Source organism: Cygnus atratus, chromosome 15, assembly GCF_013377495.2.
Source record: "Cygnus atratus isolate AKBS03 ecotype Queensland, Australia chromosome 15, CAtr_DNAZoo_HiC_assembly, whole genome shotgun sequence".
Classification (NCBI taxonomy): Eukaryota; Metazoa; Chordata; class Aves; order Anseriformes; family Anatidae; genus Cygnus; species Cygnus atratus.
Window position 1 is genome coordinate 6611815 of NC_066376.1, and position 288358 is coordinate 6900172.

Below are 288358 nucleotides of genomic sequence, written 5' to 3' on the forward strand. Positions count from 1 at the left end.
GAATTTGACACACATGGTACTGACATCTCGTAAAATGTCATGAACGCTTGACCTGAGATTTTCGAGACACAGCTGGTTTTTCAGGGTGGGATTTATGTGGTGGTGGGAGGTTGGGGAGGTGATGGTTAATGTATCTTAAGAGCTTGGTGAACCATTTATAATGCTCAGGTTAAAAAAAAAAAAAAAGCAGTCACTTATTTAGATGAGTTGGGGAAGCATATTACAGCATTTCTTACGGTCTGAGCTGTGCCCTGTGAAGTCTTCCCTGAGTCTTTATAGGGCAATTAGTGCACATGTATTTTTAAAACAAGTTGTGGGTTTTTGTTTGTTTGTTTGTTTTTGTTTGAAATAATCTATTAGTACTTAACAGAACTTCAAATGCAACAGTTTTAAATGGCATATAAAGTTCCAGGCTGAGATTTTTTTCCCCCTTTTAACAGACTAGATGCCAAATTCCAATTCCAGCTATTGGTAACTCCTTATCCAAATCACTTTAACAGCTTTGAACGTCTCAGCTGTAACATGGCAGATTAATACGACCACAAATTAACTGTGAGGAACATGGAATAAAAAGAGGACAGCAAACAAAACACATCTGTCTTTATATGCTTCTTACCCTGCCAGATCTCCCCCAAATCCATGACTTAGCTTTCTAAATGGGTGCAAGTTTTGTTTGCTTTTGAAAGCATCTCCAGGAGCATTTCTCCCCACTGAGGTTTGTGGGTTTTGCTCAGTCCTCATCTTGAGTGATGCGGATGGACACTCAGGGATTCTGCTGAGGGTAAATGGGACTTGGTAAGTTTTTGCAGCAATGCTGGAAGGAATGCAACTTCCTGCAGTGCTCCAGAGCAGGGCCTGAGACAGGAGAACTAGATGGGCTCAGTAGTGCCATATGGGATGATTCTGATCCATCCTTCCCCTTACACCTCTCCATCTTTGATGAGTTGTATGTGCCAGTTCTTCAGAAGACCACATCGTATTCTTTCCATGTGAACTGGGACAAGTTACACAGATGTGTGTATTCCAGCATGGTACCAGTTCCATTTTCAGTCCATCCAGGGTTACAAGATTCTTCTTTGTTCTTCATAAGCAGCAGCTCATGGCACTGTGAAATGCTGCATTTCTCAGTCAGATGGCAGATTGCAAATGTTTCCGTTCAGAGCACCTCTGCCTTCTTGTAAAAAGCAGCCTATACATGACCATTTCTATACATCTCTATTTTTAACATCTGAAAAAAAAAAAAAGCAATCCCCTCTATTTTTAGATACAGTTCAGTTCTGTAGGCTGGCTGGTTCTAATAAAAAATTCCTCACTCTCTAAAGAAAACTCTGCATTGAAATCACAAATCCAGGGGAACGTCCTGTACTATTAGCAGACCTACTAAGATGAAAACCTCAGCATGTTAGCAAGCCCTCCAAACAAAAACATTAATACAGGCTCAAGAGAAAAAACAGCCAAGGAAGAGGCAATCAGCCCAGAAAGTTTTCTACAATGCTCTCACCCTGCTATAAAACAAAACAAAACAAAACAAAAAGACCAAACAACAAAACCGTATCCACCAGTTCAGAAAGGAGGTCAGGACCTCGGATGTCTTTCGGATCTCTTTTTATCTGGCCCGCTCCACTTGGCTTAGTTGCCAGCCATGTTTCCAACAGCTGTTTCTCTTTTTGGTAAGTTTGGTGAGAGACGATGCCATACCGCTCTCTGCTGCTGGCTTCACAATCCCTGTGGACTACAGACTCTGAAATAAAAGTCCCGTACTGTATCCTTTGGGGAGTGGGTGGTAGGTTTTCCTACTTGAAGGGTGCTGCTTTTAGGAGGACATGGTTGTTGCTGCACCAGGTCATTGCAGTCCCAGACATGCATTCCTATGGTCATCCTAGTGTTTTTTCTGTCTCCAGGAGGTAAGTGTCACCTTGTTCACACTTGCTTCTTGCAGAACAAGGGTTTTCCCCATGCACATTCACTGTGGGCATAAGTGGGAACTGCAGGCCAAACATAGCTCTCTCATTATAGCTGTTCCTAAACCAGCTGAAAAAAACTCCTTCAGCCAGATGTTATTTAAGGGACAACCTGTGGAAAAGCAAATGTGCAGTGTATGTGTGCTAACCCCTTGAAGGACTCAGTGAAGCGACTTTGGGAAAGGTTTTCCTGGGCCTCAGTGCTCTAGTTCTGCACCCTGGAATATTCAGGGTTCCTCAGCGTACTGGGTTGGAGTTCACATGCACAAATTATGGAAGGATTGACAGTCCTTTCCTCCAAATTTTTCAGAAACAGCTCTTCAGGTCTCTGCCCTACTGACTCCTAGTCTGACCTGGTCTGGCATGTCACTGAGGTTTGGGTCTTCAGTGCTATCAAGAGTAAATTGGATAATGCAGCTTAGAAAACTAGAGGTCTTTGAAACGCCATACTTTCTGAGCCTAACTTCCAAACCTGCAAATCTGAGATTCTGTTAATAACTTAGCATGCATTGCAGGGAAAAACATCTTAAAGAGTTTGTGAGCAACACTGAAACTGGAAGTGGAGGCACTGAGAATACGGAGATGAAGAGATACTTTCTTGATGCATATACTAATCCCCGGGGTATAGAGCAAAGTACATTGTGTTTCCCTGTATGAAAACTGCACCTCAGGGACATGAACAGGAATGGAGTGTGACTGACAAGTGATTGCCCTGCAAAACTTGTGCAGCAGAAAGAAAGTGAAAGATCTGCTCTTCCTTTGTGTGAACGTTGCCATGTATATTCATCTTTCAAGTGTAAATCAAGAGCCAAGGAAGTACACCAGGAACAGTCAGGGGGAAACCTGCTTCAGCAACCCTGCACACCTGGTCATGCAACTGAAGAAGCGTGGAATGAGGGGGAGAGAGAAAAAGAAGATCAAACTGAGTTATGGCATGTTATGGTGTCTGCATATTACAGTGATTGACAATACAGAATTACCTAAGATAGACACCTGACCTGTCACAGTATCACCTGGATACACTCTAACTTCTAAGTCATTTTCAGACAATTAAAGTTTTCAGAAGATAAAAAGCTCTGTGAAGAGCACCTTACAACGAAGGTGGTGTGTCTAGCATAACTATATCCATTTTCTTCCTGCATCTTTGGACAATCAGCCTAATCAATGTTTCACTCATGCTTCTTTCCCTACTGGGAATAAAAAACAGAAACATTTTATTCCTTTCAAATGAAAGAAAAGAGTGATTTTTTTTCAGCCTTTACAGCAGGAAGCATTGTAGCTAGAAGTAGAAAAAAAAAGTGATCTTTTTTCTTTGTGTGGGTGAGAGTCAAGGACACATATCAAAATGTATCCCCTGTCCAAAGTGGCATTCTGCCCATTCCTATTTACACATTGCCATTGACTCAATGGAGCCCTTTGTTTCCAAAATGCATAGATTATTCCAATTGTGTGTGGAGCTTGGGTTTGTGTGTTACTGTCCACTGGGGGCTAAGAAAACACCAAAGATGTTATCCAATACCATAACTAACAGAATGGCATGAAGAAGAATTCAAAACCTGTGAGCAAAAGCAGTTTTTTCACTCTGACCCTTGGACTTCTCTGACTTGTGTTTCAAGCGTCTACATTTTTATCTGAAGAAGGAAACTGCTTCTGTTACCCACCAACTTGCTCACTTTCAAGGTGTCACACACAGGGTTCACAAGCACTGGGTTACAGGGTGGTCTACACTATAATTTATAACAGTAAGAAGTCAGAGCTAAATAGTACAAAATACTGTTTTTAATAGCTGTTTCATCATGGATCTAAATCATAAAATATTGTGCTGAGATAAAGCTCTCCACTAATATAACCTTTAATTTTACTTTGAAGTGATCAGGATGTGTCCTGGAACTGGTGGGTTTGTATACTTACTTTTTGGAATTAAGAGTATAATTTTTCATTCTTGCACTGGCCATCATTCAGACTCACCTTTGCAGCCTTTCACCATCATCATGAAGCAGAAAGCAGACTGGGCACATGTGAGAAAGAAGCTGCACAAAGTAATAAGCTGTTAAGTAATATCCTGGGGCTGCAGGGCTGATGCTGAACACATGGTTTGGGACTTGGCACTTCTGATTGAAATGAAGGTGGATAGAGGAGATAACCCCCTGTTTGTTTAGTTAAAGACAGAATCAGTGGCCAAGGTAAGTCTGATGATTGTATTTGCTGAAGATGAACACGAAGAGAGGAAAACATTAACCTAATAGTATGCTGGAAGATGTTATGAAATTCCTAGAGTTTTATCCAAATCGTTCTAAATTGTATGTCAAAATGGAAGGTATGGGTTTGCAACTGAAAAGCTTTCTGCATGCTGTAATGATGCAGCTTTACAAAAGTCTGTGTATGATGAAGCCCTGCTTTCCTTGTTTCTCATAGACTGCACAGTCATAATTAAATGCACTAAAGTGAAAGTTTTCAGGATTGGAATGGAGCTAGCTAAGGGTGTGATGTTTGCTTAGAGAAGGACAGAACTATTAAGAAAAATAATCATTCCCCAGTGTATACCTTTATCTGACGTGCAAACCGATGCCCTCAGTGGGCAAAATAGCAACCCACGGCTTCAAGAACAGCTCGATCAGGCAATATGTTGTCTGAAATGCCTTGTTATTTGCTGTTTCCAAACTCGCCTGCCAATGGCTGTCTCCAGTGGGACTCGCCAGCCTGCTGCTCCATGAGAATGTGCAACTCCCTTCTGGTTTGTGACCACTATTTAGTAACTGCTATGGCAAGAGCAGGCACAGGTCCAGATTTGGATTGTACAAACCAGAAGGGTGGGAGGCTGTGGAGGGAGGCACATGCTTTCTCTGCTGTCATACCTTCCAACAATGCTGCACGATTGGGATCTGGTCTGGCTCACCGCCAGTGCTCTGACAGACTGAAATGATAAAGGATGCTTGATAAGAATTTGGAAATGCATCTACCTGAAGGTAAGGGTTAGTGGAGGTGTTAACACTGATGCTGTATCTGACACCCGCAGTACAGAGTCCTAGTTCTTGGCACCTGTGTTTTCCCATCAAGTAACACTCATTTGTTATCATATATACACACCATAGATTTACATAGCTTGTAGGGGTGAATCATGCATAATTGTGGCTTCTTACATGACAGTTCATATATTAACAAGTAACTTATTTGTGCTCTGTGCTGAATGAGTGTAGCAGGAGCGTGTGGACCTCTGGTGTCAGAACTATATTCATCATTATCAGGAGGTAAAACAGTTTGGTGGTTAAAAACAACATAAGAAAATAATTGCTGGTTTGATTTGCCTATACCCTGGGAAACATTGCTTTGATTTATGTTTATATCTCTAGATACCTAGTGAAAATATGATAGTAACCAGGATTCAACCATTCTTATGCAGAACGTAAGGAATTATATTAAGAGGCAGACTCATAACACTTTTCCCCATGCCCTGCAGTGCCTTTTTGGATGGCAGCATGAGATATGGGCACCAAGAGAAAGTATACTCCATAAATTAGAGGCTATGACTTAGCATAGGCATGAGAAAGTTTAACAGGCAGTAGTGTTACACCACATGCGACACTGTCCTTAAATGTGGCAAAGCTCATGGACTTCACCTGGGTGCAACAGTGTCTGACACCTCGTGGGCCAGCACCAACTCATTATGGGTTATCCTACCCCATAATATCCTGGGGTTGTGGAAAGTTATGTTCACAGCAAGTGCTACACCAGTCCCACCAGGTAGCATGGGACTCATTTCACAGGTACTTCTAATCATCAGGTCTCCCAGGGGGCCATAACCTGTAGGATTCCTGTAAGAGGGCTACAAACCAACAAAGCTTTTCTCTCCTGTGAGCCAAGCAGAGCAGAGCAGGCTGCCAGCCCTGCTCCCCCGCCAGGTCTGACACCTTGCTCTCAGGCTCCCAGCGTATGGGGTCTGGATGTGAGTGCAGAGGGAGGGGTGGCACCACCACAGCCATCTCCCGCTCTGATGAGGTGTGCAGAAAAGACGCAGTGTCAGAGCGTGCAGGCTGTTTGGCCAAAGTTTAGGGAGCAAAAATAATAATAAAAATCCTCGTGGAGAGACCTGAAAACAAGCAATGGGAGACACCTCTGCACGTTACTGTTTGCTGGGTAGGGCAATTCTGGCCACAGCACATAGCATCCTGGGGAGTGGGACCCTTGGGGTGTTGAGAGTAGGTTTGTTAATGGATCTCCTAGGGGTTGATGGATTTAATGGGTGAAGTAAGTCTGCTTGTATTTATTTTATTTTTTTGGCAGCTGCTGCAAGTGGAATTTTATGCATTTTTCTGGCTGTTACTGCTTGTCTGGGCTATTTAGATGTTGAGGTACACTTGTTTCCTTCTTGGAGGACCTTTTTCTTTCAGAGCAGCCGAGACACCTTCTGCAATGGCACATTGTAGTATACTTCCATTTGCAAAATGTTCTTTCTACTGCTTTCTACTGCTTTCTGCTGCTGGGTTGACTTGTATTATACAGATCAGGTTTAAGAGCTGACAGCTCAGTCTTTAGCAGAACCTGTTTGTTCTCACTCAGGTCACTGAAAACTTTGGTAGACAAAAAACATTCTTCAATTTTAGGCCTTCAACAAATCTCAGTGTTTGAGAGCTTAACTGACAATTAGCACAATTTTTTTCCTCTTCTGCAGAAGTCTCTGCTCCTGACTACAGCTTTTTGTACTACAAAAGACAAGCTGCCTTCCTCTTGTTGATCCCTTAACTTTTTTTTTTTTATAAAAACCATGCATTCCCTTTGACTTCCATATTAAAATCCAAGGAAGAAAATGGTCTACGCAAAGCAAACAAGGATGTCAGAAGCTAGAACCTTTGCTAATATAAATCAGTGCAACTCTACACGTATAAAGCTTTGCTCTAGGCACAGATCGGGCTGAAAGAAATATTTCATTTTCGTTATAATCTCTGCCTATAATTCAATTCCTCTCACTTTGTAATACTTTCACTTCTGTCTGTGGCGCACCCTCCAGCTTGTTCCTTTCTTTCTCATTATTGGTTACCCAGAATAAAGACGGGGCTGGATTCTGAAGGTCTGCCAGCCTCTAACAGTTGAGGGTCAGCCTGTTGTCCAGGTGAGGCTGGATCAGAGCTACATACAAACCGTCTATTTTTCCTCTGTCTCCTGACTACAGGGTCTCTGCTGAAGGAAAACAGCTCTCAACAAAATTTCCTTTTCTGCTACCTCATCATCTGGCAAATTCTTATCTAGGATGAAGCATAGTTATCCATAAATCTCTTTTTCCTATCAAGACTTTGCCCCGACGCCCTTTCTAAGATTGTGAGATGGTTTATATACACATGAATGTGTAGATAATTTTTCTACTACACTTGGTAAATATCAGAATATAGTGCATATTTATCTCCAGACTATGTAGTAATATCAGCTAGCAGTTCCATTCTATTACTGGGAGTATTACAACCAACATAACATTTCTTCATCTTCAGTAAAAGTATAGACGGAAGCCACATCTATAGGGAATTATATGAGAAAGTAATGTCCTTCTCTGATATCATGAATGCAGTAACACCCAAAATAAAAGCTCTACTGCAAATTTGCATTTTCTCAGTCAGAACACTTAAGAAGCTACTGTGAGATTATACCCTTGCAAAATAATGATCTGGAATGTCTTCCCTCTGCTGTTATGCCCCACTGAGTGCTACTGGTTTTTATAGTTAATCATAAACTCTTGCCCTAAGTTAATTGATGTCCTCATTATGTCATACTTAACTGCAGCTGAAAAGAGTCTTTAGCCATTAACTTTTTTTTTTTTTTTTCCTAGCAGTTAGCCTTACCGCATTGAGCTGTGGAAAGTGTGAAGAAAGGATCTCAAAAACGAATTCACTGTCAGTGTGACCACTATATCACCACTTAAATTTGCAAGTACCAGAAGAAAAAGTTCCCATCACCCTACATATTTCTCACTGTGCAAATTTCATGAATTTTCTGTAATAATCAGCAAACAATTAACTGCCTACTGGTGACAATCAGGAATTACAGTTCAGTGTTTCGTACCCTTCTGGAAATGCTAAAGAACTAAGGTTTTCATGTAAAACTGGGGAATCTCAGAGATATCAGTGCTCTGGTGATAAAGCTTCAGATCCTCACTCTACAGCTCTTTTGAAGGACCAAGTTTGTTGAAAGTTGAGGATGAGAATGTATTTCTCATTGCTTGAGCTGCAAGGGTTGAAGAAAAAGTGATATTATGAGGTAGGGGATGAGAGAAATGGGACAACTAGGGTTGTGGCTATGGAAGGAAGTTAATAGTTCTTCTTTTCAAACATGTTTTTGAGTCTTGGTTCATTTATTTATTTATTTTAACTGCTTTCTGCAGCAGGAGTTGAAGCATTGCTGTAAGGTTTAGTTAATGAGATGCTCCCATCTCTCCAGTTATCAAACATGTCCCCTCAGCTCTCAGTGCTTGCTGGCCTCTTTGCTGGGACAGCTACTGAGGACCCCCTGCTCCAGAGCCACACTGACTGACCCTCTTGCTGAGTGCCTACTTTTGCTCTTTCCTGTTTTATTCACCTCTTAATCCTAGTTAAAAGCTATTCAAAGGTTTGATCTTTGTAAGCATTTTACCTAAGGCATGATTCCATCTCAAGCCTTAATCCCAATAATCTTGGAAACCAACCTGTCTGACTGACCTTCTAAAAACATCCCGTGTAACAGGATGACATGGACACTGCTGATCAATATCGTTGCTAACAACTGATGCTTACTCAGGGCAGTCAGCAGACATCTTGGCCCAAGGCTTCCTGGCAGAAATTCCACGTGGTTATTCTGGAGGTAGTTAAAATTGCACTTTGAGTTGTTGCATCAGGGTGCAGTCTATCACTAATATTATCTTTCAAAATTCCCAGCCTTACACATCATGATGTGTCATGTCTGGTGAAAAGCAATACATGATTTGACTGATGTGCTGTAGCTGGGGTGAACTTATTAGTCATGATAAGCCTATTAGTCATGTTACATCTGCCTTAGTATAGAGAGGTTCCAATGCAAGTACAAGAACTAACTCCTATGTGTAAAGTACAGTTGAGTAAAAATCTTCCTTTGGCAGCAGACATCTTCAGTTTCAAAGCACCTTATGGCTGATATAGGATATTCCAATGAATGTCCTATTTATTAAGATATTCCCAATAAACTCCGCAAAATAAAATAAAATAAAACAAAATAAAATCAAGCTATAAGTCTTTTGGCAAAGACAGTAGGAAATAATTTAAATCCAGCGACTTGTGAAATTGTCGTCATCATGGCTTGAAATACCCCTCTACCAGATGAACAGTCAGCCACCAGGCCAAGAAGAAATTAGGCTGAATTTCATGGATCAATCATTTTGCCACAAAGACTATGTGAAACAGATAAAGTTGAAATACAGCCCTCACTGGAAGACTTCTGAAAACACATTTCTGTAAATGTGGGTCCAGTATCAATTAAATATATTTTTTTTCAAACTTATCCAAGACCCCTCCCAATGCAGATATTATCAGGTAGCCAGAGGGATGAATATTACAAATCTGCTTGTACATACTGAGCGCAGGCTAAGATGTTTCGATGGCTAATCACCACCTCTGTTAAAAAAAATAATAAATAATAATCTTATTTTTTTCATTGGATTTGTCTGGCTTGGATTTTCAACTGGCAATTTTTAACTGGTTGGAAACTGAATCCTTATCACGTACCAGTGGACCATGCTTTTCAGGCAGTGAAGGGAAGCAAGTAAAGAGGGAGGAAGAATTTTTTTTTTTTCAAAAATTCCCAGTCTTATCACTAAACAGCAAAGATTTATGTAACTGTTTGGTGCAGGGGGGTGCTCAAGATCAGCCTCTCACAAGAGCTGACACAGCAGCGAGAGGTACCTGGTTTGTCTGAACAGCATCTGGCTGGAAGACTGTGGTTAAGTTGTGCATTATTCATCCTTTAAAACTGTCCCAAAAAGAAAATAGGTGCCACAGTTTCTCATGGCCAACACTCACTCTGTGACAGAACCTCAGCTTCTGTCTGTCTGATGTTTAGCAAGCCATTAATATTAGTCCTACAGTCAAACAATGCATGGTTTAGTGTCATGTTCTGCTGTCTGATGAAGGTAGGTGTGGAGATGGCTTTGGTATCCAGAAACCCCTGCAAAGAGGTGTCTGAGCAAGACAGAACTTCACCTGACTCTGTTGACTGCTTTCAAAATCTTTGCAGATGTCCCTGCTCAAGCACCTAGGAAATCTTAAAAATAAACTAGCATAAAATCATCTACCAGCAAAAGAAAGCTTTTATTCCTTTTAAGATTTATTCTTTCCAGGCTTAGATCTATGTCTAAGTCATTTAGGGACTGAAGTAAAGCCCATCCCAGTGATTAGAAGGATTCTATTATCTCCTCTGGCTTTAGGACAGTGTCCTCAAAGTTTGATCTTGCTGCTGTTTAAGTGGAAAAACTCTTGTTGATTTGAGAGATGCTGGATTAAGGCTGTCTTTGTCCCAGGGAGGGCAGCATCTTATGACGCAACATGACCTTTTCCTTTCAAAACTTGATCTTTAGCTCTGCCGGCTTGGCAATTCCAAGTCAGTGAGACAAGCTCATCCTCTCCCTCTTTTATGAAGCCATCTGGGAGGATGTTGCTCTTATAAGCACTACCTCTGCAACAGCTCCATCATTTTGAGCTGAAAATTCTCGTGCCAAATATAAATGTGGGGAAACATCCCCCTCCAGCTTGTGATAAGTGGTTGAACCTGGCACAGCCGAAGTGAGGGAGAATCTGCCAGAAAAGCTCTGCAGTGTCTAAAGAGAAGAGAACTTGGATCCTTCTGATCTTGGAACAAGGTCCTCCTGCAGAGATGGGATGTGTTTTTCTCCCTGAATTGCTTGCTTATCTATTCCAGATCAGTGCCTGGATGCTGGTTGCTCCTCCTGTGTAAGATGCTCTTCATATAAGTGAACTGCACCCTGTAGAGGCCCACGGTTTTTTCCATAACTCTACAGCCAATGACCCATTATAGCTACTTGCTTTTTTTAATGAAGAGAAGTCATTCCATCTTTTGATCTAGCCATAAATGGGTCAGTGCCTTATTTTCCTAAAGCTGTCCCTACAGACTTTTTCCAGCTGGCATAACAATTACGCTGATGGAGATACATGTAGTTTAACAGCTTTATTTGTGGAGTGTTGATGACGCACTAGTCGAACTATTAGCAGGTATTTTTGCATTTCATTTTGTTCCTTATAGTAAAATTTCCCACCTGGACTTCTGAGGCAAGATGTGTTAAGTCTGGCAGATTACTCAGACTCTGTGCACTATTTCAGATAACAGCTCCTCTGTCTGACTTCACAGATCAGAAACTATCTGTTTTTCTGTGTCACTTTTAAGTCTGAAAACTTGGACTCATTTCTGAGCCCTGCCAGTGAGATCACTAACCCTCAAATGAAGAAGATTTGCTGGGTGGCAATCAGGGTAACTTTTCTTATGCTTTCTGGAGCTCCTGTCCTTGATTTGGGTCCCCATGCTGCCACCACAAATGAAATAACTCATGCTCTTAATCAAACACATTTTCCTGGTAGGTTTCTAAGATGACTGGCCTGCAGACCAACTTATCATGAGTATTTCAGTGCTTCTTGTAACAACATATACATAACTGCATAACTGGGGATGAATCAAGCTTTCCCTCCTCAAGGAATCAGAAGATGTTCAAGTATTCTTTTTTTTTATTTTATTTTTTGATTTTTATTTGAGTAGTTCTCTAACCTTTTGTAATGCTAGATCCTGAGACTCTAATAGACTTTTTGTCTGAGACCCACGATGAGAATTTGTTGGAGATTGATGGACCTCTTCACAAAAGATAGGGTTATGATTTGATATGTATTCCAGGCAGGTTTTAAATTCATGAAGATTTCAAACTGGCATCAGTGTTTGTTTTGAATATGTAATGAACATTGAATCCATGTATTTTCCCCATTAGTGAAGTAAATAATCAGTTGGGATGTTCAGATGCTTCACACCCATGTGGGACCCACTAAGAGTCCTGAAATTGCCACATGACATTCAGAAAACATTGATACAGATGAAAAATAATCATAAATAATAGGGTTGGCTTTCTTATATTTTTTGAAAAATGTTTCAGAAACAAAGTAAATTATCCCTCTCCTTCCTTCCTTTGAAAAACAAAGCCAAAATTCACCAATTTAGTAAATTTCACATTTGACAGGATTATTGCATGAATGACAAACTGATGAGTTTTGTCCCTCTTTACTTGTTCCAGCCTCACATTTGCTTGCTAATTCATGCAAAGTTTTTCTAAGTGCTCCATCCTGGAAGATGCTCTTTCATCTGTGAAAAGCAGTTTCTCAACCAACCTATCTCCACTCTCCAACTCAGTGATCTGGCAAAAGAGTGAAAAGTTAGTGCTGCTCAGGCCAAAGGCTCTGGAAGAATAAAAGCATGGTGTGAATGCTGTCATGAATGCTGGCATCTTGATGACACTCCAATCTCTTTCTTCCTCTGTCACCTCTTTTTATTTCATATAATTGTCCAAGAAAACAAGGTAGAAGAGGGCTGTGCAACTAAGTGGTTTTAAATAAGGAGCTAATAACAAATTATTTGCAAGGGAGCACTGGTTTGCAATGCTTCCCATTGCAGCCTTTTCTGTACCGAAGGCACTGCATCCTCTCAGTGGGTTTGACCCTACCTGTACTGCCCATCAGCACATTCCTGTGTTGACTTGTGGAGAACCACTTGAAAATGGCTGTAGATAGTCAGTGCCCTTCAGGAATGTGCTAAACAAGTGCTCTCCCCTGCTCCTGCAGCTGCCTGTCTGGAGAACCTGGTTTCCAGCCAGGGCAGCAGGGAGCTGTGGCTCTCTTGACCTCATTTAGATCCTGCTTAAATGCCCAAATCTGCAGATGTGAACCAAGCAAAATACTGATGGGCACTTGCCATAACAGTAGGGAATGACAATGAGCATCAGGCCATCACTGGGTTGTGCACCAATGTCTAATGGCTCACCCCTGCTGTGGGCAATTAGAAACCTTGGTATCTCTTTTTTTACAGATACCATATCACTTTCTTATCTTTTCTTTTCTTAAAAGAAAACGTCTGAGATGCAGTCCTGATACCTGCGTACCTAAGAAAGGTGGATAAGTAATTATATACTTTGTGTGCTGGTCAACTCCTTCCTTCACACATTTTTTTCTAGCAGCCACCCTCTTCCATCTTGAGTTGTCAATTGTTCTCACAGCCCCCCTGAGCTTTACCCATCACCCCTGGCAAAGGACACCTTCCCACCAACAATAAAGGCTCATGTGCTCAAGCACTGGAGATGTACACCTCACTTTAGACCAGCCAGCATATGGAAACAGAAGACAGAAAGCAACCTTGTGCTGTGCAGATTGTTGTCATGCCTTCAGTAACACCTTGTGGAATAGATGGACTTACACAAAAATAGAGAATTATCATGGACTTTTATGTGCATAAAATCTTTAGCTAAGGGCATTTTTCCAAGAGGCTTTTCTGTAGGGGTCACTCCTAACCCAACCTTTCAAGCTTTTTTTCTTGGATCTAAGAGTTTCCTTAAAATGCCACCCCCCCGCCCCAGTCATGTTTTATTGGAGATAAGTTCTATTTTATTATTATACAGCATTTAATATTTTTTTTTCAATACTCAGGCACTTCAGCTGGGAACAGGCTGCCAATCCAGAGCTCCTATTATCCAGTTAATGAGTAATACTTGTTTGAGAATGAAACCCGGACTGAAGTGCTCTTGACAAAAACCTGGGTTAAGAAGGAGTTTTTCAGTAGCTTGTTAAGCAAAGGCATTTAGCATGCAGAGCCTCAACAAAGTTTTTTCACAATTTCTGTCTCCCTCAGATCAAATCCCCTATCATTTAGATACATTGCTTGCCTTTTTCTAAGACCCTGAAGTGGTCTTTCACTCATCGGGTCTAATATTTTCCACTTTTTTTAGAGAAGAGAAGGGACTGCATGGAAACATTTTGGTAAGATTTTGCCATATTAAAAATCAATGTTACATTTCCATCTTTCCCTTAACACTTTTAGTGAAATGTCCTGTTTTGGCAACAAGAAATTCCAGATTCCAGGCTGTTAATGGCAATATTTATTTAGTCATCAATGTCAGCACTTGTTTTTCTAACCTGGTCTTGATCATTAACATCCTATAGCTAATGAGGTTGTTCCTAATAGATTGTGGTATCAGACAAAGGAGCATAAAAGCTTGATCAATACCTTTCAGTGATAATTTCACTCCTAACTTGTGATTTGAACATGAACCTTCAAAATATTTTAATGGCCAAGACAAACGATGTCTGTGCACAGTTATGTTTTTACAGTATTTTAATTCCAGTGAATCAGTACCGTAAATATTGATACACTGTTTTGCCTTCAGTATTTTTGGACTGCTGTCAAATTAATTAAATAGTAAATAGCAGAGTGCATATCCCAGCACACTGTCCTATTAAATGTTAAGCAAGAATAGAACGGTTGATAAAAAGGTCTTTATGCTACTGCAAATAAAGGAAGGACAAGGTGTTATACCAGCCTTTGTTGGCATTTCCCATGTGGTTTTCTGAAGTGAACATTTACTTTGTGTTCTTTAACAGATGAGAAAGCTTCACAGCTGTGAATGTGTGTGCAACATACTTTTATAATTATCTTTCCATCCTTGGTGTTTATTTTCTCCTTTTTCACCGTGATTCCTCCAATTTGCAGGTTTTGCCTTTTTTTTTTCCCTTCTTCTTCTTGCAGAACTGAAAGAGACACCCGTAGGTTGCTAACTTCCATCTGTGATGGTGTCTGCAGAGTTTGTCGCTGCTATTTATCTGCCTGCACATGGATCACTTTGCATTTCTCTGGGACAGTCTTCAACCACACATAGAGGGAGCTGTCCTATTATCCTTCTTATTGTCCTTATCCTACTACATCCTATTATGTCAACATGCAGAGAACATCAAACAGAAATGATTTCTCTAGATACCAGCTATCTCTCTCATGGTCCCCTTCTCCTGGCCAAGCCACAGGTATGAGCTTGCTTCAGGGGCTGAGTTAGGAAATGTGTGCTTCCTCTCAGGCAGCAGCCCTGTGGTTGGGAGTAGGCAAACACCACAGAGCTCCGACAGCCAGAGGAAGCTGCTGCTGCCACAACCATTCAGGTGATGAAGACAACAAAACATGTCTGCAGTGTCTTGCTTACTCAGCATTGGTGCTGGCTGGCCAGCAAACCCTGGAGGTTGTTACAGTAGAAGTTTGTGCTTTCTGACCTATTTATTGACTACATTCCTGACCCTACAGGCTTCTGCTTTAACAAAGCAGGCGTGTGACAAAGGAAGCAATGGAAATCGTATTATATGGTTTGGTTTGCAAAGCTGATGACCTGGGTGCCTCCATTTCTCTTTGGCGTTTATCTGTGTATGTCTTCTGTGCTTATCTCTTGTATTGATTGCCTTGAGAGGTTACAAAACTCCAGCTCTGACTTTGCCTCCATGAATTCACAAAAGCTGAAGATGTAAGCCCTTTGGTGCCAGGTTTCTGCAAATTTACTTTTTTTTTCTGTGTGGATAGCTTGAAGATTCAGCATGATTCGGCTTTTAGTACGACTTGCAAGCAAAACTGGAGCCATATTGATTGAAGAATGAATTGGCTTTTATTGACAGATACTTAAGCTCACATTCATCACATCACAACGTTCCCAAGTAAATTTTGTTCACAAAAACAGATTGAAAACTTGACCCAGACAGACTTCAGAAGAAAGTTTGTTGTCACCAGGAACTGAAAACAAATCTCATGAAATATGAAACAGACTTTTAAATAGATGGGAGTCTGTCGGGAGTCTGTATCAGTAGAGGTTTGGATAACTGCAGCCCCAGTGTCTTGAATTATCTGTTTTCTGTGGAGGATGGGATACCGGGAAGGCAATCTGCTTTGCAGAAAGTTTATGATAGCTTTGATATAGGTAAGTAACAGGACATATATCCGAGTGGATCCAGGTTTCATGTATTATTTCTCATTAGTAGATACATTTCACTTGTAAGCATTAGGTATGATCCCCTACAAAAGCCTTGCAGGTCTTAACGCCCCAGAACTCCTCCTGGTTCTAAAGAGAAGCGTCCAATCCAAAGCTGCATTCCCTTTGCACACAGGAGCTTCTTCACTATTGTTCAGAGTAGGTAAGGCAAATACTTTTGCAGAGCCTGTTTGAACATGCATGTTTTTTCAGAAGGGAACATAAAGCAGTTTGACATGGTCTTGTTATTTTCTTTTGGAACTTTGAATCTATCGGTACACATTTTTATTTACTTTTTTAACTCCCTTTCTTTTTCCACATGAACTAATTTGGGAGAGAGCAAGCAAAGTCCTTCAGGAGAAGGAGGCACAATGTGCACTGGAGTGACCTTGGGGGCTTTGCCTCTGTCATTGCCCTCTCCAACTCTTGATAAACAAGTGAAATGGATTTACAAGCTTGCAGAAATCATTTCATTTTCTCTCATTTTATCAGCACAGATGGAAAACAGGGCTGTATCTAATCTCAGTCCAGAATCAGCTGGAGTTGGACTCGTAGTGTATAAAGACAGCAAAAGCAGCAGACTTATAAATTTACCGAGATGTAACGTGTGCTGTGTGGGTTAGTAGGACAGAGTTTTTCAGTAGTTTATGCTTAAGAAAGATAGAGATCCACAGACATTTATTTTGACATTCCATTTCTTTAAAATACTCCCTAGTCCTGCACCAGATGCTACATTTGCTGACATTTCTAGTTTAATGTTTGCTGTGAAATCATTCCTGGAAATGCAGTCTAACAGGGCCAAAACCCAGGGTCCTTCCTCAGACAAGGTACGAGGGTGCTAGTGCGTAAACATCTCACTGCCCAGCCTAATCAATAGGATTTTCCTATATGGTCCTGCAGTTTATTGCACAGATGTCTTTTTTCTTTCTCTCCTTCCCTATATTTTTTTTCCTTGTCCTGAGTTCTTTCTTCAGCATTTGAAAATGAAAAATGTTCAGTGAGACGGACATAGTGCTTTGCAGGCAGCCAACTGCACTTCTAAACCGTTGCACAGGTATGCATTCAACCACATTTGGCAGTACTCGCTGCAAAAAAGAGCTATTAAGACTGGTTGAGGACTGGGACTGAATTGCCCTCTTACCTTAGACTGTGGTTCCTGTGATTTGGTGTTAAGTGGAGGGGGATGTCAAGCATACTCGTTAAGAGTAAATTGATAAGTTATACATTTTGTCTTTGAACAGGGTAACAAGCTCCTGCAGAGCATTCCAATGAAAATATTAAGGGGACACTTAGTGTAACATGGAGCTTCTACATATGTTCATTCATTCACAGAAGCTCAATTAGTACAATACCTCTGCGAAGTAGCTAATGTCTCCCCACAGCAAGGGCTTGTCTGACACATTGCTGTACAGATGAATGATTGAAACCACATACAGTAAAGAGAAACACATGCAAAAGTAGTGAGAAAGGTCATTATTTCCAGGGAAAAAGAAAGCCTTCCTGGGTTAGCTAGTAAACTGTTGAAGCACTAACAAAACTGTGTTATGTCTGCACAAGTCAATTTTGCATGCATTGCATTACAACAGATAATCACCCCAATGTGTTTTACTGCAAGGTTCTTAAAGTGGGGGCTCTGGAAGAGTATACCTGCCTTTTCTTTCTAGAAATGTGGATTAAAATCCAGGGTTAGCACGCGGTGGAGGCTAACAGTATGATTTATCCACTTGTTGCCTGAAAACGCAAACCAAAATAAAATCAAAACTATCTGTGCAGCTGATGGTCCTTGCATGGTCCCAAGTTCTGGTAAAATATGAGAATAAGGGTTGAGCAGCAATATTAACATCTAGGAAAAAATGGTGGTGTAGCAAGAGGTGGGGGGAAATCTTCAGTTTCTCTGTCTGCTGAAGCTTCAAGCATTTGTTAGATCCAATGAGCGTTACAACAGCATTCATGTTTCACATGGTTGGTTGTGAGACGAAGTTGATGTGGGAGATCTGGGGTCCTTTCCTAGCTCTACAGAAATCTTGGATGACTTTTAAACAAAACGGCTGAGATGGAAAAAAAGGCTCTCCTGAGTCTGGCATCCTCAGTCTCTTGTAAGCCATTAGGCTGCAGGAGCTCTAGAGCTCTTGCAATGCAAATAATACCGGTACATTACATTGCAGACAAAGCTTTCTGATGCTGAGGTTAAAATAACTTCCTTTCAGAAGCTTTAAAATTTCACCTCATTTTAAAAGAAAAAAAAACATGAATATGGTTTTCAGGGTTTTTGGTAAAAGCTGCAGTGTTTTTCTGCTCGTTAACTTGGTTGCATTTAGAAGAATAGATACTTCTTAAGGAAGAAAACTTAACAAGTGCCAGGAGGTTTCAAGCTAGAAAAATGCAAGTGCGTATGGGCCCTTTTTTGCTACATGATGTGTGTGATGAGTGACAGTTTGTCCTTCCTGTGATATCTGACATCCTGTTTGCTTGGCATATAAATTCATTTCTGTATATAAATATATACAGTACACATTTTTCCCTCCAAAGACCCCCAATTGCCATAATATATCTCCAAGACTATAGTGGATGTTAATGTTTCTGTAAGCGTTCTCCTTACACTGCTCTGAGTCAGATTTCTGTTGCCTGCTCTAGTTCTTTCCTGGCTTTCAAGGAGCAGGTAGGAGCCAAATATCCAGCAGATTTCTCCATCTGATATTCAGTTATGGGGAGAGGAAATACTGAAAATGGGATCTGGTGCAGTCAGTGGTATGATGTTAAATGAATGTCAGTTATTTCTGGAGGCATTAGAAAGTTATACACAGGTCTGATTTTACCAAAATTCACAATATTATAAAAAAGTACTATTTTATTTCAGCAGAACTAGAGATTCTCCAGGCTAATGACTTTCAAATGACAATGACCTTGGGGCTGTTGGCTGGGTAAGGGCACATTCAGGCAGTCAGTGTGAAGGCTTTGCGTTACTACATGCCATCGCTTCTGTCACTGGTGGTGCATTGGTTCCTCAAGTTGATCCACCCCAGTGGGGCTGCTGTGCCCCAGATCCAGTAAGAAATCAGCCCAAGATCCAGGGAACCAGGGCCGGCACATCTGGTGTTTTCCCTCTCTGCCTACCTTCCCTTCCAAGCAATGGTTTGCAAAGGGAAACTGCCTTGGTTGTAATTTTTAACATCTAGGTAAAGAAAAATGCTCTGTAGCGAATGGTGAAGTCTAGTGAGTTTTGCTCCATTTATTCTAATTTCTCTTCTTACTGCTGGATCCTGCATCAAACTGCCTTCATCAGGCAGATATTAAATACAAATCTGGAGCAATCCAGGTCCTCGAGGAGCCTGGTGCGAACTTTGCTTCCCGTCTAGCAGCTTCTCACCCTTAATTCAAAATGTGGGGAATATTCATTTTCATGCTTCCCCTTTCAAAAACCACAATTTTTTTCACTACCTGTCAGCAAAATCACATAGCACTCATTTCTGATCTAAATTTCAGAAGTCTTGCCTTAAGACTCAAGGATTACATCAGCAATTAGAGCTTTAGAGGCCTTTTGTCTTAAGTGATTATTACTGCAGAGTTTATTCTAAAACTTTATCTAGCCTTACCCAGCCCATATGCATCTGGACTGCATTCCAGGAATGCCATTCCTTCTCCATTGTTTCTCTTGTGTTTTTATGTAACTATTCAAATCCAGAGATGCACTCACTTTTACATTGTAGACATGGTTTTAACCGGCACAGCAAACATTTTCCTACACTTATCTTCAGAAAAAAAATATATGTAAGAGATAATCTAATCTTAAATTTAAAGTTTAACACAAATACAGGGATAGATGACAACTTGTGAAACTATTTCTCTCTAAGACGTGCTAACATGGGTGATAGGACAGAGTACACATTATTTCTCAAATAGGGAAAAATGAATATTTAAGACCTACTTAGAAAGTTCTACATTGCTGTTGACAGCAGCATTGTGTCTGAGGGTGATCAAATAGAGCCCATTGAATAATTCATGGAGTGCATTTTGCAAAACTGTTTGTTTAAATTATTTATCCATTTCTATGTGGTAAAACTCAGCGGGATGAACCCTCCCTAAAATACTGCAAATGTTTTACTGTATTTCCAAAACAGAACCACTTTCCTATAACAATAATATTAGCTTGATGGTATTTAACTTGCCTTTGTGCAATACCTGATACTGAAATGAAACACAGTCCTTCACCACCATTTATCATGCACGTCCCCACAGCAGACATTTGGCCCAATGCAGGGATGTAAATGGTTTGTGGAAAGGACTGGGTTAGCACATCCAGTCCTGGGAGGGTATAAGCAAGTGAGTGAACTTCAGACAGCATTTGCATTATACGAGCAGTGCTTTCCACGGAGTAGTGATTGATGAGGGGAATGGGCAGAGATTTAGGAGCCAAGACACCTGTTTTACACCTTCAGATTTGCCCAGGATTTAGGCTATTCACCTAGACATATGCTCTGCAAACACTGAGTAATGTGGAGCACCCTGAATGCTCTCAGATGCTTTATTTCTAGAAGATGTAAAAAACATGGATTGGCAGGAACTCATCAGGTGTGTAACAAAGAGGTTTTAGAGCTCTTGTTGCCCTTCTCTAATTTTCTGGCAATGCCTGGTGCATATTCAGAGAACTGAGCCCTTAGATGAAAAAAATAGCTTGCATATGTTCTGCATGTAGATTACAGTAGCAAAACAGGGGCGAACAGCATTAAAACATGTCTCGAGGTCCACAGTCAGGAAGTGCAAAGTGCACCTAAAGTATCCGTACCCTGCCGCACTCTATATTGTTATGACTTGAACTAAAAGTTTAATAAAATACATATAAGGATGTGCTTGGCTTGTCAAAATAATGCTCTGTTTATTTCCACCAGACACGTTCCATCTCAGTCTGGTAGAAATTTTGCATTTGCCATCACTGAGAAAAAATAACTCCCAGAAAACTGAGTCAAACTGATTGCAAAGTGGATATTAACAGGGACATACTGCTTATTTAAATCCTTTGAAAATACCACTGGATGTTCTTGCAAGTGAAAGAAAGGGTTATAAATATTTGCTACAGAAGGAAGCCAAAATAAAAATTAAATGCTTGAAATGCAGCAAGCTCTTTAATTACATAATGAGCATCATCTTTGCAGTGGATAATTCTGATGTGTGAAGTGTTTTTTTTTCCCTACATACTCCTTTTTTTCTTTTCTTCTTTTTTCAGTTTCAGAATAACCCTATAATTGTTTGATATTCTCTTTCCTCCTGTCTTGTGTTATACTTTCCTCTATGGCTACCTGAATACTTGTCTCATTAAATGAAGAAAGCTCTGTAAACTGCAGAGTCTGCATGAGTAAGAGCTTTCCAGAAGCATTTAGACCAATATAGATGGTGAGAAAATTACATATAATGATTAGTCAGGGTGCTGCCATCTATAAACAGTCTAGCTTAGCTTTTTCCTTTGAGTTGATATTTTAATATTTATCTTCCTGACAGTTAAATTAGCATGAGCTCCACTCAGAAAGAGTTGCAAGCCTATCCTTCCCATAGGGCAAGATGAACATCAGATTCTGCAGTCAAAAATACTCATGTTTTATTCAATTTCTATGCAGCTCTATAGCTTACAAAAGAAAAGCAGAAAAGGTTAAATCTTCAGAACTCAAATACTTGTGGTCAGATGTAGCAGCTTGTAAACCTCTAAGTTTGCTGCCTGTCTGACTAGCTTTCCTGCTGGTTTTGCCTAGAAATGTCTCCCAAGTTAACTTCCTTTGAATAATTGTCTAAGTGCTCTAATACTCAATATTGGCTCAAACACTGGTGGCATATATCCCCCAACAGGCTATGGGAGATATTCTTCTGAGTAACACTTGCCATTTATTCTCTGCCCTGGGAAAAGACCAGACTTTCTGCATCTCCTTCAGCAGAGGATGGAGGCAGTGTTGTTTGCATCCTGCAGCCTTGGCTGCAGTCATGCCTGGTGACCAGACCTCCTTGCACCATTTCCTATCAAAAAAAGGGAAGTGCATTACACTTGCAGATGCTTTCACCCCTCTGCTGAAATCTGCTGTTCCTGGAGCTCACACAGGGCAATCTGGAAGTGCCTCATACCCAGGTATACCCTCTGCAAATGCACGGGCCTGTTTTCCTCCAAGGGTTTAAATAGATAATAATTTGGTTCTTTCCTCTATGCTAAAATTCCCAGGCTATATCCACACCGTGGAGTAGCTCTGTATTCCCATTGTCCTCCCACTCACATCAGAACTATTGTGGAATAATTTATAGGTACTACATTGCTATGAAAATCTTTGCCTTTAGGAAAGCAATAGCATAACTTTTTCTTAAAATTCCTTAAAGATCGATTAATTTCTGACTTGCCCTTCAAAACTATTTGAACTGGATCTATAGTATTTTGCTACAGGATATTTTCCCATGCTCATTTGCTTCTTGTCTTACACAGAGGTACAGAGAACAGGCTGGAAGGGACCTCAAGAGGTCATCTGGTTCATCCCTTTGCCCCAGGGGAAGATTACTTGTCCTCTGTGCTCTTCCAGCCATTTAAAAACCTCCAATAAATGGGAATTTCACAGCTTCCCTAGGCAATCTCTTCCAGTGCCAGCTATCCTTATCACTGGAAAGGATGTCCCTTGCTGCTTTTTGTCAGTATTTCTCCTTGTCCCGTCCACAAGGGACAGGAACAAGAATTTGTGTCTTCCCTTCCTCGAGTTCTCTCACATACTTGAAGACTTCCTTTCTTCTTCCCTAGACTAAACAATCCTAGAACTTCAGTGGTCCTTGTTTGCAAGACCTTTGGCCATCCCTGCTGTCCTCTGGACTGTCTCCAATGGTTCACATCTTTCTTGAATTGTAGTGCTAAAATAGGACAGTCTCCCAGCTTAGGCCTTCCCAGCGCTATGAGGAGGGCAATGATTTTTGTGTGTGCGTGTCAGAGACAAGACTCCTGGGTATTACATCTCACGAGTGCATTTGTTGTAACAACATGGACATTCCTGACCCATTTTTAGCTTGTGATCTACTATGAATCCCAGGTCCTTCAGTGCAGAACTGGTATGTAAACTGTCGGTCAAATCGTGTATCTGTGTAATCAACTATTTCTACCTAATTTCAGAAAATTCTATTTTCCTTATTGACTTTTATTCTTTCTTCACGATTTCCTCAATCTGCAAATTCCTTACGAATTTCCAGCACATCACAGACCTTCCTAGCTTGATGCCATCTCCAAATTTAATAAGCATATTATCTAGTAAATTGTACAAGTTATTATTTGAAGTACCAGACAGTACAAGATCTGTAACAGGCTTTTAGAATATCCTAGCCCTGACACTTTTCTTCTAAGAGTAATCTGTACATAGGTCTTCATGAGAACAGTTTTTTCACACTTTGCATTCCCATCTTGCATAAGTTTACTTTCAATCTGTTTCCCAAACTGGCTGATAAGAATACCACGAGACAGAGTCAAAAATTTCACTAAAGTCAAGGTATTTCTCCAGACAGTCTGGAAGATTTAAATCTCTCATTGCTAATATTTCCGTGGAAGACACGATCATTTTTGGCTCCAGAATCTGTCTTCTGAGCTCAGACCAAAAGCCTTGTCCCCAGGGTGATGACTCTGCCAAGCTGCATAAAAATGCACTTAGCTGTAACTCTGCTACAATATTAACATTTTAAATCCACACATTTAATAGAAATATCATTAATCTCTCCTTCCTGAAGATAAATCATTTGCCTCGTTAGGGATATTACTGAAATACTGAAGTAATACCTCCCTTCCTTCTGTCTTCAACATCATCACATGTAAGGGGTCGATTTGCAGCTTTCCAGGAGCACTGGGAACTCTCCCCGGAGTGAGGTCCTACATGAAGGTCCACGGGGACATGGGCATGTGAGTTTAGAGGAAAGCTGTGCTGATCCATAGCAACTGAAAAATATAAAGGTGAAAGCTGTCTCACAGCCAGCCTCCTAGCTGGAGAGATTAATTGCACTCGGTGTGACTTGTTTGATTACTTGGTCCCATGAGTAATAATGGGTTTCCTGAAGACTAAAGAGAGTAATACAGAAAAGTCAGAAAGAAATATGGGGACGTATTAAAAGGTAACTATGAAAGGGAGAAAAATACATCCGAAACCACAAGGCATGTAATTAACTTAGCATGGGACTAGATTTGTTTGCTTAATTATTCCTGCAGCTTCATACAGCTCTGAAGGAAGTTCATAAGTGGCTTAAAAAAAAACAGAACTCATTTTAACAAAAGGTCATTAAAATTCTGAATGAAAACTGTGGCCTTCTTAAGGTCAATGACTCCTGTTGGTTCATTCATACTGGGATCTCTCCATACGCCAAGTGTGGAGTTCTTGACACTTTGGGAAGTATTCACGTGGCTTAGTTTAGGACTTTTACCTTAGGTATCCTGAATGACTCTTTGGAGGCTGCATTGACACTACAAGGAGCTTGGCCTTGAGTTAGACCTAAATTTAGAAGGTGTCAATGCTCTCCTCTGTGTGCACAATCTTAAAAGAAAAATATTCTGCAACAGACCTATGTCTCTGTGAGATTATGCATTCCTCAGGGAGGTGACACTGTAAACAGGAAATCAGGGAGGCAACTCATATTTCCATAGACATGCTAAATGTCAAATGCCTTGTAAAAGGTGTTATACATAACCTTGTCACTTCTGGGGAAAATAAAATTAATGCAAAAGAAGCATAGTTTGACAAGCTAGAGCATTTATATACAGGCTGTGCATTTTGTACAGTGCTGCCAACTGTGTTTTCCATGTGGGAATCTTCGACTCCCTCTGCAGTCTTATCTCCTTCTTGTAGAGGAAGGTCTTACACATGGGCAATGTTGTGAGCACTTGGAAATACTACTGGTCAGGGGGTGAAACCAGCTTGCCCAGCAAATGCAGTGCTAAATATTAGGTCACATCTGGAAATTAGACAGAATTAGTGAGGCTGTTTAGGATGCAACCTGTCAGGGTGGGCAGGAAGGGACATAATCTTAAGAGCTATATTCAGAGGACAGAAGACTGTAAGGAGAGAAATGAGGCTGAAGAAGGGAGTTGGGTGGAAGGGAAAGCCCTGTGCAGGCGGAGAGACCTCAAGCACCCTTGAGGACTCTGACCAAGGAATGCTAAGGAGGGATAAGGAAACTTTGGGCTTGCAGGTGCACTGGGGAGTTTGGATGCTTTGTTAGATCTGCATATTTCTTTTAGTATCTGGCTCGCAGCATAATTGTGTTACAAAGTCCAGGTGTTATGTGCTTGAGCTACTACCTGCATCTGGAGAGGAAAGCTGTGAGCCAGGGAGCCTGCAACACCCCAGACCCGTGGAAGGACCATACCTGGCACGTGGGGGTGTGTGGAAAGGAAGGGACTGTCACTGGGCTTGGGCTGGCACCTCTCCTCTAAGGCTCAACTTCTGCCAAGAGGAACAGAGCTTCTTACAGATATAATGCTAAAGAGACCAAACGGAGACATCTCTAGTCACTGGGTTGCTGGTCTCAATGTAGAAACCACCAGATATTGCTTCAACTTGCCAAGAGAAAGTGAGACTGAGCCCTGAACTAATGCATAGGTTTAGAGCTATAAGCGGTGGATCCCATCCCCACTAATCTCTGTGCAAACACAGAGTGCTAAATATTTCATAAAACACTTCTTAGTCATAATAAAAAAAAAAAAAAGTAAAAGTCATCTTCCCTCCTAAAGCACTCGGTTACTCAGAGGGGACTGGGCATGCTTGCACGCACATACCCAGGAGAGGTGAAGGTCCAAAGGACACAACTTTGGTGCCGCCCAAGTGAATGTCAGCAGTACAGAAACCTGCTGCCAAGGGCTGTTCACCCAGAATAACAGCTTGGCAGCGGCTGACTCTTTTGTCAACACCTCTCCTTGATGAGGCTGAAGTTACTCAGATCTACCTTGCCCCATTTTTCATATCAATAGCAACCTCCTTCTCCTGCCTCCACTCAGGGTGAAGGTATCCAGGATCTCTTGCTGGAAAGCCTGGCCTGGGGCACTGGTAGGTGACCAAAGTGGCATCCCTCTGATGGCAGGGGGATGGCTTAGTTTTTCTCTCTTGGAGGAAAATTCAGAGTCTCATTTCAAGCTGAAGTTGTAGTGAATTTTGCCCCCTGACTAGGAGTGCAGGATCAAGCGCTCAAGAGATGGGGAGTTCATATGATGTAGTTTAAGGACAAGAAAAAAAAAGAAAAAGAAAGAAAGAAAGAAAGAAAGAAAGAAAGAAAGAAAGAAAGAAAGAAAGAAAGAAAAAGAAAGAAAAAGAAAGGAAAAAGAAAGAAAGAAAGAAAGAAAGAAAGAAAGAAAGAAAGAAAGAAAGAAAGAAAGAAAGAAAGAATGACAGGCCTAATTCATGCCCTTCCAAAATTATTATTATTTTTCAGCTGGGGAAGGAGGAGACAGGATGTGGTGGAAAAACATTTACAGGAGTTTGGCATGTAAAAACCTGAATGATGGATTAACAGCTTATGCCAGATTTTACCTGCCTTTAAGCAGGTAACATTTCTTGAAGCTCAACAAGCTCCTGCTTGCCTAGAGCTATACTTTTCTTCTCCAGACAAGCGAAGCCAAAGAACCCTGTGCAGCTTTCGTTTGCTCCAACTTTCTCTCAAATGTTTTCTTCTGCAAGTTTAATTTCATCTGGAGAAGTGGTGGCACTTGAGTAAATTAAGATCACTTTTTCCTATGACTTTGGTTGTGGGTTTTTTCTTTTTTGGGAGAGTGGGGGGTTCTGAGGCTGGCAGAGTCGCATGCACAATCACAAGGCTAAGGGCAGGAGCTGGAATGCAGAGGATAAAGCAGAATGTAAATCCATTCAGTGCAGTAATTTAAGGTGTGGGAGGTCTCCTCTTATGCATAGAAAGGTCCTGTCAGTAAACGGAGCAGGAATCTTTAGCCTGCAAAACAGAGCTGCCTTTTGAATCTCTGGTTTCCCCTCTGCTTTGTGCTCCTGCAAAAGAAACATAAAGCAGCTCTTTTTCCCCTCCCTTGCTTTGCAAAACATCTACAGAACAGACTAGGATTGCAAATGGCTACTGTATGTGTTGGTAACATAGCCTTTCCCGCTGCATTTGAGGTAAATGGTTCCTTTTCTGCATTTTTTTTTTTGGCATGTCCCATGGTATCTCTCATAGGAATGGAAGTTTATCCTCCATGTCTTGCCTAATTTTCCCCTACATGATTTTAGTTTTCCCACGGTAAGATTAAGCTATTCTATATACCATCAGTCCCATAATAGTCAGTGAACTTTAAGTGAACTCTAACATCTAGACTCAAGTCATTACATTATCCTAATAAGTTCATTGGATAGCTGAGTATTTTAATATTAATCTCCCTACTAAATGCCTATATACACTGCACAGACTTTCGTACAAATGGCTTTCTCCTTGGAGCGCAAGAAGACTGAAAAGGCCAAGTCACTCTGAACGTGGCACACCATGATTTAGTAATATACTCCAGGAAAAAAGTGGAATTTGTCATCTGAACCAAAAATCAAAACATGAGTAACTCCAGCCTTTGCAGTCCTGGAAAACTGGATCTGGACAAGCAAGGAGCATGGTCTGAGCTCTGATGGGGTGAGGGAGTGCAGGCAATGGGAGGGAATTCCCTGGTCCAGCAGGGTTCACACCTCAGTTGGAAGAACCTCTCCTTTCCCTCCCATTTTGCCAATGATGTCTTTGACATCCTTTCCTTTTCATTCTATAAACAGATATTGGTGTCCTATGATTCCTCAAAATGCAAGCAAGGTCCGTTAATGGGCTGACTTATGTCAGAAGTGAATAGTTTATCTCAGTATTTTCCTTTGGTAAATATTTTGTCACCCCCATCACCATCCCTTGTTCCTGCTCTTCCCTCCCTCCAGTCCGGATGCAGTAATGGAGCAATGGGTAGAAATATCTAGGACCTGACACTTGTTCTCCTGCATCCCCTTCATGAACTCATTGCTGAAAAGATGGTTAGAGACTTGATCTTTTGTATCAACCTGTCCCAGGGAAAATATTTGCACAAGAGGCAAATAAGACGCTCTGGAGAGGCTCTGGAGAGGCAGCAGTGCTGCTCAACTCAGGCTGCCCTCTCAGCATTGGGAGCTCCAGCAGAGAGTGCTTCTCCTCCAAGCTGGGCAGACACATGCCAACTCCTAGCTAGGAATGAGCAGGTTTCAAATTAAGGTACTTTGTTCTGCCTCTGGAAACTGAAAGTATTGACTCGGGTATTTTTTATCCGGCTACGTAAAGAACACAGTCTCCACAAATGTGAAAGGTTACATTTCAGCCAGCCAGGGAGTGGTATTACTTTATAAATATTTTGGAAAAGCCCAAAGCTTAGATAAAGGTCCAGAAAGCTATTTGGGCCAGATCCAAGACCTATTTAAGCCAATGGGATTTTTTGTATTGGTTTCAATGGGCTTTGGATCTGGCCTTCTACAGGCTGCTACTACAAAACAGCTTGTGAATGAAAGCTGGATGAAGAATTTCCTGCCCTGTTTTGGTGAAGCTGCAAAGGAGGAGGGGGAACACTGCCTTTAAAGAGATAACTATATTAAAACCCATTTGGCTTCAGATGAAAGGTGGTGCATGGCTGTCATTTTAAGTATGTGCAGGACTTAGGAATTGCACTCAAACATTGGCAGGACCTGAACTCACACAAAATAACAAAAACATCTCTACCACTAAAACGCAATTTTAAAAGATACCGTGCAAGGAGGTAAGAAATGTTAGGCAGTACAATTCTAGGAAATGTGGGAATTCTTCCTGGAAGTAGAATACATCCATGAACAATTTAGCTAAAGAAGACAATTTATGCTCATTCTTGGCTGGAAAAAAAGAAGTTTAGCTCCTTCAGTTATCACAGAATATGTGCTGATGTTTTGTGATGAGGAGCAACAATAACTAGTACTTGGTTTATGTGTATTTATTGCTCCATGATTCCTTGTGTGAGGTTTTTGATTTGGTCCAATAGTTACTGGTTTTATGTAGAGTTGTTCAGGACAGAGTAGAAGTTCTCCAACACCTACCTGAAAGAAGGTTTAATTTCCCTAGTGCCCAGTCCTCTATCTCCCCTTCCATTTCATCAACCCACATATAGCCATCCCCTAAAAAGTCTTGCCAAGTTTGGATCTCATTACGGTTTGGCCTGGGCTTAGTGGAAGTTTGAATCTTTTGAGTGAACACTGGTAGAGTTTGAAAAGCCCCTATATATTGGTAGATTCACACCAAAAAATCCACTTGCAACATGGGCTGCACCTCATCATGCACAGAGCTTAGGCCATTTTATTCTAATGGAAAGCTTTATATTTTGGCAGTTTAGTTCAACCTCTGCTTTGATCACTGGCTCGAGCCGATCAGAACTGCAGAAACCTGGTTTAAACCCACAGGGAGTCATTGGATTGGATTATTTCTCTGGAGAAGAGGCTTTCTGCACAGTGGTGTAAATAAATGTGAGCAGAAGTAGGTGCAAGTTTACAAATATAACACATCCTTATAGCTCCAGATTGTGAACATCACAGCTGTGCAACCACAGCTTTTATTTGGTGGACTGGATCAAGATTTAAGGATGCCTATGCATTTTAGTTAATCTTGGAAAGTCTGAATTACATCATCTTGAACGTCTCCTTGGATTTGGCTCTTTCACCATTGTTCTTGTTCTTTCTCTGGACAGCTGTGCTCAGACACGTGTCCTGGGAGCCCCCTAGCATGTGTCACCATAACCCCCTACACCTAGCAGGTGAGGGTTGTATTGCACAAGGATGCATTGTTGCTCATTTCCTGTAGCGGGGTCCAGGAGCAAGGGGAGGAAGTGACTAACAAGGCTGGTGCACTCCAGCTAGAAATTTAAGAACATAATAAGCTAAGAATTGCCATTTTGGGGTAGTTCCAGCTAGTACTGTCAGTGTAGAGCCATATGATGGTGGGCAGAGGTGGATGCTCAAGAGGGAGAAGAAGCAGAACGGCTTTGTGGAGATACGTCCCTGGGTATATTCTCCCATGCGCAGCAGCAATTGTGATTTCCTGAGCTGGAGGGTTCTGAGGATCTCACCAAGGTCTCTGTGAGTGCTGGGTTAGCAAACCCTGTGAGGAAATCTGGATCAGAGCATTGTTCTGTGGAGGCTGGAACAGGAAAGCCAACAACTTTCCTGGAATTAAAATATAAATGAAAACATTGCTTATAAAAAAATACTTCCTAGATAAGTCATTTGTAAAGCGTAGAGAAGTTTATGACATATAAGGCAATTTGCACCGGGGCAGCTGTGACAAATACAATTAGCTAATAAGCATTGTTTCTCCAAATTGCTACTTTAGTAAGCAAGCGTTACCAGTTAGAAAGGACATGGTGCTTGGCTAAGAACAAACCGGATCATCCCCAGGAGAGTCATTTAGGGTAGGAAGTGGGAGTTCTCCCGTGTTCAGTGTCATATGATTCGAGTGAAACCTGCACACCACCGCCAACTGAAGCTGATCTGCTCCTGCTCTGATGCCTGGGGAAGACACAATGCTTGGAGGACGTGGCAAGGCAGGTTATCAGCCTCCAAAGGGAATAAATCCAGGGATACCAAGGAGACAATAACCAGCACTCAGAATGCGAGAGTTGCTTTTAATCCAGATTTAACTAAGATTTCCTCATGCCTGGGAATATTCTTGCTTTTAACAAGTGTGTCATTCCCATCCTGTGTATCCCCCAACTTCTGTAGCTCCGACTGCATACCTAAGCTGAGAAGTGGTATTAAAGTGTTCCCTGCAATAATTCACTGGCGAGGTTTCTGTGCGGTAGGCATCAAAAGGAAACATTCAAAGGCACCAACAGGAAGATAGCTGATCTCTAGGCCATTTTATTGCTTGTAAAACTTTATTGGAGGTAGAAAGAGCAAGGATAGATAATGTTTTCACTGTGAAATCATACAACATTATCTTAGTGTCAAAACAAAAATGGGTTCACTTCTCCAAAGATTAACACTTGGTACCAGCTGGAGCAGTGTCTCACACCTCAAGGGGATATTATTATTTTTATTTTCAGTTAAAGAATTCCATTTTAAATAGTGTCTTCTGGAATTTACAGACCACCTATGTCTGGAATGCTTGCACAGAAGTTATAAATAAAATTATTTGCTAAAAATGTTTCCTAGCACAAACAGACTGGGTTTACCAGTGTAAACATACTATATGTACTCACACATATTTCACATTGGTTACTGTGGTTCATTTAACTTTGGCTTGCAAGATAACACAACGTGAGTACATTATGTATTTCTAACTTTTCGCAGTGTAGAGTGACACTTGAAGTCTGGGACATTAATTAAATAAGTTTTAATCCTCCTCTGACTTATCTATCTACATACTCATCTAAGCACCTTATCTTCATTAACAAATTTCAGCCAACCAAGAGTACCCTGAGATGGGGAAATTATTTTACATATGGGGGAAGCCAAAACTGGGCAGAAAAGACAGGGTTCATGTTGCTCAGCTGGGAGCTGATTTCAAGTTCCCATCATCCCACTCCTGTGTGACTAACAGAACATATCACATCTGTTGTGGCTCTAGTAGAATTGATCACATTGTAGTTTCTTATTGCTGCTGACATCGAAGATAAGGCAAAGATGTTTTACCAGAGGAGTCCACTCTGGACTAGTTACAACTCACTTAATTTTTCAAGGTATAGAGCTGAAAATGGAGAGCTACGGAAAACTAAGGTGGTGTATACAGATTTATTTTTATTTTTTATTTTTTTCACAACGGAATGCCACACAATTTCCTTAATTTACTGAAACTGTTTATGTTGCATACCAAATTAATTCTCATGGTTTTTTGAGGAACCATTCGTTCTTTTTAAATAGTAAAAATTTACAATTATTAGTTGAGTTTCCTCTTGAAACTTTTTAAGGAGAAATTGTTGGAGAGGTAAAAGTGCATGTGCAAAGTCATGTCTTACATGTGTCCATGAATTTCTGTCTTTATCCTACCTTGCTGAAGCCTGTAGTTCCAGTCTTGCAGGGGCTTTAAGAATTAGCACTGGTAACATTCTCAAGCTTTGCACAGAGTCTGCAGTTCAAAAGCTGTGTAACACTCATTACACCATTTCCATCCCATAACCCCAGGTCTTTAACTCAGCCACTACACTGTGAGCCTGCCAAATGGACTCAGTGAGATGCCCACACTGAGGTGTATTACTTGCCTAAATAGAAATCTTCTTAGCCAGTGTTTTGTGTCTTCTTCCCCCTCACTAACCAATGATCTTTAAAAAAAATATGCCTAATCTTATTTGTTCTGCATATACAATAAGACAGTTGAAGATTTCTTTATTTCTGGTTAGAGCAGTGGATACTGAAGGCAATACAGCTTTGCTAATTTTCACTAGCAGAGGATCTGGCTTGATGTAACCATGTTATACATGCCAATAAAACTGAGAGGTAACCAACTGTTTTATTCCAACCACTATGCATTTTATTCCTTGAGGAATTTTGCAATATGTGATTTATAAAAATTACTTGCGTATATAATTAACGCAACGATGACTATTTTCTGAACTGTAACTTTTCCTCTAATTTTGGTTTCCTACACAAATGTAGCCAAGTCTTAGCAAAGAACATATCATCAGAAGAAAGTTATTGCAACAAAGCCAGAATAGATATCTATAAAATAATGCCAATATTATTTGTTAGGAAGAGAAATGTGTAGTAATTTCCTCTTAAATTAAAAAAAAAAAAAAAGTATTTTAAGAAACTGGAGGGTTCAAAAATATTTTCTAACATTTTTATAGAGGACTTTTAGGGTTATACTGAAAACGCTATCAGTTTAAGAAATCTGAGTCAGTTCCATATATGAATAAAATTAATTCGGCATACACAGCATGCCTTACTGAAAAGGAAAATGATCCTTAATACATTACATGTTAGTTTTCATTTGGAAGGAGACAAAAGAAATTGATGGCAAAGCATATATATTGTTGTAATGCACACACACGGCTCCACTGTACTTACTCTAAGGGGCAACCGTTTCTCTGATTTATGCAGCGAGTTCACTGGTCTGGTCTCTGCAGGGACAAGAAAACAAACAAAACGTGCTGTGTCTCAGAAATAGCACACGTCTCCTAGACCATGGTAGAAAAGCGACTGCTCACTCCACACAGCAAAAAGTGGGCGTGAGGTGCACGAGCGCTGTCTGGTGGGACAGCCCCATCCACAGGGCTGGATCCAGCCTAGGATAGCTGTGATCCACTGGTGGAAGAAGACCAGCAATGGAGCAGACCAGAAGGGCCATCTTGCCTACCATCATGTCCTGTGAGCACATACATGGCAAGAGCAGAGCATGACATAACCCTTCTTCCGTTCTCCTTCAGGTTTTGGCCACATTGTGGCTTCAGGACCTCTGAGCTGCTAGGTAGCATGCGAACCCTTATGTTTAATAGCCACCAGAGGACAAATCCTCTGTTAACTTACTGAATTCTTTACAGGCTCTACAGCCTTCACAGCTTTGTGTGGCGCTAGGGACTTATTTCTGTAGTTGATTACTAGTGCAGAGCAACTACATATATACCAATTCTTTTTCACTGATCCAAGCCCAAGTACAACAGGGAAACAAAACTCCTGAGCAGTAATCTGACTCTTCATGATTTAAACAGGACACACGTGGCTCTCAAACAAAACACTGCAAAGGCTTGCCTAGACCACACTTTCAAGACACCTCCAGCTGTGAACATCCAATGACTTATGTCTGAAGAGATTAAAATGTGTGTGCCCATAAGTGGTAAGCCCTGATGTTGCTTTGGATAGGCTCTTGGGCAAGGTGTTCAAATTGCTGAGCTCTGTCTTCGAAAGTGAGGAGGTATATCTGAAGCTGGATGTGAAAAGCAGCTCCATGAAGCCAAAGCAGGAGTCAATGCACCAGCTAGGATTAAGTTGTTGCTTGAAAGATTGCAACCCTGATGGGATCTATGCCAATTTCTGATAACCAGGCTCCACTTCATACTGGCTTTCACTGACGTGGGTCTGGCAAGCAGAATAGCTCCTTTTCTTCTTGTTAAATTTGAAAAAATAAAATAATAATAATAAAAAAGAACAATTTTGAATTATAAGCAAAGATAAAGATAGGCACAGGGGAAAGATATAATGAAAAAGTTTATTTTCCACAATATTATAAGCCTTTGGGCATCAAAGAGCTTCCTTTTCCCTCCTGAGTCATTACAATCCATTAAATCAAGACCTCGGGATCTAAAAGCTGTAAGCAATTAGACGTTGACCAAAACAAACCATTTTGCTGCTGTGTCTATTGTGTCAGCAACATTCACATTCATGCAGAAGACCCAACAGAAAAGGAGATATGGTCAATAAGTCAAGAACTGAAATACTTTCTTCTTCTGTAATTGCTCCTTTATGTTAGGAATTTGCGTTTTAATAGCTCCCTAATTATTTATTTACTCAGTATGGTCCACAGTATGCAATTTAAGGTGTTTTAACTGCATGTTTAATTGACTGTACATAATAGATATTGGTGAAATGTTTATAATTAGGAAGAGTATAAAATCTCTATTATATGTAAGTAATAGTTACTGCTCTATTCCAGGGGCTGTTTTTAAGAAGGATTGTAAAAGTAATTAAAAACCAGAGCTAACCTAATCACAAGAACCTCTACATTTCTGTGTCTTTATTTGAAAAAACAAAATAAACAAACAAACAAAACAACAACAAAACAACAACAACAGGACTGTCAAGAACCAAATCATTTTCATTTCTGTTCATGTCATTGTGCCTCTTCTCCACCAGCCATTCTGATGGGCAGAGCTTGGGTCTGTCAGCCTGGACTTTTATCCTTAACTGACTGTCCTTGCTATTGTAGGCTTAAGACAGCCTTTTAATACTACCTTAAATGCACTTTCTTGTGGTTGAATTAATGATAATGGTGAGCATCTTGGCATCAGATATGTTCTACTTTAGTGCTACTTTAGTGTCTGGAAACTCCAGTTTCTGGCATCAAAAGGCTCCAGTCGCTTCCACAAGTTCTAGAAATAGCTGTGACCTGCTGTTTGCACCATTTCTATCCCTTCAGGCTAACCCAAGAACCTAGAAACAGAACGTTATTGAAGTATAAGCCTTTTTAGTGCTTGCTGCTTGGTAACTTCACTTTTCCTATTTAATTGCAGGTTTCATGTTTACAGTACGAAGAAGGACATCTTGTAAAGGCACCTTTTCATGTGCGGACCGACCATAAAAATGTAGGTAGGGGCTTCTTTTCCACCGTGGGTGCCCCTGTGGCATTCAGAAATGTCTCGCTGCTCAGTTATCAAGTGGAGCTGTTTAAGAGATAAAAAAAAATCCCCAAATACAACTGACTCCTACTGGGTTACCTCAGACCAGACACTATTTCATCGTGTGGGACCAAATGTCAAGCTAGACAAAGAAGGCAAGTATACAGTGAGTCGGGCTATTGTGGAGATGGAGAGGGAATAAAAACGATGTGGACAATAGTGACATTTCTGTCTGTCCAGTGGGTGCAACACACCCACTTGCTTACTCTGAAAACCTTGTGGGGTGCAAGTTCTAGTAGTTAGCATTGTTGTTATTAAAATCCACTACAGTGTATGTAACCCATTGGATTTCTTATTGTTAATAACTGCAATTTTCTTAGTTAATCTAGATGAAAATAGATTAATTAAAAGTTACCCTAATTAGTATGATTATTGCACCAAATAAAGAGGTAACACATTAATGTTCTCCTGAAGCACACTTCTTTTCAGCTCTCCCCTTCTACTGAAAGATTTAGCATATGACTGACTCAGTAAATTACTGATTCATTGATTTATGCTTGGGAGGATGAGAAAGTTATTTTGAATAGAATAAAATCTACAACATACTGATGTAAGAGACTCCTTGTAAGATTCCTCATACTGTAAATCAATCCATTTCTCCCAGTTCAGGGATTTGGAGCACTAGCTAAACTGGCTTTTAACATGAGGGCTCAAGAACTGTTTATTTTCCTTCCAGATAGGGTAGATTGTGCTTGTTATAAGTCAGCTGAGGTGAGGAGCTAGGGAGGGGGGATAATGAACCTACAGAATATAAAAGCTAAAAACAGCTCTTCTTTTACACAAGACCACGAACCACTTGGCAATGTAAGATCAAATGTGCAGACAGACTCCTACTCCAAACACATCTAGTCTTTTAAGAATTATTACTTTTTTTTTTTTTTCATTTCATGGTATGAACATCTTCCTACTTAGCTTTACACTGTGAATGTAGCTATCACAGTAGTCCCATTAGGCAAGTAGTATCCCTGCCAATGTCTCTGGGGAGAGCTCATCTCAACTCTTATTGTTCCACTCCTTTTGATTGCTTAGGTGACAAGAAGTAGATGGCTCTTGCATCCGGTAGACTCAGCCACTGAAGTGTAAGACCAAATTAGATCCTCCAAAGCACCTTGGAGGTATTAAACCACTAAAGTACTTAAGCTGGTGACTCATGTAAGTCCAGCTCTTCCTTTGCAATAAGGGCTCATCTACACCACAAATACAATGCCAGCAAGGGATCTAGTTACAACAGAGTTACTTGACTGGGGAAGAAACCAGTTATAACAAGTAGGGTGAATGAGATCTGTGTAGCTTGGAGTTCCTCTTATTTGAGAAATAATTATTATTTTCATTTATTCTTTCTGAAAACTTTTCAGACGAGAACTCAAGAAAGTTAAAGAGACTCATGAATGTACTTGGAAAATGCTAGTCTGATTTGTGAATGTTTCTGCTCCCGCAGACCTCTGTTTACTGAACTGCATCCAGCCCCAATGAGCTTGGAGTGGAAGTGCGCCGGTTCATTTGCCAGGTACCTATTAATGTCTCTGTCAAGTCAGTGCAAATACTACATCTTTCCCTGCTTTAGTGTATGTGACCACAAGGTGGTGTGCTCAAAGGTCAGTTGTTCTGAAGTGTGTGCATGTTTTGTATAATTTTCCTTTTAGTAAATGTAGCAATCTGTTTCATATAATGAACACTGTGTTTTCTTAAGACCTCTTTAAAAGCTTGTCCTGAGAAGATGTTTTTCTTCATTTTTTGTTTAACACCATTTCTGTTCCATTAGTAGCTTTCATAACATGGTGGTAAAACCATGCAAGAATAACAGCAACGCTACATTTATATCACATTTTATATCAGAAATCCATGTGATCTACACATTGCAAAGTAAAACATAATACTCTTGAGATCCCGTGCATTTCAAACAATAACTGAAGGGGAAATTATTCCAGCAAAGTCCCAAGGAAAGGCCTGAGTGAGGGTAAACAGGTCTTTCTGGCTGAGAGCAGAGGACAGAGCAATTGCTGCCACTGGACTTCCTGGAGGATTTGAGGTCAGCTCCTGTGGATAAACTCCGACCGCACTGCAGGAAGCAGGGTTGGGAGGTAAGTGGTGGTGAGTCTGGATTTATGCCTCGGATTCAGCAAATGTCCCCAGACTGGACTAGAAGTCTCCTGGAGATGTCACGGTGAAGATGTTAAAGGCTGGTGTGAGAATACCTTTAGTGTTTTAGGGGGCTGGGAGAGTTGTAGCCTGAAGTGAAAAGGGATTAAGTGGTTTGTACAGGTTCATGCATGAAATCCCTGCAGTTTTTGAACTTCTTGGTTCCTATCCAGTGAATTTATCTACAAAGCCATCCTCTTCTCTCAGGTAGACCAGGAGTCACTGAATGCATGGGGTGTTGGCCTGTTTGCAAAATATTTGCAAGTGCTGAGAGGTCTGGTGGAAGTGTTTTAAGTGTGCTGGAAAATTAACATCACATTACTGAAGAAAAGCCAATTCATCAACAATGTGGACTTCAGAAGGGCCAAAATTCTGTTTGTTTCATTTCCTCTGACCATTTCTGTTGGTCACAGAAGCTCATCAAAAAAACCCCACCATGTAGTCAATTAAAGTTTAATGCCCTGTGGTTCATGAAAGAATAAAAAAGTTTTCTGAAAGATGCTTTTAAAATTGTAAACAAATCCCAACCTTCCCTGAAGCTCAGTTTCCCAGTGAGGTTAAAGCAGTTGTTTAGTCCTGCATTAAGGTTTTCAAAGGCTCCTGAAAGGGCTGCCTGAGAAGGGGAAAAATGGCCCAGTGCAGATGGAGTACTTGGGACAGCTGCTGCACAAAGCTTTCTGACCCAGAGTCTTTTAGAGCAAGGACTGCAGGAGATGGGGTAAGTAACTTTGGCCCCAGTCTTTCTCAGAAAATACATGACATAGCTACACTAGCAGTTAGCAAAGAGGGATCTCTTTGAATGTCCATCACTGAAGACAGCTGTGGCATTTCTCTTGGTGGCTGGACTCCATTTTCCAAGGCAAGGGAAATACCAGTGAAATTTCAAGATCCATCAAGGTGGTGCAGCTCTTATTCATCACCTTCCTGACATCCAGACTTGAAATTCTAAACAGTTGCCTTAGATCAGTGCCAGGGAAACAATTTTTGTTCTCCTCAGCTTCACTCACAGCCCCTAGTAGAGCACAAGATTTGATGATCAAGAAGGGAGGGTTCACCAAAACTTCTTTATTTATAACTGTGGTGAAATGGCAGGGCTCTCTCCTCAGCTTATCTTTTCATGGACCACTAATGTCTGTTTCTGGTACAACGAATGGAGCCAGAACAATTACAAAGGTCCACCATAAAAACACTGAAAAGGCAGAACACAAAACTTAAACTATTGTGGCAGAAGTAACATCTCATACACTAGCAATCAGAGAAATGCCTGAATGCCTGCTAGCATTTTGACATTGAAATTCTAAGTACTTTTTTTTTTTTTTTTGTAAAGTTACTGGCATGATATTAAGAAACTCAGTGGAGATCTGTTAAATGTATAACATCCCTGCACAAAGGATACATTCTTTCACCAGATTTCTTCCTTTAACCCATACTTCCCTTGGGTACTTGTATGCTCTGTGGTTGCCAACCATGATTTTGCAAACTTGGTTGAAACATTTCAGTGGGACCAGTCACCCTCTTTCCTCTCTACCATCCTCACAAATTTTCAGTCACAGCCTTCATTGCTTTCAGTCAATTTTCCTTTTGCTTTCCAATAAATCCTGCTAACCTTATTTCATTAGAAAAGCCTAGAGGTTTCAACTCAAAAGAACAAACTTCTGAAAAAAGATAATGATTAAGATAAAAAACTAAGGTTGGCCAGCCATGGCAGATGACTACAGCATGGCATAGTGATAGAAAAAGATAAATCTTAAGCAGATGACTTAGCTGTATTTCAGTCTCATTGGAGTATGATGGAGGGTAATATTTATAAAAAATACAAGATAACTGTTATGGACAAAACTGTTCTTGTAGGGAATAACTAATGTAAACTCGGCTTACCGACTTTTACTTATCTTATAAAATACCATAACAGATGCTAGAGGTGTCACTTTGATTTGGATTTAGCAGCTCACAGCAGTTCACAGACAGTCCTGTTCAAAAATATTGCTATAGCCTATCTGAAATCTATAACACAGTGTACAGAAGGGTACAAACTTATCTAAAGCTGAGGTTTCAGGTTTGGCTGCAATGAAAGTACATGCCAGACTTGTGGTATTGCTTTAGATTTAGTTTTCACAAAGGTAAAATGGTCTTGGACCCAGGATGTGTCAATTAACATCAACTCCAGTATCTTCCAGCTAAAACCATGGCTGGTGTCAGGTCAGATTAATGTTAGCAAAGATAAATTGAGGAGGACCATTATAGCAGGTGCAGCCACAATCTTAGAAAATGGAGAAAGCCAGGTGGCATCATTTCATAACCTCTTCTGTAAGAAATGATGGCAAAAGTCTTGCCACGCTGCCATGATTTTTGGGAGACTGTTGAAGTCCTGTTTGCCCTTTAAACACATCTTCCCCTAGAGACCACCAAAGTTATCTGCCTTTAGGTCATTCCCAAATTTGGTGTCTGTGCTGCAATTAACTAATTCTCCTATGTAAAATGAACTGAACCATTTCTGCTCATACTGCCTGTTAGGATAAAGCTCCAAGACTGAGGTAATCACTGTCCCAAATACCCATGTCTGAACAAGCACCATGTCTAAGGCCATACTGCAAATAAATCACTCCTTCCAGTCCCTCCTCTCCATAGTTGTACTTTTTTACCCAGGTAGCCTGAGAGCATGCTGCTGCCCTGGAGGCTGGACCCATTCACACAGCTCTGCCTTTCTTCTCCCTACTGCTGCAAGACTTGCTTTAAGCCCACTTTGTACCAGGTGTGTTATCTAAATTAGGGATCCCCACAATTAAATTAGTAACAAACAAAACCTAACTGCATTGTAAATAAACACTTCTCCTGACGAACAGATAGGCAGCACGCTCCTGAGATGGTAAATTTCTCCTGTCTCCCCCTCTTCCCACATCCTCGTGCTTTTGCTTCAGGGTGTGGGAAGAGTGGTATAAACCTCAGAACAGGGGTCCCCATTCCTCATGTTGCCATTAGTACAGTGAAAGGTCTTCCCTACCATGGGAAAAGGCAGATACCAGGAACCTATCTGATGTGAATAACTAAAGCAGCATAATAAGTGGTGAAGAGGCTATGGTCTTCTGAGCCTTCATTTCTTTTTGCTGATTGCACAATGCAACAGAGGAGGAATTTTAAGACTTTGTATTTTAAAAATATCTGTAACTCCCATTCAAAGCAAGTGATTTGCAGAAATTGCACAAGTGGACATAGTGGCTCAAAACTTGGTTTTGTCTGGAATAGTGAAGGCAGGTTGTTAGCAATCAGCCCATCTCTTGTCCTCTTCCTCAAAGGAGGTAAAGCTGATCTAATTATCATGTCATCATTATCATGTGTTCATTATGAAGATGGGGAATGTTAGAACCATACACTTAGTTGGCTTTAACTGTGACACAAAGAGTAAAACTGGCCCTGAATAGTGCAGCCATTTAGTACCTGTCTTAGTACAAATGCTGCTGCTTTGTCTGTAGAAAAAGATAAGTTCACTGCTGAAGAAAGAAAATCAAGATCATTAACATAAAGCATAAGGAAAAGATGGAAAAGAACCTACCTTCTATAGCCCCATACTCCTACTCCATACAGTTCCTACATCAACTGATAACTGAGGTGTTTATAAAAGTTATCTGCACAAGCATTAAAAAATCCAATGAATCAGAAGAAATCACAAAGTTGAACATCACTGCTAGCAGCAGAGGTCTGAATATATCTGTAATGGATGTAGGGAGGGAACTGTGCATTTTACTCTTAGCTGCGGAGTGACTGGAAATAGCTTGCTTGGTGCTTCTGCATCAGCATGGCATGGTTCCTTAATAAGACATCTTGTAGTATGCCATTATATGTCTTCAGGTTCTTTCATGTTATATCACACCCCGGTATTTTAATACTTCCATTTGCATACCTCAGAAGACCTTGATATAAGGCTATGGAAGTCAAAGTGATCCTTTTCCTTCACTTCCATAGGGTTTAAATCAAGCCCTAGATGTCTACCTTTTGTGGCTTTTGGTTTCATAGAACATTTGATTTTCCATTACTTCCTTTTTAGCTCCAGACCCAGCTAATGCTGAAATCTCTGCCTCCCCAGTTAGTCGAGACCCACCTTCTAGGACTTTATCTTAACTAGAAGTGGTCATCTGGGTTATTCGGAAATGTTTCTGTAAATACACTCCTAACGGATGTCTGTGTAATTAGAGTCCCTTATGAATATGATAACATGTGGCTTGGGGTAAAGTACTAATTTATCTATGAAACATTCTCAAATCCAACTGGACTGTAGTTTATGTCCAATGAGTTTCTCTTTGTTTTTTACTCCATGCATTACATTTGGATAAATTCATCACAACCATGTTAATGTTTCCTTCTAATGAGATTAAAAACTCTCAAAAAATTATCTTCAAAATTCAGAGCAGTAGTACTAAGAATTAACCAGATAGCTTTGACTTCTACCCTCTACTGCAGGGCATATATAATTTGCTCATTTAATAATGATTTTAAAATGTTTAAAATCTAAACAAAACAACAAGTTCCTACTCTTGTATTCAGGTGTGATTTATCTCCTTCTCATGATGAGACAGGAGTAATAATTATATAAGCCCTTGAGCTAGTATACATGAGCATTAAAGTGAATTATGACATGATCAGACTGCTAAGAAAGCCACAGTTATTTTGCAGAGATGGGGCCAAATTCTGCTCCCCTGTAACTGATTGCAATGCTGGAGAAATCAGCAGAGTTACCTGCCTGCAAGAGTTGGTCCATGCAATCTGATGTAAATTTGAGCTTTTAGCATTGTCATACTTGTGTGCTCTCCTGCCAAGATAATAACACTGAAACAACATGATAATTGTTCAGTTTTACATTGTAAGTGCACATCTAACACTTTGTGAAATAATGAGAACAAAACAAGAGATTACTCAAATACACAGATTTAAAATATGTGTGGTTTCCGGATTCAAGGCATAAAGGAGGAAAACAAAAGATTTCTAAAGCTACAATAGTTTGACCAAAGATCAGAGAAGTCAATGGGACTCTTTCCATTTTTCTTTCAATGAGATTTAGATCAGATCCCTTTGGGGAGTCACAACGAAGTTTATTTGCATTATAAATATACAGTTGATATGTCAAATTATACTACCATCATGAGAAAAAGATTACATATGGAGTCACAGCCCAACTTAATTTCACATGAAAGAAAAAATATATTAAGTAACTATTGCCAAATTCTAAAGGGAATGACATTTGACAAGGAAAACATTCATACTTCTTAGATACAATCACTAAGTTTTGTTCTTTCAGTGGTGATAAGTCTATTGCACCCACTAATGAGGAATCTGTCCCTCTTAAAGAGTAATCCTTGCTGAACTTTTTCCATATCTTCCTCCTGATCTTATATTGTGCCTTAACTGGAGGAAAATATTATATGTTTTCACTCTGAAATAGTCAACTACTAGTGGAGATAGGGTAGGTATAATAGTTGTGACTAACTCATTTTTGAAATAGATTTGTTTGTTGTCTCCATGGATTTATGGGCAATAACTAATAAATCAAGCTAGCAATGACTGGATTGATTTATAAATGAACTTCTTGTTTTCCTGTAGTGAAAACAAAGCATAAGTGCAAATGTAATTTCATTTTTCCAGTCACAAACTAGACTGTTCGGTTTATGGCTTTCATTCTCTGAGTGTTGTATGTATATAAACCATATCCTACTTCAGGATGAACCACAAATTAAATATCTCTGTACTTAAAAAATATTGTTAATTACACAGGAAAGTGATATGGAAAAGATCCTTTGACATGATTTACAGCAAAGTCTCTTCTTTACTTTTCGAAAAATGAAGTGATCAACACACTTTCATCAGGCACTCAATATCCAGATTTTTCAACCATTGTCATTTATAAACATAGCTTGGTTTTGGTGTGTAGAATTCTCATTAGACTCAGAGCTGTTTGACATGTTTTGATAACTCAAAAACAAAGTCAAAATCTCAGCAATGTGAAAAAAAACACATTTGTTTATTTTCCTAAATGACCCTACTGGAATTCTCTCCCTAAATTAAAAATATTGTAATATCTCGTGATGTTTCACATGTCCCTAATTTTGAGAGATATCACTGATTTCAATCCTAAGTTACTAAGTTTTCCATAAATTCCGTATTTAGTTCTGTATTCATTGATGTTGGAAAGAGGACATAACAGCATGAGAGCTAAGAAGAAAATTACAGCAAAGGGATGGAGGAGTGCTGTTTAACCGTCTGTCTCCTGAAGTCTTCAGATGGTGACTAGATGCCTACAGATAAGACATTTTTTAATCAAGAAGTTAGAGAACACCCTAGCTGAAATGACATGGAGTGAGTCATATGATAGATCAGACCAGATCATCTAACAAAATCTTCAGTCTTTAAAATATACATCCCTCTGAATTCAGTTAATAATATTTTTCAAGAAAAGATCCAAAGACAGATCTTCCTAAATCAGTTATTTCAGTGGGAACGGTGGTGTTAGGGGACCTACATGACATTTTTAAAAAGACGTGAATATTAGAGTTGACCTAGGACAATATGACAGGCTGAAATTCTGGCTCCACTGAGTCCAAGTGGGAGTTTGAATTCAGTGAGGCCATGTTACCACCCAGCATGTCAATGGGAAAATTGCCAGTGAAAGGCAGGAGAAAATGATATAAAATATTTAGCCCCAGGAAGCAAAATAGAAGAGATACTGTAGTTAGAAAAGACATGCTAGTCCCTGGTTCCCGACTCTCCTGAAAAAAATAAATAATATATGTGTGTATATAAATATAATAATATATAACATATATATGGGCCAAATGAAGAGTGACATCAGATTTACTGGTCGGTCTCAGCACAAGACATATGTGAAGAAAAAGGCTGTTTTTTCTTTTAATACATGAAACCAGTAACTGAGGGAAGTGAGAAATTGCATAGATTGAACAAAATAAAGTTCATTAGCAGGTTTGCAGTCATGGAATGGCTGAGGTTGGAAGGGACCTCTGGAGGTCCTCATGCACAACCCTCTTACTCAAGCTGGGTCACCTAGCACAGCTTCCCAGGACTATGTCCAGATGGTTCCATTTCACAGAATTGTCCAAGGACATATTCCACTCTTCACCAAAAGAGTGAAAGGTTGTCAGTCCTCATCAAATTTCAACGGGGATGCTATGAGACCCTTCTTCTAGGTGTAAACTCTTCTCCAGCTCTCTCAGTACTGCTCTTTCTCACACAGCCATGGATCTTCCTGCAGGAATTGCTCGATATGTGGGTAGCTAATAAACTTACAGTCATTAGGAGAGGGCAGAGTGTAATTCTAATTACAGGAAACAGGAGGTAGAGGGGGGAAACTTTTAGAGTGTTTTATTGTAATTTAAGTAGGCTTCTGAGACATGAGAAGCCGGCAATATTGTCAGAGGTTACTAGGAGTTTTCATGCAATTGCAAATCCATATTTCTCTGTCCTAACACACAATCTAGGATAAGGGCAGCCAGAGGTAAGTGGCAGAACCAGGAGGAGGAAGAGAGCTATTAGCTGGCTCTGGTTTGTCTCTCCCTCTTATCAGATCGTAACTTCACAGTAGCAGCTTCAACAGCAAACTCCTTGTAGCCCTTCCAGATTAACTTTCAAGCCTGCCTCCCTACCGATGGGAAATTTCAGATGCATGAGAGCAGCTAACGAGGCAGAGGAGCAGTTCTTTCCGGCTGCAGTGGGCTGTGTGGGATCTCTCCATGCCACAGCTTGGTTTCCTTTGTGTACAAGCCCTACTGATTCCTGAGTGAGATAGAGTAGGTTAATTTGTCATTTGCTATTAGGAAGATCCCAAAAAAGATCAAGACTATGCTGTGAATGTTTGATGGGTACCTGTCAGTGTCTTTTCTAATTGGCCAAGATTTCCTCCGCTAGTATTTCAGACTTCTAAAAAATCAGTCCCCACTCAACTATTCCATGCTGGTAGGCATTCCAAACAATGGCACTGAAAAAACTGAAGTAATTTGGGATACAACTCAGCATAAGAGATCACAATCACTCTGCTGAGTTTATTCTGGTTTTATACTCACTTTATGAAACTGCAAAAGAAGTATGTCCACTGGTAGGATTTGAATTATTATTTTTTTTTTTTTTGCTTGTCAACCTGCTTTTCCAACATTTTAGATGATATTTCCTGTTTTAAGCCATCCGGGGTACAATAGATTATTTTTTTCCTTGCAGTTCCCAGGGCAGAGTGAAGAAAATGGGCATCAATTTAGATTGTCTCTGCCAGGAAACGTAATAATGCTGTCGTTCTTAAGAAAACTCTGCAACAGCAGGCTCAGACAGCTACAAGGTAGAGCACATGCATGGATTTGTCATCCTCCCTTGCTTTTAAACAACATTAGCTTCTTTGTCAATTGTGAAAAAACAAGGGGGAAAACCCCTTGGAGGTGTGCCACACATTTATTTGTTCCTGAGCTCTTATAGCAATGTTGGCTGCAAAACAATCTTTCTTTTTTTTTTTTTCTTTTTTTTTTTTTTCCCAAAAAGAAAGGTGAGCATCTGTGCAACTTGTTCTGAAAAGTCAACAGACATGTTTGACAAATGCATTTTCTTGACACTTGTTGACTTGTGACATCCAAGGACAGCAGGATGCATGTAACCGTGTAAATCCAATGTTCATGACAGGTCATGAGTGTTACTACCTGTCCCCTCCAGCTCCACTTCCGGTATGAAGAAGCCATCCAGTGTGGGTGTGATGTATGGGCCAGAGGTGCCCTGCTACAGTACTTGTTGTGTAGCAAACTCCAGTGACTAGGTGGGCAGAAACCTCCTTTTGCTCTTCTGCATCAATTTTAACTATTGCCTCTCTATTTAAATCAGTGACTCAGTATGACTGGTTCTTTCATGGACCCTTCACATATTTCAGGGTACCCAGAACCCATTGAGCAACTGGAACAAATCAAAACTCTCCAAACCTGTCTTCCTTCACCTGTGCTTATGTAGAAAATCATCCTTCAGCATGGCTGCACAGGCAGCTTCTTTGGCTTACATTTTCCCTGAGCCAGAACATAATAAACGTGAAGAGTCTGACCAGATCCTTCTAGGATGCAAACCTTGCAGCAGTCATAAACACAGCAGTTCAGGGCTGGCCAAAGCTGCAGAATCTTGGTCATAGTTCCCAGTTGCAAGGTTGCCATTTTCTGACACCCCAGCTAACCTGCAAGTGCCTTCACATTCAGCCTGTTGATGCTCAAAGTACTAACTTGGGCACAGTGTTGCACAGCTGCAGCAGAATATTAAACATTACAGACATGGTGGTGCTTCAGGTAAAGTTCTGTGCTGGCAAAGACCCTCAGCCCAATTCATCCACTTATGAGGGAATCACAGATTGAAGTAACCAGACTTATTTTTTTGACTGTTGTTAAATATCAGCATTTTGGAGAACTAGGGGACTGTACTACCACTTTTTTTTGGAACCATGTTGCACTCACTGGTTCTCAAATACAATTTTACCTGAATGTGGCAGGTCCTACTGACAGGGAATGTGTCTGGCATGAGTGCATCTCCTTTTTGCTATATGCAGGATACAAGGAGGTTCAGCTGTATCTGTAACTTGTGGCTGAACGAATACAAGATCTATGGAGCTAAACTTCTACCAGTTCCTACAATGCTTGTTTCCATTGTGATGGTAGGAAGAAGCAGCTTTCAAAAATATTGCTATTCAAGATTGTAGATTATTCACTATTTTTGCCTTCACCAAGAATATGCAGTTATCGTAAAAGTATTTGCTTCTAACCATGAAGAGAAATGCCTCTTCCTGGTAGATTCTGTGCTTTTCTCAGGCTGTGTACGAGAAACAAAGCTCAATGCTTAAAGATACCATTTAGGTGGCTGCATTCCCCATCCTTACAGTGCCAGAGACTTGGTCATCCCAGGGGCTAAGCAATGCTCTGACAAACTTGTGACACTGGGACATGGGCTGATGGTGCATTTGAAATGCATTCCACAGATCTTTGTAAGAGGGTCCAAACAGTCCAAATCTGAATGTAGAAGAACATGAACTGCGCCTCAGGAAACACTGAGACATACATTCAACCTGTCCAAGTGCTTCACGAGGGACCCAGTGAGCATGTGTTAAGAGGTCTGGCAATTCAGTATGAGTTCTAAAATGTACAAACATATCTGTGTCAAGCCCTAATGAGAGAGTGCCTCTGAACCACTCCAGTAAAACACCTGCAACCTGTGTGACTGTTTTACGTTGCCTTCAGATAATCACATACTACCTTATAATAGCTGCCTTGATGTTTAAGTTGAGGTCGTTGCAGCTCATGGAGTATGAAAATGAGGACAGGTAATACTGCTGCTGTAAGTCTTGATGGCAAAACACATTTCCCTTAAGAAATGAGTGTCGCAAGTGGTGGATGAAATCTAGTTGAGTGACGCACTTCCACACGCATTAGCACATACTTTGCCCAAAATAGAACCACTCTGTTTTAAAGAAAATCTCTGGAAGGGAAGGGGAAGACATACTCCTTCCTCCTTCCTTTTTGATGCATTAAGAGGACCTGAGATTTCCCCACTGTCCCACTTGATTTTCTACAAATTCAGCTCCTGTGAAAGTCACAGGAAGCACTGAATGTCTTGTTCCAGACTGTCTGTATGAAGGGAGATTTTTGTGCAGAGCCCCGCTGGATCCCAACAAGAAGAGATAACTAACAAAATAAATACTTTTAATAGCACACACAACTCAGATGAGGCACACCAGCTCTTTTGCTATTGCTTCATTTGCAGAAGTTTATTCGCCACAGAGGTCATCAGCAAGAGCACCCAGAGCTACCAGAGAAACCTGTAAAGCAGCTGGGACCAATTGCTAATGCTTAGTCATAATTCAGATGCTCTCAAACTAAAAAAGTTCAACAAGTGCTCCCTTTACCTCTTGCCTGGCCTCTCCTGGACCCCCACAACATCATGCTGCTGGCACATGCTCTGTCACCTCTCCAGGAGAAGCCGTGGTGCTCCAGAGCTCCCTCTCATCAGCCTCACAGCCAGTCCTAGCTTCCATGTAATAGATTCATATAATGATGCTAGAGAATTAACAACTAACTGACTGAGGTTTAGAGAGACCAGGAAAAGAATCGCAGAGCTAAGGAGCTTTCCATAGCTTAGATTGGAATAAAAAAAAAAAAAAAAGTTGACACATGAACAATATTTAGCTTCTAATCCTTCTCTATCCCTTGTTCAGTCCCAGTGAGAGAAAGATACCTTTGCCTCTCGTTTCTCTTTTGTAGGTTTCCTCATTAATCTTCTGTTTTTCCTCCGGTGAGTCCAGCTCTGTTCCCATTCAGCCTCAGGGAAAACCCTTCAGACTCTGGAAAATATCTTCTGAATCTTCAACAGGTATTCCTCTCTGCCCTTAGGAAACATAATTCCTAACAGTTTAATTAAGTCCTGAACAGTTTAATTCAAATATAGCTTTTATTTATAGCATTTTTTCCTGCTCTCCCTCCACATCTCCTCTGCATTTTTCTCAGTATATATTATTTTCACCAGCTGGACACTCCCCTCAAAAACAACTTTCCAACACTGTAGCTCCATCGATGTTTGCAGAGCTGTCCTGCATAGGGAGAATAAAGATCCACGTTTTATGCTTCTTTGTCGCTTAACCAGTGAAAACTGCAGTTTACATTTTCTGCAATCTTTCATGCTTTCTTTAATAAGGAGTACTTATGCTTGTCACAAAAAATGTAACCTTAAGGTTATACAGGGATAAAACTTTCTTTTGTCTTTTCTTCCAGGTGTCCATATGTCTGCAATGGGGAATCTGGCCAGCTCACAAGAACTGCTTCTCCTCCAAGGACTGCATACTGATGCAAATTCCCAGCTTATTGAAAAATAGTTTTGTTATTTTGCCATCTTGTTTGTTCTGCAATTCCACGGTATTTTTCCCTTCTCTCTTTTTATTTTGCCTCTGGCTTTTGGAAAAAAAAAAAGAGAAAAAAAGCAAGAAATTAAATCTTATGTATATCTTTATTTTGGGCCTCCCAGTGTCATAGAAAAAAACAGTGCCACTTACAAACTTTTGTAGGAATCAATAAGAACATTCAAAAATTCAGATGCTGATTGTCCAGTGAAGAGCAGTTTGTATGAAGAAGCACAAAGGAGCTTCCAAAAAAATTGAAGAGCCTTAAAGTACGTTATTCAGCTTCTCTCCAACTTGTGTCGAAAGTGCTTAACTTTATTGTTGCTTAATTCTTTTCCAAAATAAATTAAATAAAAACTGTAATAGCTAAAACTTGAGTAATGTTGCCCCAGAGTTTAATGCGGTCCAAACACTTCACTAAAAATTTAGGTTAGTTGTTTTAGATTAGTTTTCCTAAGTGATTCCTGAGAAAACTTTTCTTTTTTTTTTTTTTTCTTTTCTTACATGTTTCCCTCAGCTTATAACTTTGAGAATATTTTTCTAGATTTTCAAGGTAAATTGCAGTTACACTGAGACCTGGGAAACTAGTCTTTCAAAATAAAGGAAAATCTTGCTGTCTCTGTCTTAGTTTATGAAGTCCTTGAGTTTGCCATGACAACTTGTTATATATTTTTAATTATACTCTATCCTTTCTTATTATTTTGAAAGAAATGCTTAAAATAAAGAGAGAAGAATACCTTATATCCTTTCTTCTTTAAAAGTTATAAAAATTCTAGAATTTATTTTTTTTCCTATTAGGAAAAATATATAGTATATTATACATATACATGTATATATATAATATATATTGTGAATATGTATAATATTTTTTCCTATTAGGAAAAAAAACTGTGAAAAAATTGAGAAGACAGTGTGATATTTGATCATGAATCATCAAAATGGCACCCAGACTCCATGCTTCAACACAACAGACAGTTGCGTAGCTGTTTGCAACTTCAACTTAATTGAATGTTGCAATACGGTTTCACAATGCCACTTTCTACCTCTTAGTTTTTAAGAATCCAGTTGCTTACTATTTGAAAATCCCAATTAGGCTTCTGAGAGGAGACTTTCAGTTTTCCCCACTCCTAGCTTTTCCTAATCTTTCACCATATGACATCTCCTCCATGCCCCAGGCTAAGCTATCTGAGCAGCACATCCATGGATGTTGTTTGAGTTACTGGAGGTGCACCTCCCAGTCATAACACATTCTTATCCCTTTACGTAATGCAGCGAACTGGCAGCCTGATTCAATCATTAACAGTCTTTCATGTCTCCTCATTGCACAATGGTTAGCGTTTTAAATTTTCTCCACCAAGGTCTCTGTGTTTTTCCTGCTCTACCTTAGCAGAGCCACCATGGTTCCTGTTTGCCATCCAGAGAGCAGCACTGTTTTGGCAAATTTTCCAACCTACTTGCACGCCGTAGAGCCAGACTGTGGGAAGAGCTTGTTCTGCCTTACTCATCTGCGTAGGTTCAGAGCAGGGCTGGGAATGCTGGGAATACAAGTGTTTATGAAAGGAAGAAAAGCGAAAAAGGGTTTTACTGAGAAGTATGATGTCACCGAGATCACAGCCTGTTTCTGGAACTAAGCTGTGAAACCCATGATACATTTTGACACATAAATGTTGCCAAGTAAAACTGATAATATATAATTGTTTAATACGGTCACAGCCAACTGTTTTCCAGATAAGGAGCTGAACTCTTCTATGCAATACAGTATTTGTGGAACGTAACACCTAGCTGGTTCCATGCTTTCATTGGCTCTGGGATTACTTCCTATCATATTTAAATAAAAAGACTAGATTATTGGGTACTATAAGAACAATGGATTGCTTAATGGCCTTACGGCACTTATCTTAAGTCAATATAAAAGTTTTGAGTTTCTAAGGCTATGTCAAGGGCAGTGAAACAAGGGCCACATTCAGTCATTTGTTTATTTTTAATGCACATTTAAGTATCTTATTTGGGGGACACAGATATACTTAGATGATGCAGTAAAATACAGATTAATTTTTTAAAAATTGCCTGTCTGAGAAACAGAATATGATAGAAAATACTATTATGTTATTATGTGCAATTTGTTCTAGATAAAAATAATGATCAAAAAACCTCCTTGTCTCTTTGCCATAGTGCAAATTCCCCTGTGATGGAAGTCTGTTTCGTATAGCATCCTTCACAGGAGCTTTGTTCCTAAAAGGTTGACAGGGCTCTGTAATAAAATTACGGTGTTATTAGAAGTAAGAAATACCAAAAAAGAAGAGATACTATAGAATTATAGATATGGAAGGGAGGGGATAGGTTCAGATATGAAACAGATAGCCCAGAGATGGATGAAAACTGCTCAAAGGGGCTCAGGGCACAGAAGCAAAGAGCAAAGGCCCAGTCTCAAGGTGTGCAAGGAACAAGTGAGGGAGAAAAGGGTGAAGGCCGGGCTTGAAAAGCAAGTGGAGCATCTCTGCCACCTGCAAAAAGGCAGACATGCCACATTTTAAAGAATGTTTATGTGACCACTTCAGAGTTTCAGAGAACCAGAATTTTTAGTCTATCCTGAATCTTAGAGTGACTATGTGCTTCTCATAATGTCTCATAAAGTCCTTATTTCCATTGTTACAGAAAATCAGATGCTTTTAAGTATAAAGTCATAAAATCTTACCATTTCTTTTTTATTTATTTATTTTAAATCAATGCTTTCTTATCCTTAACTGCAGCAATCCACTTCAGACCCAGGAAGAAATTAATTTTATTTTATTTTAATCACAAATTTCAGAAGTTAAGTTGCGGATTTGGCCAGTTTACTCCATTAAAGAAAGAAAAATAGGTTGTGTGTTTCCTCCAAACACAAAATAACCTCTCTTTAGCACTGACCCTTAACTCTCTCACTGTGAGAATGCAGTGAGTGATTCTGGCCACAACCACACTGCACTTCTGACTTTTATGTTGTCTGAAGGTCCATAAACAATTCAGACCGGAGCAATTCGTGTTGGTGGCATTCCCATTTCCTTGAAAACAGCTTTTCTGCGATGACACGAGGGCAGCAGTGCAGAAGCCATGCCGTGTTATCCCTTGAATGGAGTGTGGGGCTGTCCGTGGCCAGACCCCTGTGGGAGGACAGAGGTGCCTGCACAGAGCTGCTGTGGCTACGCTGCGTTTTGCCAGCTGCTTGCTAGGCTTCCAGCACCAGCTTGCAATGCTCACCTGCCCTTAACACACAACCTCACTGCCGTGGAAAGTGATCTGATGGGGTGATCAGTGAGCTCCATCAGACTGCGTTGCATGCAGTTAAGCAAATGACATACAAGAAAGAACCACCTTGAGCCCTTTTCTTCCCAACAGCCTGTCTCTTCACCTTGCCCAGAACTGCCTGAAGGCAAGCCTGCCTTTCTCTTTTCCCTTCCTTGATACGCAGAATCACTCCACTTCACTGAACTAGCAGATAAGCTTGGACTCTGTTGTCCTCTGGTTCCCTGACTTGAGCCAAAGCTTCCTGTTATTTTTCTACTGTACACTGATTTATATTTGCTTTCTTGAGTAGCACTTTCCCATATAACAGGTCACAGGCTGAATGGGAGCGTGGAAGTGGGCTGCCAGAAGCCATTTATAAGCATTGTTCTTCCTTACCCAAGACAGAATATTAATTCCAGAGGTTTCAGTATAGCTGCCAACTCAGCATCAGCTGAGTGCTAACCTTTACCGTGCACAGAGCAGCCGTTTGCTGGAGACCAGCTAACACCAGAGTGTAGTCTTGCCTGCTGAAGCTTGGATTTCTGTGTAATTGGTTCCCATGTTATGGAGCTTAGAAGGTCCAATTACATTCCCTTGCTGTAGCAGGTGCCTTTCCCTTGGCATGGTTCTTTTTTCCCCATGTGAGCACAGGCGGTAACTGCTGTCAGGTAAAATGAATAAATAAATCAGGAAGAAAACGGTAAAAAGCAAAGCAACCCCAAACTCCAGTCGTCAGTTCCCCGTCTCCTGAGGTTCCCCATGGTCAGTGTGGGAGCAAGCACCCTGTATACAGCTCTGGGGTGGTGGGAACCACTGTTGGTAGCAGTGGGTCTCCAGCATGGAATTTGTTTGGGATGGAGAAAGTGCCTGTTCTGGCCATGGCTGACCTGCCTGGGATGGCTCTCCTCCATCCCACATCTCCTTCCTCCTGTGCCAAGAGCCAATTCCACCATTCGTGTGTCCACAGCCTGAAAAAGCAGGTGGAGGACACAGGCAGGAAGAAGAGAGAAAAAGCACTGGTGACCGGAGTAGCGGGGCTAAAACTCTTAAAAATATTAACTACCGCTGTGCAGCACTAGAAGCAGCAATTCCTTTGGCACAGCACCACAAGGCCAGGCAGGGCCATTGCCCAATTCTCACCAACAACCTGGATGGAAACCTCTTCCTCCACGTGTTGGGGCATGCTCCAGCACTTCAGTTCAAAGGCACCGCCAGCTGAGTGCAGGTTTCTTTTCCACAGGAGTGCGGTGCTCTCACTGCTTTCTTGTGGCTATGAGTGGTGAAGGGGAAAATAATTTGATAAGTCTGCAGAATGTTTTTATTGTCATGTCAACAAAATATTTTCTGCCTCCACAGACTGTGGAAGTACTTAGCATGCAGCATCCTTCCAGTTTTGGAAAACACTTGAAAACCACCGACAGAATCTCACTATTCCTTTTTTTAGCTACATAATGAAAAAGCAAACAAGAAATATGCTGATTCCCAAAATGAGCTAATTTTTTTTTTCTGAAGCAATTTAATTTTTTAGCTTTGATCTGATACCAGAACCCAGAGGACTTACTTGCTATTTCTAAATAATGAGTCTAATGTTTATGCTCTGAGCCTGAACTTTTCTGGTTTTGGAAAAAATGTGACTTTACATAAAAGTCCTTTGATTAAGAGATCTGCAGTCAGAGGAGTTTTCGATACAATAATGAAAAGGCCTTTCAGATTGCTAACTCGAACACTGCTCAGCACGATATTACTCAAGAAGGGGAGAAGCCGACAGAACAATCACACTATTAGTCTTCGCTTTGCCAAGTGTTGTGTTAGTCATATTCCTGGTAAAATCTCCCAGAAGTGGCTAAGAGAAGCCTTATATCACATGGAGCGATGCATGCCTGATAAATGCACCCTGAACTGGGTGGTCTGTTGCTCTGGCTCTCTCCTTTTATTTATTTTTAACCCTATTTCAATGCGGCTTTAGGAGGTGATTGTTACACAGAGGGAAAGTGCCTGGAGGAGAAACAGAGGCTATTTCCTCCTGCTATGGTACACGTTCCCCTGCAGCAGGGACGGTACCTATCTGCTAAGCAGGCCCTCCCAAGAAAAACCACACCACAAAACATGGCACTTCCTTGCTTGCACAATGAGGATCACATTCCTTGCCCCATCGGAGCATGCCGGCATTGGGCAAAAGGGCTGTTGAGCACCCAGTCTCTCCCTGGGTATTAGGAGCACCTAATGTCTGCACTTATCCTGGCTCCAGCTGCTGCCATGGCTGAGAAGGTCATCCCCTGCCCTGGTCCCTGCACCCCTAGACCCGAGGTGGAAAGAGTGACTTTAGCCCCTGCTAAGTAGGTTGGAGTTTTGAAGTTGAATGCCTGTGTTATTTATGCAGAACTGACACGTCTCTTTGTCCTGAGCCATGTGGCCCAGATTCCAGCCCTTGTATCTACAAAACATTACTCATGTGCGCGCTCCTCTTTCAAGTCCTTGATTCCAACGGGATTACTCACATGTGCACGCATACCGCGACTGTGCGCCTGATCGCAGTTCACGTTTCTGCAGAGTAGGGGCAAATCTAGCTGCTTTCAGCTGATTTACACCAGTATGCCGGAGATAAACATCTGAAACAGGAGTGGCTTGCTGGGAAAAGAAAGATCAACCTGATACCTATTTCTCCTCCTCCTCCTTATTCTCTCTCCACGTCTCCCATCTCCACTGCCATCAAGGCAGCCTGCGGGAAGGTCTGCTCCTTTGTATCATCATGGCACTGCAGCATACTAGGGGTTAAAATGAGAAGGCACTTTGATTTTGGAGATTTATTGCCTTCCTCCCGCTGTATTTGTAAAGCTCATCATTAGAGCCAGCCATCCCCACCCTTGCAGCTGTCTGTACATTTTTTTCTCTGGTTCTAGAGTTGTACTTTACTTAGGAAATTATAATTATTAAAACACACAAGGTCATGCTCTAGATGAACTTGGAAACTGTTCAAATATGTTTCAGGTTTGAAACTATTTAGTAGCTATGGCCAAGCAGTGATTTCATAACAAAAGAATGGTTAATTTCACACTTCAGATAACATTTCCCCCGGAAAGCGGTAAAGCATGTTGGTACAGAAATTATTAAAGGTCGAAAAGACTGGAGACGCATAATCAGTCTTTAGTGCCGATAATGAAATATTAAAGGCAGGCTTGGGGAAGGGGCAGAATGGTACTCCTTCTGTGAGTCCATGACTGTCCCTTACCTTTAAATCTCTCTTCTCTTTTAAGCTTTTTCATTTTCAGAAAGGTGCTCTGACTTGGGGACTTCTAACACGGGACATCTCAAATGCACAAATGGAATTCTGCTCTTTCTGCAGATGATGCACTTCTGGTTGTATGTCACTGGACCACATCATCAGGACACTCCTAAAATTACGATTTGCAAACTATACACTGAAATAGCAGCAAAGAAATCACCAATATCCCTCTCCCTGAGTTACCTTCCTGTGTTTTTTGGGGCTGAGGGAGGACAGCAGTGGCAGGTGCTTTGTCGCCTTCCCAGCAATTTCCATCTAAATTAATCACTGCTTTTCTGTCACAAACTGGGAAAGGGATTTTCACAAAGCAAGTTTTGAAAGATCAAACCTCCTTTGTGCAGACAGCAGCCTGAAATGCTTCTCTGTAAGCCTATGTGGGATCTGTGGCTAAAGCAGATTGATCTTGACTTTTTTTTTTCCCCCAAAAAAACCTCAGCAGCCCTTCAAAACAACAAAACACTACTAACCAACCAACAACAAAAAAAAAAAACAGTTTAAAAAAAAGAACACTAGACATTACTAATCTTTCCTCAGTAGTTTTCCCCTGTAAAGAGCTACAGCCCAGCCAGGGTCACACAGACAGACTCAGCCATGCCCTCAGCTCTCCAGTCTCACCCTGCACTGGGGGCAAACACAAAGCACATTTGACTTTTGCAGCTGGAGCTGTGAAAATCTGCTCAACAGAAAGCCAGGAGGTGACAGATTTTATGAGCACATCTCAGAGGCAAGTGCTATTGCCACCCGAATGTGCCACTGCCATGGCTGGAGGGTAGCATTGGACTCCACTCTGTGGCTTTGGAGGAAATCAGTGAAACCCCTGGGTGCTTGGGGATTGGAAAGGTGATGCTTCATCTAGGTTACAGCCCTAGCTGAGGGTCTTTTATTTTCTCAGCTTTGCATAGGTATGGACATGCACACAGACCATCTCTGAATCATTTCCCAGCTGTGGCAATACAGCTGCTCAGCAAGGATGCCATGGGGCTGAGCCTAACCTTGGAGTTTTCCTCCTTGCCGAGGTATCACATTTTATTTTTCATTTAGAAAGATCTTGCTCATGCCTTTGTAAGGAAAAAAAAAAAAGGAATGGTAGCGAGCATAGGAACGGTAGTGAGCATTCAATGCCAGTTTCATTTTTCACCATCGTTATCAAGCTTTGGATTTTAACATTGGAATGTCCTTATCTGAAATGAAATCAAATAAGCACTTTGTGGCGGGGGGTCCAACACTCCCTCCTCACCTAAGGGAGCTTGTGCAATGCGGAGCATTTGCCCCACCACTGCATGCTCACTTCACCTAAGCTGACACACATACACGTGTACCTACAAGTAGTGCCACATGCGCATATAGCTGGTAACATAGCCAAGCAAAATTAAATGCACGTGAAACCCAAAGCACATTTTTTATGACCATGGGGGGCATGGCAGGGTGTAAGCAGGTCCCCATGCTCCCGACTGACACAAAAACAAGCTCTGCAGAACAGCAAGACCCAGGAAAGAGTTTCACGTCATCCAGCCTCATGGTCCATGTGCTTCGGAAGAAACTTACCACCTCTGGCTTCTGTCAAAAGCTGGCACAGGAAGAAAAGGGCCCAAGGACCTGCTGAGGGACTAACGGATGGCTAATGCACTCAGGCGCACCATTTTGCCTCGTTTAGAGAAATCAGGCTCAGTTAGGAGCTACACTTGTGTGCCCACGATGTGGACAGCTGGAAAGCTGAAACTGGAGAACAGGCTTGGGCCTGGGCTTGTTTGCAAATATGGATGCGGACACCTAGTTTTCTCCCGACACCTTTCACACCGTGAAAGCCCACAAAAAAAGCAAGTTTATTCCTGCCTCTGCTCCTGCCCCATGAGGGATGGACAGAATGAGCCCAGGCACCATGTCATCTGCTTTCTGTGGGGTAGGGAGAGCTCAGCCGAGTCCCACACTTGGATCTGGGAGGGCTGGCAGCCCTCTGGTTCCTCTGCAGCTTCCAGGCTTTTGTTTCATCCTGAACCTAATGGGTGAATGGCAGCAGAGTTCACGAGGATTTTCAAATGAGCTCAGAGGAGCTTGTTCATGAGAATTTGAATCCTTGGCAAATAGCCCACAATAGCTGATATTTTCCAGTTTATGGGGGAGTGTGTTTTCCAGCTATGCATATTCTTTAACTCGCATAACCAACACATTATTTTAATGGTAATTCCTCTGCATCCCCTTTGGAACCATGTGCGCTCTTTGGAAGGGCACATGCCCCTGTCTGAAAGATTCATGTTTTTTTCACATGGGTCTCCACTCTCTCACTCCCATGTAGGAAGTTTGGCTGCTGGATAACCTAGCTTGGCTTCATGGGAAGTGGAACTGCCACAGGATGGCAAAATGAAAGAACGAAACCTCTAGGAGTTGGGTTAATGCACATAGAAATTAATAGCTGAAGGACCTGACATAGCAAATAAAAGAAAAATAACAAAAAGGGAGAGATGACTGAGAGGAAGCCAAAGAGAAGTCCGTATCAGGTATGTGTTGACGTTGTTCTCCTGACCAGTTGGCTATGGACCACAATGGACCTACTGCCCATATGCACCCACAGCTCTGATTTCTCTGGTTCAGTGCTGCCTAGGCTGCATGTTGTTGTTCGAGTAAATCTTGCTTCTTTTGTCTTTTATAAACATTGGGGCCATTATCTGTGATATTCCACCCTCATGTCATTGAAGAAGAATGTTCTGAAAATGAACTGCTGAAGGCTATAGGCTTAGTAAATACCAAGAGCCAAGAATTGGCTCTCATGTAAATCCGTTGCCTTGGATAGAGTTACTGCAAGGGTGATGCCCCCCCCAGCCCTATCTTAATCAGTACCATTTCACTCTAATTTCTGTAATAGTTTGGAAGGAGAGATGGGAACAGCTCTAGCAGCCTTTTTTTTTTTTTTTGGCAAAAACATAGATTCAGCAACATGAAAACGTTTTGTGAATTTGCCACATTTCTGCTGGATTGTTCCTGCTGAGGCAAACAAACACTCAAAAAAAGCATCCTTCAAAACAGAATGTTTTGATCTTTTCAGTCAGAATAGCTATCTTAAGATTTGTCACCATCCTTAATGACAACTTAAAAAAAAAAAAAATTAATGAAATTTCTCAAAGTTGAAGGGAAATTTAGCATTTTGCCCCAAACAAGTTATTCTGTTGTACTCAGAGTCAACACTAAAATTTAGTTGCTTTTTCAGCTAGTTGAAATACGTAAATCTTTGTCTTCTGCATTCATCCATTAATTTCAATATTGTTTTATGAAATTGTCAGAGACACAGACCAAGAAATAACAAGGAAACAAACAGTGATCTCATATGGCTCTACATGGAAGGCTGGAAAGTAAACTGAGTTCAGGTGCTGATTTACACGGTTACAAATTTAGAGTTCAAGTTCTGTGAAATATGATGGGAAGATAAGACCATCTGGTCCAATGAAGTTCTTCATCAATATGCTGTCTTTACACTGCTGCTTCAGCTTTCAAGATGTTCCAGATGTGGCAGGGGCCAGAATTTGCTGGTGCCATTTCAATATATCAATTTCAAACCTTCTCAGTTTGTGAGTTTGCACCTAAACTGCTATGTCACTTCTTTTCAGTGTGAGCAATATGCAGAACTGTGTAGGTACAGTGTTTAAGCAAGTCTTGGTATCATCTCACTTACATTGGCCTGAATCATGGCACTACACAGCTGTAATCACAATAGCTATAAATATGACCCTGGGGAAGTCAGCTGTCCCTCTTCCAAAATCAGGACTGGAAATTCAGCAGCAACCCCTGATTTGGGAAAGGTTACTTTTTCTTGGATTTCCTTGCGTGCCAGGGACCAACTTAAAAGCCAGGAGTTTACCCTGACTCATACACAGAGGTCGCTTTGTTAAACAATATCAGTTTCACCTTTCACTCCATTGCTTCTTCTTCCAGAAGCAATGAACTGACTACTTAAAGATGAAAAGTTATACAAGCCTGTACAAACAACACAATTCACAGTATAATTTGCAGAACTTTAGTTTAAAACCAAAGATGTCCCCTATGACTCACGCCAAGGTTCATTCAGTACCCTTCTTTCACTCCATATCCCTTGCAACTCACAAAGGTCCACCTCAGTGGCAAATAGTTTTCGAAATTTTCAGCTGGTGGATCTCAAGATTTTCTTTTTTTTTCATGTCTGCATATCTTTTGAAATCTCACATTCACAAACCGCTTTGTTGAACCTGTGAGCTTGCATTTCTTCATCACTGTTGGCAGATTCTTTTGTGATACTGCAAAACTCAAGAACAGGCATAAAACTGATGGCTTTGGAGAGAAGTGCCATGCAGTTCTGAAGGGAATGATGGCTTGCCGCCAAATAGTGAAACAAAGCTATCACTACATGCCCTTTGCACAGTACTGCCCTCTACAAAGAAAATTTCAGCCTCTTTGAGGTATAATTTAATGTTTACACTTAACTGCAAAAATATATGATGCGGACACAAATCTGATCTCATTTCCACTTCTGAGAGGCAGGACCCTCTATGCATTGAAATTAAACCATTATAAAAATAGCATCAACGAAAGGGCAATCCAGCCATCTCTGTTCTGGTAACAGCTAAAAATACTATTAATCTGTAAAATGATGGACTATTATCTGCTTTTGGATGTACACCTTGGTTTCCAGTTGGGTAATTTTTGTTCAAGTAGTGAAGGCAATACACTCCCGTGGCAGCTTATTTCATAGCTTCCTCATTTCATGTTCACTAGAAAAGTGTGCTGGAGAGAAACACCAAAGAGAAAGCATCTTTGGAGTGCATAGTCCAATGTAGATGGACATGGCTCTATCCATTTTCCTATGGTCAGTTTTAGATTGGAACAAAATGAGTCAATGTAACTCATCAGAGAGATGCTGCTTTACGTGTGGGACTAATTCAGAAACCAAGAGAGGGAGCTACTTGCTTGCTGTGAGTAAATAAAGCTCCATTCAAGTTAATGGAGTTACACTAATTCACCTCCACCAAGGATTTGCTCCTGTTCTCAGAAGTACCAGCTCACAGTGGTTAATGGGTGCCTTGGCATGGACTTAGGAAAGCCTGAATATTGTCCCAGACAGTAAGTGATGATATTAAAAATAAAAACAGGATAATATTAAATAGGCAAGCCAATATTTTAGTGTTATTCAAGACACGCAATCCGCAAGATAATTGGTTATTAAAAATATACTAGGACTGGATATTCCAGGTACTGATACAGCCTGTGTTGTGTCAGCCTGGTGATATCTAAGTAGGTAATGCACTTCATGTCTTGTCAATCCATAGACAGCCTGCGGTTACTGAGCTCCAGAATTGATCTAGGTAACTTTATCATTGTGTAAAGGAAGAACCTGATAGGCTGAACGAAGTGCTGTGAACTCCCTGTCTCAATCCATCACCTTTTCCTCAGGACCTTGCTGTCATGCTTTCTTGGAACTGGCTCCTGTTCAGAAAGAGATTAAGCAGCAAGTCTTCAAACGCAAGATAAAAAACAGAACTATGGGCCGTGCTTGGCTTCGTTCAGCAACCTCTACCTCCCTTCTTTGAGAAGCTGGACTCCGCAGCTGAACAAGGCATGAGGTAGAAGAAATCGCAGCGTCGGGGAGAATAATATGTGCTGGCATGCGTTCAGTTACAACTGTGTTAACAAGCGGATGTAATTCAGGGGAAACACAGTAATCAGGTTTATCTGTACACTGTCCCTGTGTAGGTTTCACAGCCATGTCCCCTTGTCCCCACAGGATTTGGCTGAGACACCAGCTGCTAACAATGGGAATAACTGGGCACTGTGTGCTGCTGGTGTCAGCCTGACCCTCCTTTACTCTTTTATCACTATGTTAACTAAACATATTTATTGTAAGGAAGTTCCAATAGATCTAAATGTTTCCTGCTGCCTGAAATACTTTCTGTCCAATCCAGCAGAGACGAGCAGAACTAAGAGAAATGCCCAAGGAAATCAGGGATTTCTAACACCCTGTGTGATGGCCAATCAGATAAGGTGTTCATTAAGGTCTTGCATACTGGGAAGGGACTTAATACTGAATACTGGCAGTTGCTTAACACTACTTGATGTATGAAAAGGGAATTTTTTTGGAAAGGGTCACTTGTATCTGCTGAAAGACCAGCAGTGATGTTTGTAAAGCAGCCTAACAGCACACCTAATAATATATATGACAATAAATCATTTGATGGGCATGATTTAAATGACACTCAAATAATAGTGGTGCCTGAGGACAGCTCCAGATGTGGGTAATGTGAGGCTGTGCGGCCCTTGTTATCTTTTGGTCAGGATGAAGAAATTGGGTGCACATTGCTGAGTCACTGCTGGTGAGCACTGGAAGTTCTGTAAGGTAAAATATAAAGGCACTGTTGCTCCCACAATCAGCTCGTACTATGTCTGCCTTTGAATCTACTCTGCATATGGCTTGGGCAGCAACTGATGGTTGTTTTTCTTCCTGATATATTAACATGGGCTTCTGAAGTAATGATTACAGTGCCTAAGGAGGAAATGGGGTCCTATCTGTATGGTTGACATCTTCTTTGGATGTGTTGTTCAGTTATCTAAATGATGAATAGAATATCAATCAGCTGTTAAAGCGTGATATAAAGTAACAGACCACCAAATTGCCTTACCATTTTTTTTCTAATATTTGAACGTCTTCCATTTAGAGTCTTCAGTATGTTCACCCTTGGAGGAAAAAGTGATTCTTTTAAAAGCACAAATACTAGATCAAGGGCTTGATATGTCCAAGGGATTTTTTTCTGCCCTGAGCAAGGGTGAAAACTCCAAAGCTCCAAAGCAATGGAAATCTCCAGAGATGTCCAAGCCAAATAGGTTCTTGCCTGTCCTTATTCAAAAGGCAACTACAAAATCCTGAAGGCATACCCTAGAATTTCAGCTCTTACATATTATTTCATGTGTGGTAAGTGTTAACCTGTTTAAATGAGTCAATTTCAGTAAGAGATTCCAGTGCTATCCCTCTCTAGTCCTTCCTGAGTGATTTATACTAATTGTTCAGGAACGCCAATATAAAAATACTGGCCCCTTGAGACCTCAGGCTTTGTGGCAGTGGCAAACACAGCACAAATAACTGGTTGTATATGGCTTAGCAGTGGGCATGTACTCTTATGCAATTCAAGTGGCCAGAAGCAGAGTATTTTACTCTTTCAGCTTAGGGCATCTGTCCAGGAATTACATGTTAAAGGGTTGAGAAGTGAAATCCACTGGAGTAACTGATGTGCTGTTGTTGTTGGACTCGCAGGGAAAGATTTCAGCCAAGATTCCTCCTCAGACATAGAGATCAATTTAACTGATGGCTCCTTTCTTGGAATCATATTGCATCAAACATCTGAACTGCAGACAGTTCCTACTCTGAAACAGGCCCGATCTGCGTACACAGGCACAGCTACTGTGGGGAAGGCTTTGCACTGAGCAGGACACGATCGTGGATGCTTGGACCAAGCTCTCAGCCAAGGTGAACTGCCATGGTCCTATGGAGATTGCTGCAGTTCACAGTGGCTGTTTGACTTCTTCAGGGCTACCTGAGGATATAAGGACTGGTCGTGGAGTTTGGGACAGATGTGGTGGATTCATAGGGGGAGTGAGGCTCTGTGAGTTGCCTGAGATGGTGCAGTCTGGCCTTTTGTTTTCATGTGTTTGCCCCCAAGCAAAGGCAGCAGTAGGTGTTAGCACAGCTATTTTAAAGTCTGACTTAGGCGACATTTCATTTCACCCAAGCACCTCAATTACCCCCAGATGTTGAAGGCAATAAAAGGTGCAACAGCCATAGCCTGCTTGCCAGAATGTACATGGCCACCACCAAAACAGTGGCAAAAGAGACTGGGGAGAGGCCAGGTGGTCCCTAGAGGCATGGCAGTGTGCTACTCCTGCTGTGAATGCAAATGGGTGATGGCAGGGTTAAAGTGCTTTACGGGGGGCTTTCCTGCTAAATCTGCACCTGTCTGCTCACACATATCTGCACAGTAGATTGAGTGCCTGGGACATATAAATAAACTGCTTCCTGGCAGGTCATTCGAGATGGTGTAGGATGGTATGTTTTTATATCTTTCCTTCCAGTTCTGGAGATATGAGCTGATCTAATCACTAAAGATAAGCAACATCAGGTCTGGTCAGTATAGAGATGTGAGGGATCTCCAAGAGAAACACAGGTGCTCCAGGAAATGCCACTGCTGATCCAGCACTGCAGACAACACTGCATGGAGCTTCTGGAGCATGGCTGCAGCGGCAACACATCCTTCAGGAGAGCCATAAATCCCTGGCACTTCTCAAGGGAATGGAGTGTTAACTCCTGTGTGCATGCTGTCATGCTGTAACTCCTGCATGAGAGAGGAGCTCCAGCTCCACGCTTCATCCCATGCTACAACTGATGTACCAGCGTGACTATGATGAGTGCTCTTGGAGCCCTTCGCCATGGCTGTAGCGTGTGTCTAAGGGACTCAAGGCTCTCAGGTGACACACAATGTGCACCATGACTTGGCTGCCTAAAATATCACCTGCAGCCTGTTCCTTGCCCCTTCTGCTGCCCCTGCACAAGCTGCACACTGTGGCCAGAGCAAATCAGCTACCCTGCTCCGCCCTGGGGGAGGGTGAATGTCAGCACTAAACTTGTATTTCTGCACAATGGAAGATGATAGGGGTTTATTATTACCTCTTGAAATGATGTTGCAATATTGGTCAGTCAGCCCTAGCAACTGACTCTGGATTTATTCTCCTTTCATGTTTTGGGAGAAATGGATGGCAAAGTAGTACTTTGGGGAGGAAGTCATATTTATTTTATTTTATTTATTTTTATTTTATTTTATTTTATTTTATTTTATTTTATTTTATTTTATTTTATTTTATTTTTCTGCTAGAAATTATATGGGTAGAGAAATGTCTGACCTTACTGGAACATTTAGGCAACTTTTGTGCTTTGAAGTCTCCCTCATTTGCTAAAGAAAACTCGAATGTTGCAATTTTCTCAGTTCTGAGAATATAACCTTCTGTGAATTAACATTTCACAGAAGCTGCAATTATGTGTTTTGGAGAAGGAAAAGGTGGGAGGGAAAAAAAAAAAAAAAGAAGTAAAGAAGATATTCAAAGAAATCTCGGAATCGTCTGCAGTCCTCTCTGGATGCGTGAGGATGAGAAGCGGATGCAGTTTCTAGTAAAGTAGCTGTGGCAGTTGATTTCTCCAGACAGAAAAATAGAGCTATATTATGCCACAAGGTAGACTGAACAGCAGCCCAGTTTATACTTTGAATGGCTTGGGAGCTTCCAGAAAAATCTTTTATGTCAAACCTTTACAACTATTGCCACCAAGTGGTGAAATCCTACAAAAGGCTCCTCTGGCTGCCACAAAATTATTTCTCCTTTCTGGATTGTCACACATGAACTGTATTCCAAGATATTTAAAGACCGTTATCTGGTAATCCCCTTCTAACCAGCAATATCATGGGTACTCCAGCAACAAAATGTTTTTGGGCCCAGGGGAGCTCCCCTAGCCCCTTTTCCCTGAGGATGCAGATGGGCACATCGAGCAGCTCTCCTCTGTTAACCCCCTGGCACTGCTCATGAGGACTCGTCACCAGGCTGGCGAGATGAAGCTGGTGCAATAACCTCCATCACATGCAATGCTGTGTTGTCGATGACAAGACATGGGATGAAAGGAAATGGGCTGAGGTCAACTGTATGAAGTTCAACAAGGCCAAGTGCCGGGTCCTGCACCTGGGGCGCAACAACCCCAAGCAGAGCTACAGGCTGGGAGATGAGTGGCTGGAAAGCTGCCTGGCCGAGAAGGACCTGGGAGTATTGGTTGATAGTCGGCTGAATATGAGCCAGCAGTGTGCTCAGGTGGCCAAGAAGGCCAACAGCATCCTGGCCTGTATAAGAAGCAGTGTGGCCAGCAGGTCTAGGGAGGTGATTGTCCCCCTGTACTCGGCTCTGGTGAGGCCACACCTCGAGTACTGTGTTCAGTTTTGGGCCCCTCGCTACAGGAAGGACATGGACGTGCTCGAGCGAGTCCAGAGAAGGGCGACCAAGCTGGTGAGGGGTCTGGAGAACAAGTCTTACGAGGAGCGGCTGAGGGAGCTGGGCTTGTTCAGCCTGGAAAAGAGGAGGCTCAGGGGCGACCTTATCGCTCTCTACAGTTACCTTAAAGGAAGCTGTAGTGAGGTGGGGGTTGGTCTGTTCTCCCACGTGCCTGGTGACAGGACGAGGGGGAATGGGCGAAAGTTGCGACAGGGGAGTTTTAGGTTGGATGTTAGGAAGTACTTCTTTACCGAAAGGGTTATTAAGCATTGGAACGGGCTGCCCAGGGAGGTGGTGGAGTCGCCATCCCTGGAGGTCTTTAAAAGACGTTTAGATGTACAGCTTAGTGATATGGTTTAGTGGAGTACTTAGTGTTAGGTCGGAGGTTGGACTCGATGATCTTGAGGTCTCTTCCAACCTAGAAATCTGTGTCTGTGTCTGTGTGTCTGAAATATGATAGGACTGAGACTGCAGGGTGATTTTCCTGGCATCTGTCTGCAGAGCTCTGTGCTCGGCTTTGCTTGTCCTTAAAACATGCTTAATAGAGATTTTTGGAGAGGGAAAGAGCAGACAGGTGCTTTACTACTACTACAAACCTACAGGACTGTATTTAAGCTTCCAAGTCTGTATTTTGGTTATTTCACCAGTTTGCCTAATGCTTTAGGCAATGGGTTAGGAAATCCTCCTGCAGCATGTGTCCCACTTGGACTCTCTTGCCCATTTGCACTCAGGTCTGGTTCCTCCATGACATTTTAGCAGAAAAGCAGTTATCAAGTCATACCTACCTACCCCCAATTTTTGTTCCAGTAAATCTTGGCCTCTGTTCTGCCTTTTTTTCCTTAGTCATATAAAACAGCCAGTTTTCAAGGGTCTAAACTAAGGTACCAATTTTGCTTGTCTCCCCTTTGCATGGCCAGGGGCCTGTGCTGAGATCGAGGGTAAGGGCAGGGATTGTGGCTCATATTTTCCTGTGCTGGGGGTTAGATTTGCGAATAAAAGTGTCTGACACCTCAATCCCTACAGGTGGTTTAATGCATCTACTGTTTGCCACATTCACAAAGAATTGTTTAGTGATTCCTTATGTGTGTTTTTTATTTATTTTTGTTGTTGTTGTTGTTGTTTGTTTGTTTGTTTTCAGGGGAGGGACCAAGTTCATCTAATTTTAGTGTCTACATTTAGTCACCCTACATCCCTTTTCACAAACACTTATAGAAATAAGCACTTACGGCACCTTTCAGCTGATCCAATTGAGAAAGCAGCATTAAGAGATGAATCACGCTTAGACAGCGATGAGTGTCTTGACTACATCTTGCTTGACAGTAAAGGAAACCCAAAGTGGGATATTTTATGTAAACACCATACAGCTGCATATATCTGCATCCAGCCTACTGCAATGATCCCCATCTTCAGTCAGTCCTCCCCTCTAGTCCTTTGCAAGAGATGTCACTGGAAGCTTCATCTTTGGCTTAACTCAGACCAGACCAAGCTGAAGCTGCCTGTCCTTCTCCTGAACAAAGAGGTCCTCCAGGCGTCATCCGAGGATGGCTCCTGGGCTGCCGCGTTCCCACCCACCATGGGAACAGCCTGTCCCCCTCGCTGCCAAACAGCTCCAGTGCCTGCCCTCCTGCCCTCTTAAAAATTTCAACATACAGAAGAGCCACTGATTGATAGACATGGGGGCATGAAGGACCTCATGGTTCTGAGGGCAAACTGGGGAAAAACAAAGTGAGCTGGGGGAGATGTTGGGTTGGATTGAAGTGAAAAAGGCTTTTGGAAATTTTTTAATGAAATAAAGTGGACCTCCCCCACCTCTGAAATTTTTCTTTTTGGTTAACCAGACATGTTTTTGTTTGTCTTTCATTTTCAGGCTATTTATCCTTCTCAAGGCCTGTGAAGTGATTTTCATGAAATGAAAACTGCTGTTTGCAAAACAAGAAGTCAAGGAGTTTTACTTTGGGAGGCATCAAAAACAAGAACTGCAAAGTTTTTCAAAATAAAATGTTTCATATAAGAAACATTGAAATAATCTGTTTTGAAATTCTTTAAAATTATTCCCTTATTTTTTTCCTTTTCTTTTTGACTGAAAAGATTTCAGTTTAGTTTTTGTCTTGTATTTTATTTTCTATTCATTCAAAAATTAGCAATTGACTAATTTGAAAAATGACCAGATTGGGATGTTCTAAACCCTTACATCCCTTAAATCGGCAAATATCTGTGTTATAGGTGCTAAAGAGCAAAAGGAGAGGCTATGAAGAAAATAAAACCTTTCTACTATCCCGCATTTATCTGTTGATTAATGTGTGCTATCACCCAGACACCACTGCCACTGTAACAACCATTTTTTTTTTGAGCTGGCTCATTCATCTGTTTCTCAACCACAGCAGGTGGCTCAGCCACGTCCTAGTACACAACTCTTTGGCCCCAGAGCTACTTTGCTGCCCTCGCCTTCCCCTTGTCTGATGACGCCGGTGGTGCCTTTTTTATGACTCACATCATGTTCTGACTTCTGCCAACAAGCAACCGCACTTCTGCCCGTATCAGCTCCCATTCCCAAAGTTTGGGATGGGGTTTGAATCTTTTTCCTATTATAATTATATATATATTTAATAAAGTATATCATGGAACTCTCTGAGTGTTTATATCAACCAGGAAAAACAACAACAACATTATTTTACTGAGAAAGCCTGCGACAAGTCTCGTCAGAAGATAATAGGGCTTTAACCACAGCAAGACTCACCCTTTTGAACTGCACTCATGAGCAAAAAAAGTACATGAGGCAAACACAGTCTTTGGCACATCTACATGGAAAAACTTCAGAGCACTCCACGGCTTGGCCTCCTGACTGCGAGTCTGAGCTCTTGCTCTGTCAGTCTGATTGGATTTTTTACTACAAGTTTTTTTTTTTCAGTTGTTGCATTGTTGGGAGAGTGGGGATCTCTAGCTGCCAGATCCCAAACTGTGTATGATCTTACTGAGCAGTCAATGAAAAAAAACAAATTTCCCTTTCTATACATGGTAATGAGAGAGCTGTTTCTTTCTTCAGGCTTTAGAGAGTTGTCTTTGGGTTGGGTTTTGGGTAGGTTGTAATGACAGTGGTTGAACGTCATGATGGATTCTCAGCTAGAGCTGTTAGAAAACAATTCCTTGAAATAAATGGCAATGTTATCGCAGCATCTCAGAAGCATCAACCATGCTAAAGATACTGTTCTCAGCAAGGAAAGCTGCTAGTAGTGAACTTAGCAGCTATTCCAGCTCAAACAACATTAGGAGTTTCTTTTCCCTCTTTAAGAGCTGAACTTCAAGAGTGTGATACCAGCATCTTTCCTTCCAGTGTAATTCATCCTGTTTTTTCTGTAAATATTGGTACATATTAATATTAGAGACAAAAAGTATGTTAAACTAACATGACGAGTTCAATGCCAATGAAAGCAAAAAATAAAAATAATATTAAAAAAAAAACAGCACTGAAAAGATTACTTGACTTTAAACTCACTGTTTGTGTCTGGCAGCATGCCAAAGCATATGATTACCAAGGTCATGCACTTTGATGAAGTTCCCTGGCACAGTGGGAGAGTTAAACTAATGTATCGTAGTTCTTTTTGCTGTGGGGTAATATTACAAGCATTGTTTGTTTGGTATCTCTCCTGCCTCCAGCCATTCCCACTTCAGACTAGGAAGGATTCAGCTCTCACAAGTTAAACAGGGTCAAAAATGGTGAGGTGTTGAGATGTGAACTGGGGGAGTGTTTGTGGTCAAATATTTAATGAGCAAAAAGAAAAAAATGTAAATGTGAGTCGTTCTGACAAGCTTGTAAATTAACTCAAATTTTTCAGGTGCTTCAGCCAACTGAAGATGATGGCTAATAGCAATAATTCAAAATAATAATGCATAATTCTTTAACCTTTGCTTTGCAGCATTCTCAAGATGAAGATTTGCTTTGCTTTGATTCCAACATTTTTGTTGGAACTTCTATTTAGAGATGGATCTAAGCATGTTTGTGTTTCAAGGAGAGAGGAATAATGGATATTAAATATATCATGTTTGATTTTTGCTTGAAATGTTTTGTCTGAGTGGAATTTAAGATTTTTATTTCTTTTTTCAGTTCCAGATTATATATGTTAATAAATCAGGTGGACCAAGGAAGCACCAAGTCTGGTCAGGAAACTCAATTCCCGTCTTTCAACTTTGTATGACCCATCCTGCTGCCCAGGGGTAATAGTCCTGGAGGTCTGGTGGGTGGGCTCCTTCACTTGTAATGTTGATTCACTGCTTTGGAAGTTGGTCCCTGGCACCTTGCTGCACAAAGCTAAAGGTGAGGTGCTCTTTCCTAGTAAACATTCATCCCTTGGTACTTTTTGAAAAAGAACATTTACAAAGTCCTGTGCATGGGATGTTCACGATATTTCTCTGGTACCCTGTTTGGTTGTCATCCTCAGACCTTCCTTCTCTTTGGATCTCATTGCCAATCTCATTGTATTTGATGTATAAAAATGCCCAAGCTCCTGGACTTGAGTCATCATGTGACAATTTCAACTTCTCTTTATGAGAACATCATTTTCACCCTCCTGATTTATGGGGAAAAACTTGTTCAATATGTCCTAATCAATCCTTCATTCTCACATGGTGAATGAAACAAGCCCAAAATGTGGAGGAGGTGTTGACCTGCAGGGAAAGGTTTGAGTAAAATAGCAAATATTTTAACCAGTTCTGGGTTTTGGTTCTTGACATTTTGGATGCTGTAAATCAGTCACTGCTTCCTCTGGCTGTTCTCTGCGTGTTGCCTACTACACCTAATGAGATACTGGTTGCTTGCCTGGAAACAGCTGCCTTTCATCAGCCTTTCCTGGTTTTCTACTTTGTTGAAAGGTGCTAGAACGTACCTCAGCACTGTTAATTTATATTTATTATTGTCTGTCATGGTAACTTTATTTATACTTGATTAAAGCTCTTGGTTAGGGAGGCTGAATTCATACAAGCCGCTCTTGGCTGCTCTACATTTAAGTGAGGCCAATATTTATGGAAAACAGAATATGGCAGAAAACTCAGGGTTTTGTGGTTACTACAGAATGTCCCTATTGTTTTCTTTTCTGGTGCACTTCCCTCACTGCTTGCCCTCAATGGCCAGGTTTGCTTTTGTTTCTTGACAGGACAGCTTGCCAAAACCCTTGTTTTCTGATTAATATTGTAGTTTGACAGCAGTTTGGATGGGTAGATAGCGCATCTCTTCTTGCTGCTTCTTAAAAAGCAAACAGCCCTGAAATCTCTGTGCTAGTCCTGCTGAGGTGAATGGTGCTGCAAAACAGCTGGATTTGCATACAGTTAAAATCAAAACCTCTCCGAGATAGCATCCTCAAGCCCAGAATTTCCTGGCTGGAGTGTTGCCTTTCTTTGCATTTTGCCTTGCAGGGAGGATCTGGAGATGGCGTCCCAGCTTGCAGAGGAACAGGGAAGAGATGGGCTCCTGTGAGGTGTCCCTTCATCTGAGCAGGCTGGACACAGGGGCTGTAGCTTCTCTGGCATGTGGTTTAAAGATGTGGTAGGTGTCCTGAGTTGCTCTCTCTGGAGATAGTTCCCTTTGAGGACTGTGGTAGGCTTTGATCCGTTTGTGTTGATACACGGCTGGGAGTTATGGGGCCCATGAGAGTGGTTGGGTATGTGCACATCCACCAAACACACCATGTAACAGCAGTGACCCCTTCCGCCAGCCTGCTCCCACTGCTTGTCCCCCTGTCCAGGCACCAAAACGTTTTTTTTTCTGCCCCACACACTCCACCAGGCTGACTCAAAACCCAAAGTCAACAAATGCAAACCAGCAATGTGGAGTGACCCTGAGAGCCCATAGTGGGGGCCCTGCTTTTAATCAGGGGATTAGTCTGAAGGAAGAGGAGAGATCCTTGCAACCCTCCTAATTTTAACCATAGTTAGCGCCTAATTAATGAAACATTTAACTTGTCTGGGACATGGGTTTGGGGATGGATGGAAGGGGGGAGGAGAGATACCCCAGGCCAATCAGCACTGATGTATTCTGTTTCTCTTGCACTGAGGCAGAGCATTTCTAAGTGATGTGTGTGTGATTGCTTCCAGATTTACGATTACTTCCATCCTTTTAATGCTGGATTAAAAAAAAAAATACTCCAAAGAAGCTGGTTTGGCATAATCTAATTTTCTCATGTGAAACAGTTTGCAGACCAGATGACCCCAAACAATGGGAGAGTTTGTCTCAGCCTGGCTGTTCTTGCTGCAGGCAGCCTTCCTCTCAGCTGCCCTCCTGTAAGCAAATGTGACAACTGTCCCGTATTTATACTTGTCAGCTCTGGTCAGGGACTTCAGTGCTGTTGCCCTAACCAGGTTGCGATGCTGGCAAGCAATCAGCACATCACAGCCGATGGGACTAGATGTGCCTCGTGCCAAAAAGAAGACCAAATCTGGAATGAGTCTGAATTTTTTTCCCCACTAAATACCAGATTTTGGAAATTCTCTGTTAGGCTAGCCAGGGGATAAGGGACATGACCTCGGAGTAGTTGTTAAGATACAGATGAACTCAAAAGTTTTTAAAACCTATAATTGAATCTTAAATATCTCAGTTTGGGTAGGCTCCCCTTGCTGAAAATCAGCATTTTATCCAAGGAGTTGCTGAAAGGTTTTTATGAGAACTTCTAGGCTGGTAAGGCAAGAAAGGTCTCCAGTGCTTCTGTCTAGTGTCTGGGAAAAGAAAGAGCCTGAGGTGTGGGAGGGCTCCAGCAAGCTCTGCCCACAGTGAAGACAGTCTCCACTGCCAGGATGTGACCCTGTTAGCATATGGGAATTAGCTTAGAATGGAGACTACAACATTTATAAGGCTGAGGAACTGCACACTTGCCCTGCCCCCTTCATTTAATCTGTTCGTGTATCTACTGCATGCTCCTTGGTTTTCATGCAATATCTCTGACATCTAAAAGTGGGTAAGGGATTTCGTTCCCTGCACTAAACTCAGACATGCAGAGAGGGACTGGAACTCAGTGGAGTGGTGCCTGGTCCCAACTTGGCCTTTGGTGTAATAGGTGTCATCTTCTGTGGAAGGGAAACAATAGATCAGAGAAAAAAAATCAGCAAATAGAAAGAAAAAAAAAAAGAGCCAAGTTGTTTTTAATTCCTAATGAATAATTTAGATACAGTTCAACTCTTCTGGTATAAAAAAGAAACAGGGAAATAGTGTTCCAAACTTCTGCACCTGGGTGTCCTGTCTTCTTTCCTTTCTGGGATCTGTCAGTGTGTGTATGTTTTTTTTTCTCTCATTGAATTACTTAATCTAGAAAATAATTCAGCTAGACAGAGGGATGTATGGTTTGTTCTAAAGGGAAATGTTCTAAATATTTGTATTCAAACATCCCAAGACAACAGCAGCATGTATTGCCACACTATATGCAACTGGATGTGGGTAGTTCTGTGGAAATAATTGAACCAAGTCACACTAGAGCAGGGTCAGTGACGTAGGAGATATCATTCCAGGTGTCTAGACTGAGATTGACAGGAGAACTTGTTTATGGGTAACTACCTAGTTTTGTGCACAGTTTTTTTCTTTACAAGCGGTCAGGTGTAAGTGGCATAGGGTGCAGATCCGTAGAGGAGGAATCTACCCTTTCTAGTCTTGAGCTGGCAAATCCTCATGCTTGAATCCTCATGCTTCTCATACTTGAGAAATCAAGGGAAAAAATTTCAAAGAAATTAAAATAAAAGGAAGTGAAAAAAATAAAAAGATCAGTGACATTTAAGTTGGAAAAGCTCAGTGATGCATTGCAGTGATTGAAAGTTTCAGTTGAGATCATCCTGAAGCTGAAGATGAAGCAGGAAGGAATTCATCATCCTGACCTGACTGTTACAAACGTCTGGTAATACCCTCCTTCAGCCAATCTAACTCATCCTCATGGGGTAAAGCTGAAGCTCTGGTGCCAGTGGGGCACCCCTCTGCCTATCTACAAGGGGAACCTCTGCCGCTGCGGACTTTCTTGCCCTGTTTGTGTTATCCTCACCATTCAGTGGAACAATAATCTGACCACCATAACTGGTAAGAGAGCTGGCCTCAATATCTCATTTTTGCGACAGTCGGAGTGTAGGAGGAATTCCCAAAAGTTGGTGGTTTCAGAGGTCTGTCTCCATCCAACACTATTATTCATGTCCTTGAGGTTTACCCTAGTCATGTGCCTTTTTGTGTTTGTCTTTGTAGTTTATTTTGCAATCCTTCCAATTAGCATATAAGTGAATGACATTCTGAACAATAATACGATTTTCATTTATTTCCAGAGACAATAGCTATGTGTATCAGTAGGGCTCCACTAATCTACACTGAAGATTTTTGAGTTGTTGAAGTTAGTCTAAAAGGCATGGGAACTAATGGCTGTGGATTAGCTCATTACGCACTCATTACAATTCCATCCTTGAAGGTGCAAGTATTGAACCTTTGATTAGAGCACTCTATATAAATGTGGTGAATGTAGTTGAAAAATCTGTAAATCATAACCTTATATTGCAAGAAAAAGCCCAAAATTAAAGAAATCTCCGGCGAGGGCTTTGACAAAGAGTCAGACTTATTTTAGCATAAAGACTTGTTCTTCCCAGCAAAATATGTTGTAATGTTTATCAGAAAGGCTTTCCTGCGTGTGGATCTGTGATTCATGTTTGACTACATTGCTTCAGATTACAAAGACATTTTTCCGCTTCCTTCTCAGGACAAAACGCAGAGCCGTGGGAGCTGGCTGGAGGTCAGGGTGGTCTTAATCTCCTTCTGCATCTTTCCTTCCCTGCCCTCTTCTGAGGACCTAATTTAGATAGCCACGGCAGGCTCTCCCTGGGGCTTAGCGAATGCCAGCACTGTGCAGATCTCCCACCCTGCTTGCAGAGCCACATCATGGTGTTTGATCGCAGCCCCGTCAGCCTCCCCATGTGCCTTTGAGCTGCCGTGGGAGGGCAGAAGCAGAAGATGTGGCTGGCTGAGATCAGGGATATTTGCCTTTATTTGCTGCCCTATTATGCAGGTGTCTAATCTTAGCTTTTCTCGACCTGTGCCCCAGCAGATGTTGCAGAGGATTCATGTGTGTCTGGGAATATTCCTCCCCAAATTTTATATATAGGCAAAATATGGTGGTAAGTGAAACACTACTGAAAAAATACTCATGAGCTGAGGATATGGTTCAACTCTTGCAGGCATTTTCAAGAAGACAGAAAAAAGGTACATAAGGAATGTGATTTCCCTTATTATATGCATTCATAGACAGAGGGAAAGGGGCAATAAAATCACATTTATAACTTTGGATGGCTTAGAGTCATCAAGAGTTAAATGACACATCCACACAGGACTTGTACACTGCTTGGCCTATCTCTATTGCTGAAATATTCAGCTGCCATCGCTGAGCTTTGAAGAGTCCAGTTACCATAGAATGAAGAAATTTTAGGGCATTTTTCAATTGACCAAGCCTCGTGTCATTATATGTCTTAATCTCACTAGAAGCATTCTGGATGCCTGTTCGGACTGATGCCCTTCAGGAATCTGTGAGAAAACATTCCCACTCATGGCCCTGCTAAATTAACCAGAAGCAAATGATTGTGATCTTCTACCTGACTGCTTTTAAAACACTGCTCCCACAGATTTCTTGCAGTGATTACTGCGAGATTTTACGTATGATTATCATACGTAAAATGATATCATCTGTGATTCTCTCAGAAAGAAACAAGGCAAAAAGACTGAGCCAGGGCCTCTGCAGTTTTTGGAAGTGCAGAATGCTCCCTACTTTGGCAGCCTTCAGCACCCTGCTGAAGGGCAGCACCCTGCCCACCAAAGTGACAGCTAGTGAAAAAGCTCGGTGGCTTCAATTTTTTTGGCTAATAGTGACCTGGAAATGATGCTCCTGACCTTGAGGACTCTCTTTTGCAATTTCCTTGGGTGGATAAAGCTTGAAAGGCTGGTTTTATCTGTTTATATTTTGAGGTCTGGTGACCTGATTCTCATTTGTGCCGAGTGAAGAATTCTGTGGCCTCACATTTCTTTCATGAAGAGTAGTGGAAAGAAACGTTTCTATGAGTGACCGTAATGATCTTTTCCTTGCTCTGTTGGCATCAGTTGCTGTATTCCATTCTGATCTAATTTGTGGAATTTCCTCTTCATATTTGTTGTTTTATATTATATATTTAAATATTATGTATCCATAATGTAGAAAACATGTTCTATATTTCTGAGTACATTTGCACAAAGGCTAATTCTTACGCTGTAATTTAAAAAACATGAATCAAAAGCAAAAATTAAAAGGAACAACTGCTTTAAACGTATTTAAGGTAATGGCATACTTTCAGGAAAAACAACAGAGCATTCATTTTTATACCAAGCCAAATATAAAGCCCTGGAAGAAGACATGGATGTTAATATTCTCCTGTTTAAAAATCAGTGTTATATCATAACTGAAACAGAATGAGGTATTCTATCTTTATATGGCTATGTAAATAAAACAAACTACTTATTTTTTATTATTATTTTTTTAAGTTACAAAGATCTGGACTCCTAACAGGAATTGAGTGCACTTGTGAATTTATGTAACAAACATATCACTACCAACACCAAATTACATCTCAATCAATGTTAAAAGGCATCTGACATTTCTCTTTGATTTATGGATTAACCTTTACAGTTAATACAGTCTAGCATTTATTGTTTTCATCAGTCTGCGGTTTGGTAGCAACCCCAGAGCTCATTGCAGGGAACTGACTAAATTAATAGCTTTTCCCACCATGATCAAACAACTAATGAAAAAGGTCTATTTTGTACTGCTTGTGGATGCTAATATTTAAACAAACAAAACAAACCTTTACAAAGGACAAGGAAGTCTTTGGTCCTGATTCTGGTCAGTAAAGTTATTTGTCTGGGGAAACATTAGAGGTACCAAGACCAACGTGCACCTATTGACCAGGTTTAAACTTGGCTAAAATGTAACGTATTAAAACCTAAGTGATGTGAAAGCAGTCCTGAAGTGGCAGCCAGAGGAACATATTTTATTTCTGGATCAATTTGCAGGCAAAAAATAGAAAGTTTGCATACCTCATTGTCTGTGATGTTCTGTCTTTGGCTCAAAAAAGATTGGGGGGAGGAAAAAAAAATTACAGGTAGTTTTGCCAAGTTCTGCTCCCATTAATAATGTTCAGATGCTGAAGGACTATGTATTAGAATGACTAAGCATTAAACAATTATCTGCATCACTTTGTGGAAATAATTCAAATACAAAAGAGCCTTCTTGAATAAAACACAATGCTGCCTTAAAATAACCCAGCTAGTCTACCAAATGAACCTGATTGAGGACTAATTATTTTAAGAAAAACATTATGCAACTTTAACTGATTTCAGTAATGAAAAGTCAGTTAACTCGGGACTTTTCATTTCAAGCATAATTTTACACACATTTAACCAACAGAAAATTTCCATTAACTTTTGTATTGCAAGCAAAAAGGGGTTGGAACCTGACTGAGCATAACAAAGCCTGGCTCCACATAGGCCACTGCAAAGGTATGACAGGATTGCCCAATTTCCAGGTACATTCGTTCCTCTTCCAGTTGGTTTTGATCAAAGATAGACTGATCCTAAGAGCTTTGAGAAAATTGATAAGTTTTATTATGTTTGTACAAGTCTTCTTAATGTCTCTTGTTTTGTTCTAGACACCTTATGGTAGTGGTGAAATTTCCATTCTGTCCCATTTGGAGGAAGGAAAAATTCACTAAGAGTCACTCATCACATTTTGACATATCTGCTTCCTCACTCTCTTAATTATCCATTTTTCTTAAGGGTCACAGAAGGTTCCAAGCCTTAAAAATCTGGGTTCATTACAGGCAAACTCCTGTCTGAATTGCAAACAGCTAGTATTGCAACAAGATAGAAAGTCCTATATTTCACCTTTATTATAGCTTATGGTGGTCCCAACAGATGCTACCTTACACCTTCAGCAGCGGTTGCAGGTAAGGATCTCTGTAATTACAGTGCAGTTTTATCTGCTTTATTCACACTCACAGCTAGATTTTGATGCAGCTTCGGTGGGCAGTCACACATGCAAAGCCCCAGGGACTTGTGAAGGAGAGAGGAGGGCAGAGCTCATTAGTAAAAGTACTTTTCTCACAAATCACACAGGCAAGGAAAAAAAAAAAGCCAACAATAACTTTCCCACTTCTGCTGAACTTTTCTTCTGAAAAGGTTGGCCTGTCGAGAAGCCACGATCCATGACAATCCACTTTTTCTCAGCCTCTGCGTAACAGATGGCCATGGATCATTACTTCAGGATGGCACTGAGACTAGGTTTGTAGCAAATGCTAAGTAATGAGCTTGGGTTGGCCTGGGAACTTTCTCCAAAGGCAAAATCAAAGCTCTGTTTTTGTTGAATTTGTGTTATTGAATGCTCTCCCCTACTAATAGGGTTAGGAGTATCGCAAGAAGAGTTAGGCTGGATTCTCCAGGAGGTTTAGCATCCAGGGAGCATCTGCTGTGGCAAAAGCTATTTTAAGCTCCTGAATTCCTCGGGTTTGAACAAATATCCTGGCAGCATAGAAATCCTTTACAGAGGCCAGTTTAATCACCCATTGCTATACCATCATCCCCAGTGCTAGGAACTCCTCTTGAAATTTCAGGAGTCCTCTACTCACTTTTTATTGCCAGCAAAATATTTTTTGTGGGTCTTTATGAAAAGAGCTGGGTGCAAAATTCTTCTGCTTGCTGTAATGGCACAAAGTTTGCTAATGTGGGTGGTAGTGGGTGTGACACAAGTTGGAAAGCTTCTTTCATTTAGCTGGATACATGGGCATGTTCATCTTGAAAATGAGAAACAAGAAGATTAGTACAAAATAAATAAATAAATAAATAACATTTCCAAGTCTTGTGATCTGATCCTAGTTCTCTTTATATATTTAGATTTGTAATGTCTTAAAATTCCCATTCCTGAAGTCATGTGAAAGAAGGAGAGCTGGTAGCTTTTAAACGTTTATGTATGACTCAGGCATCTGCAAAACTGATCTGTGGCAACTGGTCAGTGACAGCAGGGATGAATTGTTCAAGCTCTAGAGTAGACTAAAGCAAAGGCAGAAAAGGTGATAGCAAATGAATATAATATGGAATGTTAATAGCTTGAGCTTACATAGCATATTTTTAATAAAATGCTTTGCAAAGGTGAACTCTCTGCGCTGCTTTGCAGATGAGAATGTGGAGGCACAGAGAGAGAGAAAAAACGACTTGCTCCTGATGCAAGGGGGCAACGTTACAAATGCATTGCCACTATTAGAGTAAAAATGGAACTGAATTTCTGGAGCCAGAAGGTTTTCTTCTTGCAGTATTCCAAAGCAAAGCCTGAAATACATAAACATACTAAAATGTTTTCTTGGGTGTAGTGTAAAAACAAAATATAGAATTTCCTTCTATCTCAAATGAATGCATTATGATCAGAATATGGTTAAATCTAATAAAGGGATCCACGTGCCACCACCAGCAATACTCCTTCTGTAATCGCCTCTAGCTATTGCTACTAGTAGTTCAGATTGCAATTTCCTTGTACCGTATGTCAATATTACCAGATCACAAGCGAGGAAACAGGAAGCCTGATTATCAATTTCAGTAGCTATACAGTCATTTAGCTCACAAGTCTGGCAGTTGGAAAAATTTTAAACTTCGTCTCCAAGTAATTGCAACCTAGAATTAAGATAGAGATATCAATTTCATATGTGCCCTACACGTGCTCATGTACTTGTAGAGCCCAATACACAGAAAACTCACTTGCTAATAGGAATATTCCTTAGAGGAGTACATTGCAGTTGGGTTTGAGGTCTTTGTTCTTCCAGAGCAAAATGACAGAAATGATTCAGATTCAGGCTTAGGGGTAAAACAAAAAGTTTCTATGCATTAAGGCACATTCCTTCCTGTAGCTGAGGTAGGAAATCAAGCAGGTTCTCCGAGCAATCTGCTGCTGTGGCGGAATGAGGCCTTTCTGCTGTGGCCAGTCCTGATTTCTGCTCTTCCCCAGGTGCTCCGCTGAGCACAGGTGAGGCCCAGCACTGGGGAAGCACTGGAAGAAGGACTGAATTGTGCCCCACTCCTCTCCTCAGCTGACCCCTCCATCCTTGTCTGAGGCAGGAGCCAGCTGTTGCCACCTCTGGCCAACAAGAAATGTCTTCTCTTCTCCCATCTCAGCAAACCAGCTTGAAGTGCATGCCTGGCTGCATGCTCTCCACCTGGTCTACGCTCACCTTGGTTTCACGCACTGGGAAGCAGAAAGCACCAAGCTTCCTCTTGACTTTAGAACCAGAACCGAAACTAGATTGAAATGTTGCTGGCTGAATTTTAAAATGTTGTTTTCAATGACATGATTATGTGACCTACCTTTGTTTATTATAAATCTAATACCACAAGCTACAGTTCAATGAATTCACATTTTATTTGAAATTTTTGTCTGAAGTAGCCTAAAGCTCTTCAAGAAACAATTGCACAAAACCATATGAGAGCTGCTAATTTATAATCTGCAGCATCACAGCACAACTAGTTTTTCATTTGGTTAAAAGGAAATGGTTACTTAGAACAACAAAGCAAACCATGTGTCCATAGTTTATATTAAATGCCCTTGGTATTTATTAGGGATACACAATGTATCATCTTGAAAACATTTATTTTCCTGTAATTTCATCAACAGCAAAACAAAATAGAAAGTAATACAGTGTCACCCCTTTGCCAAACTGTAGCAGATTTGGGACAGTTTCCGGCTGAAAAAAAATTTGAGATCCCAAGTTCGGGTGTTAGCCTAGCTTAACATGTTTATTTGGATGCGTACACCAGCCCCAGAACAGAGGTGCTCTCAAAGAACATACAAACATCTTTGCACCAGGAATGTCACCCCAGATGCCAACATCTGGTTCCGCTGTGTTCAGCCCTTGGGCTTTGAGGAACTTCTTCCCTATTTGTACACATCTCCCATTGAATTCAAGGAGTATGTTTTCTGGCTGAAAGACAGAGCCAAAGAAACCTGTGGAAACAAGCTTCTATTTTGTCTTGAGAAGACATCAAATTACTTCTAGAAGGTATTTAATTTTCTCTGCAGTCAACACGGCATTTAAACTGAATAATCTCTGGTTCTGGCAACAGAAGATGAAGTTTTGATCACTTGAACCCAATGGCAAAACTCCCATTCATTTCATAAGAGTCAGGATTCAACTGATGAAGCCAGTCCCAGATGCTCCAGTGCAGAACAATGTTATGGGCTGATTAGTACTGAAATGCCTCCCAGGGCTTGATAATTGCTCATATAGCCCTCAGCTTTAGAAAAGCTTGAGACAGATTAATCACAAAACATGGCTCATTGCACCTGTTATTTTCCAGATTCATTTTATGGAAAAACTGCTTCTGTTTCCCATTTTCAGATAGTCCATGCTGGAAGGAGAAGACAGCAACAGAGGATACTGGTGGCAGTCAATACAAGCACAGCCTAATGCCTCGAGGTATTGAGGGGGAAACAGGGAGCAATTTTGATGTAGTGATAAATGTCTGGGCATGAAAACTCAGAAAGGATTTTCAGCTAGAGTTGATCTGCTTGGGACAGATGGCTAATGGTCAGTGGAGCCTTTGGGCTCAAGAGGAAAGTTGATTCTATCTTATTTTTTTTCCTGGACAAAGGAAAACATGACAGTGTTTCACCATTAGCAGCTATGGAAACTGCAGCTTCTGGGGGGCAGTTAGATTCACATACATGGGACTGTAAGGCCAACTACTAGTACTAACAAAAGATTTTTATGACTGAGAGAAAGAGTACCATTGTTGTAGCCATTCAAATTTCAGGAAGTCTCTTTTTTTCTTTTTTTTTCTTTTTTTTTTTTTTTTAATTAGAACCACTGATATCACTCTGAAAATTGAATAAACTTCCAAGCCTATTAAATCTTCATTGCATCTTTGACTAAGACCTGAAAGGGAGCAGATCTGTCAGACCAGTTCTTTTGTGGAGCTGTAGCAACAGAAAAGCTGCACTGTTAAGTCAAAGAGCATTTTGGTACCTCATTTCCCGCCTGCTCAAAGCAAGACAAGATAATATGTGCCTAACATAAACGTTGATGGTGAATAATGACAGCTCAATCCTGAAATGCAAAATGTTTTTTCTGAAACACTCCAACAAAATGACAGTCCCCCAAAGATGAAAGGTTGTTCCCATTGCTGCACATTGCCATCCCCTGCTAGGAAGTGACAATGAGCACACACAGAAATGCTCATGACAAAAAGAGAGTTGGTTGGGTTATTGCAACTTCTAGCTTTCTTCTCCGACAGTACTCTTTAAGTGCTTATTTTCAGTTTCATACTTATGGTGAGAAACATGGCGTGTTTTGATTCCTAATTTAGATTGTTTATCCTGAGAGATTCCAGGATCTTCATTTGAAAGATAAATTCAAACCTTGTTTTTCCTTTGCAGCGTGCATTCCATAACAAAAACATTGCATGCCATACTCCGTTACAGGGCTTGGAAGACCTTCACAACCATAAATTTAGGAACTTGTGGAACACAATGGACTTTGGGATGGAAACAAGCCAGTTGGCCTATCTGGTCAGGTCCATCCCTTCTGTTTGAATTAACAGCTGGATTTCACAGTGGGAGAAATCCTGCAGTTCTTTCTCAGGCAAAATTCTCACAGTTGGATTTGCCTCCAACTGTTGTAGCTAGGGTGGGAGGGAGCACAGCTTACTTTGTTATTTTATGTTAGCTCTCTGGGTAAAAAAATGCCAGTGTGAGTTCCATAGGGCTTGGACCTACCCTGATCTTTAATGACCCTACACGCAGTAAGAAAGACATTCTCAGTAAAAGAGACAGAGGGTATGTAGTAGGTTCTTTGTGCCTTGCAGTGCATATGGTAGCCATGCTCTGGAGCAAGAAATTAGAAGCTGGAAGCTGAGGCAAAATAAGGAGACAGGACCATTCATTACTCTGTGAATGCTATCTAGAAGATGAGTTGCTGGCACAGTTTGGCAGACTGTGTAAGTAGAGACATTGGGTACAAAATGCAAAGTTCATTTTCACGTGCTATTTAAGTTCCAAAAGCAATTGCACTGAAGTTAATAGATTTGCAAGGATTTACACCCACAGAGCTGGGAGGAGAATGCACCCCGGAGGATCTAGAGAAGGGAACGTCCAGCTGGAATGATCAGAGTGGGATTTCCACATTTTGGGTTTGGGATCTGAAGTACTGGTCACAGGGAGGGATGTGTTACACTGCCAGAGGTGAAGATTAAGACCCTGTTTGCTTAGGCATGATGCAAGCACATGGGCTAGGGTCCCTCTAGCACCTGAGCTTGAGTGTGGTGGGACACTGGGAGCTACTGCCCATTTGCAAGGTGGTGTATATACAGACCTGATGCAGAGCTCCAAGGACTCTTGCACCAAACCATTTGCAGAGTCCCAAACAGCTGTATACTGTTGGAAGATGTGTAGCAGAGCTTTTTCCTCAAGGCTTGTCCCTCCATAGTCCTTCCCCACCCAGGGTGTCCCCTCTACCAGAGATAGAGTGGAAAAGACACGCAACATTTGGACCTGAACAGGCAATTCCTACCCAAAAGGAAAAACCTCTAGGAGTAGAGAATGGTCCAAAACTGAAAACCTACATTTATCTTTGAGGGAGCATGCAGACCGCCCTGCACAGTACTTGAGGACCAACTTGGCGTGTGGCTGAGGAGGGCTGTGACAATCCAAGCAATAAAATGCAGCACAACAAAATATAGTCATGGTGAGCACCAGCTCTCTAGCATGGTTTGCCCTTCAAATGCTTCTTGAACACAGCTTCTGTTTACGCTATGATTTAATGGGACTCAACTAGTAAGGTCTATCTGACTGTAGGAAATGTAGGGCAACTTGGCTTTACTGACAAAGAAAAGGTTTGGTTTTAGCTCTCCTAACTTTTATTAGTGCTCCCATAATGTGGGGAAGGTTGTGCTATGAGGGAGATGTTCCAGCATTTGAGGTCAGCCACTGACTTGCATTGGGTGTTATCTGGCCTCTTCATGTTGGTTGTAGGAAAAAAGTGCTTGCATCTTTGCCCGTGTACTTTGGATTTTACTCTGCAGCAAGAGCATCATCTTGCCATGTGAAAAAAAGTTTCTGTGATATCAGTGACAAAAGCCCAAGATATTAAATCATTGGAAATCAAACCACTACAGAGTAACCTGGCACAGCTCCACAAAATCTTTGATTTATCATGGGAAGCGTTTCTTTAAATGGATACATAAACAGAACACCCCGGGGTCCCTCAGCAAGGCTGAACCCAGCTTCTCCCCAGGAAGAAACCTTTCATCTTTCCCTTTGCAAAGGTATTTATGATCCTAAGAGGACAGGACAAAAGGCTTGTTCTCCACTGCCAGGCAGGGAGGAGCTGCTCCCCTGCTGCTGGGCTTGGAACAGGCAGCATCAGCCCCCCAGGGGAAGCAGCTTTTTTGGGATTAGGAAATCCAAGGATCCTTCTGGGTTTCCATTTGCCATCAGGAAGACCCCATGAAATGAAGACTTCAGCCAAGCACCTTTACCGTTGCTCATTTTGGCTGCTGTGCACAGCATAATCATCTCAGGGATGGCATCGGTGGGGTGCAGACCCCTGTCCTCATCCTGCCCATGAGGAGGTAGCCCCCTCCTGCAGCCTGCATGTGCTGCTCAACCCTGGCTTCAGCTTTTAACCCAGGCACCAAACTGTTCTCAACCACACCAGCCACATCTAGGGAATATTCAACTGCTTCAGAGAGGAGCAAGGAGGGATGTTCCTGTGAGATTTTTCTCTTTCTTTGGTTATGGCTGTATGGAAGTAACTGGCAGGCTGTGATGGAACTGAAGAAATAGCACTGGAGTGCAGGGATAAGAAAAAACCCTAGACTTCCCCCCCCCCCTTCCCTGAGAAAAGGTAATTTACGTAAATTTATCCACGATCAGCATACGGCAATAGCTCACAACTTTGTTAATGGAAACCTGGTGATCCATAACACTTGTGTGGGAGACATTTGCTCGGGGGTAATACAATATTAATGTTAATATCAATGATCGATCAGAGGATTTGCAAGAAAGGCATAAAGTATTTAATTATAATTACATTCGGAATGGCTTTGTAATGGCTACGACATTTGAATAAGGTCACGTCTAGCCCTCACCCCTGTTATGTTGTTCTATATTAAATGCCATTCACTTTAAGTGCTGGAAACCTTTCTGGAGTCGTCAGAATATAATATACTGGGTAAATTGAAATATGTCCCTTCATTTTTTGAAATATGATTGATATCCTTTGCAAAACAAATGTTAACACCTATTTGTACACAAATTTCTTTGATTATATGTTAGGGAAACTCAAGTATGACAGTCTCTCCTAGCAGGCACTTTACTGCGAGCAAAGGAAATGGTTATTTGTGAATATTAATTCATCTCACTGAAAATGGTTTTGGAGCTCTGCTGCAAATCTATATGGGTATATTTCTGCCTTTCCTAATGCATTTATCCTGTAGTGCTTAGTAGCCATAACTGTTTCACCATTGGTCTCAGCAGCCCACTGCATTCATCTGGGCGAGGTGTATGCTTGGTGGGAACTTTTGCTGTCTATTTGGTTACCTTTTGCTAACAGCAGTAACAAAGAACACATAGTAAGAAACATATGCGCATTTCACTGCAAAAAATATATATTTCAAATATAGTGCCATGTGTACTATAACTATCAGCTTAACAGCAGCATTGCATGTTTAAAACAATCAAGAAAAAATATGAATATTAAGCATGAATATATAAATGTAGAGGTGCACACATATCGACACACGTGAGTGCATGCATATACTGAGGTACTCACTGCAGACATGCTTCCCACACCTATTGACTACTGAATATAAATACTAAAGGAGCAAATTCTCATTTATCTTCAAATGAGAATCCATCTTCCCAGTGACCCCAGAGGTTTTCGTCTTTTTCTAACATCATTGTAAACAGACGATCAATTGGGTCTAATGAGTCAAATTTTGCTTTCAGATAATAGCCTAGAACAACCATTGATTCACAGGAACTGAAAACTCCCATTTGAAGGCAGAATTTGGTCACAAGAGGCATCCCTTGACAGTTTGGGAGACACGCAGTGATGTGACTTTGACATGATTTTCCATTTTGACTTTTTTGAAGAAGCAAAGACTTTTGCATGCTATGGAAATGCCAGAAGATAGCAAGTTTTATAGTTTTCCCCAAAATGAGCCTTTATTACCAATTGGCATGAAATACTGCTGATGGTAAATTTTCAGTACATGGCAGGACTTTCAGCATCATAGCAACATACATCATGCATTTTTACAACATATAAGTACAGTAATATTGCTCCTTTTCTCAATAACAATATATAAGAATATATAGTATAAATGTACAGTATATATTAGACACAATGTAAAATAACTTAGTGAAATGTCAAAGCTTCTGCATAAAAATTCAAGTCATGCTTGAGCATTCCTCTAGCACAATTTGCTTAATCTTATCTCATATACCTTCATTTACCTTTAGTTCATGTTGTAAAGATAATTTTATCTCTATATATGTGGTTGCTTAAAACCACTAGAATCCTTGTATTTTTTTTCTTTTTTTTCTTTCTTTTTTTCCTTTTTTTTTTCTTCTTTTATCTTCAAAAGGCAAAGTTTTTAGTAGCCAAGCCAAAACCAAGATTTTGTAGTGTCTCTGCTGATGCTGCCGTTAGGTACTGGGAAGCAATTTATCATGAGCAAGTTATATAAGAACAAGTTCTTAAATGCTAGTTACAGTTCATCATAGTCCATCAGGTTCTGTCCTGAAACACCCTGCTGCATGTAAATGGTAATGAAAGGGCTTTCATTAGAAATGGAGCTCATTATCTAACATTGCTATCTGTAAATTATAAATCTCACCAGCTTTCCTGAAATCATATCAGGTACCACTTTGGTAGTTGCTCGCAAGAAGGATCAATAAAAATCTGTTTAATAAGAATATACAACTTGTCTCAAAGCAGGTGGGTGGAATTTTGGCTTCAGTTGACACTGAACACAGCTTCTTGGAAAAATGTGTCTCCCTTCATACTTGCTAAATGAAATACGTTCAAGGACTTTCCTGTAGCATCTCAGGAAGCTTTTTGATAGTACCAGGGGAAAGTGTTCTTTTTGCTTTTAAATCAAAGTATTAGGAGACGCTACGCCTCTGCCACATTATCCATCAATGTCTACCAGAGTTCAACAGCCTTGCAATTTGCTTTCGTGGAGTTTTTCTGAATACAACTTTAACAGTTTAAACCAGTCTGTCCTGAATATCAACAAAAATATACCTTAAACACTTATTAATAGATACATTTACTAAATAAAGATGGATTAAAACTGCATAGTACACAACAGTTTGAGACATGATGCTAAAATTAAAATTAAGGGAAGACAGAGTGATTTTCTGTGATTCCTTTTAAGAAAACAAAGCCCCCCCTGCCCAACTCATTACATTCTCAGGCAGCACATATCAACAGAATTATACTGTTTTAGATCAGCTCAAGATCTGACCTATACACTTTGGTGGAATTGATAATAATTTCCACCAGTGAAAGTGGAATCCGATTCACTTTGTCTCTAATAAAGTGTTGAGTGATGAGCAAGTCTCTTTTCTGTCGGATTTTGCTTAAAAAAGGAAATTCTTTGTGGTGGTTGGTGATGTCCAGGGTATTTTAGAAAACAAAGCTAGAATTTCATGGATTTCAGCATAGCAAAAACTGTTATTGGTTACAGTTATTTAGACTTTAACCTTAGCAAAGTTCTTTGGGGATAGACAGAGTACCAGCTGGTGAATCAGTAACCCTTTCTGCGTACTGCTCGGGGAGAGAAAAGGGAGGCAGATGGCTGATTTTCAGTGACATGAGGCTGCTGAATACACTGCAACTCAGATTTTGTTACCATGTATAAATAACATCACATTGTCCAGAACTGGAGATTAATCTGCTGGGCCTCCAGTAGATGGTATTTATTTTCTTGCATATTGTACTGAGATCTCAGGACAGGCAAAGGGTCAGGGGCTGAAAGAATGTAATCGATGCTGAATTTAATTTCAGAATCCGATTTTGCTAAGGAGGAATTGCTCAGGCTCTGCCTGCTGGTCGTGCTGTTTGGAGCAAACCCACGAGGCTCCAGTAGTCTTGGTCCTGATCCAATTCTTTCGTGTTTACTTTCAGAAGAGGAAATACTGTTAAAAGCAGAGTCCATAGGAGACATATCAGGGGATGAAGAACCTTTCCCTCTGCTTGATCTCTGCTCTTTATGTTCCCTTTTCATGTTCCTCCTCCTCCGTCTTCTCCTGTAATTCCCATTTTCAAAGAGATCCAGCATGGATTCGCATCCCGTTGCAAAGCTCCAATAGTTTCCTTTCCCCTTCTCATTCCCTTCTGTTCTGGGAACCTGTATTTATTTAAAGGCAGTTCATTATTTGTATGTGTTACAGATGCTGCTGCTTAACATCTGCATTCATTTACATTCAAGAATGGTGTAAACACATATGACAAGACTTTTAAGCCTATTCTCTTTCATTATATGAATAGGATAAACTCCAGCCTCTTCAATTTGTTATCTATTAGCACACATCAGACAAGGACATACTCTTTATCTCTATAATTGACAACTCAGGAAGATTTTAAGTGATTTGCAGCTCAGCTGCTCCTTTTCCTTCTTTCCTAGTTATGAGATTATTCCTGCATATTTTTTTTAGCCATGCACAGTGTGTATGTAAATATATAGTTATAGGTCTTACCTTCACAAAACAACTGTTTAATGATAAGTTATGTCGGATGGAGTTCTGCCAGGCTCTTTGATTTGATCTGTAGTAAGGAAATTTCTTCATTATAAAGTCATAAATGCCAGAGAGGGTGACTTTATTTGAAGGACTTTGCTGGATGGCCATTGCAATTAAGGCAATGTAGCTGAAAAAAGGAAAACTTGCTGTTACAGAGTCACCTTGCCCACATACTCCGTTATTAGGACTACACAGGTATGTGTGTGTCTATGAGCCCGCTTCCAAAAGTTCTCCTTTTCTGTACCCTGGTCTCTGGTTCTGCACCCTAGCCCGAGATGTCCAAGAGACGAGCCCCAGCGCAGTCACTGCCTCTCCTCTCCGATAACCAGCATGAAATGCAGGCATTACTTCTAGGCAGCAGAGTCCCAGAGGATTAAAGAAAGATCACCCACCTCTCAAGCTCCATCAGAAAAGTTTCCCTGAGCTGAAAGGCTGCAGTGAGACTGACCAGGCTCTGAGCCCTGTCACCAGAGACCTTGCCTGCTCCTGGAAAGGACCTGTGAGCACCACACCGTGCATCTTCCCACCACAGCACCGATTATCTGCATCCAACTCCCCCATTGGCAAGTTACACATTTAATTCCCCTTCTCCTAGGGCTCCTGGAGGTCAGAAGAGACCATTTGAGTTCTGGTCGCTCAACAGCATGCCAGAGTTGCTGTGACCCCGCACAAGAAGAAACAAATCATGAACACTTCAGGCACAGAGAGGGGGGGAAATCTGCCCACCACGGTGCCAGCACCAGGACCAGCCCCACTATGCACACCTGGGGCGAGGTACCCCACTGCCCCGAGTGCTCTGATCCCACTCTGCCAAAAATCTAGCTCAAAATCCTCCCCAGGGATGAGGGGACTCGGAAAAACTTCATCTTACCTATACGCCGGTCTGGTGAATTTTTTCTCTTCGTCAGAACTACAGGTAGGATAATCATCCCCATCGTAATTAAAGCAGTTATAGGGGTACTGTGTGTTGTCAAACATCGTCCTGCTCCTTGCTCAGCTCCTGTGGAGTGAGAGAGATGGAGTGATGTTTCTCAGAGCTTGGGCTCCCTCCTCCCTTCTTCCCTCCCCTCTGTCTGCCTCGTTCCCTCTCTTCCCCCTCCTCACTCTCCCTCTCCTCCGTACACACATACTCTCCCTGTTGGGGTGGGGATTGTTTTTGCAGTTCTTGCATCCCAGACAGCCCGTCTGTTAGCATATAATTTTTTTTCTTTTTTTTTTTTTGGGGGGTGGTGTTATTGTTGTTGTTGCTCTCGCCTCCAGTGGGGCGGTGGGGCCGGGCGCTGGTGACTGATGGAACTGGTGGATTGGGGGTGAACCTTTGAACTGGGGTGTGTGCTGCCGGTAGCTCTGCGTGGCTCGCTGGGTGGTCTGGGCTGGAGCGGGGCCAGTGCTTCCCCCGCCACATCCACAACGTGACAAAAGCAAACAGCATGATGTTAATAAACCATGCTTCAAGGTCCCTGCTTGGAAATTAAACTTTGAGAACAGAGTCCAGCTCCCCCCACACACCCCCTCCAGCCCCCAAGTCCTCCCCCTTCTTATTTTTTCTGTCCCCAGTGAAGCAGGGTGGCTTTCTTATTTATTTATTTTTAGAAACCCGACGTACAATAAACAGACAATCCAGGCAGTAACGCATGCTTGTCCCGATCTGCAATCTATAATGCAGTATAATAGACATAAATTATATTTCCATGACTAAAGGAAAATGTGTATGTTCAAAAAAAGGAGAACAGAGGGATATGAGGGACTACTGTCAAGCAGGAAAGTAAAAGGAAAATAGCTGTAGGCAGGAGAGCTGCCTGTGTGGGCTTTGATCTGAAGGATGAATTAGACTAATAGCCCTGTGTGTTGGCATCCAATACTGTAACAATTTAATAGTTTTTCAATGCTGTGGAGTGTTTTCCAACAAGTGATGTAAACTGAAGACATCACACACCATTTCAGAGGGGACTAAAAAGGTGTATGCCACATGATAATTAAATTATTTGAAGACAGCTCTGTCCCAGGAACTAGCCCCAGGAGGAAATGGGTATTGGAAAAGAGAAAGCAAATTGGTGTGCAGAGAGTTGTGTGGATCGAAATATAAAAGCAGAACCACTAGCAAGGCAACTTTGTTTTCTATAGCATCCTTCATACAAAGTATGTCCCCAAACCCCTTTTGGAGTTAAAGGATACAGTTAGGGGAAAATTCACCCAAGTGATAAAGAGCCCTTCCAAGTGATGTTTAAGTGTTCCATAGGGTTTTGACAAAGATGGGTATAAAGTAGCTTTTTTGGTGGAATATAATGTTACAGTATATAGCAGAGAGTAAGGAGAAATACATGGCATGAAAATGTAGATACAAGAGGTACTTTCTATGGAATACAAAGCCAAGTGAAGAAATCCAAAATAAAAAAAATTATCTTCACTCTAAAATACATCAATAGGCATATGCATGAGGCATCCACTGCAGAGGAGGTCTTAATACAAAGGGTCAGCTACTGCTGCCCAAGGCATTGGCAGGGCTTTAATACTGAGTAAGATGGAGCAGATTCAGTGACGAAGAATGAAATATATTATGTCTGATCTTCATTCATACTCTGTCCAGATGGTTTAAAGTAAAGAAGAAGAGTGGAACATGAACTCAGGAAGATTTTCCTGCACTAAAGCAGAAATCCTTGAGATGCAAATAAATGTCTACTTGGACTTTTAGCAGTGGTTCTTTTCTTTGAAGGTGTTTTACTTCACTGACATTTCAGTAATACAAGCATTGTTGCTTCTGATTTATCACAATTTTTTTAAAGTTGGGCTAGTTGGCTCTGATATTACATAACCTGTCAGCACCCTTCATACTCCATTTACAAAAATCAACTTGATGAAAAAGTCAGACAATACACTTTGACCAAAACCTTCATGTACTTACCGAGAGTAAGTAGTAAGTAAAGATTTTTGTAAAGGGAATGACAGCAAATTAATGCAGTGTCATTCTTTTTGTAATATGATTTACCTCAATTCCTGCATCTTCTAGCCTTGGTGAGCGTGACCAGCCCACTCCTGTCTAGCACATCCATAATGTTCATTGCTGTTGGTGGCTACCTCAGCTCTGTGAAAGAGCTCATTGCCACCATATTCCTCACCCATTTTATTGGAAAAATAAAAACAAAACAAAAACAAAACAAAACAAAAAACTTAGATTAACTTTGTATCTCGGTGGCTGATTTGTGACTCTAAATTCAACAAATGTGGTGAGTCATGAGAACTGGCTCTGGTGTCCTCAAGGAGCATCTCAGGAGTGAGACTGTGGTGGACTCTGCAGGGCACATTGGCAAGACGCATAAGGAAACTCCTGCTCTTTCCTTCTGTGTAATAGGCAATCTGTGAATAAATATTACTTCCTGATTGCCAGCAGTGGACTGGAGGATTTAGGTTTGGGATCTTTAAATATCACTAAATTCACTTGTTGTAAATTCATATAGACCACAAGAAGAATGCAAACCATTTTTGAATCCAACTAGATCAGAAAAGAAGCATATATTGTCTCTCATAAACTTGCTGCTAAAATCCAGATATGCAAAACTGACGGACTATTTCTCAAGGTATTTTTTTAAAGCCTACATACTGATATTTTATCCCCAAGTGAATGTTTATGGTCCAATTATAATCCTTGAAAATAATATTCATAAAGAAAGGCTAATGCGCTCTTACATGTACCATGGCAGAGTTAGCAGGTGTCGTGCTTATGGTGGCAAAACATGTTGTACAACCGCTTTTTCCTAGCATCTGTGCAGCCGTTATAGTTTAACTAGAGTAACTATAACTCATCCCTGTCATTACCATAAAAGTATAATTTTGCCGGGGTAGTGTTTTCTTATGTTGTATATTTTCAGAACACAAAGTTGTAAACCATTTGATTTGAGATTGTAAATAGGCAATAAAAACACTGTGAAAGATTTGCATTTTTTTTTTAATGTAGGTATTAAAAAGTTATTTGCAATTTTTGTAATTATGACACAGATTACGGAAATTGTGCATGAAATGCAGACTGGCCATAAATCCAAAGAGGGCTGAATTACCAATCATTTTATCTCCTTGGAGTACCAGTAGGTACTTCAGAGTGTGGGACTGCATGCTGGCATCCCAGTCCTCTTACTGGTGTAGCCTGGCATCGCCCAGCATCACAGCCTCTCCTGTTTTCTCTCTGACTTGGGCACCAAAGCTGGCTGCAGTTTGGGGTTTTATCCCAGACCTTTTAATTTCATTGGAAACATGGTGGTCTTCAGCAGCTTTCAATGGTAGTCTATATCACCAGTAAACTGCTTTCTTTTTAGCATGAAATCTACAGCTCTGGCAAAAGGATGGGGAAATTAAGGTGGTGGTAATTACTCTCCAAATTGCTCCGATATGGGATAAGGAGAAGGACAGTCCCCAAGACGTGGCTGGGTCTGTGGCTGTGGTGGCACCTGATACCCCATATACGTGATCTTCTGACATTGAGCTCAGTGATTGCCATTTTGAGGAAAAATATGAGTCTTGCCAAACTGTACAGCCCCATTTCATCCTAAATTACTCTCCACTTCACCCAAGTCCATTCGCTGATGCTTTCCCTTCTGCTTGTCTTTTATGTTCTTGCATAGAACTTTATGGAAATACAGTTTGCACCACAGTTTGCAGTTTTCTGCTGGAGCTCAGTGAGAATTGTTTATGTTTCCTAGTGAGGGGATTATTTGGAGAGGCATTCTTCATCTGCATGCCTTCTAGCTGCAGCAGTGTGAAACTCATGCATAAAACACAACACAGGTTTCTACTAAAACATGGAACATGGATAAGAAATCTTCAATAACAACTCATCACATTGGAGGGTGGTAATAAGAGAGCAACTGTATAAACTAGCTCAGATATATTATTCCTACCCTAGGTAAATATAGAGATTCACAAGACATATGTGAAAATCCATTCCTGGGCATTTTTAGTATCTTTCAGTAGTGAAAAATAGGAAGAGTTTTCAGAGTCAAAAGCTGTTTCTATACCTACTCCTGGTTTGCGACTATTGGCCAAATAAGCAGTTTTGTCAGAAATTCCATGAGACCAAACTGAGGTTTTTCCATGGTCTTGTGAAGTCCTGTGACCACTTTGTCACCAGGAGAGGCTGTGTGTCCCTTTGGACCAGGCAGGAGTTTTCCTCTCTGTGTGGTGTGCAGACTTGGTACCCCAGTCTGTCACTCCCCAAAGCAATGGACTGATTTATTCTCTATTATTATCTCCCTTTCCAAGAGAACAACAAATCCTTTTCTTGAGGGAAGCTCCCAAACAAGTGAAGTGACAACTACCAAATGGGTAAGAAGCCAGGAGCTGCTTCCATGGGATCAAGGTTTCAAAGACAGTGAAGGGAGACAATAAGCAGGTCTCTTATTTTCAGTCATTTATTAAGCAAAAATTCTTGAATTTTTTGAACTTGTTTTCTACTTAAAACAAAAAATGATAGAAAGAGAAATTAAAAAAAAAAATCCCAAAGAATAAAAAAAGATAATTTGAGGTTGGACAAAATGGTTTGTGTTTACCCCATAAATTTTTCAAAATTTTACCCTGGACCAGGGACATTCTGTCTTGGTTTGCCCAGGACCGTTCTGTAGGAGGGATGCTGGTGGTTAAAAGGCCACATATGGATTTCTGTATTTGATAGAGATAAATGAGACAGAGGTTCAGAGTTTGCTTGCTCATGCTTGGTATTCTCCTTCTCGGTGGCACAAGATTAAATCCTCCTGTTTGATTTTGCGTGTAGATAGGATAAAACACAGTAGAAATGTGCAAGGCTGCGAGGGAGATTTGGCCTTTCTGCTGGTGGGTTTGTTCCTCCCTCAGCTGTGAAAGTCTCCAGAATCACTGATCCATGAGACTTTTGGAGACAAGTAGGGAGAGATGGAGGATTTGAAGAGGGGATAAATCAAGAGGTGATGCTTATTCTTCGCAGCATAGTGCACCTCTTGGACCGGCACAGCACTCATGCCTTGACTCATGTCTACAGTTGTTTACCAAAAACGGACATTATCTTGGCGCAGCTGCCATACCTCATCCATCTTTGGTCATTTCTCATTTCAGCTATGTACAAAATCATTTGGCTATAGGCCTCACTTCATACATTGTTTGAATTCTGCACCAGACACAGCTAATAGCTCAGGCCAGGAAACTTGTTCCAGATGTTAATTAACTCCCTCTGCATTAACTGGAATCACACAATTAAGGCCTGATTATTTATAAAATCATTTTGTCGAGAGAGTTAGGAGAAAGAACACAAACATCCTGGCTCACACTTTCACATAAACGTCCGTATGCTGTTAAATTGGGGAAACTGGCACAAGTTGTCCCACACATTTATTTTCAGCCATCATGGTTGAGTATAAAGGACAACAGTCAACCAAGCATGGAGGAGCAATGATGAGGCAAAGAAGCTAATTCCCAGCTGAGCTAAGGTTTACTCTAGGGACAAAAATGGGTGCCAAAGATGCCATAGGTAATGGGGTTTTCCTACCACCATAAACCTAAATGACAAAACAGACTCACCTTACCCAGTCACAAATGGCAATATTTAGGAGTTTGGTAGCCACTTAGGGGCTGGCCAGTGTGTATGGTACTTCGCCTGTTCTCTACCACATGGCCCTTGGTTTGAGGGCCCTTGTTTGCAAACAAGCTTTGCCCAAACAGACTGTATGCATGTCGCCCGATAAGTGCAAAGGTAACAGCCCCATGGCGATGCAGGCTTCTTGAAGGGTGAGGAGGTGGGGGCCTGGGCTGCTGGAGCACATGCACAGCTTCCCTGTGCTGCCTGCACCTCTGACCACCAGCGACAGGCCATGTGAGAAACCATGACCCTCTAGGGACCATTGGAATCACATCTGAATCAAAGGACCATTTGAATACAGAGTCCCTAGACTTCCAGTTCCTACTTTGGACAAGTTTGTGAGATTGTGTTTGTGCATCTGTTGATCTGGGACCCACAGCTGTAGTGGCCCATGGTCATTTACTGTCTCTTTCTGCACCCTGTTGGCCCCTTTTAGCATTACGATTGCTGCACCTTGGGAGAACAGAAGGGACAGGGAGAACCAGCACCATTGTGTTTTGCCGATTTTATTTTCGTTTGAAAATAATAATTCATTCCAGTTCACTTACTCATAACTCTCTCACCCACGCAGAATTTTCTGGGAGTTGCATGAACAATCCCAAAGCAATGCAGATCAAACTGGCAGGAGAAGAGCAACTGGAAACTGGGTCTTAAGCAAGTGCTGTTGCTGAAGAAGGGGATGGTAGCCTGGGACTGTCCGGTTGTGTGTAAGTGAGCTGCAGGATCCCCCCTCTCCAGACCCTACATCTACCCTTTTCTCTTCAGCTATTCTCTTCTGATTTCTTCATAAGGTGCAACTTGTGGCTGCACGAACCCTCTAGGGTATTCCAGTTTTCCACAAAACCTGTCTTTAAAATGGAATCATGCCGTATAAGATGTCTCCTCCCTCTCTCTTGACAAATGGTATTAATGTTTCTCCATTACCAAAATTTCTTTTTTCCCCATTAAAAATAATAAAAAAAAATTCTCCTAAATTAGAGCTGTGATTTGAATTATTTTTCCCTGTAAGGAAGTTCAATTGTCAAGGGTTTTCTTAATTCTGAAAAAAATACCAAACATATTGTGTTTTGATAATACCAGTTAAACTGCTCTATTTCATTCCAGAATAAACACTTAATGGCTAAAATGTCAGGGACATCTGATTACTTTTTCTTCAACGCCAGACATAAGTCTTCTTCTCTCCCTCTGAATTAGGATAATCATTCAAAGTTCAGCATTTATCATCCTTCAAGTATTTGACCATCTATCACATGAAAGTGAGTCTCAGCAGAGAATCACTGGCTAACATTGCATTTTGAGGTTTCTGCTGATAGCTCCTTAAAGAGGTGTAAGCTTCCTTCTTGCTTTTCCAGCCTTGTCATCTTGTGAAGGTTTCCTGATGCTTGCAGTGGAGTCTAAAGAAAAATAAGCTTTGATCTCTGCCTCCTGAAGTGCATTATCACCATTAGTATAGTTCCATGTGAAAATATTTGGAGTGTAATGCTATTGTCTTCAGTTCTGCTGTCTTTGGGATGGTGGGAGCTTTGCTGTGTGTCTGTTTGTGAAGTCTTATTTTATGTCTGAACTGGTTAAGTGTGCTAAAAGCAATATATATATTTAAAAGAAAAAAAAAAGCTTTGATTTTGCTTCTTCCCATTGATTTTTGACCCCAGATTATCTTTCTTCATCAACATTTCAGTCTGGTCATTTTGATACGTCTTTGGGATTTAGAAGTGTCTGAAGCCTAATTGTAGTGCTTCAAGTTTCTCACTTGTCTTGTGTTCAGCGTGTAGCTACCTTCCTTTAGACAACTGAATTTAACAAAACAAAAGCTTAGAGAAGCTGAGTATTTTAATGGAAAATCATCTCCTTCCTGTTCATCAGGTGCCTGGTGCTTTCAGGTATATGTAAATAAATTCTCAGTAAACCACATATTTTGATTAAGAGTTGAAGATTTCCTTATTTGAGAGTCAAATCCTGTGCATTTTCTGTCTAACCTATTTTTGTAATAACGTGTTAGACTAGGTGTGCAAGCAAAAGGGCTGTTATTTAAGAGCTCAGTTAATGAGTATTTGGGAGAGCAGTTTGTTTTTATTTAGTATCTTACTTATTTTCCAAGTTGCCCATCAATTCTTATGAATAATTCTCAGGACTTCAGAATTTAGAAATACTGTTTACAATTTGTGAGCTCTGAACAGAACACTTTTGGGGAAATAATAAATGATGGCATGCATATTTATCTGCTGGCATGAATTTCAAGACAAACAGCAATTTATGAAACTTCAAGGATTCAGGGGCTCTGTATTTGTCTGTATGCTCAAAAGCTAACAAATAGGATCTCAGAAATCATAGGGGAGCAAACTCAGCACTTTTACTATGCAAAAGATATTCCTAAATCCAACTGTTTATGTGCACGTCTACTCTAATACTGCTGAAGAGTCCCCAGAGTGAACAAAGCATATCTCTCCTTAGAGCTGCAACCCAACCATATGGTAAAAATGGTATTACTTGAGGTATTTCACAGCTTCACAAGAAACAGAGCTAGGTTTATGCCATGTATACTGCCCGCACAGCAGTCTGAAGCCACAACTACGAGGGAACCCAAATTGCCCAACATTGTCCTTGTAAAATAGAGCCACAAGTAAAGGACTTCTATCAGTCGACACCACAGCAGCTGCCCAGGGTGGATGGGAGCAGATGAGGAGGAGCTGAGTGTGTGGGTGGTGGCAAAGGCAGTGACACAACCCAGGAAACAAGGAGGAATGTATCCATATTTAATTGCAGATCCTGTTGATAATGATAGTCCCAAATAGGAACTTCAGTGTTACCATTTGTAGACTGTGGCCCATAAAGGGACGATCAGTGGGTGGAGGTGAGACACAGGGATAGTTTCAAACATTCTTTCTTTATGGCTTTCTGGGAGTCTTGACAATTTTTTTCTCTCCTTTTTCTCTTCAATACTAGTGAATTTGGAAAAAAAAAGATAGAATCACACACAAAAAAAATAATATATATACATATTTTAAATGCTCAGAGCCTAATAAATAATATGCTGACCCTCCAAAGCATGTACTACCACTGCCCAACACCCATCATTGATCTGAAAAGAAGCAATGGTACAAGACAGTCTGGCCTATTCTGCTTCATGTCTAAGGTTTTATCTCAACGGAACAACACCACGCACATACTAAAATGAGCAGCAGAGATCAGTAGTAGAAGCATCCTCCTGATGTGAGCTGCATTTTCCAATGCAGGGTCTGACAGCAGGAGAATAAGCATAGCTCTCAGCTGACTAAGCTGAGCTCGATGGTGCTTGGTGTTATTTATTTAGCATACCTGGAAAAGACTTGAAGCAGCATCTACCTGATGGGCTCTGGGCTACTACAGGTAATTTACACTGAAGAAGCAACTTAGAGACAATCTTAAAAGTCATTCAGCTATGAAGAGATATGCGTTAGTATTGACAACGGTTCTCTATTAGAGCTGAGGTAGAATTATGATTTCTAGGAAGCAGGATGCAAAGCAGCCAAACGATCATTTAAAATAAGCAGCAAACCCTATTCTGGCACATACTGCAGAGAAATCTGCTGGCAGTGCATCACGGTATGCTGGTGGGTGAGAAACTGGAGCATGGGAGTTTTACAGGTCATACAAAATACTTTGGAGCTGTTCTGCAATAACTAAGCTTGGGCAGAGAGCGCTTCTTTCTGTTCATTTCACTTAATAAATAAAAATCAGACACCAGTGTCATGGAGAGGCCATCTGAATCAAGAATTCACATTTTGAAATAGAACTGAATATAAATATTGGATCCCAATAACTCTAAATTTGAAGCACACAGAATTCATCTCAGTCTTTTTTTGTGTCTGAGGGCCTCTGTATCTCTTGCTAGCTTTTGTCGGGAAAACTTCTTCTAAAAAAAGGCATCACAGCTATTTATGTTTGTTTGTTTGGTATGGGGTTGAACAGCATCAAGCAGAAAGCCAGAGATGTATTTAGATTCATTTCCCTGGAATACGGGTGGGGATGGACATGTTCTTGATTAAAACTGGGAGTTTAGAAGATTGTTTCCCAAGGTTATTTTTGGTTGCTGGAGTCTGGATCTAAAGCTTGTCGCCTGGCTCCAACCCCTACACATTCATATCTGATTTGGCCAATTTGGAACTTAATCTTTATTTGGAAGCAAAGGAGAGCAACTGTTCACAGACTTTAAGGGATGCCCCAATTTTTCTTAGGACAGTGTAAAGCTATTTGAGGCAATCTGGGTCTTACAAATGCATCTGTCTTGCAGCTTGTCAATACATTTTGTTACCAGATGAAGGGGAGATTGGGAAATCTCTGAAATTCCTTTTGGTGTCTAGGGAAAGGAGAAGACTTTTGTGTAAGGACACCCACCTGAAAAGTTTTCTCATCACATTGCCCTCCAGAGCAATTTGGCTTCAAGGCGTGACATCAAAGTGCATTCAGAAACTGTCAGCATTGTGATGCAGGAGCAGGTTGTCACCGCGAAAATGTCCCCAGCAAGGGTTCAGCTGTGTCCTGGGGCAAGGCATCAGGATGCTCCCAGTGGAACATCAGGATGTGGCAGGATGTCGAGGCCCATCAAAGGGAAGGATCGCAAAAGTCACTGCCTTCTGCTCCCCTCTGCCCTAGGCGGGGCAGGTGTCCCTGCTGGCTTTGCCCTCTCCATGCTTGTTTGTGTGACCAGACTCACGAAGGTTTGACTAAGGGGAGAGCACAGGGCATGGCAGACTGAGAAGAGCAGAGGCTCCTTCCACAGCCGTGCCTCGCTGCATATTCCTACAGGGTCAGATGCTGTTCCTTGCCAGGTATCAAATCCCCCTTAATCCATGGGAGGGAAAGACCCCTGATGCTGCCTTCTTGGTTTCATTATGCAGGAGCAGAGCGGAAACCGTTAGAGAGACCATTTCCAAGCACAGCTGCCCAAAAAACGTCATGGTGTATATTCATGGCATTTCCCTCCGGATGGCAGAGCAGCAAGGATTCTTTGTGTAAACCCCATTTAAAGGTTTAATTTAGCTTCATTGCTCTGCTCCCTGAGGTGGCTGGAGCAATGAGAGGAGAGTCACCACTTTCCATTTACAGTAGAGTGCTGACAATGAAAAAAATTAAATTTTTATGTTCCTTACCAACAAACAGTACTTCTAAAGGGAATATTACGTCAGTATTGTGGCTAGTTATTTTTTAGTCCCAGTGGTCTGGGGCTGTACAACAGCCACAAGCATCATATCAGAGTGTCCACTTCCAAAAATCTTTTCTTCTGCAGAGTCAAGAGGATCCAAGAGGAAGTTTTAATTTCAGTCTGGCAGCAGAGAAAAACGAATGCATGTGGAGTGAGGAGTCAGGAGTACAGACCCACTAGTTCTTCATGAACTGCACACGAGTGTTTTTACACTGAGTTGTTCTACTCCATGCAAAAACATTGAGGATGGCACTGCTGGTCTTGTCACAAACTGCTTGACAAACCACTACTCCACTTGCCAGGTGAATTTTGTCAAGTACCTGCAAAGAGAAGCCTGACACTAAAAAACATTAAACTGCAAAATGGGGGTGACCATTGCTGGTCTCGCCATTTAATTTGTACATTTTCTTCATATTCCTCCAACATGTCACTGTTAGCCTGTTTGTATTAGAACTGAGAATTATTTGAATGCAGATACTTTGTCTCTGTGTAGGTATTGGTGCATCAAGCAGTCTCTTGCTGCCTTCTCTAGGCCTGTTTCAAACAATTGTTATAGCAGTTCATAATTTTAATTTAAACATTTTTATTAATAATTCATTTATTATCTGATGGGAAAACTGAGCCTGGTCTCATCTCTTACTGGACCTTGCTGCACCTGAGACCTAGCATGTACCTGCACTTTGGAGGTAGAAACCTGTGGCTCTGAGAAGCTTCACTGCTCCCTGAATCATCTGCTGCCATTCATAGCAGCACCCTGGTCCTCCTGCAGCTGTGCAACACCTACCAGCTATCAACCTCTAAAGCAACAAGTCAACAAGAAAATTGTTTTCTCACTACACCACTAGATGCCCACCTTTCTAGCTAAGTGGTCCAGGGACTGGAAACAAGTTTTTTTCTCTTTGAGCGGTGAATATTCTTGAGCTGTCACAGTGTAGAAGGGTATTTTTTGACACACAGATGACCTCAGTTCTATCTAAGATTTCATGGGTGAGCATGTACCCTGGCAAAAACATTTACCTTCCTCTGAGCAGTGCATTGATTAATACAGTAGTACATGATAATGTCCTAACAATAAACTGATTAATATTTTGATAAATCAGATGTCACACAGTAAACCAGGAGACACTTCTCCTGCTGAATAAAAGATTGTTATCAAGCTTAATGTGAATTTAATAAGAGCGCACATGCAACAGCTGGCTCCATGGTGTTCTGGTCGACTATAATGAACTTTCATGTGAAGATGGGAAGAACGTGTATTTTTAAAAAGGAAGCAAAGAAGACAAGAAAGAGGTCTGTATGTATCATACTGTATGAATACTTATTGTTGGTTAAAGGTTGACCATAATAACAAAGGATCATAGGAATAGCTTGCTACTATTGAGGGCAGGGAAGGGTTAACAGGGCCAGGGTCACGTCTCTGGAAAGATTTCATCCTGCTGTGATGAACACAGCTCCTTGACAGCATTCACACAGAGCCAGAAAAACCTTTGCCGGAGCATGTGGTTCTGCAGAGCTGCTCCAACGCCTACAAGGAGGCAGCAGGGATGTGGAAATGTTTTCTCTGCCCTGGGACATAGCAATATCTGCAGCAAGGGTACTCCTCCAAGGAGCAGTCCAGAGCTGGAGCGGGGTGATGTTCTTGTTGCCCTCTAGATGGTGCAGTCTGATAAAAAATTTGAGGAAAAAAAATGCTTGGATTGGGGTCTCTCTTTCTTCTGGGAAGAGGTTTTTAATTGCATTTACAGAAGGGCATATTGCCAGTGATTGGGAACTGGAACACCACTGCTGGTAATTCCCTTAAGTGGTGGGATGAGAGCCAGGTCCACGACGGCATACGCATATTTTCTATAACCTGGTGCACTCTTAGGTATTGTACCTTGAGCTATTTTGCACATTAAGTTTCTACCTAAACCATTTTTCTAAAGCTTTATACATATATATATATATATATATATATATATTTGACTTAGGAGTCTGTGCCAGGAAATGCACTGAGTTTCAGAGGTCAGACTGGGAAATATCACAGAGCTGAGTAAGAGACCGGGTTTAATGTTTTTGAGTATTTACAGTTCATAACCACAGGTTCCCGACTGCAAATTTCTACTGAACAAAACCAGTAGTGTATATGCTGTGCTGCAAAGGAGATATTAACAAAGCTGACCATTGTCAAATGGAATTAATGAAAAAAAAATATGAAGACAAGAAAACACGGAAAAAAAAAAACAACACTAACAATTGGCAATTCTTAAGAAGCAAAAACTCATGCAAAAAAAATAATCTGTTTGAAACAGAGGACAGCAATTTGAGGTGAAAGCCCACTTTTGATTTACAGATGAAACAAAGACACCACTAGAGTGAAACAAAAGCAACATACACCACATGAGAAAGAATGTGTGTACGATGGATAACATCCAAAATAAACTGGAAATCATTTGGCCCACAAAATGAATGCAAGTGGAAGATATATAATTGAAAATCCAGAGCAGGAAGGGTTACGGAAGATGAAAAGGATATTTGTTTTTAAGCAAAACATATCCTAGCAACACCACAGTCCTAATATTAGGTGGAGATACTGAAGCTGACACAGCCATGGGAAAGCAAGAGGTACCCAAAAGATACCTTCTGTATTTGGAAAGCAGATCTCTTCTTGGCTGGTACCTCCTGGTCTGTATAGCTAGGAAAATGTTAGACATCATTTGTCAGTGAAAAAGTCAGATTTGTTCCTAAGAGTACTAGAAGAATTGGCCAAGGAAGTCTCTGGCCCATGAGAATTAATTTTTGGGTAGCTTGAGTGGGTCTAAGTTCGGGACTAGAAGGACATTACTGCTGCATTTATACTTGAATGGTACAGCCAGTCCTGCAGGTGGGACATCTTGTCATCCAAGAGGCTGATAAGGAATTCTATGAAGATGAAAAGCATGCACAGGACTATAATTAATGCTAAACAAATAGAAAACAGATAAGGCCTGAGTTTACAAAGTTGGCAATTGCCTGGATGTGGTCCGATTGCCAGACTGGAAAATAGGTATATGGGAGAAGGCAGTTTTACCTCCAATCAAGCACTGGTTGCACCAGTGATGGGACTGTCCATAAGCTGAAAAGTTTGGAAGTGCTGATGGGAGTCTGGGAGAGACTGACACGGCCAAACTGAAAGAGCTTAGCTGAAAGAAAGGTTGCAAGGGACCATGACTACCAGCTATATATGGCAGAGTGAAAAAGGGCATAGCAAAAAGGTGACACATTCAGGCTGGAGAGAAGACACACATTAAGCAGAGGCCATCAGAGGAAGCTGCCAAGGGGATCAGGCTGCTTTGCTGCTTCCTCGTGGCTTCAAATCAGCTACAGTCACCTTTCAGGTAACTGCTTAAGTCAGATAATTACTGGGCTCAGTTCAGGGACCCCTGGTGAAATGCTGACAGAAGGAAGATCAGGTTTGGATCAGGTCTAAGGTCTTCTCCTGGCCTTTACCTCTGAAGTAATGAAAATTGTCTCTGAAGAAAGATTGATAGAGACAGAGTGTGAGAGGAAAAGATAAGCTGGGGATTTCTTTTTTCCCCCTTGTTCATATAACTTGAAATCAGTTGCTGCTCATCTCAAGCTTGGTGGGTCTCTTACTCAGTAAAGTAAAACAATGACGTTTTTAAAGGAGGGCTTTGACACATTTTTAAGGACAAGGAGCACCTGTGAGTGTAGCCCCAGCTCCCACCTGTGTGCAGTACAGCCATGCTGGTACAGCATCACACCTGAGCTCAGGAACCTCACTGAGACTTCATTCCCCCATACACAGGCACATTCACTGGCATTTAAGCAATTCACCATCTCCTCCAAGGTAGCACGTTACCTCCAACACCCAGCAGGCCAATGTGCCACTGCTGTGATGGAGATGTTGGAGTCTGGGCCCTGCTCTGTAGCACTGACAACCCCCTGCCCATGGATGTCCCTTAGTAGGGATGGACGCTTCTACACCAACAACCCAGCAACAAACCAATATAAGAGCTCCAGAGATTAAAATTTGATTTTTTTTTTAATCTTAACAATTTCTTGTCAGTATATAATTACTATTTACTGTGAATTGTTCCTCTCCTGCCCTTTGAAGTGACCTTTGCCCAGACCTGCTGGCCTCCTCCAGGTTGTGAGGGAGGCAGCAGGGTGTGTGACTTTGCTGAGGCAGCCAGGACTCTCGTCAGACCAGGGGACGTGGTGGCAAGGCATGTGGCAGGTTTTTGCAATCAGTTGTAAGCTCCAGTCCAGTGGGTTTTTAAAAGTATTATCAGAAGTGAAAGGCTACATTTAAAAATGTATAAGCAGGGGCTTTCAGCTCTGCATGCCTTCATTCATAATTCACCAGTGCTCATTTCTATAGAAGATTTGGTATTTTTACAAAGTAAATGTATTTTAAAACCTTTCTTTACTTTGCAGTGAATGTGAGATAATGTGAACTTCTTGAAAAGAGGTAGAGGGAAGCAAGCTTTAGAATAGGGTCTCCCAGATAGCCATGAACTGATTCAATTTCCATGGAATTCAGCTGTGATTGGGAAATGTTGTTGCATTCCTGTTCATAGTACAGACATGGCTTTGGTGCTGGTAGAGCGACTTTTCCAAAAAGATCTCCAAATTCTTGGCTGGTGACTATCATTATCTGCATGTTTATACCTGAAACAAAGGAACTACCTGGTGGAAAAGGGGTGAGGTCAGTCTTGTCTCTTCGTCACATGCCAGAGCCCCAAAATTCTGAAACCGGTTCAGCAGACTGGTCTGGCCTGAAAGTCGCACCAGTGTATCCTAACACCTAAACCAGCCCTGAAGACAGTTGATATGTAGGGAAGACAGAGAGCTCTAGATGCTAAGCCAGAATTGGAGCAAATTCTCCGCTGAGTAGGAGACCATTTTCTCAGGAGAACAAGCAAAGAGGCGGCTCCAAGTCCCTGACCCTTGCCCACAGCCACAAGACTCAGTTGCTCTGTTCACTCTCTTCATGTGCAGACTGAAGTTGTCTGAGTTATAAATTATCTTCCAATGCTTTCCCTTGGCAGCAGACACAAGCTTTTCCTGTAACTCAGTGGGAAAGAGTCATAGCACACTGCAGGTCACTGTAGGCCAGGAGCTGAGCGGACAAGTTCTGGAGAAGTCGGGGCAGACATCAAGTCACAGCACTGTAGGGATAGTTGTGCACAATAGCTGGTCACACTTCAGCTAAGCTACCTCAAGATATAATATGTGCATATTTCATTTAGCTTTGTTGCAAAGACACACTAAATTGATTTGTACAAAGTCACCATCTGTGGCAATATAGGGAATTAAGCTGTGGTTCAGCCCCCAGCTGGGTCTGAGGTATAAGGCTGTAAGCAGTAATGCATCACACCAACACGTAGCAGCTCTCTTGCTCCGGGACAGTTTGTGCCAAACATGACAGATGGGTGCCATTGTACTTTGAGGGTCATCTCCAAAAGAGCTGGACCATGAGGGCAGAAGGACTCTGATGCAGGGCGTGAAGATGTGAGGATGCTCAGTGCTGATGGCAGCATGTACCTTTACCCAACTCCATCATGCTCAGGGTCCTGCTGGCACCAGCCACCTGGGTCCTGCTACCCTCCCACCCCTGTGTGGTCTGTCCACCCAGGCCCAGCATCTGAGCATGACTGGGGGAAGGACAGAGAAGCTGTTCGCTCTAATGAGAGATACCCACTGTGTCAGTCTCCATGGTAATTAGGAGCAAAGCACTTTTAAAGCACCTTCCCTGCACCTATTATACAGGCACAGTGTGAGGTGCAGCCATTAATCAGATAAGCTGCTGGAGATAACTGCTAATTGAGAGCAGGCTGAATCCCTGAAGCTCCCCTCCCTCTTCCTACCCTGAAATGTATAATTTGTTCTACACACTGGTGTTTGAGGGCAGGTTGTGGCGGGTTGGGACTGGAGGAGGGGGTAAGCAGTGCTTATACAATAACAAAACATGCGTAAGTGACGTGGCCCTGTCCACATGTGCAGACTGGTGAGGATGCTGTGTGCTCTTGTTCCAGCTCTGCAGGGGGAGATAAGGGTGGGTGGATGATAGGAAGGAACTGGGGAATTTCCATAGTCCTTTGACTCTGAATGTCCAAATTGGTGGCCTCCAGCTCACCAAATCAGCAACAGGATAAAGTGTTTCTAGCAGGTATCAGAAAATTCAGCATGTTTATCTCGTTTGTTTAATGCAAGATTGTGTTGTAATACCCAGTACTTAAAGAAAAGGAAGACTTTTGCAATGGCAGTCCTTCTGAAATGACAAAGCCACTTGTGGGTGGAAGTATTGCTGCTCGTTATCAGACCTCCAGAGAAGGACTATCTGGGACTACATACAGAAACGAAAAGTGAATTGTCGTTGGCAGAATAAATCAGGTGGAAATTCACAGAAACCGCTGGAGTTGCACTACCATGAAATTAGACTAAGAGGCATCAGCCAGGCCCCATGTCCCGGATGTGCTACACCACACTCAGCAACCTCCAGACAAAGTTGCTGCTACCCCTACCACTGTGAATGATCACCTGCTGCTTTATTTTCAAACCCAAAGCTACATTTTCATCCTAATTTCATTTTCTGCAAATGGCTGCATTTTTCCCCCATCGTGATCATGAGCAAAGGATGCTATTAAAAACTGCACTAACTCAGAATTAACTGTGAGAGAGATTTTGACTTGGCCTACCCCTCTTAGGCACTCTTATCCCTCCACTTCACTGCTGGCTCAGGTGGGTGAGTAGAGGCATTAGAAATGTGGGGTCCTTGGGACAAAGACAGGTAGGATAGTGCCAGTCTCCCATGTGGCATCTGGAAAGGAACAGGGAACCATTGGTGGATGGAACCAAGACAACTCTTCATATGGGCTGTTCATGCTTATTTTTGTACCCAGCACTGCCTGATTGTCTGAAGAGCAGTCTTTCTGGGACAAATGCAAAGAAGAAAGCCTCTCTCCCTAACAGGGCCGTTTGGGGACAGTCTCTGGCTGAGCTTGTTCCCATGCAATCCCCAGCCAGACTTGGCTTTTTCTCCTCCTCTGCTCAGTTTCTCATCCTTTAGGAGATGCCTAGGACTTAGTGATGAAAGCCTGCCTCATTCCCTCAAAGGATCAAATCTGTTTGGCCTGTTTTCCAGCCTGATTGATGTTTATATCTATTAATTGTTTTTCCTCTCATTTTCAGATTTCCTACTGATATCACAGAAAGCCCTGAAGAAAACAATCTTTGATGGAGAATAACATATTTCAAAAGACAACTTCCCACCTCCAAAGTTTGTGGATAATTAGAAGATTGATAAGCAGCTTTGCAAGCCATTTATACTCAATGTGTTTTTCTTTCCAGCACCTCAAATTATTCATTTCTCTGTGTATGTTAGGCATCCCAAACCCAGGCATTTTCCATAGAAAGGACAGAGGTGTTCCCTGTGTGCTCACTGAGCTATACACCTCTTACATGTCCTGCCAATTTCAATTCTAAGCAATATAAAATTTTTAGCATCTACTGTGACAATGACTTGTGTGTTGCTTTATCTTCCACATGCATTTGCAAGTGAGAACAGCATGCACTTCCTGAGGCAGACAAACCCTGTGAATTTCTATAGATGGACAAACTGAGATGAAAAAAAGCAAGGTCACGAGATCGCAGGAGTTGAGATGAATTTTGGAACTGGAGATTCTGCTGCCCAGAACTTTTGGCTACAGATAAAGTTACACATTAACCATAGGATGTGACTGTATCTGAGCCAGGTTAAGGTTTTCAACATTTAACAATGCCAAAGTTGGGAATTCAGTGGAAAAAGTCTTTTGAGTCACAATATGTGGCAAACTCATATTCAGGACAGATGGCATTTTCTAAAAGTAGCTGTTTACTCCTAGAATTACTCTTCTTCCTTCCTGTGGCATATCTTCCTCATTCAGTGGTGCTCCTGCCCACAAGCTTGTCTTTTCCAGCATATTTCTTGTGGTAATTTCAACGATCTTTTTTTTTTTTAAAAAAAAAAAAAGGAAAAAGCTATTAAAAAAAACCTCTCTCTCTGTCTTTGTCTTCTTACCTTCATGTTCCTCTCTCACAACATCCTGTCCTAATTATGGATAAATGTACAATGCTTAGTTATTTTGGAAAACATCTTCCGTCTTCATATAGAAGGTATAATTAGAAGCTTAGTTCATCTTGCATTTTGTTCAGCTAAATGTCACACCCTCTATTTGTGTTTTTCTTTCCTTTGTTTCCCTCTAACTAAGGAAATCAAGAATAGATTGCAAAAATAAATATACTTCGCTTCATTTTCTTTTGGAAAACTGATTTCAGCTGTGTTTCCTTTAACCTTTCAAAAAGCACCACAGTCTGTTTCAGGTGTCTGCCACCGTGACCCATCCTTTGTGACAAACTCCTCCTGTTTCTATGCCAGTGTGCAAATCAAGACAGATTAGGATTTTTCCCAGCAGACCCAACAGGAACCATACACCAGGCTTGACCCAAATCATTAGACACCTTACAGGGCAGAACTAAACCCAATTAAGTATCTTGAAGGTGCCGTTCTGTGTCAGCCTCGTAGTCCCATGAGAAGACTCTGTTGTATTCCTCATAGTCTGAACATTAGATTTTCTGTTATTTAAGCCATATTTTCTTTCAGTTTGGATTATGACTTTCCACTGGCACTGTGTTCATTAAACGGCCTTTAAGTCCATAGCAGTATTCTAAAGTGTTGCTCATTAACTCTTGGAAAGCAGACAACCTTTCCTCTTGTATGTTGGAGAGGATGAAAGCACTTGCAAAAGTCTTCCTTATAGAAATAAAAGTAGTCCAAGAAACATAAAGCTTTTTTTCTTCCTGTTCCACATGGGTTGCTCTGCTAACACAGTCTTATGTTATTTCTGGATATATTTATGATAACCCTGGAATACTTCAACACAGATTCTTCTCTTTATGTAACAGCTAGCATTCCTACCATAGTGCCTGGAGGTCTTGCAACTACCCATCACTCTGGTTTCAACACTCATTTCAGGATTAAAGACACAGATGTTGAATTTTGCACTACTCACAATGGAGAATTTTTTGTCTGTTTTTAGTTTTTAACTCCACACTAGTTACAAAATGAAAGACATTACAACTCTCAAATGATGGTGTTCTTATTTTGGGCGTAATGGAATTGCAGATGTAATTATTAACTTCTTTGCTTGAGAGAGAGAGGGGAAAAAAGTAAGAGAATTCTTATTGGTACTGCACAAGAAATATGGAAAAAGTGCTGGCTTCGGATTGCACATGCTGTGTGTCTGAAAAAAAGGCAGCCAAGTGGGAACCTGCAGTGCCAAACTGCAATTAATCCGGGCTCAACAAAGCTTTGAACACAGATTTTTCAGCTAATATATATTACCTAGCGCCCTGGAACAGGCAGGCGGCAGCTCCATTTCTCTGGCAAAATAGTTGCCTGTGCAGGAAGTTCATGTGTGTAGAAAAAAGCTCTTTCTCTGGGACCCTCGGAGGTTCTGGACTGGTTACTACAGCAGAGAGGGGCTGGTGACAACCCTGCTGCTCTCCGCTTTGATCCTCACATGCAAGTGCTGCTTCTGGGACTTTGCCTTGTCTGGTGGAAACAGAGCAACTGGATCAGCTAAAGGGGGAAAAAATCCCCCAGACAAAAGACACACTTCACTAAATCCATATTGCATTTGCTGAGTAAAGCCAGCTGGGGCAGATGTCAGTCACTTGCTGGGAAGTGCCAAACACTGCCAGTGACGGAACTATTGCTGCCACTCACCCCCCGGGTAGGCTGGTAAGAATGGATGAGAACAGAAGGATAATGGCCTTTGGCTGAAACATGGCAAGGCCACTTTTTAGGAAATAGATGAGTTCTTGAACATTTCCAGCATTTTCTTCTTGTTCTTCTTCATTTTTCCCCCCTGGAAAAATAATTCTTTTTCTTGCTATCCATTTAACGTTTGCTCTTAGGAGTGCTATTTTTCATAACCACCGTGGTTCATTTTTCAAAAAACGGTTATTCTTTCCCTGATGGTATGGTGATAGGGATTTGGGGAGAACACAAATACACTTTTAATGTTAATTAAAAAGAATTTTGAATATACCACAGAACACTCCTGTTGCTGAATTACCACTGGAAGACTTTGTTCATCTCCCTTGCCTGTGTAGGACTATTCACCGCATCTCTTCCCAATTTTCCTGTTATTCTGTCCTTGTTTGGCTTCAGTCTTCTATCTCCACCTGTATTTTAGCTCTTGCTGAAGTGAAAGCATGAAAATTCTCCATTGAATTAATTGTCTTAGAGCCAGTCAGGCTTTTGCTGTCACAGCTTTTTAATAAGCCTGGGCATGTAGAGCTTCAACAGCCTTTAATGCTACTTTAAAAGTATGAAAGAGCAGCTTCTTTCATTCACAGGCACCAAGCATATTACTGCAGTCAGGCACAGACCGATGGTCTCATGAGCAACACTTATTTCCACTATTGTTCATGCTCATGCCAAAGATTAATCTCTTTGCCCACAGCAGACTCCTCATCTGATTTATTCTGCGTATGAAAGGGGACCCTACCCAGGGCTCTGACTCTGTGCAGTTTCTGCAAGGACACCCAATTATCATTTCATCATGTTAGTTTGATTAAATGATAGTCGTGATGAATAGCCACGCTGGCGTTGTGTCCGCTGCTCTTTTGTGTCACTGTTAACACACTTAGCGCTGCCTGCACATGAGACCAGCCCTTGCCTGGATGCAAAGCCAGCTGAACCCACCGAGAGCCTTTTCTGTGACTTCAGTGGACCTTGGATCAGCCCTCTGACACCAACTGGGATAGGCCGGTAGTCTCAATAATTTGCTTCTTCAATCACAGGAAATTCCATGCTTCCAGATAGAGCCAGCTCAAACAAATACATATTCAAATGAAAGCACACCATAGGTGGGAAGATAAATATAATTGCACCCAATTTTGCACTTGCACTTGTCCTCTAGGAGCTAAAATGAGATTTTTAATATACTTATTATGAATATGTGCATCTGCTCTGCCATTTTTGCATAATGAGCACATTCCTGATACTTAAAGAATCAGCTTCCTCTCTCTCTAGGAGACAGGCAAAATGAGGCATGCTGTTATTCATGTATTTATTTATTCATTCATTATTTTTTGCTTGAAACATACTGGGCAATCCATCTTGTTCCCAGGAAGACCCCGGGGGATATGGAGAAGGCTCAGCAGTTCAGCTCTGAACTCAATTATCACGAATCTCATCCTATAAATTAGAACATGTTGCAGAGAAAGGAGAAAATGCAACTCTCCATAACACATTCCCCAAAAGAGAGAGAAAAATAGATATTTTGGGACAGTTGCCTTGAGAAACACAGGGAAAGGTTCTCCATCCTCCCCTGGATCTGTGCTGCAGGAAGATGCGGGTTCCTTCAAGTGACACTTGTAAGCAGATGTGATTTGCAAGCAGGGTGATTGTGGTGGTCCTCTTGATGAGTTAATTTACAGTAAAAGCTGGACACCTGACTGAGCCCGGCAATAGGGGAATAGGGCGTGCAGATTGTGCTGCTGAAGCAGGTAGTGGGACCTGCTCTTTAGCTGATATTGGGGCTTTGCCGGCCTTAAATGTTTTGCTCTGTTTAAATAGTGGTCCTATTTAAACACATTTCCTTGTTTCATATCACTTCTTACACTTATTTGGGTTCTGACTCAATCTGCACAACTGAAGTGATCTTTATCGCAGTGAGTGTGCAACTTGTAGCACGCTTGCAGCTTTGCACTGAAGGCTATAAATTGAATATTGAATGATGGCCTTCGGATGCCCAAACAGCACGGATAACCCACCCTATGTTTTATGGGTTTAGATGAGTTGCCGCAAAGGGTTTTGAAGGCTGATGAGCAGATGAGAAGCTTGTTGGCTATTTGAAGCTGTGCCTGACCAGTCAGTTCACCACGATTTCTAGCAGCACAGGGGAAGGTGTAATGAATGGGCTCTCAGGCTGCTGTGGGATGCCGTTAGACAGGCAGTGTTCCACAGTCACCAGCATTCAATGTCTGAATTATCCAGTCTGGGGTGCCAAGGGTGGAGACATGGCAGATAAGTGCCTGAACCTGTTAAAAAGTTAATCAAGCATGACAGGCTTGAGATAGGATGCTGTAATAAGAGTGAGGATGTGTGAAATGATCTCATGAATATGCAGTAGCCTGCCAGCTGGTTTGTATCCTCTTTGAAGATTACATAGGACTGGACAGTCCATATATTTTTCTTCTGATTTCTTAGCCTCCCTGCTTGGTAGGTAACATTTATTTTCACCTGTTGCAAAACTGAGCCCCATGCACATAGCTGAGGTGTTACTGTTTAACCAGGAACCAGATACACCACCACTAGGTCAAATGGCACGCTGGTACAACCATTATGCTCTTTTAATTTTTAACATCCTAGTTTCGAGGGTGTTTTTCAGCAGCTCAGGGAGCAACTCTGTGCCACTGGCCCTCTGCAGCTGCTCTGGGCTGGATCCAAAGAAACTTGAAACCACTGGGAAGGTTTCCATTAACTTCGCTGGGTTAGGTCCTCTGACAGGAAAACACTGATCCTTTTTGGTGAGCGAGGAGGCTTTGTGGGATGGTTCTGCAATTGCCTGTTTAAGAGGTAAAAAGTCTATTTTTTCCACTGGAGCTGTCATTCAAATATCTGAGTCATGATGCAGCTTTCTAACCTTATTTCAGCTTCTTTGGAGATAAATTTCCACCAACTTCTTGCATCATATAGCCCTCAGATGGACAATGAAGGTAAAGCATTTCGTCAGGCTATCATAAGGGGGCTCCAGAGGAATATGGGATTTCAGATGAATTATCACATGGTCTCCTATAGATGTCTATTCTATGTGTCAAAAAGTGAGGGCTCTGTAGACAGGAACAACATAAAGAAACTCGCTGCAAACAGTTGACTATAATGCCACTGCCAGCATTTAAACAAAGCTGCAATTACAATGCAAAGACTTGGCTATAGATGCCTCAATTTATAAATGAATTTTGGAGCATATTCAGGCTAAGAAAGCATCCATTAAAAATGGAAATCCAGTGCAATTCAGTGAAGCAAACAGCTAACAATCTAGAGAAGACATAAACAATAATAGTAAATTATTTAATCTTATAGCTAAGAAACCCATGAAGAAGTCAGCGAGACTATTCATCTGTAAATGGGGCAGGCGAGGAAGAAAACAGGCCTGAAGTCTGCTTCTGTGGAACTCTCACTGGCTTCACTGATTAGGAAGGAGTTGCTTAAAAATCAGCAAAAAGAGTTTGAATTTGATCTGGAAAATGATGTGAACCCCCCCTCAATGGTCTACTAGGAAAAGACTTTTATCTCCACTATTTATGAAGTGCTGCCTGTAGCAAGGACTCCGAGTGCTACTCTAAGAAGCTGCAAAAATGGTAATGGTGAAGAACTAAGGAGGGTATGCCAGAAGGAAAGCGACTTGCAGTTTGGGATAGCCTGATTCTCTCAGTTTACAACTCAGAAGAGGATTTGTCCCCAGTTTCCAAAGCTCAACACAAGATCAGAACAGTAAGCGGTGCTCCTGGCTCAGGGATCAGTGTCTGCAAGGAAGAGTTTGAGCATCAACTTGCCTTTGTCAATTTTTTCCCCACTTGGGCTTCCACAGCTGTCTTTCTTCCATTTTGCTGACAACTTTAACTTTCATTTGTCATTTAGCTGGGCAGGAGGCTTCAGAAGATGCATGCAGACTGTAGTTCTTGCTTGATTTATGGCACCTTCTGCAGCATCCAGGTGCTCCAGCGAGCAATGCAGACGTACAGAGATCGCTGTATTTCAGCACGCCCCTGCCACCGCCTCTCGAGTGACACCTGCCTGGCGTTAGTACAGCACCAGACATTGGAGGGATGAGATTTTAAATTGTCTGTATTTCGGTTAGGATCTATCTTTAGCCACCCTGGGATGTATTTTGAAGTTATGTCTGTCAGGGTCAACCGAAGCTTGTAGGTGGTTTTATACATGTGTCTATTAATCAGTGAGCTCCTTTCTAGAACAGGTGGCAGAAGAATTTATGTAGGGATCCTAATGTTGTTCATTACACTGGCCAAGGCATGACATGACCCAGATTCCCACATTCACAGCAGTGGAGAGTGCTCTGATCTGACACCTCCAATTTTGAGATATTCTGCTTCAGCTCAAGCTGCCAATTCCAACTGCAAGCTGTTGGGTTCAGACCCGTATCTGAGCAAGACTCAAGGCATAACGCATGCAACTTCTGACAAGGGCCAGTGATGGCTGTGTATGAAGGTCATTTGAAAGAGTGGAGCTGATCTCCTAGTACATCAGTCTCCATATAGTGGATTGGACACAAATTCAGACATTCCCCAGCCTGTTCAAAATCCCCTTACTTCCTCATGCCAACTACATCAAAGTTGCATAAATCCTTAGAAAGTATTTAATATCTTGAAAAAGATGGAGCAGATGTTGGCATGCAGTCCAGCAGCTCTTGAAGACAATCTCTAGACAAACTTTTGCTCTGACCTTGCGTTAGAGGAAAGGGTACTGCTGCTGCCAAACCAATAAGCCTTCCTTTTTGCTTCTGCTTCATTTCTTACACATGACCGGAGCTGGCCTGTCCAGAGTTTTTAGGTCTTTTGGGCCACCAAACTGAGTTGCTTTTAATTCTTTTTTTCCAGACAGTCCCCAAAAACACTGGATGGGTACTTTACTGAATTAATTTTGATCTGGTCACAGTCTGAGTACTGGCTGGAGGCTACCAATGAATCACTTTCACAGGTATACTGTAAAAAATATTTCAGTGAATGATCAATGGCTAGCAAGTCTATAGAAACAACTGATACCTGGACTAATTTCTGGGAAATTATATTTGCAGTCCTACATTCAGCACTGGAAGGATGCTTGGCTCTATCATCAAGGCTCTAGCATGGGCCCAGCTCCACCCTGGAAACTCAGGACAGTTAGGCTGGGGCCACAAAAGCCTTGATGCAGGGACAGCCTGCAGGTGGAGTTTGGAGGTGTGAAGGTGACGATGTAGTTGCTGCAATGGAAGAGAGCAGGGTGCCCACCTAGACCCCTGGGTACCACATAGCCTTGTATGGCCCCACTAGCAGGAGCCACATCACATCACCCTTTGGACTCTCCTTCCTCTATCACCCACGTAAGGCGAGCTCATTTTCAGTTTAGTGCCCAAAGGCAGCAGTCAGGCTGAAATTCTATGTTCCCTCCTCCTACACAATGTTTCCTGCCGTTGCTTACACCGCAACCTCCTGAAGGCTTGCAGCTTGTATATACATCATGGGCTCTGCCCCGTAGCACTGATCACAACAGCAATACCTAATTCAAACAATGAGAGTTCTTTTAATTTGTGTGGATTTCCTTTGATGCTTGAACAACATAAAACCAGCAAAACAAAATGAGGCTCTCATCTGAACTACTCAGGAGAATACAGTAAGCTGTTTTAGGCTGTCAGATACAGTTGTAATTAGGTGCTTTTAGAAGTATATTATCTATTTTATCTGTTATTTATTGTGCATACTGTATTTATTGTGCTGAACATGTTATGCCCCTGACAGACAACTGCAGATTTCTCAGTATGTTATTGTCTGGATGCCATTCCTACACCATTTCTGAGAGTTGGAGACAAACCAATTGGATTCTGACATTTATTTATCTTCTTAGAGCAAATCTTTTTGTCTGGGAGATATGTAGGACTCCTAAAGAGATGTTACACCACCTCGTGCTAATCCTCCTTAGCTCAGGGATTACTGACCTAACGCACAGTGACAGCCCTTTTGGAGCCAGCGGCTCACACTGCGGTAAGCTGCTGCCACGTGGGTGGGCAGAAGTGTGCGACCTCCGTACACCAAACCCCCAGTGCCCTTTCTATGACACCCCCCCCCAAAAAACAAGCTGTCCTCATGCAAAGGGGCCCTCAAATTACAACTACTGCTGGAGGAGCTCAGAGAGCTCCTGCTGCCCATGGAAGGACTCATTTCACCCCTGGAGGGCACTGCCCCTTGCCTAAAGGCTCAGAAATACCAAGAAGGTTTTTAAGAGAAGAAATTCAGGCCAGATGCTAGCCCTGTCTTAGCACAATGTGGATGCCCCCAGAAAGCAGAGGCTTGCCCCTCCCTGGGCTGTACAGAGCTATTCCCTAGGCTGTTTTAGCCCAGGAGCTGAAAGGCAGTGTTGTGGTTTAGCCCGGCTGGCAGCCAAACACCACACAGCCGTTCGCTCACCCTCCCCCCTCCCTCTCCGGGATGGGGGAGAGAAACGGGAAAGTGAAGCCTGTGAGTTGAGATAAGGACAGTTTATTAAGACAGGGAAAATAATAACAATAATAATAATAATAATATAATAATGATAATAATAGTAATAATGTGTACAAAGTGATGCACAATGCAATTGCTCACCACCCGTTGACCGATGCCCAGCCTATCCCCGAGCAGCCGGCCCCCCCACCCCGGCTAGCCACCCCTATATATTGTTCAGCATGACGTCAGATGGTATGGAATACCCCTTTGGCCAGTTTGGGTCAGCTGTCCTGGGTCTGTCCCCTCCCAGCTCCTGCTGCACCCCCAGCCTGCTCGCTAGCAGGACAGAGCGAGAAGCTGAAAAGTCCTTGGCTTGGTGTAAGCATTGCTCTACAACAATTAAAACATCAGCATGTTATCAGCGCTCTTCTCATCCTAATCCAAAACATAGCACCCTGCCAGCTACTAGGAGGAAAATTAACTCTGTCCTACCTGAAACCAGGACAGGCAGCAATGAGTTCACTCCCCTGATCTCCTGTCTGTCATGCCTGCTCATCCATACCCACATCAAAAAGAAATACTGGAACAAGGCTGTAACTCCTTTCCCTTCCCAAATACCTAGAGAATTAATGAGTCAAAACTCTAGCTACCTGGCAGCACAACTACAAACACCCCAGAGCTTCCTGGTATATACTGAGAAGCTCCACAGCCTGTTTCATTAAGCAGCCCTTCCACACACAGCGACCTCCTCCAGGTCAGCCCCGTGTCCTCAGCTCCTCCAGCCACACAAAGGGCTTGAACTCAGCTGTTGCCATTTATTGCCTGAGCACCCCAACCCGTATTTGGGCTTGCACTACTTAGGTATGGTTAATTCACCCCAATTTCTCACCTGAGGCACAAGGGAAAAGAAACTTCTCCCAGTTTCTTAGCTAACACCTCCCTTCTTCCAAGGCACTTTCAAGTCCTATCCTACAGAGAAGACCCCTCACCTTTTCTGTATGTGTAATTTAGGATCAGAGGTAACCAAGGATTGCTGTTCACTGAAGACAAGAATGATTTCTGTAGGATTACAAAGGGCTGTAGCACAGAGCTTGCAAGGGGAAGCATCAAAGTTCAGGAAATTGAAAAACTTGGAGACCCGATGGAGATGGTTATAATATAGCAAGGACAAGTAACCTTTACTTAATTATTCTACATAAATACTGCTAGTTAGCTTATACAAATTCCAATTTATAACAGTGAGTTTGTATCTCTGACCACACCAAGCAGCCCTCTGCAGAGACCTTCAGCTTGAACCTCCCTGCCAGGAGCTCCTGACCTACAGCCCAGCCTCTAAAGAACAAAGATCCTCACTGCGTTTGCTCCTCCCTCAGCTAAGAGGCTGCCAAATGCTGCTTTCCAAAAGAAAATCAGGTTTGCAGACCCAGAGCCCTGGCTGACCTGACCCCAAGAGCAGAAAGCAGAGCTTTTCCCATAGGAGATGCTTTTATTGTCCCTGTCTCACAATCTCACAGAGAGAAAAAGCTTCACCTGCAGGAAAATCACAGCCAGGCACTGAGGATTAAGCAAGGGAGGCAAATTGAGTTTGTTGAGGGAGGAAGAGAGCGCAAGGACATGCAGGTAGTCCCTTGTAACCCCTGAGGGATGAAGGATACAGATAAGTACGTAAAACCCATCTCACCGTTTTGCAATCCGTTTTTTGCATCTCTTGGATAAATGAGACGGAGCGGCAGTGCAAGTGCTGTGTTGCAGAGAAAATCCTCAGTACCGCAGCTGGATCTCAGGAAGTGTAAAGAGCCACAGGGTAACATCGAAATTTTCCAAGTGCATGGACAGCTGCAGAGTCTGAGCTGTTCTGTCATCTTTGCATGCTATGTATGTGAGAGTCGTGGGAATTTAAAATGGGTAGTAAAATAGTAACAAAGGCATTTTTTAGTGATCATGTATCAACCTAAGAATGAGACTACAGAGCAGTTCTTCCTCTTGTTCACAGTGTGAATACTGCTGGGTTATGCTGTAATGCCTATCTTTTAATCTACCTGGCTACAAGCTTTTAAAATATGTGTTTATAAATCCTTGAGAAGAAAGACATAGAATGAAACAAATGACAGCTGAGAATTATGTCTGTGATGAATATTGTCATAATAAATTCTCTCCTCCACCCAAAAGAGCGGTGAGGGATTCCTTCTGTACCACTCCACATTTTTACAAGTCAAATACAGCCACTTGTTCAATTTATAGCTTGCTTTTGGCCTGAAAGTCTCAACACATATTACACAAGCTCAGCTGTGCATGATTCAAAATTATTTGCTTGAGAATACTGTGTTTCTAGATAATTTAGGCTGAGATTTCCTACTCTTCAAGGGCTTTTGCAACCCAATCCAGAGGAACTGATGTATCTAAATTTTCTGGGCAGTGTGTCAAGCCATAATCTTTTAAAGGTGTGGCTATACAGCTTGTTTCTACAGCTATAATTGCAAGAGGAAGGGATGCTGAAATGATAATCAAAATAATGCTTTCATACTAAAGATGGGTTGTTAGGCATTGGAATGGGCTGCCCAGGGAAGTGGTTGAGTCGCCATCCCTGGAGGTCTTTAAAAGACATTTAGATGTAGTCCTTACTGATATGGTTTAGTGGAGGTTTTGTTAGTGTTAGGACAGAGGTTGGACTAGATGATCTTGGAGGTCTCTTCCAACCTAGACAATTCTGTGATTCTGTGAAAGATTAGCCATTTTCAACGCTGTGTTCCTTATCAGAGTTGTACTGTATATTAGTCACCAGCTCCCTGCTTTAGCTTGACTTGCTGTTACTACAGAAGGGGACAACAATTTAAACAACTACTTCTGGAATATTTGGGTGATGTACACAGCTTTGCCCTGAACAAGATCTGCAATGAAAAATGAATCCATTTACACGTGATGGCTACACATTTTGCCATATCTTTATTGCACTTTAACCACGTTGCAAACAATTCCACAAAAATGCTGCAAAAGTAAGCCTAGAGCTGCTGAAAGCAGCTTTTTACCCATATATGTATATATTTACACAAAACTATCAAAAGCAAAGTTGAAAAGTAGCAGCTCAGCTATGATAGTCTAGAAAGATAAGAGCTGCCACCTCCTTAAGGATAAATAGTACAACTTGTCATTTTACATCACTTTGTAAAACCAACATTCAAGTATTCCTGTCAATGCACAATTAGTGAAATTCCCTTCCGGTAACCGCTGTTTTTATTATTACTATTATTATTATTTGCCTTTAAAAGTTCATAATGCCTTAACCCTTTAAATGCTGAGTAGCTGGGAAAAAAAAGCATTCAATTTAAATAAGATACAGTGGATTAGAGCACTTAAAGGGTTAACAAAATACTAAGTGGACTGTCACCACAAATAAAGTGTGAGTCACAAAACTATGCCGTCCCTCTTAGTTAAATTTGGTAGGTAGGTTTGGGGTTTCATAGATATACGATATATAAATAGAAAATATTAAGTAAAGGCCTCCTTTCTATACAAAAAGGACAGGAGGTGTTTTGCTATCAGACTGTTGTCTGTCACTGAGTATTTTCTCAACCTTTTCATAATCTCTTCTTAGGAACTAATGAAAATGCATCACGTTAGACTTATTTTTCTTAATGAACTAATCCTTTGCAGAGTCTACACTTTACCTACTCTGGGAACAATTACATCTCATTTCTGAATTCACTGAATTCACAAAGTGGCATACACAGTCTTTTGCAAGACTTTTTTTTTTCCTTTTTGAATCTTCTTTATTTGGCTGGTAAAAATGTAGTCTTGCGATTTCACTACCTCTCGGTCGCAACAGTGTTAACATCAGTGTTAAAGTCATTTTCAACCACATTGTCATAACCATCCTTTTCTATACAGTCACTAACAGCCTTGAGGACAATCCGCAGCCGCCTGTCCATCGCCTCCAAGTGAGGCTGGTAAAGAATGGGAGCTATTTTATCTTTTAGCAAAGATTCCTTCATCAGGAGACTGAGTTTGTACTCCTCCTTGGCTAACAACTGTAATCGCAGATAGGTAGACTTCCTTATTCTAAGAGAAAAAGGAAAAAAAAGCAAATTAGTATTTTCATCACTATTGATCTCAACAGGGCTTGTAGTCAGCATAGTGATAATAGAGTAAAAATGTTACTATGTGATCTAAAACGATCAGAACCAGACGGTGTCATACTCTGAATTTTCCAATTTTCACCTGGCTAGGAGCACTTAGAGATGGGCAAAATCTCATGCAAAATTGAAACTCTAAATATCACTTGTCCTCTGAAAATCTTGGCCACGGGCATCGAGGAACAAATACCTTTGGGAAGCACTCAAACAAGATGGGGGGAGTGTTCCCACTATACTCCAATGGGATGTGTATGTTGCCTTAATAAAGCCACATCTTAATAAAGCCTCTCTCACAACAGCTCACAGCTATGCTCCTGCTGGAAGATCTTGATTCAGTAAAGCACTTCAGCACGTCAGTGCCAATGCTCGGGGCTAGCTCAGGTCAGGCTCTTCAGGCAGGATCACAGCATCTCCTTGTCTCCAAGGTTCACAGCAGAAGATGCACTTGAACATTTCAGTCCTACTAGTGGAAACAACTGTATAAAACGGGGAACAACTACAGAGATGAAACATACCTGCAGCACTGGTTTAAAGGCACCAATATGGAAAGTTCATCATGGGAATATTTTCCAAACCTGTTCAAAGGTAAGAACAAAGATGTGACAAAAGCTGTTTTGAAAACTCACTCACTCACTTCTTTTTTTGTTTGCTTCAGGAAATGGAAGTAAAAAGTTCATAGTTGTGTACGTTCTGCTTAACTGGACTGGAGCTGAGGAAATCTAGACTCCAAGTTCAGCCACTTATTTTGAATAGATGCTATTGTATTGGTGGGTTTCAGTTTTTCTGTTCTGAAACAGGGGAAAAATATTTATTTTGTACCCTGCTCTACTAAACTGTTCTCCTTATAAACTCTGAGGTATGGACAAGGCAAACCTGTGCCTGACCAGCACATAGCATAGAAGAGTTTGGCTTCCCTTTGGAGTTTGTAATATTGCCCTATTATACTCATAATTGCTACTAAATCATAAATCACAGGATGCAGAAATCATCTTATAATGGCTACTATAAAGTAATTAGTTTGGTCAAAATTGTTTCATTGTTCAAAAAGACTATTAAAGGTACTTACCCTCTTCCATTATCTAAGTGGATAATAAATGTTTCATTTCCAAATTTTTCAAACGTTTCATAGTGATGTCGATCCATGTTACCTATAGAATAAAGACAAGAAAGACCAGACCATTCTCACTCAGGCTGGCTGGGTGTGCTGGCCAGAAGAATGCCAAAACCATGGTTCAGCAAGAATCCCAACACTCCCCAAAGGTAGAAGGTGGAAAAAATTACGGATCTACTGGCACTATTCATTTCTACTGTGGAAACCTCAAAGTATGTGATACTACAAAATGGGCTTTTATGCTAAACTGTACCCATAAATTCCCTGGAGAATCCCCGAACATCTCCTTTAAACGTCTCACCATCAGAGCCTCTGGGAGGGAAGATGAGTTTTTCTGTCTCCCTGTAGCTTTTACACTTAAGCTCTAGAGGACCTATCAGGAGACAAAAATAAACCTTCCTACCCTCCAGAAAACCCTGTCCTGGAGTACACCAAGGGAAATTCCACTTGAGCACTATGGCATCTCAATGGCCTGTTCATCCACAAGGCAGCCACATCCTGAGCCAGCACAGCTTTGTCACTGAAAATGACACCAACTGCTCCAAGCCTCAGTCTATGTGGAGCACAAAGCAGCAATGGTATGCATGCTGGGTGCAAGGTTTAGCTTAGGGGGAGGAAACGCACCCTTCAAACAGGGATGTTAATCCATATGACTTCACCAATATTTTTGAACCATGACCAAATACCCTGTTTTAACTTGGTTAAGAACTTTGCCCGAATTTCTGTCTGTCTGGAAACCCAAAACAATCTTATGGCTCTAACATGGGGATTAGGGTGCTCCTGGTACAGCTGAACAGCTCTGTTTGGGCACACACATCAGTCCAATGCATGATCTCCCTTTTACGGTCAATGTGCAGAGTATTAGTGTCAAGCTAGGAATTCTGTCTTCATGATGGGGACTTTAGTCACTTCTAGATGCAACATATGGCTCCTGAGCTGGGACTTGGCCTCTCCTGCTGCAGTCAATTGCAGAAACCTCAGTAGTGGGAATGGCAGAGGATACATCCATGCTGGCACGTGTCCAAGGATCGAGTACGTGTGCTGGCACCGTGCAGTTATATTGGCTGCAGCAGGACAGGTTTCATGTGCAAATGTCTTAGTGTTAACCACTGAGTAGGCTTGGAATAGGTCACTGTTATCTACTTGTTAAAAAATTATTTAATTGTGGTCAGGTTACCTAAACAGAAAAATCTTGCTGTTATTTACTGCAGTTGCCTTCATAACAAAACAATACTTCTCCACCCCCCAGTCCCAACCCCCAGGTTTACAGAGAAAGCAGCAGTGACTACTGCTGGAGGATGAAAACAATGTGCCAATAACCAACGATCCTTGCACAGGCATACATTACAATGGCAAGGCACTCACTAAAGTGAATTGTGAAGCCTTTAGCTGCTGTGAAGGAGACTAGCATGACCTGCATTCATCACTGTGCATTTCTGAACATCTTTGTTCTTTTAATCTGCGCTGATGGGAATACATAACCATGTAAATCTGCATTTTCTCATAATCATCTAGAATGGCATATACTGTAAATGCAGCTTCAACCATGCTTTAGTAAATTGCTGAGCTATGCAGAGCGGTGTAGAAAGAAGTGGTTCTTATTCTAATTAAATGTTGCATTTAATTTTTGAAAGAGATGAAACATACCCATTAGGAAATCAAAAACTGTCATATCCATTATATCCAGAATTCTGGTCCCACTGTCATATGGCGGTGTTTGTTTAACCTCTTCACAATAATCTGGATCAACTTCCCACCTGGAAAAGCCGATATTTTGATATTTTATGTGACATGCAAAGCTTACCGAGTATTAAAAAAAAATAAATTGTTATTTTGTGAAGATCTAGTTGTATCATGTTAAATTGAGGACAGGGTCAGGTGGAGGCAGCAGACTCTTCAGGCTGCTTTCAGTAATCCAAGCAACTGCTAAAGATTGTGACTGATTAAAAAGGAAGGAAAACACAAGACTGGAAACTATGTGGCTAACAGCTTCAAGATTTAGGAGACCAGCTGCACCATCAGTCAAAAACATTTGAGACTTGTTTAGGGCTGAGGAGAGCAGTGAATCTTTCTCTTTCTGCTAAGCCTTAAGTCCCATTGCATCCTTTCAAAAGCCACTGCAGGTATGTATCCCACCAGGGAATTATGCCATTGAAGGTCATTTCAGGTTCAGACCATAATGCAGAGCTCCTTGGAAGCACAAGTATTCTATCCCTTCCCAGGAGCTGGACCCACTGAAGGAATGCAAATGTTCTCCTAAGCTTTAGTGCTTTAGATCAGGTAAAAGAAGCACTGTTTTATCTTTTTATTGACATTCACAGCGGGTGAACGAACCCTTTGCTCACCGCTACTCACTCTGCTTTTTTGCGCTTGTGGTAGGAACGTCTCCAAGGGTTTCTCCAGGTCTTCCTTTTAGCTAAGGACAAATCAGGAAGGAAAGCAGCTAGAGACCCTTCGATCTGATCTGGTTTTCCACACAGGGCGTGCTCAGTTGAGCAGTAGTAGGAGCATTCACCATAGAAGCAGATGTTGTTGGCTGGCAAATAAAGAAAAACAGTTTTAAAGCCTACTCTTAAATTAGTGTTCAAGAATTCATAAAAATACTGATGCGTGCAACGGAACATAAGCAGAAATAAAGCCCTAACCCAGAACCCACCGTTACCACGCATAATTCTCTTCCACTGAAACCACTAGAAAGACTGATTTATTTCAGTGGCTGGGATCACGCCCTGTGATGAGCTCTCTGTGACTACTTCCAGTTTATTTATATTCCAAAAACACAAAATATATGTTGCTGGTTTTTTTTTCCTTTCAGTCCCAGACTGATACATCTTTTTGCATATATTTGGTACCCCACGCTAACTGGGGTGGCTGAAACCCCAAATCCTGTGGGCAAACAATGACATGACCAAAATTAAGCCTCTTTCCAAATCTTGGTTCACTTCTTTAAGAATAGACAAAAAACTTTCATCTGATTACTTGCTGGTGTGAGAAGAACTGGCAGCTTTACCAAGGAGAATTATGTAGCATGCAGACTCGTGTGGGGGTGTGTGGGGAAGGTGGAAATAGCACAGAAGTAAATCTTTCACCACACATCCCAAACAGAAATCTTCTCCTCCACACATCACATTACTCCATCAACCACAGAAAAAGGACCTGCAGCGGATTTGGGGTGTGTGTTAACCTGAAGTTTCCCCAGAGCTCCCACCACACATATCTGTACCACCAGGAACCATTCACCTTGTTACAAGAACCCCCTTCCCACTGGAGGTGGGAGAGAGCAGTTCATCCCCAGACCCCAGCATTGGACTATGAACAAGAATAGGATCATGATGCTGATGTTGTCGGAGTGCAACAACTCTTCCTACAATTGCTTTGTGAACATAAAATGTCATTAGAGGAAGACTGTGCCCTTTACTTACAGTAGCACAAGGATGCAGAAGTCACATTGCTTCCTAATTCCCCCCAAGGCCTCTAAATTCAAATATTGCTTCTGAGCTACTCTCCCTTTGGGCAGGATCAGTGTAAAGGAGGCAGGAATGGCTGGTGAGTAGATGGAGTCTATTTTCTGCCTGCTGCAGAAGCCCATGTGGCTCCAGGAGGCAAACTGGTGGGGTTTCATCGCAGCTGTGCCCTGCAGCACTGTGCTCTGCCCATTGCTGCGATGTCCCCTCAGCCCTGGGGCACATCCCCGCAATCCAGAGCCAGCCTAGGGCTGGCAAAGCACCGGTGGGACTGCGGCACTGCTGGTGTGCAACAGAAGGGAGATAACGGGTGAAGAGGTCAAGGAGCCATCAAGGCAATCCCCGATGCCATCAAGGTAAGGGGAAGGATGGAGAAGCAGGGCACAAGGCTGCAAGTGGGGAAGGAGGAACACAAGAATGCGGAGAAGGTCTTGCAATGGTTTTGATTGCATTAACTAGCCACATTACATGGTTCTGACTGCTAATCCTGGAATTACATCAAATAATCGGATTAAAAGGAAGATGTTTTACTGCTTGGCAGTTTGAATCAGATCTTTATTCCCAAGCCTCTATCAATGGTCATCAGATCTGTCCATCACACTGGGGTTACTTTATGCTGGACACACACTTTTCAAATCTCTCTGTTGTGACTGGCTTCGAACAGCCACCCACCTCTCTATCCTCAGGTACAATTCCTACCCGAACTGCATATTTACATTCACACAGTTGGCTCATACCAGCTAAACACATCCTGATTCACTCCAGAAATATCTACCCTGTGGTCAAAAACCTCGCCGACAATTACTGAAAGAAAAGTGCTTAGGAGAAGAGAAAATAAGGAACAGAAATAACAAAAGCAAGAAAGGGAGCACTCAGAATGCCATTCTGTTATTAAAATGTTTTATTGTGCAGAATACCCTTAAAAATATTTTTAAAGCTTCTCCTTACATTTAAGATATACTTAGTCCATTAACAGTTTAATTAAAGGAACAGTGGTTTGAGCCTTCCCGTGAGCTAAGAAATGACCACGTCCTTGGCCATAAAGCCACTTGGCGTGGCGATTGCTGATGAACCCCAGCACAAGCCTTGGCGCAGCTCATCGCATGATATACCTAACTTGTAAACAGAAACCCCACTCATTTTTTTCTTCTTTTCACCAGGTTAAATGAATCTGAATCCCTCTGCTTCTCCTTGTACCCAGGACCATGTCAGTGTCCCTCCTTTGGACTCCACCCATTTTCTTAGCCTAAAATCAAGCAACAGCTAAACAAACCCAACCTAACGCAAGCTGTGGGCTCACAGCCCTGCAGTCTATGATCTCTCATGGGTTTCCTGTTCAAAAAATGCTATCACAGTACGGACTTGGCACAGTTTTTACAGGGCTAACACAGGTGCCTCGACTTGCCTTTGATCATCCTGGCAAAACCAGGAAGGCTTTGTGCCTCCATGTGAATCTCTTCCATAATTCAGGATGAAAGTGAAAAGTTGTCCAAGCACCTGCGGGCAGCACTGTGAGCTGCAGATGGTCTGCGAATGGGAGGATCAGAGTGGGTCATTAGGAAGGCTGAGATCTTCTCAGCCAATAAAAACCCGGGGAAAACATCTGTGATTTATACCTTTAAAAGAAATGCTTGCAGACCAAGTATTTCAAGGGGCTCCAAGCTGCCACAAGGTATGATTTACAAGAAATCACATACAGATGCTGCCGCTCGCTGCAGGCTAGCACAAAAAGAATTAGGAGATATGAAGAGATCCCTGATTTCCCAGGTGCCTGCTGCCTCGGTGGGAAGGCAGGGCTCTCCCCTGCGCTGCAGCCAGAGCTTATGTTTGCACTGAAGCTGCAGTGGGGCTCCTGCTTTGATTCAGCTGTGTCAGCACCACCTGCTCCTGTGTGCAGGGAACGAACCCACTCGTAGTTATCTTGATCACTTGAGACAATTTATCTTCCAGAGGCTGGACGACCTGGCAGAGGGAAGCAGATGTGTGGTTATCTGCAGCTGTACCAGTTCTGTAAGGAGGAAACAGCATGGTGATGCCCCTCCTGTGCTGCTGCAGCCTCTGCTGCACACTATGTAAATCTGACCTTTCCAGAAAGGAATTATATTAAGCACAGCATTTCGCGCAGCGGGGAAGATAAATACTGTGTTTAATAGTTTGCTTCCGAATTTAACTTTGGGAACAATGAAACCCTGCTTGGTATTGTCAACGGAAGCAACTGGGACTAATCATCTGACAGTAATCACACATTTGTATCCAGATAAATCTTCAGGAAAGCTCGGGGGCTATCGCAGCCATCACATTTGCTGCTGCAGGGTGACATGGCTGGCACATGGGCTGCTCTGCTCCCGCTGGGCTCCTCCGGCTATTGACTTTCCCGCAGAGCCCCCACTGCCTTCAAGAGGAGCCCAACCTCTGAGCGACGGCAGGATGCGTCCTGTCATTAGGACAGCAAATGTGCGGTAAAAACACAAGCATATTTCTTGGTGGGAAGTTTCTTTTGATGACAAAGCTTTTTCTGACATCTGGTATTCTCTCAGATATGTAGTATTTACTTTCCATCACTCCTGTCTGATTTCTGGGGGTAGCGGAGGTGACAGGGTGCTGGATCTCAAGTGATTATTAAAGAAATTAATTGCTTTGATGGATACAGAATAGATATCCTGGTATGTCTACCCTAGTTCTTGTACACAGCAAGTGAGATGAAGCAGCCCGAATTATCTGGGGAAAGATTTCTAAGGTTTCTTAAAAATGCAGGAGTAAAGAGGTACCAAAGATAGAAAAACACAGTTCTCATTTAGGACTTCAAGGTGCAGTAGCAAGCCTCTTGGAAACTGAAGTAGGTGACCCACATTCTGCACAGCATGCCGAGTGGGAAATTCCAGCTGGAGACACAAACCCGGGGCTTTGATGGGAGGCCCATGCTGAGAGCAGGGTTTGGCCTTTGGAAGGGAAAAATGAGAGCCCCAAAGTACAGCTGCAAAAGGAGCAGCTGCCAGGAATTTGTGCTCCTGTGGGCTGGGTAGAAATGGCAGCAGCAGCAGTGCTGGCAAAGCAGAAAGGGATGTTCATATACTGTGAAATGTTCAAATGCTGTGAATTTGCAGCATGTAAACTCCTTCTTCATTTAAAAAAATACAAAAAAAACACCAACAAATAAATAAAATTGTTTCCCCAAAGCACAATGGAGGCAAGAGAATCCCGAATGGTGTTACAAATGTCTGACTTCCATTATCTGAGGATGAATGGTCATGATTTGTAATGAAATCCATGCAAAAATCACCACGCCTGTTGATCGAAACTCCACCTAATTACAATTAAGAAGAAGAGATTGTCTGTGTACTCATCTGAACATTTTCTGTGCGTCACCCTGATAGCTGAACAATAATTCTTCTTGGGAAGAAAAGGAACAAGTGGAGATACCTTAAAGCAAATTGCTTGGCAGAGCAATTCTTTTATTGAGATTTGCATGACTCTTAATAGAGGACATTTAGCAAGCCTGTGCAATTCAAGCACTGGAAAGAACCCTGAATATTTACTAAGCAATGCATGAAAAGATCTTTCATTTACCTGCTCAAAATAATAGCTAATTCAGAATTACTATTGTTTGCTGAGGAAAAAAAAATCCATAATTCCTAGGAATTGGTTAATATGAACAAAAACATAATGCTTGCTAGCTGTGTAACATTGATTTCTTTAAGCTGCTGCCTCAATTACTTCCAAAACGAAGGCTGACATCATTAATATGTCTCTTTTTTTCCTAGCAAATTACCATTCATTTGTGAAAGTAGCAGGGCTACTGCAGTCTACCCCACCGCAAAGGATGTAAAATTAATTTAAATAATTACTGACCTAATTCCATTTCTCATGTTTAGTCCAAACTGCCTGGAAGAGCATTTTTCTGCAATCTGCTTTCTCTCCTAATGCATCGCCTGACCCCGTCCTGCCCCTCACAGCCCTGCCTGCTCTCAGCCATTTGCACTCCCTGGTGGAAGGACGGATGCTGCGTGCTGTGGAGCAACATCTGCCGGTAGTTTTGTGGCAGCAAGAGGCCCCTGTTTCCATTCCTGATGGGACAAGCGAGGTGGCCCAGGCACCGAAAAGCAGGGAGGTGTCTTCCAACACTTCCCAGTGCTGGTCCAGGGAAAAATACCACGTGTTGGTGAACATCATCAGTTATGATGCTCATAACGAACCTCTGAAGGCTGGAAGGGGTTTTCATTGCAAATGATGGCCTCCCAGCCCAAGGGGAAGGGTTTTGTATGAAATAAATTACATGCAGGGCTTGTTGCATCACTGGTAGACATAGTGTGTCCCCAGTCGCTGTCATCAGGCGTTGCTGGGGAGGGAGGTGCAGAGCTACAGCCGACTGCAAGGCAGTCCCGGGGGGCCTCGACAGCTTCATGTGGGTGCGCAGACTGGTTCTTGCAAGGATCCATGTAGCACAACAGAATTAATTGCTTAATTTAGGGCTTTTATTACTTTTTCATTAGGCATTAATTAATGCCTGCCTTTTAAGGTCAGTATGAAATACAAGACTGAAGCTGGGCATATGTTAATGAGAATCCTACTAATTAAATGGGGGCCTTGTAGGGAAGAACTTTGGCAAGTAACCAAAATGATTTAAGCAAAGTATATTGATTTAGGAAATGTAAAATTGAAAGAAAAAATAATTGCTTAAGCGTTTCATTCTACGGAAAAGCCTGATTCATAGTTAATCAAGTATTTTAATTGAATTTATCCAAGACCTCTACATAAATTTGAATAAAGGATTATGCTTGGATCATCTTTTGGATGTCTGGAATTTTGTAATGACAAGATAAAGATCTTCATCCAAACGGGCAGCATTAACTCAGCATTGTTGGGCTGTGGCTGCTGTAAGCTGCTCGATACCCGAGTACAGTTTTGTAATTCTCAGAAATCACTCAAGTTCACCCCTAAGCCTTGATATATAACCTGGGAAGACTAGAACGCAAGCAAGCCTGCTAATCCTTGTCTTACTTGCTAAAATGCGAACAAAATGTCTTATATTTCAAATGAGCCAAAGTATCTTGTGCACGTGAACAACTGCAAGGGTTTTTGTCATCTTTGAGGGGTAATTATTTGCCTACAAACAAATCAATTAAAAAATAAATAAATAAAACATAGACAGAGACAGAGGGAAAGAAGGAGAGAGAAAGGGACTGAGACAAGTGCCCGGCTGTGCACACAATGCCTGCACATCACATTTGTGAACACTCTCAGTAGTATGGGTAAAACTGGAGCACACATGATGTGTGGTAGGACGAAACCTCTTGTAATTGTGTAATGTATTTCACAAGTGAAGTTACTGGAATTAATAACAGTCTCCTCAGCTGTGTCCTGCAGAGCAGAATATAAATATTAAGCAGAAAATAACAGTCACAATAATGACTTTATTGGTGCTCGCAACAGTGTGATGAACATTTTAAGAGAGAAAGCTCTGTAGTTACATGGCTGTGCTTTGTAGCTACCAGCAATAATACTGCTACACTGGGAGAAACTGCGATGAAGTCTTTGGGTCTTGGCTTTGGGGATCTGGAATAAACAACTGCCGGCCAATGACACAAGCTAAGGAGAGAACCCTGGAGATTTCCACTCGAGATTTCCTGTTTACACAAGACATAGCCCAAGTTCAGCAACACATTTGCACGCAGCTGAACTAATATCAGCTAAGCTTACTGGACATAGCTAAATGCTTTAAAGTGAACATTTCTCTATATATTCTTTCCCTATGAACATAATTAAGAATGTACATTTGTGTCTTAACCTAGAGCTTAATTCCCCTGTTTCAGCACCCCAGAGGCTACCATCTCTCTCCCACCTTTTGACCGTCTCTACCTATTTTTGTATATTCTGGGACCAGAATGTGGTTTCACCCTGTGTTTATACAGTTCCCACCCTGTGGAGCTCTGTCCTTGGCGAGGGCCACCAGATGTTGTGAAAGAGTGAAGAATAATAGAAATAGAGGGAGGTAATGGTTCCTGCAGTCATTCCTCAAAGCAAGTATGAGACTGGGAACAATTCAGATCACTTCCAGTCCAGCCTCTGCACAGCTGTGAATGTGAGCTGGAAGCAGGATACCTTACAAATTTATTGCCTTGCTTTTCTTTCAGACTCCTCTTGTAATAAGAACTGAGGCACATGACTCCGAGAAAATTAGCTTTTGGTCCTCCAGTAAAAACCAAGAGATAAATGCATCTGACCACCAGAACTGATGGATCACATAGCACTAGAAAAAAGGTCTAAATAACTAATGGGCTAAGTAATAAGGTTTGGGGTAAACTGAGAGCAACAGAAGAAATTGCTTTAGAAATTGCTCTGCATAAAACATTTGTTGAATACATTGCTTTTGTGAACATAAAAGCCTGTCTCTGTGGATAATTTGTCAAGGGGAAAGGCACTCAATTCAAAACAATAAAGTCTTCTTTGTAGGCTCTGTCTCCACATTTATTTTTATTCAAAGGTCTAGAAGACAGTTCTATTAGAAATATCTGAGCAATTAAGCAATCTACGCATCGTTCCCTTAAGTACGTGTTCAGCAGGATAGAAAGAATACAGTGCTATTTCCAAGACTACCTGGTGAGATGAAAAACGTTCTCCACAGTTTCTTGTCGCGAGTAACATCTCGTATTTCTCTTGTCATGTTAACCAGTCTACCTGCAACTGGTGGAACGCGACGGAAATCCAGGATCCTGGGAGAAAGAGAGAAGAGGCAGTTTATGTAAAGGATCAAATTATAATGATAGTGATAGGTTTTAGGAAGGTTCATTACACTCTGAAGGCACATTTATCTGTGGCCTTTAAGGAATAAAAAGCCCATCAACTTTAAACTGGATAATCCTTCTGATAATATGCTAAAAAATACATCCTGAATATGATCAGCTCTGACTTGCCTACATAGGATGAAGCAGACTCAACATACAGAAGAGGATGGGGACACACTGTTCCATGAAAAAAAAGCAAGTGACATAAAATTCCACAAATAAGAGACAGCAGAGACTTGGTTTTGAGCTTGTGCCAATTCAGGATTGTTAAAACAAGCATTTTGCTCATCAATTTTTAAGTGACTTGAGGAATGGGATTTCAGCCTCTTTCTTCCATAAACACCATCTAATAGATTTAAAAACTAGTACTCTTTTTTTTTTTCCTGACAGTCTTAGTACTTGTTTGATTTATTTGCTTCCACTCCTCCCTGTTTAAATACCCTTATATCAACCTAATCAACCTCTCCAAGACTAAAAATTTTCCCAGGGGCAAAGGCTGGGTAAAGACCCTTTTTCAATCCCAAACTCACCAGCTTTTGTTAAGATTTTCTACACTGCTTTTTCTGCTTAGCATGTGGATATTTAACGTACCTCCCTGCAGGAACTCCATTAATGTTTTTTCCTACAGCACCATCTGCTTAAAATGGCAATATAAAATATGAAACAGAGGGAATCAACACTAAGGTCAACAACAATAAAATACAGAAGATTTTTTAAGGATGTGACCTGCTGACAGGTTCCCTCATCCTGACCATCAAACCAGAAGGCACCAATACTACATGTACCCTCAAAGAATTTGTGGCCCAAAACTTGAAGCTTTTGGAAGGATGTTTCTTAGCACTTCAGAGTGTCCAGTTCAGTTCTAAGTCAGTCTGTGAAATGCCCGAAATGCCATGGTTTCTAGCCCTACAATTAATAGGTCCTCATGAATTAATTCCTGCTTCTAATCTGGGCAGGCCCCAGTCCATTTCCAGTCTTGGACTATCCAACAGACTCTGCTCTACCTCTGCTGGAGGCACATTTTTAGCTAACAGGAACATGGGATGAACATCAGTGTCTTCTCCCTCCTACTATCTTGTGGTCTGCATATGCTCCTGACACAGGAGAGCCCCAACTGTTGGCTGTGAAACCAGAGTTCCCTTTCCACTGCAATTATTCCTCTCTGAACACACACGAATCCCCGCACTTGGATTTGTGTGCCCTGGAGCTAATTGGGGTGAGCCAGATTCCTGTCGTACTTGTGCTGCCTATTCCCCAGGAGACGGGTCCTCTCCGTATGCACTTCATGATCACAGGGGAAATTCATTTCTCAGCTTCCCTTCAATATCATTTCTCTTTCTTTTTGAGAATTACTTACTGCCAGGTTTCTCATTCCCAGAGTAAGTCGCACTTCCTAATTATTAATCTACTGTTTCATATCTTCTGTTTCTATTATTCATGGTGTTGGCCAACCTTTGTTCCATCTTCCCCTTTTTTTAAAAGTAATTCGGTTACAGAGCCGGGCAAAGTGCAGAAACTTATCACAATATTTCCACTTTTTCTTTTAATGCAAATCCATTTTACTTGCCTGTCCAAATGAAATGCTGCTATTTCTGCATTATGTCTTTCATAGTCTGAGAAATAAAAAAAGTCAGGCGGCGTTTCTTGTTCTCTGGTTTGTCTGCAAAGAAAAACAAGGAAAGTGTTTTAATGAAGGGTTAACATTTCTAAGGAGCAGTACTCAGTCATCAGCACGTTATTCAGGAGTTCAGTATTGTTTGCTTAATGGAAGGCCTTTAAATACTTCTTGTGAGCATTATTTGCAATGTAGCCTTCATTTTAACTTCTGTTTTAAACTACTCTAACAAAAAACAGTATTCCACGACTTGTGCATGGAGGCTGCTGTCGAAAAGCTATTCTACTCAAGGCTCTCGCTCTATTTAACAAGATCTATTTTATCACTCTCAAACATTTCATTAGTGATAGCGGTGAAGACAATGTCATTTCATTAAATTATCATTAACTGTAATTATGAAATTTCCAAAAGTAATAACATTTTTCTTTCATCTTTGGCAGCCGTGTAGCTCCTATCTAAAATATGACTCTCCCTTTGTATTACTTAGAGCCAAAAGTGACATGTTTTTCTCATTTCAGAAGAAATGGGACCACTGCAGTTTGACGGCCATGACACATGTCATGTTTCAAAGAACATTAACAAGACCGTGCTCCAGAGAAGATGCAGAATTTGTTGTTTCTTCATTTTAAGAAACAATAAAAAATGTCATTCTGATGGAAATAGAAAGGCTCAAGCTTGAACACCCAACTACATAGAAAATAGAAAGTTCTGTATTAACAGGAGCAAATTTCTGTCTCATTTTAGGCAATTTCTAGTCCTGGTGGCTTTTGGATGGAGCACAACTCAGGCGGTTCACCAGTACAATGTCTGGGCCCCACCAAGACCTGCATTGTACCCTTAAGTCTTAAATATGAAATAAGGACTGCAAAGCTGGTCTATACAGCATCTGCAAGGAAGGACACTTCCCCAGAAGAGGAAAACATATTTTTCCAAAGCTCTTTCTCATTCCCAGCTGTCACAGGTGGCCAGATGACGGCTTGTGCATCACCTATGCTACACACTGGCAATTAAATTAAAGCTTCTGCGCCAGGACCTTGTCACATGAAAGGCTTTGGGGTGGTGCTGGTGCAGAGCTCAGATCTGCAGAGAATTTGCAGCAAGGTGCACTTATAGGGCTCGCTGGGAACCCAAGGCTGCATCTAGCCACGCTCATTTCCACCCAGACCATGATGACTGACAGAAGTGGTACGCCTCCGAGTCCCCCATGTCCACCTCGCTGAAGAAACCAGGTGAGTCTTGTGGTTTTTGGTCATGTGAAAATTTTGCTATGCCACCAGCAGGTTTGAAAAGCTGATATCCCTTCTCAGGCATTATTCTTTATATTTCTTTCTTAGCAAGGTACTCCATCTCACCCTAAATGCTGAACAATTGCCATCATAGAGAGACCATCAAGGTATTTGACATGTCCAGTATTACAGGAGGTCAGAGAGGTGTCCAACCTCTCTGCCCCAGCCAAAACAGCAGGGACCATTCTGGTGGTCACGGAGTTGGCCAATGCTTGACAGATGTTACAGGGCAAATCAAATCAGCACTTTGGCTACTGTGGCTGCCAAGGGTTCACCCAGAGACAAGCTGAAAGTAAGCCTGGCATAAAATAAAATAAAAAAATAATATCGTGCATTGTCTCATCATAACTGCAAAGGGGGAAGGATTACACCAACAAGGAGGAATACAGGAGAGCCGGATGCCTTTGGCAAGTCACACAGCGCAGTGTGTAATTGGGACAAGAGCTAGGAGAGCTGCAGCCTTGTTGTGCACATTCCCCTCAAAAGTTAAGAAATGAGCCCTGATTATAAATTCAAAGTTTAAGATATTTCTGTTGGGAAAATTACCCATCTGTATATAACTTCCCCTCCATTCCAGATTTTAAAAGAGTCAATTTCTTCAACAAATCAAAGAAAAAAAGACTCATACCAAGCTTTTCCAAACTTTACACATACCAGCACTGCCGACAAGCTGCAGAAAATATTATTAATTAGCTAATCAATGCCATCTGCTTTTTATCTCCCAAAGACTTTAAATGAATCGTGGCTGTTCCTTTACAAGAAAATCTCGCTTCAGAAAATCAGACTTAAAGAAAGGGTCGATCTCTATCTTGAGCGCACAGCTCTCCCCACGGCCCTGTGACGGCTCGACACGCCGGGCAGCCAGTACATCACCGCTGGGATGGTCTGGTCTCTCTAATTTCACTTCCTATTTGTTCCCTGCCACCCCCGGCAATGGCTGGGGATATTATTCATTTGGGAATAAGTACAGTTCTCCTGCAGGCTTCGACTTGTTTGTACATATTTCTCTCCTGTCATAATGTATTATTAAATGGTGGCGCACCCTTCTAGAAATCGTGAACTTGGTTGCCCTAAAACCTTCAAAAATGGACACCAAATCCACAGTGCAATCTAAACAGTGGAAATACCAGTATTTTTTCAACCTGGCTATAGATCATGAAACAAACTTCTAAATTCCTTCACTGCTCCAGGTGTTTCTCTTTAATTATCTACAGAAGAACAGCCTCCAGTCCCAGTTGCTGTGCTCCATGCCCTCGACAGGCAAGCACGGCACCCGCTTTGGTGTCTCTGGGAAATACTGGGTTCTTCTGAATGCAGGCTAGGAGGAGTATTTTTCAGCTCCAAGTCGCCTTTTAAGTTCCTTTGCAAAGCTCTGCAGAACTACTATGTACAAGGTCCTAAAGTGAAATCCTCTCCTGAAATAACCTTGAAAAACCCTTTCTGATGACATATTCCAATATCCCACTTGAGAGAACTGGAACCTTGCTCCTTGGATCTGACCTTAGCTAGCACCGGTTTTATTCAAAGAAAAATGATCATTAATTTGACGTCTGTAGCAGCACCTAAAGAGATTTGTTGGTAGCTCCTCAGCCAGAGCAGGCTACCATACCACCAGCAGATGCTAACACGTGTGACAATCATAGCCTAGGGTACACAACCGAATTTTAAAAGCCGCATGAGACTAACACAGCACTGAATCAATGGAATCAATTGATTCATTATGAGAATGACTTTCACGGTGGACCATTATGAGAATGGCTTTCACGGTGTTAAAAGGGCACCTACATCATAATATTTATTTTTGAGTTATACAAATAAACTTATACATGATTTTATCATATTAGAAAACCTGATAGATTTTAGTGTGTGTAGTCTTATCAGTGCATCACCTGTTTTGGTGCTAATTCTTCTAATGATCTTCTATTCTGATGTGCAAATATAAAGAGATGGGAAATTCTATGATTCTATGAAATCAAACTCTGCTCTCGGTAACACAGGTGGGCAGTGAGCAAGTCCTATCGGTTACACCGGCTTCAGAGCACTGTAACACCTTCAGTCTCTAAGAAAAAGGCTGCAAAAGGAGCATGTACACTGAGCCCATTCCAGGTCAATTAAAATACCTTATAAAACAACGATGGAACTGATCCAGCCCACAGCATGTTTTAAATCAGAGCTATGTTTTAAAGGAAAAAACAACAACAATATATATATAAAAAAATCCCTGTTATTTTGGTTTTATTACCCAATGGTTATTGAAGGTTATTGCCTAATAAAATGACACATGCAATGAGATATTTGAGCAAACAGACCAACGCGCCCAACCCTCCGCAGAAGTGCACGCTTCCGACAGACAACAAATCACAGATGACGGTCAGAGCTCCTTAGTGGCAGCAATAAAAGCTCACAACACACAGGACACGGGTCCTGCACAGGTTGCAGATGGTGGGAGAGGATTCCTGGCAGCGGCTCTTATTTTGCAAACAGTTGGAATCTGGTGATCCTCTTTGGAGGAGGATTTGGCAGATATTTATAACGGCAGGCTGGGAAGCTCTGGAGGAAAGACAGATGGAGGTCTGTTGATACTGCACACAGTTAAAAATTACACAGTGGCACCAGCCCAATTACTGCATGAGGAAAAGACAAATCAGCACCGGTAACACGAGTAGGGGAGAAATAAGAACTAAGGGGAAATCAAAGCCCACGAAAATTTCCCAGCCATGGCAGAACTCGGAGAAAATACAGGAAATAAAGAACGATTTTAAACAGACTAAGAACACATTTGCATGATGAGATGCAACTGTCATCTGATCCTGTGGCTAAAAGAGCAAGGCATGCTCACAAACAGCAGCAACAAAGCTCCTCCAATAAATGAAGCCAGTCATGAGTAAATCTGGTGAGGCAGCTCCATTCTGACCGTGGCTGGGGCCTGGATCTGTGCTCAGGCATATTTGGATAAACCAACACAGTGATTTGTGTGCAGGCATCATTGCAAAGCTTCAAGGTTTTTGTTTGTTTGTTTGTCTTTCTTAAATGTTTCTTTAAGTATTTTTTGCCCAATTACTTCACTGCCAAAACCAAATATTATTAATTCCTCGTTTATTTTTTTCATGAACCACATCAGCACACTGGGACTGCAGGCTCTCTAGCATTTCAGAAAGCATCGTTATGAAACCTTTAACATGGAAATCTCTATTTAGTTTCCAGAATTCCTCGCATGCACCTGCCTAAATTACCAGGATTAGTACCCACCAGGGCCATGTATTACTCGAAAGAATCCTGCCTCGATGCCAAGCTTCCTCTGCACTGGAGGGGTCCTATTATCTATGCAGCAGCCAAAAAGCTAGAAAATAGGGCAAACAGCCCAATGTGATTCAAGCTTTATCCTGACAGACACATGCTGCCTTTCTGTGCCGTGGCCCAGAGCCATTTCAGGACACCTTCGTCTCGAATGCATGCACCTTCGCTAATCAAAGGACATGCTGATGATCTGAAAACAGCTCCTCTTAACTAGGCTGCACTCCTGCTCCCACACGTAATCAGGGGAATCAGCCAAAGGGATTAGGGATGATTACGGATCACATCTCCACGGCAGCGACAGGCCTGCTTGGGTTGGACCATTTCGGAGGTGGAGAACCTGACCCTCTCCAGCTGGGGAATTTGGCAGCAGCAAAATCAGCAAGAGATGTCACTGGCTAAGGTGGCATGGCAAGTGCATGAGCAAGCACATGACTAACGTTGGTAAGAGACTAATTTGGCCATGGGAACAGATAACTGGAGATTATCTGGGGCTACCCACAGCTATAGGTTGCTCTTCTTCTCCTTCGGAAAGCAGCTTGCCTCTGCTACTACTGTTCTCTGTTCCTGTGGAGTGTTTAAGGTGCTTAAATACCTGCACTGGAGCCAAGTTGTGAACATAACAGTTAAAATACAGTGTTATCTAAATGATAAAATACAGTTAACACAAGACCAAAAGGGGCCACTCAGCAGTTAGCTGCTGTTTCAATTATTTTGCAGCCTGGGAGGGATGTGGGGACCTCTCGCATTCAGAAGCCCCACGCTGGGGCTTTGGGGTTGCTTTTACTCCGGCAAGCGACCAAACCACAGCTCAAGAGCAGAAAGCCTTTCTCCCAGCACAGACAGGCAGGAAATTTCCCCAGCCTATGAACTTCTTTGTACTTGCGGAAGACGCAGACTGAAAGTCCGGTGTCTGCTTGCAAGATTTTCTCCCCCCTCTGCAACCCTTATGTCAAATTGGATTGTGCAGCACTGGGATCCAGAGTGCCCTGAGATAATCTAAAGTGTATTATTGTAACTGAAGGAGGCAGCCCATGGAAAAAAAAAAGGGAAAAAAAAAAAGAAGAAAAGAAAAACAAAACCTTGTCTCTGAGGCAGCTGCTGTCCTTAGGAGTGCACTCAGGTTTTGCATGCAGAATCCTATCACCGGGTAGAGCTTTCTGTGCATTTGGCACTGGTTAGAACAGGTGGAAAAAATGCCCTTAATTTTATAATACATTTTAGTGGCTTAGTAAGTCCTTACGAAGATAAATGATACTGCTAATGCAGCTACATCTACAGTAGCAAAGATATCTGGTGCCTATTTCCGACTCCTTATGGAGTCTTGGCAGCTGATGACTTTGGCTTTATCAAAGTGCTCTGCTACAAAGAGCACCCCCAGGAACGATATGAGCTGTTTACACGAGCAGAATATGGTCCAGAAAATGAGTGTCCAATCCAGGAATGCAAAGACATGCAATTTAAGTGGTACAGAAAAGATGTTTGGCTGGTTTCTTTGCTATCATCCAAATGACAATATGGGCCTCTGCAGGATATTCAGGCTTCTCCTGCTTAACTAGCAGCTCTGCAGCTAGAAAAATGAGAGAATATTTACTGTGGCAGAAAGACAGAAATTCGCACAGGGATGTGCTAGGAATAGGAATAATTAGCAAACCGCCAAAAGGATAAATACCGAGATCATGCTATTGCATGCCAGCCCTGGAGGGCTTTTCTCCTGAGAAGACGAGGAGAGCTTAACAACTGCACATGCTCAAGGACCAGTGAGCGTCATATAAATCACAAACTTCTGATACAGTGCATGACAATAAGCTTCAGAAAGTGCATTTGGATATATGACTATCTTGTTACCTGGCACAAGAGGGTACTGGGAGGGAAGAAGAAGAGGGAGAGAAAATCCACAGGGAAAACAGTATATTAAGGTGGTTTTTTTTTCCACTTCCACTTGCAGAGTCAAAGAAAAAAGTCTCAGGTCACCTAGCTCATCCCTTGGCCCCAGGCCAAGATCAGCTGGACCTAAACCATTCTTGACAGACATTGCTATAAGATGATCTTCAAAACATCCTTCCCCAATTCCCTGGCTACAGCCCTCTCCTCCTTGTTGCGACATGCTGGCCTCAGTCTTCTGCAAATTTCCATCTTCAGCTTTCCTCCTCGCTCCATGATCGAGGCACAGCCATCCCAGTAAGACTTGCTGCAGCTGGTCTGTGCGTCTTTCCGAGGAAGGGATACACGCAATAGATTTACCAGAATAACTGGCTCCCATTCCTGAAAAGAGCACCCTTAAGCCAAGACCCGGGAATTAAGCCTTAATGCCTTCAGACTGCAGATTCCTCTGCTCAGAGGCCCCTTGTTACTAAGCACCATTCATTTATTTTTAATTCATTGCAATTCCCCCCAACCCAAAGCCTTGAAATATTTACTTTAGCCTTTCCCCTCAAAAACAGCACTGTTTCTAGGAGACAACGAAATAACTTCTGATTCCTCAGCACAAATCAGGGCATTTGGGAAAAGACTTTGCAGAACTAGTCCCTGGCTCAAAGCATCAAGAGTGAAAGGTTCCTGCCATCCCATGCACAAAAATATACCACTACTATATATAAAAGCAGATTTTCACCTGAGCATAACACAAGTTACCACTCCTGACTACACAAGCAGGTAGGATATGAAGGGATGAATAATCAGAGTAACTAACAGGATACAAGAATTTGAAAGATTCATTTTATTCTCCACCAAAATAAAATAATAATAATAAAAACAGACTTTTTCCTCCACCTTGGGGCTTTTCTGTTCCTTCTAGTGATCTGGATTTGGTATTAATATCTCAAAATGCTCCCTCTCTATACCGTTGCCTTTACTGACATTGTGCTGACAGTAGAGTCAAGGCATAATCTCACCAATCATCATTTCATTGTCTACCAGCACAGAAGAATAACTGTGTTTTCTTCATTCATTCTTCTGTGCTTTCAGATATATAAGACATGCAGAGAATCTTTGATCAGTATAAAAAACACATAGAGTTTGATCAACTGGGAACATTTCCTTCAGCAATTCAGAACATGACTTCCAGCCCTGCCTAGTAAGTAGCTGCCTGTCATCATGGGAAAAGCAAATGGAAAAATATTATTAGTGTAAGCATATTTGTCAGGACGTCTCCCCACCCGCACATTTTGGTGCGACAGCCAGCAGTCCCCTTCCCCTTCCAGGGATCTCAGCTAAAGAGAGCTGGTGTGGGGCAGATATCAGAGTCATGGGTCTATTGCTAATATTATTATTATTATTATTATTATTATTATTAGTTAGAAGACGGCTGAAAAGAAAGCAAAATGAAATGCTGTTACAAAGTAGATAAGCCATACGCAATGAGAGAGCAGAACTCCAGCACTACCAAGCTCCAGATAGATGCATGTAAGTGCATGCACAGAAGTGTACTTCATGCATAGTCCCACACATATATGAATATCTTATACCTCTTGTCAGGGTACTGGACACAACGTGATCAGACGGGTATTCTTTATAAATCATTCTTTGCAATATCTGCTTCTATTTCCCTTTTACCACCACCCCCTCCCCAAGATATCTCAAAGTTAAGAGGCAGACACAGTGTTAAAAAGCATTAGAGTTTAAAAGACTTAAAACAAGATGAGTTTTTCCAGCTCATTTCATTTTATGGGACAGAGTCTGATCTCGGTTATTAATGAAATGCAGCGCCACTGAACAATGGGGTAAGTAAAGATCTACCCCAACATTTTTCACAGCTGCTTCTGGAAGCTGTGTACAAAGCTGCTTCTGATGTACAGAACAATATGCAGGGCTGTTTCGGGACCAGTAGTGGGGATTGAAATGTGTATTTCCAAAATGAGAAGCTCAGGTCTCCATGCCTTGCTTTACAGAAGCCTACTGTCTGCGCGGGTTGCTCAGCGGGAGGTATATAATCCACACTGGTCCACTGATGGCACAGGAGACAACACGAGCAGAAACTGCAGGTGTGCAAATGTGGGACTTGTTGCAAATTCTCCTTCCTCTGCCTTTTTTGGGATGCTGATGGGGACAGGGGATTTGGGAGATGGAACAAACAAATGCTGATGCTTCAGTGGCTAAGTGGCAGCGTGTGTTGGCCAGGAATTTTTTCCTACCATCCAGAAAACGCTTGTACAGAAAAACAAATGAGTCATGGTATGAAGAGAACAGCAAGCTCTGGGAAGCTCCTGTCACTAATTTACTTTGCAGATAAAAAAAAATCCTCAACACAGAAATAAGGTTTGATTCATCTCTGAGACAGAAACCCGCCTCGACATACAGGAGTTGGAAGATTAAGAGGTACTTGACAGCACTACAGAACAGTTCCCAGTACCAACGTTAATATGGTCAATGCTGTTGCCACAGCAGGGAGAAAAAAAGGCTCATAGCAATTAAGTAAGCAGGAGATATCATTAATGAGATGCTATAATGATATTTTGTGCTGTTCTTTAAGGTATCTTCATTAAGAAACTAGATCATCATCGCTATTTTCCGCCCCTATGCTAGCCTTTCTGCTCTTGGCCTCTTAGTCTTTGTGCTCTTGGGCAAGTGGTGTGAGCATTTTTGCCGCACCAAGGCCATGAAATCTGTCATCTTTCCCCTTGATTTATCCCTCTAAGGCTCAGTTGTACACTGCCTGCTAGCCATAAATTGCAAACCTGAAAAATGATCCAGCTGCAAAAACTATTTTTGAAAAACCAGGCAGTGCAAACAGCACTCAGTGTGAGCCCAGGTACCAGCAGCCTGTCTTCAGGAAAAAGCCTACAGAGTGCTTTCTGCAGAGAAGGATTTTCAATATATAACATTCTTAGAGTGCAGGATGAAAAACTGGTGTAAAATTAGAAGTCTGAAGCATTTCTTCAGCCCTGAGAATGTTATTTAATATGTCTGGGGTCATTAGAGGTAGGGATTTGAAGGAACAACAACATTAAATGTATCAGAAGCACCAAGAGCTCAAATTTCTTTCGGCTTGCTGGATTTTTTTCTTTTTGCTGTATGTGATGTATATGCCATTGAAATTCCAAGCTTCACGGTAAGTACCAGTTCAAAATACATTCAAAAATTAATTACTGTGAACCTGATGTATTGATACATATTGTCTTCCTTTTTATTCATTACTTTCCTTCCCATCAGTCCAAGAATCATGAATATTAGTAAGCCTGTCCTCCAAACAGTGCAGGAAGCAGGGAAGTATCAGCTCCATTTTTTCAGCAAAAGCTGCAAAACACGGAGCTATTAAGGATTCAGCTCTGCCCTAAGCAAAGCACTCTAGCCTCATTAAGCACATGCTTAACTTTGGGCACGCATATATTCAGTGAACTATGTGTGTCCTTGACAGTCAAGCATAGACTTAATACTTCCTTGGAGCTCTTTTGTGCTCAGCACTTTGCAAGAACAAGGCAGTGATGAGCACGGGATCCCAGCAGCAGCTCTGGCTGCTCACCCCATCCAATTCCACACTTAGTGTTTTTTTTTTTCCTTTTTCCTATTCCACCCATGACAACAACTACTTTGGGAAAAAAACATGTGGTTCCACCAAAAGTACAAATCAGCTTTGGCCATGGGCTTTGGTGGCACCCAGATGTCACCTTGTGCCCTCAGGACATTCAGTACCCAAGCAACAGCCCCATGCAGAGCACTACAACAGACCCAACATTTCCCCAAGGACGCCAAACAACTAACTTATGGCACTCCTCACCTACCCATGCAAAAGCCAAATATTTCGGGCTTTTTATCCGAAGTTAATCAGTTGAGAACTACTGGACATCCCATTACACTGAGTGAGGTGCCCAAGACTTTGCAGAGAAATAGTTATTGTCAAAACCCATTAGGAGGACAGAGTCTACACGTGGGGACTGACAGATAAAAAAGAGCATCAAATTCTCATTTGTACAGCAAGTGTTGCACTGTCCAGCTGTTAGCAGCTATGGATCTCCAGGGCTGAACACTGCTCTCCTGCCTGACACCAACCCAGAGACACGGGGTCAGAACAGCACGGAGCACCCGAGGATGCTGGTATCCAGTCCGGCTCAGGGCAGAGGGGGTTATTCCCCCAGGGAACCTCAAGTTTTGCTTGTCCAGCTTGTTTCAATCTCAAATCCCACGAATAATTATGCCACAGAGAACAGCAGGCATGTGGTTACTGTAAGATAATCACTCCCCGGGGCTGAGTGCTTCTAATTCCTCGGAGGTGTGATTTCCCACTAAAGCGCATGCACCCCTGAACTCCTTCCTGCTGCTATTAACATTCCTTAATGTGTGGCAAAGGGTGACGTGCCTCTCTGAGCTGGAAAAAAGATGTAATTGCCTGTTTCAGACTACTTTGTGGTTACAAAAGAAATGGGAATTGCTTTGATATGGTGTGGTATTTCATTGCTCTAATAAAGCAAACTACTCCACCTCCCGCTTTTCTTTAATTTTTACTCCTGTCTCTTTACTTCTCCAGCTGTCGGTGACCGTGATCTCCATGAAGAGTGGCAGACTTATTCTTTGCCCCACGCTGCTTCTGCAGTTCATGGGTAACTTCTGTGGTTCATGGGTAACCATCCTTTTTTTTTTTAATTGTGTTTCTTCCATTTTTTTGGTGTATTTTCTTCCCAACAAGAATTTTGCCCAAACAAGGGTTACAGAACAGCACTTTGCTGCTCGTTGTCCCCCCAGGTGTGATGGGACCGGACTCAGGCTGTGCCCAGGCACCAGCCCCATCCCAGTGCAAAACCAAAACAGCTCTCTGAGGCTGGTTTCACAGATGCTTCATGGACACATGTCCCACCTTGGTTATTCCGGACTGCAAAGCATTACATGTTTGGGAATGTGGTGACATCACCGGCTTGCCATTTGGAGCATTTCTCAAGTAGCTCCCTTCTCGCAGGCAGCTGCCAACGTGATTTACAAACCCAAATTCTCCAGGGTACTCCTGGACCTCTCGAGCACTAAGGAACAGCCTCGCTCAGAGGATGCCCAGCTTTCCAAGACTCCACAGACCATCTCAGCACCAACTCAAACACTTTGTTCCCTGTCCACATTCAAGCTAACTGGGTTCTTCTCCGCCTTGGTTGGCCATATACTGCATGAGTAAGAGGGCACTGGGTTGGGAGCCCCTTTTTTTGTAGCCATTTCACAGACCAGTTGTGCCTTACAGAACTATAAAAAAATCTCACTTTCCCTCTACACTTCTCCTCTTCCAGGCTGGAAACCCCCACCGCTAATCCACGCTTCATATTAAAGGCACTGCGTGAGTCACGAATTACATTGGAAATTACACATCAGGGCCCTTTTAGCTTGCAAGCGTCTGGATAAAGGGTGGGTTAACGCTCTGCAGCCCCCGGGGAGTCACTGCATTACTCCCAGGGGAAAATCAAGCCGTATTAGCATCTCTTCCCTCCTCTGCCTTTGCACTGGGAAGGAGCATTTTAATTTTAACCTCCCAGCCTCTGCATGGGCCCTGCTGCTGGAGGCTGTAGTGGGGTGAGAGAAGCAAGAGCAGCCCTGCTCTCCACGCAGCCATGAGCCCTCTCCTCGTTTCATCCTAGCTAAGGAGAGCATTTTAGGGAAAACCTGGAGGAGAAGGTTTTGAGGAGCATCTGTCACAAGAGCAGTAGATGCAGGATTTAAAAAGGGCTCAGTATTGGCCTAACCCTGCTTTTAATTAAAAAAATATAAATAAAGAAATAAAAAAATAGAAACCTTTGAAAAACACCCTACATGAAAGAATAAAGAGCAGAAGGGTGGTAGAGAAACTGCTCAGCACCACTGCAAGGGGAAAAAGCTTCTCGCTGGCTTGGCTGCTCCCAGCAGCACATCTCAGGGCAATTGCTGTTTCATATAAATATCTCCCATCGAGTGGAACAAGTTCAGTGAACTCCCATGCTCAAGGTGCAGAGAAATATTCACGCTCTGTGGATCACCCAACCGCACACACGCAGACCTGAAGCGAAGCTCAGGACGGGCGTGTGTGTGTGTGTGTGTGTGTGTGTCTACATGGATGTGGAGGGGACACGTTGCACCGACGTCACTTGGCTGAGCCCGTGTTCGATGTGAAACAAGTGTGCTCCTTGCAACAACACTTAGAAATTAGTTTTGTCTAATTTAAACCTAAAAGCTTACCTATGCTCAGGTTGTTCAGTAAGATAAGAGGAGATTGTGCTAAAGCATGCAGGGGCTGATAATAAATGCAGAGATTAGGAAAAATGACACAAGGAAGAAGAGAAAAGCAAAAGACAAGAGAGAGGAGGAAAGATCTGCGAAAGATCTGCAGTAAAACATTGTGTGAAATGACACTTGCCATTTTTTTTTAAATCGACCTGATTTATGACATGCAGCTGCTTTTCTCCAAATGTTCATGTCTGGCTACTTCTCCTGGAATTTTTAACTGTGTTTAAATGTCTACAAAATATGAAGCTTATCTCCTGTACAGTGCGATAGATGTGTGTACAACCTGCAGGAGTTTTGTGGGAGCCTGGTTCCAAAGAGAGGACAGTGATTTTCCTAAAGCAAGGGACACTTGTATTTCACAGTTTTCCTGCCTTTTACTGTGAACTGTGAGGACAAGAATTCAGTGGAGGAAAGTGGTTACATGAGTTAATCATTGAATTGCGTTTTTTCATCCCTTAAGTACTCACTAAGTATTTTTTCTTTGGGTCCGATCCAACTTGCCTTCCACTTAGTGAAAGGTCTCCCATTAACTTCAAGGTGAACTGGATCGGAAACAACAGAGGCAGTTCCTAAACTGGGACCCGACCTGCCCATACTCAAATCCAAAGGCCAGCAAAGTCATGGGAAAAGTCCTCACTAGCTTCAGTGGAGCGTGGGCCAGATGCAGATTGAAGGGAATAACCAAATGAGCCGGCTGTGACAGCAAACACCCCTTTCTTGTCCATGCCTGAATGTGGGGGACAGAAAACATAACGTTTGCTTTTAGTATTTAGTTTGAAAATGGCAATGACATCTTCCACAGCTCTTACTAATATCAAGGCGGATATTGTAGGATTAGGCAAGGCTAGGGAGTAGCATCTGAAATTAATATTGGAATTTCAACTCTGTCCAAAACATACTGTGTGTTTGACACTTCCAGGACTCAGATCTTGGATAAAAAAGAATACACAGGCCATTTTCTCGTGTTTTAGTATAGATCCCTGAAGTTCCCTCCTTAGCCATGCCCAATAGGCTGCTATTATCAAATGCCTGAGTAAATTCCAGTAAAGCTGAGAGAAGATCTTCATTTTATCAACATATTGATAAGAACGAAACCTGTGTTTTTTGCCTGGGCACTCTGTTTTCCATGCAGCTCACAGGCAATGACTTTATTGACAGAAATGCTCGACAGCAATATGAATGTCAAGAAAGTATTATAGGATTAGTTACAGACAGTCTGACTACTTTCGGACTGAATTGGCTTATTGGTTGAATGAGGAAAACAGAGGAGACAAAATAAAGTGGGTCTGTTGCTTACCTGCAGAAATACCAGCCAAATGACCAAAGGGTGCAACACAGGATTAAATCTGCCATTCTATTTTCTACACGTAGAATAGATTTTTTTGCAGATACACCTTTTCTTCCCCAACATATAGTAAGTCTAGAAACTATAAACTGGGTTTCCTTCATAGCAGGCACGCAAGCGCTGTGGCTCAAGCCTTCATGCCAACAGCAGTTCTATTTTCGATATGAACTTAATAGTTAGAGCCTGCCATTATGTACATGCACACAGCTCCCCGAGCCACAGCAAGGCTTTCCCTAAATCTCACAGCAGTGGTTTTGCTAATGATTAATGTGCAGTTTTGTAGGTTTAATGAAGACGTTGTTTCCACTTATCTACAGGTCAGATGGCAACAGCAAAACAACTTACTTGCTAGATGGCTGTGGATTCCCTGCTGATATGTCTGCTTATTTATGCACAATGTGCATTTCCAAATAGATGACCATATTAAATTATATGCTTCTGCCTTATTATTTCATGAGTTTTAATGGTTTTCCATTCATTTTATATTAGAAAGAAGGGGTAGTCACTCGTGCTAATGGTGTGCTGTTTTACATCTGCATCTCTAATGTTTGTGGAATTTCTTTCTGCATCTGTATCAAAGAGCAGTTGAGTGAAAATTGTTGATTTTTACCCTGAAAGTAAAGGTGAGAAAGCAGATGGAGGCCTTTTTTCCTTAGACAGTGAACTCTTTTGGCTTTTTGAACTATTCTGCCAGATCCAACAAAAACTTCACCCAACAGCCTTGTGCTAAGCTGAATTCACTCCTGTACAAAGCTCCTTTGAACCAGCTACAACTAACCTCAGCTCTGAAAATTAATCCATTCCGAAACCACAGGGCAAACACATGCACTCCGTGGGCACCGTGCTCGAGGGATGGGAAAACCTAGGCTGGATTGCCAGGGAGCAGCCACGCACCACTTCCAAGCCAGAGCTCCAGGCTGGCCAAAGCCATCCAAGTGCTCGGCACACAGCTGGACAGGAGGAAAGCACAAAGATGCACAGGGCTGCTTTGTGGGAGGTTGAAGCCTGGCTCCAAGCTGCAATTCATTGATCTGAAATGGCAGCCCCACTGGGGGCACTGGGGATTTGGCTTCTCCTCCGTGAGCCTGGGGACATGAAGGTTTGAGATCAGACACACAAGCAAGGTCTGGGAGTCACTCTGTGCAGCACTGCCACGCAACGGGAGAATTTCGCTGCTCCTTTCTAAAGGCACCTACTCCTGTAACGTTATTTCACTAAAAATAACCCAGGCAATTCTAGCTCAAAATGTGATCAGCCCATAAATAGTTAGATAAACTCCTTCCAGGCACATAATGTACTCAATTTCCATTTTCAACACGTACTAAAGCCCTGCTTATGCATAAGGAATGCCTACAAATGGTAGATGGTAAATTTTCCTGCCTTAACATACCGAACACTCCTACCTCACTGAGAAAAGGGATGCGACTGTGCTTTTATGCACCGACTGATCTTTGCTGTCTGAAAGCTGCAGGAGCAACTGCTATTTTTGCAGAAGAGATATTTTAACACCTGAATTGCAGATTTCTAACAGCAACATGTGCTCTCAAACAAAAACAAGCCCACAAGGAATTTTCTGGGGCCTTGTATTTCCCAAACTGCTCAAATGAGGTTTGATTTTCTTTACAGCTATCGATGGTGGGTGTTTGGAGTGGCAGGGGAGGCTGCAGAGTTTTCCATCTCCCCTCATCTTATTTTGTGCCTCTGAGTCCTAACCCTCAGCTGTAAATTCAGAGCCCACTTTGATGGATCCCAGTTTGACTACCATGATGTTAAGTTAAACAACAGTCTTATTCTGCGCCATAATTACTGCAAACAATTTCATTGTCTGAGCTGTGCTTTGCAGTGTTATGTATTAGCCGATGCTGCTTCTGTCACTGTTCATCACATGAACATTCCTTTTACCTGCTGTGTCTGTGTGTGCCTGAAAGAATCATGGCATTTTTAATGGCGTAATTTCCTAGGAAGAGCTGAAAAGCAGCGCAGCATGGTTTGCATTATTTATATGATTACTCCTACAAATGGCAAGGAAAATACTGTAGATTTCCTGGAAATAAATATATTCATTATACTGAAGTCTTGTGCATAATAGACTGTATGTCACTGAAGGAATTTAATTACTACCTAGAAAGTATCTTCAATTTGCTAGATTTGTAACAAAAAAAACTGTCTAGACACATTTTAATTCAAAGACAAAAGATTCCTTGCCCACCCCAAAATATCCCATGTTGATAAATCTAGAAACGTGCCCTGCTGCTGCTGCTAATCAGGAGAAAATTCTTAGCATTTTTATAGCATGAAATAAATTGTAGATCGAGCCAATTGGGAATACTAATGACAGAAGCCATAAAAAAAATTGTAACATCAATTACGACTAAAGGAAAAAGACTTGCACCATAGATCAGCAGAATATTTTGCAACCGTGCTTCATTTAAGACTATGATTCCTGAACATGATTTGGGAGTTGATTTGCCAAGAAGGATGTTCAGGAATATGTAATTGGCAGCTATGCAATTGTGGTGCTCCTCCAATTCAGCCGTAGCTGCAGAATTAGCTTAGACGGAAGGATGCAGGTCCATTGAACCTACCTGACAAATCCCCAGACCCTACCTGAATCTTCCAAATCATCCTGCAATCAATATGACTAACCTGATTTTGGACAAAGCCTTGAAATAGTGAGTTAGGTTGAGTCCAGACCTAAAAAGTGATCTGATAGCTCAGATTTCTTTTTATGCATTCCTTACTGCTATGCAGAGGCTAACCCCTGGCCATGCTCTATAGCCAGATTCCAGGGAAATGACCATTCCCACCTCCCGGCATGCAGTATTTATCAGAGGAGGTGACTATTTCCTGCTTTGCACACTGTCATATGCAGTAAAATTAATCTCAAGTCATCACTGTAATTTCACCTTTTTTCTACAATAAATGCTTTTGTGTATCTTTCCATCCTGATGTAATTGTCATTTTAAAAACTGAGAGGCTAACAAGAGAAGTACTTTGCAACAGGGGAAAAGGGGAAAAACTACTGGGAAAAAAGCAAAGGCCAGGTTCGAATTTCCTTCCCTCCCCTCTTTCCTCCATCTGCAAATTCTCTCTTAGCCCCCAAATAAACAAATCAGCAGGTTTTAAAACAATGTATTTGAAAGATCTTGTTTTCACCCTGGTGCAGAATACATTTCCAAAAGCTATACACAATGGTAAAATAATTTCCCACCCAGACACAGGTTCTCACACTGGACTTGCTGCAGCTCCCTTTCTCAAGACAGGCACTATTTGGGCACGAGGTGGTTAAATTAAATCTCTCCTCAACATAGAGGAGTTTTCCATGTTCAGCCTACAATGTTCCAGCCAAATAATGCTTTGCTAATGATGTCTGCAGTTAGATGACAAATCAGGCTATTTAAATTGCTTCAGCACATACATCCTTTATAGGCAGGGTATCCAGGTAACCATTCTACCACAACTTTGAGGTGGGAGGGAGAAAGCAATAGCTAATTTCTTCAGTTAGGTGGAAAATTAATCCTGAAGAGATTTGTCTGGTTTGTTATGGTCAATTTGAAGAAAATCAATATAAAAATAATTATTTTAAAATGTGTAGTTATGCAAGAAAGGGCAAAATAATCATCCTTCAAAAATACAATAATGGCTAGGTTTATTTCTGAAAATAATTAAAAATATTTTAAAGCCCTCACTAGGAAGGTTTTCCGTACCTTAACGCATGTTAGCATCAGCATGCTTCAAAAAGGAAAAATATCAGCGCTGAATTTCAGGAGCAGCTGCCAATCACCACATCTCAAGCTTACCACTAACTAAAACAACAAATGTTAGATTCTCCTTTCCCTTGGTTTTTTTTTTTTTTTTTTTTTGGTTTTCCCTCCCTAAAGTGAGCTCAATAATCATTTAAATACCTGGTAAGGAAATGCTGCTGCTGACCAGTATTAGATGCTATTTTGGCTCCACTTGAGAGATGCCTGCTAATGGCCTTGGGAGGCTTTGGGAAGGTCTAGCTACATCAGTGATGATTGTGGGATGCAGACAGGAGAAAGGGTGCCTTTTTCCAGCAAGAGCCTGGGCTAAGGCTTATCTGGGGGTTCAGAGAAGGTTTCTCTAGCAAAAGGGCTGGAATAAGGAAGGGACCATCGTGGTCTGCCCCGTCCCTGGCTCAGCCACACATCAGCTGTGAAGGAATTTGCTGCTGAAGCCTTTCAGACTTTGCTTGCAGACCGTTTTCAAGTATTCACCAGATCTATTTAACAGGAAGATACAAACAACTTCTGATAGCCCTTTCCTTGAAAACTGTTTTGGAAAATATGACTCATTTACTTCTAAAGAGGAGAAGTAATATTTTTCTAGCACTCCCTGAGGATGCATTTAACCAGAAACTAAGCCAGATGTAGAAATGTCTGTAGAGGTTTTGGTTCCTTTCATAAAAAAAAAAAGGCAAAAAAAAAAAAAAGCTGCAAAGCAATAGTCAAGGTATTATTGTGTTTTAAAGCCCTATTGACCTTTTGATTACCCTTAAAATCAGATCACTGAGAAAATACAGCACATGATCAGCTAGAAAAGGTCACATTGCAAAAGAATGCAGGGGGTCTCATTTTTTAAGAGCGAACGTAACAGAAGCACAAATCTTCCAGCCACCAAAGAGCCTCTCCTGGTTTGGCAATTGCCACGTATAATATCTGATGAACTCTGATGTCTCACTGCTCCAGGATAAAATCCCAGCAGGCAGGGGCTGAAGGAACAGCCACACAGTCAGAGGGAAAAAATCTTGTATTATTACAGCAGCCACTTATTTTATTCACCAGAATTAAAACCTCTTCACAGATAAAAGTGGGGATTTCTTTCATCCCACAAAGCAATTTTAGATTTCTATAGAATCATTCTAAAGCAATTAAAATCCTGCTCCTGTTGATGGATTTGTATTCCTCGCTCACAGTGATGTCAGGCTTTGAAACTCAGGGCTGTTGAGAGTAATTCTTTGGGGTTTTGGAGTCATTGCTGAGTGCCAGAAAATACCTTCCGTAAATTCACAGATAGTAAAGTCTTTGGTAACACCAAAATACTTTCAGGACCTGTAGCTCTTAAAATCTAAAAGATACTGCAATAAACAATCGGTGCAGTATCACACAGCTCAATACGCTGCAATCTCACCTTTTACAGTGAGTGAATTTTCAGGGGAAGGAACAGAAGAAAGAACCCAATAATCTAATAAGAGTACAATGAGATAAGAGGGACCAGGGAGCTCTTAACTGTGTTACTGCATGGAAAGTGATAGACTGGCATTTGCAGGGACAAAAACAAAACAAAAATCCTTCATAAACAAGCAAATGAACAGCCTCAACCAGTATTTACACAAAAATGATTCATAGTCCTCATCCATGCAAAGGACTGCATTATATAATCCTGAAAGTAAGCCTCCAATACTGGTGTTTTTTTGTTTTGGCTTCCTTTTACTTAATAAAGGAAATTATTGTTAAAAATGTAATTGAGATGTCAGCAAAGTGAGGCCATTCCCATTCGTGATGATACAGCATTAACGCTGCTGTGTCTGAAATTGCACTGGAGGGATGAATCCTGATACACTACGCTGAATAAAAGGATCAAGCCATGCCAAACGTTATGGGTTTTAGATAACTCCTGCAATATGGGTACTATATTGATCCTTGAGATGGTCTGTCTCCTGCCAAAGGATGCAGCACATAATAGGAAACATGTAGGGTCAACAATATTGGATGCAAAGCTTAGCACAATCATCAGCAAAACACTCATCAGTGATTATGACTATTGGCTTGTCAGCACCACTGATATTTTATCAAGACTGGGAAAGAACTTGCAAGCGGATGTTTAGGGATAAACGGGACTATTTCTTCTCTTAGGCCACAGATAGTGTACAGATTTGCTGCATTGCTGCTCCTGGAAAGGCAAATGCAGACAAAGTTAAATAAAGCTATCATTATCCTGGTGCCTGACATAGGAGGTTATTAGAGGTACAACTGGCAGGAGATAGGGGCTGGCTCAGAATGATTAGAGCCAAGTAATATCTTCAAGGACACCAGCAACGTCCAGCTGAAGTCAGCATGAGAAGCATTTGTCCCTTCCACTACAGCTGCGGCTGCAGCTGGACTCAGCACTTAGCACAGCTGGGGCTGGGGAGGACAGAGGGGAGGTCACCACGCCAGAGCTAACCTGGACAAGAAAGTAAGTTTTTTCTGTCCTAATTTTTGGCCAAAACCTTTCAAAGCATGGCTAGCCTGAAGGGAGGTATGAGACCATCCACATGCAGAGCTGGGTCGTGTTACAGAGAGATCCGGCACCCTTCCAGAGCCCATCCTACACTGCGGGGAACGAGGCGAGGCTGAAAGGCAACAACAGATTTATTTTTACACAGATCTCCTTCTCTACATTCGGAGTAATAGACACAAATAGTCTCGCTCCTGCAGATCACCTTCTTGAACTGTGGCTGCCAGGAAATGAGGGTGGTTGAAGGGGGGGCTGTAAAAGGTGGATCATTAGGCCTGCCTTCTTTGTGAGCTTCTTCAGTCCCAAAGACAGATGGGGTTGGGAGTGCAGCAGAACAGAGGACTCCTTTGTTCAAAGAAAGGACAGGATCCAGGCCCACAAGGAGATCCTCCCTCCCTTCAGACTAGGGGGTTAATTAATAACAGTTTATTAATGATCTGTCAATCACCTCCAAACACTTGCCTGTGTGAGAGAAGCTTCCCTCCAGGCAGTAAGCATTAAGGCCTTCCCTGGAGTTAGGCTTTAAAGAAAGCCCTCCTGACAATTTCTGTGAGGCCCCAAAGAGGATGTTTAAATCCTTTTATCTCACAGCGCACTTGTGGCAGGAGGCAGCCTCGCAGAGGACACTGCCTGGCAGAGCTAGTTAAAAACCTTGCTGCGCTGCTGCCTTCAAGGTGAGCCTCTGGGGGATGACGGATGGTGCCAGGGGCTGGCTGGCACCACCACGCCATGCATCGAGATGGGGAGCTCGGGTTGAAAGCATCTCAGAAACTAGCCTGTCCTCGGTGTTGGAGTGGTATGGACTGGATGGAGCACAAATGCTGAAGGAAGGCTCCCCTGCTGCTATCTCCTGCCTGGAAAGGGAGATCTTGGTTTCCATGAGCCATGTCCTTGCGTGGTCAGCACCTTCGATTGTAGGAACACCTTCTCTCTCTCTCAGCAAATTAACCAAAAAAGAAGTGGATCTAGGGACAAGTCATGGCCATGAATAATAACAACTTTTCCCTGCATAAAGACTTGGTGACTTAAGGACATGGCAGCAGCCTCTCTTCTCTTCAGCTTGCTTAAATCAAGGTTTGTCTAACCCACCCCGTCAGTAGCCTTCAGGAAACGCACCTCTACCAGCGCCGTGCCAGAAGGAGATGCGACACCCCCGCTGCGAAACACCCTGTCCAAAAACCAGGACCCTCGTCGTGTGCCAGCTTTTCCCACGCTGACTTCAGGAGGGAGCTTGGCTGTGCACGCCGAGGAGCTTTGCTCCCCCTCCCCCCTGCCAGATGAACACCCCGGGCTCTTGGCTGCCGGGCCATCCATGCCCATCTGCTTGCATGGCACGGTGCCCGCTCGCAAGTTGTCAGACAATTTCACGGGTGCCAAAAGAGCCTGGATTTGAATAGGTGGCCTGAATATGCTGCAAAATCCAGCTCTTCCGATGGCTGCTAACAGAGCTGGAGCCCCGGGAGTGCTCGCACCTCCCGGAGCCACGCGTCTGCTCCGGATTGATGCTGCCCTGCGGTGCCGCAGCACAAACACGGAGGCTTCGCCGGTGCTTCGGGCAAAGCGTTACTGCCCCGAGTGCTGCAGAAGCTCATAAAATGCAGCTTCTGTCCTAAAATGCTCAATGCACGGCAAAACAACCTCGAGGCACCACAATGCAATCAGCAGTGCAAAAGACTGACTGCGAAGCAAAGAGTGAGAGGAGCAGAAACCCCCACAGCTGCCACGGACAGTGACAAGTAGGCCAGGCAGAGCAAAACGGGCACGTTTGGGGCTAAATCCCCACCCATTATCCAGCTCTTCTACCTGGGGCCAGCAAGCTGCAAAAATAGATGGTGTTAGCTCTGAGCTGGCTCCAAGAACAGGGTAATTAGGCAGGTAATGAGGAAAGGAAGCTCTCCCCTCCTCTGGCAGTCTGTTTTGCTGGTGTTGGAGCCCTGAGATGTCAGGCTGGCTGCTGGTGTGGATCGGGGGAGACACAGAGGCTTGGGGTGGCGTTGGGACCATGTGGAAAGGGACAGCTGCTGCCCCCGCCTTGCCCATGGCTGGCACAGGTCCTCCTGGCTGTGCCCCATCCTGCCAGCAACAGCTCATGGTCCCGGCCAGGCCTCACGGCTTGGTCTTACGGAGAAAAAAAACAGGATTTTGCTTTAAGTTGTCTCTGCCATCAGCAGCCCCGGGAGACAGAGCTGGCGGTGGAAGCACAGCACCATGCTCCCCTCCTCTCTGCACAAAACCTGGGCTTGCAACATGAAAGGCAGAAAAACCTCTGGGTGTTAGGCCCTGGGAATCAGATTTTCTGCTTAATAAATCCCTAAAGAATCGGATGCAAAAGAGGCTCGTTTGAAAATTTTGGATGGATTGTCATATTGCAGTGATTCAAACAGGCACAAAATACAGGGAAATAAATAGAAATGCACTGGGTAGAAATGCTCTGTGTACCACAAGATAAAATCAAACATAATACAAATAAGCTATACCAAACCCTAAAGAAAATAATAATAATCTTCACTGCTCTATTTCCCCTACACCTACAGATTAATTCAACATTTCCTTTGCTGCCTCATGCCAGCATACCAAAGCAGCTCAAAATCCATGGACTGGCTGTGTACTGGTATCTGCCTGCAATACTTCTGCCCTTACAGGTCTCCATGCACAGCTATGGCATTATTTGTCCTCTGGCCCGGTGACCAGCCCTGCACGAAGAAGTCGGACCACCAATTAGCAAGGTTTACAGAAGGGGCTTGAAGAGCTAACAGGATCAGTTGGACCCTGCTGCTGAGAACAGGATCTGGCTTAAGAGCTGGTTTGGGGTATTTTATTATCCGCAGTGCATAATCCAGCTCTTTAAACGGCTTCTATTTACAACAGTTTTGCTGTCCCCCCCTACTCTCCCGCTCCCACACATTTGCAGATGCTGTTTACTCTGGGTTTCTGCTACTTCTTCACATGCAAATGAGTCTTTCAGGCTTTCTCACTTTTATTTACCCACAAGCAGCACATTACAGCAGGGTGGAAAATTGTAAGTTAGAAAGAGAACGTACTAACGGTATTGAACCAGACACTGAAAATGAAAATATAAAAAGAAAAAGAAAGCCAGAAATGCCCAGCATGTCCTAAAGCTGTGTTATTATCAGCTATTAGGGCTATTTTAAATATACATTTTTTTTGTTTGTTTACAGCAGTGAGTCACCAACAGCACCATGCCAATGGCACAATCTGAACGCACTCTGTGCACTCCCTCTTAAACATCTCAGCTTTGCCAGCGTCCCTATCTGAACTTGCAAGACATTGTCACTTCAGTTGTGGGTCCCTCCTGAATGCCACGACTGCTTTTGCCTTGTCACTGACCATGGGGCCTGAACCACTGCCCTCTGCCAAAGCTGGATGTGGGTCCTCAAACACTGAAACTGCTTCATCAGACCCAGTTCACTGCTGCTGATTTCGTGCTCCTTCCTGTAGATGCTTGCAGGGAGCCAACCCTAACTCAAGGAATATGCAGAAATGTTGAGTGCTGTAACAAGGTGAACGTTAGAAGAGCAAATTTATTCCAAACAAATCTCAGCACGAGTGACCAAATCCCCATCTGCATTCTCCAAGGCGGTGGGGATGCCTGGACCACAAAGACCAGTGGTAGAGGGGAGTGATGTAGCTCCATAAATGCCTCCAAAAATAATTCCTCCCAAGGGTGGAGATGAGCACAGCACAACTGATCGCTAGGAGAAACCTGTGCATGCTGCTCTGGAGAGAAAACACTGCACAGCCCAATGGCTTCAGCCTCTGGTTTATGCCACAAGTCTTGCACAAATCATTTTCCCTCCCTGAATTTCAGTCTCTTGAGCCTAGTTTAAGGATTATAAATTGTAAAGCAATGGAGACAAATTCCAATGAAATATTTCAGGGTAGCAATATCTGCATATCCCACTGAAAACATTTTGGACATATTTTTTTTGCTTAGATTTACTAAGGGCATCTTACCTCACTGCTACACCAACGAGTCCCTCATGTGCTAAGCCCTGTTACTTAGCAGTAAATTACAGGTTATGAATTTCATGCCAGCTCTTCCCTCGATAACATTTGCTGCTTTTCTGCACCGCCAATGCAGGGTAAGTTGTGTTAAATAGGAAGGTGAGGAACTAAAAATGAGTCTCTGATTAAAAGACAAATCCGCAGGACTGCATTGCTTGGTATGTAGAAAATTAAAATGGAGAAATAGCTTGATTAAAATCAGACACTGAAAATGCTTCTTTCCTAATACACTCTGGTAACAAGTGAAAAAAAAAAAAAAGAAAGAATAGCTGCTGCAGTAGCTGGCTTTTAAAGAAGAAATAAACAGCATGTCTCTGTTCCTGAAGACTAATTAGCGAGATTCTGCAAGCATTGAGATAGAAGAAGGCTGATCAATGGCTTCATACATGCAGACACTTCGCTACTGAAAAATATGACTGCCCACCCATCTCTCCCTTAAAAAGGTGATATGGGGCTGGTACAGCCTGTACCTGTGGCCCTTTGTCTGTAAGACAAGAGCCAAAAAAACACATTGAGCACCATGTTATCATCCGCAGGAGAAACCCCAACTAATGAGGTGAAGAAAAATGCAAGGCTTGAATTATTCATGCAAAAACCCCGGACACAGAGATTGTGGGCTGGGACTCCTGTGAGCCGCTGGGTAAAGTCTTCTCCTGCCAGGAGCTGGAGATGCCACAGGGAGGTAAGGGGAGAGGGAAATTTGGAGAATTCACCGGTGATGGTGGAAGGCAGCTTCCCAGTGCTTTCCACCCCCTGGTATGGGATGGACTGAACCCCACAGACGAGGTGGCATCATCCAGCATGACAACACTGGGACATGTATTGCCCCATCTCACCACTGGGCAGCTCCGCTTGGGACAACGCAGCAGAGCCTCAGCCAAAAAGAGGAAAAGAGGTTTGTTTTCCCTGTCCTGGCTGGTGAAACACCGCTGTCATGCATCCCTGCAGACCCTAATCAGAGTGGACAACCTTTGAGCTACCTGGACTTTGCAGACTTTGACTCTGGGGTCATTTCATAAACACACTTGCAGAATTGGAGAACAGATTGCTCTCGGGCTGGATGGCATTGATCAATATTTCAGGCAGCAGTTGCTGAACTGTGGCAAGGGGAAATGCAGCACGCACTGGCAGACAGAAGACTGAGTTTCATTGCTGTCCAGGGCTATCAGTCAGCATCAATCCCCATCCAACTCCCCTTGAAGTCACTGCAAATTTTCCAATTTGCATAAATGAGACTTGGACCACAGGCACTGCTGAGTGCTAAAACACAATTTGCATTGAAATACTGAAGTATGTTCTGATGAACGGGATTAGTTATAAAAGAGAAGAGCAATTCATGCATAATACACAAAAAGTTGAAGAACCAAAATACTAGATGGCAACCTCTACTTTAGGACCACAATCAGATTTCATGCACTTTAAATATCAAGTGATGTAATTCATCCAGCTTACTCTAGGTTTATTCCTGATGTAAGCACAATCAGAATCTGCCTGTCAGTCTGAGTCAGATAAACATTTCAGCAGGGATTTGGTAGGCAAGGATTTGAATATATCTTTTAAAAGCCCAAAGTCTCATGGATGAGGTCCACAGAATATCTGACTATTGTTTGTTACTTCGAGCAGCAGAAAAGCATTTCTTCTTCACGATGCAATGAGACAGCACTCCTCTCAGTTTAAAATACACTACACTTATGTAAACTGAACACTGGGATTACTAACATCAGCCTTTCCCGCCAGTTTATTCAGCCTTGGGTCTCCAATAACACACCTCGCACAAAACCAGAGATCTCCAAGAACATCTCTGTACAGTAGAACAGCTTAGGGACAAAAAACAAGTGACAATCCCGACTGGCCGGGTTTGTACTTTGACCAGCATCTGCTCCGTTGGGTTTCACACAGCACATTCCAGCGTGCCCAAGTGTTAATCCTCGAAGGCTTCTAGAATAGCAGCTACTGTATGCATATCTCACTTCTGTAGCTGCTCAGAGAAAACATTGCAATTTGATTTAATTGCCATGTTGACTTATAACAGTATGTTTATACTGGATGCCTGCCAGCTGAAATGCAACAGGTTTGCAAAATGTATTTCCTCAAAACAGCATGATATGCAATGTAATAAGGAAAGCAATCTTCCAGCCGCCCTGATGCTGAAGTTCATTTCAACTCCTCTGACTTGGAAGCAATGCTACCAAGTCAGAAGAATTACACCGGGCTAATTGATATGATAATCAGGCCTAGAGGCTGCCTTTCACAGGTACAACAGCCACACTGCAGCTTTGGGAAGGGAATATAACTGTAGGAAATGAAGGCGATTAACAGTTGCTTGTATTACGGGGGTTGTTTGCCCTATTTAATATCCCTATCAAAAGATGCATTATTTGTTGAGCACTCCAAAAAGGAAATCAAAGAGAAACTTCAAGAATGCTGATAATGCTTTGTCTCTGTAAGTACGACATTTAAAAGACGATAAAAAGCTGTGCTTTGCCAATCGAAACAAATACGTTATCTCTCCCATGACCTTGGTTGCTAGATTTCAGCCTAGCTAACAGCCACCATGTCTTTGAGCTACAGGAACATTGCAGAAGCTAGAAGGCAAGTGTGCTGGTTGTATTCCTGTAAAGCACCAGCTTTGTACGACACTGTGACTACCATCTTATCTGGAGGTTGGCACTGGGATGGGTCACGACTTTGACAGCTGCAGGAGCAAGGAGACTTGTCTACGATGGAAAAGTGCCCCCTGCTAGCCAACGCTCCAGCAAAATGGGTCTCAGTGTGATGCATTTCTTCTGTAAAGTTCCAAAGGAAAAACTTCTGCAGTTAAACTGTTAAATTGCAATCAATATTTATCTTGCAAAATACAAGAGACCAACGGCACTGTTGCTCAGTGCACTCACAGCAGCAACTTTCGGGAGGAATAACAGGGGCAAAGGGTATAAAAACAGTGGTCAGCAAGGTTGGATCAATTTATAGATGAGATTTCATGAGATGATTGCCTGTGATTCAAGGAATCTGGATTTTGCGACCCTAAAAGTCTCCTCTGGCCTGATATCACCCTGATGCTAATTAGTTCTACTTTATTAAAGACTGTAACTGCGAGCAGCAGATACTGAAAGAAGCAGCCACGTGGCTCTTACCAATCCTGCACTGGGACTTGTAAAAACAGAAGGAGAAAAGAAAAAAGATGTTAAAAATGTCAGGAAAAATTTGAAGTTGGAACAGAACTGGCTTTAATCTCAGTTTCAGTCAAAATTGAGCTCACAAGATACAGTAGTATTTCTTCAAAGAGAACAAATGAACCTCAAAGATTTTCTAATGAATACCCTTTCTACACATTTGTACAAAGCAGCCTATAAAACTGGGAATGAGAGATGCCATTGTTAAAAACATACCACTGGACACTTTTCTCACAACTCTTACAACCAGATATCATTTTCTATTCGATTCTATTTGGCTTCTCCATAAGGAACTGTAAAAACCTCTCTGAAAACCCTGGCATCAATAGGAGTCCTGACACTGACTCTGCTGGAGCTGAATCTGCCCCTTCAAGAATAAAGCCCTGGGAGGAAAAAAAAAAAAGTGTGTTGGTTTTGTTGCTGAGCCAGCTATTTAACTCCACCAGCTAGCAGAAACAAAGGGAAACCAAATAAAACTATAAAGCACATGTTCTTTTTGGACAAATAAGCCAAGACCCTTTGAAATTTATGGCTCTACACCATCTCTACCTGCTAAGTTATACAAAAAGCTGTGGCTGCAGATATCAGCGATCACGTAAATAAATTTTATTATGCTCTACAATACTAATACGGTTAGACACACTAATCATGGGAGAAAGGGAGGTTGCTATTTTTTTCCTGTCCCATATGGTAATAATTTTGTATGATTGAACTATTATGAGCTAAATAAAACTACACATTAACTGTAAGATACATTGCAAATACATTAAATCTTCCCTGGAGTTTTAGCAAATATTCGCTTTTTCTATGAGGCATTTGGAATTAGCAAAGGAATCTACACTGGGCCATACGATTTATAAATAGATTTGGCTTCCTCTGCAATCCTTTATGGGCAATTATTTCAGAAATGAAGATGCAGAGCCACAGATAAATAAAATAATTGCAGCTGATCAGGCTTTATTTAGTGCTATCACATTTCCCCGACTGATACACTTCCCGCCTCTCATTTGCTCCACTACCCTGGATCGATGACCAGATGAAGAGTTGTCAGTTAATGTCAAACACTGAGCACAAAAGGTGCCAAAAGCAGATTCTGTTTTCCACATTTCCAAACCCTGTTTTTTTTTTCCAGAGCTGGCTTGCTCTCTGGATAAATTCAACGTGGAATTAGGAGGCTGGGAAAGGGCCGAGCAAGACCGATGAGTTCTGCAGGGTTTCAAGCGACTTGCCAGGGACTTGTTTTGCTGCCACTCTTCTTCAGAAATCACTGCTTAAAGTCTGGAGAACTGCCCTTCCACGAGCAGACACCTGGCTGTGTCAGGCAAGGGTTCCCATGGACTCCCCATTCTGCAGCTATCCTGCTCAAAAAGGGTATTCAGTTTGGAAGGTGCTGAATACAGCTGTGTATAGCAAAACCAGCTTTCCAGGTAAATTAAATGAATTGAAACCAAGTAAAGACTGGCCTCACACCTGCATATTACCCTCTGTGGACCTCACACCATTCAGTTTTCAGCACTTCAGATGCCAGACAGGGTAGGAAACACAGGTTTACCAGTTTTCCTTAGGATCAAGCTTGAAATCCTACTGATGCCAACTCTACTCTCCAAAACACTTTGGCGCAGTTCAGTTCAATAGAGATGTAACTCCTATGGCCTCCCCCAGCACTGAAGGGACAAACTCAGGCCCCAGTCTTCACAGAATCACAGAATCATGATGTTTCATGCTCCCCAAATTAAATTATTACTTTTTTTAATGACTCTTGCACCATCAGTGCTGATGGCCAGACTACACTTAGGAGACATGTGGCCCTGATCTATGACTCTCCTATAGCCTCCTGCCCTCAGAAGGCACAGCCAGCTTTGTGAAGCCTGGATCAGAACGGTACCCTGCAGAAAAGAGGGAGCACCAGAAGCAGCCTGGGAGGTGCCTAGGGACTTGGTAAGGTCTTACAAGAAGTCTTGTAGCTTTTCTTTTTTTCTTTTTCAGTTCAAGGCCACTTATTTCTGTATCAAGAAAGGATGCTACAAACACTTCCAAGAACTTCATCAACAACCATTCGTAAGCTGGTAAAAGAGGCCAATGGGACCAGATGCCAAAGGAGCTAGGAAGATTTACGCTAGCTGAGCATCTGGCTCCCTGCTCACTGCTACCAGAATGAAGACAAATGCTTGCAAACATAGTTATTCAACATCACTAATGTGCTCAGCGATGATCACCACAAACACAGCAGTGTTGCTGCTGTAAGGTGTGGTGCCTGGGAACACAGCTGCTGAATGTTCAAATGCTGCTTTTTCCAGATGTGTATTTAATGCAAAGATCGGTGAGAAAATAGGGTGTTGCTGCCCTTTGAATCAAGCAAAGGGAATGATTAAGATATCATCATCTTTTGTTGTTGCACTGGTGGATGGTGGTAATTGCTTCTATACAGGAAAGTGGCTATACATCTATTGTTATCCATCATCTTGCCAAGGCTGTGTATAGTACAGTAGAAGCAGTAAACTTTTGATTTAACCTCATTAGCATTCCTCGAATTACAATGTCATACCAATGATAAAGATTGAAATTATCTGCCTCTCAGCGAACGGAGAAGAAACAAATTTCACACTACGTAAAAAGCCACGGTAAAAACCATACTTCTTCCTAGTACTTAAAAGCTGCGCAAACCTGCTCAGTTGTTGGTTTGCCACGTGGGACAGGAGACAATTAGGAATTGTGCTTAAATGCATCAAACTTGCAAATGTAGGGGGATGGACCCATGGAGTAATAGATCATGGAGCAAATGATCTAAGGATTCAGAGCAGAGGGCTGGGAGGGGAAGATGCTGGAGTAGATGCTCTCTGATAGCACCTTCCCTCTGACTTGTATTATCTGTGTTTCCTCTGAACTCCCTCAGGGAATTGTGGTTCTACCAGGAACATGGAGAAATTTGTGTGGAATTTGGGAAATAACATGGAGGCATCTGGCTTTTGCATAAATGCCTTGGAAGCTCACAGGATTTCCGTGTGAATACCAGGACAAATGCACACAAGGTGAGTTCTTGCTCAAACTTGAGTTGAAGGAATTAGGGACCAATTATTTGTCCCTCCTGGCAGTCAAAATAAGATTAAATAAAATCTGTATTTGTCTGAGGTCAGTCTACAGCAAAATCTATAGTAAAATTGGGAATTTATCTCAGCTGCCAGCCAGCAGCTTACCCCCTGAGCTGTGTACCACACTATAGCTATAAGACAACACCAATACATACTTCAAACCACCCATTCTGAGTTAACTCTACTCTTTTATGGACCATCCTAGAGGAAATTAATGGATCTTCCCTACAGTGGCAACAAAAGAAGGAAATGAATTTATTATTCCAGTGGTACCCTTGACACAGATATTGAGTAGCTTCATTAAACATTTTGCAGCCCTGAGCGTCTTTGCTAAACCCTCTACAATGAGCACAGAGTCATTTTCCGTATTACAACACAAACATACAGGTCAGGATTCAGAACTCATTTACATCTGCTTTATATCTGAATAATCTCTCTGATCTCGGCGGAGTCTGGCCAGCCTCATACTGGTGCAAAATCAAGTCTGTATCATCCCAGTCCTTCCCCTTCTCTCTAGATTATCTTGCAGCATCACTCTCAAATTTCACAGTCAGCATAGCCACAGCCAAATGACTAATACAGCCTTTTAATACAAATAGCAATAAATCAATGGATTAAATTATAATTTATCACACAAATGCTATTTAGGTCTTCCCACAGCTATTCTGAACCATCTCTCATACCTGGTCACATTCCTTGGGGGCAAACTGACACTAGATAGAGTTCATGCCTGCAGAGTAAGTTTACATAAGAAAGAAATGCTGAAAACACCCTGTATTTATGATGGGAGATTTCACAGAGATCTGAATAACATTCCTGAGAAGACTGTAATGCATATAAGAAGCCTCCCCAGTATCTCTTTCAAAGACCAATCCAGCAGGGCAAGGTTTCACTACAGCCTGAAGCTCTACATCCAGCAGCAAACCTAGAGAACTAGCCACACCAACTGAGCAATACTAGAGCAAACTTCTAATGGCTTAGAAAATGACAACAGCATATTCCACCACAATTTCACATTACATTACAATACAGCCAGACATTTTTTCACTTACTTCATTGGTTTGAACAACGCCTGTCCATAATTCTGGAACGTCATGATCAGCTTCAGTTGGGTGCCTCCTGATTTCATTGCTGTGGGAAAAAACAAAACTGCTTTAAAATGCTACATATGGGTCTACTTACATTCAGCTTCCTTGAAACAAAACCACATATCTTTGCTCTGTATTAGATGCAGCATTGCAATATCTGAGCACCAAGCAGGGTAATACTAACTGGATAACAATTTTCAAAAATTATTCAGTGGGTGCAGAGTACATAGGAGGGCTTTGAGCTGATGACTAGGACTAAAAATGGATGTATGAACACCATAAGCACCATAAGCACCTTAACTGAACAACATGTCCAGAACAGCTCATTGGAGCCTTGTTTTCTCTATCTTCAACCGCTTTTAGACTTCCTGCTAACAAGGGACACACATTGGGAAAGGAAATAGGATGTCTTCAAAGACAACTGTGGCTGGGATTACAGTGAGACACGCAGCAGACATCCCCTTAATTAAAAGTATGAGCAGATACTAGAGCAATCTCTGATCTCTGCTGTGATTTTAATAATGACTGCTGAGCAGTAGAGATATGTAAATCCATCTCCTCTTTGTACAATGGAGATTTATCCAAGCCCATCCACTAACTTCCAGGGGATCCCAAGGTGGTTTGTACATGTGAACAGAGCTGTGCAGAGAGGGTCACTGGTTCATTTGGGAGGGCAGGAGAGGACACGTGGGGGTGGCAGGTGCCATCCACACCGTGCACCAATGGCTCTCTCTGCTCAAACACTGAATGTACTCCTTTCCCAGCTGGGAGCTAATGGGAATTTAAGACTGACATTCATTCATACCAATGTGTACAATTTGGACAATATCATGTTAACAGCCAGATTATAGTGTTTTTAAAGCCAGAGACTTTTTTTTTAATGTAAGAGTTCCTAAAATGCATTTTACTTGATGACAAGGTTACTAAAAGAGGTAAATATGTACTTTGGCAAACCAGCTGCTTTTTCACGATCTCAGTCAAAACTGCTTTGAATAAATGAAATGACCCACAGCCTGACTCTTTAATTCACTTCAGCCTTCGGAGAGCCATGTCAGTCCTGTCTGTGGGGATGAGTCAGTCCTTTCAAAATGCTTCCCATGAATGATCAGATAATCGATCCCTTTCTTTGCAGTTCTGACAAAACCTGTGTTGACTGGAGAACTACATGAATGTCAAGTTACCTTGCTCCGTAAATTTTGGCTTACAGCTGCCCTTGTTTCACCTATATAGCTTGTACATTTTCTTCCTCTAACCAACACCATTAGCCACACATCCTTTTTAATTACTCCTCACTGTGCTATATTACTGATAGGTCACCAGCTCTCTTTCAACCCTTGTAATCCATATTTTTGCAACAAAATACTATGCAAATCTGGTCAGTGTGATTCCAATTCCCCTAGAATAAAATCCCTCCTGCCTTGCTGTTTTGCTGACCCCTGCCTTCTCTTACATTACCAGTTTATCCCAAAGGAACAAATAAATAATTAGAAATTAAAGGGCATCAAATAACTTGTACTGAGCAGGTAAAGCAGAAGCGTGTGGTTTTCATGTATTAAACTCCCTCTCTTGTGCAGAGCAGGTCAGTTGATCTGCATCACAGGGAAGGACTTGGCTCCTTCTTCTACCTAGCCCAAAGCCTGAAGGCAATGAAAAGCAACAAGCCTCCAGACAAAAACATACATGTGCTGCCCTAGGACCATCGCAGCCTAGCCATTCACTCTGGAAATGCTCCTGATTGGTTTGAACAGCAAAATCCAGGTGGAACTGCCCTTTGCCTCATGCCCACATAGATCTACAGCCATGCCATGGACCTTTCCTGCCCAGCTGCTGCCAAAGGTGCAGAGTTTGCCTGGCTTTTTAAGGCGTAACCTGCACTTGCACCCCTGTTCATGTGGGATAGCTCCATATAGGTCAGCAATGTCAGTCCCAGTACCAAAGGGCAGATTTGTGTCAGGTGTAATGCTCCCCAGCTCCACCGATCTCAATAGAGCAGCTTGCAAACTGCTCACACCAACTGAAAACAATGTTGTTGTTTTTTTTCTTTTCTAAAATTTATACAATTTCTGCTTTTTGGTTCAATTATGAGGAGCTTAGGGCTTAGACCTTGACTCCTTCTATGCCTTCAGACATGTATGTCCAAAATGTAGCAAATATCCCGTAAGCCCATCAGAGAAAAGGGAAGGATAGAGACTATTTTGAGGTACAGCTAGGAAGCCAAGGCTTTGGGAAACCACAGCAATGCAAAGAAGAAAAAAGGATGTTCCAGCATGCCTATTTCTAAGCACAAAGCTTCAGATACATTAAGCTGACTGGTTTCTCAGCAAATTGAAGACACTCGACAGATAATGATTTTGTTAGCAGCCGAACTCAACAATGAGTATGTCATCACCGAGAAGGGAAATGTATGAAGAAGATTAACAATTCAGCATAATTCTTCCATGAGACACAAAGGCCTGGTTTCCTGTCAGAAAGAATTGAGCTGAAGTAAGACAAAAGCATCTCCCTGGTCTTTTAAGATCCATCTCATTGTACTGCCTTAACTGGTTGCAATAGTAGCCTCGATCAAACATGGTTTTTGCTGGGATGCTGTCCCCCTGCTGCTGCCAGGAGAAAACTTTGGGCCTCCCCGAAACAGAGGGTGACATCGGTGGGAGCGGCGCTGCATCATGCCTTGTGGCAGGGCATGCTGGCAGCCGTGTGCACCACAGACACCACCACACGCTGCTCAATGCCAGCTCAATGCCGGCTTCCCTCCACACGCTCCGGGCTCACACGCAGCTATTCCCACTTCAGCCAGTCGTTCTGTACTGCACATGTGCTGGGCAGGCTGGTGGGGATTCAAAGAGGCCCTCCAAGGCCAACACCTACTGCTGTACTCCCTGCACAGAAACACCTGGTGCTGGGCCCGCTGAACTCAAGAAGATCCTTCATGCATCACTAAATGACACAAACTGGGGAGTGGGGCCTGAGGAAGGCCACCAGCTGTCCAGGGTGCCCAGCTCCTTGGGGTGGCAGTGCTGGAGAAGAGCAGGTCTCTCTGGAGATGACTTACTCGGACTTCTAGGTCCGGTACACTCCTTGTTCCTTCGTGTTACATCTGTGTACTGGCTTCCCCCTCATTTTCTGAGCTGTATTCCTTTAGGATCTCCCCTTCCTGCTCAGACCTCAGTTAGACATGTCCCTCTGGCCACGATGGCCCAACAGCGGGAGCCCCGTCACCTCCCAGGCACTGAGGCTGGACAACATGGTTTGCTTATCTGGAGATGCCCTTGTGCTGTCACCTACTGCTCACATGAACACTTCTGAAGAATTTATAATACCCTGGAGCAGAACACACAATTTTCTGAAAAATTGGAAGACACTACACCATTGCAATCTGTCATGGCTACAATCAGCAGGCTTAGATATTTTTAAGAGGGCCTTACAATGTAATGCTGCTCTGACTCCAAAGGGAACCTTTAGTCATGCTCTGAATTTGTTTTTTGTTTAAGGTTTCTGAATAAACTGTAACATCACAGGTCACAAACAGCTCTGGGAAAGGAATAGAGGTACCTCAAATTCTCTCTTATACACCTCCTGGACATGCTGGCACAGCGTTAGAAACAAATCCCAATGCAACCATTATTTTTTATCTCCAGGCTACTCAAAGTCTCTCTTTTCCCCCCAAAGTAGAAAGCAAAAGAATGCAATGTTAACCTTTCCTGTTAACCCAGGGCAAGAGCTTGTGGATGTGATTAGAAATCTTCCTAACTTCAGAAGGCCTTGCAAAAAAATCCCTGAGATATCCTTTTGCTTCAGTGTCTGAGAGATTAGGGTCTTGTTCAAAGATCAGTGATATCGGTGAGATTCTTTCTGTTTTCTCTGATAGACTTTGGAACAAGCTTCTAAAAATCTCTTCTTCATTTACATCTAAAGAGCTTGTTGGCACAGTACATAGCATGTCTGCTCCTTCCCCCATCTTGTCCTCTCCTATTCCTTCTGAAAACTCATCAGTACACAACCTGAATTCCCCTTCCAATCCACAGATACCATCAATATAAAAGAAGTACTACCAATTGTCTCTCAAGCATGTTTTTATACCTGTATGCTAATTGAGTTCTAGCTCCCTCTTCCAAAGCATTTGGTACAAACTCTAGTAGAAACACAATGCTGCCCAAAGTGATTTGACCCAGAAGGACTTGGAATTGGAATTGATCTGGCTTTCCAGCTCCTCAGTTTTGCTGTAGTACTCTCATCTCTAGAATGTACGCTCTTCTGATGGACAGCAAAAGTCCCAACAGGACCTTTGAACCTTTTTTTTTTTTTGGTCAGAGTCCAACAAACATTTGAAAATGTATTTATTTATGCAACGCTAATGCCTGAGCAGTGAGGTCCAGTCAATGCCTGGGATGCACAAATGTCTGAAACAAAAGTTCAGATTCATTTTGGATTCCTATTTATAGACCAAGCTTAAATCTAGCATAAACATGTTGATTGGCTTTAACAAGCAATACTCTGCCCCAGGCTAGAGACATGGCCCCATACAAGCGGTAAAGAACAGATTTCAAAATAAATTCAAACTCTCATCATCTCTTAATTTGTTCTTGCTCAGCCAATTCTGCTAACTTGTTTTTAAAGACCTTTCTTGCTTTAGTCAAGATAGTATAGCCTTCTGGAGGGGAAGAGATCCGCGAAACCATTCAAAGACCTTGTTGTACATTTTAAGTCCCCTCCTTTCATCTGGAACTGTACATTTAATCAATCTGTTGACTCTTGGCAGATTCACTGTTTCCTTATACAGTAAATCAATGGTGCTACATTTCATTATGTTTTTCACACGTTCTCAGCAGCACTATTTTTTCTTTCCTTTGGATGAGATTTTTATAATTTCCTTTAGTACCAGAATTTAGGTTCAATATTTAGTGTCTTTTTTTTTCCTGACTTGAAGCAGAGTCCACCTTACTTAATTGCAGCATTTCTTCACTGCATGAATAATCTTGTGTGCTTGCTTTCTAATTACTGTCTGTACAAACTGAAGGCATTGCAGGCTCATAAATGAACTCAGTCAGGTAATGTTTCCAAACTTTTCCAACCAGAGAATTTAAAGAATCAAAAAATAAAACCCAACTAACTAAGCCCAGCAAACACAAAAGCCTGTTCTGCTCAACCGCAGTCCGACAGCACAGCGCTTCTGGACAGAAATACAAGAGAGATGAAGACCACACTGCCTCTACAATGCACCATGCCATATTCGTTGGTAAATTGCTGACAGTGCTGCCACAATTATGCACAGACATTTTGTAAATATGCAAGAAAACAGCTAACTATGGTTATTTATGCATGCAATAAACAGTTATGAAAGGCAAAGGAAATGTGCAGTTGCCTGTGCACATGCTTCTTCTGAAAACTGTTTCAGTGCTCAATGGAAAACAATTCTCTCTAGGCTCCTATTTATGGTGGGAGGAAATTTTCACTGAATTAAATCAAATTAAGAGCTATCCCTTTATGCTGCACAAAATGAATAGGAAATACTTATATTGATGCAGGGCACAGAACACATCCTCAGCTTAAAAGCTCTCGGTAACCCTGTCCTTTCCAAGGCCAGCTCTAGGTGTCACTGTGGGAGCTGAATGTGATACTCCTTCCCATCCTTGGATTTGTTCCATTTAAACTTCAACATCAAGAAAATGTCACCTTGGTGCTCCCTGCTCTTGGGAGTTGCTTCTGTCACTGTTTTCATTTTAAAACAACACTGCACATTACAGAGTCGCGTGAGCCGTTCTGATAGATGGTGCAGGATCAATCTGGTCACCACTCTCCCCCATAAATAATGCAAGCAGAGCAGAGGAATTATGACGTGGCTAAGAAAGCTGTTTAGCTGCAGTTTGGATCTAATTACTGAAGGTATCAAAAACCCACACAGCAAATCACCTAATTCTATTAGAGCCACAGCAAATCTGAACAGTGGGAAAAGACTGGACAAAGCAATATCCTGTTTCATGTAATGCATGTAAGCCTGTATATTTAATTGTCCTGCTTGCAAAAAGAAGCCTGAAGATTCGGTGTTATGAAGATTCCCATTTATTTTGTACTTCTAACCTAGAATATTTGCAGCTACCCTGAAAAAAAGAAACAGAAAGCACAGAAAGCAAAACAATAAAAATTGACCCTGCAGAAAGAAAAAAAAAACAATAACCAGACAAACTGGAAAATATGTAGAAATATGCAAAAGACTGTAAAAGTCCTATAAATGTCCTTTGGTCAAATATATTACTCTTTATTAATCAGCTTGCATGCTTTCGAATCCCTGCTGTGGCTCTGCAGTAAAGCTGAAAAATGGCAGATGTTATTTAAAAGCATATATTTTTAAACACCCAAAGAATTTGTAACATGAAGGAAAAGATGCTGCACTGTGTATTAAAAAAAAAAAAAAGATTTTTTTTATTACAAGATGCTCTTTCTTGCTTTGCAACCTGACTGAAAGCCCCTGAAATCCCACAGAGTCAGGCTGTGGATACTATCAGCTAAACTCAGATCCTGACATCTTTACATGGGCAGAAGTCCCGTTCCACCTCCATCTACTTAATTTTAGACTAGGACTTCTGTCCAGGAATCATTCCCTGACAGTTCCCACTGTGACTGATACCTATATCAAAAGTACTTCGTATTTTAGCTTATGGAAATAATACTGAATCACTGGTAGAAACCATAGCTCTGTGTTTTTGTGCTAGCAGTATAAGAGGCCCTAAATTGTTCAAACACTAGCAAAGAGACAATCCCGTAGGAAATCATTGTTAACAATCATCAGTCTTCCTCTGTGGGCCTGTGGCCCTTTCCCTCTGTTGATCTCAAAGCTCTATCAAAATCATAATTAATGAAAACCTCACGACACATCTACATGACACATTAGGTGAAATCATGGCCCCAGGGAAGTCAATGAACAAAAGTTCACTTACATCACTGCGGTCAGGATTTCACTCCTATTTCTTATTATAACAATTTTGATGCCAGGTTAACTGAAGCATAGAGGGGTTAAGCAACATGCCCAGAAGCTCAGATCAAGCAAAGAATGAGTACTAACTTATTATTTCTCATTCCTATCTCCCTTCTCCCACCAGCTTGTATGTCCCTACTTCAACCTTAACTGCTCACAGCTCTGCAGAAGGGACAGACCTCATGGCCCCAATGCTGCTGAGTCTGCTGCAAATGCTGCTCTCCTCCTGCGCAGCCAACACTGCTCAACTCCAAAGTGTATAAGAGGTAAAATGAGATTGATACACCTAGCAGCCATGCAGTCTGAAACGCCACTACAGCCCATGCATGTTGTGTACACCTCAATAGTTGAGCCAGAAGATGGTTTGGTCAAGCATCACCTCCGCGAGGACCTTAGGATAGGCTGGTCGCTTCCCTGGGGCTCTGCTGCACTCTGCGGCGGGCAGGGAAGGGCAGAGCCTGTGTCTCTTCCTCCTTTCTCTCAACGGACGTGCTCTAAGTGCAACGCTAACACACCTGCTGGGAAAAGCTGGCTCAGTCCCCATTCACATGGGTCACTAACACTCCAGGAATCATTAGGTGCGTCAAGGGGAAAATCAGACAGGCCATATCTGTCCCGTGCCCTCGCTGCACAGACTGCAGGAGCGCGGGCAGTGTGCTGCTACCTGCAGTGTCACGTCTGAGCCAGGGACGGGAAAATACATGGCTCAATCGCCACACCTGTGCTCCCTAATTAATCATTCCAATCCAGAGCTGTAGGAACAGAGAAGCCAGCACATGTTAATAAATGAGCCTGTGTTTGTCCTCTTTCATGAGCCCAGATGTCCACTGGCCCCTTGCATCCAAGATGGGGGATGGTAGACGGGCACCGCGAACTGCTTTATCTGAAGCCTGGCAGAGCTCAGAGCTGAGCACAGCCAAGGAGCAGCTCGATTCACAGGGCAAAGGTCTCCCACGACATCCCGCCTTTCCCACCTACTCCAGCCAGGTCAGCCCACTCTTGATGACCAAGGAGCTCCCTTTTTCCTGCCCAGGAGCTGCTGAGATTTGCATGATGGAAAACGTAAACCTTTGGCCTGCTCGATGCTATTCTTGCAGGGACCATTTCCTGCTGAAGCCAGGGGAAATTTTGCCTTGCAGGGTTAAAGACCTGGTGACCTCATCCTGCGGCGGCAACGTACAATCAGCAGTTTTACAGAGCTCCTGCTATTTCATCCCTCTGAAAGGGACTTAGCAACTCTGTGGTCAGTACAAGAAACTCCATTTTCCCTGCGACTCGTGAAAACTGCTGGCTATGCTGCAGCTCTCTACCTCTACAAAACCACAGGGTGTGTGTTTGTTTAGCATCCCAGGGCTTTCGTTCAGGGCTGTGGGTTGTTTTTTTTCTGGCTCCCTGCGCAGCTACGCAGCTAAATTTGAAGAGACACACACTGTCATTAAACAGCCCTGGAGAAAAAAATAAACTCTGTCACCTTGTTTAACCGGAGCCAAAGGTTGACAGAGGCATATCCCTGCTGTGGATTTACAAGCAGAACAGAGCTGAGCCATGCCCAGGGAGGCTGCAGCTCCGCTGAGCCGCAGAGCCCCGCGGCGCCGGATGCTCCCGCAGCCATCGCTGCAGGGCTGCAGGTCAGCCGCCTCCCTCCTTCCTCCAGACGCAGCCTTTTAAATAATGATCAGCTAAGAACACAGATCTAGTGCTGCTAGGATGCTATCTCCTTTTGGCCATCCTTTTTTTCATTATCCTTTTTTTTTTTTGTAATAGGGCACTCTCAGCCTTATAACTAAAAGATGTCTGAAATGAATGGGGTTTGCCTCACTGGCAGACTTTTCAATTATTCAGGTAATACAGAGCTGGCAATATCTCTTTATGTTTAACAAGGAAAATGAACGCAGAAGTCAGGAAGCAATGTTGCAGGCACACCAGAGAAAAGCCATACAAAATATTCATTAATATTCAAACAGCAATGAGATCCTGAACAACAAGCAAATAATCATAAAAATGATACATGTCCAAACATACCAACACTGGTTATCTTTTGGGAGACCAGGTCTTGTAGTAAAGCCTCAATTGCAGGATTATGTCTGGAATACAACTCATACCGATTAATGCCAATGTGGAATTTTAACCAGTTTGGGTAGGAGTCTATGGAGGTTTCTCCAGTTGGCAAAAATTCTTCATTATCTTCATTTTGCCTACCACCAAAAATAAACAAAAAAAAAGGAAAAAACATAAATGATGAGTAAGAAATAATGTTACAGTTTGCAACTGGCATCAAGAAATAAAGCTTCAGGAGGTGACAGCTTGGAAGGGCAGAGCCCTACGAGGTGGGAGAAGTCCCCAGCCTGTCGCTGTGCCCACTGCACGCCAGGAGCCCACTCCCACCCAGGGCCAGGGTGGCCGGATCTTCACCTCTGCTCCTCATGCCTGATTTAATGCCCACGAAAGTCAGGAGGAAAATTCGGAGTGACATCACTGAGTGCTAGCAGAGGCCCTTATATAGCCGAAACATGGAGCTGCAAGGTTTATATTGTATTTAGACTGCATTATGTACAAGCATCTTTTACAAGTTTGACCCAAAGGAAAGCATCATCCTGACCTTTTATTTAACAGGGAGCTGGGTCTGGAAGCTGACAGTGCAGCAGGAACTTGACCTGTTGTACCAAATGTTCGCACTCTCTCTCTCCTTCTTCTCTTTTTTAAACACAGAGAATGAGAAGAAATTGGATCACTCTGAACCAGTCACTAAAGAAAAACTCTGGGTGGTTTTGCCCCTTCCTTAGGAGTAAGATATTATTACAGAAAAGGATGGTTAGGCTGACTTTTAACTCCTACATTTCATGTTAGTTCTGTGAACTTTGGCTGCAGCCAACGAAAACAGGCACAAGAGGCAGCTGCATTGTGCAGGCCAGAGATATTTTCACTCTTCACCTATTTGACACAGTCACATATCTTCCATCCAGAGGTCCTCTGTGGTTTTAGTCATCTCCAGATGTTCATTCTTTTGTGACTTTTTTTTCCCTTTTTTCTCAGAGTAACCAGAACTTCTTCAGGTATTTCACTTCACAGTCACTTCTGATTATGAAGTGGAATGGGCCTGGACCATTCACACGCGTATGGGACAGAAATCAGAAATATTTATCCTCCCTTTCTGAGGATTTAGATCATGCTGGCTGCTCTGCGGCTTTACAGAGCTTTTGTATGGTACAACGCAGCTGTTTAAACATTACAATGTCGGTGTGTTTGGAAGAGGGTGCTGTTGTATTAGACAAGCCTTTTGATTTTTCAGTCATTGAAATTTTGCAGCGTTCCTTACAAGCCAACAGGGCAAATGATTCACAGAGGCAACTCGGTGCTTTGAAGGCCGGAGAGCAGCGGAGGTGCCGGGACACTGGGAATTAATTGAGGATGAAAAATGTGGCACGGATCAGATCCTGAAGGCAGAAATACCTGCTAGGGTGGATGCCTTTGTGATACCAGACCTTGCTTTTGAGAAAAGTTAATATGCTGCTGCCTGGCCTCATTGCTAAGTCCCCGCACCTCTGAGTGGAGACTGGGAAGGTGCTGGAGCAGGAGGATCACCAAGAGCCTGACCCCGTTGTTATGCTGTTTTTCCAGCAGCATCTGCCTCAGGCTACAGCTGGACACAGGATATAGGGGCACAGGGACCCTCTGGTCCCAGCACTCCAGCCTTCTTTCTCTCCTGTGTTATATCCCGCATTTTGCTGCATTTTTTGGAGGAAAACAACCGGCCAACCCTATGTACGATTCTCTTCCCACTCTGCCACCGGTGACACCCAACTGCCTCCCCTCAGCCCCCCACTTCTTCCAAACCGCCCATCACCCCAATCCCCGAGCACAGCGGGCCGAGGACCAACCCTACAAACCCCAAGGCAGGGACCCACCGCCCCATTCCCACACCGACCCCAAGCCTCCCCCCACGGCGGGGGGGCACCCCGGGCCGGGTCCCCCGCCCCGTTACTCACCACTCGGGCTGTTCGGCCGCCCGCGGGTTGAACCTGATGTCGCTGTCGACATTGAAGAGGAGGTCGCCGTCGGCCAGCGGGGGCAGGGCGGCGCGGTAGAGCGGGTGCTGGAAGAGGGCGGCCAACGGGGCGGTGGCGGCGGCTGTGGAGGTGCCGGGGGGCGGCGGGCGCGGCGCCCCGGGAGCTATGAGGCGCCTCGGCCTCGCCGCCGCCGCCGTTCCCCCGCCGTCCGCCGCTTTCTCCGCCGCCTCCCGCGACTGCGAGGAGAGGTTGGAGGCCGGCTCGGCGCTGAAGTCCTGCAGGATCCGCAGCGTGTGCTTGCTGGGCCAACGCGGGGCGGCGCGGGGCGGCGGGGCGGCGGCGGCGGCGGGCGGCGGGCAGGAGCAAGCGGGGCGGCCTTCGGCCCCCCGGCGCTCCAGGCGCGGCAGCAGGTCGATCATGATGTGCATGGTGCAGGCGACGAGGAACACCATGAGGATCAGCAGCCGGAATTTGCGGACCAGGAGCATTTTCATGGCCGGGGATGAGGCTCTGGAATTAGCCGAGGAAGGGGGAGGGAGGGGAGGCTGCCGGGGTCTTTCGCGGAAAAAGGCCGGGCGGGCGTGGGGCTCGCAGCAACCCCCCCGGGGCCGCTTCGGTTTTCTCCCTTCGGGTCGGGCGGCGAGCGATCAAGTCCGTAAAGTTACCTCCATAGGCGCCGCGGAACGCACAGGCTAAAAACAATAGGTCCTCATGCCTCAGGAGCATCAAGAACTTAGGAGGGGGGAGAAAAAAAAAACAGGAAAAATAAAAATAATGATAAGAATAATTAAAAAAAAAAAAGTGCACCGGTCCGAGCCTTTAAAATCAATAGGAAAACAAAGCCGGCGGCGTTGCAATTTATAAAGCCATCTGTTCACGATTTCTCTCTCTTTTTATTACAGGGATCACAACAAATAGGGAAAACTGGTTCTTGAAGAGAAACTGGCATCTGACGCTAGCTCGGATTAAATAATAACAATAATAAAAAAAAAAAAACGGGGAGGGAAGGGGGAAGAATAATATTAAGAAAACCTGTACGGAAAGGCGACAGAAGAAAAAAAATCATCCATAATATTTGGCTGTGCAGGAAACGCTGACTCCCTTCCTTTGAATTTGACCAGTGATGCAGCAGAAGCACTCTCCCGCTCGCTCTCGCTCGCTCTCTTCTGTGAGACTGTTTAAGAACATTGGCTGGAAAATAATTTTCTTAGAGCGGCTCCAGTTTCTTCATCCATCGCGTCCAGTGTTTGGGAGAGATTAATATGTTCAACTGCGATCAAGTCTGGGTGGCTGCTGTATCCAAGCTGGGCTTTTGCTTTGGCTTTGATCGGTTTTTTTGGCCGCAAAACTGTCTGATGGCACAACTGCAACATAAAGGTTAAATATGGCACAGAAAAAAAAAAGGATTAGAGAAAAGAAACTAATAAATCAGTAGAGGTTCTTTTTAGCAAAGAGGTCCTGTCTTTGATCTCTGCTGGGTCTTACAGATCTGCCTTTTAGCGAGAAAGGAAGAAAGAAAGTGGGGGGGGGGGGGGGAGAGAGAAGGGAAGAGGGGGGGAGAGATCTTTGGCAGGTGCAGAGTGAAAACCTCTTTCAGCTACGCTGAATTCTGGAGACTGGTTGGACTAGTAGCTCTGCAGCTCCAGCTTTCAGTGGGTGTGTTAAATATTATGAGCGAGCCATGATTCCTGCCTTCCTCACGTCATAGTTAGGAGATTGGCTAAATAAACGCTACAGTGATAGTAACAGGAAAACCTCAACCAAAAGCGTTTTTTTTTTCTTTCTCCTCCTCTCCTCCCTCCTTCCCACCCCCCTTTTCATTCTACTGCAGCTCCAACTGGGGCAAGGAGAGGGCGTCTGTTCCACAAAGGTTTGCAAAATCATTAGAAAAAAAAAAGAATATAATAATAAAGCAGTGGCGGAGTGGGGAAGCTGCGTTAATAGTGTTGCAAAGTATTAGCACGGTCTGCTGCTGGAAGCAGCAATTTTGCTCCGTCATTGTCTGAGCTGCAGAGCGGGTGGGTGCCCACTCCCCCTTGCACCCAGCCCCTCGCCGTAGCAAGGTCAGAAGGGAAAGCTGTGCTCCGATTCCTCTGGAGGAGCAGTCTTTATTTTTTAATCCCAGATCCTGTGTGTTGTGATAATCCCAGGGTGTGCTGCAGGGTAATCTGCTTTCCTGCAGCTGTTAGCTGCCCCTGCAGCTCAGTGCCCAGGTGGCTAGTGGTGCTGGTGGCCCTGGGGCTAATGGGAGGTATTAATGGCTGTTGGAGGAAGGGACAAGTCGCTGCAGTGGTGTTCAGGTGATCAGGTAGGGGTGCTCAGGGGTGCTGATTTTGCCTTTGGGAGGGGGCCACCCTGGATTTGTGGTGCGTAGCAGGGCTCAAACGGTCATGAAGTGGGGACACAGTAGGAAAGAAAGGTATGGGGTTCTGCCCACCCTCCACCGCCTTTACACAGAATCATCTCAAATGCTGGCCCATTTTGCCCTGGTTTAACCAACATTAAAGTATTGCTTTCCCTCCAAAAAAGTATTTTTCACCCAGACTCCACTCAGCACTGTTCCCTCACTGCGAGCTTCTACAAAGCCTTGTGCCCTGCATACCACTGGAACACATCCGTGGGGTTACCGGATCGCTAAGTTCCACACAAGGGAAGTCAGTGCTTTTCCAAGGGAAAAAAAGACTCTGAGAAACAAAGATCCGATGGGGCCATGATCCTATGGATTTCTCTGTGCCTTCATGGGGGAACAAGAGCTATTGCTGTCCTGGGGGGAGCATTTTGGTGCCAAGGTTCAGATGCAGGCCTTTGATTCCCACCGAAGCCATTTTGTCACCCTGGAACTTTTAAGTACAAGCATATTTAGTGACAACAAATCACTTGGGTATGGAGCCTGAAGCAACACTTTTCATCCTTTTCTGCATTCTTAGCAAGGTTCACTCAGGAAAGAATATATATCAGGAAACCCACCACTACTCAAAGAGGGTATGGTATGTGATAGGAGTGCAGCATTAATGACATGTGGAAGAGGTGTGTTTTTTTTTTTTTTTAAACCTGCCAATGGCTACAGCTTTTCTCCTGCACAGCTTCTGGTGCTGTCACTTAGGGAAGTCAGCTGGGCTGAATTAGCAATGAAGCCCAAGGAAACAAAAGAAGGCAGGTGGGAGCCAACGTTTGGGCTCTGGGAAGTGGGGGTGGTGGTGGAGGAGAGCAGTCAAAGCAGGCCCTCTGGGAGGGGGTGGGTGTAGGCCATGTGTTTCTGTGTAGTTTGCTTGTAGTCCCTTTACTACAGCTTTTCTAACAGGTTCTGGGTGAGTTCCTTGCAGCTCTTCGTGGATCTCTGTAAGGTTAGAGAATACAGCACGTTACCTACTTTAGCGTGCCACAATAGGGTTTGTAGAGTATGTGCTGTAGCTACAGGGTTGGTGTTTTTTTTTTTTTTTTTTACTTTGTGTCTGGCCTACTAAATTTGAAGGCTGTGATATTAGAGGGGAGGTGGGCCTTAACAGATATGATGAAGTTGAAAAATACTTGTATTTTGAATACATCTGATATTTTGCAGCAACAAATTGCATCAGATGTCATAATTCTGCATGTGAGGTTTATATAATGAAAGTGGGATCAGCTTTGAAGTGTAATACAGAAAATTAAATGTAATTAGTTACAAGGCTTTCAAAAGGTGAAATGAAAGAGCAATATGGTGAGCAGGTAACTGATTCCTTGAAACTTGATTCTCATCAGAATGACCTTTAGTGAATATTGTTACCAAACCAAGTATGATTTCATCTAAAGTTTGCCTACTTGAGAACTGACTCCTGCTAACACTGTTCCATGGACTTTTTGTTCCTTGGGCCTTTCAAGCCTTACAGACCTATCTGGTGAGGGGAAGCTGTTTGTATTCCCTCTGCAACTGGACTTTTGTGGACAAGAGTTCCCTAGAGGTGCAAATAAAGGAGAGTTTCTTAACTCTGCACATTTTTAGGAGAACTAAGTCTCTCTTTTGCAAGATCATACTTACTGCTTTGGGCAATGTTTTCTATAGTGTAGATACTACCCATATGGTAGTCAAGTAAAGGTGTTGAAAAGAGTGTCACTGGCTGGAGATCTCTCCTTTCACAGGATCTGTAATGGAGTTATGGCTCCATGGCCATACAGCTAATTGCTTTAAGAGATGTCCTTCACGTCTGTTTCTGGCCTGCCTGGCTTCCTCAAAGTATTGGGCAATATCCTACAAGCTAATAAACTTGGGCTGCCTCCTGTGTGGATTTCTGTTCCCCGTGACAGTCTGGGTACTGGGTATTTTTCCCTAAGTTGCACAGCATCTTTCAGGCTTCAGTCTTTCCCAGCAGGGATGAGCAGATGCTGTTACCTGAATCAGATTTTTCTTTCGTCCTCTTGCTCAATGCAATACAACAATCTTTAAAGGAAAATAACATCAGATGATTCTTTGTTTCTCGACTTCAATATCTTCAAATGTCTTATTTCACAGATGACCATGTCAATATGTAAAGATGCGTGGGCATCTAAAGCAAACACAGACAGTGAACTTGTGGCGTTACCCTAAAGGAAGGGGCAACGTGTAATTCCCACTGATGTATTTTCTGAGCCTTTCATCCTTCTTTCTGGAGGCTGTTAATGATCAGCATCAGTAGAATACTACATTCCCTCTGTGTCTTTAAGCTGTGCTGGTTGGTGAGACAAGGGAATGAAGCCAAGGTACATCTAAATTTCTCCTCTTCTGTGTGGGCTCCATCCTTAGCACATCTCTCAATGCAATGAGGACACCAGCCTCCTTTTCTTACTGATCTTTCCCATGAATAGGTAGTGAGCAAGTCGTGCTCTTGCTCTGGAGGTAATATACCTTGGGTCTGAGTAAAGGGGTTCTTGCCTCTGTAATCCACTATTTGGGAGCTCAGAGTAAATGGGTCTCAAGTTTGTGTTCCTGTTGGTGGTCCTACAGGGCTGGTAGGGGTCCTGGTGTCTGTTTTGGAGCTGGGTGCCTGAGCATCTGCTGGGCTGGGAGGGCCAAGGTGGCTCATGGCTGAGAAGCTGCAGGTTGTGGGTTTGTGAAGCCAAAGGGTGAGGCAGGAGTGAAGCCAGGAGCTGGGCCACAAGTCAGGAAAGCCTGGAAACTGGGCAGCAGGTACAAGATAAGGAGCAGGCAGGACTAGGACAGACAGGTTCAAGGAACAGGACTGAGGGCTACCAGGGCTGGTGCAGCTTCCCAGGACCATCCCTTTGCTTACTCTGAGCAAGTGTGGGCATGGTGCAGGGGGGGCTTTTGTGCTGGGGTCTGGGGGTACATGACCCACCTCTAGCAAGGAATGGCTCTTCCCCTGCTGTGTGGGAAGAAACAGGGATTTGTGTCCAGCCAGCTGGACTTCAGCCCTATCTCCATGCCTTGATGCTTTGGCCCCTTCACTTCCAGCATAAGTGCAACACTTGAATGCGTTACCTCCCTTGACTTCAAACATTTGCTTTTAAGACTTGAAGTTGATAGGGAAAATGCCGATTTTGGTAACTGCTGACTGGTGTTGAACCTTTTCTTCAAATAAGTTTTTAACCACAGAACTGATCTGTGTAGAGACATAAGGCCTTTCTAATAATGCCTGATTTGGAGAGTTTCAGAAGTTCATTGTGTTACTTTCTAAGGTCCTAGGCTCAGTAAGAAAAATGTAAATATTTCTCCTTATCTAAACTCTATGCCGTTGTATGGAATTCTGTTATGTGGTCAACAGCTTCTCGTTTCTGCTGTGTTGTGTGTTGGGCCAGCATTGCTCTTATAACTGCTAGCATTATGTAAACAATGAAATAACTTCTTAATGGAATATTACAACATTAATAAGTTATTGCATGCAGCTCATTTTAAAAATTTCAATAAAATCAAGTCTCTCCCAATCAACTTCTTGGTTATTGAATTCAAATACCCTTCATTTTCTTGAAGGTATTTGAATGATACTGGAAATTTGACATTAAATTACAACAATCACAAGCCAAGATGGCTTTGGATCTAACAAGTTTTTTTTATCTGATATTACAAATTAGCACTTAATGCATTTTTGCATGTTCTGCCTTTGCTTTTATTTAACAATACAATCAAGAATCCAGGAGCAGTTGTTATATATCCTGGCACTTCATTGTTTTGTGCATGAATTAATAGCTTTTCTGTTGGTGAAATCTGTGCAGAAGTTTATTTTCCCCATTTTGTCTGCTTGCCTCGCTGAGCAGCGACAATGGTCAGTGTATGTGATAATGTATTCAGGTAAATAAATGAAGCGTGGTTTTGGGTGAGTAAACATACCCAGCTATAATTTTCTATTATGACTGTTTACAGCCCTCTGATGTAAAACCTGAATGCAGCAGGGCAAACTGGAAGTCAGGCCTGATTGCACATTTTCTATCAACATATTTTTATTGTTCCATCTAATGGAAAAAATGGGTTTTCCTTTCTGAAAACCTCTATCTCTGATGCTGGGAGCCCCAAGGGCATCCCATGCCTTGTCTGGTCCCTGCGGTGACACTGGCAAGGGTGCTCTTTCTGCTTTCCTTCTGCGTTTCCTCCCTCTGTGAAGATGCATGTGCTGACCCAATTTATTGGTGCTTTGCCTTACAAAAAAGGATCACACCAAAAATCTGACAGGTACTGCATATTAACCTCCCACTCTGTGAAAATCACCTTTTATTGCTGAGAATTATGCTTGATCTGTCTACTGAACAGAAGGCAAGTCCATAAGCCTGATTTCATAGTCAACTTTTCAGTGTATGAAAGATCAGGGATACCTGTTTGAAGTGGTATATTAATGCGTTAATAACAAAAAAGTACCCCGTAGGTTATTTTGATTGCCTTCCCGCCCAGGATTTTGTTAGCTACATGATATTTTTGATCCAAATCTTGGCCAAATCTCTTCCCAAAACCAGAGGCAGTTTGGCCACTCATTCCTTCCTGTAATGGTTTTGCTAAGGTTGACTGGAAGTGCATTGAGCTGTGAGCTTGAGCTCAATAATAATGAAAGGAGGCTTCCCCTGTTACCAGCATTGCTGGCTGGTGTTGCTGAATCATCAGTGCTGGGCAAAGTGTAGCCTGTCCTGGAAATGCATCACCAGACCCAACTGATTTCAGAAAGCCAAAACTTCCAGCTTCAGCTTTGAGTGTTTTCATTCTGTAATTTGGGATACAAATGTTCTAGGTGATTAAAAAAAAAAAAAAGCTTAGGAGTAGCTTGAGAAACCTGTTGAAAGCAGAGAATTCATTATATTAGGACAATGAAACAGAAGGCTTTTCCCTGCCTGTTTGTTCCTCATCAGCTATTGCTGCTGCAGATCAAGGGTTAGCTCCTCAGCTGGTATCAGCTGGCCCCGATTTCAATCAAATGCTATTTAATTGTATCAGCTGAGGGTCTGGTTCACAATGCTTAATTCTTCCATTGGCTGGAACAAAGGGCTGCCTGGCAATGCAAGAACAAAACCTGTTACTGTTGGTGCTAGAGCAAGGGGATTGGCTGGTGGAGGTACCACACTTACTCTGGCTGTTCAGGCAGAGCAGTAATCTTGTGTGTAGCTACATCAGAGGGGCTGAAAAATTCCACTCTTAAATGGTAGAGCATCATAAAGAAAATTAACTGTTAGGAAGCTGTGTTCTTATCTAAAAATTACTTAAACTAAGTCAAAACAAATTGTCTTGGCTTGCATGACATAAGAGCACACACTACTTCAGTTAATTTTATCCTCTTATAATAACCAATTCCTTTAAAAAGATTGTCATCAAATATCCTGTATTCCTTGTGGACTGAGTTCAGGTAATAGTATATGAATCTTTTGAAAGTGTATAAAACAGCTTGCTAAATTACACGATCATTTTGCAGATTCATTGAAATTGATGGTGCTACATGCATTATGCCTGGAAAAAGTGTGTCCTAATGCTAAAACAAGTCTAGTTACACGTGCACGTAGGAAACTTAGGCTTACTGGAGTGAGCATGGTCACACAGACACGTTTTAGTGCATATGAACACGTGAATGGAGGCACACATGAGCAGTTTAATTGTATAGTGGAGAAACTTTTGGGAATACATTTTTTTGTTGCTAATTTGGATTTGTATGGATATTTTGACTTAACTTGAGCCTTTTTCCCCTTGGCTGGTTAAATTTTCGATCAGATCATATAAAGAAAAACAAGCTGAGGAAGTAAGAGCAAGCCACAAAGACATTTAAAGCATGCCACAGCCTGAAATAGAAATTAAAATACTAATAAAAAAAATCTCATGGGAGAGCCTTACAACTAGGCAGTATAACGTAGCAGGCTGTGAATTACTCTGCGCCTGGGAGAGACACCAGGGCTCTTCCCTACTTGGGCGCTCCCAGGCTATGTGATGCTGGAAGTCAGTTCTGTTTCCTCATTTGGTAGGAGGGATACCCTAGAGTATTTTGAGATCTATTAATAAAAGTCACTACAGAGGAGAGAGAGAGAGAGAGAGAGAGAGAGAAACAGACACTATGATATCTTTGGTCTCTTTGGAGAATAATTCATGCTCTTGACTTTAACCTCACGAGAAACTCAAACCCTTAAGAATGCTTCTGTAGAGGAAGGCCTGAAACACTGGGACTATGCAGAAGTCTGGGATCAGAAAAACCCTTACATCTAGTAGCACCCTCAGGACTATATGATTGAGGGTTATATGATTGCTCACATGCTTCAGGACTTTGTGATGTGACTGGAAGTGCAAGCACGTTGACTCCAATAACAGAAGGGCTTGCAAGAGCCCCCTTGCACCTCCTCTTCTCCCCAGCCTTGTCTGTTTTCCTGTTCTCCTCTGTCTTTCTTGCTTCCTGTCCCTAAGAAAGTGTTTTTTGAAAGCTGATCAGACATAATCACAGATCTACTTCTGATGGCTTGATATTAAAGTCACTGAAAACTCTGGCCATGGCGAATTCCTGTACAGTAATTATCACCAAAAAAAAATCCCCCTTCCCCAACGCTTGATGATACTTTGTTCTCTAATCAAGCCTTGCCATAAAGCTTAATACAAGCTTAGAGAAAAGCATGGGAAAGGCAGGTGCTTGCCAAGGGTGCCTGAGCTCCCAGCAGTCCTCTTTCTTTCCCACCTCCTGAATTGTTGCTCAGTAGGTGTTAGTGAAAAAGCTTTTGTAGCTGTTTAAAAATGTACGCCTTCTGTGCTCCTATCCCTAGCAAATGTATGTATTCTGATTTATTAGCTTGGTGTGAACTACTTTTCTAATGGATTGTCACCTTCTCTGTGGTTTGGGCTTCTCCTTGCTTGGTTCTGCTGGGGCATCCTGGTGCTGCTGTAACCCTTCTGAGGCAGCAGTTCCCATCCAGCCTGCACCCTTCCTGCTATGCTCCCTTGATATCTGAATTGATACCTCTGCTTTTTCTCTTCTTCTCTTCCTGTTGGCAGGGCTTTCTGGAACTGCTTTGCTGGTGATTTCCACTGTTTCAGTCCTAAATTTGTCTTTGCATCTCTAAGGGGTTTACCACACACTCACTTTTTTTTTTTCTCCTTACTGATATGTTGCAATAAAACTGCAGTGATTAAAAGGGGTTATTCTGTGTTTGCTGTTGGAGGTGGGAGGATGTGTGGCCCTCATGGTAGAAGCAGATGCCCTCTTACAGGGAGGAATGATCTATGAGTAAAGGAGCATGTCAGGGTGCTGGGCAGGTTGGTTTTCTGGCTCTCATTTCTTGTCAGGTCTTGGGCTTCTCCAAGGGATGGGCTTAAACACTAGAGACAACTTAGGTGGCTGAGCTGGAAGCATAATTGCCATACTCCCTTGCAGGTCAGACCTAATTGACTTTGGGGTTGTCGTGTTGGTCTCTCAACCAAGACTCCCAGCTACAGGCTGGAGCAACAAGACTTGATTATCTGCTCTCTTTTCAGGGTGGGAGAGCTTTGAGTCAGGGCCTACCCTTTATTCTTTGTGCAGTGCCTACAGCAAGAGAGCAGTGTCCTCAGGTGGATTAGATTAGAAGAAAGAAGATGATCTAAATGCACAGCACCTATAATCTGGCAGGGAAAGCAGTTGCTCACTTACCTTCTCCGTTGGAAGATGAAAACTTTGGGCAGTTGCTGAGAAATGTGTCAGGGTATAACTCCCGGGTGGGCCGCGAGCGCAAGTGTCAGACATGCAAAATGAGAGTGGTTGAAGTGCAGGCTTTTTCCTTCACGGCCTCTTTGAAGACTGAGGTAACATAAAAAATAAATAAATAAAAATAAAAGGTTTCCATGGAAATTTCAAAACCGAAGGAGTGAATATCAGTGTGCTTTGTATGTTCTTCACAGCTTCTTCACAGCTGATATAAGTCACAGTGTAAATGGACCTAAGTGCTGAGTGACCTTTGGAAAAAAAAACATAGGAACTTTGTTGTCAGTGGTGTGTTTCTCCGCCCCCTCCCCCCCGCCCCCCAAGAAGTCGTTTTCAGTGAAGTGATTTGCTGGTTTAACCAGACAGGGACATGGTGACAAGACGGAGGCTGCAGTGAGTACCAGGCCCAGTCAATTATTGACTAGCCCATCTCAGCACCTTTGTTTTCTTTGCTGACAAAATATTGTGACCGTTGTCTAGGGAGCTGAGCCTGCAGGAACCAGGAGGTGACCATTCTGGGTGTCACTGTGAGAAATGAACATTTTCTTGTTATTGAAGTGAATTGAATTTTCTCCTTGCAAAGCTTTTCCTATTATCTTTTAGATTAATGTGCTGCACATGGCTGTCTGCTCTGATTTCTGTCCTTTCTCATAGGAAAACATGCAGAATAAGCCAGGGCCGTAGTTGTTGCCCTGTGAAATATTTCAGGAGCTCTAAGTTAGAGCAGAGCCAGGTACGGCCCAGACCTCAGCTGAGACCCCTTAAACACAACTGCCATACATTTAAGCACTAATACAGTGACTTGTGTGGATGTTTCGTCAAATGGCGTCTGCTTGTCCTGCTAGAGCTTAAAAATTCAAGGGCACAAATAGGTTTGCAGTAGTGCTCTGGTATGTTCACATTTGCTGTGTGGAGGTCTGCATCTCCCCTTCCTTTCCAGCTGTCTTCAAATACAGATCATGCTCATCTGGTGGGTTAGTCAGGCACAGGGACCAGGCTTCTCTGCACCTTTTCCATAGGTGCTGCTCCTTTGGGCACTGATGTTGCCAGAAAACTCCAGGAAAAAAGGAGGCAAATGCCTGAGATCCCTAAAGGGGCAGTGCCATGTCCTGGGTGCTCCTTGCCCTGTGAAGAGGCTGTAGTGGCTGCATCGGTTCCCTGCACTGAAGGTGGCAGTGAAACACATCTGGCCTCCTCAATTGCTCCCTGAAGTCAACAGAAGCTCTGATTACTGATATTCAGCGTGGCAGTTTGATATCTGACTGAACATATTGAATTGAAAGGCTGGTAGAGCCCTTGTATGTGATGCCATCACTGGGAATTGAGGTCCTGCTCAGCTCCGTGTTGGTCGCCGCTTTGCTGGACTAAGTTCTGCAAGACCCACAGTCATGTTATCGGAGACCATTGTCTAATATAAGGCCATAAAGACTTTCATTCCTTATCTGCAAGGACCACTCTAAAATTCCGGTCTATAAATGGTAATGATATATGCAAATCAAGGACTGTGGTTAATAAACTGAATTCTTGTATTTAGTTAAGATACGAAGTAATGCAATGATGTTCCCAGTACCTGATAGCTTCTGTGCCACAGATAGCAAGCAAGCCAGCAAAGAAAAGTTCCAGGAAGAGCAAAGAAGTAGCAAATCCAAAAAAAAAAAAAAAAAAAGAAAAAGCTTCAAAGACAGCCCATTGAAACTGGTAAGGTTTTTAAAAAAAAGCTTTTAGAAAGAAACATTAAAAGGATCAACATCAAAGGAAGAACAAAAGGAAATAGGGACAAATAAATTAAAGAACAAAATTATGTAGAAAAAGAACAAAATGTCTTACAAAGAAGACTGAAAATGAAGGACATGAAGAAATAAGAGGAGTATGATGCAGCTTTGAGTATCATTTGCATGGGTGCTCACAGTCCAATGTGAGCACTTGCATTATACTGCCTATTTTATTTTCTTTCATTTTATTGTACCTTACCCTAGAGAAGATAATTATAGGTTCCTTTTAATAATAATTACAGGTAGGCTGTGCCTTTTACCTCTGGTCTCAAGGGATAACAGAAATAGCACTGTGGGTTGTCAAGAACTGCTTGGATGCTTTGCTTTGCACCACTGGCAATGGCAGAAGTGGTCTGGGGGTTGCAGAAGGAAGGGGCAGAGAACTGCCATGTGCTCAAATATGGGTAGGGTTTGGGTACATGTCACGGTAGGTGAAGGCTTAGTGAGGATAAGGAGGAAGCTGCCTTCCCTACTTGAGGTCTACAATGCATGACTTACCCTGTCTGCCACCTACAGAGAGGTGCAGAAGAATGTATGAAGTACCTCTGCCAGTGAAGTCACAGGGCTATTTTATGGACCAAGGAAGATGCTATTTCAAGTAACAGGTACATGCCAAGATACTGGGAGAATTTGATGTGGAGACTGGAATATAAATTAGGGCCACAGAGTAGTGCTGTGCAGCTGCTCCACGTGTGCTCCCCCTGCACCAATGCTCAGGGCACAGTAACAGCCCTGGGCTAAGGGACGAGGTGTGCTACATGTGAATGGTGTGTAACAGATGTCTAAGCGTGCTCCAGGGTGAACCCATTACAGAGGTAGTGCAAAAGTCAGAGCTTAATCGTGCTATTCCCCACCTGTTGTGGGGTTATAAACCTGTGGCAAAATGGGAAGTGAAATGGCTGATGGATCTCATGAGTCCAGCCAGACCCGAATTGTTTCTCTTGTAGAGGACATGAGAGAAACCAGCTGAAAATCCCGTCCGTATCTGCTCTAGCACTTTTGGTGTATTCTCAGAAGGCAGACATTGGTATTGCTGCAAAGCACTTCAGGAGGGGTAAGGATGCTGCAAGGCAGTGAAATACAAATTGCTCTAACCCAGAGGGAAATGCTGGCAGTTTGCATGCCCCAGTAGCCTCTCTTCCTCCATCAAATTTCCAGGGGCTGTGTTCTGATGCAGCAGTGCTTCCTCATCTGCTTCTTCAATGCAGTGGCAGCAAGAAAACGGGTAAAGACTGCAAACGCACTCCTGTTTGTACCCCACAGTAAGTGCGACCTAAAGTCATTTGGTTCTTCGCTTACTGGCACCTGACAGCCAGAGGGGTTGAGAAACAAACAGAAGGAGAAAAAGGAGGAAAAGAAAAAAAGACTGAGGCTTAGAAAGGTGAGAGGCACAGCAGTGGTGATCGCCTCTGAAGTCTTTTAATGGAAAGGTCTGTGGAAAATGATTTTCTCCTTTTCTTTGCTCTCCAGACCCCAGCGTTCAAAGGGCAGGCAGTGACTGCGACTGCTGCCAGCTGGATCCTCCGCAAGTGTTCTTTCGGCTTGGGCAGGCTAATTCCAGGAGTGGGAAAACTTGCCCTGGGTGCTGAATATGCACATTTGCATTCTTCTTGAAACCTAAGCTGTACTTTTATTTAGTCTGAGTCATAATTCAAAAAAAAAAGTCACAAATCTTTTGTGGAGAAAAGCAGCAAAAAACTTTCTTGGCACAAACATATGCAAGCCATATTTCTACAACAATTTTTTTCCATGTAAGTTTAACCTCTGAAGGACACAAGTTAAATTGAACATGTAGGTTTGGTAACATACAATGGCATTGTCAGCCTGGCAGTCATAGAGCAGTGATACACCATGGAAGAAACAGCACACCTGCATTTAGAGACAGGGTGAAATTACCTTGCCAGGGTCCATATTAGTGCTGTCATCCCTGTGTGACTGTGGCCATGTCATTTAATTTCTTTGCGTTGCTTTCAAATGGGTGTGAAATTAGTACCATATGCAGCATGCATGTGAAGGCCAGGGGGATAAATCACAGCGAAAGATCACATTGTCCTTAAGGAAGAGAAGTCTGGGGCTGTGCACATCTGAAACAACCATGCTTTGTGATCTGCCTGGTGGATGAGCAGGAAGAGTGCTCACCCTGCTGGGGTGAGGGGACGTGATAGGAAGGCTATGCGGAATAAATACAGAAAGTGCCTTAATCCCTACTGTACAACTTGCTTCCCGTGCAGGTGTGGATGTGTTGGAGCACGTCAAGGGAGCAATGGGCAGAAGCCTCCACCTTGGCTGCATGTGAGTTAGTTTGTGTTTGTGTCACTAAAAGGGTATTTGTGCACTGTGGTACTCTGCTGAAAGGCTTTGAAGCTCAGGCGTATCTCTGCACGAGTCGAATAGGGCTGTGTCTGGACTGGAGCTGACAAGTTTCGCAGAATTATGTTGGCTCATGCAGATTTCTGCTAATATGGGCATCCGTGTCCTGTTCCTCCACCCTGTGAATGACAGTCCCCTAACTGTGATGGGCTGGGACCTACGTGTGCTAGATGCTGGCTGTGGTGGGGTTGGCCTGGGCAGCCAGATGTGCCCATGCTAATAATAACAGGAATTGCCTGACGAGCAAAGCTCCATCTGGGTCACTTTCATAAGCCACGGGGTATCAGCTCTGTCTTCTCACTGGACAGGTTATGTAACTGCATCAGGAATCAAGCACACAACTTGAATTTTACCTTTCCTGAACATCTGGCCATTCACGTTTTAGGCCGGCTGATCTTAGAAGGATCCTGGTCAGAAATAGGTCTCCGTGCATGCGTGCAGGCATGGCAAGCAAGTGCTGAAAGGTTGCCAAGTCAATGACCTTGAAATTCATTTTCAAATTCTAGTGAATATCTTGCATTTTCTCCACTCTTGCCTCAGCTCCAAGTTTCAGTGAGAGCAGTGCTGTGATGTGCTGACCTCCATAGCCCTAATGCAGCACTTATTTAGAAGATTCCCTCTTTTTTTCTCCTGCTGCTTTGCTGTCTTTGAAACCAGCAGCAAGGAAGGCAGTGAAGCCCTGAGAGGAGGCAGGATGTGACCTGAAGGAAGTGGTGTCTGTGAAAAGAGACCAGTCGACTTCAGCAGGTTTTGGATTGAGCTGGAAAAAGGCTGCTGGCAGGGTGGTTGGCCGTGCCCTCACAGCATTTTAATTTCCTCCCTTCCCTGGCCTCAGACAGTCTGACCCTGCTGACCTTTGGTGACCACTGATCCTCTGCTGTTCTCCACCAACAAAGCAAAACCCAGAACAAGTTTTGTTGGAGAATTGTCAGGGAAGTGATTGCAGCTTTTAATTTGCTTGACTTGCTGGCTGAGGTCCATGTTGGCAGATATTTTGGTAGCTCGTTTATGCTGGAGGCTTTTCTCTGTTCTTTAAAGCTGTGCTCCAGGTACCTGGTACACCCTGATTCGTGTCCCTTTTGAAGGCAGCCTCAGGACCGCCTGCTCACGTAAACGAACCCAACGGATTGTATGTCACAGCAGCAACACGTAAACGTAAAGAAAGTTTTCATGTTCCTAATGTTTTTAATCCAGGGTTTTTGAAGAAATAAGAATAGTATGATGGTTTGTTTCTTCAAAGCCTGCCCCCCTCAGCTCTTTAAACTGCTCTTCTTATTCTCAGAGGAGATGATAAATACAATACATGCACCCATGCACATAAACCAGCATTATTTTGTGCTTAGTCCATGTGTTTCATGTAGAAAGCTGGATGACAGCCAGATCAGTAAATGACTCTGATTTTTCATGGAAATCAAGAACACAACAGATGTACTATATACTGAAGAGTTAAGAATAACTGTTTGCCATCTCAGTGCTTGCCTTTAAACAAAATACCTAACATACAGAGCAGCAGTTGTTTAGCGTATGGAGAATTTAACATTAATAATTGCCTTTGCTGTTTCTGAGAGCTTGTCAGGTTTATGCGGGGGGGGCAGGGGTTGGATTGAAGTTAATGACAAGTTTTGCAGACAGGATTTCTGCTAACATTTTAAGCACTCTCCGTGTTCAAACCCTCTGACTGCTATGAGCTGTGAAAGTCTTCTCATGACCACTTGCATGTTGCAGTAAGTTTTGAGAAAAGATGTGCAAGTATGAAAATTAATTCCCATTTTTGTCCTGCTATGGAGCTGGGTATTTTTTTATCTCGTATCTGGGGTAAATTGAGAAGCTAAGTCAGGGTCACATAGCAAGCTTATTTTGAATGCTGGTGCCTCTCTCTGTCACTGGTACCAATTCATTCTCATTACAAATCCGAGTAGCTAGTTCAGCATTACACGGAGGATTGGCTGCATCTGGCAAAACTGGATTAATTCCAGCGTGCTGCATAACTCCAGACTGACTGCAATCCTTGGGAGAAAGATTTGTCTTTAAGAGTTAATTTGAGCGCGCTCCCAATGCGTGTCTTTCAGTGTGTTTGACTTCATTGCTGCTGTCAAATGGCATGGGGGCCTTTATGTAAATAATTTTGACAATATGCATTTGTAAGCTGGTGTAAAGAAAACATTTTCTTCCTTTGCATGTTGTATAGCGGAAGAGCTTCATCTCCAGATCACATTTCTGTTCAAATGTACAGCAGTTTTAAGTAATTCTTTGTGCAAGAATACTCCACGTAGACACAATTTTAGGGAACAGTTCACCAATCTACCTGGAAGGCTGACTTTTTTAAGACAAATTTTGCTAATTCTGTGAACTTCCATACGGTGCTTTTTTGGTTCAATATGTTGCTTTAAAAAAAGGGGGGGGAAGAAAAAAACCAAAGTTTTCCTAGAGGGCTAAAAAAAGACTTTTGAAATGCCATGAGAATATAGTGATGAGTTATGCTGGAGAAACCAATATTATATCTTTCATCATTTGTCTGGTGTCCTTGCCAAACTTCTAATTTAGCAGTGCACAGTAGTGCACCAAAGTGAGTCATGAATTCTGCAGTGTAATTACCACACAGTGCAAAACCGAGGCTACAGAAGTCTGAACCTTTTCCTGTCTGTTTTTTCCCTTCTACTTGCTTTTCAAATACCATATGCTTTGCAGGAAAGCTGTGCATAGCATCACAGCTTCAACCCTGTTCTGAGTAGATATGATTAAAAACTAAATTCTGAATTAATGAGTAGAAGTTCCTATTTATGGGACAGTCATAGAAGGGAAAAATGCCTTTTTTACAGCTAGATTTTTTTATGTAGGGACTACAGCATGGTAGAGGTAACCACTGTAGTGTAGTCTTGATATGAGTAAATGCTGGGAGATAGTCTTGTTGACATTTAAAAATTTGTTTTTTCCTTGAATTGATTTTTATATCCTTGTTTTTTTCTTGCCTATGCATTTTCAAAAATGATGCTTCCACATGAGGTAGTTGCCAGGGGCATTTGCAATGCCTGTACATTCCTTCAGGGTCCGGCCCCATGAATAACTCATGGAAGGGTCCCAGTGACTGTATCAGTAAGTTGTGAGGGTGCACTTGCAGTCTGGGGTTTCAAAGCTGTTACTGTGTCCAAATTCATGTACATCTTGGTGGGTTCATTGAGGATCACTAACTTTTACTTGTTTTGTAAGTGCGCATAAGGACTCTACATTTAAGATGTGACTCCAAAAGACAAATCTTTTTAGAAATTTGCTGACAGGTGAAGCCTTCAGAACAAGATACAATATTAACAATGGGTTCTGTTGGTCTAGTAAAAGGCCTGCAAATACTCTTTAAATCCATTCTGTTTAGTGTCCATTTTCATAGTGCAAATGTTTATATCTTTCAAGTTTTTGGATTTGACATCTAAGTTGCTGTACATGATTGTTACTTTGACCAAGAGTCTTCAGTAGACAGACTTAAAAATTCAACACAGTTTCTTCAATATAAGGGACACTTAGGTTTCTTCAGACTGTACAAAGTTGAATGATGCTTCCAAACATGCTGCACCAAATGTATTGAATATGTTAAACTACCTCAGTATCTGAATTATTTGTGCCTCCCTGTGTGTGACTTGGGTAACCGTGTAACAAAAATCTGCCGTGGTATGGATGTGGGCGGTTGCACTTCCTTCAGCTGCCATGAGGATGCCTGATGCTCGGTGGAGCATTGTTGCTAGGTATTGTGAAAAACGGCTTCCTGAGTTGTTAACTGCACAAACTTACTTCCTGCAGAAATACGTGGTTGTGTTTCAGAAGGCATACTTGAGCCACAACAGAAATGCTGGTGTTACAAGGTCCAAATACACCATGGACCTTTCCCACCTCTTTCTGGCAGGCATTTCCCTGTACATGAGAGGAAATGTGCCTTTCTGGCACAGCAGCTGTGGACAAACGATGATTATTTAACTGTGACCCCGGAGTAGTACAATGACAAAAGACATGTTACAAACTCCCGTTACAGTTCTGGAAACTTCTTTCTACTCTATTCCAATTAGTGTTTTGGTTACCAGAGTTTGGTTCAGGGTTGTGGCTCAGTCCTGCACTTGTTTCATCATTGGATAAAGGTGATTAAAGCAGAGGGCTTGCTTATGAATGGTGTCCCACTCTACTGGCAATGCTCTTAACCACCACTTCTGTCATTGCATTAACTGAGCTCAATGGTCTGAATTCCTAGAGGTCATTTCTTTGCCTGTCATAACTGTGTTTATTAGATTGCACTGTGGTGAGAAGTTAATTCTACATCCGTGCTGAATGAAATGCCTCACTCTTCCATTTTTCTGAAGTTTCAAAACTTCAGTGTTGTCATTGTAGGAACTTATATAGAGAGGTGAGACTAAGCTAATGGCTGCCTACATAGACTGTGTTCCTTTGCTTGGAAGTTGAATAAGTTATATATTTCAGGACAGTTGTTCTTTAGGTCATGGAGAGGTTCAGTTTGTACATGAGGTGATCTCTCAGTTATGGCAGCATCGATAGCATTTGTAATATCCTGAGTTGTAAGGATCCACAAGGATCATAAAGTCCAGCGCTTACGCCCCAGATTAATTCTTGTGTATTGTGGAATTTCAAAGCACAAGTAAAAACCAATTTCCAAAGGAGTCCACAGCCTAAACATGTATACATCAAGAGGAGATAACAGTGAATAAGACATGCTTGGCATGGTGTATGATTGTAGTTGTGCAAGAAGCTAGCATAATCATGAGTTGGGGGGGAAAACATTAATTGTTTTGTGTTATGTTGGATGGAAAACTTAAAGGGGAACTGCTGAAAAAGGGCTTATACAAGAGAGGCAAAGTGGATAAAATCCAGCTGGATACTTCAGGCACTGGGATGGCACAAACAAATCTTGTTTTACTCACTGTAATTATAATAGCCGCCTTGGAGAGATGGGTTCTGTCTAAATGCTGCATTACTTTGATTTTGTCAATTAAAGTCTGATGCAGTTAGACGAAGCCCTTGCTCTGTGTACTTGACACTGCAAGATGTTGAGGAGACTGGCCCCGATCCAACAAAGCACTTAAGTGATTCCATTAGCCTAAATGGCACTACCTGTATGCTTAAAATTAAGCATGCACTTAAGTGCTTTGCTGGGTTGGTGCCAGTGTGTGCAATGGGTGGCAATATCAGATTCGTAGTGAGCACCAAAGCCTTGCTTTGGTTTTTGCACACATGAGGTCTATATGGTTTCATTTACTGCCTCTTTAGGCCAGCTCTTCACGTTGTGATTTTGATAAAAAGTGACGACACTGAATAAATCACCCCCCAGAAGCGCTTCTTGCACAGAATTTTTACAATGCGTGCTATCAAAACCTGTTGACCCAGAGTAATGCTGAACTGAGCAGGTCCAGTTAACAACACTAAAGCATGAGGCAATTAAATACAGAGCCTGACACCTGGTAACCTGTGAGCGTGGTTTGGGAGCAGTTGAAGAACATTTGAAAGGGCTGATGTTCTTGACTGAATGGAGGCTGCACAGCCAGATGCTTAATGGTGTTCTTGGATCAAAAGGATCTACAGTCTATATATAATTGTGATAAAACTGTATCATAAAACACTATAATCAGTATTACTTAGTTTATATACTTTTCTTTAGAAACCCCAAAGGCACTGTGGATTCAGAAATAAGCATATCCACTGAGTCTGAAAAGTTAGAGGTCATACAGGTGCCAGAGTCCACTGAGAAAAATTGGAAATGATTTACCCTAAATTAAAGACAATGGGCTTGGAAGGGACCTCAGGAGGTCATTTAGTTCATCTGTCTCTTTAAACCACCAGCACAATATATTCCCCAGTCTCCCCAAGCTATCTATTCCAGGGTATAACAGTCTTTTACCATTAGAAAGTATTTCCTGATGTCCGAATTGAATTTCCCTAGCTGTAATTTTATCTCATTATTTCTTGTCTGACCTACCATGCACACGAAGAATAGATTATTCCCTTCCCCTCTGCAGCATCCTTTCGCAGCAGTCTCAGGGCAGCACTGAGCTGCTTCCTCAATCTGCATCACTTCCCTTATTTCACTCTTGCAGTTCTTCATGCTCCCTTCATAGTCTGGTGCATATGGGTAGAAGAAATTCTGCAGCCCTGCCTTGCTGTACATCAGAGTGTATCAGACCACCCAGTCCCTGTGTACATGGCTATTTATTGAGATGACTTTCCGTATTAAAGAAACATTTAATTCTCTTTTTTTTTTTTTTTTTAAACTTAGCAGCAGGTGATGCAGGAGATAAAACTGGTCGGACACAGCCGTTGCTGAAAGGCCTGTTTTCCCAGGGAAGCCGGGGCATGGGCTTACTTTCTTGCTCTTTCCCCTTGACTGCTAACTCACTCCTCACAAGGGAGCCTCAGTTCTGGTCCTGAATTTTGGGTCTGTTGGGAGGTAGGCAAAGGACTGAGGCTGATGCGGTTAACGAGCTGCAGTGCAAGTTCTGCAAAGCTGGGCTGGAAAGCCCTTCAGGAGGAACCTGAAAGTGAGAGGTATAAAACAGACAGAAGAGGAAAAGGGAATCTTCTCCTCCAAGTCTTCTGCACTGCTTCAGCTCAAATCCAGGAAGGACATTTGCAGGTTCAGGATATTCCAGCAGCATTCTGGTGACGGATTTTTCTTTTTCTTTCAAAGATGCAGCTTGGCACATTTGATTGCCAACCCTATCAGTGCTTGGACAGGTCAGGTGCAGAGCTTTCTTCAGCCTGCTCTGTATTCCAGGATTACCACCAAGGGCAGCAGCGGCTTGGGCACATCAGGGATCCGCAGGTCAGCCCTTGCGTTGCACGCTCAGCGAGCAACCCTTCCCTACGTGCACACGTGCACTGCTCTCTTTATTATTCTTGAAGCACCTTGGGAAAGTTTTTGCAGTGCACGGCCCTGCCTGCCTTGCAGCTTTGATAACGCTCCCCTGTCGACAGCTGATACTCACATGGGTACAAAGCCAGTTATATTTACACTCTCCCAGAAGGCTCGGTGCAGTTGTCACAACTTGTCAGTGGTCAGGACTGAACAGTTCGCTGCTGGAAAGAGGCTTTTCTGTTACAGAATTTGGCATGTTTAAAAAGGATCTGGGTGGCTGAGATTATTAAGATGTAATCAAATGCATTAAGGCAAGTACTTCCTTCACCATTAATAATGAGAAACCTGGCAATATAATCTTCCCTTCAGTCTCTTGTTTCATTTTTGTCGTGAGAAATGAAATGAAAGCAATCAGGAGCTCCAGGAGCCTTTTCACATCATGTATTTTTGTTGTCATAAAAATCATTGAATAAGTACTGCTGTCATGTAATTTTAGTTATTTTATTTTAATTTTTTTCTGGAAGAACTCTGTCCCTTATCATAGCTCCTAAGCATTCCCATAAATGAGGGAAAAAAAATCCCATTAATTCATGGAAGTACTTCAGAAAACTTTTCCTTAAGCCTCACTTGCAATATATACACTTCCTTCTCAGGTAGTCTGTTTCATTTTTAGCTTCCTGTATGTGGTATATTTGTTTACTAAATCTTATACAATTTATTTTAAATCCTCCCTAAGAGTTAAGGGATTAGGAAATGATGGATTATAGCAGTAATGATAGATCATGTTTAATGTCTTTCATATTTTTCCACTACTGCAGGTTAAATAGTGACCAACCCTTACCTTATAAAGCCTCATTTAAACCTAGTACTCAAAGGTAAACATCACAAAAGTTATCATCTAATGCTTTTGTTTGACGTAGACTTACTGTTTCCTCAATCGAGGAAAATGAGGAAAACTGCATTGAAGTGGTTGAATTCCATTATCTTTGATTCTGCTCTTTTAAAACCAATCTTTTCACCATTTGTCTAATGACTCTCTTGAGTTTGTTAACCTTTGTAATTATACCATTTAATTTTCATCTTTTAAATCAATTTATAGAGTAGGTTCAAGACAATTTCTTCATATCCTGAGTTAAGCTCTGTTCCCACCAGAATTTGGAATTGTAATTAGACCTCCAAGGTTGAGGGCTCCTGGTGTGCTTTGCCAGTGCTGATCTTGGGCTGATCTACCTAAAATAACCCAGATTGGCAGTTGCCATCGGGAGACCTCAAAGATAACTGAGTAGAGCAATACTTTTGTTCTCACTTTCCAAAAAAGTGAGCTAAAGGGAGGTGAAATTACTTTCACGCAATAACAGAGGTAATGCTACTGACAATGAGGACTTCTGTAAGACTCGGTTCATTTCGGTGGCAGTGGGGCTAGTCTTCTGAATTGGGGCAAATGAGACTAGGTGGATGTCCCTTCACAGCTGGTAGAGGACGTGTGCAAACCTCTTCTCTAGCCTGATTTGATCTTCACATTGCTTATGTATGTGCACACAGGTGCTCATCCATGCGATGTGAGTTGGCTTGAAGAGGGGACCTTTCTTCTGTGGTCTGAGTGAGTAAGTATTTTCAAAACCAGATATCTAAGTGGCTTTGTTAGGAGTCAGACATGCACGTGACTGTAACCTCTGTCTTCTTCATGACATAAGGCACCTGTGAAATCCAGTTCTAAAAATAAGTCCAAAATAAGATTTTCGTCATCACTGCAGAGATTGTAGGGCTCCACACAATCAGGATTAAGAATAGCTTCTGCTATACCATGAGGGACATGGATGACATTGCTAGCAGAATAAGTCACTTTATGGCGTTTAGTTACCATAGTTAATTGCATCCATACTGTTTTTAAGGGAGCTTCATTTCCAGCTGGGAAGTGTCTTAAACATAAATGGGATCAAAACTATTCTTATAGGAATAAAATTTCAGCTCACTAAGAGCAAGTGAGGTGTTACATTGCCTAACTTTTGAATCCTGTTTGAATTTCTGAGCTCACTTGCAGTGGCAGAGCGATGTAGCACCAAGATGCCCTGGTGGTTTAGCCCTGCATCTTCCTTCTGATGTCGGAGTAATAACCCTCAGCACCTTTTCTGCTTTGGCTCTCACAGCGGAACTCGTTCTCCTGACTATTTGTGTGATGAGATTTGCCAGCACAGGGCAAAAGAAGTCTAAATTCCTTCTCACTGTTTTTCTGTTCTGTTTCTGGGGAGATGAGGGCATATTTTTAGCCCTCTGCTAGGGCTGACCAGTTCCTCCAGACTCCCCTTTTCCACCCACAGGCCCTTGGAACTGCTGTGGAGGTGGAGTGGGATTTGTGTAAAGATTTTTCTTTGGAAGAGGGCATCCTAACTGTGCCCTACATGAAAAGAAAAACTTACTGTAGCCTGTAGGTCCCCATCACTTGGTCCCTGCATTTAGCTCCCTGTGTAGTGAAGAGCTATCTTAGGGATCAGACTTCCCTGTGCTCTCCCAGCCCTTCCCTGCAGGGCAGGACAGAGGGGCCATGTCCTCCTCCTTTCAGTGCTGGACCAGAGGGGTGGAATTTGCCCAGACTTTTCTATCCCCTCTCCAAAACGCATTGCCAGGTTCACTTCAAAGTGGGACAAAAGAAGGGTGCTTTTTTATTAATTGTTACATGGGAAATCAGCGACAGCACTGCAAGGCTGAATCTATCCTCCAGCTCTTGGCTTGTACTTTAGTCATACTTTGTCAACCAGACAAAGCTCATCACTTGCATAAAGCCCTCGCAGAGGATACCCAATAAGAATGCACGAATGATGAAATAACAAGTCTTGGCACTTCCTAAAGAAGCAGCCAAACATTCAGCTGCAATCACTTTTATTAAGAGGAGAAACTGCTAGAAACAATAGCGGTCCAAATAATTGATGAGAGAAGAATTTGGTCTCTGCCTAGTGGCTGCACTAACTTGCTCTTGTTGGCTCGGTTCATGTACTGCAGGTAGGAGCCCTAGCAGTGATTAAAGAAGCGAAATATTTTAGGCACACCAGAATGTAGCCATTCTCCCAGTGAACTGGGCAAAAATAGCTCTGCAGGTAGATAAATGGAAAAGGAGGTGCTTTTATTTCATATTAAATTAGGAACCGGTTATTTTTGTTCCTCTCCCCATGCAGGCGGCAGTGAAGCAGAATGATATTTCTGTGGCCAGTGCCTGGCACAGGCTGTGTCCAGCTTTTTGGTCAGCACCTTGGGAGCTGAGGCAGGGAAGGCTGTGCCTTTCTTTCGTGTGCTCACCAGGCAGGAGGAGAGAGGAGATTTGGGCAGGAGGAGAGGGGAGTCGGTGCTGCTGCAGAAGAGGGGATGGAAAGTTTGTCCTGCCTCAGTGCTTCATGAATTCTCATCCTTTGCTCTGCATTTACCACCGGAGGGGTTCGTGGCCTGGATCACCTCTCTCCCTGCTTGTTGGCCACAGGGAGCAGAGAAGGGAATGGGAAGGACCCTGCATGGAGAGGGGCGGCACCTGCTGGGTGCCCACATCACCCTGTCCCTTGTCTTCTCTCCCACCATAAGTAAAACCATGTCAGAGCTCTGCTGTTGAATACTGGAGTTGTTTTCTGTGAGGACATTTGGACAGCCTGAGTCCCAGTCACATTTTAAAGATCATCAGACCTCAGCAGAGAAAGCCCCATGGCCTTCAGCAGGACAATGTAGGGCTGGAAAGCACCACCAGGGCCTAAAAGAACAGCAGCTATGAATAATTCAATTAATCTGTGCAAGAAAATGAGTAAATAACAACGTTGTCCTAAGAGTTATGCTTAATGTTCCTTGAATGCTGATAATTTTTTATATAATTTAGCATGCTGGGCTCTTCCATCCCTGGAGTTCCTTCCAGATGGGATAGCAAAAGTGAGAGAAAGAAAGCTGTCACTGCCATCAGCGCGTTGTTAGAGCTAACGCAGGACTTGTCAAATGATGCCTGGTTGCTGCTGAAAAGCTCTGTATTAGAACGAGGCTGCAAAACTGCAACATTTATCACCTGTGAGCATTATTTGAAAAGATCATTTAGTATCTGTCAGGGCTGCTGTAATATTTTTTTGGCCAAGGAATTTAAGTGGGAAGATGTGTGCGCGCGCTTGCACTTCTGATTAATTGTAATTGTAATCTCACATAATGCAATCCTCAGCTTGACATTTTTAAAGTAAGGGTAGGTTGGTTGATTCCTGAAATTAATTATAATTCAGATTTTGGAGTGTGAAATGGATAGAGAGCTTTCTGTAAACCCTTTAGCCACAGCCAGAATTTGCACTGATTTATTATGCACTGCTACTATGCTCTGCTGCTTGTGTCATGAAATCTTTAGGAATTTATTGTGAGAAAATGGCTCCTTTTCACAAGTTTGATGCAAGGAGGAGATGGAATTGGTATTTTAATTACATTTTTATAAAGGAAAACAAAGCCATTCAGGCCTGTGGTCTTTGGTCCCTAATTCAGAGAGCAGAAAAAACTTTTATCTGCATAAATCCCTGGGTGAAAGTTTTAGCAACATGAAAGGTAGCATATGCTGGGATAACTTATTTTCCTTGCTGTGCGGGAATAAATTACCCAAGTCAAAACACTTCCTAGCATTTCAGCTGGAGTGGTCTTCCTGTACTTCCCCTTTAGGTGTTAGATTCATTAATGCTTTGCTCTGGAAGCATTAAATTGCTTCAGGAGAACTTGACGATGGCGGCAGAGTTATTAACTTTTGAAATCAATGAATACCCAAAATAAAGGTCTACTCCTAGGAGGAGGTTTTGGAATGACAATGGTCTGCACAAGGTGTTACTGAGGAAACAGCAATTGCAGCATGAAGACTGCTATCTTAATCCGAATTACCTTTAATGTGTAAACAGTTCTCTTTAATATTAATGAAGAAACTTTCCAATTGATAATTCAAATATAGTAATCTTTAATGCTCTGAAGTCCAGAAGATGGAGGAGAAATACAATTAAATGCTGTCTGGGCTCTTGTAGAGTAAGTCAGATGTGTGATTTGGATCTAAGTAAATGTTTGTAGCAGTGTGATAGGTATCGGTATATCTCTGTTGGGTATCAGAGCCTCAATGGGAGCTGCAAGAAGACTGTTACAGAAGAACAACAGATTTTTTCATTAGGCTCTTCCCTGTTGGCTAGGAAAGATAAGGAAGCCTTCTCCCCTGCTTGACTCATGCAGTAGATAAGATAAAGATCTTTGTATGAGATAAAAGCTAAGTACAGCCAGAACTTGGAAGAGCCATTTTCTAGGAGACAAACATTAGCAGGCATCAGTTTGAAAAAGAAAATAAGACATTGATTTATACTGTGTTATAGAAGAATTATGAATCTGGTAGTGAAAGCAAACCCCTAGTTGTTGATTCCAGATGTACTTTCTTTTGGAGACTGGGACCGGACAGAGGCATTGTCTGCAAGTTTCAATTTCCCCTTTTTGAGGCTGGGGAAATTTTGTCCTTTGCTCCGAGATGGCCTTCATACCATGTCAACATGCATGGCAATTACTTGCAAAAATTGCTAACCTTAACAGGCTGCAAGGTTTGTCTTGTAGGGATGAGCATTTATTGAATTTGTTCTGTGGTGAGGGCAAAAAGACTTCTTATTCCTCAGTACTACCCAATCACTGTTCTGGTATTGTCCCCCCATCATTGGAATAACTCAGAGCCAAGCAGCAGGGCTTTCTATCCTTGGAAGGCTCCCTCTTCAAAACACGAATGGAGTTTAGATTGTCCATTTCTCTCCCTCAGATTTTTTTTCCCTTTTTTCCCCTCGTAATTATCTGTATTGCTGCTCTCTGCATATTATCTACCTCACTCACTCCCATGAATATAGATGCTAGGGATTGTGCTAGCACGCTTTCCCTTCTGTTCAGAGATCCAGCCGGTGCTATGTGCAATATTCTAGCAATGCACACAGCATATTGTACACTGAGGCTGCACGATGAGCTCTAACTGAAGTCCCCAGGGACAAATAACCCAAATACAGGCCTGTGTTCCTCTGGTAACTTGGCTGTAATATACCGTTCATTATGTGAGTGCTGCAGCGCCTATGCTTTTATGATTAATGATACACAAAATATAATTTTGCTGTTGCACTGTCTCCTATTTCACGAAATATTTTCCTTCTAAGTGAATAAGTTCTTTTGTCAATAACTCAAGTAATACAGTTTTCACGTTTATCCAAATTCTTGGGCTTTCCTCCCCCACCTTCCCCTTCATATAGCCCATCTCTCTGGAGAATGAGGATCGCACCCTGAAACCCAGAGTAAAACTCAGAGACATATCTTAACATTACCTAGGTTTAAAAAGAATATTGAAACACACACAACTCTCATTAAACATCTATACATAGGAACCCCATTAAAAATGTGCGAACGTGCTTTAGTGGAAAGGTATAAATGAACCAAAGCAGTCTCCTCTGCAGTGCAACACCTGAGTAAGGCAGAGGCTCAGGTAGAAGAATTATTTGCTCTTGGTCAGGTTGGATGTAACATGGTTTAGGCTTGCTGCAGTCCCTTGCTGCACTGATGCTTAGCTGTCAGCAGCTGGCAGGCGGCTGTCTTCTGGGGAGCAATGGGACTCGAGTGCCCAAGGTTTGCTGAAACCAACTAATTAGAGAAAGAAAGTGAGAACGAAGTGGAAGGATATTCAGGTATGATCATCAGGTATCTTACATAATGGATTGTAATAGAAAGTGGCAGAAGATGCTGGCAATAAAATCAAAAAATGAAGTGCATTCATTTAGCCAATTAAGATCAATCAGTGGAGTGAAAGGCACTGTATTGGTTGCAGCTAATGCTGAGTTAACATTTTATTGCTAGTAACTAAAAAATTGGCTTAATTTCCTATTTCAAATCTGTTTCCAATGTTTGCATTCATTTATAAATAATGAAATAATAGTATTATGATTTATTTAATTTTTCTCACCCATCTTTCCTAGTTGCTGGAGTAAAATCATAGTGTGCTGGAACATGAGCTTTTTCTCTAATTCTAAATAGCCAATTTTCCCTGCCTTTTTGTGACCTCTCTTCAAAACTGTTTCCTAACAGTATCCACCCATGATTTCTTTTACTGAAGTGAAAAAATGATGAGGACTATATATGTATTTCCTTCCAAAAATAAAAATCTTTTCTTGAATGTGGAGATTTCTTCTCCACAGAAATACGGTTTTCTACAATTGTTTGATTTTGGAGAAGAGCTTTAATTGGAGGCACAGATATAGCAACAATGTCCTTTTGCTCTAATAGCTTGTTGGCTCAGAGAACCAACTGGAGCTATCCTAACAAATGAATTTTTATGGGTGTGAGCTCTATTTCCCTTAGGGGTGTGTATGGTCAAACTGCACCAGCAAATCCTTCCTAATGCAAGCCAGTCCTGGGCTTGGAGGAATAAAATGCACTGGGAGAAGTGCTCTTCTGCTGGTGAGAGGACAGCCACACCAGGTAGTGGGTGCTGGGAGCAGTGTGGAGCTGTGGTGTTAACGTGGGCTTGGAGGATGCTTCGTATTGAGCAGCTCCATGCTCTCTCTAAGGCCCCATTTCCCCATCCTTCTGGCCATATCAAATGAGAGGAGTTTGGCTTGCAGAGAAAAAGGGTTTCAAATGACTCTGGGCTTTTGGACCTGGAATCCATCCTGTTCCAGGGGTGCTGAATTGAAAGCAAATCTAAAGCTGGACAAAACGCAGCCAAAAAAGCATAGGCGACCTCTCAGCTAGAGAAGAGCTTTTGGCCCATGCATGAACTAAATGTCTCATGCAGACCTCTTCCTCTTGCTAGCTCCTAGAAGCAAATATTTCTGGTCCTGAGCATTGTTTGACAACTCCAGGGCTAGGAACAGACAGCTGTTTTTTCCTGCATGTGTCTTTGTTGAAACTGACTTCTTCCACAAAGTAGAACAGTCTCAGACAAATGGCAAACCATTACAGTGAGATTTTGAGAACAGCTACTTTCCACTTTTCTGCCAAAAATATAAAGCCATAAAACCAAATCCCACCCCCCAAACAAAACAACAACAACAAAAAAACAAACGAACAAAAAAAACCACCATAAAATCTTATAAATAAAATACAGGGCAGAGGAGCTTTCTGTGGTTTGGTGGAAAGGAAAAGACAATAGAAAAATATGTGGCATCCTACAGCAAAACCCCACATGGACAGCAGTGCATACTTGATGCAGTTAAAAACACAACAAAAACACAAGAAAACAAAAACAAACCTAAAAAAAAACCACCCCAGAATAAGGTAGATCACAAGTAGTGTGAAGCCCCATCGCAGAACTTGTATAACAATTTTGATGGCTCTTTCTTCCAAATGAATGAGAGATCAGTGTGCTCTGTGGTGGGAGCTGATCTGCAGAGTGCCTGAAATCCAGCTTGGACCTTGTTTAGAGAAACTGTTCATAAGGGCTATGTTTTGTAAATGCAATGCTAAGAAAATCTGCAGCAAATTTAGGAAGAGCAGGGAGATGTTTGGTTGTATTTGTGAAATGTCACAGAGCATTTCGGGAGCGCTTTTGAGTCTGTTTGGTATTGCTTTTGTTGTGTCTTATAGTAAAAGCATGATTGCAGTGTCACCTTATAAATTAAGGAGATGCCTCAGTAGACATTAAGCAACAAAGGACTGCTTTTACTGGTGCAGATAAACCTCAAATAAGAAAAAACATTTATTCTTGGAGCGATAACCAAACAAGTAATAACATGGGTGCAAAGCTTTACCTGGTTTTATCTAGCACCTGCCTGTTCTTTTAAAGGCAGCCCCACGAAAACACAGCTACTTGTAAATTCCCATGTGCCTAAATTAAGAGGGAATGGTGCTGAGTGTGGTAAAGATGTGGGAATCACCCTAAGGCCCGATTGAAAAGAAGAAACCACACACAACACGGTTATCATCTATCCTGGGATGTTCTCCTCTTTACTACAACATCTGAATGAAAACATTTGCTTATATCCTGCAGCACTGTGCATCTGATTCCGCTTTTGCTGACATCTGTGGCAAGCTGCATTAATAAAATTGGGCTCCTGCCCATTGATAGGATCTTCCAAGTGCTCAGTTCCCTGTGAAAGGCAGCGAAAAGCAGCGTAGCCTCTCAGACTCCAATGACCCTTGTCCAGCAGAAAGCTGAATGCTTCGTGCTGATGCAATTAGTCTCCACTGGTGTCTGTAATAGAGCAGGTTTCCTGCCAATATACTGCTGCAAATGTACTGTGGCCAGTGAGGATGCTGGGCTTGCCCTGATGTCTTGGAGAGGAGAAATGGTGTTTAGGATACGTCTATACTGCTAGATATGGCTTCCAATGTAGCTGGAGCAAATATCTGTGGATTTAAGTTGATGAATTGGGCTACCACGATCACTGGGATGGATCCAGTAATTTTCAGGGTCGTTGCCAAGCAGAATGTCCAGCATGGACTTGTCTTTTGTTTGGTTAGATAGCCCTGTCTTGCACAACGGCGAGGTGGGATCCAGCCCAGGCACTGTGTGATGCTGAGCGCCCTCCTCTGCTGTCGCTTGGGTCCTTGGCAGGAGGTTGGAGGGGATGCGGCTGCATGCCAGCTGGGCACTCATTTCCCCACAGCTCCCAGACGTTTCTCTGCTCCTCCCCAGATCTGTGGCTATAGCCCGGAGTCATATTGGAAACAGACAAATCTCCAGGAAAGGCCTCCAGCAGTGGCACAAATTAGGCAAGGATTCAGGCAAGTCTTAACCTGACGTTTTTCAACGTGAAACGCAAGACCCGCTGCTTGCAATTGCTTTTGCCTGGTAACAGGCAGTGAAGTGCGAACAACATAATTGAACATGGGCAACAACAAGGAGAGAAGAGTTGAATCAAATCTGGGAGGAAAATAGTTAGATGGGGGTTTCTCCCAGAGATGTCGCACCTCCAAGCATTATTCAAACCTTGCAAAATTAACTTCTGCAGAAAAGCTGCAAAAGCAGGGAAAGGGGAAAAAAAGATTACATTCCAATGGAGCCAAAGACCATGGCCTCTTTAAATGTTATTAAGTCAATAATTAAGTGAATTTGAAGTGTGAACTGTGTATCCACTCTAAATGGATTAATGATATGAGAATTCATACGAAAATTGCTGTGTTGATTTTATGTTAATAGCTGTTTGAATATAAGCTGAACTATTAACCAAGGATAAGTGGAACTAATGTGCCAGCATTACTATAGAAATATAATTGAAAGGATGGCCTGCAATTTGCAGAGGGCCTTGTTTCTGTAGAGTGGTTTGGGGGAACAAAAGCTCCCTTGGACAGATTGGAGGGATGTCAGTTTGGGCAGGAGGGCTGTAAAGGGAGGGATGCCTAAAGAAGCATGCATGACTTAAATGAAACCATACTCCACCTCCGGGGAGGTGAGTAATTCAGCTGTCAGTAGCAACGTAGGAGACATCCCCAGGGCAGGGGATCTGTTTCAAGATCACCAGTTTGTGCTGAGATTGCAACCAAGGAGCAAATATTCCCCGGACCTTGGAGGTAAATCTGGGCTTAAAGCTACATTTTACGTGAGCCAGCCTTTCCCCTTGCTCCATCCCGTGCAGAAAGCAGGGCGGTGGGAATGGGGAAGCTGCTTGAAACACACGGGAAAAGTTGTGTCAGGTGGTGGAAAGGAGGCACTGTGGGTAGGGACAGCATGAAAATGTGCAGAAGGAAATGTAAGCTGTCTGTTGCAGTGCTTTTCCAAACAGCAAAGTCTGCTTGATAGTGGAACCCCCATTTCTCAAATCATTTCAATGTAAGGTGGACAAAAGCCCTCAAAACACCCCAGACCGTATTTGTGCTTTGACAAGCTAGGATGAACTATTCAGTCATTCTGACTCTTACTTCCTGGGGGAGATGACTTAAAATAAGGATAGGATTGAGGGTGCTGAATGCCCATCCCGGTTCCTTGCAGCTCTCCCTCCCCTCTAGGAGTCAGGAGTTGAGGTGCTGGGCGGGCAGCCTCTGGGCACAAAGGCAGGAGAAATCAGGGGTACCAGGGCTCTTGAAGCCTTGGTGCCCCCTCGTTTATGGCTGTTTTATGTGTTAGTGTGGTTCCTCGTGGTCTGTGGGAGCTGGGGTCTGCTCTTTGTAAAAGCATTCTCACCTACACCTCTCCTAGGGCTGGCTAGAAAGCTGTAAATTTAACGCAACTTCTGGTTTTGAGATGAAGCAGCAAGTTCTCAGATGCTATCGTGTGACTGCTAGGGACTGGAAAAATACCAGGTAGACCTGGTTGAATGCCCAGACGTCTGTGACAGCCGTTGATTCTTGACTTAAATGAGAGTTAGATCAAGCTCCGTAGGTTCGCACATAAAACCAGCAATGATTTGTCAGAAAATAAATCAGGGCTCAGAATTTATGAGCAAGTAGTGCTTTATAAACACAAAACTGGCTAGGTGATTAAAAGTGTTGTCTGTAATATAATGCTGCTGATACTTAAAGAAAAAGTAAATAAAACCTTAATCATGTTTTTCATCCTTTTGAGGCTTGTCTGCCAGAACTACAAACAAACAGTAGCAGCATATAGATGTTTGGAAATTAAGCTGCATGATTAGCTAATCTCATTTTACCGAGTCATAATGATAAACTGGATCGTACCTATTTTGTAGTTTATTAATGTTAGTATGGCTGTGCTTCAAGGTCAGAATTTTTATTCCTCTAACTTAATAAAAATGCATGTTTGGAAGAAACTAAAGTTCTTTTGTATTATACATTGCAGAAAACACCAATATTCATTGCTTAGAGGCATGAAAAATAAAACACATCTTACAGCTCTGGATGAAATTCTTCCATTATTGATTTGGTTCTGACTATTAATACACCAAACGTTATATTTTTCAGAGCCAAATCTCCACATCCCCAGAATATGCAGCATGCTTAGAAATCTACATCTTTGTGTGCAAATATATATCTGCAAGTTTACAAATGTAATTTTGCATATTTACATGTTCAATTTGTCAATGCCCTTCTCCTCAAGATATTATATATATTATCAAGCATTGAGGCTTAGCTCCCTGGGTCTCTCTCCTCGCTGGTGCAAAGCTCAGTACAAGTAAGCATAATTTTCCATTTGTACTGGGATAAATGCCTCCTTAGTGCTAGGTTTTGATATGTTCACTCATCCTCCTTGAATATCCCTTTATTTCCCTGGTAGCCCAATTTAGTGATGGGCATACCAGTAATTTCTTTTGCACTTAGAGTAATATAACACTTGACACAGGGAAAGATATGTGAGTAGCTCTTTGTAAAAGAGAGGATGAATGAGTGCAGGTGATGAAAGACTGAAATCCAGCAGCAGAAGTGGGAGCCTCTGCATGGATGAGGAGTTTGGCGGGGTGGGAACACCAGTGGAGATGGCTGGGAACAGCTTACCATTGCAAGCCTTTTCTTTTTTTTTTCTTTTTTTTTTTTTTTTCTCCACAGTACCAGAGCTGTGTGTCCTTTCAGTGGCAGACATATGGGCAGCCCTTAATGAGGCTTACATTATTGCTACTTAATATGCAAGTTGTTTTAAAGCAAGCGAAACTCGCAATGGTAATGAACACTTAAGCAAAACACATTTTTCTTCACTGGCCCATTACTATCTGGAGATAGCTAATATCTGGTAAATGATTTTTCTCTCAAAGATAATGCCCAGCTAAGCTGTTAATGCCTCCTCCCATGCAAGGATGATGTCACGTCCTCTAAAAGTAGGAGCTTGGCTTTAAGACTACAATATCTAAAAGCAAAATACAAAATCTGGCGATGTTTCCATTTGCCTTTGGTGCCTTCAAGGGAAGCCCAGGTCGTTTTTGAGCTTTTATCCAAAATCATCAGAGCTAACCAGTTGTTTTCTATTTTGCTTGTTCTCGAGGTTAAAATTCTCAGTTAAATGCTTTCAGTAGGTGAGGCTTTCAGGAAGATGCCAAGTATAACAGAAGTCATGTTATGGCCACCAGCTAGTAAGAATGTTACAACTCGGCGAGGGAGTGGGCGCCCAGAGCATATTTTGCTGCAATGTTTTGGGCAGAGGCGCTTCCTTTGCAAGCTCTGGTCCCTGAACCACTGGCAGGAAAGCCACTTCTCTCAGAGAGGAAAAGGTGACTTGCACACAGCTTCTTGCCAGTCCCTGAGGCACACTGCAGCTCTGATGGTCAGCTGCCTCTGCAGGGGAAAATCTGGTTGTGTTCTCGTTTTATGGGCTCTCAGAGCTGTCAGCTACAGGGCAGTGCTGGCCGTGTTTTGCCACATCGTTTGGCCACAGCAGACGTTAGCAAACCCCTTTCTGAATGCCCAAGGAGAGAGCAAGGAGGATTAAAACCCCTATTTATTTGCAGGCCTTTCTGTTTCAAAGAGCAGTGACACTTCAGATGCACCCATGGTGTGCACAGCTCTGGCACCCTGAGAGGCGGAGGAGAAACCCAGCTTGGGAGCTGGAGAAGTGCAAGAAGAAGTGTAATTTGCCCTTTTCTGTTTCGAAGTGTTTCCTTGAGTCTAAGCTGGCTCTAGTTGCAGTCCTGTGGAAAGGGGAGAAGAAGATGACCTTGTGCAGAGTACAGACTCTGCCACAAGCATGGGGACTTGCTTTGCAGAAGGTGCCGTTCCTCCCACCAGCACCATCCTCCGATGGCCTCCTTCCCCAGCCAGCACCAACAAGCCCTTTGCAAGCGCCCAAAAAAATATTACAGGTTGCTGTTCTGCCTCCAGAGAGTTTGTATTCCCCACTTCTTTAATAACCTAGGCTGTTAAATTAGAATAATATTAAGGGGCAGTTTAGTGAGGTTGAAAAGGAAAAAGCACTGCCAACTTGGGTAGAAAAAATATCTTGAGTTAGGCTTTCGTGAATTGCACAGAGGTCTTAAAAATCATGGTTAAACGGATTAAATTGGCCCCTTTTTACTTTGTGTTCTGATTTCTGGGTCTTTAGGGTACAATCATAAAGTCTAGAAAATTACTGTTAATAAAAACTAAGAGAGGAGCTAGCTGAGATCCTCATGTCATTGCATGCTCCTGGCAGCCAAAGCTGAAAAACGCTAAAAAAAAATCACAAGACTCGAGATAAAAATCATGTGAGCTAGCAACGCTCTCCCCGTGAGATCCTGTACCTCCTTCAGAGAAGGTAACTGTGCTTTTAAAATTACTCCATTGCAAAATTAATCAGGGGAAAGGATCAGCTGGAATAAATGGAAGGGAGTTTTGCAATGACGGAGATTTATGGCTGGAGGAGGCTGACTCATCCCTTGCTGCAGCTCTGGTGCACGTCCTGTCATGCTGCTTTGTTCTGGGCTCCGTCCACATCTGAACCGAAAGCATGTTGCATGTCTTGACTTCCTTCGGAGAATCAGCAAAATCAGAGCACCCTGGGTCGGGGACGTTAAGCACTTTCTTATCGGGAGGGTGGTGAGGCAGCAGGGAGGTGAAGTCTGTACACAACCACAGTGCACAAAATTGTTGTTTTCTTCCCTCAATAAAGGAAAAGGCCGATTTTCATCTTCACCCAGCCTAGGTAATATTTCTGAAGTTAGTTAAACTCACGTCGTGACTGCAGAGTTATACTTAGTCTGTCAGATCCTATTGATTTCGACGTATCAACATTTTGTTGCAATATTCCTAAGTATATTCTAGCTGTTCAAATAGTACTTTCCAAGGCTTCGTTCTCCGTTTGATCTGTGAATGATTTACAAACTGCTTCTGATTTCTGAGCTCACTATTAGGTGCTGGGCCATGCAGTTATTTGGAAATGTGTATGATTCAAGCAAATCATTGACAGCACATGAAGCGCTCATGTGTGAGGGGATGTTCAAAAGCACAGCGGATAAGTGAGCGACAAACGAGCGTTGAAAGACCAGAAAAGCACAGCTTCTAAGCCCTACTTGTACCTGTCTTCTAGGTGATGTGGTGATTTATTATTTGTGCAGTGTAATTGGCCATGTTATTTTTACTTTGTAATTTTGATGTTTACAGCCATCCCGGAACAGGAAAATGATGCAAAGGGAAAAACAGATGGTGAGAGGGACCTCTGCCAGCCCAGCAAGCCCATGTCTGCCTCTTTGGAGTCCCTGATTGATTTTTCCCATAACTGCTAGTGGTGTTTTGGCCTGGAACATGGAATGAATTTTGGTGTTTGTCAGCAAAACCAAGGGGCTGTGAGCTCCCTGGGGGTGGAAGAGAAGAGAAGACTCTTCCAAACATTATTATCTTCATGTGCTTGTAGTACTGGAATTAAAATACAGGCTTGGCTGCTTGACTAATTGTGCTCTCAAAGTTGATAGCTGGAGAAAATGTAGTGAAAGAGCCTGAGGTTACTCCGTACTGACACCTCAGGTGTAGTTTGTCCCCAAGTGCTGCATGTCATTTGGAGGGAGGGTGGTACAAAGTGTGCAGCTCTGAGTGACTTTGCTGTGTGCTTGTTTCAAATATACCTCAAACAAATGTATGGAGGAGGATTATTTTGGGACTTTGTGAACACAGTACTAGAGATATAGAGAGCGTATCTGTAAATGCCCGGGCGGGAGATGGATGGATGACAGCATGTTAGTACTTGTTAGGAAAGAGTTTTGGGAACAGAGTGCACCTAATTCTCCTTTCATTGATACTGAAGAGCTCTATTACCACAAAGCAAAAAATATCTTACCCCCAAAAAGGCATTTCTTGGCAGAAGGATACCAGCTGTGGCCTGTAGGTCGCAGCAGAGTGTATGCTTTTCAATAGGAAATACCACTTCATCCTTTGTTTTCCCAAACTGGAATTCCCCAGTAGGATAAGCCAACATGTATCTGGCCATATTGCTAACAAAAAACTCAGCCTTGACCTTGCTGCCAGATGACCGTCAGAAGGATTTTATTTCTTTGGTTTTTCGCTCTGTGGGTGTGAGCCGTTTTGGGTGGGTCAGAGCACGTGAAGCAGAACCAGTGCCTTCCCCCTCGGCTGTTTCTAAGCCTTCCTCCAAGAGATCTTGGCTCAGACATCAGGGCCTTGCACAGAGGCTCTTTGCAGAGTTTGTCCCACCAAAACCAATGGAAAGGACTAAGACATACCATAAAGAACCAGGGAAAAAACAGGTCCTGGAGGCCCTATTCCATTAGGTCAATTCAAATTCTTCATTTTCTTTAATGCACTTTGTATCTGGCCCCAAATTTACATAAATGCTATTTTACTATGTATTGTTGTTAAGCTCATCTGTCGCATAGCAGTGGAGGTATGCAAAAAATACAATGCCACATAGAGTGATGCAGTGAGAGACTGTTCCGCCACGCTAATGGGGTTCCATCACATGCTACAGGAATGAAAAACCTTAGCAGAGGTTGGTGATGTACCTTTGGATGTAAAGGTAGGAATAAACAACCACTTCATACATAAGGTTTGTTCACTTCATTGACTACTCACTAAATATTAAATATGGGTAAGAAAAAAATTACAAACCAAAATTGTATGGACGTTTCAATGACAAAGTGTTCTGGTTTTCACCGGGAATTGCTGAGAGGAATCAAGCACTTTGTAAAGACCATCATAAACATGTAAAAATATATGAATGCCAGTGGAAATTATTGACTGAACAATCTCCTTTTTGGTGGGAAATATGTTTTATCAATATTTGTACTGATCTGCTTGAAGTACTCAAGGAAGAATGGGAAAAACAGTCAAAACTCTGAAAAATGTAAGGCATGTTTGGGACTGGCTGAAAACCAGAAGTCATCCTGAATTTATCTTTTTTTTTTTTTACAGAAAAAGCAGTCTGTTTCTTCAGGGTTTCATTTAGTGCAAGACCAGAAAGGACCATGAGATCATTTACTTTGGCATTTTGTTCAATGAAGGCCAGTTACCCCTATATTCAGCCTAAAAACTTGTATTTGGTTCATTATTTTTTCAGAGAAGTAACTAGTGTCTAGTTTTGATTTGTACATGCTTAAAACTGCAGAATCCACCATTTCCTCAGTATTTTATAGAAGCAGTTTATAACTTTCCCTATTAAAATGTGTTCATAATTGATCACTTAAAATTGTATGGCTTCACATTTAGGACCTTGACTCTAGTTATGCTTTGCTTCATTAGATGAAAGGGTCCTTTGATACCCCATGTTTTCTTTTGTCTGTATGAACGCACTGCAATCAAGTCACCTTTCCATGGTCTTGCTGGTAAATTAAACTGATTAAACTCCATAAATAGTATGTAAAATATTTTGCTGAATGGTTTTAGTCTTTTTCTTTACTCACTCCAATTTTCAGCAGCCTTAAAAAATGCAGATGCTAAAAGAGGAGAGGGGCTGTGTGCAGAGATAAAAATATTCTCCTCTCCACTTCCCGTGTTCTATTCTTTTAGTGTATGAGAGGATAAAAAAAAAAAAAAAAAAAAAAAAAAAAAGAAGGGCTCATTTCCAGTTGTTTAACTTTGTCCTGACTCATGGCTTTCCATCTTTCTGTATTGTCCTCCTTGCTGCAGGCATGGCCTATGTTCCTCATTGATAGCTGTGAAAATTTTCATTTGACTGTATTAAAATGTATCTTAAGTGCTCTGAATTACTCGATACTGCACATTGCTCTCCACAGTTAATCTCTTCTTATCTTCTGATGTCAATTCCTACATGTCAGAAGCTGCAGCCCATTGCTGAAGCTCCAGACTGTGGTTGGCACACAACCATTTCATGCTACAAACAGCCTCTCTTCTACAGATGTTTCCTAATGTTTTTATAATCAGCATGTTGTGTTCTGCTAAGCCATATGACTCACCAACTCCAAGTGTGTTACATCTATGCAGCTATCTTTATCAACCAAACTCATAATCTCATCAATGAATGAAATCAGATTTATATGATGAGACCTGTTTTCCATAAAATCATGATTACTGGTGTTAATTATATTGCTATACTTTATTATTTTAATTAATTACCTTTATTAATTGAAGCTTTTGTCAGCTTTCCACTGCTTTTCTTAGCACTGATGCTGGCCAACTGGCCTACAGTCACCTGGGCCATCACCATTCTACTTCTGACTCTTGGCACCACATGAGCAGTCATCCAGTGTTTTGGAATCTCCTTTGTGTTAGTATATTTATTAAAAGTTAACTTTAACAGGCTGGATGTCTGTGGCCCAAATACTTCACATTACTGGTATTCTCTGTGCTCTTCTACCTCAGTGGTGACACTTTTCTATTAAGGGCTAGGAGGGGGGACAGCCATCACAGATACACGTCCCTCAGGAATCCCTCTGCATCAGGGCTATGCTCATGTTAAACTGGCAGGTATTCTCACCTTCTGGCTTCTCTGTCATGACTGGGCAATTGTTTTAGTTGTACTTCTTATGCATGGATGAAATCAGATAGGAGATTTTTGATTTCATCAAAAACGTCAGGACAGATGTGCCCAGCACATCAGCAACACCAGTCACCAGAAGTATGGTGTGTAAAGATTTCTGTAATTCTGCCACAATCAGAGCTAATGAATGATTAGAACCTGTCATATGTGCGACTTGAGGCTAGTGTTACTCCACAGAGCAGAATACCCTGCAATCTCCCAGTCATCCATGTAGAGTGACATCTGTTACTCCACCAGCATAGGCCACGAGACAGCTGGGGAGCTGTCCCCGTTCCTGGGGAGCAATATCCATTCTGGGGGGGTTACAAAGGAGACCTGTGTGGTGTGATATTTCCACGTGAGCACAGCTAAAAGCAGCCTGAGGCACGCTGTCAGTCATTTCCAAACAGAGCTCGTGGTTACTTTGGTTTGTTAAGGAAAACTCTGAGCGTCTCTTAGGCATGCTATCCAGACAGATATATTTTATAGGAGCACTCTGCAAAGCAAAGAATTCTATGTTTTTTATCCTTTATTTTAGATAAATAAACAGAAGTACTTATGACAATTAATTACCTGCCAGTTATTCCCAGGGAGCCAGGATTACATGCCAGAAAGCTGAGTGAATTTCTCTATCAACTGTTGGATGTTTAGATCCAATGATCAAGCAGCCTGTTCAATGTAACACATGCTCCAGTTTATACAACTAAAGGAGGAGGAAAGTCATGATGAAAGAACACCATTTGGATCCAACTCCCAGACATGACGGAAAAGAAATGAAATGCAAAATTGTCCAGATTGCAGCATGGATCCATCCGTCTACAGATTAATATCTCTCTTTCCCCTCTTGGAAGTGCAGATGACATAGTGGTAGACTTGCAAATGGATCTAGTGCAGAATGTGTGATCAAAATCAGCCGTGTGAGCGAGGAATTTTGCCCAAGAGGCAGGTAATTTAGTACAAGTCTAAAAATCTCTGCCTTGGGAATAAGTAGTAGTCTCATTAGCAGCATCTCCACCCACTACGTGTCCCCTGTTGCCCATTGTTCCGTGCAGACCTTAACAGGAGAATCTTATGTATAAGCAATGGTTGCTCTGACTTGGACTGTAGTCCTATAAGAGTTTTAAATCAGGCTAGAAAATGCCAAAACCTTGGCTGAAAATTTGTGATGTAAGAAGCACTTATTAAAGGTGCCTGCGAACACAGCTCTCATCGTCTGCATTTGCATACGCAGAGGTTACTGCAAATAATTGGCAATAATGTCAAGCATATCTTATTTATGCTATAATTATTTTACTCACATATGTCACTGAGCATAATTGTTTTCTCAGTGTTGTAAGATTCCTCCTACAGACAGGGAGCTGTAGAAATGTCTTTCTAGCATGAGCTCAGGAGTAGCTGGAAGAAGCTGCAGCTAAAGAGAGCCTGGGATATGCACAGCTGTTCTTATTTCCAGCTGTTTTTTGTATGTTCCATGGGTGGAGCAGATGTTGATAGCTGTTCCCTTATAAAATATGTAATACTGTACTTTATGACCTAATATATTTTCCAGTCCTGGGGCCTGATCCAGAGTCCACTTAGCTCTCTGAGCAGGCTTCCAGCAGCACCAGTAGAGCTCTATCAAATTCTTAATGAACCAATGCAAGTGAGAGGTAATTTAGGGCCATTATCTTTGTAGGGTTGCATATGGTTCAGTGATGCTCTCTCATTTGCCTCCAGAGTTCTCTTCCTGCTGCTTTACTTGCTTTCACTAGTTTTTTTCACCAGCCTTTGGAGATTTATATCCGACAGCTCCGGGTCTCTTAAACTCTGTGAGGCTACTTGCCACTGAGTTGCAGACTTTGTACTCTCTTGCCTCCTTGGCAAGCTTCCCTGGGAAAGCTCCAGGCCCAGCAACGGCTGATAATGTCTGATGACATTTGGTGGCACTCCTTCTGTTTCATCAGTCTTGTCATACTTTTCTGTGTATGTGTCATCAACTGCAGCCTCCTTAATTGCAACTTGGTATTTAAGTTCATTGTGAAGGCTGTTTGCTCGTGGGTTAGGATATCTGCCTGCTGAAGCCTTGGGGAATGGAGTGGCAGGAGCACAGTGGAGCTTTTTGTTATGGAAGGCTGCTGCAAATCCTTTCTCAGGAGGGTAATTTTTGCACAGGAGGTGCAGGCTGAATTTGGGACACAGGGAATGTAAGGGAAGGCAAAAGCCTGACTGCTGAATACATACGGAGATGGGAAAACCAGGCGGAGGGAAGGGAAGGGGCTTTGTTCCTGTACTTGCAACTCAGTGTGCTGGTTGAGACCCATCTCTGCTTTCTTAGGATGGCGTCTTCAGGTTGCAAAAAATTGGCTTAAAAAATAGGATATACCCTTTATGCTAGGAAGTGTTTATGTTTGGTTTGACTTCTGTGTACAACACTCATCTCCGTGCGTGAGCCACTTGAACAAACAGATATTGCTTTGTCTTTTCTGCAGAAGATGAGATTAGACTGGTTTTTTGCTGCTTTGGATATGATTCAAAAGGTCTAAAGCAATTTCAAAACCAGCACAGATGTGCCAAGTACATATATATATCACTGGTTTGATGTGGGTTTGCTGGGGACTCCAGATATTTCACACCTACTGGATGTTTCTGGGAAATGTTGTTTCCACTGCTGTGATTTGTAGGCTTTGCTCTTGTTTGTGCTTGTCCCATTAGATCAAATGAGGCTAATGACTGAGGGATAGCCATGCTTCCCAGGGATTTGAAGATTTAAATGCTTGAAAGCTATTAGCAGACATGCTCTGCTGCTGAATACATTGAAGCCTTTTGCTGCAGGGGATCATCCTAAAGGCTGCAAGAAAACAACAGCTCAGTATTTTGACAACATCAGCTCACAACTTTGTTTTAGCTAGAACAGTCTTTTCTGATCCTAATGTAGGTCATGGCTGCAAGTTAATTTGTTCCATGTGAGGCCATGATGTTGGATATGCTCAGAAAAACAGGGTTCTCCCAGGGTGAGAAATATTTATGTTGAATAAGCACTTATAGTTCATTTCATTTTCTGCCTCCTGAATTTCCCACATCCTTTCCCATGCTTTGCTTTGCCCCTCTACCTCCTCCTTGTTTCCCTGCATGAGCAGCCTTACTCCCCATCCCTCATGTAACCAGATGAACTCCCTGTGCTCTGCAGAAACAGCCCCATGCCCATCAGGGCACGCGGCTCTTCTGCAGCTCTCCTTGACTGTACTTATATTTACAAACCGGGCAGGGACTGCATGCTCTCCCCCTGCCAGGCATTTTGAGGCTGGTGCGTCAGAACCTGTGTGACATCAGTGGCCAGCTCCTCTGGACCCCTTACAAACCTACCCCAGGTCCTCCTCAACTCCATTGGGCCCAGGGCAATGCAGATGTCTCCTGTGACTGCTGGCTTTGCCTGAGCTTTACCCAAATACCAGTAAGAAAAATGCTCGTGTTGACTCTGGGCTGTGTATGCAACAGATTTGGTTCCTGTCTGTCTGTTCTGCGGCTGGAGGACTGGCATACCTGGGCATTGATTTAAACCAGGTGATTGGTAAAACTGTATTCCTAAACTCAGTTAACACACTTTGTCCTGAGCAGAGGCCTGCATAAACCAAGATGATGCCATACTTCAATAAACCATGTATTGGATGAGTAGTTTTTAAGGCTGGTTGGTTGGTGATGATAAGCTGAGGGGCTTTGCAACCAGCCTCCCTGGCACTCTTGCAGTGAAGTTGCTCTAATACCATGTGTGTGTGCAGAGGAATAAAAAACCTAATTAGTGTCACCTGAGATGAAAGCTCTGTAATCATGGCTGCAATCTCAGAGCAATTAATCATCCACCTACATAAGTCACCAGACTAATTTTTCTGTTTTGTCTCTAACTTCTTTTGCAGATTTAGAAGAACTGCTGGAGCAAACTAGACAATATGGGGCTCGGGATCCCAGCTCGGTGCAGCTGGCTGGTGAGTCACGGTGGGATTGCAAGCCCAGAAAATGGCCAGGGTGGCTTAACAGCTTCTGTCCCAGTCCCCTGCTGCCATCTCTCAAAACTTCACCTCCCATTTTATGAGCTCTCTGTGTGCCTGAAAAGGCTATTTCTGGAAATGTGAACTGAGCCACTTTGAAGACTGCAGAGCCTGGAGAAAGAATAATTTTCCCATACATATATATTTGTGTGTATATATATATAGGTTGAACTTCTGCCTATGTAGGTTTTTTGTATTTGTTTTAGAATGGTTGTGCTAAAATGCCACAAGCCAAAAGCAGTGTAATCTTAGTCCTCATGGCAGAAGAAATAAATATTGAAATTGTTGAAAAATTGGCAGGGATATGGCCAAGTTGAATGTTTAAGCCTCTTACTTGGGGCATCTCTTTCTAAAACAGCACCATAAAATTGCCAGGTTGTCATAATGCTGGGTGCCTTACTAACTGGCTGTGCAGTAAAACAAGCCCACAAAGGAAAACATTTTCCCTATTTAGCTTGTAAGTTCATTGTGCAGCATTTCCAGGAAAACTTGTTTTTCATAGCGTGTTGGAGACCGGGTCTTCAGTTGTTATGAAGTGCTATAGCTCCACCTAAGTCAATGGATTTCCGATGGTTTGTGGTAATTAAGGGTGGCACTGAGCCTCCAACACCCTGTCAGAGAAAGCAAAATGTTCAGTTTCTCTAAAGCAAAATAGCAAATTTATTAACTGCTAAAATCTGGGGGGAAAAATATCTTCAAATAAATTAACTCGATGTGCTCTTTACACCAGCAAAAGGGGAATTTTATCGCTTTCATCCTACAAGTAAAAATGTTGTACACTTTTACAAGCAATGAAATTGTGACTAACAGTGAGGTGGAGACAGTGTGAGTTACACGAAAGAAACGGCAAATGTAAATATTTATAAAAAGGTGAAACAGAATCTGTAAAATTACCTTACTTTGAGATATATGGATACTATCACCAAGGATAATAGAAAAAGAGAAAGGAAAAAAAAAAGAATTAAATTCTAGTTATAGGGACTTTGGACTAATCTAATAAAATATACATGGCTACACAGTACAATTTGTTTCTACAGCTTTAAGTTCAGGAAGAATATATCTCAGGATTACATTTGTGACTACATCTCATACTGCTTTTTCCCCCTCAGATCTGTGTCTCAAGTTGGACCCAAACTTTCATCACATATTAAGGTGAACTCCCGTCATACGCAGTGGGCTAAATTCTCTTCTCATTTACATGGAAATGGGAGGGCTGATGGATATTGTATGCAGGTCACAATGTCAGATTTCCAATCAGATCATCAAAATTAAGCAGCAGTTTGATAAACCCAATTTTCCAGCTGGAAACACAGTAGTCCTGATAGCTGTAATCTTGGTAAGTGATTTCTGACCCAATTTTCATATATAAATGTCCTTGCAGCACAGGCTTTTTTTTTCCATCTTTCTCTTTTCAGTGCATTTTTGCAGTTTCTATCTGAGACACAAAACATTATCATGTAAATGATAGTTTTCTTAGAAAGCAAATCCACTGGGATTGTTAATTAGAATATCGTTGTGAACATCTGACGCAAACTGTAGCACACTATGAAGTCTTGAAGTGATGCTGAACAGCACTGCTCACATTTTTATTTCCTGTTCACTGCTAGAACTACTTGGCAAAGATGATGTCTCAAAACACCAGCTCAGTCACATAAAAGTTCTTGCAACTGTGACAAAGTGAAGGAGCTAAAATATATACAAAAACCTTCTTTGGAAGAAGGAGCAGGGCAAAACGTGCAATAAGAAATTATATTATAAAAAATCTTTAATTTATCACACGGGCAATTTTCAGATTGCTGTGTCAAGGTCCTTCATGTTTATGAAAATTTTCTGCACTCACCTAATAACTGAGAGTCAAGGGGAATCTATCAATTTAATTTTAGCTTTGGCTGGAGAGTTGGACTTTTTAAAGAATGCTAATGATTTTGTCCAGACATTAATAAATCTGCAGTAAAACTCAGCATGCAAAAGACAGATGAAGGGACATTTTTGTCCTTCATTCCCTTTCTCTTTTTGGAGGGCTAGAAATATTACTCATCTGTGCTAGGGACAGATTTTTGAGAGCATGGAACAAGATTCAGATGTGCATTGCAGGCTAAAGGCGAAAATCAAACCACAGAGAGACTGCTGCCCTTTGGCTGCAGGGAGACAACCAAGTCCCATGAAAGTGGATCGGACTGGACCTTTGAGAGAGCACCATCACCCTCAGAAAGAAGAAACTGTGTGGCAGCTCTGGGGATATATCTGGGCGAGGTGGCTCTGTAAGGACCCTCAGTTTTAGCCACTTTGCCAGAGTATATTCTGCTGAGCATTGCTGGAGACAGCACGTCGCTCTGGTGCAGTCTGGCTGAGTTTACAAGCTTTTCCTTAATTTTAAATCAACCACCACCATTGGCACTCCCACAGGAGCAGGTATTGCAGTCTTGTGACCACGTCGGGTCAGAAACCCACTTAACAGCAGGGAGAACCTGAGCATTTTCAACTCCCATTTGGCTCACCAGCAGCTGAAGACTTTCATCATCATGCACAGGAGCCTGAACATCTCTCACAGTGCTAAAAGAGGATAAAGAAATAAGTTGACTGTTTTTGCAGAAAGGTGGATGTTTCTGAATGTGAAGCCCAAAACATAGTTTAGTCCTTTTGTTACCACCTCTGCAGGGAAAACTTTGACTGTATTGAGCTCTGACTAACTTAGTTTGTGACAACTTATTTAGTCTCTCTGAAGTATCAGTCTGTTCCCCAGAGCATTAAAAAAACAAATGCTGGTGTCCAGCCTATTGCCATGGCACCCCTGTGAGGGCTTATGTGATGCATTGCACACCAGAGTCCTTCAGTTATTCCTCTCTAGGTTAACAATGAAAACAGAGCTGTGGAAGTCTGGGGCTAATGCTATATGCAGAGATACAAGAAAGCCTGGGTAAACACTTAAAGTGAAGGAAAGTAGTGGCCAGAAGGCCCGGTTTTCTCTATTTTTGTTTCCTCATACATACAAATACTCAACACTCATTGCTCTCTCCTGCAGTGTCCCAGGTTTGGGTCAAACATGGAGTAGCTGTTTCAGCTATCAGCAATGTATAAATCACTAATGAATTGCATCAAGACAACACGTGGACTTTGCTGGGTGGCATCACTCAGGAAGCTTCCTGCAAACTCCATCTCAGTTTAAGTTCCCAAGGGATTAACAGGAAGAGACATAGCAAAGAAAACAAGCCCTGGAATTTGAAAGCAACCAAAGCAAACTCCTTCTGGAAAATGGACCCGATGATATTCGGTACCTTTGGGTATCTATCTATCTATTTATTTGTTTATTTATAAGAGCTGGAACACTATTTCTATTAAAATGGGTTATGGGTGAGGTTTAGGAATCTTTTAGGATTTTTTTTTCATAAGGATTTCTCCAGCTTTCTGTAAAACGTTTTCTCTCCATACATATGGCATATATTCTCTTTCCGAGCAAAGTGAGTGAGGAGTACAGTCTCAGGATGAAATGTTTCCAGCATTATCTGGTGTAAATACGCAGTTGGATTGGTTCCCAAGTCCAATGTCTTCTCTTCTTACTTACTTGCAAAGCTGTGGCAAGACTCCAGGAAAGAGGTGGAGCACCCTGTAAAAATGCAAAACACACAAAAGCGCTTGAAATCTGAAGGTTTTGCCTAAGGAGTTTGTTGTGCAAAGGAATGATAGGATAGGAAGTAATAAAAAAGGCAAAGAAATTTAAGTTGATGGACAGAGATGTTTATAAAACATAGCTCCTTCCCATCTCAGTGTGAATTCTGTCTTTGCCCCCTTTCCTCTGCTGAGGTGATGGGCCTAAATGGAGCAAATACTTAAATCATGCCCCTTCAGGGATGATTACATAAATGAAAACTCCAAAATGCCAGAAAAGACCCCAATCCTGCAAGGGCCACAGCACCCATGGAGCTCTGTGCTGGTGCACATCCCCAGAGGTTGGTATGCTGCAAAGAGGCTCTGCCCTCAAAGGATGCTCTCACCCACCAAGAAGTACTGAAGAAATCAGACTCCAGTCCTACAAGAGTTTATGCAAAGAAGAGCTGAGTAGGGCATTTTCCATCAAAATGCTGTTTCAAAAGAAATCACTTGTGAAGGTGGAGAAATTGATGTTTTCTTGCAGTTTTTCACTAGGAAAAAAAAAAAATCTCCTTGAGAGTTATAGCCTCATGCTGCCTTGATAAACACACACATACTTTCTGGCAAATGGTACAATCCTGACATGTCATCTCATTGTCTTGTGAGTAAGTAGCAGATCTCTGAGTATCAGTGCGAAGAAACAGATGATTTTTTGGCTACTTCACAGTAGTGAATACTCCCCTGCTTGAGCATCTTTAATAGACACTTCAGTACTTTCACATAAATCATTTAGAGTCTATCCAAATGTTAGAGTTTCTTAATGTTTTAGGGGAAAAAAAAAGCGGAGGAAAGCGCCTTACCTGGCGCTGTCTGATATTGCAAAAATTTGCCCAACTGGATAATACAGATCAGACCCAAACCATCCTGTGGGTCTTTACATGAGATAACCAGCATTCAGTCAGTGTGGCAGACTACACATCTGGGTAGCAGGTTAGTGCATTTGTGGGAACAGGCACATTCCATTCCAATCTATAATATACAACAAATGCTTTTTTTTTTTTTTTTTTTTTTTTAGTATTTGGTATTCCAAAAATAAGCTGTGGGAGAAAGAAAGAAAAAAAAAGGAAAGAAAACCTTGTTTTATTTTTCTTATGGAAACCATAATCCTACATGATGGAAACAGTAAAAATTCAAGCTCATAAGGATTTTTGATGATGGGATAACCCTATGTTCTTTGTTCTGAATATAAATTGTTACATTAAAATGTGCTCATAAGAGCTGCAGCTTTAGTGTGAATAGCCAAGAATAAGAAACTCAGCTTCATAAAATGACACCTAATGCGAAAGCTGTCCAGAAGACATTGTTCTATATATACTCCAAAAATATGTCCATTTGCTTTTGAAGGAAAAAAAATGGGTAAAATGCAGGCTGCACTAGAAGATTTCGTTAAAAACTGGGTTGGTATTCATTTTTCAGTGTTGGTGTTTCTTTATTACAAACCTTTATAAAGCCAGTCAAGCCAATTCCAATGAAAATTAGCTTTTGTTGCCTTTATTTTCTTTTATGGAATAATACGGGACATAGAAACACCCTTCTAAGCTAGTGGAATCACTTTCTCTTGTTCCAGAAAAAAAGTCCTGATGAAATTATTGCCCAGTACAACCAATTACAAAGCTGATTTACCCCCAGGATTTTACTCATGTTCCCTAGATGTGGGTATACTGGCAGATCTGCTTTCATTTGTACGAGCACATCTGGAGCAGCTCTCCCAGCTGCAGTGAGAATACTCTGTATCTACCTTGGTGCTGTAGAGTGATGCCAAGATTTTGAATTACATAGATTAAACTTCCATTACTGATTTTCACTTATCTTATGCTGATTTGATGCCAATATAGTTTCAGGGACACAAACAGAATTTGAAATGACAAAAGTATTCCAGGAGATTGGAACTGAAAGCAAAGAGCAATTTTGTTCCAATGTAAGTAAAGCTGGCTTGAAAATTAATTGTATTAGGCTCTATACTCTTTCTGCTGTTGCAGCTGAGGATATGAATGTTTTAAATGAATGAAGGCAATTTCTTGGTGGAAATGAGCCTCGGTGGCTGCTTACAGGCAGGTAGGTAGAATAAGCTCAACACATTTCATGACTGTGGGTGGCTGGGCAAAGAAGAGAAATCCTATTAGTGCCAAGTTAAGAGAATGGCTGTATCATGAATTCAGTGCTTATTAAAGGATCCAGGGGGATTCCTGGCATAGAGACACAAATCCATAGGAAATTAGGCCCCTGAATTCTAGTGTTGAGAATCACTGTTTTGTGGAAGTACTCTCAAATACGAATGATGAGAAATTGGTCTCGTTTATATTCCTGAAAATCAAGAATAACCCCAGAGCAAGGAGATGGAGTCATCATTCTTAGATATTTCTACAGTTCCCATGACCTCAGAATCTGAGTGCTTTCTATATCTACGTGGATCAATTATTGCCTGTGAGCCAGGGAGACGCTAATATCCTCATTTCACAGATTGCATCTGAGACATTGAAAGACTGGATTCTTATTTTCTAACAAGGTTTAAACCTATAACATCTATTGGTTTCATTACAAATCAAGGGACTTAAGATGATCTGTACTAGGTGGTTCGCTCCAGAAAAGATGCATTAGGGAACGGAATTGAGCTGACATGTTTTGCATCCATGGTTACGTCTTTAATCATAGAGCCTTCTTCCCTGGCTGGGAAAGACTGTGCCTCTTCCTCGCTATGCAATAGCCTGCGGAGCTGATGCAGGAGGTAAATGGGAAGGGGAGGAAGGGGGAGAGTGATGCCCTTATTTTCACTTTATCATTTTGGGAGGTGATCAGATACTGCAGTCATAAGTATTCTGCAAGAACTGGGTAAATAACAGAATCCATCGTCTGATGGCAGTTGCTCATTTGCAGTGTCTCACATCAGGGCGTTGTTTCTTTCCTGTGTTTTCAGAGAAAATTCCTCCCGGGGTAATGATGAAAAACGAGTCACAAATCAACACAACTCAGAATATATGAGAATCATAAAATATTGCAAAATAAAGCAAACAATACAAAAGCCCAGTGCTTTCATCATGTAGAGAAAGACCTCCAGAACACCAAGGAATTTTGGAACTATTTCAGAGTCAGAAATCCTGAAACTTGGCCATTTTTCCTCTCAAGGCTTTTCCTTCTCCCTTTCCTCTCTCCTCCCCAATGAATCACTCAGTAATAGAATACATTACCTGGAAACACAGCAGGAGTCTTGGCCTTAGTATAAGAGAGCAGATTATAATGAGTATCATGCTAAAGAAGAGGGAGTAGAGAGCATCAGCAGCCAAAAAAGATATGCAATTTGTGGGATCTGATGTAACTCAGACAAGATGTCAGTGACGGGGTGGAAATAAAACAATGTCAGTCACTGTGAATTAATTATTTTCCTATAAAAACAAATCAGTGGAGCAACGTACCACTCAGTTGAATCCAGTCATGAGGTTTGGCTGTCACACAGGGAACTGGTCATTTCATACTGCCTGAGGGCTTGTGTGCTAGTCTGGTAGAGTACTGAAAGTCTCATTGCAGGGCAAGCAGGCTGTCAGAGTTGAGCCGAAATTGCAATTTCCATTATAAGCCCCTTATACTGAGGAGCTTATAAACCCAGCCAGAAAATTTTGCTTTAGGCTGAAAGTGAGCTGACAGGGTCTCAGCACAAGAGCAAGTGTTTCCAGTGGGGAATACTCTTCGTTGCAATGAGAGCAAGGTTCGATTTAATGAATGAAGGGAGGTAAGACGGTAATTTTGCTCTAAGAGGGAAGAAAAAGCAAAACATTCAAATGTACACAATACCAACTCATATTACTTTTTGGAAGCACAGTTATGCATTGTATCAGTGGTAGACACCCATGCAATGCAAAAGAGCTATTGCTCTGCCTTGCAGCAGGGTTTGGTTTAATGCACCAATTGGCAATGTCTGATAAAAAGTCCTTTTTGTGCCCAGGCCTGACCTTCCATCTCCACCTTAAAATACACTCTCTCAACCTTTCTGTTGTCACCCCCAACTGCATAATATTCACAATGCAGCAGTTTCTGACCTGCAGAAGGCCTCCAGTGCCAGGGCGTTTTTGTTCCCAGCACACAGTTAATGTAAGGAACGTATCATCCAATTTAAAGCATCTGGGAGTCTGGCATCAAGCTGAGCTATAGAGCTGCTGCAGATGTATAGGCACCTCTGAGGCCTCCAAAATCAGAGAACAGGAGGTGCCTGGTTTTCTCCAGTGTCTGCAGAAGGATTTTTTGTGACTTGGTGTTTAAATCTTAGATGGCAAAAGGTAGAGGCAAAGAATCCCACCACAAGCGTCTACAGAGAAAAAATTGTCATTACATCCCCTTATCACTATCATACTTCGCATAGCTGTAGCAAAACAGCCTGTAGGTTATGTTGGAGACTGAAACACCTACAGCCCTTGGAGGTTTGTAATGATGCTCCAGCAGTTTTACAGACCATTTGGAAACAAATGTGTGTTCTTAATCACAAACTTTACTCCATGCTGACAGTGCTTTCCAATCAAACTAGACGTTTTAAACATCATTAAAAAGCAACCAGTAACTGGAAAAGAGGTAAAACAGTGACAGGAGCAGATCTTCGGTTGGGGTGTGAAGTTCCTACCTTAGTCTCTTGTAAGGTACCATGTTTTTCTCGCCTTGAAAAGACTTAGCCTGAAGAGGTGGGTTCAGAGAGTCAGGCAATCCTTTTGCTGAGAGTTTGGCTTGTGCATAGTGAGCACTTGGGCTTCTGGGGGTCTGCCAGATGTCACAACTCTAAAATGATTTACTTCATGCACAGATGTGATATTTTGCAGGGGAAAAAGAAAAAAAAATAATAAAAAAGAAGAAACAACAACAACAAGAACCTCTACACTGTAAGTGAAGGAACATCTGAGAGCCAAAGCTGATCATTTTGGCTAGGATGCTCAGAAGAGCTCAGAGGAGCAACATTACCAGATATCAGTGATTATAAATTGCTGTTGGAGCTGTAATTTCTTACAGAACAAGGAGCTGAACAAGTCCCGCACTGAAAATAAGACATTGAAGTTGCAGCTCCTTGACTGCCCCTAAGAGCTGCTCCTTGCCAGCTGCCTAGCAAATGAGCAATGCCCAGTTAAGCAGTGGGATGTCTTGTATGCAGGAAATGCTGTAACGGCAAGAAATACGCAATTACTATGAAATAACCGAGTGTCCACGGGCTCATGCTGAGGGTTACCCTGCAGTAACCCCTGCATGTACCCTTTGCAGATTGCAGCCTCTGACTTCCTAAATTGCTGCTGTGGACAGACATGCGCTACACACCAAGCTCTCAGAGCCTGCAGTCAGCACACTGCCTCGTTCTTCCAGCAAATGCTTCCTCTGAAATTTTAAGCAGAGGTAGATTGTTAGATCAAGGTGTGCTTCGCTCCTTTGCAGCATCCACAGAATTTACGACATTCTCAGGGTAAGACCACACAACTCACTCACACCTTGCTTGGATGAGTGGTCAAACACAAGTTCAAACGCTGGAGGTGAAAATCAGGGAACTCACTAATCCCTGTCCTGCTTGGACATGAAAGAACAGCTTTCTATAGCCCATTAATTTGCATGCATAAAGGGATCCTCGTCTGCTTGTGCATAGCCTGGGAGTTAATACATATATGTAAGCTTTTGCAACCTGCTGTTTGCTTTACTGAATGGTGCCATACAGCCCACTTATATCTGAACTCAGCAGAGCATGCATTTACCTGCTATGTGTGTTTTTACACAACTTTTGGAGTTCTATGTGAAATGTGCATCAGTATTTGCCATTAGTAATTTAAAAACTATACGGGAACTTTTTCAAAGGAGCAGAAACAAAACCAGCTTCTTTTACCTCCATATATATTTCATTCTACGATTTGGAAGCACCTATTTATGGATATGGTCCATCTATCTACATCTCCAATGGTGGGTCCTAAATGAAAATGCTAATGTTTTTAAATGGAGAATCAGTTACACTACCTTAGATGAGGGCAGAAAGTAAATATTTTGGTGAACAGTGATTGACCTGAAGTACCATCAAAGGTTTCTTTCAGACAGATGTGCAAAATCCCTCCTTTTTTCTCCCTCTGAACATAGATATTTCAAGCTTATAAATGGGCAGAAATTTTCTGGAGAGCACCATATTGCAAATAAAGTTTAATCTATAACCATCTGACTTTAAAGGCACAATCCAAGCTCTCTATTTTATCTTCTTGACAAAGCAAAACAACTCAATTTTAAACTTGCTCACATTGATTTTACATCAGGGAATTCCACCAATTTCTGGGAAATTATTGATCTAAGCAAGATCAAAATACATCCTTTTCTTTCTTTTCCTTCAGAATTCTTTTTCATCTATTGATTATGATTGCACAACATGGCTTATTGACTCTGAGCTAATAATGACCAAGTGCGTTGGGATAAACCAAACCAACTTAATGGGCCACAACACCAGAATTGATCCCTGCAATGACCAAGAAATTAATTAAACTAATCATTCCCATCTAGGCATCTATCAGGAGGCCTCTAGTACTGCCATCCTCCTGCATTTAAGCCCACACAAGTTCCAACTGTTCAAAAATACAAAGGAATCATCCATCTCTAACATCTATAAGTGGGGTCAGCACACAGCGACACTCAGTGTGACCCTAATGTCACCAGATCTCTGTGTAGTGCAGTTAGGATTGAGCCAACTGTACGCAATAGCAGCTTCTTGCCCTCATTTATTATTCTTTTCTTTTCTGAGGTCAGATGGTTCACATCTATGAAAGGATGTATTTCTTCTTGATCACTTAGAGCCAGTAATCATTTCTCACAGCGTTTACAAGTCTTCATGTTTTAAAAATATATTTACAGTGTTTGACTTCCTCGGTGACCAGCTCCAGATGTAGAAGAAAAGCTGCAGCCCAGTGAGGGTGTGGGCTGAGTACAGTTGTAGTTTGTTCTTCCCAGTCCAAAGGGAGAGGGCTCCAGACTAATTGTGTTATAATGGCGACAACCCCTGCCAAATGGCATGCAGTGCAAACCTGCACCTACAGAGTCCAAAATCAGATCTGAGGAGTGCCAAGGGCAGATGCAGCTCTGTTTTGATGGGAGGGGAAAGGCGTGTTGCAGCTCTATGGCTGCTACCATACGAAATGACAGTGCGGTATGTGGTGGCACTAATGGGGAGCTCAGCGTCCTCCTCAGTGTCTTTGGATAAATACCCCCCCCACACACACACACATACTGGTTTTGATGAGGCTAAAAGGTCAGCTTTCTTCTCTGCTCTAACTTTGGTGCATTTAACTTCACCAGCTTGCCAAAATACTTGTGATTCACATAGGATACGGTAAGCTTCAGGCCAAGCCCCACTATTCTGCAAGAATTTGTTTTTCACAGAATTCTTCTTCCTTAACTGCACATGGGGCTTTTGCTTGTCTTTCTGGGGAAACCGCTGCAAAACAATGACTTGCTTCCACATACAGCAGCGTGGTGGGGCATGAGATTTGATCCTTAGAGAAGTTCCAGGTCAGGAGGCTTTGAAGTGGTGATACACTTGAGCACATGCATGGGAACCCTGAGGCTGAGGGAGCGAAATGCCTTCAGGGCAGATGGGGGATGCACACTTGTGAATAAATCTCCAGCGAGCGCATTAACGTGCCTGAAGTGCGTGGTCCTCTCCCTACTCAATACCTACTCTGCCACCTCGTTTTTGCAGTTACTGGTAATACCCCTGCTATCAGGGAGATATTTTCCTCTGACAGACGGAACAATAGTTCTGAAGATAGCCAAGAAATCCAGTTCACGTGCCTTTGCCCCTCTCTGCAGGGTGAACCCAAGTGCAGTATTTGGGGATCCTTGGGATGCTGTCTTTAAAGTGTTTGTCTGATTTGAACTATCACTAATTCAAACTCACCATCTGTTATCTCTGCTCTGCATGCAGCAGATCTACTGAACTCAGCATTGTTTGGGAACCTCAGGGGACTGTGTTTCATTGCCAGGTGATGAAATCCCAGAAAATAAGAAAATTGAAACTAAAACAGGAAACCAGAATGGCATTTGGTGTGGTCACTCTGCAGGGGAAGAGTAAAGCCTGGCAACAGTTGTGTTTAGAAATGAAATCTGTTTCAGCTGCAAAGTTGATAGCAATCACGTGCACAAGGTTACATGAAAAGTCCTCATTCTTGTTAACTTTTTGGCTGCTCTGGTGTCTGTAGGCTTCATGGGGGGATTGCAGGGAAGGGGTTAAGTCCTTCTCTTTAGCAGAAGAGAGGCCGCAGCTGCATGCCCTAAGCACTTGGGGTGGTGGGGTAAGGACAGCTGTCATGAATTACGGGATTCCCTTACACACTATAAAATGCCTTCTCTCGAGCAAGTCTGTTTGGCTGAAAACAGGGAGTGTGGAGGCTGGACTTAGTAAGGAAGGGGGAGAAGATCATGCTTACTTGCTACATCCCCCTTTTATTCCTGATGAGGATGGTTGGTGTTAGGTAAGGAAGCTGAGTCTTCTTTTGGAAGTTGCCCTTTTAGCAGTGCTCTAAGCCCAGTTGCCTTGTTGTTTCTGAACAACTACTTGGATGCTGATTTTAGGCAGCTCTGTTTGCTTCTTGTATCTGTGCCTCTTTTTATAAGAGACAAAAGTCAAATGGGGAGAAGACAGATGAGATTAAACCAGAGAAGGGAATGGGAGGAAAAGAAGCAAGCGTTAATGAAACAGAACAATAGATCTGAGGTAAGCTAAGCAATCTTAATGGAAAGCTTTATACAAGAGTGTCTCCAGACCTCATTTATTTTTTTTTTTAAAGTAAGTGATATTCTTGTTGATGGTTATATCTTAAAGAAAAGAGGTAGCTGCGTTAGAGTAGGACTTGACCCTGGTAATGGGGCCTTGCACTGACCTTTCTGTGCTTTATCTGCCCTGCAGGGAAGGAGGTTGGGATCCACCTGGGTGCTTGCATGTGCAAGCAGAAGCAGGTTTTTGGAAGCACTCTGGTATCATGGAGCTCCATAAGGTATGGCTACAGCTTTGGTGATAAGGGGCTGAGAGAAGGGCTTTGACTTCTCTGGGCAGTTGTGGTCTCTGCCTTGGAAATACTCTGCCCAGTATGAATGAAGAATAAGTAATCTTGGTTTTTTGTCTCTTGGAAGGAACAAATGACTTTATGGGGCTCAGTAATTAACAATGTGCATGTATGTGTAAGAGAGAAATAGTGAGGTTCTTTGTGTGTGCAACAGTTCTATAGAAGGAAACAGATGCTGTGTCTGTTTAATCCTACCCTGGGGTGGATGTACAAGGAATGGGCTGAGCCTTGTCTGTCTGGTGTGCTGTAGGCACAGGCCAGCTATGGATTAGCTTTGGCATGGAAATAGAAGAAAAACTAGGCTTTAGATGGACTTTTAAATCCTAGACCACCCTTGCCTACCACTGCATTAAACAGGTCTGCCTCCTGTCTAATGCTAAAAAAGAAAGATAACTTAGTGGTAGGAGAGTATTAAAACAGGCAGTCTATTGCAGAGGAAGCACAGAGGTGCTGCTTTGGATTGTGCTGGCATAAGTGGAATGATAGAAATAGTCTGCACTGTCCTGTTGGGTTGTGGAATTTGCTCAGACAAAGAATAATATGTTCCACCAACCTCAGTTCATGAAGGTCACTGAGGGCTGCTCATTAGGAAGCAAAGATAAAAATGCTGTTACATCCTCTAATTCAAGGGCACTAGATGAGACTGGAATTGATTGTTCAATAATGCTGAAGATAATAAAATTGAGATCGCATGGTGTCCGCCTGGGCCAGCCAGGACATGTAAGCCAATGTAGAGCCTGAGCTGTGCTTGCAGTGAAGAAAACTATTCTGTTCACTGAAACCTTTCTTCGGTAATTCCTGCTGTTCCCTGAATGTTGATCAGTTCTCAGATGACTACCACGAGGCAGGCACCTCTCATGTCCAAGGGGTGTATATAACTTCAGAAGGGAGGACAGCTGCTGGGAAAGTTTGGGGTGGGTAACCCTGGAGGAATTTAAAAAGCTTTTGCATGTTTCCATCTTCAAATATATTGTAATTCTCCTGCAATGAATAAAGACCTGTTTTAATTTTCTTGCTCATAAGCATGACTCACTTCTAAAAACAAAAGGGAGGAATCTTATTTCTACTTCTAAATCTTAAGCTGCAATAATTGAAGCCAATTTGAGGACTAGTTTGCCTGGTTCTCACTCAAGGCTAATGGGCATTGGCCAATTAAATCCTCTTTTGCCTTGAAAATTCCAGTCAAAATACTTGAACTAAAAGAAAGGGTTTCTGCAGTCTCTCAACCCTATTAAAAAGAAGCTTGGGAAGCATTCAGTTTAATTTGGCACTAATGAATTTTAAACCAATTTCATATGAGCCATTTTCAACTTTAAACTCTCCTTTTTGGAAAAAGTGATCTATTTACAGTTGCTGCACTGAAACCCTCCCAAGATCAATTGATGTTCCATCTTTCTGTGTCTGGCAAAGACCTGCATGGTATTGTCCATGTGTTGTGACCATAAATTAACACATGAAAAGCTTGTTTTACTGCTCTTACTGTTTATTGATGTTACTTTTCTTTGGTGGGTGGTGTGAGGAGGGTCATAACAAAATTATATCCTAAGAAATGGGCTTGACTGTAACAGGAAAGCAACCAAAGACCCAAGCCAAAACCAATAGATTGGGGCTTGTGACTTGTGGAAACCTGGCTTTGATTTAAATGCGATTCATACAGTGTTAGCACACACTGCCTTCTCTGCCAAGTACTTCTCTTCGTTGCCAGCTTTGCTATGCTGCTTACTGTATTGGTGTCACTGAACTGTGCTTAATTAGCTGGAACCCATATGTATATTCAAACTCTTGGTTGTACAATGATGTTACACAGAAAGCTGGCTTGAGTGGTTTACTCCTGATATATGCTTTTTTTTAAGTTGATGAAAGCTAAATCCAGGTCACTTATCTGGTAAATGCAAACATTACACTTGCGAGCTCTTGAGTTGCTGAATGGCTACTTCAAATGAATGTGAATGAGGTGATAACAAGAGTGGCACTTAGGTCCTATAAAGCAGAGTTCAGTGAAAACATCTCTCATCAGTTGTGTTCATACACAGCCAAATAATATTTCAGAAAGTGCTCAAGCATGTAATAGGGACCTGTTTCTTACAAGAGGAGGAACCTCATGTTTGGCTTGATGTGATGAAAAGGGCAATTCTTTGCCTGTTAAAGTGATTGAAAGATTTCCTGCCCCATCAGGATGGTTAGGCTGTCCCAGTTGGTCTGACTAGGTCAGAAATAGTTTACAGAAAGTATGTGATATCTAACTGACATACATTTTTGGGATTTGTTGATCTGATTTCCACGGAAAAGATCAGAAGGGTCTCCTGGATCATTGTATTTAATCTTATGTAACTACAATTGGCTTTCTCCAGCACTTTTCTTTTAAGCTATGTTCAGCCAAGAAGGAACGTGGTTTTTTGGATTGAGCATGTAGAAGGAGAGCAGAGTGGAGGAAGATGAATCACTGTAGGATATAGTTTGTGTTCCCATGTGAAGGGTAAAGGCAACCAAACAAATAACAAATGTATATCCTATTTAAGGTGCACTTACTATTGCAAATCCTAGACTGGTGCCAGTGGTCCAGGGATGCCTCTCGTCTCTGGAGTGCCCTGTCCCAGGCTGCAGCATGGGGAAGGGCTTGAGGAGCACAGCTGGAGCTGCCTGGCTGCTTCTACTGCTCAGCTACCATCTGAGAGCCACTGTATGGACAGTGAGGAGTTAACAAAATGCAGCAAATAATGCTTTCCTTGTTTTTTTTTTCCACTCCTCCTCCCATGTGCCTTTATTTTTGTCTTGAGCTAAGTAGAAGTGTTTTTTCTTTGCCTAAGCTTATGTTGTTTGATTTTTATACGATCCTCAGGTACCTAATGAAATTGCCACATGCTCAAGGGAAAACAGGTTTCATAACAGAATGATGGTGAAATGTTGCTAAAATCCTCCAGGATAGAGGAAGGATTAGAAGAAGAAAATGCAGAATAATGTAGACATTAGCTTAAAGACAACAAAGGGTTCCTAGTCCACTGACATACCAGAATCCAATGGAAGTATTCATAATTACTAATAACAAAAGGCTGGTCTATTATAACAACTCCATTCAAACCAAAACACATGTAAAGCTTGTATGGTGGTGAGTGTATTTTGATGATAGGTCTGGTTTAAACCTAATCTGCTGAAATACAGACAGGATAGGAACAATGCTTTCTCTGGGGATCAACAACTTTGTCCCTGAACAGGCTGCCTTATATAAACACCCATAATTGAGTTAAAATTCATGCAGACAGCTTGGATTAAAAAGAAACAAATATCAAGCAAATAAACAAAAGTCATGAGCAACAGGGGTTGGTAGAGCCATTGTGGGGGGGAATAATACCCTTTGAAGCATATGCCAGTGTATGCTAAATCAAGAAAATTAATATTAAACAGTACAGGTTACAGCGATTAATGTATGTTCCACCTTTCTGAAAAAAAAGTAGTTGAAAAGCCTTCTTTAACAGTGGACATCTTGTTTACTGTTTTATTTTTACTTTTTTAAAAACCACAGACTTAGATACCACCACTTTAGCCTTTGCTTCCCCAAACTCCGTACACAAGTTAAAAATTCCTTTTGCTTAGTATGCAATGCTTTCAGCTTGCCCTAATTTAGTCAGTTGGGTTATAAAGGTGATTTATCCAGAAGACTTAGCTATAATCGTGTGTATATTTTAACTGAGTGAAGATAGAAATGAAATTACTCAAGTAACTATTTCCTTCCAATGTCTCTTGGCTCACCACAATAAATGAGCCTTGTATCTTGGAGCTGATACAATGGCCTGAAAAATTCCTGGACTCTGCTTTACCTGGTGGCATAGGGGTAAAATTCTTCCCTATTAAGGAGACTGTTCTCAGCCTCCCTGAATAAATCTTTTACCCTATGGTGCCTTTATGAGGCTCTTTCTTCTTTCCTTGCATTCTTTCACTAAAATAGATGATGGGTAGGCTTTGGAGAGGTTCCCAACATTTCTGATGAATGTTGGTCAATTGAATATTCCTCTAAACTCCTGTGCTACTGCTTCTGCCATGTACCAGATTTACTTTTCTCTTGTTAAAGGCTTTGGGAAAGGGTGTGTTTGAGGCATCATTTGGGCTTGATAGACCTGACTTCAGCATTCTGTTTTTAGGGTAGGTTTTGAGATTATGGGCACCCTGTTTAGGTAGTCTCTGCTTCATGACATCAGCTTTAATGTGGATGTTTGAATTGCTCTTCTGTCTTTAGATGCAGGTATGTGAAGGAAATCTGTAGGAAGCTTTGCAAGTTGGAAGAGGAAAGTGGAAAAAGATAACCATGGATCTGAAATCAAAGAAATGGACAGGGATGTCAGGATGATGAACCTGGGGAGGGCAGACTTAAGACCTCTTGAGCCATGAAAGCTGTTTTCTTTGAACAAAATAAGGAAAGAAATCAAGCTCTGTATATTTGCAGATAAATGAGATTATATGAAATGTGAACTTGATTGGTACTTGGTTTTCAGTAACAGAAAAGAAAAATAACCTATGAAGTCTGGAATTTTGACTAATTACAACACTTATGATAATGCACTTGAAAGGAAGAAAGCTTAATCATTTAAGCAACTTTCTATTTAATGTACTTTCTTTTGAAATTTGTGATCAGTGGATTTTTGTGGATTTTCCTACCTGGGACCATTGCAGTGATCGCAGCCTTGCAGAAAGATGACTGCCCCTGAACAAACAGCCTTTCAAGCAGTGACTTTGCCAACTTCTACTTCTTGACCTTATCTCCAGCCTCTATTAGTGACCTTTGCATGGAACCCTTCTCTGAATCAAACCATGATTTAAATCATGTATGAGCGCCCTCTGAAATAAGACTGAACAGAAAATTCAGCTAACTTTGAATTCAGAAAACATTCTCTAGGGGCTTGGTATTTAGCTCATATTTCAGTTTCAGCTGCTTACTTGTGTTGGAAAAGTTATTTTTGGTTGCTTTCTGTGGTTTATTATAATTCTGAAAATGACTAATTTGATGTGACATTTACTAATGTAGTATGATCAGACATAATTTGATCTTATTAACTTAGATCGTACCATATTAGCAAACATCAGATTCTATTTGAGAAATTTACACATGCTGCAAATATGGATACACCTTGAAATCATACTGTATTAGTATAATTTGTCAGCTTAATGTTGTAGTTGGTAAAGAATGTCAGAGTATACTGTAATTTATAGCTACGTACATAGAAATGACTGTAAAGATTCAGAATGGCTGTGCTGTTGTCATTGTTTTCTCTTAAAAAGCAAAAACCTCCTCAGAGATACAAGATACAACAGCAGTTCAGATGTTTGATGTCTTTGTTTGGAAATACTTTTGCTGCTCTGTGCTCTGGTGTCTGAAATCTAAGTTAGCTAAGTGGAATAGAGTTCATTTCCCCCCCCCCAAGTGTGATCATGACCAATGTGGCCTGAGAGGTCCACATGAACTAGAAACCTACAGAAAATGAAGTGGTGCTGCTGTATCAGCTTTAAATCATCGCATTGACCTGTATGATACTGCTTTTTGTTTCCTTGCTAGGCAAGGAAAGGCCTTCCTGAAAGACCAAAAGCTTCAACGCTGTATAGAGAACTCCAATATTCACTTCCTGTTGGCAGTCCGGGATGCCTAACAAAGAGAAAACTATTTCCCAGCTGCAGTGATAAGAACTGAAAGGAATAGTTAATCACTATAAAATCCAGTTCTGAATGCCATTATAGTGTCATCTCTTGCTCTAGAGTAAACTGGGACATGCTTTGTGCACACTAAGATGTCAGGCTGAGCCCTGCTGAGTTGATAGGGAATTGCTTATATGTACCTTGCTATGAGGGTTGCAGGATGAGGGCTGAAGCTTGAGTCTGACTTCAGACTGCATGGCATGAATGATGTGTGGCATTTTTACTAGTCTGCTAAAATACCCAGGGGCTATAGAAAAAGCTTCCATTTTCTCAATTATCAAAACCTATTTGATTTAGATGCATTACCCCTTTGATATCAATTTTACAAAAAAAAATTAGAGAAATTAAGTTTCTAATCTTATCAAGGTTGCTTATAAACAGTAAGAATTTTACAGAATGAAAAATTGAGCAGAGCACCTACAAAAAATTGAGCTCTCTTTATTGACCACCATTTTGAAATAATAAATAATCTTGTTTAAAACAGACAATTGTGATTCAAAACTGATAGTGATACATCTTTCCCAACAGATTCTTTTGTTTCTTTCATGCTCCATTTGGAAAATAGTCAAAAGCAATTCCAGGCTCTAAATTCCTTTTGTTTCCACCAGATTGTTCCAAACAAAGAACAAATACAGCCAGTTGTCAGTCTGAGTTTGGTACCGATGCTTTACATCTCTGAAGACGACACTGCCTCCTGCACTGTTCTTCAGATATTTTAGAAGTGTGATGATGGAAGTTTATTTCAATAGATGGAAATGTTTTTTTGTCAGGTGACTGCTGTGTTCCCAAGTATGCCCCAAAATAACAGACACTGAATCTAAATTCACTTCACCATAGTGATGCAGGTGTGTTAAGAGCTGTTGGTACAGAATATCTTTATTTTATCACAAATCACTAACATGGAGTAATTTGGGCATTTTTTCACTTGATGAATTCTACAGATGAACCGAAATAGGCAAAAACTTGCCTCTTTGATTTACACCAGTTCTCTAAATCTTCATTTCAGTAGAACCTTGGCTTGTTCTTCTGGCTTTACCTTCTACATAGTTATCTACTGACCATTTTTAAAGGAACTGTATTTTCATGGCACTTCAGATGTGGATATGTATTTTAGGTGGACTGGCTATTTCAATTTAAATCAAAGCGGACCATTTTGCTTCAGATTAGGTGCTGTGTTGAAGTTTAGCTTTGTCTGCTTCTTGTAATGTTTAAGATAACAGTTCTGGTACACACAAGCTTGGATAAATATTGTCAGCTACAGTGTAGGTAATGGTGGCTAATAGAAGCAGAAATTCAGGATGAATGTTACTGGGCTTTTGTTCTAGATGTTTTTCTCTATTGTGATGGATTATAACTTCATGTGTATACGTATATCTGGACATACATATTTTTACATGAATAAATCTGCACTGTAAACTGTGAAGGAAAGCAAATTATGAACATAAAGCAAAGGCTATTCTTTAAATAACGCAAGTGCCCTGTGAGCTTTATCATGGGACTAATAGCTCATCCAATACCAGTTCAATGGAGGGAGAATATTTATACAGGATTTTGTTTTTAGTATTCCATCAACCTTTATAGCTGTGACCTGCTGTTAAATGAAAAAGTGTTTGTTGGAATGGAATTAGGCTTTTAGATTAGATGTGGACTATCAATTAGACTTTGCCTAGCCTAACTTCTAAAGATGCTTTTTTAAATGCTGCTAGTGACCATTTAAGTACTGCTTTAAATCTGACCTGTAGCTGGTACATGACAATAAGCAAGCAGGTTTGGGTTTTGGTAATGAATTATATGTATTGAATGGGTAGCCATGTGGAACAGCTCTGAATTATTAAATCCCCATTTTGTACTGGGATTCTTTATCATGTGCTGCACAGAAGTGTTTTCAACTGAAATTAAATCTCAAAAATGAAAGATGATGGTCCATAATATTTCTCCTATAAATGATGCTTGTTTTTAAGCAACAATGCAACTGACTTACATAGTAACATCTTAATTATCTACGTAGAAAGGTATGAGCAATGTAATAAAGCTACTGGCAAAACCTTCTACTAAGATGGGAGCTGTTTCATACCCATGTGCTGCCATCTGTGTGCAGTGGAGATTCACCAGTTGCCTGTATGACTATAAAAATATCTGTGGACTCCTCAGTGAGGGAAAGTGTACCATTCCTTGTGGTGTGCACAAGTAAACTGAAACAGAGGGTGAGAGGAGCTGCTGATGTGTAGAGATTAAACTGCACTGATGCCAACAGTGGTATGGGATAGAAAAAACAAAATGGATTGAGTCTATTTACTACCATTCCAGTCATCTGCCCTTTTTGGAGTTACAGGACTGTTTCTGTGCACCTTCTCCAATCCTTTTCTTCTTTCTGCTCCTTCTCAAAAGTCACTACTGGCAAGGGAAGTGGGGTGGAAGCTCTGGTTCCTTTTGATGTAATTAAATGAATTCCTCCTCTCTAGAAAAGTCAAGGGGACTTTATGGACTTGCTTCTTTTGAAGCCACATTTGCTCTGTAGTTAAATTCTGTGCTTCTCCTCCCAGACAAGGCACTGGAAGGCTCTGTTCCTTTGTAGTGCTCTGATCTTCAAACAGTTCTTCATTGCTCTTAATACTTTGAAAATGGACTACTGTAACTTGCTATTTGCTGGGCTGAATAAATCAGATGCTTTGTTTGAATCCCTTTACAGTAAAGGTACTACTTTGCCCCAGTATTCAATACTTGTGTTACAAGGGGAGGCAATGGCAATGTGTTGTGAATAGTCTAAAGTTTCTGCAATAAACTGTGATCAAAATCTCCATTTTTCTTTAAAGTTGACCTATCTTTCAGTCTGTCTGCAGGGCAAAAATCTGGTAGAAGTAGAATTAGGTTCACAGTTGAACTGAAGTCACATGCTTTAATGTTCACTTGTAGATGTGCAACTTTCTTAGGCAGTGACTCACTAATAGAAATCTTCAATGCTCAATACTAAATTTGAAGTCAAAGTTCCAACTATTCTCTTTTGATGTACACTTAAGTACCTATGTCTGTTAAATCATACTAAGTTCTATTAAAGGCCAACAACATGCTGTACTATCAAACCTTTACCTGAAAAGGGTTTACATGTGCTGTTTGGAAGGCATCCTCTGATCCAACCATACTACTGAATAGCCACATTCACGCTTCCGTGTAACATTGCAGTCCAGTCTGGATTAAGATAACTAGTGCTTTAGTGTTATCCATACAATTACACATATCAGGGCTGATTTGGATTTTTTTTTTGAGTGATCTTAAGCACTCCCTTGCTTCTTTAATACCTTCAAGATCTGCTTGTGTGACAAAGACCTGTGGTTCTTCACAGGTATGGTTTGAGCAGCCACTGTAGTAGAGCTATCTAACCTCTACCCAAGCACAATTTATACTTAAGCAATTCACTTCCTGAATTTAGGCAGTGTTCTTATGCAAGTCTCATAACTGATCGTTCTAGGACTATGATAGGACAGTATAGACCCCTCCAGAATAAGGCTATTTCACCAGTATGAAAAGACTCAACTCTCTCTGAAGTTTGAGGCTTTGACCTGTTGGGCAGAACTTGCATCAGTTGTGTTGAAATAGCTCAACATGTTTCATGTCCCATGGCACAGACACATCTTTCTCCCAGATCGTCCCACTGGATTATAAACATCTGAGTACAGATGTCCTAGAAATAACTACTGAATAATTGGATTCCAGTTTCTTAAGGATTACAAAGGGTATGGCTATCCAACAGAATGGATGGCTGCTGGTGGAGGCTGTTGTGGCTGTATTTTGGGGTCAGGTTAAATCTAGGGAGGAAAGTCTGCTACTTCATGGAGAGCTACTGGATGCTCTTCAGCAAGAACTTCTGGAGGCAAATGGAGGGCTTTCTGCACAAGGACATCTGGAACTGATCAAGAAGGAAGCTGGGAATTTGTGGTGTAGAACAGATACCAAACTAGCAAAGATGATGAAAAATCAGACTTATGTAGGGGCCTACAGGGATCTTTGCAGAAAGCTGTTGCAGTTATGTATAGCAGGTTTGGAGTAAAAACCTCAGTTAACAGTATTACATTCATTGTAAAGCTCCTTGTTTTAATCTTCTGTTTGAGCTGAGTCCCTCCTGTTTTAAGTCTACAATGCTAGCGATCAGGTGCTTTTGGTGCCATTTTCAGGAAAAGGAGCAGTTCTGTTTCAGGGCTGTGGCTGACCTGGGTAACTTTCTACAAAGCCAAACTTCTTTGTCTCAACAGCCAGCATATGAGAGGTTCTGGCTTAAGGGAATGGTTAGTGTTGTGTTTCTGGTCCCCTGGGGAGATCCATTGCAGAGCAATGAGTATATTGGAGGGTCTGGAAAACATTTCCTCCAAGGAAAGATAGAAACAGAAGTTGTTTTGTCTAGAGAAGAGAGACCTCTAAGTGAATAGCGTTCTTAAGGAGAAAGGCTCTTACTTGTTCATGTCTGCAGTGAGTAAACCTGGAAGCATTACAAGTGACTGGAACAAGGAAGACTTCAAGTTAGACTGTAGAAAAAGCACCCTTTTCAGGAAGGTGGGCCAAGGGATGTCCTGTCTGAGAGACATAGAGCCTCTCACCTTGGAAGTAGCTAACTTTGGATCACAGATGACATTAGCATGATTCATTCTGCATCGCAGTAACTGTAACCTCTGACATTTACAGGTCTCTTACAATACTATAACTGTGTTCTAGCAGAAAAGTGGCTGAAATATCAGTTTCACAGAAGGTAAAAGATGCTGAAGGTCATGTGCAATGAAATCAGGTGCATTGGCACAAAGTGAGTTCCCTTATCAATGAATCCAGTTACCTGTTGCTGAAATGCTGGGTTGTTTTATCACTTCTGTGATCTCTAAATATAATTAACAGCTATAGTTAATTATATTTGACAGATGATTACTGAGGTAGTAAAAAGGAAATGAGTGTAATATCTGGTCCTCTATCCACTGGTCACTATGCTGAAGCTAGCAGAATCACTGGCATAAGTAGGAGTGTTCCTCTACAGAACTCTTCATGTGCAGATATCTAATTCATGGTTTTATCACAGGAGCTTCAAAATACATTCAAGCACTCAATGTATTCTGTTTTGAAAAATACATAAAGGCTATCAATTCAAATTGTTTGTGAAAAATCACTGCAGCTGGGAGGAATGAAACTTGATTCACCTAACCTCTGATGTTTAATATTATGTAAGTGAGGTCTTGTATGGATGCAGGATTTTTTGTCATGCACTTTCATTAAAATGTGTCTAATGTAAACATTGGCAACACGTTTTCAGATGTAGATTTTCTTAAATGCTGATATTGTAATATATGATAGTTCTGGACTTAGTGGAGTAGACAAAAACACTATTACATTACCTATGTCACATTGTACAACTGAGAAGAAACATCTATAGGATTTTTGGCCACTTTGATTTTGTTGTATTCTTTTCAACTAAAGCATCCTCATTTGTAAGAAGTTGAATAAATGAAGGAGGATTGTGGAAAGCCTGTTCTACCAGGGACAAGGTGAAGATCATTGTGGCACTATCCATGTGTTAATCCATTAGTCTCTATTCTTTGTGTTTCCAGGACATGAATGCTACAATCCATTTTAATAAGATCTGTGTTTCAAGTACCAACTATCTAATATGAATTTTTGGTATGGAAAGAGTTCATGTCTCTTGTGGGCAGCAAGATATTTTCTTATATGTAACCATATGCAAAAATTGTGGCCAATCTTAATTTAAATTCAAAGCTGAGTGGTGGGTCCTGATCAGAATTAAATTGCTTTTTCGAATGAATGACAGTTGTAATCATTATTTAGTCCTGAAATTGGCTGGATCCTTCAGAGAAATTAAGATTTAAGAGTTTTCTGTAAAACCACTTCAAGAAATTGAATGTCCTTCTAAAGAAAAAATAAGTGAAGACATTAATGGCAAGATAATGAAATAAATACAAAAATACGGTTCTGATTTGAAATTAATTTGTTTTAAGAAAACTGGTTTGCTCTACACCGTTCTAAGTGAATGCTGCCTTGAGCTATTTCTGCTTACATAGACTATCACAATAATAGATGAGCAATTCAAATGTTATTTTATTTTAAGCTAATTTTCAAAATAAGTCATTCTCGTGTGTGGGGAAACTGTCAGAGAAATAAAAAGGCCTGGTCACAGCTACGTTTAAATCTGCACATGAGGGCAAATCTGAAGCCTAGTGTTTGAGAGATTCAATATGTGAAAACATTGAAGATTGAGTAGGTGGCTAAAAAAAAAAAGGATTTTAATCTCTGTTCTGACTTGCTGCTCAGCTCCTAATCCTGATTTACACTGTTCTTAACTCAAGGATGAGCGCTAGCACAGGAGGGGCTAGCGCTTGGATGTCTGCGGGTGTCTGAGTGCTGTGGATAATTTAGAGCTTGTGCAGTCTTCCCTTGGGAACAATCAAGCAGGGATGCTGATTACTTTCTAGGGTGAATGGATGAATTATCATGGATTTTGTAGGCTACTAGAACCCATTCAGAAGTTTGTAAGTGTGGCCCTTGAACTGTATTTTCTTCACTTGGTTGTCTTCTGGTGTATCCTGAACTCCTGCCCACTTGCTGACTATTGTGTTTAAGGGACAGGAATCTGCCCTTCCATATCACAGCTGCAGTGGGACATAAGGGACTGTTCTCTCCCCTTGCAATTTTTATTGCATTGACTCAGAAAAATCAGTTTTAACAGATAACTCTAGGGGGCTTATCTTGTGACTCCTCATTAGACGTAACATCCATCTGAAGACCTTGGCTAAGGACTGAAGAGATGTAAGCATTCATGTCTCTGCAGCAATACTTTTAACCATACGCTTTTTCAGGATAAGCTGAACACAAGTTGAGGTCTGTTGCAGTGGCTGGGAGCAAGGACAGAGCCATTGCTGGTGTGTAAGGTTGGTTACTTGGTGCACTGAACTCTGCCTGGGGATGGGGCAGCATGGCAGCCAGGCACTGCCTGTGTGCTTGCACAACTCAGAGCATGGAAAACATTGTTGGGAGAGCTTTAATGGAAGAGCAAAAGCCTTAGAGGGGTCATGGAAACTTTGTGAGCCCTGCAAAATTTGTTTGGTAACTCCCCTCAGTGTACAGGCTGGTGATGGCTTCTGGGAGGAAAATGAGAAATGCACTGCGGATGGTATGCTTCAGCCACTTACGCTCTGCTGCTGTAGGGTGATAAGGATGTGAAACTGCATGGAAACAAACGCGAAGTGTAATCTCAAGCTGTGTAGAAAGCTCTGGTTGTATAAGAAAGCTCAGGTAATAGGGTACTTTTGGTAAAGCAGAAAAACCTTGCTAGCATGAGCAAAGCTTCTGAAACAATCTTTTCCTCTGCTTTTTGTCTCCTTTCCTCTCATTTTCAATGCACAGCAGATATGTATGATATGTATCTCACTAGCTTCAAACCACTGCAGGGTACCCTACAATGAAGGGCACATGTTCCCACAGCACTTCTGGGGGGCTTAGCAGAGCTTGTTCACTCTGAAGTGTTTCTTCAGGGTTTTATCTTTTTTACCCTGTAGCAGTGCTGACTTGCAGACAGTCCGCTTGTAGTGTTTACTGACTTCCAGCTTTTCCACTGGCAGCACAAATTCAATCAATTTCATATTAGTTCAGCAACCCACAGTAAAAGTAAAGGCCAGTAATATTGGAATATTATAATAGCTCTGTGCATGGGCTTGAAAAATTTGCTGTGGTGGCTCACATGCTGTTACCTAAAATCTCAACTTCCATGCATAGCCTCACCAAGCAGGGTAAAATACCTCTGTCCTAAGAACTTCTTGAAGGCTGTTAGGCAAATATCTGCTAGGAATGGATTTGATGTTGATTTGGCTTTGGGACACACATTAGGTGACTTAAGCACTTTTCTATGTTTCTTCAGAGGGGAATACAGGAAGGAGGGTTTCTCCTGTCACTTGTGGGTGTTATCGTAAACAGGTTTCTCTCACTTAATTCAGTGTGTGACTTGTGTGGCTGTTTCCAAGCACTGTCATCACTGTGCAGCAGAAAGGAGCCATTTCCTTGACTCCTGGATGTGGGCCAAGAGAGTTGGCCCTCTGTCCTTTCCCACCACTGAATCTGGCTTCAATAAAGCATCCTGGAGAAGTGCTGGTTCTGCACAGCCTCTCATCCCTTTTCAGGAGACTGTCCCCACTGTCCAACCTGCTCTGTCTCTGTAGGAACAGAAAGGTCAGAGGCCATGGCTTGTATCAAGCAGGGCAGGGTGCTCTGGCAGTCCTCTTGCCACTTGACCACTGTTTGGCCAGGAAGACGGTGCTAGAAGTGAGCAGCATTGCTGGTCTCTGCTGCAGGAGCCTTCATGGTATATCTGAGGGCTGAAGTGCCCAGTGGATAGGGGCTGTGGGGCCAGCAGTTGCCTCCAGAGCCCTTGCCTTGCCCTGGCAGGGGAAGGATGAGGGAGCAGGACAGGGCCATTGGTAGCCTGCCAGGCTATTGAACAAAAAGCATCAATTCCCAACTCTTCCCCTGTGCCCTGGCTGAAAGGGCCCATACAGCCAAGCAATTTAATGGCTAAAATCAGCCTTTTAGCAAGGGAGCCTGCTGCCTTGCTACCTGCAGGTGGTTGTTCCCTTGTCTGGTGGCACCGGTGCATCCTGCCTGAGTTGTCTGGGAGAACTGGTTGTGTTTATCTAAAGCTGCTCCTCTCCTCCACAGCACAGCCTCGTCCTGCTAAAGAGGAGGCTAGGTTGCCTGCCTTCATTCCTTGGGCCTTCTGGGAGAGAGCAGTTGTGGGCTAGGATGATGCATAGTCTATGGCATGCAGCAAACACTGGCTTGAGGAGCATACTTCAGTATGCCTCAGATGGGTGGAGACAGGTTTGTTGGACTCAAAAGGCAATTAGATGTCCTCTAATGTGTGTGTGAGTATCCCTTCCTGGAGGAAGGCCTTTGGGGAAGACAGGCTGGGAGCAGAGGAATTGGGAATAATCCTTCATGGGAAGGAGTAGAGCAAAAGGTAGAGGTGTCCAAGCTGAAATACAGTGAGAAACAGGACAAGCAAAAGGCATGTAGGATGCCTGGACAAATAGCAACTCAATGTGCCTCTAATCATCCATCTCCCTGCTTGGCACCAGAGCTGCTGGCTCTCCTTTCACTGCCAGTGCCTTACAGGCAGCCTCTGTGCACCCAGGTGAGCCAGAGGGCACAGTTAAATGAAAAGCTCAGAAGCTGCTGCCTGCAGGCTGTGCTGGCAGGTGTTCACAGGCTGCCTGGTGTGCTGTCCTCTGGGAACTGGATGCTGGTTGCTGCCTCGCTGCTCAAACCATGGGCTTCCTGGTGGTGCCTCATCTGCCAGGTGGAATCTGTCCTTGGTGCAGCAAAGCTCTTGAGCTAAGTCTGGAGCAAGCACACCCTGTGCAGTGTGGTGGTGAAGCTGTCCCTACTTAAGGAGCAGGCAGTGAGGTAGTTACTGTTGTGCTGAAGATTACAGCAGGTACAGTTCCTTTTGGTCATGTGTTGCTGGGTCACGTCAGTGGAATATGAAGACCATAGCATGGCTGCATGCAACTACGTGGAAGGAAGTGAAAACTGGCCTTACAGCTTTTGTGCTTTACTATCACTCCTAGGCAAAACCAGGATATCAGATGGGGAAGGGACTCATTCAGGTGTTGGCAGACTGCTTGCCTTGTTGCCCTGAATTTTCTTTAATGTGTCTGTGTTTAGCTGTGAGCTAAGGCCATGTGAAGGCAGCATGGCTATATTAAGAGTAGTGAGAATGCATTTTACAACTTTTATTGATCTTGTTAATTGTAATTGATCTAATATTAACTTTATACTGGAGCTGTAACTTGTGAGTTTAAAGCTGGAGATAAATGCTGACTCAGACACAACCATGAGAAATACTAACTTCATGGAAAACTTTTGTAATAGATTATCAAAGATTCAAATGGTGGTGATGAGCAGCTGATTCACCTGCCTGTTTTTATGAATTTGACAAAAAGCTAAAGCTATTGTGAAGGGATCTTATGTTTCCTTAACAAATAGTTCAATGACTTGTGTAATTATTTGAACTTTCTGAACTGTAAATTGCATGGCTACAGACTTGTCCTTTCTAGTCATGCAGGAGCTCCACAATATTTTAGTGTTAACTCCCTTGAAACTCTCATTCATTTCTGTGCAATTTATTTTCATGTTTTGCATAATGAGTTAATCTATTTTGAATGAAGTGAGTTGCTTGCTGTATGACTGCACTGCAAAAACTGCTTCCAATTCGCATATTAGCTGTCTGGCACAGCCCCATGTCCAGTTCCCCAGCATTATTGCTGTTTCAAGCTCAGCTCCACACAGAAAATGTGCATAGGTCTCCCCTCGTTGGGATGGGTAAGAACAGACAAACCTGGCAGTTGGTCTCCAAAGCTTTGACACCTTGGTGAGTATCTGCCTGTACAACTGCTGTTAAAAGCCTCCCTGAAGTTGTGTTTACAACTGCCCAGCCACAGACCAGGCTCCCACCACGCTCAGTGCCTGCAAGACCCAGAAGGAAGTTCTGCACTATAGATTTTACATGATTTAAATCTAAGAAAATCTTTCCTATTGATGCTTTCAGGGCAGAGGAGACTCATCCAAAGGTCACTACTTAAAGTGAATCCAGACTCCTGGGTAGGTGATGTATGTGCTGAGTCTTTGTTTTTATTAGAATATGAAGAGAAGCTAAAGTAAATGACACAGACCCCAGTGTCCTACCTGCTAGGCATGTGGGATGTTTGGAATATGTAAGCATTTCTGCTAATGATAAGCCATCACTCTAAATGCTGTATGCAGCTGCAGGTGCTCTATTATTCAAGACAAATCATTGCTTCATTTGTTTCCATCAGAAACCAACTTAGAGAGCACATCTCTGAGGATGGGAAATGAAATAAGTGACTCTTTCAACAAGAATTACATATTACTGTAGCTTTGGCATTATCAAGATCTAGTTTATCAGGGTAAGAAAACTGTCTTTTAATACCACTCTGAGATGTATTGAGTTTGGAGGCAGTAGTTGTGAGGAATGTGAAGAAAATGAAGTGATGCAAGGGAGGAAATCTGGAGAACTCTCTGGCAGCACTTTAGATATTCGAGTAAGATGCTTAACTTTGAAACTATAAGAATTCTATATTGATCTATAAGATTCATATTTTGCAATCAGATGCTCAAACTGGCATTTGGTCTGCAAGATCCACTGGGGTTTATAATGCGCAACTCCAGGTCAACAAAGTGCAGGAGGTTTGTGCTCAGCTCAGCCTTCAGTTGTGTGCTGAAGTGTTTTGTTCAATCCTGGCCTGCAGTCTGATTTCTAGTTCCCATCTTCACAAGGTACCAAGTGCCTTTAATACCCTAGTGAGTAGCAATTAATGACACTCAGCTACTTCAAATGCTGCGATAAATTGCAGCATCTCCCAAAGGTGGCTATTAGAGCTAATCAGAAAATGTTGTACTTCCTGCAGAAAATGTCAACTTCTTGTTTTTGAAAACCAAAAGCAATCAGAATAAGTTGGATCTCTAAGGAAAGGTCCTCTAAAATAAAGCTGCATATTTTTTCATAAATATTTTTCCTGGCCAAAACCCTAGATTTGTCAGAAGTTTTTTTGGCCAGGTTTAGTGACTATTACTAATACTGCCACATACTATGATGCAGTTGCAAGAAATTTTAATAGACGCTCATTCTTTGAGAAGTTCATCTCTCAGACTGACTCTGTGGTTAAGAATATTATGGCTTGTGAGATTTGGGGGAAGAAGTATTACAAAGCAGAATATCAGTGTTTTAAAAGAATGACACTAAAAACCTCGAGGCTTAAAATTTATGACCATCTGTACCACAAGATTTGAGTCAAAGGCAATATTTCAGTGCAAGTGAATCAAATGAAATTTTGCTGAACTTGAAGCATGTTTAGTTGTTTTTTCAGACTTGGCTTGAGTTCAGTTCTGAATTTTTAAACTCATTTAACTTCATAATTTTAACAGACTTTCTCTCGATGAATTTGTCTGACCTACAGAAGCCAAGTGCAAAAGCAGATACTGCTGTTGAACACTAACTGCTTTTTTGGAAAGTGCTGCAGCTTTCATTTTAATATTAATTTCAACTCTTCTGTTAAGAAATCCCTTTGGTGGCTTCTAAAATCCACTTGCTGTTTTATCTCTGATTTATTTCTACTGCTTCCAACTGGACATCTAGAGTATACAATCGTATCATTAATATTTTTAATTCTGGCACAGTAATTGCTAACAAGTTTTGCCTCTTGACATTCCTGGAATGATTTAGGCTAAACTTGCAAAAGGTGTAGTTGATAGTAACACTTGTCCTGGGATTGCTATTTTACAGCATTAAATATTATGCTGCGTGTTATGACAAACAAATTTGACCACTTTAAAAATTAATTAAAATAACCCAAGTATTCACACTGCTTTCTGGAAGCAGTATTTGTAAGGGAGATGTCTATTTGACCATTTTATCGGACTATTTTCTAGGGATGAAATGAGCATCAAAAACTTCTGCCAGCCAGTAAACAAACCCAAAAGCCTCAGATCTCACCTCTGGCTTTTAAACTGAGATCACAACTAACATAAATGGAAAGAGTTTCACTTGTATTCTGTGGGCTGTTTGATACCTGAGGTGGTCTGAATAACTCACTGAACAATGTAAGCTTGGAAGGCTGATTTTCAACATAAATACCTCCACCAGTGACACTACCTTCACACCAGATCTACTTGGCAGGAAGGCAATAGCTTTAGTCCAAGTTTTTAATGAATATGCTAAAAACCAACACAAGCACAAAGTAATTGCCAGTAGAGAACAACACCATGAAGTGCTCAAAGAAAGGAGAGCAATAATGTGTGAGGCTCCAGCTGATGGCTCCTGGGCAGCCATGCATCCTACATCTCCTTGGCATCTTGGTCAACATTTCTGTGGAATTCATATGCTTTTGTACGAGGCAATTATCAGTCATTTTGGGCACGGCTGGGCCAGCCAGGCTGGTGGTTTGTTGCCAGTGCTGAGTGCTAATCACTTGCTGCCTCCCATCCTTGTGTTGGCAGGTGCAAAGCAGGCTGAATTTGGGTGGAGGACACTGCAGCAGTTCCTTGAACACAGCACAGATGGATGCTGCTTTGTAAAAACATGGATGTTTATGTGGGGTTATGGCTCTTCCTATTGCTCATCTGCTTCCAGGTGTCCAAATAGTTCTGGGTGTGATCTTTAGTGTGTTTTGGGGGAGGGAATTGTGGAAGGAGAAAGAGGTATACTTCTAAAGCTCATATTGCTCTGTTCAAAAGCTATTGTCTTCCTGCAGATAAATAAAATAATCACAAACTTAGAGCAAACTCAACTTCTGCCCAGTGAATATATACTGAGAGCTGGCTAAACCATGCAGTGAAATTGAATTCATTGCTGAGCTAGCCTTCTTTCTGCCCCTGTGATCTGTGAGGTGACACTGATTCCAGCAAAGGGATTGTTCCTAGGGATTTTCTGCTTAAATCTTGTAAATAAAATTCAGCTTGTAAATTGTTTTTTGCCTATTCACTACTTGTGAGATGTATCTGTAATATGTTTATTCAGATGATGCTTGGAAGAAGTATTTCTCATGAATAATGGCTTCATCCAATGTAATGAATACAATGAATGCAGTGGGTTTGGGGTTGGGTTCAAAATGAATGGCATGTAGAAAGCAGCAGTGAGGTTTTATTCTACTGTGCATCTCATTTTTTCCATCTCAAGTTATTGTCATATCTTGCACCTACTTAGAGACAGGAACCTGACAGACCTGTAACTTTGCTGGCTTTCAAAAATATCTGACTGAAGCTGGAGGATGAGTCAGGTTTGGAATAGCTTCATACAATAGAAGTGGAAAGGCTGTTACTTAATAGCAGTGCCTGTTTTGGGGCAGTGATGTCTCCCCAGTCAGATGGGTAAATACATGATACTGAGAAGTATTTTGAGGGATGTCTTAGAATACATAAATTGGTCTAATATAATAAATTGGTCTAAGATGAAAATAGCAACAGTGGGAAACAGTTATCTTCAAGTAATGTGAACCCCATTTTCAGTTATTTATGGTTTTTGGCAAACATTTACCAGCTTGAAGGTTTTTGTTTTTTTTTTTTAGTTCTCAGAACAAACTTTCCTGTGGAAGTCGAGCAGAAAGGCTAGTGAGAATGTTTTAAGCTCAAAATTGAATTTTTCTCCCACGTAGGTCTAGTTTAGCCCTTTGAAATGTGGCAGACATTGTGTCCTTAGTGATGTGCTTGTTGTCTCACAGAATCTGTGTCCAGATAAATATTGCAGTGGGGTGGGGAAGGAAGTCCCTGGCAGTTGGTGCTCTCTGTGTACAGTGCAGAGGGTTTTGGGTGCTGGCTCTAGGTTTACAGCAGAGGGGTGGGGACTTTGCAGGCAAGGGGGGAGACCTCTCCCATCAGTAGCTCCCATATGAAAATAACCTTTCCACTGGAATTTGGATCGTGCTCTTCACTGATTACTCTACCAACCCTACCTGCTCCGTGCTTCTGTATGGGACATTGAAGGAAAGAGGCTGCAGGAGGAAGGGTTAGAGGAAGCAGCAGTCATTGTATGAGGCTGAAATGCTAGCTATGCACACAGCATCTCTGGTAATAGTTCTTTAATAAGTCAGTTTAGTTTTACAGGAATAAACATTGTTAAAATACTGTTGCCCAGCATGCGGGATACACAACAATTCTGCATAACTTACTTGGTTTCATTCCTGTTGGTCACTGAAAAAACATATTGGAAATGGCTGCCTCTTCCTAGATAACTGGTTTCCTGTTCAGGGTAGACAAGCTTGGAAATGAGCAAGACTTGAGGACTGTTTCTTGGGCAATTTGAAATGATAGCCCACTTTTTGGATGTACTGAATTCGTGAAGGTATTGCCTGTGGAGGTGACAAATCTATTAACTCCCACCACATGGGGTATGAGGAGAACTTGCTCCATATTCTGCTATACCAGCTCTCCTATGCTCAGCGCTAGCTATATCTTATTCTTTCAATTTCTCACACTCCTGGTTCTTAACAATTTCTATAAACAAATGGATCTATTCCCCAGCATGTATATTACATAAAACTGTTTTGTTTTTTCAACAGTAGACTGATATTGTGAATGCAGTGAAATAAAGCATCTCTTTAATGCAAAGAACAGAGCTACTGAAAGTTTCCATGTGTGATAGGAAGGAGTCTAAAGCTCCCTTCCAAAGGCAACATATATTCTTTATTGTTTAGGAAATTACTGCAACTGGAGTAAACTTGATCCTGCTGAGATCAATGGGAGTTTGCTATTGGCTTTGCCAGCAACTTCTCCTTCCCTTTATTTTAAATCTAGGATAAGGCAGACAGAAGGGTTTGGGATATAACACTGAGTTTCAGGTGTTTTTTAACTTTGCTAGGGAGACTTTGCATTTACTTATGCCATGGCTCAAAAATGCCATGGCAAAGCAGGGCTTCAGTCAACAGCTTTAATGATGTATGATTATTCATAGCTTTCTGAAAATGTCATAAGTAGTTCCACTTCACATGATAACATATGCTTTCCAAACAAATACTAGGGAACTATCTTGATTTGCAGTTTCTTTACAGTACAGTTGCAGGCTACTGAGTGAAGGAAAACTATATTTGAGATATGGAGTTAAGAATGAAAGTCAAAGATTAATCACTTAAGTGCAGATGTTTGGTCTTCAGAGCTGTTTCAGGGTTTTACCTGAAGTACTTCAACTGGTCTGAGAAATGCTTGTTATGTGTAAGACCTGTGCTGTTTTTTTTTGTATTTTTGAAATACAGTCTCCCTCCTTAAACATCCCTTTCAGTGTAAATGTAACAGTTCTGGTGGAACCTCTAAATGGCTTTATATTCTTGGCCTCATGAAAGTCTACATCCCTGTGATAACTACTTACAACATGTGCTGTTCTTCCCAGTCTATGGAGGCTGACTCCCTTTGAAGTGGGAGACCTGGGATTTATTTTTTTTTTGACCAGTGCTTGTGTGGCTTTTTCACCAGGGCAGTGGCATATCAGATCACATTTCTTCACTGCTCCAAGAATTAATGATGTAAGGGGAGGGCAGAACTGGCATATCCCATAACTCGCCATGGGGTCAAATAGCACAAGACAGCTACAGGCAGAAGAGTATCTTCTGAGACAGCTTATCTGAAACCAGTGATTCTGGCAGGGATCCCTAGTAACGGCCATGCTAGGCTCAGAGTAAGACCTCATCTCCACCAGTGTTCATCCCTGTGTGATTTTTTGGAGTGACTGAAGAAAGAAGATAGAAATGTGTATGTTAAGGTCCATGCGCATCATAATGTTATCCAGATGAGACAAAGATGGCTGGTGAAGCCTGTGCTATTGCAAGATAAATCCCCTGCTGGTTTGTCTGCTGGAGACCATGCTGTTGATGTTGCTCAGGTGGTTCCAGGTGGCCATGCGACATCCATGGTGGCACTTCATTTTTGCATTCTTCATTCATGGAGTCACATTTCTGTGTCTGGGGAGATGTACAGCTTGGCTAAACACATTTTCCCAAAAACAGCATATTTCAACAGTAAAAAGGCCATGTCCCTGTGATAACTACTTGCAAGATTTAGCAGTCTTTTGAGGACACAACTCTTACCCATGAGCTTAACACAGACTGGGTGATGACTAGCACTCAAAAAGCTGATGCTGGACTAGGTTCCCTGGTCTTTCCAGAGTCCCATTAAATAAGAATTGCAGCAGACCTAATGAAGGCAAAAAGACTGTTAATGTGTCAACAATAAATGTGGTGTCTAAAGGGAAGTTGGGGAATCTCTGGCATTGTATGAGTATCTCAAACTATATACCAGTGATATCAACTATTACTGCTTATACCATGTTAAGGCTTTATAAAACAAACTGTCATCACTGAACCAAAGATTACTCCTGTTGTCTGGTATATATAATAAAGGAGGGTGACAGCAGTCAGACTGCTACAGAATGATAAGTTGAGAGGGAGAAATGTTGTTGAAAATCATCTGTGACAGTGACACTTTAACCCTTTCTGTTTGAAAGATGGCCAGCCAGAGATGGAGACAAGTAGGTGGGAGGAGAGGCGGGACAGGGGGCTGTGCGGTCACTTCTGAAGTGCTCCATAATTCTGCCTCTGGGGAGATGAGGATGATGAATTAAATGTCACCCACTGCATGTGTTGTGCAGTCAGCAGTGCCAAAAAGAGTTGCTAAATGATCTAATCGCTCCCAGCAGGCCAAGGGAGCCTCAGCATCAAACCTCACCCTGTGCTGAATCAAGAGGAGATCACCTAGTACTAAATGTTAAGAGGGATCAGGATTTTTTTCAGGTTGCTATACTTGCAGGATCATCTGTGTGCTTTGCTTCCACCATAACTTCTTCTCTGGGGAACCGAAACTTGCTGTTTAACAACGATGCTGCTGAAATGCTTGTTGTGTAATATAAACACAGAACCACTCTCACAGCCTTTAAGATAGCTGTGTCATATTACAGACATATTGTTTATATTAAAACCTCAATGTTTACTGCAGGGATATCATCCCAGAACAACAGTGCAGAAAGTACCCTCCTCCTGGTCTGTTTTACCAGAGTAAATTGTAGTAAGACAAGGGGTTTCCTTTGAAAAACCTCTTGCAAGTCCAAGGCAGAGGGAAAAAACCCAACACCAGCAGCCATATAACCTTCAGTGAGAGCTCCTAGGGAAGCAGTACTGATAAGGGTGCGTTGGCATTAGGAGAACAGGATTATTTATATGCCAGCTCATTACTCTTTACAATTGTAAAGCAGAGACTGTTGGAAAGCTGTAGGGAGGAAGGCAGTGATGTTCAGTATTGCTTATAAATAGGATAGGTACCTGCGTTTGCTCCTAGCTCCTGAGAGCTAGATGTTTCAGCCTGATTAAATGCAAGGGTGTCTCTTATTTTCAGCACAGGCTCCCCTAAGAATTCCTGCCACAACTGCTGTGGTGGATGGGTTAGATGTCAGGATATTAGGCAGATAGATAGGTAAGTCTATCTTTCTACATAAGTCTGTAGAAAGGTTGTTTCATTGTATTCCACTGTTTCATCTAGTTCTACTCTGGAAATGCTGTGCTATGGGGGAAAAATCACTATGCAGATCAGGAAACATGAGCGTGTTGCTATCATAGGAGGAAAAATATAAATAATTAAATATTGATACTTCTTTCACAGTCCTAATCTCATTAATATAAAGCAATTTCAGAGATGGGGAAGAGCTGATAACAGCATTGGGCTCGTGAGATATTTCTGTTTTCCATCCATCAGGCAGGTAATTGTGGGAGTTATGACTTTGTTAGGCAGAAATGTACAGCTCTAAAGAACTGATAACTGAGCATCTGTGCTCAGCAGACAATGGAGCAGCATCCAGTAATTGAATACATCAATAAGCTTTCACATCTCGTATAACTTCAGTGCCCTGGACAGGATAGCATTAGACATAATCATATTTTGATCAGGAGAAAATAGAAGTTGGATGAAATAATATCAATTTTATTTACAGGGTAGAGAAGAAGCCATCCAGTCTGCGACAGAAAAATGATTTTTTTATCTGGCTTTGATCTGGCTCTGGGCTTTGATTTGGTGGCAAATGGGTCTATAACTCATTTACACCAGCTGCCAGGCTTTTTCAAAGCACAGAACATTAAGCAGAATCCTGCTTTGAGGAATAAATACACAATCAACATAATAAATGGTGACAAAACAGCCCTGGCTCATTCTTGAGCATTTTAAGTCAGTACAGCCTACGAGAAACACTTGATACCCAGCTCAAAAACTGCATATCGATTTGTGACCCCCTCGGGCCAAAGAGCATCTCTTGTATAAGGTCTTAGAATAAAAGTAAGGGGGTTGGGGTGGGATGGGGTTCCTTTCTTAAAAAAAAAAAAAAGTCATCTTTGTAGCATGTTGCAAGAGGAGGAAAAATTGGGGAAAACCTGTAGGGGAGGGCAAAAGAAGGCTTGTTTATGCTCTGGCAGAACAGGCTGCTTTTCAGTGACGTTGGCAGCCTGCGTGGTCTGGTTGGGGCTGTCAAAGGAGCCAGGCGGTGCAGGGCAGCGTGGGGAGGAAGCTGATGGTGCCTACGCTAAAATGGGATTAAAGCTGACACAGAGCAAGACAAAAGCTTGCTGCTTGCATAAAGCCTCAAGTGTTTTGTTTCCTGGCATGGGAAGGGCAGCAAAGGAGCAAGGTCTGAAACCTTGCCAAAGCCTGGTACTTTTGGGGAGCTGTGCCTGCTTCCCACTGGGGTGCAATGGTGTGTTGCAGCAGGCTTCGAAGCCACTGTGTCCACATAGAGATGGACCTGGGGCTCTGGGTCTTCAAGCTGCATGTTGGCTGGAAAACTGGGTTCTAAGCCCAGGAAATCATCTAGGCAGCCATCTTAGTGTGGCTTTCCACCAGTCTTCTGAGAAGTGCGTTTTATTTTCAAGATGCTTAGTCTGCCTATAAAGATGCACTTAAGAGCTGTATTGTGTGCTGCTGTGGGGCTAAAACGAGTGTCCTCAGCAGAGCTGGTCATGATGCTGCTTCGCAGGGCTGACAGATATGCAGGCATAGCAAATCCTGTGTTGTCTGCTGGGGATGTATGGGGCTGGTGTTTGGCTGAGAGCATTGAAGGCTTGAGCAGTGGTTTTCAGGCTGGAAGATTGAACACTTACTGGGGCTCTTGGGGCTTCAGTGAATTTGTTTCCTATGGAAGGGTTCATGGCAATGCTTTCTTTATGAATCTTACTGAATCCTGAATTAAGCAATGGGGTCTTGCAGGAGACAACAGCTGAAAGATGGGTTGGGCTGGATGCCAAGAAATAAGGCCCACTCTTAATTTGAGGTAGAATATCCCCAATAACAAGCTTTCAGGTGAAACAATAGGCTTTTGTGGCTTCCAGTCAAGACAGCCAAAAAGGTTATATCTATATATCCAAGCACAGGTTGTACCCTGAAGTCAGAGCACTTTCTTTAAGGCTCACGTGTAGGAAAAGGTGAAGACTTGTGGCCCGTGTTGCGTAGTCTGACCAGAGGATCCTCCTAAAACATAAATATGCTTCGATACAGGCAATCACCTTAATGAGGTAAATCCAGCATCATGATTCTGTTCTTCCGTGTTAGAGCTACAGTCTTATCTTGGTTTTGTTCTGTTTGAGATGTGGATCATTGTGTTATGATGCAGACTGTTTGCCTTGGCAAACAGTAGGAAAGGAATAGCTCAATTACTTGAGCTGGTTTGGATAGGCAATATAAGTTTCTGTGAAATCTTCTGCACAGTTCCTGACTTCTTTCAATAGGGAGCTCTGTTTGAATTAGCTGGAGAGAGACAAATCAGGATTTATATTTGAGAACAATAATGGAAATGCATCATCAAAGTGTTTTAGGGCTGAAAATTTTTGAACAGGCTTAAGCCTTTTATTGCTATGAGTTAGCAGTCTATGTGACGAGTTCTGGAAGAGAAGTTTGCTGTCCCTACAGCCAGCTGACTGCTTTGGGGAGAAGGCTGATCCATAGGAGGTTCAAAAACAGAATAAAAACCTGTGTGTTGACAGTGGGGAGGAAAGCCACTTCTATATTGAGGTTTCTTGCCCTTTTTGAGGGCTAGATTCTGATCTTCTGTTATGTACAGAGTGGCAAATGAAGTTTTCAGCCCCCCTGTTTTTAAAGAAAGTGACCAACCCATTTTCCTGAATCCCCAAAGAAAAATACTGAAACTAAGAAAGCTTTCATTTTCTGAGTACCAGCGGACAGAGAGCATCTCAAATACCATGTGATTAATAAAAACTCATTCAAATAGATGAAATACTTTGAATCCATTGATCATGTCTAAGGTATAGTTACTGGTGGTGGTAGACATTTCAATATAAGGACAATTACAGCAAAGGTCTGGCACATTCCTACTTAAATTTCAATGTTTTAACTACCATAAACTCCTTGGGTGGGTAATATCGCAAAACAATCAGATCTTTACCAGCACAATGAGTGTGATGACTTTTGAGTCTTGTTAGCAGCAATATATTTTAACTGTACGAGCTCAGAAACAATGTGCTATTGAGTTCAATACCAAGTGTTTGTCTCAAGGTATTTTAATACAGTACAAAGTATTTCCCTTTTTGACATGTAATCAGAATGTTAGACAATGGAAATCTTGGCTGTGAACCAGTCTCACACTAGGGCTTCTAGATTCATTCATTATCTCTACTACAACTTTGCTGTGATCAATAAAAGCTCCCAATACAGTATGCTCACTTCTAACATTCAAAAGGTGAATATATGGCAAAATGGTTCTACCAGGCTTTCTACCTGTCAGGATGTCCTTTCTTCTCATTAATCTGCACAACAGATTAATTGGCTTCAGAATATCCTGGGGACAAAAAGGAATGTCAGCTGTGTTATCACATGCTAGGCAAGGGTTAGCTCAGTGATTTATGAAAAGCCTTATGTTTCAGCTCCCGTAGTCCAGCTCACACTGCTGCTAATGTGATGTTGCTGAATTCTAGTTCACAAAAGGGAAGGACTTCATTTTGGCCATAAAGTAAGTCATTCGTACTACTTCCAGTGAAATGTGGGGCTTTGTTTTTTTTATTCCTAAATTACCTGTCACAACATGCATTTCAGATTTAGAAAAAGATCAGGTTTTCTAGGTGCTGTAAACCAGCAGATATGAAGCACTCTGTGCAGGGCAATGAGAAACCAGTCTAGGCTGCCAAAACTGGGCAGGTAGGTGAGTTGTATCCCTGCCCGCCCTGTTGGGATGTTTCTCTTTGCCACTTTGCTTTCTAGCAGCCAGAGAGGTGCTCCATGCGATGGGACTTCAGTTTAGGTGTTGGGTTAAGATATAAATCTGCATTGGAGGGAACAGGTCATGAAGACTGCTGCTTCACTTGCTGAGCAGGGAGTAATTTTAATTTGGGTAAAACAGCAAGTAATGTTGCTGGAGTCTGAGGCATGAACAGGGGAGGTTGTCTGAGTCTTAGACATGCTGCCTGATCTCCTTTGAGTCCTCAGCCAAGTAACACAGCAGCTCGTGACTGAGCCAGACACATGTATGCCAATCCCAGAAGTGCTGCAGGGACTTAATGTTCATCTACTGAGTATCTCAGAGCTTGTAATAGTCAAGATTAAATAACATCAATTTAAGGCAAATAATTCCTATGAATAAAATTCACTTTAAGTACACTTCACAGGCTTTTTTCCCTGCTATGTATGTGTTTTAATAGAAAAAAAAACAGGTTGTGTGGTTTAGAAGCTGGATAATTATATAGAAGCTCAGATAATTGTAAAATTTTGGACTTTTTTTTATAATTTTACGAAATTGCTTTCTGGACTGTTTATATGCAGAGTTTAAAATGGCTTGAAATTAAATGTTAAAATAAGATATTAAGCCAGGAAATAAATCTTAACAATGGTCGTCTTAATACTGTATTGAAACTGATTAGGAAATAAGCTGTGGATGTAATTAATAGTTGCAATAGATACATTAATACTTGTTTCATAGTAAGCATTACATGGATGTTTATTTTCTCACATCTCTAGCAATGTCTTATCAAGACACCAGCCCTTATCCTTGTTCTAGGTAGTCCAGTACATAAATCAATGAAACTTATAAAACTAATTTTAGTTGGAGTGATCATAATACTGCAGGCCAGTGATAAGTCCTGCTTTAGAGATTTATTCTCTTAGATTAGTTCCATGTTATTGATTTGTCTGTAGTTGGTATGAGTTTTCCTGATGAAGTGAATAAGCTTGAACAAACTGGGTGGTTTTCTTAGTTTTGGGAACTTTAATCTTATTTGTCTACACTAGATGATACAAGTGTATCTAAAAGACTTGTTCAATTTATTTTGTATTTTGTCTAAAAATGCTTCAGATTGGAGGATAATGTGTTAGTTTTCTACCAACTTCCTCTGTCACTAAAGGGTTTGGCTTTGTAAACTAAAGACTACAAAGATACTTGTAAATAAAAATCCACTTATAATGTTTTAGTACTACCTTTATTCTTTCCAACAATTGCTTTGTTTTGGCTTTATCCTTCTATTTATTTCAGGACCTATCAAAGTCATGCTCCTTTTTATCCTTGCTGACTGCAGGAAAAAAAAAGAAATCAAAAATCCAGACTCTTGCTTTAGCAGAAAGTAGACAAAAACCCTGTATTTGGAAGGAACAAACCTCTCAGACTTTGATCCAATGCAATAACTTGAGACAAACTTTGAAAGACAACTATATACAAAGGTGAAGATCATCACTTTTCTTGATACAGTAAACTTAAATGACCAATTCAGGGAAGGCCCACCTGATGAGACTGAAAGGGCAGGTGCTCTGCTTTCCATAAGTGAGGGATTTGGCTTAGGAAAATCAGGACATGATCCTGAGAGGAAATGTTGCCAAGGGTTTTAGAAGCTACTAAAATTTTGTGGGGTATTTCCAATAGGAAAAACTGAAGCACAGAAGTGTATATATTTGCAGAAGAAAAATATGGGTAGATATTCGTTTTATCTTCTTTATTGGTTGGACTTGATGATCTTAGAGGTCTCTTCCAACCTAAAGGATTCAGCGATTCTAAAATTATTGTCCTTTAACAGGTCAAGTGAATGCAGGACACAAATGCAGGAGTTATCAGTTGTTGTTTTTGCTAGGCATGTCATAAATGATGATAACCTTTGTAAAAGACAAGTCGGTTCCCCTGTGTTAAATACTACTAAACTTAGGAATGTCTTGCATCACTTCAGAGGCAAAAGTGCTTTTCTACTCCATTTAGTGTGTAGACTGGCTTTCTGAGGCATGAATAGTGTAACGTGCTTCTAGTCCAGCTAGTTGGGCACAAAAGTGCATGCTCACACACTTAAAGCACCTATTTTTAATTATACTTTTCAAGACCTGGAACCTAAGACCTAATCTTAATTGTTCTCAGTGAGTACCACCTGTCAACTCTAGCAGAAAATGTACTCAATATAATAGCATGCAAACCAAGTGTTACATAGCTCCTCTTCAAAAGCTAGCTCCAAATGATTCATCTTTCTACAGTGAACATCCAGCAAATATTGCCACAGAAGGTGGCTTTTTTTTCTAGAACATATTTTTGGTCTTGTGTGAGAAATGAGTTCTCCATACATAAGCAGTCCACAAATTATGCTTGTGCACATGAGTCAGGAATGAAAAGTTGTCTGATTGTAATGATGAGAAGCCTGTTTACTGGGACTGAAATCTTTTGCTGTTTACGTAAAAGGGAATTGTTAAGGATGTCTGTGGAGACAGGATTGCCATTCTCCTCCCTCTAAAGTGGTTCTCACTATGTAGCTCTTTACCCAGAGGCCTGGAGTAAAACATCTTTATTACATGCTTGTGACTTGATAACATCTAGAAGCTTGTGTGCTAGGTAGGTCACCTGCCTCTGAATGCTAAAAGCACGGCGCTCAGTTCCCACTTGCAAGAGCATTTTGGCCAGAGGTAAATTGCTTCAGACATGTCTTATTCCTTCATAGTCAAGGGTGAAACCTTATGGAGAAATTGGACTTTCCCTAAGTGTATTGTATACAGGATGACTTCTTTAAGAAGTGAGTTTTGTGGTGTAAAAACATTTTTCTTGGTCTCTATTGTCCTTGTTTTGAAATGCTGAGTAGAGAAAAAGGTAAATGGGGAAAGGAGGTAATAGAAGTGGAACAGTAGACAAGGGGATGGGGGGATGCAGAGTACAAAATGAGGGGAAGCCTAGAATGAGATGACTTTAGTTGTACAAACTTATGTGCTCATATAGCACTGAGTATATTGAGACTTAGGTGTTGACTTCTGGGATCTTGCAGTTTTAGGACAGTCTGATTTGAAGTTACTTTTTCAACAGTGAATTTTCAATGGAGAGTAAACAACTCTTCCACTGCCTGTCAGGCCGTGGAAGCTGTTGCTGGTTAGGGAATGAAACCGAGAATTCTTCTGGTAAATATACCTAGATTTTTACATCAGTGTTCAGAATTCATTCCCAAATTTATGCTGTTTGATTATGTAAGAAGCTTTTAAACAATGGATGTTGATGGACAGCAGCAGCATATGCAGTGATACTACAATTCTGTGAAAGGTATCTTATTTTGATACCAATCAAGGCAAATTTCATGTTGTGATTCACCTTTTTTTGATGTTTTGTTTTTTCTACCACTGAAGCTGTGGAAGAAGCTCATTCCTGGTATACTGAATTGACAATGCAGCTTGTTCCTTGTTGATCTGTGTCCTAATGGCACACTTTGTAAAGGATTTCACACTTATTTTTACCACTTAGTCAAAATGTTCAGTAACAAATTTGTAGTGCATGTTGTCAACATTTACTCTTAGGCCAATGAAAATTTTTGTCCATAACTTACAGGGGTTTTACTGGATTCTTTTAATTAACATATTTCCTGCAGGGGAATATTTCATACTCTTAACATGTGTGAGTCAAGGGGAGAGATTCAGTCTCAGACACCAGCTACTTCACCCTTTATTTTCTTCACAGATATTCCTAAGGGAAAGATACTGAATCTACATTGCCACTTACTCCCTGTTGTCCCAGCCTATCTACCTTTAGAAGCCTGAATGCACACAAATTATTTATTTGTTCATAAGGAGGAGCAGTTACAGGCTGTATCAGTCAATCTATGCCTTCATTCCAAAAATAAAAATGAAAGAATCAGTTCCAAGTAAACTCATAACTGTGATCCTTTTGATTGGGATGTTATTTGAGGTCAACTAATCCCCTCTTTCTGGATTTAACCCCAGAAACTGCCACATGATGCTAGGGCAAGATATTTACATTTTCTACTCATTGCGTAGGCTCAAAAGATGTGTGACTTACGTCGTCCTTGTTTGACACCTAAACTTTAAAAACCAATCTATAGTTGGCTTCATCTTGGAAACCTAAGAGAACTGCAATCTCTTAATCTTGGATTATGCATCTTTCATATCCCTAGGAATACATCATCCCATGTTAACACTGTGGCTGAGAACATTGTGAACTTGCCTCTGAGGGATAACTTGGTGCTTTGCCTATTGACACTATTGTCCAAAACTGCAGACTGATGTCCCCTTCCTGAAGCAGCCTTGTGAGTGTTGGCAAACCTGTGCTCTCATGATGTCTGTGGCTTGCAAGGCTTTCTACATTGGCCTGAGTGTTTTTGTTAGGCTACGGAACTGACCTTTATCAGTCCTGTGATGAGCACCTGTGATATTTTTAATACCCATTGAGACAGACAATGACCTGGCAAAGCAAAGTTCTGCAGAAAGGTGCTGTCCCATCTTGAGTTTGTCCCATTTGTGCCCAGCTGCCTTGGGGGGGATGCAAAAACTAAGATGCTTTGTTTGGGAACGGGCACAGTGAGGTCAGCTGTCTGGGTGCAGATCTCACAGCTGCCACAAGCCAGGAACAGTTTCTTCTTTGAGAAGCCAGAGGGGAAACCACAGAAGAAAAATGTCTTTCTCCTTAAGATCAATGTAATATAGTAGTGGTTTGTCCTGTCAGCAATTAAAAATGTATAATAATCCTTTTACTTTAAAGCCAACTGTGAGTAATGTTTATGAATTGTTCCTTGTGTTTAAATTTTCCTGTTCTGCAATATTCTTTATGTCCTATGTAGTAGTGTTCTCTGGTGCCTGAATCGATATTTTCTTAGTGATCAAGTGCTTTTGCTATGAAAAGGCTTTTAGTGCTGTTATGAAGCAGTCAATAACTGACTGACCTTTCAAAACTCTCAGGCCTTTACTCTGGCTGCTTTGAAAAAGTGAATCTGTGATCTGCTTGTGTTTCTTGATGACTGTTGTAAAGAGTATGTAATCAGAGATCCCATGTTTGGTGGAGCCTCTCGTTGCAAACTGGAAGGTTTGGTTTGTTATGTGGCTGTCTTAGGCAAAAGCGAACCATCAGCGTAGGTGGAGAAAGTACAGCAAAGCACTGCTTCTGTCACAGACAATGTTATTTTGAAAACTCAATTTTCTGAGCAGTTGGAAAAGAGTATAGCCATCCCTATTTGGTTATGCCTGAAGGTTTCTTTAAGGTGTTACGCATTTCCTTTTACTCAGTCTGTTGGTGGTGCCTCACAGCAGCTCTAGAAAGGGGGGTGAATGCCTAGGCTGACCTTCTACAGGGCATGTAGTGGCGGACTTGGCTGGTTTGAGGGAAATCTTTTCCCTGCATGTGGATGGGAAGAGCTTGGGCCCATTGGGAGGAAGGAAAAAGGGTGCTGCCTCTGGAAGTGGGATGGATCTGCAGAGGAACAGCCTTTTCTTTTTTTTTTGCATGTGTGCATCTGGAGATGAGACAAATTCCTCCAAAAGGACAGCTTTCCCAGGCCACTGTCTCTTATTTTGTATTTTGCTCTAATTAGGCATACAAGATTGACAGGCCCAAACTTTGTTTCTGTTGAGCAAATGAGCTGCAAGCATTGCAACTACCCAGTGCAGAGACATTAGCAACACTTCTGATTGTGCTGGCAGATCCCTCTGACAGCTCTTCGATGCACTCTTCCTTCTTTAGCAGCTCTCCTACTTGCCCTTACCTACTTTGTCCCACAAAGTGACTCTCAGTTCATGTCTCCTGTCTGCAGCCTTGGTTTTGCTGTTGGCTTGCAGTCTCATCAGATGAAAAACTATATTAAATGCTTCAGATATAGGCAAGTGCTAAGAGAAGGACTGGGAAAGAATCCTACCCATTTGTTGGACCTTTCTTAGCAGCAGGAAAAGCTTGCCAGCCTCCCCAGCAAAGGCAGAAGAGCTGTGTAAAGAGGTTCCTGCCCTGAGATCTTTGAAACCTCTGGCTTTGTGTTCTTGTCCTCTGTGCTTCTGCAGGGCTTTGAGATCTGGATAGTTCTCATCATGGGCAGCAGCTATGTTTTCTTACCAAATATTTCATGATGGCTGTCTCTTCCAAAATATAATTTCTGTAAGGGGTCTTGCATAAATAAGGGTAACTTTTCTTGCCAGTGAAATACTGATTTACTGATTCTGAAAGCATCATGCTTGAAAACAGCTTATTTCAGTAATATTTCACAGTGGCAGGTACACAAGTAAAAAGGAATCATCACATTAGATAGCAGTAGGTATTTTATTGCTCATGCCTCCTGTAAAACCAGACTCCTGTTTTGCTTAGCTTAGGAAGAGGTATCTCCTTGCAGAGAGCCTATTGATTAATGGTCTTCTATCCTGCCAGTTACAAGTAGTGACTTTGCTGTATTGGCTGGATTTGCTTTCAGGATATAATTAGAGAAAATAAAATATTACTGGAGACATTAGTGAAGTAATGGTGTTTTCTACTCTCCTTTCAAACCTGCAGTAATTGATACCTCATTATTAGATTATTATGCAAGATGGACTAGAGTGAATTGCAACTAAACCTACAGCATTATCAACCAACATGCTAGTTTAACGGTTCATAAACCATCTGTTTAATTATCTTAACATGACAGATAATAAATATAGCGTGGCTCATTCCTATCAAAGGTGATCACATGTAAGCTTGCTTGGATGAGAGGGTTTTTGGCTACTTTTGAAGTCATCCCTTCTGCATTTTTGTGTGAACAGTTGGATATAATATGAAGAACTTAAATGGGGTGGATGTTTCCAGATCATACTGAGAAGTAAGTTATTGGCATTCAAAATCAATATGCTTCTGCTTCTGTTTTGTAAGTTGCAGTCAAAACTTGATATCTGATTTACCTGTATAAATCACTGAAAGGCAGAATTACAAGAGTCAGGAGAGACATCTTTAAAGGGCTTCCTGTGGTGACTGTTGCTAGGGAAACCTTCATATTGCACTGGGCTTTTGAAATGCTGGGAGCATCTTAGATGCACAACTGAATCTCATATGTTCAGGCCAAAATTAAAGATGACAGGTAAGGGGGTATAAGTCATAGCATGTCCCAGTTATGGAGAAATAACAGATTGGAGCTGGATGCAAAAAATACACAGGGATTCATAGTTTGAAATACTAGATGATTTATGCTCCGGAGATTTTTAGTTTAAGTGGAGAAAAGCTGCCCAGATTTATCAGATGATATATTGACCTAGACATGAGTAACTAGTTGGGGGTCATATCAACATCTGGGTATGAAGGGAATTAAGTGCAAATTAGTGTGTATTATTAATGTTGTAATGGGATTATGCAACAGAATTGAGGAAGATTCTGAAAGTGGGGCAATTAGCACAGATGCTACCAGTGATGTAATTGGCCAAGGGCTGATGATTCAATACTTGAATTGGTCTGTCTTTCCTCCTCCTCTCATTTATCTGCTTATCTTAGACATGCATATTGTGCATCCTTCCTCTGCAGAGCACATGCACAAGCAAGTCAGAACAGTTCCAGAAAGAGGGTTTCTGCAGCTGCCTAGGGAGAACAAGAGCATTTAGTTGGGCAAAGCACTTGTGCTTGTCTGAGGGCGCATCTAGTCTCGTATTTACAAGAAATCATTTTAAAAATAGCATTAGTTGCTTAACAAGAAATACAAAATCTACTTCCATATCCTCTCCCCACATATGGTCTGCACATAAACTCTAAGCAGAAGTTTGTGCTGAGTTTAAAAAAAAATAAAGTAAAACTTCTGCAGATAGGAGAGGGAACAGTTACATCTGCTTTGAAAACCTGATTGGAAAGTGGCTGTCAGAATCTTTTCTTAAAGGAAAAAAAAAACTTGGTATGTACTTCTAAATGTGGCATAATCCATGAGACAGGGACAGAAATACTGTTTCCAGAGTGGCTGTTTATTGATCATTGGGAAGTTTCACCATCATGGAGAGATATAAATAACACCTCTTCAACAGTGATGTCAATTTGGATTCTTCAGAAAGTGCTTTCTGCCCGTTGATTCCCCCTGAAATATCTAATGTGCATTGTCATGTGCAAAACACACCACTAGAGTCTACTTATTTGAGTCCTGAGTTGCTAAGCACATGTTGCTACTCAAAAGGATAAATGGTGATAAAAGCTATCTTAGAACATCGTAACTAATTGCGCATTTCTTTTGTTTCACTTTTTGTCATTTCACATAAGCACCAAAATAAAACTCACAACAGCTGAGAAGTGACAAACTATTAAATATATTTACTCTACAAAAATGTTGAAATGCATGTAGTATGAATATAAATTTCCAGGGCTTGCTAAATAAATTATTATAGATGTGTTGTAGGATGTAGCAATAGATTTGGGGTTCTGTGCAGACAAAGGATGCTTATCTCTAAGATATAGAACAAACAGTTTGTATGTGTAAATGGCTGACTTTGTGCTCATGCAAATCAGGCCCCAAATCACTGTGTTTTGTGCATATAGTGACTTAAAGATTGGGCTTTTGCCTTTTTACAGAAGGACAGATTGCATTTTCTTTCACACCAGTGCAAGCAAACTAATATTTTTGACTTCTAGGAGTAATGCATTTTTTTTTTTGCCTTTGTCAGCATTCCTCTGCAATGGTATTTCTCCTTGAGAAAAGCTAAAAGTTGTGAGACTGATCTGGCTATGGAAAAAATAGCCTAAGCCACCTGGTCTTTTTCATAACTGTGGCTTCAGCCATCTGATGGTTCTAATAGGTAAAGCTGTAAAATCTGCAGCACTTCTATCCTACAGGAACTTCCCTCACTATGAACAAGCTTTCATTCAAAACAATGAAAACAAATCTGTTTTTCCTATTGGGGGAGAAATGGGCAAATCTTGTTTTGAGGGAAGAAAAGAAGCAACATGTTGGTGGTTGCCTCCAAAACAGAATAGAAGTGATCTTCAGCTTTTTAGGATTCAGTTTCCTTCTGTGCAAAGGGGAGCCACCTGGAGCCTACACCTTGGAGCAACCCAAACACTTTACACAAGGGACGCAGATTTTGGTAGCAAAATCTGGCAGCGATTTCACAGGGATGTTCCTGTAAGAGATGATCTGAATGTTCCCCTAAACGTTTCTTTGCAATAACTCTTCTCAGAAAACCCTAGTTAGGTCTCCTCCCACTTGAACAGAAAACCAGCTTCAGGGATGCTGGATATCAGATTAGGATTGCCAGAGCACTGTGGATCTTTGCCATGAGAATCAGCCCTTGGCTCAGACTTGACCATCAATGAAAAAATGCCTGTTGACTTCATAAGAATTAGGTGGGCCAAAGCCACCAAATTCTTGGTTCCAGCTGGGGCACAGAGCTATGCTTTAAGGGAAAACACTAGCAACTGGAGCATCAAGGATCCAGCCTTTTTTTTTGTTCTGGAATTAAAGAAATGACCAGTACAGCATGTAACTTGTCCTGAGAACTTACTAGCTAGTTATCCACCTTATTAACAGCAAGAATGAAATAAAGCTCAATTTAATTCTGCATAGTTTATTCCAAGTGAATAAATGAGCAGGCAAAGATTGCTGTTTATACATATTTCATAGCTTTTGATAAAAAAAAAAAACTAACAATTTAAGTTTAATTGCCTCCAAATAAATATTTCCCATGGCTACCGAATAATACAACATTGTTTTTGTTCTACCATGTTCAAAAACAAAGGCATTTCATAGTAGCTTGGGAGGTAAGCTGTAAAAGCTTTTATTTCTATGTTCTGTGGAGGGGGGGCGGAAGAAAAGTAATTACAATCTGGTATTTCAGGTAAGGCTGGCTAAACCTCAGGTACTTGGAGATAAAATACGGTTTAAATGAGAATATAGACAAAGACTTGAAAGAGTTAATGTGCCTGCCTGTGCAGTAACTGCATTAAGACTTTGCAACTAGAGGCAGTTATGATTTTTTTGTATTGATAGCTTGTACTGTGAAGGATGAGATTCCCTGAGGACTTGCTGTATATAGCGTTAGTACAAGGCTCTATACTGCTTGGCCCTCTTGGGAGCTGCAATTGTTGCTAACAAGGCATCAAGAAGAGAAACACTGAAAATTGGGTTACATGTACATGCTTCTCAGAATACCAGAAAAACAAACAAGATATTAGAAATTTGTACGATTGTTATGAACCTCTTTGTCTTGGGACATAGTGGCATACTTACGCTGCTTCCTTATGCTGTTTGGTACTCAAGTATCTGAATGCTAAAGCTGTTTTTACAAGGCCTACTGGTAATAAGGTAATATTTTTTTAAGCAGGATGGAGAATGTGGGAGAACTCTTGCCAATGAGCTTGCTTATGCAGGTGGTCTTTTTTGGAAAAGTTTTCAATGTTTTAAGATGGACCATTGAACTATCAGAGCCTGTTTGTCAGCATGAACAGTTTGTTTTATGGTGGCACCTGAAACTCCAGCTGTAGGAAATGCAGTGGGTGAGACAGTTATGGTATATATTTGCTGGGAACTTAAGTAAAAACTAGGGAGAGGAAGTGGGGGGACGCAGAACCACTCTCAAAAGTTGCTATTCTTTACAGAAAACATCTGCTGCTTTGGGCTGGTCCATTGAGATGGAACCAGGTTTTTATTCATACAGCATATTGCCCCAAAACAGTACATAAATGATACTCTTACAGAACAACTACTGATTAAAAGGTGATGGAAAATTGTACTTGCAAAGTCTGAAGTGAGTCCTGTAGCATCATAAATCATATTCACTAAAAAAAAACCACACATTTAAATGTTAAAACTCTAGAAGTACAACTGTTTAATCAAAAATAGTTTAAGTGTTCATTTTTCAAAATATTGATCAGTACGTTAATTCTTACAAAAAGGTAGAAGAAATGCAGAGAAAAATGCTGCAGATGTTTTGTCTTATTTTTCTGCAAAAGTATGCAAAACGTGTACTTGGCAGCTAACAGTCTGTGTTGTGAATGCTGACGTTAACATCAGCCAGAAAACCTTAGCCCCACTGAAGTCAGTGCATTTAATAATAGGAGGTGACTGTTTCAGTATCTTCTGTGGCTGTGTTTTTTCTGTGTACATTTAAAGACAATTAAGGATAAGTATGCTATTACTGTGATCCCAACTCTGGATGGAAAATATCAGATCTCTACTGATTTACCAGAAAAACAGCTCTTCACACATCTCCCAGAAAGCTCATGGCACTCCAGAGTATTTCTGTCCAAAAAACATCGGTTATTTTCCAATAATGTACGAAGATGTAGGAGGACTGTACTTGGGAGAGCTATCCCCAATGTACATAATTAAACTCCATTTCAGTCAGAACAGTTGAGTAAGTGTTGAGTTTAAGATTCAAACAAATGTGGATGCACTCAGTAAAACATCTGTGACATTGAGGAAGTAGACTTGCAACTAACAAGTTTTCAAATAATTGCATGCTGCTTCTAATGTTAAATAACACTCTCTTCCTTGGCTAGCCATTGCGAGGGCAGTTCCTTGAATTCAGTGCCTCACCTGGTGCGTGCTGAGCCAAATTTCTATAAATCCACTGTCTGGATGGCTCCAGGTGAGGGTGAGCTTGGGCTGTTTAGTCTTAAGAAGGCAGAAGTGGCTCTTGGACTAACCTGCACAATGATATGCAGTGAAGTCAGCCCTGCTATGCCAGTGTAATTGCGTGGATTTCAATGGATGCCCAGCTTACATTGGTTTTCGATTTCTTCTCAATCTGAGTCTCTTGAAATTCTGGTAACTACAATAATTTTGTAAACAACAGGGGGAAGCTTTCTTGGACAGAAGATTATGGCCTGGTAAGCTGTCTAGCAATTTTGTCTAGCAATTGCCATGGTTCAGTCCCCTTGCCTATTAAAATAAAAAGAGGGCTTTGTTTTAGTTTTAGGACTTCTAATTTACATTAGGTACACTTTTCTGAGTTGGTGGCTTCTTGGAGAGGGGAAAGTTGCAGTACCACCTTCAACCTCCAGCCTTTTGAGTAGCTACCCTTACTTTTAGCAGGTGCAAAAGGGTCAATATCAGAACCCTCAGATTCAAATGTTTCTAGAACTTAACTAAAAGTATTAAGTTTTCCACAGGATAGCAGTCCCTTCCCATGTCAGATCTTTCATAGAAACCAGAAAGAATAACAAGACAGTTCTAGAGAAACAGTTCTCACCAGCCACAGGAGATACTTTACATCTGCAGTGGTCACCAATTCTTTGCGGATTTCTGAATTGACTAAAATATAGAAATTAGCATTAAAAAATTACAGGACCTAAGAATCATGTGCCTGTGAGACCACAGGTAGACATTGTGACTGTTGGTGACACTGATTCTTATTTTAGAGGTAAAATGGAGGTACAGGATTATAAAAGGAGTGGTGGTTTCCTTCCTTTGGTCTGTCATCTGGTTTGTAGGCCATGTTACTGTGTCCAGGCTCAGGGCAGAGTACATAAACTTGATTTCTTATAGAAACCTTGGCCACCTCAAAGGTTTCCAAGTTGCTCAGAGATGTAGAAATTACTGTTCTGAAGAACAAATTGAAAAACTGATTTCTATTGGTATAGTTAAGGACATTGGTATTTAATATCTGCCAATCTTCATGTTATCTCATAAGCTTCAGAAAAGGGGTCCCTAAACAGGTTTCCCTAAACAATGTCTATATTTTTTAATTTAAATGGCAGACCTCAAGGGATTTCAAACAATGGAAGCTTTACACAGCCGATTACTGGTAGTATTTCTTTTATAGTTGTACCTTGTCTGTTGGTCTCCTTATCCCCACAGCCCAACAGTGTTTCCCGCTTGTTGCTCTGGGACATGTTTCCATTCTCCTGTTTTTCAGGCAGAGTTCTTTCATTGTACGTGTTCCCTGAATCTAGCTAAGACCAGCTGCAGATCTTTGAGATGTATCAGAGGTATAGTTCGGTGCAGCTTGATCTGCAGTATTTGCCAGGAGTATTCAAGTGCTATGGTCCGTATCCTGACAAGTCAGTGTTGGATTAACTCCATGTACTGAAATAGCAAACAGTATGTCCACAAAGAATACTCATAAATTACTACAAGTATATTTAAGCATCATGCCTATTTTTCTGATTAACAGTATGTCTCTACTTTAGACTATTATGCTTGTTTTAAACCGTTCATCTCCTTTACTACTGAAAATTAAGACACTTTTTGCTGTTTTCTTCTATATGCCAGTGGTGACCTTTGGCCCAGATCTGCTCAGCTCTGTTGCTAACAGGAGCAGGCACTCAGATGGGCTATGTAACCCCAAGGAACTGAAGGCACCATAATATCCCAGCTGAAGTAGGAATTTCAGTAATGTCAGAAACAGCACTGCTGTGTGAAAGCACAGCCTAGTTAGAGCTACTGGATCCCTCTGGGAGTCTTCAGAAAGTGCTTCAGCAAGAGTCAAGAGTGCTTGCAGAGCAATCCAGAAGTAGGCCGAAGGTATGAGCAAAAAGGTAACTGGAGCTGAGGGTGCTAGGCCTGCTCTCTTCTGGTTTATGAGCACGTAGTGTTTAGTTTTCTGTTAATAGGATGTTCTTTGACTTATGAATATGAATCCTATTAGATTTCAATGGGAAGAAATGTTCTCAGAGGCAACATAACGCTTTTTAAGTATGTTTGGTAAGGAGGCCCAGTTCTGCTCCTGACTATTGTTTAAATTTTGAATTTAAACAGTAAAAGGGTCCTCTTGAATGTCACCCACTTACATGGTCCTTCAGCCTCTGGTCCTTTAATTTTCTGTGTAGTAACTGCACCAAGGCTTCTTGGCATCAGGGAGTATTGTGGAGTATTTCGGCTTGTCATAAAAAAACTTCTGTATGGCAGATTCGAGACTTCGATCTTCAGATTCCAGTGCTCCGGTTCAGATTGTTATGAATAAAATTTTTGGATCTTATCTGAATACTGAGCATAGTGAAAAGCCCAGCTCTTCCAACAACAACCAGGCTTCCTACCAGTAAGGCTAATTTCGTTTGTACAGGAGATTTTTGAAATGTATAAGGCAGAGTCTGATTTCAGCTCTGGTACTCTGCTATACCTGCAAAGCTGACTACTTGTCTTACAGTTTTGTGAATTCAGTGCATACATTTAGAAATTATCAAAATACTGTCCCCTGTGCCCCTGGTTCTCTTAGCAAGGTGTTCAGAGGATGAATGCTTCAACAGTGAGTTGGGAGGACAGGAGCAAGGACAGACCTTGAGGGAGTTACCAGAAGGACCTTTTGGGCTTTGCAATGGTGGATCCCTATGAGTTTAGTCTGATTCACAGAACCTAGCAAAACAAACCAAAAACTCTGAGATTTTGGGAAGTCTGAAGGGATGATGGCTATGGGCCAGCGAAATGTAGATCTTAATTGACTTCAGTGAGACTGCTTGATTGTTTGAAGTTAAAATATGGGATTTACCAGTTGCAGACATGAAAGCACATGGTTTGAGCTTGCTCTGCTTTCAGGGGAGCTAAGTGGGCTTTTTTGGTCCCTGTCTGTGTGCTTGGTGTCCAACTGGAAACTTCTGCAGCTGCGGACCTGCTATACTCCACAGCAGACTGCTAAATTATGCATCTCATTCTGCATCTACAAATACAAAACAAGATGATAACAGTGAAGTCATTTTCATGTGTGACCTAATACTGCTTCCACTGAGGCACTAATGCTCTTTCTCACATGGTACGATCTCCTAATGAGACATTAATGAGACATTAATTGCTTATGCAAATTTATAGCAGACAATGAGAATTGTATCAAGAGTTTAAGGGCCATATAACTACTCTGGATGTTCACATAATTGCCATTAACATTTATTGGAGTTGCATGGAGATCAGTCTGGTATCTTCAAAAGTTACAAAACAAACCACTGAATACCAGTAGGCCGACTTGTAGCCATGTATTGTTCTTATAAGCTCTTTTTATACCGGTTGCTAACCAGTCATCCAGTGCTAAAATGCTCCAGATGGCAATGGAAGGAGTTTAAAATACAGAAGAATTATTTCACTGAATGTCAGGAATGTGGAACTTTATCCCACATGATTATAAATAAAATACAGGGGCCAAATATTTTAACCTCTTAGAAACCTCTGGAGTGTTTTAAACTATGCTGGTAAAGTAAATATAAGGAAAGGTACTGAAGTTGTATTTCTAAAAATAACTCATGGACATGTTGAAATTAACTTGGTGACTTAAGTTCAGGGTCTACTGATGAACTATGAAAATGGCGACTAAAACTCTGACCAACCAGCTATTTGACACATGCTGGTAGCTCCAAGGTTATCTCGGTTGTCTGCCTTAATAACATCTCTGCTCTCATTTCCATCTCTTGCTGCTCCCATGTCACTTTTAACACATTTCTTGCAGCCTGCTTCCCATGCAGCTCAGTGCATCTTCGTCTAGAAGAGCAGCTTTGCCTTCACTTGGAGCTTGTTTCTGCTGTGACAGACAATCTATGTTCATTCCCTGTTGAGAAGCCTCATTTGGCTTGTTTAATGCCAGATCTTTTTAGGGTGAGTACTGGGAGTCCTTTTCCCTGCTCCACTGAGTACTAACCCAGTGTATATGTCCCTGTCTGGAAATGCTAGGGTCGATTAATTTGGCAAGTAAGGCACAAACTCATGTATTTATGAATGCCTGTGTGTTATAAGCAAGCCTCTGGCCATCTGGGGGATTTTGCAGTTGTCACAGGATCATTATAATGGTAGAAAACTGAACTTGAGGAGGTGACAGTGTGCTGCTCCCCTGATGCTTGTTATCAGCACAGGGTGACTGGCACATCGTGCTCACTCACCTGCAGACAGGGCACTTGCAAAACCTCACTGACTTGTATTAACTGCTACAGCCAGTTCAGTTGACTTTAAATTGTTTTGTCTGATTTCCAGCCTCTAGTTAGGCCTTATGATATTGTAATTCTAAGAACAAATGTGTCACTGGGAGCCTGAGATGTGCATGAGGTCAGTTAAAATGACCTGCAATGCTAGGGGAGTTAAACAGAAGGTTTAGCAAACAAGTGAGATAATAAGCTATAATTGTCTGCAAATACTAAATGTCAGTTAAATTACTGGAGTAGGTTGAATTCTGAGTGAAGGAAAGAGCTTGGCAGCACAATAAAAAATATCTCTCATACAGTGGTGCTTTTGGAACAGCAAAATAAGGGATTTGCCTTGTTTCAGTGCAGCTTGAGAGTTCTTAGAGCAAGGAGATATGGCCATTAACTGTTATTTTCTTAGTGACAGCATCCTGTTGTCAAGCAAAATGCTTACCTTAGTTGCATTCAAAGCACTAGAAATCACAAGTTAAGGCCATCAAATGGGCTCTCACTGCATTCAGGTGGTAATATATGGCAATTCTTGCAATCCTAGCATGTACTTGGTATGTTGAATTAGGTGCAATAGAAACAGCAAAAAATGTCTGAGGAAGTACAGTACCATACATGGTACGAGTTGGGTAGTGTCAAACGAAGGAAGGATGAGAAGTTATGAAATAGCAAATGAGTTTTCTGTGGCATTAAGGCAGAAGAATATTTTTGAGCAATTAAACATGTTCAATTAACAGCAACTCTGAACTTTCTGGTCTGTAATGTTAAGAGAGCAACTCATGAAGCTGTAAAGGTTTTGGACTGATGTGCAAGGGAGAAGACTTCATTTTCAGAAAATATTTTCATTACTCTTTTCTCTGGTACTGGAAGTTAATGGGAAAGAAATAATGACCTGTTTCTAACCTGTTTGGTAGCCCCATAGTATATTCTGTCACCAGAACATGGGATGCTTTCAGCCTGTATTTTCCTAGTTTTAAGTGAGGAAAGCTGGCAGGACAAGGAACTGTTCAAATTCCTCAGCACAATGAAACAATCCTTTCTCTTGGTAACCAGCTGAGATGTCTTTCCTATCTAATGCAGTTACACAGAATGATGGGAGGAAAGTAAATTGGAGACTAAAAAAAAGTTTAGCAGTTACTCAAAGGAGAACATTGCAGCAAGTTTAGTAATGACAAAGCAGCCCTACAAGGTGCCAGCTCCAGAGGAGCTGCACAGTAGAGTTCTATTAAAAGGAGAAGAAAAATGAAGGTTTTGTTCTGAATCTATAAAAACTCATTCATCATGGAGAGGATTAAGTGAAACAGCTCACAAACAAACATGTAAGTCCTTAGAACAAGACATAGCCATTGAAGGTAACTAATTTCAAAGGCTTCATCTGTTCAGTCCTAGGGTTACCTTGATGCCATACAAGCAGGCTGCCTCCCTACTGTTTAATCACTTAAATTTTACATCAGAAACGACAGCTCCAGGCAGGGAGGAGATAAACGAGATTTCTTTAAAAGAAGATCAGTGTTTTAACTTTCCTCTTGCTCTGATGCTGTGGATCACTCGGTATCCAACCTTTGAACCTGGGCAGGCAGCAAGGTGTGGTAGGATCGTGGGCATGAAAGAATTGAGCGTCAGCTTCTGCCTTTCCCCTTCCTATTTCCAACCTAAAGTGTTCTTTCCATGCTTCCAAGAGCAGGTGCCTCTGTAATGTGGCTTTCCTTGCTATGAGCTGTCATTTGCAGGTTCTGCAGGGGCACTTTGATTTTTTTTTGTGGTGACTTCACATTCTTTCTCCAGATAGAGAGGGGTGTAGGGGGAAGAGAAAAACATCCAGAGTGAAAGGGAGAGGGGGAGGCACATCTCCTGCACCTAATTGGTTTCCTGCTCTGCATCCCAAAGTGCACAAATACACACCCTGTTTCTGAAGAAACAAATGTTTGATTAGTATGCAAACAATTTTCTATCTTTTCATTCCATGCTCTATCCCCCCATTTCCATCCATATCTGCATAAAGCACTGTGGTGTATGAACAGAATCACATGTGCTGCTTTACAGACAAATGTTAAGCTCTCCTGTGCCAGAGGAGCAGAGGAAGGTGTTGCACCTCATGAGGTTTTACAGTGTGAGTGGGCTCAAGGGAGAAAACAGATGGAGGACAAGGGAGCTTGAAGCTTGCTCTAGTTTTCCATTCCTGTGGTTAGTTTTTACTGATGAATGTTGTACCTATGAGAAAAGAAATAACAGCCCAGATGTGTCCTTTTCCCATCCTGGCAAGAGGAGCCTCTTCCTCTCCTTTTTGTCCTCCCAGAGTGTCACATGTGTCAGTAAAACCTTTTTCCTCTCATCAGGTGTCAGTCTCCCCAAAATCCTGACAGTCTTTGCTGGCACCCGCTCTGTCCAAAGTGCATCCCTCCATTCAGTGGCAAAGTCTCTTAGCAGCTCTGCCCATTGGTGTAGTTGGCAGTGCTGTATGTTAGAGCAACACAGAGCCACCTGCAAGTGAACTACAATTTCTTCATCCTGCAGCTTCCTGTCTGTTTTATACCTATTACAAGGCTCAGGAAATTGATTTAATTTACTCTCTAGGCAGATAAGCATTCCATTAGTGCTTACTCTGACCTTTGCACACAGTGAGGTATTTGCTTTTCCTAATTCTAGCATCATTAGCAGCGCATAAGTTTTGAAATCTTCTTACACCAAAAAGCAGTAATGGTTATCTGCTATGCTTGCTTAATGAGTCATAAAATGAAATGGCAGATGATTTGTTCTGCATACAATCAATCCAATAGTTAAGTAATGGCCAAGACTGCTGAAAAGGGACAATAAATCTGGTAACCTAGACAACATCTCAAAGTATTGGCTTTACTAATCACAATCAATTAGACTTTTTTCCTGAAGTCTAAGAAAAAAAGGAAACTTTTGGCTCTTTTTGCTTCTTTTGTGAAGTTTCAATAACAATTAGACTTGTCTCTGTCATTCAGGGGGATGCTTGCAGCATTGATCGTTGTTTATTTTAATCATGCTAAAAGGGTTAAGCCAAAGACTCAGAGCATGTAGCAAAGAGCTGAGTGCAGCAGAGTGCTTTTATCCCACTAATGAAAAGAAATTGTTGAACAAGATTAGGTGCAAGTAGGCACTCGAGTCTGTTTTCCTGATTTGTGTGCAGTTGTAGTTCATGCAGGCATTAAAGATCAAAGTGAGAAAAAAATAATAATCAGCTTGGCAAACTATGAGCAATAAAAAGCAGTATTCCTAATATTGATTCCATAGTTTTTACAAGCTTCATTCACAGGACAGAATCCAACCATTAAAGGCATTATACAAGTGCAGCTGTTGGACCTAGCAGGTTCCTGCTGCCAAAAGCTAAATGTCCTGAGCATGTACGTGAACATTACAAACTGCTTCTGTAGCAAATGTGTGCTGCCCTGGATGTTGCAACTGGCTTTTGTTGAGCCAGTTCATGGAACATAGTGCTCTTGGTAGTGGGTGTCGGGACACTAAGCAGCGTGTGCAAGCCCCAAATGGATATTTCAGCAGCCAACTGTTAGAACGAAAGCTACAGTAGAAGCAAATGAATTTACAACAGATGGAAGCTTAAGTATTCTGTGTTCCTGGCTGAGAAGAAAGTTTGTGAGGCCTTCTGCCATAATCACATACGTTGCCTCTTGAAAACTGTCATTAAAATGTGCATATCTGCAAGGCTGGTGGAAATTTATTAAGTAGATGAATACATAAATAAACAGCTGGATGCAGACAAAATGGGTTCCTCTTGTCTGGTGATGCTTTATTGCTACTTTTATTTTAACTGATTGAATTTAACAAATCTGTTGTATACCATATATAAATGACAACTTGATTCAGACTTTAATTTTGTATGTTTCACTAGCTATGTAAATATTTTAAGGTTTAAAATTACATTTTTCATAACTGTCAGGATTAGATTCAAGTATTGCTCAATATTACAACAACAGGATATATAAAGGAAAACTAATAGACTCCATTCTCTGGAGAAGAGCAGTTGCTGTGAAAGCAGATAGTTATTTCTGAGAAATGATTTTTAATAAACACCGTAGGAAATATTGCTCTATATTTCAAGCCTGCACCTCCCTTATCCTATACGTTATTTTAATCTTCTAAATTTTCTACATGTTCCTCCTGCTCTCTATCCTGCATCCAGATTTATTTAAAGGCCTCTATTACATTGGTCTTTCAGCCTGTGCCTTCTCTATCACCAGCTTTTAAACCTTGTTCCCAATCAACGTACAATACGCTAGAGGAAACCCGCCACCCTATTTCTTCTCATCTCTCTGCTTTTCAGCCCACGTGTGACTTCTGTTCATTTTTTGAATGAATCTTGCACTCTGGGAGGTAGCTGGATGTGCAGCATGCAAAATGTACAAGTTGGATTTGCTTGAACTAAACCAACCAAATTTCAAACTTGTCCTGTCATGCCTTTGTGTTGAAATGTGAAATTAAGGCAAATAGTGTTTTGCAGGAAGTTGCCACTTCATCATATCTTCAGGGTAGGTAAATACTGGCTGATTTTTTCTGACCTTAGGTTTTCCCGAGGTGTTAGGTTAGCTCCCAAGCAACCTATTTCATGTGTGACCTTGACCAAAGCACTTAGTTTTTTCAATAATTCATTTTAATATCTGCACAATGTGCTATGTTTCCTGCTTCAGCCACGATACTCTATAAGGAATTCTCACCATTTTAGACTATCATTGACCTTTCCCGAGTCATGTCAGACCGATCTTTCATTCTGGGGGGGATGTTCCAGCAACAGTGCAGTTTCAGGAATTATTTTCACGCTTTACCCAAAGCTAGTAATGTGAGTATACTCGAGGAATGGGCAAAAGGGCATCAAGTAATAGCTAAGACTGGGAACTCAGTGGCAGCATTGTAAACTTGTGGTTTGATGCTTAGTTGGTGTAAGTTACTAAAAGGATCTTTTGGTTACTAGAAATGAATATTAGAATAACACTGTAGGGTGTTTTTTCCCCAGGAGCAACTAATAAGAATAATTACATTTATAGTTTTCATCAACATCTTCATTAATCAATTTCTGCTCTTTTGGATTCATCCCATGTTTGCAAACTGGAAGTTTTACTAGGTTGAGTGCTGTATTTATAAGGTGGGGGGATGCTTCGTAGCCTTGATAATGAGCCAGCCTTTTAAAGCTATCTAAACGCATGACTGAAATGGGAACAGAGTCTAATGACTTGTCAATGAAAGCTGCAAATATAAGGCAGGCTAAGGAACAGCTTGGTTGTGGCCTGTTTTTACACAGACATTTAAGCTCCATTTGAAACATAAAAACAAGTTCATGTGGAATTGAATCTCGATTTGTTTATTCCTTGTGTGCTTGCGTATCTGTTAAAAGCTTCGGTAAATTTTTCAATGTGTTTGGTGTTTAAGAGCTGGAGTTGCTCTTGTGTACTCCTTTGTCAGCTGCAAAAGCATTAAAAGTTCACGTGCACTGAAACTGTTCAATTTTTACTACCACCTAAATCTAATTTGTTCTGATTTAACCCCCCTAAAACCAGGTCAAGACTGAAAACCAGATCAATATACTGAAACTTACATAGAGCTGTTTGTGGATGTAACCATTCAAGAATGCTTGTTCCAGTGCACCTTTATCACTGGGCAGATGTTTTTGTGAAATAAAAAATGAGCACATGTTAACACTACACAAACAAAACTGGATGTGTTTTGAGGGGAGATCCAGCAAGATGTTAGGTTTTGAATGCAAGATATTCTGTACTTCTATTTTAAAGGAAGGATTATGCCTAGCTGTAATCTATAATCTCATTCATGTGTTGTATAGAGGTTTATTCTTGACAGAGCAGCAGTTGAAATTGTTGGCCAGTTGGTGGATGTTTGAGTTTTTCATGTTTCACTCTCTCACACATGCTTTTTATGAACTTAAGGTTTTCTTATGCCTTTAAAATATTCTATGCAATTATTCTCTAGGAGCCCTAGCAATGTATTTCAGTTAAGATTTGGATAACTAATTTTCAAAAAAGGTCACTAGGATCTGCTTCTATTCTGGCCTTCTGAACTTGTCTCCTCCCTTCTTTTCTATGGGCTGAGGGCTGGTGAAATTTTCTGCCTAACAGTTTATATGGGGGATTTTAAGTTGAATTTTACTTAAATATTTCTCATTTAAACAACTTTCAGTTGGAATAAGATTTTTTTGGAGACTTAATTATGGCAGGTGCTGTCAGGAGCCAGAAAGCTGATGATTCTTCTTAGAAGGATGTGGATCGCTGAACTTTGAATAACATTTAGAGCAGGGTTTGGTTTCACATCTCCAGGGTGTGAAGTGCTTTGTTCATACTGCAAACCCATAAGGCTCATGCAGAGGCTGCTGCAAACCTGGGATGATATCTGCTTATTCTGTCTCTGGGCTGGAGTGAGAAGCTGGAAGTGTAGAAGAGGACCTTGTGGGAATAAGAATATTGGGTAGAGGCCTGGGCTTGTCACTTCTGCTTAGATTTTGGGCTGCTGAGCTGTGTTCAGTGCAAGGCTGGTGGTCAGCCACAGCTGAAGTGCTAGGTGTGTGGTTGGATATAACAATGCCTGCAGGAGCAGGATGAAGGCTGACAGTAGCGTGGGAAAACAGCACAGACTGTTTTTTGGAAAGCATGAGGTGCTGTGGTGTAATTAATGTTTTTGCACTCTAATGTATGCAGAGGGTTTGCCAGAGGAAGATCTGAGCTATTGGCTCCTGTTCAGAAGTGGCTTTTCAATTTCTATTGCTCTTCATATGAAGTCTCTGCTTTTTCCAGTACTACAAGTCATTGCGTGTCTTGCCTCCCCTGCTGAAATTCTTCCAGCCGTTGCTCCACCTATGCTCCAGCATGTTAGTGCTGTCGTTGCTGTGCTGCATTGCCATGTGCCTTCCTACCTGTACCAGAGGGAGCTGGATTCCTCCATGCCATTGCATGTTTGCCATGTGTAGGTAGCAAAAAGATGAGACAACCTGCAGACCTGCTTGCTGTCTTTCAATAGAAGTAATCTGAGATGCAGTCAAATGTGGCAAAGATCTTTCCTTGCAGATCTTCGATTCTTCAGATCCAACTCCTCATCCCCCCTGCTAAGGAACTTGCAACATAACCACCATAGTGTTTAAGTCTCCTACTTTTGTCTTTATTTTCACGTTTACCTTGAATCATGAAGGCAGTGTTAAGGATTAAACTGTTCCTGTCCTTACTGACCTGGTTTGCTGGCTCTGTGTGCTTCTGAACTTGCCTTGCTGGATTTACTCAGGCACGTCTTGGATAAATTACTTTGTAATCTGAATTTGCATAGTGGATGTGAAACATAAGTCTCCTGTAAAAGAAAGATCAAGAAGTTTGTCACAAGCCCAACTATTGCACACTTTAAAAGGCTATAAAGCTGCTAGGTATGTGATAAATGCTAGGAGAAACACAGGCTTCACCGTGGTGTGAGGGGAAGTTCTTTCCCAGAGGAATTTTATAGGGTTCCCAAAGCTATGCAGCTTTCCAGCAAAGATTATTGCAAAATGTTTGTGTTGGGATCAAATTGTGTTTTTTCAGCTGGGAAATCTATCTTGTAATGTTGGACTGCAACCAGCCCCCAAAACTGACACTGTCTACAGCTACTTTGTGTCTCAGGAGTTGTAAGCAATCCTTATACTTTCCTTTGTTCCTCTTTAATGGTTGTTTTGCTCAGGAGACCGTCCTACACCCCACTAAAAAATGGGGACAGGGAGCTATAAACTGCCTCGGGGGGGGCTCCTGGTTGGAGGTCTCTCTGGGATCAGGGCTCTTCTGGTGAGTAAAGACCTTGGTTGGAGTACAGAAGCAAAAGCCTTCAAAATTTCTTTCAAAATACTCTTTTGGAATAGCTAAGGATAAAAGTGCCCTTTGACTGAGATTCCCCTTTAGGGTGTCTGGAGCTGGTTCTAGCCTGTAGATACAAAAAGGATGCTTCAACCTACAGAAGTAGTGGAGTTCCGCCTTGGGTTATTGAGAGTCTGAAGTTGAAAATCATAAATCATGGGGCCGCTCCATCAAGATGGGGTGAATAAGCTTCCTTTCTGGTGAATTCTGGTGAATTTTTCAGTGAGAAAGCTGAGGGGCAGTATCTAGGCAGCTGCTTTTGAAATGCAACCACAGCCATGCATGAGAAGATGACTCTTTTTGTGGCTCAGATGGCAGTCGGGCCTCAGGATGAGGCAGAGGAGGCCAAAGGAGCAAAAGCAACTTGAATATTCAAATATTTGGATGAGCAAAAAAGTTTCCATGTTCAAAGGAAATGGAAAGTTAAAGTGTAGTCTTTGTGCTGACAATACACACTTCAGTAAAACATCGATAATATCTATGCCTGATTACTTTTCCCATAGTAATTTTCATAAAATTGTTGATAAAGTCAATATACTGTTTTGACTAAGCATCACTGGGGAATAGCATACTGTCATTATTCCCTTTTCAGCATAGACATAGCTCAAAGTATGGATATGCAGATTTTTAATGCAGCAATGAAATGGTAGAACAGAGCTATTGTTCAGCTATCATAAAATTTAGCAGACCCAATGAATTATGACTCGCAGCCACTTTGTTTTACTTTTCTCCCACTATTTTTTAAAGGCCTGTCCAGTACCAACTCATACTTTATACCAGATAGACATAGGGAAGCATTCCTATGAAAAATTGTGTCCACCGGACTAAACCTTTGCTTTGCAAATTTAATCTTTAAAGCCACCTTGGCTTTAAATGCCCTATATTATATGCACTACATGGTGCTATGCAGGTATAAAGCAAGGGAGGCTGCAATAAATAAATGAGTGGCAGTGCTTTGCCTTCCTGTAGCCCCTCCAGCAGTTGGCTTGGGGCCCACTAGCACAGTCTAGAGCAGCCCCTGGGCTGCCCCAACCTGCAGCAGGTGATGAGCAGGAGTGTGTGAACAGTGCTCTTGCTTCCTGTCTAATCAGTTTTGTTTTAAAGGCTTGGTAACTAACATCGGAAAGAGCTGGAAGGAGATCTGCTCAGTTATGGTCATCCCTTCCTGAGGAGAGGCCTGGAGGTGAGCAAAGTGCTGTTGTTTTCCTCCACGGTATGTGTATGTGCTGTACCCCTGATGAAAAAGTGTGTGTTTTAGTCCATTTCAGACTCACTAAATCTCTGACCGAGGTTTTGAGTTTGTTGGTAATGCCAGGTGTACTAGTAGGGATCCTGGCTGTAAGTCAGATGCAGAGTACTCCATGGGCTGCGTTCAACCAGGCCGCTGTTGATTTTTGTGCTATTTTGTGTCCAGTGCTGGCACTTGGGATGCCAGAAACTCTTGGGGGCTTTTAATAAGGAATTTGGTTGCTTAAAAAAAAAAAATTCCTTTCCTTGGTGAAGATGCAGACACAGGAAGAAAATGTGGAAAATGTTATTTAGCTATTTACTGTCTTCAATATACAGATTTAAATTACTGTGTATTGTGGGAAATTATACAACCTTTAAAATCACCTTTACAGAGTACTGCAGTTCTGTCCCTCTCACAATGCCCCACACGGACTTGCCAGGACAAAATCTGAGCAAGATTCATACTTTTTGTCTTCTTTCTTTGCAGCTGCTGGAATTTGGGACCAGCAGCTTATCCACTGTCTGGATTTGACTGCCTGGCTCCCTGATACCCCAGAAAGCTGGGGTTTTGGTTATTGGTCCAGGCTTTCCTATTTGGAAATTGTGGGGAAGAGCTATGCTGAACCTCTGCTTCCCTCCGGAGGATCCTGAAACAGCAGTGCAGCATCTCTGTTCTGCTGTCAGGGCAAAGCAATGCAGGGAAGCATCAGCCCTCACTCTTTGTTGTAAGACAAATCACTAAGAAGGAGGACAGTTAACAGCTGAATTCCTGATTTCAAGGGTTTTGTTAGAGTAAATATCTAGCAATTCATATAAATGCATTTTGGATGCTTTTTTCCAGGACAAATATTGCATATCACCATGTATTTGAAGTATTTGCTTTCAGAAGTGTAAGTTTTAATAACAAATAGATTAAAATACAGCTACAAAAAAAAAAATCACATGTCAATTGTACAGATTTTACAAAAGTTTGGGAAAATAAAGCCTTCCCTAATACAACAAAAAGTAACGTTACATCAGCAGATCTCATGGATGATTACTGTGGCTCTTAGTGACAAGGGTTAACCAATTTAGTAAGCTGGGTCTGCCAGAGCTTTGCAGAATAAGTCTTTCAGCCCCTTAGGACTAAATGCTTCACTCAGATTCTGGGAACTCAGAAGATTGATTTTGTTTGCCTTTTGATTAAAAGAACAGGATTTGGACATGAAAATCCAATTAGATGATTGCTGGGGGTGGGAGGGAGAGAAAGAAATGAATGGCATACAAATCTCCTGGAAACAGACCTCATTCTGAAATCTGGACTACATCTCCACTAGCTTGCAATTAATTGTAAAACAGCTGTTCTCTGCCTGTGCACCAGAACAAAAAAAAAATACACAAAGTTTTAGGATTGCCAGGTGATAACACTGAATGCTCACAAAAAGAAAACTTGAAACCACTGAAAATAAATAACACGAGTCTTAAAAAGTGAGAGAAGGCAATATTTTATCTTCACTATTTCTTGCAGTTAAGTGTCTTGAATGGTCTTATGTGCTTTACTATCAATATGCCTTACGGCAAAGCCCATCTGTCTGTCATTCACAGAATGAGATGGTACCGTTTTGCAGAACCATAAACCACATTGGGAGCTGATCCAAAAAAACAGATGATAAAAGTCAAAGTATAATGATCCAAACACTTTCTAAGTGAAAGAATATTCAAAGCAGCTGTTTTTCTGTACTATTTGAGATGATTATACTGTCATAACAGCAGAATATGAACTTTCTGCGTGTCTGTTTCACCTGTTTATAGAGTGCTATCCAACTGCAGGAATGCCAGATGCACTGTGCCAAGAGTGATCGTGAATAATAAGAGACTGCATGAACCTGGAGACTGCACTGTGGAGCAGTGGACAATCTAGTCCATCCAAGAGCTAGCAAAGGCCTGGGGGACATCTTTCAAAAGAGGAAAAGCTTGCTATAGACTCTTATGACCGTCCTGACTTCATAACTTCCTTCTAAGTTCCAACTACGTGGTGCAATCTTGATGTGAAGTATGCTGGCTCTTTTTCTTCAGCAGAACTTGTTCTGGTGTTTCACTGCAAATTCTTTTTTTGCAGAACACCTCTTTGAAAACATCCAAGTTCTTCAGTCTAATGAGGTCTTGTGGCAATAAGTTCATAGACTTGTTGGTGTTGCCATGGGGGAACTTGCAACAGCAATACAATAATTGCTACTCTACAGCCGTTGTCTAGATTTAGTAAGATATGGAAAAAGACACTTTGATTTCCACTGAGATCTTTACGACTATGAAAAAAATGACTTGTAGAATTTCAGGGCTTATTTTACAGTGATAGTTCTAAAGACAGCTGAAATACAGTTTTAGTAAATGAAACAATACACATGTGAAGGAATAGCTGCAATTTTTCATGCATATGTTTAGGGTATAAATCAAGTAGAATTTTTCAGGAGTGAGACTTGAACAATGCTATCTATTGTTCAATTAAAGTCTACAGTTTTACCCTGATTTCCTTTTGAGAACCAGGTTTTAGGAAAATAGCTGTTTCTCTTTAAGTGTCTTTAAAACTTTCTGTGGTTAGTGAGTTTGCAACATTATCTCTTATCTGGGGAATGCTAACCATGATAAACAAGGAAATAATCAGGGCCAAATGTGAGTTTTGGCAGTTGTTTTGGATTTTCAACATTTGGTACATTAGGGATGTGCACAGATCAAAATCCTGCAGGCTCTATAAACATTGCAGTCCAGAAGCTAATGTGCATTCTGCAGCTTTTTTCCTTTGTGAACATAACCTGATTGCCAGTGATTAGTGGCTGTTATTTTGTCTAGAAACCACTAACTGCAGTTAAAAAAAAAAAAGTAATAAATTCACGTATAGGAAAGCATGTTAACCAGTAATTGTGTTTAAAGGTAGCACTTCTGTTTTGCAGCTCTAACAGAAGTTGTTCTCTGTGTATCCACACAAAGGTGTGTGTACATGTGTAGGGATACGTGTATGGGAAACCTCATCTGGCTGGGTCATTTGAGGCATGTTACAGCAGTCAGAGCCTGGCACAGGGGTGTTGTCGTGCTGCCCTTTTTGACAATAGGGCAGGTCACCAGGGAGCTACCTGAAAAATCCATTTGCTGAAATCAGTGGGTTTGCTTTATCCACTTTTTGAAAAGAGCTGAACACATTCGTACCCCATGCCAGACAAAAACCAGTTTTAATAGCAGAGGGAAATTCTGCAGTTGTTGGATCAAGTTGGTAACTTGTTTGATGTGGCCTGGGGAAGCCTCTGAACTTCTTCATTGTCCTCCTGTATGAGAAGATGCTTAAGTGTTAAATTACTACTTTTGTGACCTGCACAATACTGGTGGTGATACTTAAAATGCTGTTTCAGGTTAACTATGGGG

General features: G+C 41.9%; 2 protein-coding genes and 2 long non-coding RNA genes across 6 annotated transcripts; 2 read left to right on the forward strand and 2 right to left on the reverse strand.

Annotated features, from left to right (window-relative positions):
* The first annotated feature begins 73731 nt into the window (after positions 1–73731).
* LOC118249289 (uncharacterized) lies at positions 73732–108799 on the forward strand. 2 transcript variants are annotated; one of them, XR_007708873.1, is made up of 4 exons: positions 73732–73981; positions 81340–81417; positions 95915–96050; positions 107702–108799. It is a non-coding gene; the product is annotated as an uncharacterized LOC118249289 (long non-coding RNA). The 2 variants fall into 2 exon arrangements; XR_007708874.1 differs by lacking the exon at positions 81340–81417.
* FOXL3 (forkhead box L3) lies at positions 87875–89726 on the reverse strand. Its single transcript, XM_035548972.1, has 3 exons — positions 89620–89726; positions 88707–88875; positions 87875–88357 (listed from the first exon to the last, which is right to left on the reverse strand). The coding sequence occupies exons 1-3, from the start codon at positions 89724–89726 to the stop codon at positions 87875–87877; spliced, it is 759 nt and encodes a 252-aa protein (XP_035404865.1).
* A 10879-nt stretch (positions 108800–119678) lies between the features above and the next one.
* Positions 119679–177735, reverse strand: FAM20C (FAM20C golgi associated secretory pathway kinase). Its single transcript, XM_035548882.2, has 11 exons — positions 177586–177735; positions 176533–177285; positions 174569–174741; positions 165538–165616; positions 133813–133905; positions 132058–132173; positions 124355–124535; positions 123647–123756; positions 121955–122036; positions 121404–121463; positions 119679–120814 (listed from the first exon to the last, which is right to left on the reverse strand). The coding sequence occupies exons 2-11, from the start codon at positions 177045–177047 to the stop codon at positions 120562–120564; spliced, it is 1662 nt and encodes a 553-aa protein (XP_035404775.1). The 5' UTR covers positions 177048–177285; positions 177586–177735; the 3' UTR covers positions 119679–120561.
* On the forward strand, positions 176673–177549 carry LOC126913487 (uncharacterized). 2 transcript variants are annotated; one of them, XR_007708875.1, is made up of 2 exons: positions 176673–176801; positions 177456–177549. It is a non-coding gene; the product is annotated as an uncharacterized LOC126913487 (long non-coding RNA). The 2 variants fall into 2 exon arrangements; XR_007708876.1 differs by having other exon boundaries at positions 176698–176844.
* Positions 177736–288358: the final 110623 nt, after the last annotated feature.

Coding starts and splice junctions, on each gene's coding strand:
- FOXL3 (XM_035548972.1), bottom strand. CDS start 89,726: ATGTTTGACAACACACAGTACCCCTATAACTGCTTTAATTACGATGGG. Junction 88,876..89,619: donor TTCACCAGACCGGCGTATAG/GTAAGATGAAGT, acceptor TCCTTTTTTCAG/CTACATTGCCTTAATTGCAA. Junction 88,358..88,706: donor TAAACAGTTGTTTTGTGAAG/GTAAGACCTATA, acceptor AAATAAATACAG/GTTCCCAGAACAGAAGGGAA.
- FAM20C (XM_035548882.2), bottom strand. CDS start 177,047: ATGAAAATGCTCCTGGTCCGCAAATTCCGGCTGCTGATCCTCATGGTG. Junction 174,742..176,532: donor GCGGCCGAACAGCCCGAGTG/GTGAGTAACGGG, acceptor TTTTGGTGGTAG/GCAAAATGAAGATAATGAAG. Junction 121,464..121,954: donor CACTTAGATAATGGAAGAGG/GTAAGTACCTTT, acceptor ACCTTTGAACAG/GTTTGGAAAATATTCCCATG.